This window comes from Leptodactylus fuscus, chromosome 7 (genome assembly GCF_031893055.1).
Source record: "Leptodactylus fuscus isolate aLepFus1 chromosome 7, aLepFus1.hap2, whole genome shotgun sequence".
Lineage (NCBI taxonomy): Eukaryota > Metazoa > Chordata > Amphibia > Anura > Leptodactylidae > Leptodactylus > Leptodactylus fuscus.
Genome location: NC_134271.1, coordinates 143,842,056 through 144,130,413, shown reverse-complemented (window position 1 = coordinate 144,130,413; position 288,358 = coordinate 143,842,056). Strand labels below are relative to the sequence as shown.

General features: G+C 43.4%; 1 protein-coding gene across 5 annotated transcripts; it reads right to left on the bottom strand.

The window, feature by feature from the left end:
* Positions 1-118,394: 118,394 nt before the first annotated feature.
* On the bottom strand, positions 118,395-274,292 carry MEF2D (myocyte enhancer factor 2D). Of its 5 annotated transcripts, none has more exons than XM_075283219.1 (12): positions 274,097-274,292; positions 215,485-215,550; positions 172,242-172,468; positions 156,013-156,216; positions 140,749-140,883; positions 139,164-139,374; positions 139,018-139,074; positions 135,923-136,113; positions 135,247-135,267; positions 134,447-134,579; positions 130,584-130,758; positions 118,395-122,945 (listed from the first exon to the last, which is right to left on the bottom strand). In XM_075283219.1, the coding sequence occupies exons 3-12, from the start codon at positions 172,293-172,295 to the stop codon at positions 122,621-122,623; spliced, it is 1,506 nt and encodes a 501-aa protein (XP_075139320.1). In that variant the 5' UTR covers positions 172,296-172,468; positions 215,485-215,550; positions 274,097-274,292; the 3' UTR covers positions 118,395-122,620. The 5 variants fall into 5 exon arrangements, with proteins under 5 accessions (XP_075139320.1, XP_075139321.1, XP_075139322.1 ...); XM_075283217.1 differs by lacking the exon at positions 140,749-140,883 and adding an exon at positions 141,056-141,193 and having other exon boundaries at positions 118,396-122,945; XM_075283220.1 differs by lacking the exons at positions 135,247-135,267; positions 140,749-140,883 and adding an exon at positions 141,056-141,193.
* Positions 274,293-288,358: the final 14,066 nt, after the last annotated feature.

Genomic DNA, 288,358 nt, shown 5'->3' with positions numbered 1-288,358 from the left:
TGTGGATGTTGATCCTACAGCTAAGCCACTGACGTTAACTTGTGTTTTGCCGAATATCATCTACCTCACGTTGGTAAAAACATCTCTTGACTCCGACAGCACTACACTCTATCAGTGGGAAAATCGGTCGCCCTGTCCTTGGATAGGTCGGAATAAGGGGAGGTGAGTCTAGCCTGAATAATACTTAGATGCGAGTGGCTCCAACAAACCCTCCAGATATAACCATTACTTCAGATACTTTTCCGCAGCTGCCGAGAATGACCACGGAGCCAGGAAAATGACTGGCACCAAGCAGAGGTAAAACGATGACACAACCCAACCTCCTCCTTCACCGCCTCCATATCTGGTGCCAGCTGTAGCCCTCATCGCCTCCACCCCCCTTCACCATCCCAGCCCCCATTGTTGGCAACTTACAGTGGCAACATTTTCCGTTCTCTCCGAAGGATTAAAGCAACAAAATGTCTTTCTTTTTTTTTCCCCTCAGTGACTAAGAACAGCAAACATAGACCTAACAGAGAATAATTGACTTGCAAATGAATCGTTTGTCCCCGCGCCTAATAATTACTGCTAACGATTTATTTTCCCATTTCTTTTGATTTCATCCCGTCCGCCACTTTCTCTCGCTTTCAGGGGGCACATCCACAGGCCCTCACAGCTGACCCCAATAGCCACATTTTTTAAAATCCTATATGGGCGACAGTCTGTAGCCCTAATGACGGAGGGTGATCAGAGGTAACGTGTGCATCATTACGATACACAGCTGTTTGCTCGATTCCCACGATTCGGTGCCAGCTCTCAGTTTATCAGCTGAGAAAAGAATCCAATAGGCGAACTAGAGATGGGTTGAAGGGTTACCAGTCCCTGTCTTTTTCAATTACGTGTACATGAGCGAGCAGAGGGATGCGCTAGGAAGGAAGAGGCAATGACTCAAGTGAACTGTGGAATTCGCTGTCACACTAAAGGGTTGTGAACCGGCTTAGGAAAAGAGGCTCTTTGTTTTAGAGCAAGGTCCAAGCCTCTAAAGTAGAGCATAGAGCAGGGGTTGTCGGAAGTAAAGCCCTCTCTTGTTTTTTCCACCATTCATCGGTGGCCACAGAACATTGTGAATACCCCGACCGGCTTTATCTTTATTACAGCAAATCGTTCCCTTGTTACCGATTTACCTCCTCTACTAATGTTTGCGCCTCTTTTGTATGCAGACTGGCAACTGTGTCCGAGATAGAAAAAAAAAAAAAAAATTAAAAAATTGGATTTTTTTTTTTTTTTGTATGCGGGAACCCCACTGCGACATTCTCACAGCTCAAACATGGCAAAGGCTTCAGTAGGGTGGCGACTGAATGGAGCCAGCAAGCATGGCATGGGCACTTATTAAGCCTCGGAGGGCACTAGGCATCTTGCCACTGATACAATTCAAGTCTGAATAGAATTAGCTAATAGCTGGATGCTGGGAAAAGCGAGCTTTGGTGTAGGGGAAGGATTTGCAAAAATGTGTTAGAAATGAAGACATTGGATTAAGGTGGGAAAGAATAGGAGCAGATGCAGGATCTTGTAGGATAACGGTACTAGATGTACCCATCCTCATATTGGTAATGGTGGACAAAGATTAATATGGTGGTTGATGAGATGGCGTCATTCGTTGGACTCCCAGAGAAGTAGACCTCATAGACATTATGTTCATTGGATCTTTTTTCCTATATGTGTAGGATTCACTGATTATCTTCTTCATGGCTCATAAATTGTATTGGGCAATAAACCGGCGTAATGCAGACTCAACCTAGGGCTATGCCGGAAAGATAGATGGTATACTTAACACTGAACAAAACCCCAAGAGATACACTGCGTATAAGAACTCCATTCTGTTTGTATTGCTGTGACTTCATTTTGTCCTGGACTATATTCTAGTATTTATCCAACAAAAGGTGGCATGAGATAGGTAGCGCCCAAGGTTGGCTTCATCTGCCATTGCTTTTGGAGTAGGGTTGAGCGATCGGGATCGGGAAAGATCGGATGCCGATCGGCGATCGAGCAAATTTCACCATCGGGATCGGCTGGAAAATGATCGGAAATCGGATTTTGAAATCTCAAGATCAGCTCAACCCCACTGTATATATAATATAAAGTTAGAGTTGTGCGATCGAGAAAGATCGGATGGCGATCGAGCAAATTTCACGATTGGAATCGACTGGAAAATGATCGGAAATCGTATTCTGAAATCTCAAGATCGGCTTAACCCTACTGTTTATATAATATACCATTACGGTTGAGCAATTGGGAAAGATCGGATCCCGATTGGCGATTGAGATCGGCTGGAAAAAGATCGGAAATCGGATTTTAAAATCGATTCTGAAATTTCATGATCGGCTCAACCCTATTTTGGAGGAATAAACATGGCAGGACAATCCCCCTCCCGACAGACATGACAGTAGTATGGGATGTAGTGGTATCCCCTTAGCCGCATGGTTGCTGGCGTGCCTTTGATGGTGAATGTAGAATAGGAGACAAAGTTGAACGGTATAGCAACTTACAATTTACTTGAAGTAAGGCAGGCAACAATAAGCAGCAATGTTCCATGAAATTAAAACACATTCTTAGTAACCACAAGGGTGAAACTGAGGTTCAGTTATAATTTCCTCTGGGGTCAGTCAGTGTCTCTTAGGCTTCTCGGCAAAAGTGTGGTCAATGTCTGTCACATAAACACATAAAACATACAGTGCTCAAGTTTTGGGGGGTTGGTTCCAAAAAGAGTGTCTAACTTGACCTGAGGGTCATAGCCTTTAAGGTGTGGATGATTATGGTGGCAGTGCCGAGGGTACTCTGATACTAATCTTCTTGATCCTGATGGTGATTGTGGCGCCCCTGGTGGTAGTATAGGATAGGGAACTCCAGAGACAATATTGAACAATATTTATACAACAAATAACTTACCACTCATCCTTAAAATGTAGGCACATGCTTGGTAACCACTATGCTGGAGCTGATACTTCTTGATGGTAGTCTCTGGGGTCAGAGTTTTCCTATTTGTGTCAGGCTGGGTTCACATCTTCGATTTATTTCCGCTTGGGGACTCCCCCATTCCACAGGACTTTTCTCTTCGCATTTTTTGGGCAGAAACCCGATGGACCCTATTACAGTCTATGGAGTCCACAGATAACTGCTTTTAGGCGGATTGGTTTTCCGGGTACCCATGCAGACCTGAAGAATGGAAATCCAAGTGCAGGTGTGACCCTAGCGGCAGTCTTTGGGTTTACATCCGTGAGAGAGGAGACATGTGGCTCGGCATACAATGCCTCCTGATTAGACTCTGGGTCAGCCGTCCGCCCGCGGCATCGACTTCACAGACCCCATTCTCCGCAGACCAGGGACTTGCCAATAATACAGATTGTAGAGAACATACTGGCAAGGTGAAAACAGGGAAAACGGGGGCCACACGGTGGCTCAGTGGTTAGCACTGCAGGCTTGCAGCACTGGAGTCCTGGGTTCAAAACCCACCAGGAAAAACATCAGCAAGGAGTTTGTATGTTCTCCCCGTGTTTGTGTGGATTTCCTCGCACTCTACAAAGACATACTGATAGATAAAAAATGTACATTGTGATCCCTATATCCTATTAATATTATAAATGTGAAAGTTTGTGAGTTTGGATGTTTGTGGGTTTGTGTGTTTGGATGTTTGGATGTTTTTTCCTCAATCACGCAAAACCCGCTCGACCGATTTGGCTGAAATTTTCCACAAACATAGTCACTACACCCGATTGCGCAATAGGCTACTTTTCGTCACAATAGCGCACATACGTTTGTGCCAGGACTCCCACAAAACCCAAACTCACACCACCATCTCTGCAATCTCACACACTTTGGACCATAGCAAGCCACAAAATTCATATTGCCCTCTACAGCCTCGCCCCTAACCCCACACAATCACATATACATATACTTTACCACTTTGCCCTTCACCTTAACGATACTCCAGGAGGCGCTCTTTAACGCTCCGGAGCAGCCATGTTTGCCAACCCCCACCGCTCTGACAATCCGCGACACCGCCCACCCATGTCAATACCCCTAGGCGGTCTAATAAATGCAAAAAAAAAAGTTTAAAAGAAGTAAAAAAAATTTAAAAAATAAAATAAAAAGGATTAGAAATTCAAATCACCCCCCTTTCCCTAGAACACATATAAAAGTAGTTAAAAACTGTGAAACACATACATGTTAGGTATCCCCACGTCCGAAATCGCCCGCTCTACAAAGCTGTCCAAATATTTTTCCTGTTCGGTAAACGCCGTAGCGGGAAAAATGGTCAAAATTGCCAAACCGCCATTTTTTCACTGTTTTGATTCTGATAAAAATTTTAATAAAAACTGATCAAAGCAATAAAATTTCCCGAAAATGGTAGAACTACAAAGTACACCTGGTCCTGCAAAAAAAGACGCCCTATACATCCCCGTACACGCACGTATAAAAAAGTTACGGCTGTCAGAATATGGCGACTTTTCAAAAAATAATTTTTTAACACAGTTTTGGATTTTTTTTAAGGGGTCAAAATGTAAATAAAACCATATAAATTTGGTATCCCCGGAATCGTAACGAAACACAGAATACAGGGGACATGTCATTTTGGCTGCACAGTGAACGCTGTAAAACCAAAGCCCGTAAGAATGTCGCAGAAATGCATTTTTTCTTCAAATCCACCCCATTCTGAATTTTTTCCCTGCTTTCCAGTACATTATATAGAATAAATCATGGCGGCATCATGAAGAAAAAATTGTCCCGCAAAAATTAAGACCTCATATGGCTCTGGGAGCGGAGAAATAAAAAAGTTATGGGGTTTAGAAGGAGGGGAGTCAAAAACGAAAATCAAAAAATGCCATCGGCGGGAAGGGGTTAACTTCAAATCCCTCTGTCCCAAAGTCACTATGTAAAGTTTCTCACAACACCGTATATATAGCAGCTCTAATACAAAGTAACTGCAACACAAAAGTCTCACGTATTCTCTGAATTACAGCAACAACAAGATACAAAGTTACATTTCATATCCCATCCCTTATACACAGTACGAAAACCTTACCCGCGCCTGTATATAGCCACTGCTACAATCACCGCAGACGAAGTCGCGGGTACCAGCTAGTATATAATAAATGCAATGCCCAGGCTTCAAGGTACAGGTTCCAAAAAGGATGCGCAATCTGGCCTCACACACAATGGCTGGATCAAAGCTGTGAAGTCCTTTCAACTTTCCTCTCATGGTCTGTGTCACACACAGTAAGCAAAAGGTGAGTGTCTTTTTGGCCACCTTGCAGTGTCCAGCGCTCTCTTCTGGTCTGCTTGGTGAAATCATGCACTCGGTTTCACTGGTAAGGCCTGCGATTAGGCTTCATTGATCAAATGTCCATGTGACCACTGCGGCCCAATCACAGGCCTGAGCGGTGACGCCAGGCATATGATGTCACCAAGAGAGAATATAAATGTTTTTGATTTATTTTTTTCACCTCCTCTGGGCCTTCACCTATTATATTCTGAGGTCTGAAGAAACCTCCGAGTATAATAATTTACCACAATGCACATAGCAGCGACCATTTTAGTTTATCCAAGACAAATCCCCAATTGTTTGGTTTCGTTAAAAAAAAAAATTGAATATTCCTGATGAACCTGGCTCAGAATGAATGAGTTTGTCCATCTCTAGTAACCCTCTGGCAGGTGTGGAAAATCTACCAGGCCTGGGAGATACAGAGCATTATGCTGGGACAGGGAGATTTGTTGGACCATGTTATATTATACTAGCAGGAGGACCCGGCTTTGCACGGGTATATTTAATTCTTTGTCTAATCGTGCAGTGTGTGAAACTGTGTGAAGTTGCGTGTATCTAATCCTCCTGCATGTGGTACTGTGTGCAGTCTCTCGTATCTAATCCTCTGGCGTGTGGAACTGTGTGTTGAAGCGCATATCTAATCCTCCGGCGTGCAGTACTGTGTGCTGAGCCATGTATCTAATCATGTGATGCGTGTATCTCAGTTTGGATATCAGTGTTGGATTGTGCACGTGGAGTGGCTGTGTGTATTGCCTTTGGACTATGAATATGAAAAACTTGCAAGTTTGTATTGGCTAATGAGGGGGTCATTGTTTTGGGAAAGCTGTATCTCCGGAACAGTATGTCCGAGCAAGTTCAGTCTTCCTCTTAAACCTTCCCGGACACCTGTAGTATCTGTTTGCCAAATTTGGTGAAGATCGGTCCAGTCGTTTGGTCGTGCATAAAGAACAGACGGACAGAAACTCATTTTATAATATAGAGAGATATGGCAGTTTGTGCTGGTCACATCACAAAAAAGGAACATGACCAGCACACTTTGTGTCCATGTCACACATCAGAAAAGAAGTCACCCTTTAAGAACTTACACTACCTGCCCTTTAAATCTATAATAGTTATGGAGGAAATATGTAATTGACAGGAAAAATAACCGGGGTGATGCAGAGGCGCAACAGCAGCCGCTTCCTACTGACAGGCTGAAAAAAGCACTAAGTGACAGATGTCAGCTAGTTCTTCCAGTACGGTGTGAAGGAAGGTGAGACAGATTTCACCGCATATTAATGTAAGTCAGAGTGACAGCTCCTATAACAGCATTCTTCTAGACGGAGGCACATACCAGCAGAAGACGGGGGAAGAACAAAACGTACCCAAGACTAAGAAAAGCAGTACATGCGAAATCTAACGCTTCAGTCTGTTCTTAAAGGGGAGAGCACTCTCTATATAACCACATTAGAAAAATGGAGATGTCGCCCTCTAATACCATTCAAGTTGGAAATGGCTGAAGCTCACTGGTGACTGTTGGCATATATGTATGATTAGAGATGAGCGAACACTAAAATGTCCAAGGTTCGAAATCCGATTCGAACAGCCGCAGACTGTTCGACTGTTCGAATGGATTTCGCACCCCATTATAGTCTATGGGGGGAAGTGCTCGTTTCAGGGGTAGGCTAAATTCGATAAAATTATACTTACCAAATCCACGAGTGACGGTCGGGCTGGATTCTTCTTGAAGTCTTCTCCCGGCGCAGCGCCCCCGCGGCGTCTTCCGGCTGGAATTCACTCTGCCTAGGCATCGGGGCCTAGGCAGAGCCGACTGCGTATGCGCGGTTGGCTCTGCCCGGCCCGACGCCTGAGCAGAGCCGACTGCGCATGGGAGGGCATGCCAACGCATGCGCAGTCGGCTCTGCCTACTAGGCCGGATGCCTAGGCAGAGTGAATTCCAGCCGGAAGACGCCGCGGGGAAGCTGCACGGAGAAGACTTCTAAAGGTAAGAGAAGAACCAGCGTTGATTGGCAGAATGTATAGCATTCTGCCAATCAACGCTGGTTCTGCATCGAACCTTAAATTTCGAACAGATAGTAGTGTTCGATCGAGTACGAGTATTTCGAATACCGTAGTATTTGATCGAACACCTACTCGATCGAACACTACTCGCTCATCTCTATGTATGATCTGTCACTGATATGCTACCAAAATGTCATGTGAATATATGTGTGTGCCTTCTTCAGGCAGCTGGTGGGTAGGGCTGAGCCAATCTTGAGATTTCAGGATCGATTTTAAAATCCAATTTTACAGCCGATCGCGATCATGAAATCTGCTCGATCGCCAATTGGTATCTGATCTTTTCTGAACCCGCTCACTCAACCCTAGTCAATGCTTCTCTATGGGAAAAGTCACTTCTCGAGTTGAGCCAATCTTGAGATTTCCAAATCCGATTTCCAATCATTTTCCAGCCGATCCCGATCGTAAAATTTGCTCCATCTCCGATCTTTTCCGAACCCGATCGCTCAACCCTACTGTTGGGACATGTACCACAATATTATTTGATGTATGTACACTCTATTTGCGGTATACCTTCAAGACCATAGACGGCATGGTGGGGCAGGAAGTAGTAAAGGGGAAGAGTTGCATAGGAATTGTGCACCACCCTTGGGGCAGATGCCACCTGAAAATCAGCTCCATATTCTTTGTGAAATTTGGCTCCCATTCATTTCGGTGATTTTTTTCAGCTAGTCTTCAGGTGGATTCCATGGAAGGCAGGAAAATACCACTGGGTTGGTGCGGAATATCCAAATTCAGCTGATTCTGATTCTGCTGATTCCGAAACGGATGTTCTAAAGCGGAAAAATTTTGTTTCTGAATTCCTGTAGCCAGATTTTTCAGCTTCTACTGATTCTGCCGGTGAACATATCTCTACAGTGGAGGTGATGGTGAGTAGATCATCTGAAGTCTTAGCCCTTGAAAACCTAGTAGGGTAACAACAGAAACAGCACCTGAAACAGTGAATCTGCACAAGTTAATGATTGGTCATCATGCCAAAGACTGGTATTACTGGCTGATCTGTTTTCAGCAGAATAAAGTCCGCCATTAGACAGCCACAAAACCACCATTTGGCACATGGAAGATTTCTTATGGTTCAATGGCTAAAACAGAGAAATAGGCCATTGGAAACAACATAAATTTGTCATCTTGGGGCGCCTTTACTTACATTATGCTAGGGTGCCCTTGACGGATGGTGTAAATGAAGGCAAAGGAGACAAGATGGAAGTTAAAAAAATAATGCTTGTGACGCAGTTTACTTGGAAGATTTCTTCCACTTAGGGCTAGATCACACAGGGCTAGTGACCGCGTATTTTACTCCTGATTTTGGGCGCATCAGAAATGACCAAAATATGACTGTCGCAGCTTTCAACAGTCGTAGCTTCTCGCTCCGGAGTAGGCGCAAATGAATGGGCCTAGTCTGTAGGGTGCTGTCGCGAGGCGGACGCCGCAGCTGATTCACAATCTTCCTAAAGAAAGGGCAGCTCGCTTCTTTTTTGCGTGAGCAGGAACACCCCGCTAGTGCAAAAAAGAACGCTAGCGGCCTACATAGACCTCTATTGTGAAGGGACAGATTTTGAGGTGGATTCGGCGTTAAAACCCGCCCCCTCTTGCCCCATGTGAACCAGCCGTTACAGAGCAACATGGAGGCACATCAACCTACAGCAGAAGGTTCCACACATATGGCACGTTACTCCTTTTTCAGGCCTCTGCCTCTTTCTACTGTAGTAATCTCGGTTGACCCATGGGTCCTCTATTTTCAACCACTTTTTGGGAAAATGTACGTTTCAGCCATGGACACCAACGTTTTCTCACTGTTCTGCAGTGGAGATGTTCACCATAAAACAGTTACAAGAAGACTTATTTTATGAGCAGAGGGTCTAGTGACATGGGATTGCTTGTTGTAGCCCCAACTACCACTAAATAACTTGAAAAGCTAAAAGTGGTCTTCCATAACACAGGCTGCATTAAGCTATAGGCTATCTAGAACTGGTCCAAAGGTTGAATCTAGAATGGCGTGGTGTGAATCAGGTGTCGTATAGATCTAGTAGGTGGCACTGCCTCATCTCATAGAGTGTTAGCTGCCAACACATTCAGAGCCTTGTCATGTTCTGTTGTTGCGTTTTTGGAGTAGAGACTAAGGGCAGTTCACACCTGCGCCCGGTCTCCGCTTTCGGGTTTCCGTCTTCTGCCGAGAGAAACTGGACAGGGGACGAAAACCTGGCGGTCAGTGAGTGACTAGCCTAAAGCAGGAAAGCACTTGGTAAATATGCTCGGCCCAAGCTGAGACCCCAGGGCAATCCAGGGTACATGGAGACAAATAAGGCCTCTGAGTAACCCCAATTCCAGGAGGGGATAAAGATCTACTGTGTTATTTAGGGGCAAGGCCATGGGCACGTCTGCTTGGCTCCTTAGTATACAGCTAAACAGCCTATGTTGGGCACCAAATTTTTTAGATTATTTTAAAAACCTTCATATACCACCACCAGCTTTTATACAAGAAATCTACATTACTTACTACCCGGCATAGATCTCTGTTCTGGAACACCAAAGCTTCTCAATAAATGAGTTGTGCCTTGAGCTTGCAGAGCCCTTTATTAAGACTGGCATGCAAAATGACAATCTAATTAAATCTTCCCTATTTTATTTTATCTTTTTTTGGGGGGGAGGGGGGGTAAAGCAGGTAATGGCCCTCAATGTATACAACAGAATTGCAGAGCCCTCAGAAATGCCAGCCATATTCCTGTTCGCAAAGAACTATGAGCACGTATCACACCACTGACTTTCAGGACGGGGATCAGGAGCACCAAACCAGACGTGGCTCCAGCTTCCACTGAGCTAACTCCGAATTCAGACTCCCAAAAGGCACAGGGACATCCTTATTTATAGCATTATTCCCACCCCAGTGTGACAGAAACATCACGCAGCAATGTACCTGAAGGAGCATGTAGAACACAGCCTATAGGCACAACATCAACCCGCCTGCGGGGGAATCACTGCACCGCCTCCCTTCCAGAACTCGCTAGAATAGGATGTGGTGCAATAATTTATTTGCAGCACTGGGGGCGTCCCCTGTGCTGTGTGGAAACTATCCGCATTCTTCTTATTCACCACCTCCACCTCTTCTTTACTGTTCGGCCACAGGGAAATGGCCGACTTCGCTCACTGCCTCTTGCATTCGGCCACAGGAAAATGGCAATGGACATGCGCAGTTGGCACTTTTAGAAGAAGACGTGATGGGACAAGGAAGAAGAGGCGGAGGAGGTGAACAAGAAGAAGGCGGCGCTGGATAGTTTTCTCGCCCCTAGTGCTGCAAGAAATTTAATTAGCATATGGATGAAAACGGGATATCTAAGGAACAGCAGCACAGAGAAGACCTCTAAAGGTAAGGGAAGAATAGCCTTTCTTAAGGCTATTCCGACATGGGTTTAGCTTAACAAAGGATTCTAATGATAGAATCCCTTTAAGGAACTTGTGGAATGGGTGGCTCATACCACCTTACATCTCCCTTCCCATCACGGTTTGTCTTCCTCAAGAAGGATTCCAAGTGATAGGAGTCAAAGGAGCCAAAAATACACGTCATCTGTGGTGAACTTCCTCTACCCAGGAGACTAATGATCTCTGTCTCTCTAAACCAGCTTGGATATGACCTACGAACAGAGCGCCGTTCCTATACCTGCTTCAGAAACCAGATGGGCAACTAAAAACATGGCAATCTCAGCAGTCACCATACCAAGACATTACTATCCCCAGTCGTCTCAAAGGTTAGAGGTCGCCTATTTTCCAGTCATCCATAACCTGACTCAGGACCCTTTTTGCCTGGCCCTCACAAATTCAACTCCCACCTGTTAGGCAAGCATTAACATCAGGTGCATGAGTAACAGGTCAACGTAATGTGAGTTATTATGGGGCAAGTGCACTCAAACCTTCCCCAAAGGATCACTCCACTCTTTTTCCTGGTGTTGTAGCAGTTCTACTTCTTTTCATCTCAGGTGGGTCTTACCCTCCTCCTGAGGATCTTCATCATCTATTGTATCTCTGAGAATGGCTTCAGAACATAGCCTCCTATTTAGGTTGACCATCAGCCATGGTCTCCTCCGAACAGGCCATGCCACTTGTGTTTCAGTCCAACTCCGGGGTCTCGGTGGGGCTGGGAATATTTCACCCTATGTTCCTCCAGCTCATACTGAACCATAATGTCCTTTGGACAGGCCAAGTATGCCCACGATGTCTATTCTTCGCAGTCATGATCCCATTTGAAGGCTATTTCCAGAGACTACTTCCATATATACGGAGTGCGCTTGAGTATGTCACCATTATTTGTTATGTCAGAGTCAATCGGGAGATGGCAAGAAATCTCCATCTGATCTCGGAGGTGGACAATGCAGTAGAGTAAAGGCCCCGTACACTAGAATGGGAGCCATGTTCCATATCATATAACCACGTACATGGGGCCTTCTAGTATTTAGGGTGTAGTCAAAGTCCCTATACTCTCTTGGTTATGGAAATGGCTGAACAAAAATCAACCCAGTTGGACTAAACCATGTACCATGTACGTTTTTACCTTGAATTGCTCACTTTTTCAGGTCGGATATGTTCACGGTCATGATGGATGCAAATTTTTGAGATTTTTTTGGTTCCTTTCATTTACTGTCAATCCTAACATACAAGCGTCATTCCTTCGATGTAGTCAAATCCTTCATTCGTTTGTTTGAGTTTTGGCCATTTTGGCTGGGGTTTTTTTGTTAACACTTTTTGTGGTGCCCCTTCTGTTACATGGCAGCAGTATGTTGCCCCCCACCCCCTCCTCCAAAACAAGAAGACACAGCCTCGAGCTGCATCTCAATAGAGACAAGGTCGGGCTCATCTCCGACAAATCCAATTATTGTTTTCTGTCTCTAGTCCCACCGCTGTGAATGTCTTGGTCTCTGTAGATTATATAGGGTGGGGACTTGGGGATGCCAGTCAAAAGTGGCAACCTGACTTGCTGGCATATTCCTCGTGACAGACAAGATATGGGGGGGGGGAAGGGTTTAATGTTATGTATGGATTCTTCACACCAGCCTTTGCCAGCTACTCTCTCACGGCCTCTGAGTGGCATGCAGATCACGCTTACAGTCAGACTGGCAAATCCTTTAATGGTGTCCTCAGTCTGCCGTGCCAGTTTACCCCCTTGTGTGTGACACTTTTGGGCACTGGACTCTACCCTCTCTTTGTTCGCCCAGCTGCCTTGCCACTACTGAGACTGCCGCAAGCAGCAGCTGGGCAGACAATGGAAGTGGCACAGTCCAGCATACACAGTCTGGTGGGAATATGAACACAAAGCTGATTCTGGGAAGCCGAGGTGCCATTTAAATAGGGCAAGGGTGGCTAGTAGCCCGCTGCTAAATACGCGTTGTTTGCAAAATAAGTGATTTGTTGTAAGAATAGGCTGGTCCTCCTGTAGCATATCTCGTGTTTAACAGCCCATGAGACGAGAGAAACAAACAGGCCTGCATATACAGCAGCTGCCACCCTATCTGATCACCTATAAATCTAGCACCGGCTCCATCTTAGGGTTAGGGGTTGGCTCTGCCACACAAGATGGATACCAGTTGTTTTTTTTGTTCTCGAAAGCAAATGCAAATACGATAATCCAGCTCGATGATGAAGATACCTACGATCTGTATCAATGTGTTTCAAGTCCTTGAGGTGTCCATTGTTGGTGACAACCATTAAAACGGGGGTGTCACCCAGATTTCATACAGTTCTGGCAGCAAAGCATGTATGGAGGCCGGATCAGCTATGGTGGGCGGGGGTCACCAAACCCTGGCTGGCCATACGTTTTACCAACAGGGGTCTGTGAAAGGGAAATTGGGTATTACATGGCAGCCAGTTAAAGGGGCTTTCCATTACTCCTTAGGATAGGCCAACCATATGTGATTGGTGACCCCTGCCCATCAGCCCCTTCAGTAAGGAGGCCGAAGCACTCATCCAAACATCCCCACAATCACCTAAAGATAGGCCATCAGTGTATAAGTCCTGGAAACCCCCTTTAAGTGATACTTATAACACATGGACATGCTGGGCTTGCTATACTAGATTGGGAGCCATTGATACTTCGCAGTTGTCTGCCCTGGCTCATAGCAAAGGGTCCTAAGTCTGAGACAGACTGGTTACTAGGGATAAGCTGCCTCGAGTTTGGTTCTTTGTTGTTCGGGTCCTTATGGGGACAAGAAAGAGAGAGAACCTGTCTGCTTAGACCTGTCCCGTAAGTGGGTAGGCTAGAATGGATTTCCTCCTTGCAGGACTTTTCTCTCCACCGATTTTAGATGGAATCTATGGCGGGGTCTCCAATGCACATGCGAACCTGGCCTTAAATGGGGAGCTGAGCCTGGCATCAATCTGGCGGTGGCCCGGTCCATGATATGATATCAGGTGGAATAGGTGAGGATCCTTTCTAATACACCAGACATTACTGGCATAGGACAGCATGGTGCTCTAGTTTGTGTAGTCCATCGTCGGGCTCCCTAAACTGCACTCATCTGCCTTAGTATAATGCCCCCACACAGTACAATGCTACATTTACTGGCCCCCACACAGTACAATGCTACATTTACTGGCCCCCACACAGTACAATGCTACATTTACTGGCCCCCACACAGTACAATGCTACATTTACTGGCCCCCACACAGTACAATGCTACATTTACTGGCCCCCACACAGTACAATGCTACATTTACTGGCCCCCACACAGTACAATGCTACATTCACTGGCTCCCACACAGTACAATGCTACATTCACTGGCCCCCACACAGTACAATGCTACATTCACTGGGCCCCACACAGTACAATGCTACATTCACTGGCCCCCACACAGTACAATGCTACATTTACTGGCCCACCACAGAAGTATAATGCCCCTTTACTGGCCCCCACACAGTACAATGCTACATTTACTGGCCCACCACAGAAGTATAATGTTACATTTACTGGCCCCCACACAGTACAATGCTACATTCACTGGCCCCCACACAGTACAATGCTACATTCACTGGCCCACCACAGAAGTATAATGCCCCTTTACTGGCCCCCACACAGTACAATGCTACATTCACTGGCCCCCACACAGTACAATGCTACATTTACTGGCCCACCACAGAAGTATAATGTTACATTTACTGGCCCCCACACAGTACAATGCTACATTCACTGGCCCCCACACAGTACAATGCTACATTTACTGGCCCACCACAGAAGTATAATGTTACATTTACTGGCCCCCACACAGTACAATGCTACATTCACTGGCCCCCACACAGTACAATGCTACATTCACTGGCCCACCACAGAAGTATAATGCCCCTTTACTGGCCCCCACACAGTACAATGCTACATTCACTGGCCCCCACACAGTACAATGCTACATTTACTGGCCCACCACAGAAGTATAATGTTACATTTACTGGCCCCCACACAGTACAATGCTACATTCACTGGCCCCCACACAGTACAATGCTACATTTACTGGCCCACCACAGAAGTATAATGTTACATTTACTGGCCCCCACACAGTACAATGCTACATTCACTGGCCCACCACAGAAGTATACTGCCCCTTTACTGGCCCCCACACAGTGTAATACCCCTTTGCTGGCTCCCCGAACAATAGAAGGTGCCATTTACTTGCCCCCACATGGTATAATGCACCCATACAGTGACAATAGCCCACTGCCTATTGGATTACTCCAATAATGGCCTCTACTTACTGATCTCCGATTCTACACAGTCCTAATATCCTTTCTCAACATCCAGACATAACGTGTGGTACTACCCGGAGGTGACGTGTACAGCCTGTGCGGGATTGGCGAGTAAAATATTAGCCATTATCGACTGGAATAATGCAATAGGCCAACTGCAAAAAAAAACCAAAAAAACTTGCCACCCGTTTTGGCCATGGAAAAAGTTGGGGCACTTCTGGCAACTATGCTAGTCCTATTACCCTTTCTACATGGCCATATTGATGTTTCTTGGACACCACGTATATCTGTACAAATCTTCGGAAAGAATGTGTATTGGAAGTCTTTATGGCACTTCCATATGGATTGTGTCCTCGGGTCCGGACTGCTAATAAGATCTGCCGTAGCCTTGACTATCGTCGTAACTTGGATGAGACACAGAGTGGAAATTTGATCTGTGCCATTGTAAAAACATGTATGCCACGGAGCCTCTTGTCTCATTGCCAGCTGGCATTCATACAGCACAGCAAGATGGCAGCTGGGTTTCCCATTACACCCGTGCTATGGGTGTCAACCAAGGATGCCTCTTAACATCAGGGTGATACCTTGTTGAACAGATCGGTGCGCACACATCTTTTTGTTGTTGTTGTTACGGTATCTACCTTTTGCATGGAAATCGCTTTGTTAACCCTTTTACCGCCACATTGCAGATGGCTATGGTTGGCATACGTGGGAAGAACAAGCTGGAGATGATGGGAAATGAGCTGGATGCCTCCTAGTGGCAGGCTCTGGAATAGTACTTACACAACATAGAGACGGTTACAAAGGAAAAGTGATATGTGTGTACAGAGCCATAATCTCTCGACCACCTCAACAGTGACAATGAGGTCCTAAGCGTAGCCGCATCGTTGGTGGTCCCAGCTTTCAGCCCCCAACAAGTAGCCTTTATTGTCTCTAATAAAATATCCATTGAAAGGGATATTTTGGCAAGAGACAAAGACGTTTGAAAGGGATTGTTCAAGATAAGAAATAGTCGCCGTGTTCAGAAACAGCGCCACACCTATCCACAGGTTGTGCCTGGTACTGCAGCTGACCTATATAGAAAACGCTAAAAAAAAACAGCATACATTTTGGAATCAAACAATGTTTTCCCCTTGTGAATAGGTACCCTTTTTTCAATATGCAAATGAGCTCTTTGGAGCAACGAGAAAGCTGACATTGCTCCAAAGAGCTCTTTTGCAAAAACGGTGATATCCCAGCAACGGAAGCTCCGATTCACAAGGGGAAAACACTGTTTGAGTCAGGTGACCCTAACCCCGTGATGGCGAACCTTTTAGAGACCGAGAGCCCAAACTGCAACCCAAAACCCACTAATTTACCACAAAGTGCCAACACGGCAATTTAACCTTAATACTGTGCGGATCCACAATTGCAGACCCACAAAATACGATTGTGTGAATGGGGATTTATAGAGCTTTCAATAATACAAATAACTTTGTACTGAATTTGGTATCATTTTGAACAATTAATGTTCACAATTTACATTGCACAGGATCTGTTTTATAGTGACTGTGCAACATTATTATGACCCGTAAGTAATAGTATTAGATCTCCTATAAAACAGATACTGTGTGATATAATTAGTGAAGGGGCCCCAACTCAATCCAATCTGCTGAACAGTGACCCCCATACAGGACAATTTGCTGCACAGTGGCCCCCACACAGTGCAACATGCTCCATAGTGGCCCCCACATAATATAATCTGCTCCGCATTGGTACCCACAAGTATAATTTGCTGTAAAGTGACCTCAACACAGTACAATTTGCTCCACAGTGGCCTCCATACAATATAATCTGTTCCATAATGGACCCAACACAGTACAATCTGCTCCACAGTGGATCCCACACAATATAATCTGTTACACAATGGACCCAACACAGTACAATCTGCTCCACAGTGGCCCCCACACAATATAATCTGTTACACAATGGACCCAACACAGTACAATCTGCTCCACAGTGGCCCCCACACAATATAATCTGCTCCGCATTGGTCCACACACAGTATAATCTGCTGTAAAGTGGCCCCAACACAGTACAATTTCCTCCACACAATATAATCTGTTCCACAGATGGGTGCCCACAGAGAGGGCTTTGAATGCCACCTCTGGCCCCTGTGCCATCGGTTCACCATCATGGCCCTAACCTATCTATCTGGGTTGTTACACCGGGTAAACTCCCTTTAAAGGGCTGAGTCCTAAAAACAAATCTCCATTAAGGCCAAGGCACTTGTGAAAAAGTAGCATTTTGGCCACGGCGGAAATTCAGTGACAAAAAATCCCGCGTATTACATTATCTGAAAAATGAATGGGATTCTGGGTACAAACTCTGTGGACTTTCTGTGAAAAATGCTGCAGAAAAAAACACAATGCGTTTCGCTGCGTGGGGCCTTAACTTAAAACAGTGCCATCGATTCATCATCCACAAACCTATATGCAAGTGATCGGTTCTCAGCCCCTTGTTTTTAGATCCCTTACCGAAATCCTCTGGAGGGGGCCTCCGCTGCTTTCCCTGTTTTCACCCTGCCAGTATGTTCTCTACAATCTGTTTTATTGGCAAGTCCCTGGTCTGCGGAGAACGGGGTCTGTGAAGTCGATGCCGCGGACGGATGGCTGACCCAGAGTCTAATCAGGAGGCATTGTACGCCGAGCCACATGTCTCCTCTCTCACGGATGTAAACCCAATCAGCGCGGCCATGTCTGCAAGGTTAGGCCTCGAATTATCAGCAACCAACGGCAATTACAGCAATTACTGAGGCTGCGGCCCTGCTCCTAATAAGGTGCTCTGAAGACCGGGGTATATCCACACTGCAACACGACCGAGGTATTATATACAGAGGCCCTGAACACACAGCCCCGGCATTTACTAAAAATACTATGTCCGGATCTCAAGGTCATTTTACACTTTATATAAGGAGATGCCTGTAAGGTGGTGACCACAAATCGGCTAGAGGGGGGATAAGCCCCTCTAGAGCCCCCTTCGTCTGCGTCCATTACATCATCGCTGTTGAAGTCCATCCATATGATGGATAAGAGCAATGGACATTCACAATGGTAGTATGAATGTTCCCTAAGAAGGTTGCAGAATGTTGTTGACTGAGTAACTACTTTGTGACTGAACAATCGCTACCTCAGCAGAGTCCTGGTGACAATGATCCTGTGGAAGTCGGTGTATGAGTGTGATTTATTGGGCTATGTCCTTACAAGTACCCTCAAATCCGGCTGGCCTGTCTCAATATTTAGTGAGTTGCCTCAATTTCCTCGCACTTACAACATCTAGCCGTAGAGAGCAAGAACGATAGACTTTTGCCCCCTTTGGGTGGCAGGAACACGGGATGCCATTCGGTATGGCGGAGGAAGGCATGGGAGGAGGTCCTGCTGCACCTTTAAGCTTCACGCTTGGACTGCCGGTGATATTAACTTAAGCGTAAAAGGGGCCAATGAATACTATAGGATCGGGCTCAGTGGAAGAAATAAGGGTCAATAAAGACTGGTTCTTGGAGAATGACCATCCATTGGTGTTCCTACATGGCTAAATTAAAAAATTGAGGAGGTTACTTTGCCGGTGGCACCCAGGTGCAGCACGTAAAGCACAATTTACTTCTACAACATGGAGATTTGCCCTGGACAATCAGAATTTGGCGACAGCAGAAATTGCTAAGGAGAGCGACGGGAGACAACAGAGAAGGTTGGAGAGTCCTCAGTGGTATGGGACAAAAAAGAGGGAGAAGGCTTGTAGGGAAAGTCCACCAGCTCGACCAGCCACTACTTGTACACGGTGGACAAAGAAACTGGTGTACTGCACCGACATCTAGCCGCGCACTCCGCTCCGGATTAGGCCCAATGAATGGGCCTAGTTCGGAGGAGGGCGTGTCTTCAAGCCGAATCGCGAAGAATGAGCACCTCGCTCCCGGAAAAAGCTCCTGAGCGGCTCCCATTGATTTCTATGGGAGCCGTCTTTTTGGTCAGGATTTTGAGGCGAATACGGCCTCAAAGTCCTGACCAAAAAACTCTGTGTGAACTTACCCTAAATGGCAATGAGGACAGCCACCCTTTAAGACAAAGACTAAGACACCTAAAAACAAAGCTGGAGAGAAAAAGGGCTCATTATAGTGTCATGGAGCTTAGTGAGTGACGACTCAAGGGTCTTCACTCAAGTCAATGTCATAGGGCTTGGTCAGTGGTAGCTGAGGAGCAATGCGTCATGGGCGGCCTTAGCAGGCATAGGGGCCAGGCTCCATCTGAGAGAGGTAGGAGTTAAACTTCACCTGTAGTTTGGTGATTAGATAGGTCTGGATGACTAGTGTTAGACAGCCATTCGATTTGCTTAATGTTCCTGTCGAGTGGAGTAGTTTGTTGGAGGTGACAGCTGGTGACTGTAGGGATATATACGGTGCTGGAAGCCACCACTTTCCACAAAATGGCATTGAGTGGACAACTTTGCTGGGTTCTATTCTTTAACCAACTGGCCTATATAACTGTCTGGAGGGTGGGAGAAGTAGTGGCGATAACTGTGTTACCAAATAGGCCGAGTGCCCTCAACCAATCTCCCCAGCACACCTCCTAGGCTGGACAAGGACAAGGGAGGTCTGCGTGCCACTGGACAGTGGTGGTAGTAGTTCCCCCGGGGTGCTTCCAGTTGGAGAGGTGTCATGTCTTACACTGAGCCGGTATAATGGTGATCAGAAGGGCCCTGATGGTAATAGCAGGAACGACTCAGGAGGCAGTGATGCTGTGAAACAATATAAACTTTACTGTGGCAACCAGTACAGCTTCCCGATGGGGTAGTGGCCTCCAGGGGCGTAACTTGAGGTGGTGCAGAGGGTGCACTTGGGCCCAGGATCTTTAGGGCACCCATAAGTACTGGAATAACCTAAAGGGTTCACAGTGGTATCACCTGCCACTGGGTCCATAAGTCAGGAGGTCTATTGGTGCATTATAAATTTACTTCCACTGTCAAAAGGAGAAAAACAATTAACCTTTTCATGACAAAAAGCAAATGGTCAAAATATTCTGCAGGTGGAGCACAAATGGGTAAATAATTGCTATAGGGGGCCCAAGCTGGATTTTTGCACAAGGGTCCTTGAGCCTTTACTTACACCACTGGTAGTCTCCCAACTGTATGTAAGGCCCAGACATGGGGATAAGGGGTACCAAGGCCCGATGGTAGCTAAGTGCCTTGTTCTCCTGGCAGGCAGGACTCTTGGCACTGTATCGGATAGAAGACTTTAGCAAAGCCTTGAACTACAATCTTCTCCCTCAAGGGCTGAATAGGATCCACACGGCTCAGTGTGATACTGCCAATACTCACTGTAACCACTACACAACTATTCTGGAGCCATAAAAGTCTGGAAGAGAGTTTTGTCTCCCAGACCCCACCCAGTGGCGTGTGATTGGCCAAGGCTGTACCAACTGTGGGGGTGAACCAAACAGTGGGGCAAACCAATAGAGAATGTACAAAGGGGAAGCTGCATAATAATAAAATACATATAACACATGACTTGGTATAAATAAAAGCACCAAACACAAAGACAATAAAAGCAGTGACGTTGAGGGATGCAACATATGTACATCTTATTGTGTACTGTAAAATGTGTTATACACTGTTTATCACTGTGTATATGCTGATGATTTATTGCACGGTGTGATGTATCACTGTCATTGTGACTGTGTTTGCTGATCAGTCATTGTGCTAACTTCAGTCTAATACTTTGTAGAAAGAGGGCAGTGCAATGATTCTAATCATACAGGTGGAACTCAACTGTAACTATTACTTTTTGTAGTCAATCCAGACAAGAAAATTCCCTTGCAAAAGGTAAACTCTACAGTGACTTCAGGTCCTCCATCCAGAGCTCCATCCAGGTCCTCCATCCAGAGCTCCATCCAGGTCCTCCATCCAGAGCTCCATCCAGGTCCTCCATCCAGAGCTCCATCCAGGTCCTCCATCCAGAGCTCCATCCAGGTCCTCCATCCAGAGCTCCTTTGAAACCATTATGGCTATCTGTCTGGTGGTGAGGTTACCAAAGGCTAAAGTAGTGAGTCTAGTGTATGCCAAGAAGTGTTATCCAATGGAGAGATCAGGGTATCTAACTGTTGTCATTGATCCTTCATGCAACATACATTACATTACTTACCCTGTACTGATCCTGAGTTACATCCTGTATTATACTTGAGAGCTGCGCTCACTATTCTGCTGGTGCAGTCACTGTGTACATACATTACATTACTTATCCTGTATTATACTCCAGAGCTGCGCTCACTATTCTGCTGGTGCAGTCACTGTGTACATACATTACATTACTTATCCTGTATTATACTCCAGAGCTGCGCTCACTATTCTGCTGGTGCAGTCACTGTGTACATACATTACATTACTTATCCTGTATTATACTCCAGAGCTGTGCTCAGTATTCTGCTGATGCAGTCACTGTGTACATGCATTACATTACTTATCCTGTATTATACTCCAGAGCTGCCCTCACTATTCTGCTGGTACAGTCACTGTGTACATACATTACATTACTTATCCTGTATTATACTCCAGAGCTGCGCTCACTATTCTGCTGGTACAGTCACTGTGTACATACATTACATTACTTATACTGTATTATACCCCAGAGCTGCGCTCACTATTCTGCTGGTGCAGTCACTGTGTATATACATTACATTACTTATCCTGTATTATACCCCAGAGCTGCGCTCACTATTCTGCTGGTACAGTCACTGTGTACATACATTACATTACTTATCCTGTACTGATCCTGAGTTACATCCTGTATTATACTCCAGAGCTGCACTCACTATTCTGCTGGTGCAGTCACTATGTACATACATTACATTACTTATCCTGTACTGATCCTGAGTTACATCCTGTATTATACTCCAGAGCTGCACTCACTATTCTGCTGGTGCAGTCACTGTGTACATACATTACATTACTTATCCTGTATTATACTCCAGAGCTGCGCTTGCTATTCTGCTGGTGCAGTCACTGTGTACATACATTACATTACTTATCAAGTATTATACTCCAGAGCTGCGCTCGCTATTCTGCTGGTGCAGTCACTGTGTACATACATTACATTACTTATCCTGTATTATACTCCAGAGCTGCGCTCACTATTCTGCTGGTGCAGTCACTGTGTACATACATTACATTACTTATCCTGTACTGATCCTGAGTTACATCCTGTATTATACTCCAGAGCTGCACTCACTATTCTGCTGGTGCAGTCACTGTGTACATACATTACATTACTGATCCTGTATTATACTCCAGAGCTGCGCTCACTATTCTGCTGGTACAGTCACTGTGTACATACATTACTTATCCTGTATTATACTCCAGAGCTGCGCTCACTATTCTGCTGGTACAGTCACTGTGTACATACATTACTTATCCTGTATTATACTCCAGAGCTGCGCTCACTATTCTGCTGGTACAGTCACTGTGTACATACATTACATTACTTATCCTGTATTATACTCCAGAGCTGCGCTCACTATTCTGCTGGTACAGTCACTGTGTACATACATTACTTATCCTGTATTATACTCCAGAGCTGCGCTCACTATTCTGCTGGTACAGTCACTGTGTACATACATTACTTATCCTGTATTATACTCCAGAGCTGCGCTCACTATTCTGCTGGTACAGTCACTGTGTACATACATTACATTACTTATCCTGTATTATACTCCAGAGCTGCACTCACTATTCTGCTAGTACAGTCACTGTGTACATACATTACATTACTTATCCTGTATTATACTCCAGAGCTGCGCTCACTATTCTGCTGGTACAGTCACTGTGTACATACATTACATTACTTATCCTGTATTATACTCCAGAGCTGCGCTCACTATTCTGCAGGTACAGTCACTGTGTACATACATTACATTACTTATCCTGTATTATACTCCAGAGCTGCGCTCACTATTCTGCTGGTACAGTCACTGTGTACATACATTACATTACTTATCCTGTATTATACTCCAGAGCTGCGCTCACTATTCTGCAGGTACAGTCACTGTGTACATACATTACATTACTTATCCTGTATTATACTCCAGAGCTGCGCTCACTATTCTGCTGGTACAATCACTGTGTACATACATTACATTACTTATCCTGTGTTATACTCCAGAGCTGCGCTCACTATTCTGTTGGTGCAGTCACTGTGTACATACATTACATTACTTATCCGTATGTACTCCAGAGCAGCGCTCACTATTCTGCTGGTACAGTCACTGTGTACATACATTACATTACTTATCCTGTATTATACTCCAGAGCTGCGCTCACTATTCTGCTGGTACAGTCACTGTGTACATACATTACATTACTTATCCTGTATTATACTCCAGAGCTGCACTCACTATTCTGCTGGTACAGTCACTGTGTACATACATTACATTACTTATCCTGTATTATACTCCAGAGCTGCGCTCACTATTCTGCTGGTACAGTCACTGTGTACATATATTACATTACTTATCCTGTATTATACTCCAGAGCTGCGCTCACTATTCTGCTGGTACAGTCACTGTGTACATACATTACATTACTTATCCTGTATTATACTCCAGAGCTGCACTCACTATTCTGCTGGTACAGTCACTGTGTACATACATTACATTACTTATCCTGTATTATACTCCAGAGCTGCACTCACTATTCTGCTGGTACAGTCACTGTGTACATACATTACATTACTTATCCTGTATAATTCTGAATCTATTCTACATACAGATTATTACACCCGGGCAGTTTGCGTTAGTCCTCACACCCTTCGCAGCACTCTGCCATCTGATAGGCCCAGACATTTGGCTTGTACCTTTTTTATGAACTCACCCCGGGACTCCATAAATAGACCAAATCATGAGACCTGCCACATAGAGCTTGACCAGGGTTAATTGGGCGCAACTCGCCACCGCCACCAGGGAACACTCATGGCCCTATTGTCCCCAACAAAGGAAGCACTTGACCTCTGCCCGACACACTGTTGACCTCGGCCTCCCCTGTCATGCCTCCGACAAGACCCTCAAAGCAATATCTTCTGACCTCCCACGACTGGGTGGGAAAAGCGTCCACCTCTTGTTGTTGTCAGGACTACCGGGCCGCAGGGGAAGCCAGAAGTCTTTAAGAAGTGGAGGAAGGGGGGGCGCTATGAAGGATACAACAATTAGCAAATCATTATCTCCCCTCAAGGATGGAGTAGAAGGAGCTGTTAGCCATGGATTAGCCCCAAGGAGCCTCAGATCACGAGCCACTTCCTGGATTAAGTCACGTTTTAATGGCCTCTAAGATTAGGCCTTTCACTGGATGATGGCCATCGTGACCTCGAAGTGAAAGGGGGGAGGGGGATACTATTAGGGTCTTCTAAAGGCGTTGTCAAGAATTAGATAAGCATGGCTTCTGTCTTCTCAAAAACGGCGCCACTCCTGTCCACAGGTTTTGTGCGGTATTACAGCTCAGCCGCATTCACTTCAATGGAACTGAGTTGTAATTCCACAGACAACCAGGTGTGGCGCTATTTCAGAAAGCAGGCAGCTACGTTGTACGAATTTTGTTCAACCCGTATTGTGATAAACGTGTCACATAATTGCATTACTAGGATGTCCCTATGACAACACTTACTGTCTTTGTGCTCTGGCAATATGTTGCTAGATATACGCTGGGCCAGAAATAGGTAACCCCAACCCTTGCTACCCTAACCAAAGCTAGATTCTGATTGGATACCATGAAGCGTAGCATCCTTATGATAATACTGAACTGTTAGTGTTCAGTGACAGGAAGTGTTGCCATAGGGACACAGCAGATTTCCTCTTACAAGACACATTAACATGGTTTGTCCCCACATTATAATATCCCCTCCAGTACTGCAAAAAGGGTTTGGGATTAGTCAGAATCACATACGTTTTTCAGGTACGCCGTGGTTCTTGCAGCGGGATTTCCGCCGCGGCCAAATCGCGGCATTATCGCAACATAGGGCCCCAGTCTAAAGAAGTTTTCTGCCCAGGACCTGCACAGATCAGGCTGACACCTCCTGATATCCAACTGATGGCCTATGCTAAGGCTAGAAAACTCCTTTAACCCTTTCTCAATATACGCCATAATAGTATGGCGGTGTTGGGTAGTAAATATGGTGGCCGCCATTTTGCCAGTGAACACCGGCAACCAGAGCGAGCTCCAGGGCTGGTCTCCTGTTACCATACCTCCCAACTTTTGAAGAGTAGAAAGAGGGACAAAATGTGCAGCAAATTTAGCGCTGTCCACTTTTTTGTTGACTCCGCCCATTCTCATTCATTTTTCATGTGCCCGCACACAGTATAATCCTCCTAAAGTCACCTGTAAATTATATGTCTCCCCCTCTCCATCTCTGCCCCCAGTTTCATGTCCTCTCCATCTCTGCCCACAGTTTCATGTCCCCCATCTCTGCCCCCAGTTTCATGTCCCCCCATCTCTGCCCACAGTTTCATGCCGTCCCCCCTTCATCTTTCCCCAGTTTCATGTCCCCCATCTCTTCCCCAGTTTCATGCAGTTCCCCTCCTTCATCTGCCCCCAGTTTCATGTCCCCCATCTTTGCCCACAATTTCGTGCCGTCCCCCCATCACCTGCCCCCAGTTTCATGTCCCCCCATCTCTGCCCACAGTTTCATGCCATCCCCCCTTCATCTTCCCCCAGTATCATGTCCCCCATCTCTGCCCCCAGTTTCATGTCCCCCCATCTCTGCCCACAGTTTCATGCCGTCCCCCCTTCATCTTCCCCCAGTTTCATGTCCCCCCATCTCTGCCCACAGTTTCATGCCGTCCCCCCTTCATCTTCCCCCAGTTTCATGTCCCCCCATCTCTGCCCACAGTTTCATGCCGTCCCCCTTCATCTTCCCCCAGTTTCATGTCCCCCCATCTCTTCCCCAGTTTCATGCAGTTCCCCTCCTTCATCTGCCCCCAGTTTCATGTCCCCACATCTCTGCCCACAGTTTCATGCCATTCCCCCCTTCATCTGCCCCCAGTTTCATGTCCCCACATCTCTGCCCACAGTTTCATGCCATTCCCCCCTTCATCTGCCCCCAGTTTCATGCATGCAGGAGCCAGAGCGCAGCGTTAAAGCAGGAGCTGAGCTGTGACAGCTCCTGCTTCAATCGCCTATCTAATTAACTCATTGGCGGACGGCGTTGAGTTGAAACCAGGCCATACTTCCCGCCAACCGGGACCGTGGAACAGGACACTGAATCCGTGAATGTCTCGCGAAATCCGGGCGGTTGGGAGGTATGTGTTACTATGACAGCCGGGATCCTTTTGAAGGCTCCAGGCCTGTCTCTCATTATCTTCATAGAGCAGCCTGCAAGAGAAGTACCGATATTTTGCAATGCATTAGCATTAATGATCAGATTCCCTGAGGTTCAGGACCCCTAGAGGGTCTAATAAATGCAATAAAAAAAATAAAAAATAAATCAAAAATATTAGAAATTCAAATCACCCCCCCCCCCTTTTTCCTAGAACACCTATAAAAGTGCTTCAGTACTGTGAAACACCTACATTAGGTGACCCTGTGTCTGAAAACATCCGGCCTACAAATCTATAAAAATATTTTTCCTGTACGGTGAACGCGATAGATGGAAAAAAAACACACAAGTGCCACGTTTTTTCGCTGTTTTCCTCTGCTAAAATTTTTTTAGAAAAGTAATCAAGCAATAGCAATCCCCCATAATGTTAGAACTAAAAATTACACCTGTCCCCACAAAAAAAAGACACCCTGTGCATCCCCATACAAAGTTATGGGTGTCAAATATGGCAACTTTTAGAATTTTTTTTAAATTTTTTGCAAGGTTTGTATCCTCCAGGGAAAACACTGTTATCTACCTCTCCCTGGCTCCAATGTGGTCCCTGCTGATGTTGGCCATCTTCAACAACGTATGGGACGTTACGTGACCCGCACCTGCGCTGCAACGCATAAGGACGCCGGCCCCGGCCATGTAATGTCAGGGACGTCACTCAAGTAGGCCTGAAGCCTGCCTGGAGCCAGGAGAGGTGAGTAACACTGTTTTTTATGTTCTCTTACCTCCCCCTGAAAAGACCCCCAAGTATAATAATAGTGTTTGCGGGGAAAGAAAAACTGCCTTTGTTTGACTTTCTTACGGGCTTCATTTTTACGGCACTCTGCAGTCAACATGACATGTCACCTGTACGCTATGGGTCGGTATATATAAATAAATATATATATATATATATACTAGCATTTGCCCATGACTTCGTCCGTGTGTTGTTGTTGGCGACGATACGCCAGCATCCGTGTCTCGGCTGTGGTACATTTCTGTATATGCGCACTGCCAGGGTGCCTCCTTTCTCCCTCTCAAATCCCTCTCCCGTGTCCCCTCACTTCCAGGTCACCTCCACCCTCGCCCCAAACCCCTCTTCTGCGCCCACCCCTCCAGCACAACCCGATGCGGCACCCCCAAACGCATCTACCGAGCCCACCTCCACCCGCACGCCCCCCTGAACTCCTCTCCTGTGTTCCCCCTGACGTGCAGACCCGGGCACCCCCCCAGCCCACCAAAACCCCTCTCCCACGCCCCCCTCCTGCAGTGCGCCCCAGTCAGGCACCCACACCTGAACCCTACAATTCCTGCAGGGTACTCACCGACCCAGCACACCCAATAGACATGGCGTGGCCACCCACACAATGCAGCGAACCTATCGAACACCGGCTAAAGGACCTTGGATGACGTCATCTTGGGTCCTCAAGCGTAGCTGGAGCATACGTTCAGCGCAAGCGGTCGTGAATTCCATGCATTTAGCGGCATAGCAGGTAGCCTATGTTTCCTTCCAGGTGACCATCTAGGTATGTATGAAATAGCATGCAAATCCGTTCAGCTGTTTTGGCATGATTGAGGAACAAACATCCAAACAAATATTAGTAGGATAGGATAGGAGAAATATTTGGGAACATACCCCTGGAGCTGTCCCCCTCCCCTTCCCCTGCTGTCTCTGATACAATGCAGGCAAATTGTATTTGCGATAAATAAAAATTCCTAGTAAGTGACTCAAGTGGGCGCCATTCTCTGCGAAATTGTAATAAAGCGTCTCTTTAGTCCCGGGCTTCCTTAATATTTATCGAGCTAATAGCAGAGTATTATTGCCTATTACGGCCCCTGTTTTTGGAAATGTCAACCCAGCCATCTGCAACCTTCACGCCGACCATTATCCGTATTCCCAGCATTTTTTTTTTCCCAGCATACAGATGCCACCCCATAAATACAGCATTGTTAACATAATTCCCAGGCTTTGCATGAATTACAATGCCGCTGAACGATGGGATGCGAAAAAAAAAAAAAAGAAGGTGCTTCCTTAAGCTGTGGCTATTAATTATAAAGAAAAGTTGATAGCGCCATCTAGTGGCCGGCAGCAGCACTGCCATAAGGGATGAACTCCACTGCAGTCACCCATGGGAACCAAGGACTTTTTTATTTCCCTCCCTTTCCGAGTGGCAGCAGGATACATTGCATCAGAGCCTAACCACGCAGATGCCATCATTACACGCATGTAAAAATTACAAAATAAATAAATAAAAAATAACGACACCCCCCCACCCCACCCCCAGCGCCGTTTTTTTTTCTTTAATGGCGTTTCATTGGCTTGTGAATCAGACGGCCTGAAACAAAGGCGTTCTGTGGAGAGAGGCTTACGAGGCCATTGTTTTTCTTCTCATCCGTATGCAAAACAGGAGGCCGCACATTGGTGCGCGCCATGGTAACGAAGGTGTAAGCTCGCCGGCGCAGGGTGCGGAATGGGAAATGTCTCCTACAATCGGCTCATTTAAATAATGCAACTTTTTTCCCAAAGCCAGACAGTAGTGCGCATTGTGAGGGAAGCAAGACGGCTCATTATGGGATTTCAAAGGGAGGATCCCTAATTTGTAGGAAGACGTGTGGTCATCATGTGTGTGAATGAGGAGGAAGGGGGGGGGGGGGGACGGAGACTTGGGAGGAAAGTGAATGTACTTCTGTCCTCATCGTCACCTATAAGAAGGGCAGCTGCATCATGGCGTCCAAACCATCTATCTGTCTATCTATCTATTGTTGTAATTATATTCTTGTACATAGGAGTAGTATTATAGTAGTTATATTCTTGTACATAGGAGGTAGTATTATAGTAGTTATATTCTCGTACCTAGGAGCAGTATTATAGTAGTTATATTCTTGTACATAGGAGCAGTATTATAGTAGTTATATTCTTGTACATAGGAGCAGTATTATAGTAGTTATATTCTTGTACATAGGAGTAGTATTATAGTAGTTATATTCTTGTACATAGGAGTAGTATTATAGTAGTTATATTCTTGTACATAGGAGCAGTATTATAGTAGTTATATTCTTGTACATAGGAGCAGTATTATAGTAGTTATATTCTTGTACATAGGAGTAGTATTATAGTAGTTATATTCTTGTACATAGGAGCAGTATTATAGTAGTTATATTCTTGTACATAGGAGCAGTATTATAGTAGTTATATTCTTGTACATAGGAGTAGTATTATAGTAGTTATATTCTTGTACATAGGAGTAGTATTATAGTAGTTATATTCTTGTACATAGGAGCAGTATAATAGTAGTTATATTCTTGTACATAGGAGCAGTATTATAGTAGTTATATTCTTGTACATAGGAGTAGTATTATAGTAGTTATATTCTTGTACATAGGAGCAGTATTATAGTAGTTATATTCTTGTACATAGGAGCAGTATTATAGTAGTTATATTCTTGTACATAGGAGTAGTATTATAGTAGTTATATTCTTGTACATAGGAGTAGTATTATAGTAGTTATATTCTTGTACATAGGAGCAGTATAATAGTACTTATATTCTTGTACATAGGAGCAGTATTATAGTAGTTATATTCTTGTACATAGGAGCAGTATAATAGTACTTATATTCTTGTACATAGGAGCAGTATTATAGTAGTTATATTCTTGTACATAGGAGCAGTATTATAGTAGGTATATTCTTGTACATAGGAGTAGTATTATAGTAGTTATATTCTTGTACATAGGAGTAGTATTATAGTAGTTATATTCTTGTACATAGGAGCAGTATAATAGTACTTATATTCTTGTACATAGGAGCAGTATTATAGTAGTTATATTCTTGTACATAGGGGCAGTATTATAGTAGTTATATTCTTGTACATAGGAGCAGTATTATAGTAGTTATATTCTTGTACATAGGAGTAGTATTATAGTAGTTATATTCTTGTACATAGGAGCAGTATAATAGTACTTATATTCTTGTACATAGGAGCAGTATAATAGTAGTTATATTCTTGTACATAGGAGCAGTATTATAGTAGTTATATTCTTGTACATAGGAGCAGTATTATAGTAGGTATATTCTTGTACATAGGAGTAGTATTATAGTAGTTATATTCTTGTACATAGGAGTAGTATTATAGTAGTTATATTCTTGTACATAGGAGCAGTATAATAGTACTTATATTCTTGTACATAGGAGCAGTATTATAGTAGTTATATTCTTGTACATAGGGGCAGTATTATAGTAGTTATATTCTTGTACATAGGAGCAGTATTATAGTAGTTATATTCTTGTACATAGGAGTAGTATTATAGTAGTTATATTCTTGTACATAGGAGCAGTATAATAGTACTTATATTCTTGTACATAGGAGCAGTAATATAGTAGTTATATTCTTGTACATAGGAGCAGTATTATAGTAGTTATATTCTTGTACATAGGAGTAGTATTATAGTAGTTATATTCTTGTACATAGGAGTAGTATTATAGTAGTTATATTCTTGTACATAGGAGCAGTATAATAGTACTTATATTCTTGTACATAGGAGCAGTATTATAGTAGTTATATTCTTGTACATAGGAGCAGTATTATAGTAGTTATATTCTTGTACATAGGAGTAGTATTATAGTAGTTATATTCTTGTACATAGGAGCAGTATAATAGTACTTATATTCTTGTACATAGGAGCAGTATTATAGTAGTTATATTCTTGTACATAGGAGCAGTATTATAGTAGTTATATTCTTGTACATAGGGGCAGTATTATAGTAGTTATATTCTTGTACATAGGGGCAGTATTATAGTAGTTATATTCTTGTACATAGGAGCAGTATTATAGTAGTTATATTCTTGTACATAGGAGTAGTATTATAGTAATTATATTCTTGTACATAAGAGGCAGTGTTATAGTAGTTATATTCTTGTACATAGGAGTAGTATTATAGTAGTTATATTCTTGTACATAGGAGTAGTATTATAGTAATTACATTCTTGTACATAGGAGCAGTATTATTATAGTAGTTATATACTTGTACATTAGAGTAATATTATAGTAGTTATATTCTTTTACATAGGAGTAGTATTATAGTAGTTATATTCTTGCATATAGGAGTAGTATTATAGTAGTTATATTCTTGTACATAGGAGGTAGTATTATAGTAGTTATATTCTTGTACATAGGAGCAGTATTATAGTAGTTATATTCTTGTACATAGGAGTAGTATTATAGTAGTTATATTCTTGTACATAGGAGCAGTATTATAGTAGTTATATTCTTGTACATAGGAGTAGTATTATAGTAGTTATATTCTTGTACATAGGAGTAGTATTATAGTAGTTATATTCTTGTACATAGGAGCAGTATAATAGTACTTATATTCTTGTACGTAGGAGCAGTATTATAGTAGTTATATTCTTGTACATAGGGGCAGTATTATAGTAGTTATATTCTTGTACATAGGAGCAGTATAATAGTACTTATATTCTTGTACATAGGAGCAGTATTATAGTAGTTGTATTCTTGTACATAGGAGCAGTATTATAGTAGTTATATTCTTGTACATAGGAGTAGTATTATAGTAGTTATATTCTTGTACATAGGAGTAGTATTATAGTAGTTATATTCTTGTACATAGGAGCAGTATAATAGTACTTATATTCTTGTACATAGGAGCAGTATTATAGTAGTTATATTCTTGTACATAGGAGCAGTATTATAGTAGTTATATTCTTGTACATAGGAGTAGTATTATAGTAGTTATATTTTTGTACATAGGAGCAGTATAATAGTACTTATATTCTTGTACATAGGAGCAGTTTTATAGTAGTTATATTCTTGTACATAGGAGCAGTATTATAGTAGTTATATTCTTGTACATAGGGGCAGTATTATAGTAGTTATATTCTTGTACATACGGGCAGTATTATAGTAGTTATATTCTTGTACATAGGAGCAGTATTATAGTAGTTATATTCTTGTACATAGGAGTAGTATTATAGTAGATATATTCTTGTACATAGGAGCAGTATTATAGTAGTTATATTCTTGTACATAGGAGCAGTATTATAGTAGTTATATTCTTGTACATAGGAGTAGTATTATAGTAGTTATATTTTTGTACATAGGAGCAGTATAATAGTACTTATATTCTTGTACATAGGAGCAGTATTATAGTAGTTATATTCTTGTACATAGGAGCAGTATTATAGTAGTTATATTCTTGTACATAGGAGTAGTATTATAGTAGTTATATTCTTGTACATAGGAGTAGTATTATAGTAGTTATATTCTTGTACATAGGAGCAGTATAATAGTACTTATATTCTTGTACATAGGAGCAGTATTATAGTAGTTATATTCTTGTACATAGGAGCAGTATTATAGTAGTTATATTCTTGTACATAGGGGCAGTATTATAGTAGTTATATTCTTGTACATACGGGCAGTATTATAGTAGTTATATTCTTGTACATAGGAGCAGTATTATAGTAGTTATATTCTTGTACATAGGAGTAGTATTATAGTAGTTATATTCTTGTACATAGGAGCAGTATTATAGTAGTTATATTCTTGTACATAGGGGCAGTATTATAGTAGTTATATTCTTGTACATAGGGGCAGTATTATAGTAGTTATATTCTTGTACATAGGAGTAGTATTATAGTAGTTATATTCTTGTACATAGGAGTAGTATTATAGTAGTTATATTCTTGTACATAGGATTAGTATAGTAGTTATATTCTTGTACATAAGATGCAGTATTATAGTAGTTACATTCTTGTACATAGGAGCAGTATTATTATAGTAGTTATATACTTGTACATTAGAGCAGTATTATAGCAGTTATATTCTTGTACATAGGAGCAGAATTATAGTAGTTATATTCTTGTACATAGGAGTAGTATTATAGTAGTTATATTCTTGTACATAGAATTAGTATAGTAGTTATATTCTTGTACATAGGAGCAGTATAATAGTACTTATATTCTTGTACGTAGGAGCAGTATTATAGTAGTTATATTCTTGTACATAAGATGCAGTATTATAGTAGTTACATTCTTGTACATAGGAGCAGTATTATTATAGTAGTTATATACTTGTACATTAGAGCAGTATTATAGCAGTTATATTCTTGTACATAGGAGCAGTATTATAGTAGTTATATACTTGTACATAGGAGTAGTATTATAGTAATTATATTCTTGTACATAAGAGGCAGTGTTATAGTAGTTATATTCTTGTACATAGGAGTAGTATTATAGTAGTTATATTCTTGTACATAGGAGTAGTATTATAGTAATTACATTCTTGTACATAGGAGCAGTATTATTATAGTAGTTATATACTTGTACATTAGAGTAGTATTATAGTAGTTATATTCTTGTACATAGGAGTAGTATTATAGTAGTTATATTCTTGTACATAGGAGTAGTATTATAGTAGTTATATTCTTGTATATAGGAGCAGTATTATAGTAGTTATATTCTTGTACATAGGAGTAGTATTATAGTAGTTATATTCTTGTACATAGGAGCAGTATTATAGTAGTTATATACTTGTACATAGGAGCAGTTTTATAGTAGTTATATACTTGTACATAGGAGTAGTATTATAGTAATTATATTCTTGTACATAAGAGGCAGTGTTATAGTAGTTATATTCTTGTACATAGGAGTAGTATTATAGTAGTTATATTCTTGTACATAGGAGTAGTATTATAGTAATTACATTCTTGTACATAGGAGCAGTATTATTATAGTAGTTATATACTTGTACATTAGAGTAATATTATAGTAGTTATATTCTTTTACATAGGAGTAGTATTATAGTAGTTATATTCTTGTATATAGGAGCAGTATTATAGTAGTTATATTCTTGTACATAGGAGTAGTATTATAGTAGTTATATTCTTGTACATAGGAGCAGTATTATAGTAGTTATATTCTTGTACATATGAGCAGTATTATAGTAGTTATATTCTTGTACATAGGAGCAGTATTATAGTAGTTATATTCTTGTACATAGGAGTAATATTATAGTAGTTATATTTTTGTACATAAGAGGCAGTATTATAGTAGTTATATTCTTGTACATAGGAGCAGTTTTATAGTAGTTATATACTTGTACATAGGAGTAGTATTATAGTAGTTATATTCTTGTACATAGGAGCAGTATTATAGTAGTTATATTCTTGTACATAGGAGCAGTATTATAGTAGTTATATTCTTGTACATAGGAGTAATATTATAGTAGTTATATTTTTGTATATAAGAGGCAGTATTATAGTAGTTATATTCTTGTACATAGGAGCAGTGTTATAGTAGTTATATACTTGTACATAGGAGCAGTATTATAGTAGTTATATTCTTGTACATAGGAGTAGTATTATAGTAGTTATATTCTTGTACATAGGATTAGTATAGTAGTTATGTTCTTGTACATAAGAGGCAGTACTATTATAGTAGTTATATAATTGTACATAGGAGTAGTATTATAGTAGTTATATTCTTGTACATAAGATGCAGTATTATAGTAGTTACATTCTTGTACATAGGAGCAGTATTATTATAGTAGTTATATACTTGTACATTAGAGCAGTATTATAGCAGTTATATTCTTGTACATAGGAGCAGTATTATAGTAGTTATATACTTGTACATAGGAGTAGTATTATAGTAATTATATTCTTGTACATAAGAGGCAGTGTTATAGTAGTTATATTCTTGTACATAGGAGTAGTATTATAGTAGTTATATTCTTGTACATAGGAGTAGTATTATAGTAATTACATTCTTGTACATAGGAGCAGTATTATTATAGTAGTTATATACTTGTACATTAGAGTAGTATTATAGTAGTTATATTCTTGTACATAGGAGTAGTATTATAGTAGTTATATTCTTGTACATAGGAGTAGTATTATAGTAGTTATATTCTTGTATATAGGAGCAGTATTATAGTAGTTATATTCTTGTACATAGGAGGCATTATTATAGTAGTTAGATTTTTGTACATAGGAGCAGTATTATAGTAGTTATATTCTTGTACATAGGAGTAGTATTATAGTAGTTATATTCTTGTACATAGGAGCAGTATTATAGTAGTTATATACTTGTACATAGGAGCAGTTTTATAGTAGTTATATACTTGTGCATAGGAGTAGTATTATAGTAATTATATTCTTGTACATAAGAGGCAGTGTTATAGTAGTTATATTCTTGTACATAGGAGTAGTATTATAGTAGTTATATTCTTGTACATAGGAGTAGTATTATAGTAATTACATTCTTGTACATAGGAGCAGTATTATTATAGTAGTTATATAATTGTACATTAGAGTAATATTATAGTAGTTATATTCTTTTACATAGGAGTAGTATTATAGTAGTTATATTCTTGTATATAGGAGCAGTATTATAGTAGTTATATTCTTGTACATAGGAGTAGTATTATAGTAGTTATATTCTTGTACATAGGAGCAGTATTATAGTAGTTATATTCTTGTACATAGGAGCAGTATTATAGTAGTTATATTCTTGTACATAGGAGCAGTATTATAGTAGTTATATTCTTGTACATAGGAGTAATATTATAGTAGTTATATTTTTGTACATAAGAGGCAGTATTATAGTAGTTATATTCTTGTACATAGGAGCAGTTTTATAGTAGTTATATACTTGTACATAGGAGTAGTATTATAGTAGTTATATTCTTGTACATAGGAGCAGTATTATAGTAGTTATATTCTTGTACATAGGAGCAGTATTATAGTAGTTATATTCTTGTACATAGGAGTAATATTATAGTAGTTATATTTTTGTACATAAGAGGCAGTATTATAGTAGTTATATTCTTGTACATAGGAGCAGTGTTATAGTAGTTATATACTTGTACATAGGAGTAGTATTATAGTAGTTATATTCTTGTACATAGGAGCAGTATTATAGTAGTTATATTCTTGTACATAGGAGAAGTATTATAGTAGTTATATTCTTGTATATAGGAGCAGTATTATAGTAGTTATATTCTTGTACATAGGAGTAGTATTATAGTAGTTATATTCTTGTACATAGGAGCAGTATTATAGTAGTTATATTCTTGTACATAGGAGCAGTATTATAGTAGTTATATTCTTGTACATAGGAGCAGTATTATAGTAGTTATATTCTTGTACATAGGAGTAATATTATAGTAGTTATATTTTTGTACATAAGAGGCAGTATTATAGTAGTTATATTCTTGTACATAGGAGCAGTTTTATAATAGTTATATACTTGTACATAGGAGTAGTATTATAGTAGTTATATTCTTGTACATAGGAGCAGTATTATAGTAGTTATATTCTTGTACATAGGAGCAGTATTATAGTAGTTATATTCTTGTACATAGGAGTAATATTATAGTAGTTATATTTTTGTACATAAGAGGCAGTATTATAGTAGTTATATTCTTGTACATAGGAGCAGTGTTATAGTAGTTATATACTTGTACATAGGAGTAGTATTATAGTAGTTATATTCTTGTACATAGGAGCAGTATTATAGTAGTTATATTCTTGTACATAGGAGAAGTATTATAGTAGTTATATTCTTGTATATAGGAGCAGTATTATAGTAGTTATATTCTTGTACATAGGAGTAGTATTATAGTAGTTATATTCTTGTACATAGGAGCAGTATTATAGTAGTTATATTCTTGTACATAGGAGCAGTATTATAGTAGTTATATTCTTGTACATAGGAGCAGTATTATAGTAGTTATATTCTTGTACATAGGAGTAATATTATAGTAGTTATATTTTTGTACATAAGAGGCAGTATTATAGTAGTTATATTCTTGTACATAGGAGCAGTTTTATAGTAGTTATATACTTGTACATAGGAGTAGTATTATAGTAGTTATATTCTTGTACATAGGAGCAGTATTATAGTAATTACATTCTTGTACATAGGAGCAGTATTATTATAGTAGTTATATACTTGTACATTAGAGTAATATTATAGTAGTTATATTCTTTTACATAGGAGTAGTATTATAGTAGTTATATTCTTGTATATAGGAGCAGTATTATAGTAGTTATATTCTTGTACATAGGAGTAGTATTATAGTAGTTATATTCTTGTACATAGGAGCAGTATTATAGTAGTTATATTCTTGTACATAGGAGCAGTATTATAGTAGTTATATTCTTGTACATAGGAGCAGTATTATAGTAGTTATATTCTTGTACATAGGAGTAATATTATAGTAGTTATATTTTTGTACATAAGAGGCAGTATTATAGTAGTTATATTCTTGTACATAGGAGCAGTTTTATAGTAGTTATATACTTGTACATAGGAGTAGTATTATAGTAGTTATATTCTTGTACATAGGAGCAGTATTATAGTAGTTATATTCTTGTACATAGGAGCAGTATTATAGTAGTTATATTCTTGTACATAGGAGTAATATTATAGTAGTTATATTTTTGTATATAAGAGGCAGTATTATAGTAGTTATATTCTTGTACATAGGAGCAGTGTTATAGTAGTTATATACTTGTACATAGGAGCAGTATTATAGTAGTTATATTCTTGTACATAGGAGTAGTATTATAGTAGTTATATTCTTGTACATAGGATTAGTATAGTAGTTATGTTCTTGTACATAAGAGGCAGTACTATTATAGTAGTTATATAATTGTACATAGGAGTAGTATTATAGTAGTTATATTCTTGTACATAAGATGCAGTATTATAGTAGTTACATTCTTGTACATAGGAGCAGTATTATTATAGTAGTTATATACTTGTACATTAGAGCAGTATTATAGCAGTTATATTCTTGTACATAGGAGCAGTATTATAGTAGTTATATACTTGTACATAGGAGTAGTATTATAGTAATTATATTCTTGTACATAAGAGGCAGTGTTATAGTAGTTATATTCTTGTACATAGGAGTAGTATTATAGTAGTTATATTCTTGTACATAGGAGTAGTATTATAGTAATTACATTCTTGTACATAGGAGCAGTATTATTATAGTAGTTATATACTTGTACATTAGAGTAGTATTATAGTAGTTATATTCTTGTACATAGGAGTAGTATTATAGTAGTTATATTCTTGTACATAGGAGTAGTATTATAGTAGTTATATTCTTGTATATAGGAGCAGTATTATAGTAGTTATATTCTTGTACATAGGAGGCATTATTATAGTAGTTAGATTTTTGTACATAGGAGCAGTATTATAGTAGTTATATTCTTGTACATAGGAGTAGTATTATAGTAGTTATATTCTTGTACATAGGAGCAGTATTATAGTAGTTATATACTTGTACATAGGAGCAGTTTTATAGTAGTTATATACTTGTGCATAGGAGTAGTATTATAGTAATTATATTCTTGTACATAAGAGGCAGTGTTATAGTAGTTATATTCTTGTACATAGGAGTAGTATTATAGTAGTTATATTCTTGTACATAGGAGTAGTATTATAGTAATTACATTCTTGTACATAGGAGCAGTATTATTATAGTAGTTATATACTTGTACATTAGAGTAATATTATAGTAGTTATATTCTTTTACATAGGAGTAGTATTATAGTAGTTATATTCTTGTATATAGGAGCAGTATTATAGTAGTTATATTCTTGTACATAGGAGTAGTATTATAGTAGTTATATTCTTGTACATAGGAGCAGTATTATAGTAGTTATATTCTTGTACATAGGAGCAGTATTATAGTAGTTATATTCTTGTACATAGGAGCAGTATTATAGTAGTTATATTCTTGTACATAGGAGTAATATTATAGTAGTTATATTTTTGTACATAAGAGGCAGTATTATAGTAGTTATATTCTTGTACATAGGAGCAGTTTTATAGTAGTTATATACTTGTACATAGGAGTAGTATTATAGTAGTTATATTCTTGTACATAGGAGCAGTATTATAGTAGTTATATTCTTGTACATAGGAGCAGTATTATAGTAGTTATATTCTTGTACATAGGAGTAATATTATAGTAGTTATATTTTTGTACATAAGAGGCAGTATTATAGTAGTTATATTCTTGTACATAGGAGCAGTGTTATAGTAGTTATATACTTGTACATAGGAGTAGTATTATAGTAGTTATATTCTTGTACATAGGAGCAGTATTATAGTAGTTATATTCTTGTACATAGGAGAAGTATTATAGTAGTTATATTCTTGTATATAGGAGCAGTATTATAGTAGTTATATTCTTGTACATAGGAGTAGTATTATAGTAGTTATATTCTTGTACATAGGAGCAGTATTATAGTAGTTATATTCTTGTACATAGGAGCAGTATTATAGTAGTTATATTCTTGTACATAGGAGCAGTATTATAGTAGTTATATTCTTGTACATAGGAGTAATATTATAGTAGTTATATTTTTGTACATAAGAGGCAGTATTATAGTAGTTATATTCTTGTACATAGGAGCAGTTTTATAGTAGTTATATACTTGTACATAGGAGTAGTATTATAGTAGTTATATTCTTGTACATAGGAGCAGTATTATAGTAGTTATATTCTTGTACATAGGAGCAGTATTATAGTAGTTATATTCTTGTACATAGGAGTAATATTATAGTAGTTATATTTTTGTACATAAGAGGCAGTATTATAGTAGTTATATTCTTGTACATAGGAGCAGTGTTATAGTAGTTATATACTTGTACATAGGAGTAGTATTATAGTAGTTATATTCTTGTACATAGGAGCAGTATTATAGTAGTTATATTCTTGTACATAGGAGAAGTATTATAGTAGTTATATTCTTGTACATAGGAGCAGTATTATAGTAGTTATATTCTTGTACATAGGAGTAATATTATAGTAGTTATATTTTTGTACATAAGAGACAGTATTATAGTAGTTATATTCTTGTACATAGGAGTAATATTATAGTAGTTATATTTTTGTACATAAGAGACAGTATTATAGTAGTTATATTCTTGTACATAGGAGCAGTATTATAGTAGTTATATTCTTGTACATAGGAGCAGTATTATAGTAGTTATATTCTTGTGCATAGGAGCAGTATTATAGTAGTTATATTCTTGTACATAGGAGTAGTATTATAGTAGTTATATTCTTGTACATAGGAGCAGTATTATAGTAGTTATATTCTTGTACATAGGAGCAGTATTATAGTAGTTATATTCTTGTACATAGGAGTAGTATTATAGTACTTATATTCTTGTACATAGGAGCAGTATTATAGTAGTTATATTCTTGTACATAGGAGTAGTATTATAGTAGTTATATTCTTGTACATAGGAGCAGTATTATAGTAGTTATATTCTTGTACATAGGAGTAGTATTATAGTAGTTATATTCTTGTACATAGGAGTAGTATTATAGTAGTTCTATTCTTGTACATAGGAGTAGTATTACAGTAGTTATATTCTTGTACATAGGAGGTAGTATTATAGTAGTTACATTCTTGTACATAGGAGCAGTATTATAGTAGTTATATACTTGTACATAGGAGTAGTATTATAGTAGTTATATTCTTGTACATAGGAGCAGTATTATAGTAGTTATATTCTCGTACATAGGAGCAGTATTATAGTAGTTATATTCTTGTGCATAGGAGCAGTATTATAGTAGTTATATTCTTGTACATAGGAGCAGTATTATAGCAGTTATATTCTTGTACATAGGAGTAGTATTATAGTAGTTATATTCTTGTACATAGGAGTAGTATTATAATAGTTATATTCTTGTACATAGGAGCAGTATTATAGTAGTTATATTCTTGTACATAGGAGTAGTATTATAGTAGTTCTATTCTTGTACATAGGAGTAGTATTACAGTAGTTATATTCTTGTACATAGGAGGTAGTATTATAGTAGTTACATTCTTGTACATAGGAGGAGTATTATTTTAGCAGTTATATTCTTGTACATTATACAGTATTATAATATTATAGTAGTTATGGTTTATTATTATATATAGATTAACCCTATTGTTTACCATAGGTTGGATACTTTTTCTTTGGCCTTTACCTCTATTTGAATATGTTATTGTCGGAAAGTTGTCATTGTATCTCTTCAGTCTTCCTTATAAAAACCCATTCCTTGCCTTAATTTGCGTAATATATTCACACGAAAAAGAAAACACCTGTGTATAACACATAAAGAAATTTGTTAGCCATATAATGGCGTGTAGGGTCAAACAAGATATTAACTGATGTGTCCTTTTGTGGTAAGCGGGTGCAGTGTTTCCCATGCGGCCATACAGGGGCCTTGTGCGCATTGGCTTTTGTGGTCAGTTAAAAGGTCACTTGCTAACAAGAGAAAATGTTCACTGGACGACTAATTAAGGAAAGAAGGCTGCGTATTATCTGACACCTCACAATACACGTGCGAGTCAGGCGGACTCGTACCATCACAACAACTGGCTTCACCAATAGAGTGGAAGGATTTGTGTGTCATGTATGAGAAGATTTGTTGGTTTTATGATCACGCCGATGACGAAAATTATGGTTTTACAAAAAATTTTCAAGGACTTTCATAAATTTGTCAAAATGTGTTCACTACTTTGTATGATGAGCATGGGGCCATGGTACATCTAAAACATCTTAGTCGCTGAGTTACTGAAAGATTCTAGAACTTTCATGCAATACGATATTGTCAAGACAGATAATGGACGGCAGAGTTTTCGTCCACTGGCATCATTTTGGGGAGAAGAAGCTGTATCTGTAGAGCAGACATGTGGGCATGGAAGCCATTACACCATTTTTAATATTTGGTTAAGGTGAGTTAGCCTCCAGGTAGATCAGAATGAATTAGGTTTGATACTTCTTATAGCGGTGATCTTGACGGTGTAACATGGCCTCTCCAACATCACATGCATTGTACACACATAAACCACTTTACTACATATGTGCCATAGAGTCTTTTGATATCTACTTGGGGTTTTAGAAGCCACTAAATGGGGTTGTCTACCCTTTATAATCACTTCTTCTGAGGGAGGAATCCCAAAAAATAAAAGTGGAGCGCTGGAAATTTGATGCCAAGAGCTGCAGTGATCACCTGAGGACTTGTCACCAAGTGTTCATTTTCCCTACACTGCCTCCGAAGGGGAAATGGAGAATTACAAGCCGATCATTAAAATCGAAGATATTCATGAAAGAGTGAGATTTTCTCTGTTTGGCAAATAAATTTGGGACATAAACTACGGACCCCTTTAGCTTTCACAGAATGCCCGAATTTTTTAGAAAAAATTAACAGCCCATCTCCTGAAAACCAGCAATGCCGTATAATAATGTGTCAGGCGATAGCTGAAGGCAAATAAAACCAGATTTCTCTCTGATTCTCGCCACCATCTTTATCGGCCATACTAGGTTATAAGGACTGTCGTGGCTGCTTGGGACAATTCTGACATGAGATGGAAACCTACTGTAGACATGTGCTTGTCCGCCTGGGCATCTGGTCTTGAGAAACTGCTACAAGAAGTTTAGGATTCCCAGTGGGCCTCCCCCTCCCGTGTTATTTGAGCATTTATGGTCTTATCCTGCAGCCACACCAATTTGTCAGCAGCGGTGGTTTACATAACACATCAATGGGGACAGCAGCTTGTCTACATGTCGGGACAATACAGAGGTCACTACCCTGGTGATGCCTTGTCCACACCATTAGCACAGAGCATTGATGTCCCTGCTGACCCCTGACAAATAGTAGTAATTGTTCCCCTGGGAGGAAGAAAATCAATAAAACTGACCAGTAAATGAGCTGGATCTTTATTTACTATCCCCCAGTACTAATCCGCTCCTTATGATGTCACAAATTGGATTTAATGGCTGCTCTGTGGTTATAGGGCCTCTGCTTAAGACAAGTCATTTATATTGGAAGGATTTCCCATCCATAAGAGGATCATAGGACGTCCTGCTATCTATGAGCTCTAATCTTTGGGGAAAGCGGCAGCGCCACCACTGGAGAGATGAAGCATGACACAAATACTGTTTAAGGTCGGAAACGCCGCAGGAAAAATTGCGGTGTTTTACAGTAATTGTGAAGTGGATGGGATTCTTGCTAATCCCATGCCCAGGTTGCGGTAAAAACCGCAGCACGGACATGCTGCGATTTCCTAAACCAGACCGGGCCCCTGTATACAGTATAATTCCCCTAAATGCCCCCTATACACAGTATAGTTCCCGTAAGTGTCCACTATATACAGTATAATGATCTTAGTGTTTCTATATACAGTTTAAGGCTCCTTAGTGGACCTATACATAATATAATTCCCCCGTGTCCCCTATACAAACACAATATATTCCCCCTATGCACAGTGTAGTGCTTCCTAGTACCACTGTATACATTATAATACTCCTTAGTGCCCCTATACACAGTATAATTCCCCTAAGTGTCCCCTATACACAGTATAATTCCCCTAGGCATTCCCTATACACAGTATAATTCCCCTAAGTGTCCCCTATACACAGTATAATTCCCCTAGGTATTCCCTATACACAGTATACTTCCCCTAGGTATTCCCTATACACAGTATAATTCCCCTAAGTGTCCCCTATACACAGTATAATTCCCCTAAGTGTCCTCTATACACAGTATAATTCCCCTAGGTATTCCCTATACACAGTATAATTCCCCTAAGTGTCCCCTATACACAGTATAATTCCCCTAGGTATTCCCTATACACAGTATAATTCCCCTAGGTATTCCCTATACACAGTATAATTCCCCTAAGTGTCCCCTATACACAGTATAATTCCCCTAGGTATTCCCTATACACAGTATAATTCCCCTAGGTATTCCCTATACACAGTATAATTCCCCTAAGTGTCCCCTATACACAGTATAATTCCCCTAGGTATTCCCTATACACAGTATAATTCCCCTAGGTATTCCCTATACACAGTATAATTCCCCTAAGTGTCCCCTATACACAGTATAATTCCCCTAGGTATTCCCTATACACAGTATAATTCCCCTAGGTATTCCCTATACACAGTATAATTCCCCTAAGTGTCCCCTATACACAGTATAATTCCCCTAGGTATTCCCTATACACAGTATACTTTCCCTAGGTATTCCCTATACACAGTATAATTCCCCTAAGTGTCCCCTATACACAGTATAATTCCCCTAGGTATTCCCTATACACAGTATAATTCCCCTAGGTATTCCCTATACACAGTATAATTCCCCTAAGTGTCCCCTATACACAGTATAATTCCCCTAAGTGTCCCCTATACACAGTATAATTCCCCTAGGTATTCCCTATACACAGTATAATTCCCCTAGGTATTCCCTATACACAGTATAATTCCCCTAAGTGTCCCCTATACACAGTATAATTCCCCTAGGTATTCCCTATACACAGTATTCTTCCCCTAGGTATTCCCTATACACAGTATAATTCCCCTAAGTGTCCCCTATACACAGTATAATTCCCCTAGGTATTCCCTATACACAGTATAATTCCCCTAAGTGTCCCCTATACACAGTATAATTCCCCTAAGTGTCCCCTATACACAGTATAATTCCCCTAGGTATTCCCTATACACAGTATACCTCCCCTAGGTATTCCCTATACACAGTATAATTCCCCTAAGTGTCCCCTATACACAGTATAATTCCCCTAGGTATTCCCTATACACAGTATAATTCCCCTAGGTTTTCCCTATACACAGTATAATTCCCCTAGGTATTCCCTATACACAGTATAATTCCCCTAAGTGTCCCCTATACACAGTATAATTCCCCTAAGTGTCCCCTATACACAGTATAATTCCCCTAGGTATTCCCTATACACAGTATTCTTCCCCTAGGTATTCCCTATACACAGTATAATTCCCCTAAGTGTCCCCTATACACAGTATAATTCCCCTAGGTATTCCCTATACACAGTATACCTCCCCTAGGTATTCCCTATACACAGTATAATTCCCCTAAGTGTCCCCTATACACAGTATAATTCCCCTAGGTATTCCCTATACACAGTATACCTCCCCTAGGTATTCCCTATACACAGTATAATTCCCCTAAGTGTCCCCTATACACAGTATAATTCCCCTAGGTATTCCCTATACACAGTATAATTCCCCTAGGTATTCCCTATACACAGTATAATTCCCCTAGGTATTCCCTATACACAGTATAATTCCCCTAGGTATTCCCTATACACAGTATACCTCCCCTAGGTATTCCCTATACACAGTATAATTCCCCTAAGTGTCCCCTATACACAGTATAATTCCCCTAGGTATTCCCTATACACAGTATACCTCCCCTAGGTATTCCCTATACACAGTATAATTCCCCTAGGTATTCCCTATACACAGTATAATTCCCCTAAGTGTCCCCTATACACAGTATAATTCCCCTAGGTATTCCCTATACACAGTATAATTCCCCTAGGTGTTCCCTATACACAGTATAATTCCCCTAAGTGTCCCCTATACACAGTATAATTTCCCTAGGTATTCCCTATACACAGTATAATTCCCCTAGGTATTCCCTATACACAGTATAATTCCCCTAAGTGTCCCCTATACACAGTATAATTCCCCTAGGTATTCCCCATACACAGTATAATTCCCCTAGGTATTCCCTATACACAGTATAATTCCCCTAAGTGTCCCCTATACACAGTATAATTCCCCTAGGTATTCCCTATACACAGTATTCTTCCCCTAGGTATTCCCTATACACAGTATAATTCCCCTAAGTGTCCCCTATACACAGTATAATTCCCCTAAGTGTCCCCTATACACAGTATAATTCCCCTAGGTATTCCCTATACACAGTATACCTCCCCTAGGTATTCCCTATACACAGTATAATTCCCCTAAGTGTCCCCTATACACAGTATAATTCCCCTAGGTATTCCCTATACACAGTATACCTCCCCTAGGTATTCCCTATACACAGTATACTTTCCCTAGGTATTCCCTATACACAGTATAATTCCCCTAGGTATTCCCTATACACAGTATAATTCCCCTAAGTGTCCCCTATACACAGTATAATTCCCCTAGGTATTCCCTATACACAGTATAATTCCCCTAGGTATTCCATATACACAGTATACCTCCCCTAGGTATTCCCTATACACAGTATACTTTCCCTAGGTATTCCCTATACACAGTATAATTCCCCTAAGTGTCCCCTATACACAGTATAATTCCCCTAGGTATTCCCTATACACAGTATACCTCCCCTAGGTATTCCCTATACACAGTATACTTTCCCTAGGTATTCCCTATACACAGTATAATTCCCCTAAGTGTCCCCTATACACAGTATAATTCCCCTAGGTATTCCCTATACACAGTATACTTTCCCTAGGTATTCCCTATACACAGTATAATTCCCCTAAGTGTCCCCTATACACAGTATAATTCCCCTAAGTGTCCCCTATACACAGTATAATTCCCCTAGGTATTCCCTATACACAGTATAATTCCCCTAGGTATTCCCTATACACAGTATACCTCCCCTAGGTATTCCCTATACACAGTATAATTCCCCTAAGTGTCCCCTATACACAGTATAATTCCCCTAGGTATTCCCTATACACAGTATACCTCCCCTAGGTATTCCCTACACACAGTATAATTCCCCTAGGTATTCCCTATACACAGTATTCTTCCCCTAGGTATTCCCTATACACAGTATAATTCCCCTAAGTGTCCCCTATACACAGTATAATTCCCCTAGGTATTCCCTATACACAGTATAATTCCCCTAGGTATTCCCTATACACAGTATAATTCCCCTAAGTGTCCCCTATACACAGTATAATTCCCCTAGGTATTCCCTATACACAGTATAATTCCCCTAGCTATTCCCTATACACAGTATAATTCCCCTAAGTGTCCCCTATACACAGTATAATTCCCCTAAGTGTCCCCTATACACAGTATAATTCCCCTAAGTGTCCCCTATACACAGTATAATTCCCCTAGGTATTCCCTATACACAGTATAATTCCCCTAAGTGTCCCCTATACACAGTATAATTCCCCTAGGTATTCCCTATACACAGTATAATTCCCCTAGGTATTCCCTATACACAGTATAATTCCCCTAAGTGTCCCCTATACACAGTATACCTCCCCTAGGTATTCCCTATACACAGTATACTTTCCCTAGGTATTCCCTATACACAGTATAATTCCCCTAGGTATTCCCTATACATAGTATAATTCCCCTAAGTGTCCCCTATACACAGTATAATTCCCCTAGGTATTCCCTATACACAGTATAATTCCCCTAAGTGTCCCCTATACACAGTATAATTCCCCTAAGTGTCCCCTATACACAGTATAATTCCCCTAGGTATTCCCTATACACAGTATAATTCCCCTAGGTATTCCCTACACACAGTATACCTCCCCTAGGTATTCCCTATACACAGTATAATTCCCCTAAGTGTCCCCTATACACAGTATAATTCCCCTAGGTATTCCCTATACACAGTATACCTCCCTTAGGTATTCCCTATACACAGTATAATTCCCCTAGGTATTCCCTATACACAGTATTCTTCCCCTAGGTATTCCCTATACACAGTATAATTCCCCTAGGTATTCCCTATACACAGTATACCTCCCCTAGGTATTCCCTATACACAGTATACTTCCCCTAGGTATTCCCTATACACAGTATAATTCCCCTAAGTGTCCCCTATACACAGTATAATTCCCCTAGGTATTCCCTATACACAGTATAATTCCCCTAGGTATTCCCTATACACAGTATAATTCCCCTAAGTGTCCCCTATACACAGTATAATTCCCCTAGGTATTCCCTATACACAGTATAATTCCCCTAGGTATTCCCTATACACAGTATAATTCCCCTAAGTGTCCCCTATACACAGTATAATTCCCCTAAGTGTCCCCTATACACAGTATAATTCCCCTAAGTGTCCCCTATACACAGTATAATTCCCCTAGGTATTCCCTATACACAGTATACCTCCCCTAGGTATTCCCTATACACAGTATACTTTCCCTAGGTATTCCCTATACACAGTATAATTCCCCTAAGTGTCCCCTATACACAGTATAATTCCCCTAGGTATTCCCTATACACAGTATACCTCCCCTAGGTATTCCCTATACACAGTATACTTTCCCTAGGTATTCCCTATACACAGTATAATTCCCCTAAGTGTCCCCTATACACAGTATAATTCCCCTAGGTATTCCCTATACACAGTATAATTCCCCTAAGTGTCCCCTATACACAGTATAATTCCCCTAAGTGTCCCCTATACACAGTATAATTCCCCTAGGTATTCCCTATACACAGTATAATTCCCCTAAGTATCCCCTATACACAGTATTATTCCCCTAAGTGTCCCCTATACACAGTATAATTCCCCTAAGTGTCCCCTATACACAGTATACCTCCCCTAGGTATTCCCTATACACAGTATACTTTCCCTAGGTATTCCCTATACACAGTATAATTCCCCTAGGTATTCCCTATACACAGTATAATTCCCCTAAGTGTCCCCTATACACAGTATAATTCCCCTAAGTGTCCCCTATACACAGTATAATTCCCCTAGGTATTCCCTATACACAGTATAATTCCCCTAGGTATTCCCTATACACAGTATACCTCCCCTAGGTATTCCCTATACACAGTATAATTCCCCTAAGTGTCCCCTATACACAGTAAAATTCCCCTAGGTATTCCCTATACACAGTATACCTCCCCTAGGTATTCCCTATACACAGTATAATTCCCCTAGGTATTCCCTATACACAGTATTCTTCCCCTAGGTATTCCCTATACACAGTATAATTCCCCTAAGTGTCCCCTATACACAGTATAATTCCCCTAGGTATTCCCTATACACAGTATAATTCCCCTAAGTGTCCCCTATACACAGTATAATTCCCCTAGGTATTCCCTATACACAGTATAATTCCCCTAGGTATTCCCTATACACAGTATACCTCCCCTAGGTATTCCCTATACACAGTATACTTTCCCTAGGTATTCCCTATACACAGTATAATTCCCCTAAGTGTCCCCTATACACAGTATAATTCCCCTAGGTATTCCCTATACACAGTATACCTCCCCTAGGTATTCCCTATACACAGTATAATTCCCCTAAGTGTCCCCTATACACAGTATAATTCCCCTAGGTATTCCTTATACACAGTATAATTCCCCTAGGTATTCCCTATACACAGTATACCTCCCCTAGGTATTCCCTATACACAGTATACTTTCCCTAGGTATTCCCTATACACAGTATAATTCCCCTAAGTGTCCCCTATACACAGTATAATTCCCCTAGGTATTCCCTATACACAGTATACCTCCCCTAGGTATTCCCTATACACAGTATAATTCCCCTAAGTGTCCCCTATACACAGTATAATTCCCCTAGGTATTCCCTATACACAGTATAATTCCCCTAGGTATTCCCTATACACAGTATACCTCCCCTAGGTATTCCCTATACACAGTATACTTTCCCTAGGTATTCCCTATACACAGTATAATTCCCCTAAGTGTCCCCTATACACAGTATAATTCCCCTAGGTATTCCCTATACACAGTATACCTCCCCTAGGTATTCCCTATACACAGTATACTTTCCCTAGGTATTCCCTATACACAGTATAATTCCCCTAAGTGTCCCCTATACACAGTATAATTCCCCTAGGTATTCCCTATACACAGTATACCTCCCCTAGGTATTCCCTATACACAGTATACTTTCCCTAGGTATTCCCTATACACAGTATAATTCCCCTAAGTGTCCCCTATACACAGTATAATTCCCCTAGGTATTCCCTATACACAGTATAATTCCCCTAAGTGTCCCCTATACACAGTATAATTCCCCTAAGTGTCCCCTATACACAGTATAATTCCCCTAGGTATTCCCTATACACAGTATAATTCCCCTAAGTGTCCCCTATACACAGTATTATTCCCCTAAGTGTCCCCTATACACAGTATAATTCCCCTAAGTGTCCCCTATACACAGTATACCTCCCCTAGGTATTCCCTATACACAGTATACTTTCCCTAGGTATTCCCTATACACAGTATAATTCCCCTAGGTATTCCCTATACACAGTATAATTCCCCTAAGTGTCCCCTATACACAGTATAATTCCCCTAAGTGTCCCCTATACACAGTATAATTCCCCTAGGTATTCCCTATACACAGTATAATTCCCCTAGGTATTCCCTATACACAGTATACCTCCCCTAGGTATTCCCTATACACAGTATAATTCCCCTAAGTGTCCCCTATACACAGTAAAATTCCCCTAGGTATTCCCTATACACAGTATACCTCCCCTAGGTATTCCCTATACACAGTATAATTCCCCTAGGTATTCCCTATACACAGTATTCTTCCCCTAGGTATTCCCTATACACAGTATAATTCCCCTAAGTGTCCCCTATACACAGTATAATTCCCCTAGGTATTCCCTATACACAGTATAATTCCCCTAGGTATTCCCTATACACAGTATACCTCCCCTAGGTATTCCCTATACACAGTATAATTCCCCTAGGTATTCCCTATACACAGTATAATTCCCCTAAGTGTCCCCTATACACAGTATAATTCCCCTAGGTATTCCTTATACACAGTATAATTCCCCTAGGTATTCCCTATACACAGTATACCTCCCCTAGGTATTCCCTATACACAGTATACTTTCCCTAGGTATTCCCTATACACAGTATAATTCCCCTAAGTGTCCCCTATACACAGTATAATTCCCCTAGGTATTCCCTATACACAGTATACCTCCCCTAGGTATTCCCTATACACAGTATAATTCCCCTAAGTGTCCCCTATACACAGTATAATTCCCCTAGGTATTCCTTATACACAGTATAATTCCCCTAGGTATTCCCTATACACAGTATACCTCCCCTAGGTATTCCCTATACACAGTATACTTTCCCTAGGTATTCCCTATACACAGTATAATTCCCCTAAGTGTCCCCTATACACAGTATAATTCCCCTAGGTATTCCCTATACACAGTATACCTCCCCTAGGTATTCCCTATACACAGTATAATTCCCCTAAGTGTCCCCTATACACAGTATAATTCCCCTAGGTATTCCCTATACACAATATAATTCCCCTAGGTATTCCCTATACACAGTATACCTCCCCTAGGTATTCCCTATACACAGTATACTTTCCCTAGGTATTCCCTATACACAGTATAATTCCCCTAAGTGTCCCCTATACACAGTATAATTCCCCTAGGTATTCCCTATACACAGTATACCTCCCCTAGGTATTCCCTATACACAGTATACTTTCCCTAGGTATTCCCTATACACAGTATAATTCCCCTAAGTGTCCCCTATACACAGTATAATTCCCCTAGGTATTCCCTATACACAGTATACCTCCCCTAGGTATTCCCTATACACAGTATACTTTCCCTAGGTATTCCCTATACACAGTATAATTCCCCTAAGTGTCCCCTATACACAGTATAATTCCCCTAGGTATTCCCTATACACAGTATAATTCCCCTAAGTGTCCCCTATACACAGTATAATTCCCCTAAGTGTCCCCTATACACAGTATAATTCCCCTAGGTATTCCCTATACACAGTATAATTCCCCTAAGTGTCCCCTATACACAGTATTATTCCCCTAAGTGTCCCCTATACACAGTATAATTCCCCTAAGTGTCCCCTATACACAGTATACCTCCCCTAGGTATTCCCTATACACAGTATACTTTCCCTAGGTATTCCCTATACACAGTATAATTCCCCTAGGTATTCCCTATACACAGTATAATTCCCCTAAGTGTCCCCTATACACAGTATAATTCCCCTAAGTGTCCCCTATACACAGTATAATTCCCCTAGGTATTCCCTATACACAGTATAATTCCCCTAGGTATTCCCTATACACAGTATACCTCCCCTAGGTATTCCCTATACACAGTATAATTCCCCTAAGTGTCCCCTATACACAGTAAAATTCCCCTAGGTATTCCCTATACACAGTATACCTCCCCTAGGTATTCCCTATACACAGTATAATTCCCCTAGGTATTCCCTATACACAGTATTCTTCCCCTAGGTATTCCCTATACACAGTATAATTCCCCTAAGTGTCCCCTATACACAGTATAATTCCCCTAGGTATTCCCTATACACAGTATAATTCCCCTAGGTATTCCCTATACACAGTATACCTCCCCTAGGTATTCCCTATACACAGTATAATTCCCCTAGGTATTCCCTATACACAGTATAATTCCCCTAAGTGTCCCCTATACACAGTATAATTCCCCTAGGTATTCCTTATACACAGTATAATTCCCCTAGGTATTCCCTATACACAGTATACCTCCCCTAGGTATTCCCTATACACAGTATACTTTCCCTAGGTATTCCCTATACACAGTATAATTCCCCTAAGTGTCCCCTATACACAGTATAATTCCCCTAGGTATTCCCTATACACAGTATACCTCCCCTAGGTATTCCCTATACACAGTATAATTCCCCTAAGTGTCCCCTATACACAGTATAATTCCCCTAGGTATTCCCTATACACAGTATAATTCCCCTAGGTATTCCCTATACACAGTATACCTCCCCTAGGTATTCCCTATACACAGTATACTTTCCCTAGGTATTCCCTATACACAGTATAATTCCCCTAAGTGTCCCCTATACACAGTATAATTCCCCTAGGTATTCCCTATACACAGTATACTTTCCCTAGGTATTCCCTATACACAGTATAATTCCCCTAAGTGTCCCCTATACACAGTATAATTCCCCTAAGTGTCCCCTATACACAGTATAATTCCCCTAAGTGTCCCCTATACACAGTATAATTCCCCTAGGTATTCCCTATACACAGTATAATTCCCCTAGGTATTCCCTATACACAGTATAATTCCCCTAGGTATTCCCTATACACAGTATACCTCCCCTAGGTATTCCCTATACACAGTATACTTTCCCTAGGTATTCCCTATACACAGTATACTTTCCCTAGGTATTCCCTATACACAGTATAATCCCGCAAAGTGTCGTGCCATGGAGTTATGGCTTACGTGTCACTCTTGGCACCCGTGTTGGAGTTTCCAACCCCTGCCCTAGACCATAGTCCCCTTTAAAAATGAGTGTCTTCTACTGGGTCCCTATTGTGTTAGACTGTGGACCCCATGGAGAATGCTCTGGTACTTTGGTGGACCAGTATTTGGTACCTCAGTATTGTTCTTTTCCAGAATCCAATTTATATCCAGCATGTAGCATGTTGGGAAGAAAAGTGATGTCATACTACAGATGAACCATGAGAGTGATTGCAATGGATGACATCAACCCAAGCCACCCCTTTCTTTCCCCCTGGTGTCATACTGTAGTGTTTTGCTCCTTTCAAGTCCCCCTTATGATTTGGCAGACATGTACCAGGCTCTTGAATGTGATTTTTGTTTGGTGCAACAAAGGTGTTGCCATTGCTCCAAAGAAGTACGCAGCAACGCCCACATTGCTCCAAAGAGCTCATTTGCATATGGACAAAAACTGTGATATCTTGGCAGCAAGTCGCAGGTCGAAAACACTGACTGATTCAGGTAACCCTTACCGACACACATGGAAAAAATTGTTGGTCCCCCTCGTTTAATGAAAGAAGAACCCACAATGGTCACAGAAATCACTGGAATCTGACCAAAGTAATAATGAAAAAAAATTATATGAAAATGAACAAATGAAAGTCAGACATTGCTTTTCGCTTCAACAGAATTTTTTGCCTGGACAGAGAGGACGTTTCCGTAACGTAATATTTTGTTGCACGACCTTTTGAGGCAATCGCTGCGATCAGACGATTCCTGTAACTGTCAATGAGACTTCTGCCCCTCTCAGCAGGAATTTTGGCCTCTTCATGAGCAAACTGCTCCAGTTGTCTTGGGTGTGAAGGGGCCTTCTCCAGACACCATGTTTCAGCTCCTTCCAAAGATGCTCAATAGGATTTAGGTCAGGGCTCATTGAAGGTCACTTCCATAGTCCAAGGTTTACTTCATGGCCATTCTTGGGGGTTTTGGGTCATTATCCTGTTACAAGACCCATGACCTGCGACTGAGACCAAGCTTTCTGACACTGGGCAGCACATTTCCCTCTAGAATCCCTTGATAGTCTTGAGATTTCATTGGACCCTGAACAGATTCAAGATGCAGCAAAGCAGCCCCAGAACATAACAAAGCCTTCTCCATGCGTCACAGTAAGGACAGCGTTCTTTTTAAGATATGCTTCATTTTTCCGTCTGTGAACATAGAGGTGATGTGCTTTGCCAAAAAGTTTGATTTTTGTCTCATCTGTCCATAGGAAGCTTTGTGGCTTGTCAACGCGTAGTTTGGCAAATTGGTTTTGTCAGATTCAACTCATTTCTGCAACTATTGTGGGTCTTTCATTCATTAAATGAGGGGGACCAACACTTATGTCCACGTCTGACAGACTCCTTGTTGTGAAAGTGAATGCTGATGTGGTGACAGACTCCCTAATGTCACGTCGCCTGGTGATGTCGAAAAATTGTTCCAAAAATAATACAGATATTGCGATGGGATTAAACCGTATTTACCAGCGTATTATGGGACGTCATCGGCACCTATTGTCCCACGTTCCAGCTGCCACCTTGGCCCATGCAGATGCGTTTCAATAAAGAGGGAAAGGAATAAATGGAGGCGATAATTGGCCAAAATGTCCTCCTAGCAGCAGCCGGCAGTGCTTTCCCATCCCTAGATAAACCGCATTGTCCGGAGGGTCCTTCACATCACATTCACTGTGTAAATATAAATGACTTCCCAGCTTCTTAGGCCCAGACAAAGCCTGATGTCATTGTGGATTCTAGTCAGAAAGCTCTTCCGAGGGCCTGGCCTTGGATTTCTATTCTAATGGCCCAATTCAAGGGAGGAAGGAGGTGGGAGAAGTGTCATAATAATGGCTACTTCCACTGTCTTCCCCATGGCTTAATTATTGTTACCAGCCACTTATGGTCACTGTAATGGTAATTTAACGGCGGTCAAAAGACCGTCCGACAAAAGCCGAGAGGTCCTTCCTTTATCGGGCCGCCGAGGTCAAAAAAGCAAAAGCGATGAACGGACACTTATCAGATAATAAAACGGGGTCAAAGAACCTGGGAACGTGACGTTTGAGGACATGGAAAGGGAAAAAAATCTAGGAACAAAAAACAGTCGTTACCCAACAGGAAATCCGCAAATTACGGTATATTAATGGGACCGCCAATGGGATTTTTGTGGGATTTTTTTTCCTAACCCATATGGCTGAATTGAATAAATATTAATAATATTTTGTAAAAAATAGATTTATATTTTTAGAGGTCACTGTTTATTTTTATTTTGATGGGGTTTTTTTTTTTTTTTTAGAACTTTTTACTTTATTTTACCTTTTTTCTGTATTTAGGTCGTACCTCACCAAAGGGGAAATCAGATCGGTGCTGGGTCTACGTTTGGGATTCAAGTGATCACGTGTATATGATCACTGGGAAGCAGCAATTTTTTTATTTTTTTTACATATTTTTGTCAAATTGTATGGACCATTATTTTTTTAAGAATTGTATTTTTATTTATTTTTTTAAATTTCATAAAGAATTATTATTTTTTTTTTTTATACGCACACTGCCTAAGTTTGTTTCCCTGGGTGGTACTTATCTGGATATGACTGTATGCAGTGGCGTAACTGCCGGGGAAGCAGCGGAGGAAGCTGTCACAGGGCCTGTGACATTAGGGGGCCCAGTGACAGCCGCTACTGCTGCGTTTTTTTTTTTTAGTTTCTTTTTAACAGGCCGTCACGGGCCCTACTTAGCAGGGGCCAGGATCGGTAAGTGACACCGTGGGCCCCGCAAACATCATTATTATACTCAGGGGTCTTCTCAGACCACCGAGTATAATGATCGGAGGCCCGGGAGAGGTAAGCGAACATAACAAACAGTGTTACTTACCTCTCCACACTCCGCGAAGGCTTCGGGGCCTACTTGTGTGACGTCTCAGACGTGACATGACCGGGGACTGCTTCCTTATGCGTTGTGACACAGGCCCCCGGTCACATGACATCCCTGACGTCATTGAAGATAGCCGACAGCGGGGAGCGCAGGGATAGGTAAGTAACAGTGTTTATGTTTATATCCCTCTGGGTCTCCGATTATTATACTCTGGGGTCTGAAAAGACCCCAGAGTATAATAATTGTTAATGGGTGTCCACAATAGAGCATAATACTGTGTGCAGGGGCCACTATGGGGCATAATACTGTGTGCAGGGGCCACTATGGGACATAATACTGTGTGCAGGGGCCACTATGGGGATAATACTGTGTGCAGGGGCCACTATGTGGGGCATAATATTGGGGAAGGGGCCACTATGGGGTAAAATGCTGTGTGCAGGGGCAGCTATGGGACATAATATTGGGTGAAGGGGCCACTATGGGGCATAATAATGTGTGCAGGGGGCCACTATGGGGTATAATACTGTGTGCAGGGGGCCACTATGGGGGGATAATACTGTGTGCAGAGGCCACTATGGGGGATAATACTGTGTGCAGGGGCCACTATGGGGTATAATACTGTGTACAGGGGCCACTATGGGGCATAATACTGTGTGCAGGGGCCACTATGGGACATAATACTGTGTGCAGGGGCCACTATGGGGCATAATACTGTGTGCAGAGGCCACTATGGGGGATAATACTGTGTGCAGGGGCCACTATGGGGCATAATACTGTGTGCAGGGGCCACTATGGGACATAATACTGTGTGCAGGGGCCACTATGGGGCATAATACTGTGTGCAGGGGCCACTATGGGACATAATACTGTGTGCAGGGGCCACTATGGGGATAATACTGTGTGCAGGGGCCACTATGGGGGTAAAATGCTGTGTGCAGGGGAAACTGTGGGGCATAATATTGGGTGAAGGGGCCACTATGGGGTAAAATGCTGTGTGCAGGGGTAGCTATGGGACATAATATTGGGTGAAGGGGGCCACTATGGGGCATAATACTGTGTGCAAGGGCAGCTATGTGACATAATATTGGGTGAAGAGGCCACTATGGGGCATAATAGTGTGCAGGGGCCACTATGGGGGTATAATACTGTGTGCAGGGGGCCACTATGGGGCATAATACTGGGTGAAGGGGCCACTATGGGGGATAATACTGGGTGCAGGGTCCACTATGGGGCATAATAATGTGTGCAGGAGCCACTATGGGGCATAATATTGGGTGAAGGGGCCACTATGGGGACATAATACTGTGTGTAGGGGGCCACTATGGGGCATAATATTGGGTGAAGGGGCCACTATGGGGTATAATACTGTGTGCAGGGGCCACTATGGGGCATAATACTGTGTACTGGGGCCACTATGGGGTATAATGCTGTGTGCAGGGGCAACTATGGGGCATAATATTGGGTGAAGGGGCCACTATGGGGTAAAATGCTGTGTGCAGGGGCAACTATGGGACATAATATTGGGTGAAGGAGCCACTATGGGGCATAATACTGTGTGCAGGGGCCACTATGGGACATAATACTGTGTGCAGGGGCCACTATGGGGTATAATGTTGTGTTCAGGGGCAACAATGGGATATAATAGTGTGCAGGGGCCACTATCCTACTAATATTATAAGTGTGAAAGTTTGTGTGTTTGGATGTTTGTGAGTTTGGATGTTTGTTCCTCAATCACGCTAAAACGCCCTGGACGGATTTTGCGTTGCAATTTTCCACAAACATAGTTTTCCCTTAGGATTGAGTCACAGGCTACTTTTGGTGCCACTAAACAACATGGCTTCCTAGCAGGAGACTCACAAAAGCAGGGACTCCTAGCCCCCAGCTATAGACTCACACACACTGCCTGGCATTTCCTGCCTCAACCTGCCTGCACACTCCTTACTGTCACCTCAGGAGTAGCCCTCACTCTACTCACTCACATTTTACATATAGCTTTCCACTATATAACACATCACATTGTCTGTATCACGACACACACAATACAACACATCACATTGTCTGACACAATACAACACATCACATTGTCTGACACAATACAACACATCACATTGTCTGTATCACGACATATGCAATACAACACATCACATTGTCTGTATCACGACATACGCAATACAACACATCACATTGTCTGTATCACGACATACACAATACAACACATCACATCACATTTGCTAGCCCACCAAACTTTTTAAAGCACTTTTATAGTTTCACGTCTGTGTCCGCCCAATTCTCGAATCACCGCAGACGAAGTCGCGGGTAAAAGCTAGTGGGGAATAATAATGCGCGCAGGAATGCGGGGGGGGGTTGGTCGGGGGCCCCCATGTCAAAATGGCGGGGCCCCGCCATTCCTAGTTACACCACTGACTGTATGTACCTGTCTACTGATTTATTTGTTGACCTTCCCCTGTCCGGTTTGGCCTTTGTCAGTCGTCACTGCACTTCTCGCATTCTATTCACAGATCAGGATATAGGCATCGCACTGACAGGGGATTAGTACAAGGCGTTATGGGAGCAGATAAATAAAAAACCTGAATAGATGGAGAATAACTGATATTTATCACACGGCGTGAATCTGTGGCTGTATCTCTGAGTCCTCCAGGAATAGCTTTTATGTTTCGCACATAACCTGAATTTACCAGACATGGTTTTGGATAACTTTATTTGTCGGCACAGCATTACTCCTCAGAGACAGGCGTCTCTTTGTGGGGAATAGCTTATTACAGAATCATTCCACATAAGCGGTCACTTTGTATTCGGAGGATCAGCCCCTCCTCCGCTGTGTATTACTGAGCCGGGCTCCTCCATGTAATCTGCCCACATATGGTCGCCGCCATTATCACCCCACACCATTGTTCCTGAGCCGTACAGGTGTCACAAGTGGACAGAACACAATGGAGGCAACGCAACTTCTACACAGATAGATTGTGACGAGAGAAACTTATTTACAGACTAAAGCAATAGGCTCGTCCTGATCGGTCTGCAAAAATATATCAGGATATTCAAAAACATGGCCGCCAGCGCGGATTTATGGAACTGCCATGTTGTTATTGCTCTCAGTCTTCATTTAGAATCTTCTAGAGATTTGTGTCTACAGCTCTAATGCAGAGCGATTTGTCTCCATTGCAACTGACTACAATGAAACTTTATGTAGTCTGATCCTGCAATCATGCTCCTTTCCATCTGTCCCTTCCTTAGGGTATGTTCACATTCAGTGGTGTGACTAGGAATGGCGGGGCCCCGTGGCGAACTTTTGACATGCCCCCCACCGAAACACCAACACCGAAGACCCCGACCGACCCCCTCCTACGCACTCCTGTGCGCTCTATTATGCCCCATAGTGGCCCCTGCACACAGTATTATGTCCCATAGTGTCCCCTGCACACAGTATTATGCCCCATAGTGGCCCCTGCACACAGTATTATCCCCCATAGTGGCCCCTGCACACAGTATTATGCCCCATAGTGGCCCCTGCACACAGTATTATCCCCCATAGTGGCCCCTGCACACAGTATTATTCCCCATAGTGGCCCCTGCACACAGTATTATGCCCCATAGTGGCCCCTGCACACAGTATTATGTCCCATAGTGGCCCCTGCACACAGTATTATCCCCCATAGTGGCCCCTGCACACAGTATTATCTCCCATAGTGGCCCCTGCACACAGTATGATGCCCCATAGTGGCCCCTGCACACAGTATTATGTCCCATAGTGGCCCCTGCACACAGTATTATGTCCCATAGTGGCCCCTGCACACAGTATTATGTCCCATAGTGGCCCCTGCACACAGTATTATGTCCCATAGTAGCCCCCGCACACAGTATTATGTCCCATAGTGGCCCCTGCACACAGTATGATGCCCCATAGTGGCCCCTGCACACAGTATTATGCCCCATAGTGGCCCCTGCACACAGTATTATGTCCCATAGTGGCCCCTGCACACAGTATTATGTCCCATAGTGGCCCCTGTACACAGTATTATGCCCCATAGTGGCCCCTGCACACAGTATTATCCCCCATAGTGGCCCCTGCACACAGTATTATCCCCCATAGTGGCCCCTGCACACAGTATTATGTCCCATAGTGGCCCCTGCACACAGTATTATCCCCCATAGTGGCCCCTGCACACAGTATTATCCCCCATAGTGGCCCCTGCACACAGTATGATGCCCCATAGTGGCCCCTGCACACAGTATTATGCCCCATAGTGGCCCCTGCACACAGTATTATGTCCCATAGTGACCCCTGCACACAGTATTATGCCCCATAGTGGCCCCTGCACACAGTATTATGTCCCATAGTGGCCCCTGCACACAGTATTATGCTCCATAGTGGCCCCTGCACACAGTATTATGTCCCATAGTGTCCCCTGTACACAGTATTATGCCCCATAGTGGCCCCTGCACACAGTATTATCCCCCATAGTGGCCCCTGCACACAGTATTATGTCCCATAGTGGCCCCTGCACACAGTATTATCCCCCATAGTGGCCCCTGCACACAGTATTATCCCCCATAGTGGCCCTTGCACACAGTATTATGTCCCATAGTGGCCCCTGCACACAGTATTATCCCCCATAGTGGCCCCTGCACACAGTATTATCCCCCATAGTGGCCCCTGCACACAGTATTATCCCCCATAGTGGCCCCTGCACACAGTATTATCCCCCATAGTGGCCCCTGCACACAGTATTATCCCCCATAGTGGCCCCTGCACACAGTATTATCCCCCATAGTGGCCCCTGCACACAGTATTATGCCCCATAGTGGCCCCTGCACACAGTATTATACCCCATAGTGGCCCCTGCACACAGTATTATCCCCCATTGTGGCCCCTGCACACAGTATTATGTCCCATAGTGGCCCCTGCACACAGTATTATCCCCCATAGTGGCCCCTGCACACAGTATTATGCCCCATAGTGGCCCCTGCACACAGTATTATCCCCCATAGTGGCCCCTGCACACAGTATTATGTCCCATAGTGGCCCCTGCACTCAGTATTATGTCCCATAGCGGCCCCTGCACACAGTATAATGTCCCATAGTGGCCCCTGCACTCAGTATTATGTCCCACAGTGGCCCCTGAACACAGTATTATGTCCCATAGTGGCCTCTGCACACAGTATTATGCCCCATAGTGGCCCGTGCACACAGTATTGTACCCCAAAGTGGCCCCTGCACCCAGTATTATGCCCCATAGTGGCCCCTACACACAGTATTATGTCCCACAGTGGCCCCTCCACACAGTATTATGCCCCATAGTGGCCCCTGCACACAGTATTATGTCCCATAGTGGCCCCTGTACACAGTATTATGTCTCATAGTGGCCCCTGCACACAGTATTATCCCCCATAGTGGCCCCTGTACACAGTATTATGTCTCATAGTGGCCCCTGCACACAGTATTATGCCCCATAGTGGCCCCTGCACACAGTATTATGCCCCATAGTGGCCCGTGCACACAGTATTATCCCCATAGTGGCCCCTGCACACAGTATTATGTCCCGTAGTGGCCCCTGCACACAGTATTATCCCCCATAGTGGCCCCTGCACACAGTATTATCCCTCATAGTGGCCCCTGCACACAGTATTATCCCCCATAGTGGCCCCTGCACACAGTATTATCCCCCATAGTGGCCCCTGCACACAGTATTATCCTCCATAGTGGCCCCTGCACACAGTATTATCCCCCATAGTGGCCCCTGCACACAGTATTATCCCCCATAGTGGCCCCTGCACACAGTATTATCCCCCATAGTGGCCCCTGCACACAGTATTATCCCCCATAGTGGCCCCTGCACACAGTATTATGCTCCATAGTGGCCCCTGCACACAGTATTATGCCCCATAGTGGCCCCTGCACACAGTATTATACCCCATAGTGGCCCCTGCACACAGTATTATCCCCCATTGTGGCCCCTGCACACAGTATTATGCCCCATAGTGGCCCCTGCACACAGTATTATCCCCCATAGTGGCCCCTGCACACAGTATTATGTCCCATAGTGGCCCCTGCACTCAGTATTATGTCCCATAGCGGCCCCTGCACACAGTATAATGTCCCATAGTGGCCCCTGCACTCAGTATTATGTCCCACAGTGGCCCCTGAACACAGTATTATGTCCCATAGTGGCCCCTGCACACAGTATTATGCCCCATAGTGGCCCGTGCACACAGTATTGTACCCCAAAGTGGCCCCTGCACCCAGTATTATGCCCCATAGTGGCCCCTACACACAGTATTATGTCCCATAGTGGCCCCTGCACACAGTATTATGTCCCATAGTGGCCCCTACACACAGTATTATGTCCCACAGTGGCCCCTCCACACAGTATTATGCCCCATAGTGGCCCCTGCACACAGTATTATGTCCCATAGTGGCCCCTGTACACAGTATTATCCCCAATAGTGGCCCCTGCACACAGTATTATGCCCCATAGTGGCCCCTGCACACAGTATTATGCCCCATAGTGGCCCGTGCACACAGCATTATACCCCATAGTGGCCCCTGCACACAGTATTATCCCCAATAGTGGCCCCTGTCCCACTGTGGACACCCATAAACAATTATTATACTCTGGGCGTCTTTTCAGACCCCAGAGTATAATAATCGGAGACCCAGGGGGAGAAAAACATAAAAAAACTTCTGTTACTCAACTATCTCCCATCTCCTACACTGTCGGCCTCCGTTGTAGTCCATCTTCAATGACGTCAGATGTCACATGACCCTGGACGCAGGCCGGGGTCATGAGACGTCAGACGACTAGGCCTAAACCTGCCTGGATCGTGGAGAGGTAAGTAACAGTGTTTTTTATGTTTCTTATCTCTCCCGGGCCACTGATCATTATACTTGGGGGTCCGAAAAGACCCCCGAGTATAATGATAATTTTAATGTATAATGTATAGTATAATGATAGCAGCGGTAGGGCCCTGTGGCAGCTGCCTCTGCTGCTACGGCGGTAGTTACGCCACTGTTCACATTTGTATTCTATGTATGAGCACTTCCGCACAGCTAGCTGTGACAGGATGCTGGTGCAGTGCACCGCTCCGGATTAGGCCTGAGGAATGGGCCTAATTGGGAGGGAACCTCGCACCATGGACACCACGGCTGAGTCAGCCTTGGAATCTGCTGCAAGATAGGGCAGCTCGCTTCTTTTTTCCGCTACTAGCTTGCTGGATTTTTATTCTTTTTTTTCCTATCAGTATGTCTCTGGTAGAATAGGATGGAAATCCACGCAAACACGGGGAGAACATACAAACTCCTTGCATATGTTGTTTCTGGCAGGATTCAAACCCAGGACTCCAGTGCTGCAAGAATGCAGTGCTAACCACTGAGCCACCGTGTTGCCCCCACGTTTTTGGAGCCGGATTTTGAGGCGGATTCGTGTCAAAATCCGGTCCAAAAAACCCTTCAAATGTATACTAGAATCAGTCAAAAGATGCATGTTTGCAAGAAGTAGGGAACAGCTGGAAGAACTACAGAATCAGACTACACGGAGTTTGTTTGTTGTCTGTTACCATGGAGACACATAACACTGCATAGAAGCTGTTTACCTACAACCATAGGAGTTTGTTTGAGAAAAGGGGCAAAAAGCAACTTCTTTGTGATTTTATATCCATCTCTCCTAGGGCATTGAGGCCAGGGATGTTGTCGCTAACAAACTCCCTTTAGGCTGGGTTCACACAGGGTTTTTTGGTCCGGATTTTGACGCAGAATCCGCGTCAAAATCCGGCTCAAAAAAAAAAAAAACGATCCCATTGAATTCAACGGGTTCCTTTTTCCACGACATGCCCTTTCTTCAGACGGATTTCGCGGCTGATTCAGCCATGGATGTCCGCATCGCGACACTCCCTCCTGACTAGGCACATTCACTTGTTCCTAATCCGGAGCGTATGAAGGTCGGGTTCACACAGGGTTTTTTGGACCAGATTCTGAGGCGGCCTCCGCGTCAAAATCCGGTCTGAAAAACTCCTGTGTGAACCAGGCCTTAAACAGACCAGTGTGGCATGAAGGTAGTTGAACCCATCCCATGGCTGAATTTCTAGCTCATGATTCTCTATGCACTGGCACCAAATCGGCCCCAATTTAGGTAAATGAGGAAACAGTACCAACATTTTTGACCTATAAAGGAAAGCGGCCCCAGATCAGACCTACAAAATGAATTAGGTCCAAGACAAGAATCCCAACTGAATCATGTGTCAGGCCAGACCCCTTACCCCAAACCAGACACCTAAATATCTCAGGCCCGAGACCAGACCCTCTACGTGAATCAGATCCCATATAATATGCAAATCTATTCTCCAGGATGTAATTAGGAGAACAGTGCCTCTGGATGCCGCCCTCTAGAGGGCAGCCCCACTAACATCATGCATGACTCAGTTAACAAGCCTACTAACATGATGCGGAGTTTATTGCCAAATTAGTATTTCTATTCCAAAAGGAACAGATTCCCAGCTATGGACAGCGCTGTTTCGGTCTTTTGGACCTCCTCAGCATAGCGCAGGGAAACTAATTTGGCAAAGTGAGAGACTATAGACCAGGTTCAGGGGATTATCCCCTAGATTTGCATATTTTTTACCCAGAATCCCTAGCAGAGCAGGAATGACTTGTAACTCTCCGTACGCCTATGTAGGCACACACTCTCCCTGATGTGTACGATTATCCCCTGACTCAGATCCCATATTAATACACATGGGACTCTGTTACAGCCTGGGAACCTACCATCACCCATCTACCCCATGAGTTTATGGAAGCTTGGCAAGAGAGCAGCACCCTGTCTACCTGGATGGCTTCAGACTTTTTTGGGCAGTAGAACACAGTGGTAAGAAGAAAGAAGGAGGAGGGCTTGTGATGAAGGATACTTGGGGCATTTTTTGTGGTTAATGGACAATAGCGCTGATGCAAGATACCGAACTATCAGCTGTGAGCAGGAGATCTCACCACCTACCAAAGGAACTGCCACATGTTATCATGATAGCTGCATATGTCCCACACCTCTGCAAATGCAAAAACATTTCTGCCTGTTATATCTACATGCTGTGACCCCCCTCCTCATGTCCTCCAACCACATTCGGCTGTATTATTAACATCACTCCGCACAGAGAACTAAATGATCCTGCAGTGTCTGTATTATCCTGTACTGTGACATCACTGTGTGTATTATCTCTGGACTGTGACATCACTGTGTGTATTATCCTGTACTGTGACATCACTGTGTGTATTATCCTGTACTGTGACATCACTGTGTGTATTATCCTGTACTGTGACATCACTGTGTGTATTATCCTGTACTGTGACATCACTGTGTGTATTATCCTGTACTGTGACATCACTGTGTGTATTATCCCTGTACTGTGACATCACTGTGTGTATTATCTCTGTACTGTGACATCACTGTGTGTATTATCCCTGTACTGTGACATCACTGTGTGTATTATCTCTGTACTGTGACATCACTGTGTATATTATCTCTGTACTGTGACATCACTGTGTGTATTATCTCTGTACTGTGACATCACTGTGTGTATTATCTCTGTACTGTGACATCACTGTGTGTATTATCCTGTACTGTGACATCACTGTGTGTATTATCCCTGTACTGTGACATCACTGTGTGTATTATCTCTGTACTGTGACATCACTGTGTGTATTATCTCTGTACTGTGACATCACTGTGTGTATTATCCCTGTACTGTGACATCACTGTGTGTATTATCTCTGTACTGTGACATCACTGTGTGTATTATCTCTGTACTGTGACATCACTGTGTGTATTATCCCTGTACTGTGACATCACTGTGTGTATTATCTCTGTACTGTGACATCACTGTGTGTATTATCTCTGTACTGTGACATCACTGTGTGTATTATCCCTGTACTGTGACATCACTGTGTGTATTATCCTGTACTGTGACATCACTGTGTGTATTCTCCTGTACTGTGACATCACTGTGTGTATTATCCTGTACTGTGACATCACTGTGTGTATTATCCTGTACTGTGACATCACTGTGTGTATTATCCATGTACTGTGACATCACTGTGTGTATTATCTCTGTACTGTGACATCACTGTGTGTATTATCTCTGTACTGTGACATCACTGTGTGTATTATCCCTGTACTGTGACATCACTGTGTGTATTATCCTGTACTGTGACATCACTGTGTGTATTATCCCTGTACTGTGACATCACTGTGTGTAGTATCCCTGTACTGTGACATCACTGTGTGTATTATCCTGTACTGTGACATCACTGTGTGTATCATCCCTGTACTGTGACATCACTGTGTGTATTATCTCTGTACTGTGACATCACTGTGTGTATTATCCTGTACTGTGACATCACTGTGTGTATTATCTCTGTACTGTGACATCACTGTGTGTATTATCCCTGTACTGTGACATCACTGTGTGTATTATCTCTGTACTGTGACATCACTGTGTGTATTATCTCTGTACTGTGACATCACTGTGTGTATTATCTCTGTACTGTGACATCACTGTGTGTATTATCCTGTACTGTGACATCACTGTGTGTATTATCTCTGTACTGTGACATCACTGTGTGTATTATCCTGTACTGTGACATCACTGTGTGTATTATCTCTGTACTGTGACATCACTGTGTGTATTATCCTGTACTGTGACATCACTGTGTTTTATCCTGTACTGTGACATCACTGTGTGTATTATCTATGTACTGTGACATCACTGTGTGTATTATCTCTGTACTGTGACATCACTGTGTGTATTATCCCTGTACTGTGACATCACTGTGTGTATTATCTCTGTACTGTGACATCACTGTGTATATTATCTCTGTACTGTGACATCACTGTGTGTATTATCTCTGTACTGTGACATCACTGTGTGTATTATCTCTGTACTGTGACATCACTGTGTGTATTATCCTGTACTGTGACATCACTGTGTGTATTATCCCTGTACTGTGACATCACTGTGTGTATTATCTCTGTACTGTGACATCACTGTGTGTATTATCTCTGTACTGTGACATCACTCTGTGTATTATCCTGTACTGTGACATCACTGTGTGTATTATCCTGTACTGTGACATCACTGTGTGTATTATCTATGTACTGTGACATCACTGTGTGTATTATCTCTGTACTGTGACATCACTGTGTGTATTATCTCTGTACTGTGACATCACTGTGTGTATTATCTCTGTACTGTGACATCACTGTGTGTATTATCCTGTACTGTGACATCACTGTGTGTATTATCCCTGTACTGTGACATCACTGTGTGTATTATCTCTGTACTGTGACATCACTGTGTATATTATCTCTGTACTGTGACATCACTATGTGTATTATCTCTGTACTGTGACATCACTGTGTGTATTATCCCTGTACTGTGACATCACTGTGTGTATTATCCTGTACTGTGACATCACTGTGTGTATTCTCCTGTACTGTGACATCACTGTGTGTATTATCCTGTACTGTGACATCACTGTGTGTATTATCCATGTACTGTGACATCACTGTGTGTATTATCCTGTACTGTGACATCACTGTGTGTATTATCCCTGTACTGTGACATCACTGTGTGTATTATCCTGTACTGTGACATCACTGTGTGTATTATCCATGTACTGTGACATCACTGTGTGTATTATCTCTGTACTGTGACATCACTGTGTGTATTATCCTGTACTGTGACATCACTGTGTGTATTATCCCTGTACTGTGACATCACTGTGTGTAGTATCCTGTACTGTGACATCACTGTGTGTATTATCCCTGTACTGTGACATCACTGTGTGTATTATCTCTGTACTGTGACATCACTGTGTGTATTATCCCTGTACTGTGACATCACTGTGTGTATTATCCTGTACTGTGACATCACTGTGTGTATTATCCCTGTACTGTGACATCACTGTGTGTAGTATCCTGTACTGTGACATCACTGTGTGTATTATCCCTGTACTGTGACATCACTGTGTGTATTATCTCTGTACTGTGACATCACTGTGTGTATTATCCCTGTACTGTGACATCACTGTGTGTATTATCCTGTACTGTGACATCACTGTGTGTATTATCCCTGTACTGTGACATCACTGTGTGTAGTATCCCTGTACTGTGACATCACTGTGTGTATTATCCTGTACTGTGACATCACTGTGTGTATCATCCCTGTACTGTGACATCACTGTGTGTATTATCTCTGTACTGTGACATCACTGTGTGTATTATCCTGTACTGTGACATCACTGTGTGTATTATCTCTGTACTGTGACATCACTGTGTGTATTATCCCTGTACTGTGACATCACTGTGTGTATTATCTCTGTACTGTGACATCACTGTGTGTATTATCTCTGTACTGTGACATCACTGTGTGTATTATCTCTGTACTGTGACATCACTGTGTGTATTATCCTGTACTGTGACATCACTGTGTGTATTATCTCTGTACTGTGACATCACTGTGTGTATTATCCTGTACTGTGACATCACTGTGTGTATTATCTCTGTACTGTGACATCACTGTGTGTATTATCCTGTACTATGACATCACTGTGTTTTATCCTGTACTGTGACATCACTGTGTGTGTTATCCCTGTAGTGTGACATCACTGTGTGTATTATCTATGTACTGTGACATCACTGTGTGTATTATATCTGTACTGTGACATCACTGTGTGTATTATCCCTGTACTGTGACATCACTGTGTGTATTATCCTGTACTGTGACATCACTGTGTATTATCCTGTACTGTGACATCACTGTGTGTATTATCTCTGTACTGTGACATCACTGTGTGTATTATCCTGTACTGTGACATCACTGTGTGTATTATCCCTGTACTGTGACATCACTGTGTATTATCCTGTACTGTGACATCACTGTGTGTATTATCCTGTACTGTGACATCACTGTGTATTATCCTGTACTGTGACATCACTGTGTGTATTATCCTGTACTGTGACATCACTGTGTGTATTATCCCTGTACTGTGACATCACTGTGTGTATTATCCCTGTACTGTGACATCACTCTGTGTATTATCCCTGTACTGTGACATCACTGTGTGTATTATCTCTGTACTGTGACATCACTGTGTGTATTATCCCTGTACTGTGACATCACTGTGTGTATTATTTCTGTGCTGTGACATCACTGTGTGTATTATCCCTGTACTGTGACATCACTGTGTGTATTATCTCTGTACTGTGACATCACTGTGTGTAGTATCCCTGTACTGTGACATCACTGTGTGTATTATCTCTGTACTGTGACATCACTGTGTGTATTATCTCTGTACTGTGACATCACTGTGTGTATTATCCTGTACTGTGACATCACTGTGTGTATTATCTCTGTACTGTGACATCACTGTGTGTATTATCTCTGTACTGTGACATCACTGTGTGTATTATCTCTGTACTGTGACATCACTGTGTGTATTATCTCTGTACTGTGACATCACTGTGTGTATTATCCCTGTACTGTGACATCACTGTTTGTATTATCTCTGTACTGTGACATCACTGTGTGTATTATCTCTGTACTGTGACATCACTGTGTGTATTATCCTGTACTGTGACATCACTGTGTGTATTATCTCTGTACTGTGACATCACTGTGTGTATTATCTCTGTACTGTGACATCACTGTGTGTATTATCTCTGTACTGTGACATCACTGTGTGTATTATCCCTGTACTGTGACATCACTGTTTGTATTATCTCTGTACTGTGACATCACTGTGTGTATTATCTCTGTACTGTGACATCACTGTGTGTATTATCCTGTACTGTGACATCACTGTGTGTATTATCTCTGTACTGTGACATCACTGTGTGTATTATCTCTGTACTGTGACATCACTGTGTGTATTATCTCTGTACTGTGACATCACTGTGTGTATTATCTCTGTACTGTGACATCACTGTGTGTATTATCCCTGTACTGTGACATCACTGTGTGTATTATCTCGGTACTGTGACATCACTGTGTGTATTATCCTGTACTGTGACATCACTGTGTGTATTATTTCTGTACTGTGACATCACTGTGTGTATTCTCCTGTACTGTGACATCACTGTGTGTATTATCCTGTACTGTGACATCACTGTGTGTATTATCTCTGTACTGTGACATCACTGTGTGTATTATCCTGTACTGTGACATCACTGTGTGTATTATCCTGTACTGTGACATCACTGTGTGTATTATCTCTGTACTGTGACATCACTGTGTGTATTATCCTGTACTGTGACATCACTGTGTGTATTATCCTGTACTGTAACATCACTGTGTGTATTATCTCTGTACTGTGACATCACTGTGTGTATTATCCTGTACTGTGACATCACTGTGTATATTATCTCTGTACTGTGACATCACTGTGTGTATTATCTCTGTACTGTGACATCACTGTGTGTATTATCCTGTACTGTGACATCACTGTGTGTATTATCTCTGTACTGTGACATCACTGTGTATATTATCTCTGTACTGTGACATCACTGTGTGTATTATCTCTGTACTGTGACATCACTGTGTGTATTATCCTGTACTGTGACATCACTGTGTGTATTATCTCTGTACTGTGACATCACTGTGTGTATTATCCCTGTACTGTGACATCACTGTGTGTATTATCCTGTACTGTGACATCACTGTGTGTATTATCTCTGTACTGTGACATCACTGTGTGTATTATCTCTGTACTGTGACATCACTGTGTGTATTATCCCTGTACTGTGACATCACTGTGTGTATTATCCTGTACTGTGACATCACTGTGTATATTATCTCTGTATTGTGACATCACTGTGTGTATTATCCTGTACTGTGACATCACTGTGTGTATTATCTCTGTACTGTGACATCACTGTGTGTATTATCCTGTACTGTGACATCACTGTGTATATTATCTCTGTACTGTGACATCACTGTGTGTATTATCTCTGTACTGTGACATCACTGTGTGTATTATCTCTGTACTGTGACATCACTGTGTATATTATCTCTGTACTGTGACATCACTGTGTGTATTATCTCTGTACTGTGACATCACTGTGTGTATTATCCCTGTACTGTGACATCACTGTGTGTATTATCCTGTACTGTGACATCACTGTGTGTATTATCCTGTACTGTGACATCACTGTGTGTATTATCTCTGTACTGTGACATCACTGTGTGTATTATCCTGTACTGTGACATCACGGTGTATATTATCTCTGTACTGTGACATCACTGTGTGTATTATCTCTGTACTGTGACATCACTGTGTGTATTATCCTGTACTGTGACATCACTGTGTGTATTATCCTGTACTGTGACATCACTGTGTGTATTATCTCTGTACTGTGACATCACTGTGTGTATTATCTCTGTACTGTGACATCACTGTGTGTATTATTCCTGTACTGTGACATCACTGTGTGTATTATCTCTGTACTGTGACATCACTGTGTGTATTATCCCTGTACTGTGACATCACTGTGTATATTATCTCTGTACTGTGACATCACTGTGTGTATTATCTCTGTACTGTGACATCACTGTGTGTATTATTCCTGTACTGTGACATCACTGTGTGTATTATCTCTGTACTGTGACATCACTGTGTGTATTATCCTGTACTGTGACATCACTGTGTATATTATCTCTGTACTGTGACATCACTGTGTGTATTATCTCTGTACTGTGACATCACTGTGTGTATTATCTCTGTACTGTGACATCACTGTGTATATTATCTCTGTACTGTGACATCACTGTGTGTATTATCTCTGTACTGTGACATCACTGTGTGTATTATCCCTGTACTGTGACATCACTGTGTGTATTATCCTGTACTGTGACATCACTGTGTGTATTATCCTGTACTGTGACATCACTGTGTGTATTATCTCTGTACTGTGACATCACTGTGTGTATTATCCTGTACTGTGACATCACGGTGTATATTATCTCTGTACTGTGACATCACTGTGTGTATTATCTCTGTACTGTGACATCACTGTGTGTATTATCCTGTACTGTGACATCACTGTGTGTATTATCCTGTACTGTGACATCACTGTGTGTATTATCTCTGTACTGTGACATCACTGTGTGTATTATCTCTGTACTGTGACATCACTGTGTGTATTATTCCTGTACTGTGACATCACTGTGTGTATTATCTCTGTACTGTGACATCACTGTGTGTATTATCCCTGTACTGTGACATCACTGTGTGTATTATCCTGTACTGTGACATCACTGTGTGTATTATCCCTGTACTGTGACATCACTGTGTGTAATGTCTATGACACATTACAGATGACTATAGAGCGCTGTGTATGTGACTGTGAGCGTTCACCATGTACATAGTGATGTAGAAGTATTAGTGTCTGTGTGGGGGAGGGGAGTGCGATGGTCGCTCCCCACCTCTGTTACCTACATGATAATTATGACTTGGAATCTGCTGACTGGATGTTCTCTGTGTAATTAAATGAGAAATCCTCTCCATTATCTCCTCCCGTCTGCTCCCTCTCTCCATGCACATGTCTTCATACACAAAAGGCTGGGGGCTGGAGGGAGGAGGAGGGGGGGGGGGTACAAAAATTCTCACGCTGTCACCGGCAATGCTGGCTGCAGCTGATGAGAAACCATGAGAAGGATGAATCGGGGCGCGGGGCCCAATCTGGAGTAATTAACTATCAAGGGGCTTTATGGGCACTCCATATGGGTCAGGTTGCAATTTCAGATAATTCAGCGATAATTCCACTATTACGAGTCACGGGGGCTGAACCTGGAAATTTTTGTATTCGCCGTGAGAACCTTCCATGGTTAGTCGCCCTAAAATGGCAGCGCATACGGTTGTATTATTAGCCAGCGTGTTTGGGGGCGGGAGACTATGAATGAGCGGAAATAATAAAAAAGGCGTTTGCTCTTTTTCCGATTACAGGTCGCACGTCGCAAAATCCGGAAGCTTTCAGGTTAATGAGACTCAATCAAAATATTTTTAATATTTTTTTTTTCTTTAGTTCACAATTGGAATTTTATGTGAATCAGATATAAATATTGTGCATAGTTGTAAAAAAACCCAAAAAATTTGAAAAAAATATATTACATTTTTTTACACAGGGATGATGTATTTTTGTATGCGTACTGTATATGTGACCGAAAAATGTATATATTCGTAAATCCGTGTACCGATTTGCTCAATTTGCTTTTGCTGATCATGGACCTAGAGCGAGGGTGTAACTACCACCATAGCGGATGCCATGGTGCCTGTGACCTTAGGGGGCCCCAATGACCCCAGTGGGTAACGACTGATTTTCACCTACCTATCCCAGGTCCTGTCAATTGCTGCCTTTGCTTGGGCGTCACATATTATGTCCTGAATGTTGCATTGTAACCCTGAGTGTCTGGATGTAATATGTGTCGCCCCCTGGAGGCCTAAGTAGAGATGACCGTGGACAGGAACGGGGATAGGTAAGTGAAAATTCATCTGTTACCAGCTGGAGTAATTCGGTACTCTTGTGGGCGCTTATAGAGGGACGCTATATGGTGTGGGAGCCTGTAAAAGGGGCCCTTACTGTGTGTGGGTCTATAACAGGGGCCCTTACTGTATGGGGGTTTATAACGGGCCCTTACTGTATGGGGGTCTATAACAGGGGCCCTTACTGTGTGGGGTCTATAACAGGGGCCCTTACTGTATGGGGGTCTATAACAGGGGCCCTTACTGTATGGGGGTCTATAACAGGGGCCCTTACTGTGTGGGGGTTTATAACGGGCCCTTACTGTATGGGGGTCTATAACAGGGGCCCTTACTGTGTGGGTGTCTATAACAGGGGCCCTTACTGTGTGGGTGTCTATAACAGGGGCCCTTACAGTATGGGGGTCTATAACAGGGGCCCTTACTGTATGGGGGTCTATAACAGGGGCCCTTACTGTACAGAGGCACTTACTGTATAGGGGTCTATAACAGGGGCACTTACTGTGTGGGGGTCTATAACAGGGGCACTTACTGTGTGGGGGTCTATAACAGGGGCCCTTACTGTACAGAGGCACTTACTGTATGGGGGTTTATAACGGGCCCTTACTGTGTGGGGGTCTATAACAGGGGCCCTTACTGTATGGGGGTCTATAACAGGGACACTTACTGTACAGGGGCAATATACTGCGAGCCATTAAAAGCTTGCCATGGGGCCCCATCTTTCCTAGTTACGCCCCTGACACACAGTGAGGCCATGCTTCGGGCCCGCAGGTACTCCATATACCGTCCTTTGCTGCCTCCATACAGCATCGTATTATGGAAGTATTCTCTCCTCATGAGGGGAAATACATGTGCATATAGCCATATTTATTGCCATTTAAAGGCACAGGAATCTGATATTGTTGACCCTTCCTTAGGATAGGTTATCAAGACCTGATCAGTGACTGTCTAACCCAGGCACCCCCACTGATCAGCACCGCCAAAACCATCAGGGGGGATTTAATAAGACCAATCTTAAGCCATTCCCTCATTGACACGTGCTAGGTTTTTTTACATGGGTTATCGTTAAATGGGCTGAGGAATCCACACCTAGACCCACTTTGATCCCTGCCCCTCTCCACCCACCTTTGTACCGTACGAGTAACCTATGCAGATTTTCTATAAAAAGCGCTGCGGCATTGTTTCTTTTTTGCTGCGGGACAATATGTGGGGCCTTAGCCTTAGGCTGATTTCAGACAGAGTTTTTTGGTCCAGAATTTGACGCGGAGGCCACCTCAGTTTCCAGACCAAAAAACGGGTAGCCGCGACTAGATCCCGGTGCAGTGCACTAGCATATAGTCGTGACACTCCACTCCGGATAAGGCCCAAATGAATAGGCCTAGTCAGGAGGGAATGTCTTCAGACGGACGTCCGTGGCTGAATCAGCCGCCAAATCCGCCTGAAGAAAGGGCATGCCACTTCTTTATAGATCCACACTGAAGGCATCAGAACTATGAAGTAACACATGTGGAATTATATACTTAGCAAAAAAGTGTGTAAGGGTCCATTCACACGGAGTAGCGTGCCGCAAAATCACAGCCGCAAAATAATGCGGCGCATACGATCCAGGCTCCCATTGAAATCAGTGGGAGCTTTTACGGCACGCAAAGTCTCACACGTCGTATACGTGCCACATCACGCAGCACGTTACTCCGTGTGAATGGACCCTAACAACTGAAAATCTGTCTTATATTCTCGGTTCTTCATAGTTGCCACCTTTTGCTTTGATTACTGCTTTGCACTCTTGGCATTCTCTTGATGAGCTTCAAGAGGTAGTCACCTGAAATGGTCTTCCAATAATCTTGAAGGAGTTCCCAGAGATGCTTAGCACTTGTTGTCCCTTTTGCCTTCACCCTGCGGTCCAGCTCACCCCGAACCATCTGGATTGGGTTCAGGTCTGGTGACTGTAGAGGCCAGGTCATCTGGTGTAGCACCGCATCACTCTCCTTCTTGGTCAAATAGCCCTTACACAGCCTGGAGGTGTTTGGGGTCATTGTCCTGTTGAAAAATAAATGATGGTCCAACTAAACGCAAACCGGATGGAATAGCATGCCACTGCAAGATGCTGTGGTAGCCATGCTGGTTCAGTATAAATCCCCAACAGTGTCACCAGCTTGCCCCCCCCCACACACACACCATCACACCTCCTCCTCCAGGCTTCACGGTGGGAACCAGGCATGTAGAGTCCATCCGTTCACCTTTTCTGCGTCGCACAAAGACACGGTGGTTGGAACCAAAGATCTCAAATTTGAACTCTTCAGACCAAAGCACAGATTTCCACTGGTCTAATGTCCATTCCTTGTGTTCTCTTCTACTTGTTGCCTGTCCTTAGCAGTGGTTTTCTAGCAGCTATTTTACCATGAAGGCCGGCTGCTGCACAAAGTCTCCTCTTAGCAGTTGTTGTAGAGATGTGTCTGCTGCTAGAACTCTGTGTGGCATTGACCTGCTCTCTAATCTGAGCTGCTGGTAACCTGCGATTTCTGAGGCTGGTGACTCGGATGAATTTATCCTCCGCAGCAGAGGTGACTCTTGGTCTTCCTTTCCTGGGGCAGTCCTCATCCTCCGCAGCAGAGGTGACTCTTGGTCTTCCTTTCCTGGGGCGGTCCTCATGTGAGTCAGTTTCTTTGTAGCGCTTGATGGTTTTTGCAACTGCACTTGGGGACACTTTCAACATTTTCCCAATTTTTCGGACTGACTGACCTTCATTTCTTAAAGTAATGGTGGCCACTCGTTTTTCATTACTCGGCTGCTTTTTTCTTGCCATAATACAAATTCTAACTGTCTATTCAGTCGGACTATCAGCGGTGTATCCACCTGACTTCTGCACATCACAACTGATGGTCCCAACCCCATTTATAAGGCAAGAAATCCCACTTATTAAACCTGACAGGGCACAACTGTGAAGTGAAAACCATTCCCGGTGACTACCTCTTGAAGCTCATCAAGAGAATGCCAAGAGTGTGCAAAGCAGGAATCAAAGCAAAATGAACCGAGAATATAAGACAGATTTTCAGTTGTTTCACACTTTTTTGTTAAGTATATAATTCCACATGTGTGACTTCATAGTTTTGATGCCTTCAGTGTGAATCTACAATTGTCATAGTCATGAAAATACAGAAAATTCGGTGAATGAGAAGGTGTGTCCAAACTTTTGGTTTGTAGTGTATGTACAGCTGGAGTCTGGCGTATTACAGAATGATGTTATATATACACTAACCATTGTTTTACTGTGTATCTAAGCCTATCCTGTGTGATACTGTCTGTCTTGCCAGTGTATCTAAGCCTATCCTGTGTGATACTGTCTGCTGAGTTGGTGCCATTATCAAATCATTTACTTTACTTTTTTTCTACCATATTATTATGTTCTTGACAAGTCATTCTCGATCCTCCTTTTCCACAATGGCCGCCACCGTCTTCTCCTCCTGGCATGTATTACTTATGGCCGGCGCCAGGTGTCTCGGTCTATTAATTAGTAGGACACGCTGTAGATTTATAAAGACGTCTTCTACTCTACAAACAAACCAAACTTCCCATTGTACTTCCAGGGACTAAATGGAGGGGAAAGATGTAAAGAGATTATATGGTCGGACAATAGTGTTAACCCTTATAATAGGGGGAAGTCCAGTGACCCAGGCCGAGGGAACCTTTAGGGGTCCTGGGACCAACCTGGCCATTCTGGTTTCCTATAATGCAGGGGTTAGCGGGATTATTTTGGTTGGTTACTCCATCTGGTTTTGAAAAGTGTGATCATTATATCAGACCTGGGAAGAGCAGCGCCTCCTATGGAGAAGTAATTTGTTCACTGACTGAACCTTTCAGCCCCCTGCCCTGCCCTCTCATACAATCGGCCTCGGTCAAGGCACACTGCAGACTTACTTGGCGATTCATTTCTTGAAAAGCAGGGGCACGGGCCTTGTTCCCCTTTGACAAAACCCTATAGTCACTCGCACGATTCCTTTTGTTGAGTTTTCAATATGCCAAGAATTCATAGAAACTCTGGTGTGAGTATATTGAGTAAAGGTTTTGTGGCTTTTTTTTTTTTTTTCCAAATTTTTTTCTTTTTAGAATTTTTTTTTACCCTTAGCCTATACCGGACTGGTAAAACATCTAAAATGGTCACTACAAAAATAAGATAATCAAAGCTAACCAAAGGAATTCAATTAAATTTCACATTGATTTGAATTAAATAAAAAAAAAAAAAAATTTATTTCAATGAAATAAAATTAAATTTTATTGAAATAATTTTAAAAACCAATTTGAAATTTTTTTAAAAAAACGTTTTTCCCCTTACATTGTACTGAACTGATAATCTGGCTGAAATGGTCAATACAAAAAAAGTAAAAAAAAAAATCTAATAAGATAATCAAAACTAACCAAAGGAAAGAAATGACTTTTTAATTAAATTACATTTTAAATTGATTTGAATTAAATTTTTTAAAAAAAATTATTTCAATGAAATAAAATAAAATTTTATTGAAATAATTTTAAAAACCAATTTGAAATTTAAAAAAAAAGTTTTTCCCCTTACATCGTACTGAACTGATCAATACAAAAAAGTAAAAAAATAAAAAATCTAATAAGATAATAAAAACTAACCAAAGAAGGAGAATAAAATTTTATTTAAATAGTTTCAAAAAGTTTTTAAAAAAGTATGAAATAATATAAAAATTGTGACAAGAAAAGATTTTGTAAAAAAAACAAAAAAACTTTTCTGTATTTCAATGTCAATGGAAACTTAAAATTTAAAGGCGACGACGGACAGACAAGTAAAAAATTTAAAAAAGGGGCCGAATGACCTAAAAAGCAAAAGTCGAGAAGGTCACCTCACAGATTCTCGGTTACTCCTGTCACAATACTTCCATCGTCCCCGGTCAGTCTCCACGTCTTGGCAAACAGAGAATGACCCCTGGGCCGGTGACCCACCTCAGCCACTGATTTCCTGGACCAAGTAGAAGTAGAGACAAGCAAGAACCCAAGAAGCATTGGAATGGTTGCCGTATGGGGCTGTGAGATAGGATTACTTATCTTATATTTACATCTGTCCTTTTTTAATTTTATTGGACAGTAAACCCCTCTGGTGGCCACATTGCTCATTGGCTGGTAGAAGGACAGCTACAAAAGCGAACCCGGGACATAGCTATAGAGGGTACAGAGGTAACAATTGCTACTAGGCCCTTTGGCCTCAGGTGGGCCCTTTGGCCTCTACAACATACAAAGACACCAGTAGTATATATAGCGCATGGTAAGAGGGGGCCAATTATATATTTTATATTTGGGCCCAGGTTACGCCTCTGAGAGGACCCCATCATATCACTCCCCATGTCTCAGCTTCCAAGTCGTTATGACATAGAGGGGAGTAGAATATCGAGGTCCACCTGGGAATCTTCAGATTATGGGTTGCAAAAACCTTGACCCTTCAAGACTGATATATTTTTAGAATATTTTAATTCAATTTTCCTTAAATTTTTCTCAGTGTTTAGCTTACATATACGCAGTATAAAAATTTTCAAAAATTTCAAAATAAAAAAAATATAATATAATAAAAAACTATAAATGGCTAAGCGTCGACTTGACATGGGACGCGCCATAGCAATGCAGACGTAACCCTGAGGCCTGAGGGGCGAGGAGAGGTGCTCCTTTAAAGCGATTCCCCAACATAACAGGTTTGTAGGAAGGTTGGGACACCGTTTCTATACATTTTTCTTTCACACGGGGGGTGAGAGGCATAAGCTCGGGGGAAAGGGCCTTTTCTTTAGTCTCGGCAGGTCGCTTTTGAAGCCAGCTGTGCCAGTGTTAAACCAAGAAAAGAAATAAAAAAGAATTTAACAAAAGATGGAAGGCCGGCGAAGATGAAGAAAGAGGACAGGATATTAGATCTTTCCTTTAATGATCGCCAACAAATGTAGATATCAATGGTTCACATACTGTCATCCCGGCCCGGGCTGAGGGCAACAAAGACGAGGCAGGCCCCGGTATTCATAGCTTTATCTACAGCGCTAGTGATGACATAATGGAAGCCTGATCGCAACGCAATAGATAAGATTCACTTCTTTTTTTAACCCCTAATGTCTGCGTCGAGACAAATAGAGAGGATGTGAGGACTTTAGACATCTACGGACCAGGACTAGAGGTCACGCCGGGAAGGGCAGAACTTAGAGAAATTAGATAAGTAAACAGGTGTGGGCCAAATAAATTATAACGGAGTCTTAAAGTACTTCACGGCCATTTTGTTAGGGACTAGGAGGAGGGGCATTGCTCAATATGGTTGTTAGCAGAAGGAAATGTGATGTTTCGAGAGGGGTAAAGCTAAGGACCCACGGGCCAGAAACACCGCGCTAAAGTGTTGCGGAAAGAACCAGGGCAGGAACACATCGCGGTTCTTCCCGCAGCGCTTTGAACAGAAAGTTCATGGATTTTTCCTCCGCTGACTCTTCTGTTACCATTATATCTACGGGAAAGCCACCGACCTTTCTATAGATATCATTGACATGCTGCCGGGCTGGTTTTGGAAGTCGCAGCATGTCTGCGTTGCGGTTTGAACCACAAAGTGGGTATACAAATCGCATGAATCCCGTCCACTTTGGAGATACCGCAATTTTTCCTACGGTGTTTCCGTATTGAAATCAATGGGAGCCGGTCAGTTCTTTCTTCCGGGCATCGCGAATCCGCCTGAAAACACTCCCTCCTCCGGACTAGGCCCATTCATTTGGGTCTAATCCAGAGCAGAGTGCGCGACTGGATGCCGGTGTAGTCGTGGCTACCCATACCTTGGACCAGACACCTGACAGCTGGGAGTTTTGTGAAGCCTCCATAGGTACATAGGTATCTTGTCTAGAGATGAGCGAACACTAAAATGTTCGAGGTTCGAAATTCGATTCGAACAGCCGCTCAATGTTCGTGTGTTCGAACGGGTTTCGAACCCCATTATAGTCTATGGGGAACAGATACTCGTTAAGGGGGAAACCCAAATCCGTGTCTGGAGGGTCACCAAGTCCACTATGACACCCCAGGAAATGATGCCAACACCTCTGGAATGACACTGGGACAGCAGGGGAAGCATGTCTGGGGGCATCTAACACACCAAAGACCCTCTATTACCCCAACATCACAGCCTAACAACTACACACTTTACACACTCAATACCACCTCTCTGACAGTAGGAAAACACCTTGAAACATGTGTATTTGGCACTTGCAGTGAGGAGAGCTTGTCACCAGCAGTGAATTTGGCCCTTGTAGTAAGTTGAGGTTGGCACCAACATTTGTTTTGAAAATCAGGGTGGATTGAGCCTCTAACCAGCAGAGTTTGGGCAAATTCATGGTGGAGGGAGCCTCTAAAAACCCCAGTTTGGACCAATTCATGGTGGAGGGAGACTCTAAAAACCCCAGTTTGGACCAATTCATGGTGGAGGGAGACTCTAAAAACCCCAGTTTGGACCAATTCATGGTGGAGGGAGCCTCTAAAAACCCCAGTTTGGACCAATTCATGGTGGAGGGAGCCTCTAACCAGCCCAGTTTGGACCAATTAATGGTGGAGGGAGCCTCTAAACAGCCAAGTTTTGGGAAATTCATGGTGGAGGGAGCCTCTAACCAGCCCAGTTTGGACCAATTCATGGTGGAGGGAGCCTCTAACCAGCCCAGTTTGGACCAATTCATGGTGGAGGGAGCCTCTAAACAGCCCAGTTTGGGCAAATTCATGGTGGAGGGAGCCTCTAAAAAACCCAGTTTGGACCAATTCATGGTGGAGGGAGCCTCTAATTAGCCCAGTTTGGACCAATTAATGGTGGAGGGAGCCTCTAACCAGCCCAGTTTGGACCAATTAATGGTGGAGGGAGCCTCTAACCACCCCAGTTTGGGCAAATTCATGGTGGAGGGAGCCTCTAACCAGCCCAGTTTGGACCAATTAATGGTGGAGGGAGCCTCTAAACAGCCAAGTTTTGGGAAATTCATGGTGGAGGGAGCCTCTAACCAGCCCAGTTTGGACCAATTCATGGTGGAGGGAGCCTCTAAACAGCCCAGTTTGGGCAAATTCATGGTGGAGGGAGCCTCTAAACAGCCCAGTTTGGGCAAATTCATGGTGGAGGGAGCCTCTAACCAGCCCAGTTTGGACCAATTAATGGTGGAGGGAGCCTCTAAACAGCCAAGTTTTGGGAAATTCAAGGTGGAGGGAGCCTCTAACCAGCCCAGTTTGGACCAATTAATGGTGGAGGGAGCCTCTAACCACCCCAGTTTGGACCAATTCATGGTGGAGGGAGCCTCTAACCACCCCAGTTTGGACCAATTCATGGTGGAGGGAGCCTCTAAACAGCCCAGTTTGGGCAAATTCATGGTGGAGGGAGCCTCTAACCAGCCCAGTTTGGACCAATTAATGGTGGAGGGAGCCTCTAAACAGCCCAGTTTGGGCAAATTCATGGTGGAGGGAGCCTCTAACCAGCCCAGTTTGGACCAATTAATGGTGGAGGGAGCCTCTAAACAGCCAAGTTTTGGGAAATTCATGGTGGAGGGAGCCTCTAACCAGCCCAGTTTGGACCAATTAATGGTGGAGGGAGCCTCTAACCACCCCAGTTTGGGCAAATTCATGGTGGAGGGAGCCTCTAACCAGCCCAGTTTGGACCAATTAATGGTGGAGGGAGCCTCTAAACAGCCCAGTTTGGGCAAATTCATGGTGGAGGGAGCCTCTAAACAGCCAAGTTTTGGGAAATTCATGGTGGAGGGAGCCTCTAACCAGCCCAGTTTGGACCAATTCATGGTGGAGGGAGCCTCTAAACAGCCCAGTTTGGGCAAATTCATGGTGGAGGGAGCCTCTAAAAAACCCAGTTTGGACCAATTCATGGTGGAGGGAGCCTCTAATTAGCCCAGTTTGGACCAATTAATTGTGGAGGGAGCCTCTAACCAGCCCAGTTTGGACCAATTAATGGTGGAGGGAGCCTCTAACCACCCCAGTTTGGGCAAATTCATGGTGGAGGGAGCCTCTAACCAGCCCAGTTTGGACCAATTAATGGTGGAGGGAGCCTCTAACCAGCCCAGTTTGGACCAATTAATGGTGGAGGGAGCCTCTAACCACCCCAGTTTGGACCAATTCATGGTGGAGGGAGCCTCTAACCAGCCCAGTTTGGACCAATTCATGGTGGAGGGAGCCTCTAAACAGCCCAGTTTGGGCAAATTCATGGTGGAGGGAGCCTCTAAAAAACCCAGTTTGGACCAATTCATGGTGGAGGGAGCCTCTAATTAGCCCAGTTTGGACCAATTAATTGTGGAGGGAGCCTCTAACCAGCCCAGTTTGGACCAATTAATGGTGGAGGGAGCCTCTAAAAAACCCAGTTTGGACCAATTCATGGTGGAGGGAGCCTCTAAACAGCCCAGTTTGGGCAAATTCATGGTGGAGGGAGCCTCTAACCAGCCCAGTTTGGACCAATTAATGGTGGAGGGAGCCTCTAAACAGCCAAGTTTTGGGAAATTCATGGTGGAGGGAGCCTCTAACCAGCCCAGTTTGGACCAATTAATGGTGGAGGGAGCCTCTAACCAGCCCAGTTTGGACCAATTAATGGTGGAGGGAGCCTCTAACCAGCCCAGTTTGGACCAATTAATGGTGGAGGGAGCCTCTAAACAGCCAAGTTTTGGGAAATTCATGGTGGAGGGAGCCTCTAACCAGCCCAGTTTGGACCAATTCATGGTGGAGGGAGCCTCTAAACAGCCCAGTTTGGGCAAATTCATGGTGGAGGGAGCCTCTAAAAAACCCAGTTTGGACCAATTCATGGTGGAGGGAGCCTCTAATTAGCCCAGTTTGGACCAATTAATTGTGGAGGGAGCCTCTAACCAGCCCAGTTTGGACCAATTAATGGTGGAGGGAGCCTCTAACCACCCCAGTTTGGGCAAATTCATGGTGGAGGGAGCCTCTAACCAGCCCAGTTTGGACCAATTCATGGTGGAGGGAGCCTCTAACCAGCCCAGTTTGGACCAATTCATGGTGGAGGGAGCCTCTAAACAGCCCAGTTTGGGCAAATTCATGGTGGAGGGAGCCTCTAAAAAACCCAGTTTGGACCAATTCATGGTGGAGGGAGCCTCTAATTAGCCCAGTTTGGACCAATTAATTGTGGAGGGAGCCTCTAACCAGCCCAGTTTGGACCAATTAATGGTGGAGGGAGCCTCTAACCACCCCAGTTTGGGCAAATTCATGGTGGAGGGAGCCTCTAACCAGCCCAGTTTGGACCAATTAATGGTGGAGGGAGCCTCTAACCAGCCCAGTTTGGACCAATTAATGGTGGAGGGAGCCTCTAACCACCCCAGTTTGGACCAATTCATGGTGGAGGGAGCCTCTAACCACCCCAGTTTGGACCAATTCATGGTGGAGGGAGCCTCTAAACAGCCCAGTTTGGGCAAATTCATGGTGGAGGGAGCCTCTAACCAGCCCAGTTTGGACCAATTAATGGTGGAGGGAGCCTCTAAACAGCCCAGTTTGGGCAAATTCATGGTGGAGGGAGCCTCTAACCAGCCCAGTTTGGACCAATTAATGGTGGAGGGAGCCTCTAACCACCCCAGTTTGGACCAATTCATGGTGGAGGGAGCCTCTAACCACCCCAGTTTGGACCAATTCATGGTGGAGGGAGCCTCTAAACAGCCCAGTTTGGGCAAATTCATGGTGGAGGGAGCCTCTAACCAGCCCAGTTTGGACCAATTAATGGTGGAGGGAGCCTCTAAACAGCCCAGTTTGGGCAAATTCATGGTGGAGGGAGCCTCTAACCAGCCCAGTTTGGACCAATTAATGGTGGAGGGAGCCTCTAAACAGCCAAGTTTTGGGAAATTCATGGTGGAGGGAGCCTCTAACCAGCCCAGTTTGGGCAAATTCATGGTGGAGGGAGCCTCTAACCAGCCCAGTTTGGACCAATTAATGGTGGAGGGAGCCTCTAAACAGCCCAGTTTGGGCAAATTCATGGTGGAGGGAGCCTCTAAACAGCCAAGTTTTGGGAAATTCATGGTGGAGGGAGCCTCTAACCAGCCCAGTTTGGACCAATTCATGGTGGAGGGAGCCTCTAAACAGCCCAGTTTGGGCAAATTCATGGTGGAGGGAGCCTCTAAAAAACCCAGTTTGGACCAATTCATGGTGGAGGGAGCCTCTAAACAGCCCAGTTTGGGCAAATTCATGGTGGAGGGAGCCTCTAACCAGCAGAGTTGGGGGAAATCAGGGTGGAGGGAGCCTAGTATTAGCAGAATTGTGCAACGCTTATGGTGGATGAGTATGAGGATGCGGAGGAATTGGAGAGGTTGAGTACAGACATGGAGTTTCATGTTGGGGTGCTTTACACAGGTGGGCACAAAAATGACGGCTCTACCCAGTGGTGGTTCATTTTTATCAAAGTGAGCCGGTCGGCACTCTCAGCTGACAGACGGGTGCGCTTGTCAGTGATGATGCCACCGGCTGCACTGAACACCCTCTCAGATAGGACGCTGGCGGCAGGACAGGACAGCACCTCCAAGGCATATAGGGCAAGTTCAAGCCACAGGTCCAACTTCGACACCCAATACGTGTAGGGCGCAGAGGGGTCGGAGAGGACAGGGCTGTGGTCGGAAAGGTATTCCCGCAACATGCGCCTATACTTCTCACGCCTGGTGACACTAGGACCCTCCGTGGCGGCACTTTGGCGAGGGGGTGCCATCAAGGTGTCCCAGACCTTAGACAGTGTGCCCCTCGTTTGTGTGGACCGGTGAGAACTTGGTTGCCTACTGGAGGAACTGCCCTCCCTGCCGCCAACGTCACATGCTGGAAACATCTCCATCATATTCTGCACCAATTGCCTGTGGCAAGCATTGATGCGATTGGCCCTCCCCTCTACCGGAATAAAAGACGAGATGTTGTTTTTATACCGGGGGTCAAGGATAGCAAAGATCCAGTACTGGTTGTCCTCCATGATTTTGACAATACGCTTGTCGGTTGTAAAGCACCCCAACATGAACTCAGCCATGTCTGCCACAGTGTTAGTTGGCATGACTCCTCTGGCCCCACCGGAAAGTTCAATCTCCATTTCCTCCTCATCCTCCATGTCTACCCATCCGCGCTGCAACAATGGGACGATTCGAAGTTGCCCGGAAGCCTCCTGTATCACCATCACATCATCGGACAACTCTTCTTCCTCCTCCTCCTCCTCCTCCTCCTCCATTAAACGCAGTGAAGCGGACAGATGTGTGGACCTACTCTCCAGCTGTGACGGATCGGATGCTATCCCTAACTCCTCTGTGTGATCTGAGTTATCCCTGATGTCAATCAGGGATTCTCTCAGAACACACAAGAGCGGGATTGTAAGGCTCACCATCGCATCCTCAGAGCTCACCCTCCTTGTGGACTCCTCAAAGACCCGTAGGATGTCACAAAGGTCTCTCATCCATGGCCACTCATGGATGTGAAACTGAGGCAGCTGACTTTGTGGCACCCTAGGGTTTTGTAGCTGGTATTCCATCAAAGGTCTCTGCTGCTCAACCACTCTATTCAACATCTGAAACGTTGAGTTCCAGCGTGTGGGGACGTCGCACAAAAGCCGGTGTTGTGGCACATGCAGGCGTTGCTGGAGAGATTTTAAGCTAGCAGCGGCTACTGTCGACTTGCGAAAGTGGACGCACATGCGCCGCACTTTCACCAGTAGCTCTGGAACATTGGGGTAGCTCTTTAGGAAACGTTGCACCACTAGGTTGAAGACGTGGGCCAGGCATGGAACATGTTGGAGTCCGGCAAGCTCCAGAGCTGCTACCAGGTTCCGGCCGTTATCACAAACGACCATGCCTGGGCCCAGGTGCAGCGGCTCAAACCATATTGCCGTCTCATCGAGGAGGGCATCCCTCACCTCGGAGGCAGTGTGCTGTCTGTCCCCCAAGCTGATCAGCTTCAGCACAGCCTGCTGACGTCTACCAACGCCAGTGCTGCAACGTTTCCAACTCGTAGCTGGGGTCAATCTAACAGCGGAGGAGGAGGCGGTGGCGGAGGAGGAGGCGGTGGCGGAGGAGGAGGCGGTAGAGGAGGAGGAGGAGGAGGGGGGTGTTCTTCTCGTGTCCCTGCCAGGAATGTTAGGCGGGGAGACGAGGTACACCGGGCCAGTTTGGGAAGCAGTCCCAGCCTCAACTACATTCACCCAGTGTGCCGTCAGTGAAATGTAGCGTCCCTGTCCGCATGCACTTGTCCACGCGTCGGTGGTCAAGTGGACCTTTGTGCAAAGCGCGGAACTAAGGGCCCGCCTGATGTTGAGTGACACGTGCTGGTGCAAGGCGGGGACGGCACACCGGGAGAAGTAGTGACGGCTAGGGACGGCATAGCGAGGTGCCGCAGTTGCCATCAGGTCCAGGAAGGCGGGAGTTTCAACAAGCCGGAACGCCAACATCTCCTGGGCCAGCAGTTTAGCGATGTTGGCGTTCAAGGCTTGCGCGTGTGGGTGGTTAGCAGTGTATTTCTGCCGCCGCTCCAATGTCTGAGAGATGGTGGGTTGTTGTAAAGAAACGCCTGATGGTGCCTTTGATGGTGCAGGAGAAGGAGATAAGACAGGACCAGGGGAGGATGAGGTAGAAGTCAACAAAGTGGCGGAGGCAGATGAAGTGGTGTCCTGGCTCGTCCTCTGGAGTGCATCGCCAGCACAGTCAGCAGTGGCAGTGGCAGAGGCAGAGGCAGAGGCAGTGGCAGTGGCGTGAACGGCAGTCGGCCTTTGTCCTGCCGTTGCTGCCTGCCACTGATTCCAGTGCTTGGATTCCAAATGACGGCGCATTGAAGTGGTGGACAGGTTGCTCTTCTCAGAGCCCCTAATCAATTTCGAGAGGCAAATTGTGCAGACAACACTATATCTGTCCTCGGCGCATTCCTTGAAAAAACTCCACACCTTCGAGAAACGTGCCCTCGAGGTGGGAGTTTTTCGGGGCTGGGTACGAACTGGAACATCTTGGGAGATTCCGGGTGTGGCCTGGCTTCGCCTAAGCTGCTGACCTCTGCCTCTGCCTCTAGCTACCCTTTTTGGTGCTGCACCTGCCTCAACATCCACACTACTTTCCCCGCTTGACATCCCCCCTGTCCAGGTCGGGTCAGTGTCCTCATCATCCACCACTTCCTCTTCCAACTCCTGTCTCATCTCCTCCTCCCGCACAATGCGCCGGTCAACTGGATGCCCTGACGGCAACTGCGTCACATCATCGTCGATGAGGGTGGGTTGCTGGTCATCCACCACCAAATCGAACGGAGATGGAGGAGACTCTAGTGTTTGAGCATCTGGATACAGATGCTCCTCTGTTAGGTTCGTGGAATCGTGACGTGGAGAGGCAGGTTGAGGGACAATGAAAGGAGCGGAGAACAGCTCTGGGGAGCAGGGACAGTTTGGGTTATTGTTCTGTAAAGCTTCGGAATTTTGGGAGGAAGGAAGACAAGACTGTTGGGTAATAGGAGGAGAGGAGGCAGAGTCTGACTGGCTGCTGGACAATGTGCTGTAAGCGTTCTCTGACAGCCATTGCAAGACCTGTTCCTGGTTCTCGGGCCTACTAAGGTTTGTACCCTGCAGTTTAGTTAATGTGGCAAGCAACCCTGGCACTGTGGAGTGGCGCAATGCTTGCTGCCCCACAGGAGTAGGCACGGGACGCCCTGTGGCTTCACTGCTACCTTGCTCCCCAGAACCATTCCCCCGACCTCGCCCACGGCCTCGTCCACGTCCCTTTCCGGGAGCCTTGCGCATTTTGAATTCCTAGTTAGAAATTGGCACTGTATACCAGTAGTAAAAATTGTGGGTGCACGTAACCCCAATATATTCTTTGAATTCCCAGTCAGACACTGGCACTATATGGCAGTAGCAAGAAATGAGGGTATTTGTATTCCCAATATACTCTTTGAATTCCCAGTCAGACAATGGCACTGTATACCAGTAGTAAAAATTGTGGGTGCACGTAACCCCAATATATTCTTTGAATTCCCAGTCAGAAACTGGCACTATATGGCAGTAGCAAGAAATGAGGGTATTTGTATTCCCAATATACTCTTTGAATTCCCAGTCAGACAATGGCACTGTATACCAGTAGTAAAAATTGTGGGTGCACGTAACCCCAATATATTCTTTGAATTCCCAGTCAGACACTGGCACTATATGGCAGTAGCAAGAAATGAGGGTATTTGTATTCCCAATATACTCTTTGAATTCCCAGTCAGACAATGGCACTGTATACCAGTAGTAAAAATTGTGGGTGCACGTAACCCCAATATATTCTTTGAATTCCCAGTCAGAAACTGGCACTATATGGCAGTAGCAAGAAATGAGGGTATTTGTATTCCCAATATACTCTTTGAATTCCCAGTCAGACAATGGCACTGTATACCAGTAGTAAAAATTGTGGGTGCACGTAACCCCAATATATTCTTTGAATTCCCAGTCAGAAACTGGCACTATATGGCAGTAGCAAGAAATGAGGGTATTTGTATTCCCAATATACTCTTTGAATTCCCAGTCAGACAATGGCACTGTATACCAGTAGTAAAAATTGTGGGTGCACGTAACCCCAATATATTCTTTGAATTCCCAGTCAGACACTGGCACTATATGGCAGTAGCAAGAAATGAGGGTATTTGTATTCCCAATATACTCTTTGAATTCCCAGTCAGACAATGGCACTGTATACCAGTAGTAAAAATTGTGGGTGCACGTAACCCCAATATATTCTTTGAATTACCAGTCAGAAACTGGCACTATATGGCAGTAGCAAGAAATGAGGGTATTTATAACCCCAATATATTCTTTGAATTCCCAGTCAGACAATGGCACTGTATACCAGTAGTAAAAATTGTGGGTGCACGTAACCCCAATATATTCTTTGAATTCCCAGTCAGAAACTGGCACTATATGGCAGTAGCAAGAAATGAGGGTATTTATAACCCCAATATATTCTTTGAATTCCCAGTCAGACAATGGCACTGTATACCAGTAGTAAAAATTGTGGGTGCACGTAACCCCAATATATTCTTTGAATTCCCAGTCAGAAACTGGCACTATATGGCAGTAGCAAGAAATGAGGGTATTTGTATTCCCAATATACTCTTTGAATTCCCAGTCAGACAATGGCACTGTATACCAGTAGTAAAAATTGTGGGTGCACGTAACCCCAATATATTCTTTGAATTCCCAGTCAGACACTGGCACTATATGGCAGTAGCAAGAAATGAGGGTATTTGTATTCCCAATATACTCTTTGAATTCCCAGTCAGACAATGGCACTGTATACCAGTAGTAAAAATTGTGGGTGCACGTAACCCCAATATATTCTTTGAATTCCCAGTCAGAAACTGGCACTATATGGCAGTAGCAAGAAATGAGGGTATTTGTATTCCCAATATACTCTTTGAATTCCCAGTCAGACAATGGCACTGTATACCAGTAGTAAAAATTGTGGGTGCACGTAACCCCAATATATTCTTTGAATTCCCAGTCAGACACTGGCACTATATGGCAGTAGCAAGAAATGAGGGTATTTGTATTCCCAATATACTCTTTGAATTCCCAGTCAGACAATGGCACTGTATACCAGTAGTAAAAATTGTGGGTGCACGTAACCCCAATATATTCTTTGAATTACCAGTCAGAAACTGGCACTATATGGCAGTAGCAAGAAATGAGGGTATTTATAACCCCAATATATTCTTTGAATTCCCAGTCAGACAATGGCACTGTATACCAGTAGTAAAAATTGTGGGTGCACGTAACCCCAATATATTCTTTGAATTACCAGTCAGAAACTGGCACTATATGGCAGTAGCAAGAAATGAGGGTATTTATAACCCCAATATATTCTTTGAATTCCCAGTCAGACAATGGCACTGTATACCAGTAGTAAAAATTGTGGGTGCACGTAACCCCAATATATTCTTTGAATTCCCAGTCAGAAACTGGCACTATATGGCAGTAGCAAGAAATGAGGGTATTTATAACCCCAATATATTCTTTGAATTCCCAGTCAGACAATGGCACTGTATACCAGTAGTAAAAATTGTGGGTGCACGTAACCCCAATATATTCTTTGAATTCCCAGTCAGAAACTGGCACTATATGGCAGTAGCAAGAAATGAGGGTATTTGTATTCCCAATATACTCTTTGAATTCCCAGTCAGACAATGGCACTGTATACCAGTAGTAAAAATTGTGGGTGCACGTAACCCCAATATATTCTTTGAATTACCAGTCAGAAACTGGCACTATATGGCAGTAGCAAGAAATGAGGGTATTTATAACCCCAATATATTCTTTGAATTCCCAGTCAGACAATGGCACTGTATACCAGTAGTAAAAATTGTGGGTGCACGTAACCCCAATATATTCTTTGAATTCCCAGTCAGAAACTGGCACTATATGGCAGTAGCAAGAAATGAGGGTATTTGTATTCCCAATATACTCTTTGAATTCCCAGTCAGACAATGGCACTGTATACCAGTAGTAAAAATTGTGGGTGCACGTAACCCCAATATATTCTTTGAATTCCCAGTCAGACACTGGCACTATATGGCAGTAGCAAGAAATGAGGGTATTTGTATTCCCAATATACTCTTTGAATTCCCAGTCAGACAATGGCACTGTATACCAGTAGTAAAAATTGTGGGTGCACGTAACCCCAATATATTCTTTGAATTCCCAGTCAGAAACTGGCACTATATGGCAGTAGCAAGAAATGAGGGTATTTGTATTCCCAATATACTCTTTGAATTCCCAGTCAGACAATGGCACTGTATACCAGTAGTAAAAATTGTGGGTGCACGTAACCCCAATATATTCTTTGAATTCCCAGTCAGACACTGGCACTATATGGCAGTAGCAAGAAATGAGGGTATTTGTATTCCCAATATACTCTTTGAATTCCCAGTCAGACAATGGCACTGTATACCAGTAGTAAAAATTGTGGGTGCACGTAACCCCAATATATTCTTTGAATTCCCAGTCAGAAACTGGCACTATATGGCAGTAGCAAGAAATGAGGGTATTTGTATTCCCAATATACTCTTTGAATTCCCAGTCAGACAATGGCACTGTATACCAGTAGTAAAAATTGTGGGTGCACGTAACCCCAATATATTCTTTGAATTCCCAGTCAGACACTGGCACTATATGGCAGTAGCAAGAAATGAGGGTATTTGTATTCCCAATATACTCTTTGAATTCCCAGTCAGACAATGGCACTGTATACCAGTAGTAAAAATTGTGGGTGCACGTAACCCCAATATATTCTTTGAATTCCCAGTCAGAAACTGGCACTATATGGCAGTAGCAAGAAATGAGGGTATTTGTATTCCCAATATACTCTTTGAATTCCCAGTCAGACAATGGCACTGTATACCAGTAGTAAAAATTGTGGGTGCACGTAACCCCAATATATTCTTTGAATTCCCAGTCAGACACTGGCACTATATGGCAGTAGCAAGAAATGAGGGTATTTGTATTCCCAATATACTCTTTGAATTCCCAGTCAGACAATGGCACTGTATACCAGTAGTAAAAATTGTGGGTGCACGTAACCCCAATATATTCTTTGAATTACCAGTCAGAAACTGGCACTATATGGCAGTAGCAAGAAATGAGGGTATTTATAACCCCAATATATTCTTTGAATTCCCAGTCAGACAATGGCACTGTATACCAGTAGTAAAAATTGTGGGTGCACGTAACCCCAATATATTCTTTGAATTACCAGTCAGAAACTGGCACTATATGGCAGTAGCAAGAAATGAGGGTATTTATAACCCCAATATATTCTTTGAATTCCCAGTCAGACAATGGCACTGTATACCAGTAGTAAAAATTGTGGGTGCACGTAACCCCAATATATTCTTTGAATTCCCAGTCAGAAACTGGCACTATATGGCAGTAGCAAGAAATGAGGGTATTTATAACCCCAATATATTCTTTGAATTCCCAGTCAGACAATGGCACTGTATACCAGTAGTAAAAATTGTGGGTGCACGTAACCCCAATATATTCTTTGAATTCCCAGTCAGAAACTGGCACTATATGGCAGTAGCAAGAAATGAGGGTATTTGTATTCCCAATATACTCTTTGAATTCCCAGTCAGACAATGGCACTGTATACCAGTAGTAAAAATTGTGGGTGCACGTAACCCCAATATATTCTTTGAATTCCCAGTCAGACACTGGCACTATATGGCAGTAGCAAGAAATGAGGGTATTTGTATTCCCAATATATTCTTTGAATTCCCAGTCAGACAATGGCACTGTATACCAGTAGTAAAAATTGTGGGTGCACGTAACCCCAATATATTCTTTGAATTACCAGTCAGAAACTGGCACTATATGGCAGTAGCAAGAAATGAGGGTATTTATAACCCCAATATATTCTTTGAATTACCAGTCAGAAACTGGCACTATATGGCAGTAGCAAGAAATGAGGGTATTTGTATTCCCAATATATTCTTTGAATTCCCAGTCAGACAATGGCACTGTATACCAGTAGTAAAAATTGTGGGTGTATATAGCCCCAATTCTATTGCTAGGGGACTTGCAGGGTATTTCTGGGGTGAAGGTGGGGGGGCACACCGTTGGAACGGGTATCGGGGTATATATCGGGTATACGGGAATACACTGACAGTGTATTCCATTCAGGATCCTGGGAAAGCTGGGTTGCGGCGATTGAGCCCGTCAGTGCCACGTTACACTGACAAGCTTCTCCCTGGAATTTAGCTCTTACAAGAGCTGTTGGTTGTCTTCTCCTTCCTATCCTAGCCTGTCCCTGCCTACCCAGAATCTAAGCCCTAGCTAGCTGGACGGAAACCTCCGTCCTCGGTGAATTGCAAGCTCAGAATGACGCGAAGCTGGGCGTCGCTGTTCTTTTAAATTAGAGGTCACATGTTTTCGGCAGCCAATGGGTTTTGCCTACTTTTTTCAACGTCACCGGTGTCGTAGTTCCTGTCCCACCTACCCAGCGCTGTTATTGGAGCAAAAAAGGCGCCAGGGAAGGTGGGAGGGGAATCGAGTAATGGCGCACTTTACCACGCGGTGTTCGATTCGATTCGAACATGCCGAACAGCCTAATATCCGATCGAACATGAGTTCGATAGAACACTGTTCGCTCATCTCTAATCTTGTCATAGACCGCAGTCTATGGCACAAGACATCCAATGAGGAAAAATGGGAGCCAAAAATTGTAAGTTTTTTGTAAAAAAAAACCCCAAAATTCTAATCACCCAACTTTCCCTACATAACAAACAAACAAATTATGGATTCCCGCATCCAACGTATAAAAACATTTTGCCAACATGGTGAAGGCTGGTAAAAAAAATTCTACGTGGCTAATCAACCATGTTTTCTCTCCCCAAAAATATGTAATTTTGGCCGCACAGTGAACGCCATAAAAACAGAACCTGTAAGAAAATGGCACAAATACGTTTTTATTTTTCTAAATCTTCTGAATTTTTTTGCAGCTGCACCACTACATCTCGTATATGAAATGGTACCGCTATGAAGTACAATCTGTCCCGCAAAATATAAGCCCTCATACAGGTCAGTGAACTGAAAGATAAAAAATAAAAAAAGCTATGACTTTTGGAAGGGGGTAAACAAAAAATTTAAAAAATGGATGCACTGGGAAAGGGTTAAAGTAATTTACATGATTTCTTGTATACAAATCACTGAGCACGTGTGTCCACCGGCACTCAGCTCATTAGGTGGACATGCACAACACTACACACTCTGAACACCAGGTGGCGCTATATTATGTCATTTATTAATGAAAATAAAAATAACACGGCGTATACGATCCAGGCTCCCATTGAAATCAATGGGAGCGTATACGGCACTCAAAATCTCACACGGCGTACACGTGCCAGGTCACGCGGCACGTTACTCCGTGTGAATGCACCCTAATAAATCCTATAAACGACACTGACTTACACCACAATGTATACGCCATGACTGAGGCTGGCAGGAGCCTGTGTGATAATTGGCATTCAATGCGGGCATATGGTTTCCAGCAATGGCGTTCTCTCCAGTCCTCGCATGTCGTCAACACTTTCGTCTTAGATGTTTGCCAGTGTTTATTAATGTAAAAAATTCAGAAATCGGGGAGTGAGGAACGCATGGCCATATGTCTCACAGTGGGAGTGGGAAAAAAAACACCGCTACATGCTTCCCCACATTGTATCTACTGCAAGGAGTGAGTCCTGTCTGCTGCTATGTGTATATAACATGTGAGATACAGTCTAGAGGAGAGCGCAGTACTACAGCACCCATCATTTCCAGGGACTGAAAGGTCCTATAGTCCTATTGTCTATACAACAGACAGGCGTTAGAGATAGATTGGGAATGTATGAAACACCAGCCCCGAGAGGATGCGCCCTAGACCCGTCACTGCTCATCGGCCATGAGAAGAAGGTGAGACCCAGCTGTTACCAGTAATGAACCTGAGCGCCTGACACCAGGGACAATAACGGCAGGATAGATGGCACTCCGACATCTCTGCTCTCTTTCCTCTCTGTGAAGTGGAAGAACAAAACTGGTGGGGTATAGAAGTAAACAATGTTCCGCGCTCACCCAGGGTCTCTGACATCTCTGCCCTCTTTCCCCTCTGTCTCTGACATCTCTGCTCTCTTTCCTCTCTTCTCCGCATCTCTGACATCTCTGCTCTCTGTACTCTCTGTCTCTGACATCTCTTCTCTCTTTCCTCTCTGTCTCTGACATCTCTGCTCTCTTTCCTTTCTGTCTCTGACATCTCTGCCCTCTTTCCCCTCTGTCTCTGACATCTCTGCTCTCTTTCCTCTCTGTCTCTGACATCTCTTCTCTCTTTCCTCTCTGTCTCTGACATCTCTTCTCTCTTTCCTCTCTGCCTCTGACATATCTGCTCTCTTTCCTCTCTTCTCTGCGTCTCTGACATCTCTGCTCTCTTTCCTCTCTGTCTCTGACATCTCTGCTCTCTTTCCTCTCTGTCTCTGACATCTCTGCTCTCTTTCCTCTCTGCCTCTGACATCTCTGCTCTCTTTCCTCTCTTCTCCGCATCTCTGACATCTCTGCTCTCTTTCCTCTCTGTCTCTGACATCTCTGCTCTCTTTCCTCTCTTCTCCGCATCTCTGACATCTCTGCTCTCTGTACTCTCTGTCTCTGACATCTCTTCTCTCTTTCCTCTCTGTCTCTGACATCTCTTCTCTCTTTCCTCTCTGTCTCTGACATCTCTGCTCTCTGTACTCTCTGTCTCTGACATCTCTGCTCTCTTTCCTCTCTGTCTCTGACATCTCTGCTCTCTTTCCTCTCTTCTCCGCATCTCTGACATCTCTGCTCTCTTTCCTCTCTGTCTCTGACATCTCTGCTCTCTTTCCTCTCTGTCTCTGACATCTCTGCTCTCTTTCCTCTCTGTCTCTGACATCTCTGCTCTCTTTCCTCTCTTCTCCGCATCTCTGACATCTCTGCTCTCTTTCCTCTCTGTCTCTGACATCTCTGCTCTCTTTCCTCTCTGTCTCTGACATCTCTGCTCTCTTTCCTCTCTGTCTCTGACATCTCTGCTCTCTTTCCTCTCTTCTCCGCATCTCTGACATCTCTGCTCTCTGTACTCTCTGTCTCTGACATCTCTTCTCTCTTTCCTCTCTGTCTCTGACATCTTTGCTCTCTGTACTCTCTGTCTCTGACATCTCTGCTCTCTTTCCTCTCTGTCTCTGACATCTCTGCTCTCTTTCCTCTCTGTCTCTGACATCTCTGCTCTCTTTCCTCTCTGTCTCTGACATCTCTGCTCTCTTTCCTCTCTTCTCCGCATCTCTGACATCTCTGCTCTCTTCTCCGCATCTCTGACATCTCTGCTCTCTTTCCTCTCTGTCTCTGACATCTCTGCTCTTTCCTTTCTGTCTCTGACATCTCTGCTCTTTCCTTTCTGTCTCTGACATCTCTGCTCTTTCCTTTCTGTCTCTGACATCTCTGCTCTTTCCTTTCTGTCTCTGACATCTCTGCTCTCTTTCCTCTCTGTCTCTGACATCTCTGCTCTCTTTCCTCTCTGTCTCTGACATCTCTGCTCTTTCCTTTCTGTCTCTGACATCTCTGCTCTCTTTCCTCTCTGTCTCTGACATCTCTGCTCTCTTTCCTCTCTGTCTCTGACATCTCTGCTCTTTCCTTTCTGTCTCTGACATCTCTGCTCTTTCCTTTCTGTCTCTGACATCTCTGCTCTCTGTACTCTCTGTCTCTGACATCTCTGCTCTCTTTCCTCTCTGTCTCTGACATCTCTGCTCTCTTTCCTCTCTGTCTCTGACATCTCTGCTCTCTTTCCTCTCTGTCTCTGACATCTCTGCTCTCTTTCCTCTCTTCTCCGCATCTCTGACATCTCTGCTCTCTTCTCCGCATCTCTGACATCTCTGCTCTCTTTCCTCTCTGTCTCTGACATCTCTGCTCTTTCCTTTCTGTCTCTGACATCTCTGCTCTTTCCTTTCTGTCTCTGACATCTCTGCTCTTTCCTTTCTGTCTCTGACATCTCTGCTCTTTCCTTTCTGTCTCTGACATCTCTGCTCTCTTTCCTCTCTGTCTCTGACATCTCTGCTCTCTTTCCTCTCTGTCTCTGACATCTCTGCTCTTTCCTTTCTGTCTCTGACATCTCTGCTCTCTTTCCTCTCTGTCTCTGACATCTCTGCTCTCTTTCCTCTCTGTCTCTGACATCTCTGCTCTTTCCTTTCTGTCTCTGACATCTCTGCTCTTTCCTTTCTGTCTCTGACATCTCTGCTCTTTCCTTTCTGTCTCTGACATCTCTGCTCTTTCCTTTCTGTCTCTGACATCTCTGATCTTTCCTCTCTGCTCTCTGTCTCTGACATCTCTGCTCTCTCCTTGTCTTCTCTCTCTCTCTGACCTTTAGGCTGTCTCTCTTACCCAGGGGTGGGCAACTTTCAAAGTACAGAAATAGAGACAAAATGTGCGTGCCATAGCAAATTTAGCTCCACCCACTTCTATATTGACTCCGCCCATTCTCATCTATTTTGTGCCTCCATACTGTATAGTGCTCCTACAGTCTGCCACCGGCTTCATGTCCCCCTTTATCTGCCCTCAGTCTCATTTCCCCCTTTATCTCCCCCCTCTTCCTCACACATGCTGTCTCTTCTCTCCTCCTTACCTTCCATCAGTCTCCGTTCCTCCATTCCCAGCAGCTTCCTTTCTCTGTGTAACACTGCACTGTTCTGTAGTATCCACAATAGCTCCGCCCACAAGAGTCTGATCACATGGTCATGGCGTCATCAAAGGTCATTTAGTGCACTAGGATTTAGCATATACCTTTACTTTACCTTTAGTTATATACAAGGTTATATACAAGGGAGATCTGGTCTGGGGCTTGTATTTACAGGGTTTGGTCTGTAGTCTATATACAAGGGAGGCTTGGTCTGGGGCTTGTATTTACAGGGTTTGGTCTGTAGTCTATATACAAGGGAGGCTTGGTCTGGGGCTTGTATTTACAGGGTCTGGTCTGTAGTCTATATACAAGGGAGGCTTGGTCTGGGGCTTGTATTTACAGGGTTTTGTCTGTAGTCTATATACAAGGGTGTTTTGCTATGGATCATGTATTTACTGGGTCTGGTCTGTAGTTTATATAAAAGGGAAATTTGGACTGGGGCCTGTATTTACAGGGAGTTTTGGTCTGGTCTGTTGTCTTTATACAAGGGAGTGTTGGTTTCAGGTTTGGTCTGGTCTGTAGTCTATATATAAGGGAGGCTTGGTCTGGGGTCTGCGTTTACATGGTCTGGTCTGTAGTCTATATACAAGGGAGGCTTGGTCTGGGGTCTGCGTTTACATGGTCTGGTCTGTAGTCTATATACAAGGGAGGCTTGGTCTGGGGTTTGTATTTACAGGGTCTGGTCTGCAGTCTATATACAAGGGAGGCTTGGTCTGGGGTTTGTATTTACAGGGTCTGGTCTGTAGTCTATATACAAGGGAGGCTTGGTCTGGGGTTTATATTTACAGGGTCGGTCTGTAGTCTATATACAAGGGAGGCTTGGTCTGCGGTCTGTATTTACAGGGTCTGGTCTGTAGTCTATATACATGGGAGGTCTGGTCTGGGGTTTATATGTACAGGGTCTGGTCTGTAGTCTATATACAAGGGAGGCTTGGTCTGCGATCTGTATTTACAGGGTCTGGTCTGTAGTCTATATACAAGGGAGGCTTGGTCTGCGGTCTGTATTTACAGGGTCTGGTCTGTAGTCTATATACAAGGGAGGCATGGTCTGGAATTTGTATTTACAGGGTCTGGTCTGTAGTCTATATACAAGGGAGGCTTAGTCTGTAGTCTATATACTAGTGAGGCTTGGTCTGGGGTTTATATTTACAGGGTTTTGTCTGTAGTCTATATACAAGGGTGTTTTGCTATGGATCATGTATTTACTGGGTCTGGTGTGTAGTTTATATAAAAGGGAAATTTGGACTGGGGCCTGTATTTACAGTGAGTTTTGGTCTGGTCTGTTGTCTGTATACAAGGGAACGTTGGTTTCAGGTTTGGTCTGGTCTGTAGTCTATATACAAGGGAGTTTTGGTCTGGGGCTTGTATTTACAGGGTGTGGTCTGTAGTCTATATACAAGGGAGGCTTGGTCTGGGGTCTGCGTTTACATGGTCTGGTCTGTAGTCTATATACAAGGGAGGCTTGGTCTGGGGTTTGTATTTACAGGGTCTGGTCTGCAGTCTATATACAAGGGAGGCTTGGTCTGGGGTTTGTATTTACAGGGTCTGGTCTGCAGTCTATATACAAGGGAGGCTTGGTCTGGGGTTTGTATTTACAGGGTCTGGTCTGTAGTCTATATACAAGGGAGGCTTGGTCTGGGGTTTGTATTTACAGGGTCTGGTTTGTAGTCTATATACATGGGAGGCTTGGTCTGCGATCTGTATTTACAGGGTCTGGTCTGTAGTCTATATACATGGGAGGTCTGGTCTGGGGTTTATATGTACAGGGTCTGGTCTGTAGTCTATATACAAGGGAGGCTTGGTCTGCGATCTGTATTTACAGGGTCTGGTCTGTAGTCTATATACATGGGAGGTCTGGTCTGGGGTTTATATGTACAGGGTCTGGTCTGTAGTCTATATACAAGGGAGGCTTGGTCTGCGATCTGTATTTACAGGGTCTGGTCTGTAGTCTATATACAAGGGAGGCTTGGTCTGCGGTCTGTATTTACAGGGTCTGGTCTGTAGTCTATATACAAGGGAGGCATGGTCTAAAATTTGTATTTACAGGGTCTGGTCTGTAGTCTATATATAAGAGAGGATTGGTTTGGGGTTTGTATTTACAGGGTCTGGTCTGTAATCTATATACAAGGGAGGCTTAGTCTGTAGTCTATATACTAGTGAGGCTTGGTCTGGGGTTTATATTTACAGGGTTTTGTCTGTAGTCTATATACAAGGGTGTTTTGCTATGGATCATGTATTTACTGGGTCTGGTGTGTAGTTTATATAAAAGGGAAATTTGGACTGGGGCCTGTATTTACAGTGAGTTTTGGTCTGGTCTGTTGTCTGTATACAAGGGAACGTTGGTTTCAGGTTTGGTCTGGTCTGTAGTCTATATACAAGGGAGTTTTGGTCTGGGGCTTGTATTTACAGGGTGTGGTCTGTAGTCTATATACAAGGGAGGCTTGGTCTGGGGTCTGCGTTTACATGGTCTGGTCTGTAGTCTATATACAAGGGAGGCTTGGTCTGGGGTTTGTATTTACAGGGTCTGGTCTGCAGTCTATATACAAGGGAGGCTTGGTCTGGGGTTTGTATTTACAGGGTCTGGTCTGCAGTCTATATACAAGGGAGGCTTGGTCTGGGGTTTGTATTTACAGGGTCTGGTCTGTAGTCTATATACAAGGGAGGCTTGGTCTGGGGTTTGTATTTACAGGGTCTGGTTTGTAGTCTATATACATGGGAGGCTTGGTCTGCGATCTGTATTTACAGGGTCTGGTCTGTAGTCTATATACATGGGAGGTCTGGTCTGGGGTTTATATGTACAGGGTCTGGTCTGTAGTCTATATACAAGGGAGGCTTGGTCTGCGATCTGTATTTACAGGGTCTGGTCTGTAGTCTATATACATGGGAGGTCTGGTCTGGGGTTTATATGTACAGGGTCTGGTCTGTAGTCTATATACAAGGGAGGCTTGGTCTGCGATCTGTATTTACAGGGTCTGGTCTGTAGTCTATATACAAGGGAGGCTTGGTCTGCGGTCTGTATTTACAGGGTCTGGTCTGTAGTCTATATACAAGGGAGGCATGGTCTAAAATTTGTATTTACAGGGTCTGGTCTGTAGTCTATATATAAGAGAGGATTGGTTTGGGGTTTGTATTTACAGGGTCTGGTCTGTAATCTATATACAAGGGAGGCTTAGTCTGTAGTCTATATACTAGTGAGGCTTGGTCTGGGGTTTATATTTACAGGGTTTTGTCTGTAGTCTATATACAAGGGTGTTTTGCTATGGATCATGTATTTACTGGGTCTGGTGTGTAGTTTATATAAAAGGGAAATTTGGACTGGGGCCTGTATTTACAGTGAGTTTTGGTCTGGTCTGTTGTCTGTATACAAGGGAACGTTGGTTTCAGGTTTGGTCTGGTCTGTAGTCTATATACAAGGGAGTTTTGGTCTGGGGCTTGTATTTACAGGGTGTGGTCTGTAGTCTATATACAAGGGAGGCTTGGTCTGGGGTCTGCGTTTACATGGTCTGGTCTGTAGTCTATATACAAGGGAGGCTTGGTCTGGGGTTTGTATTTACAGGGTCTGGTCTGCAGTCTATATACAAGGGAGGCTTGGTCGGGGTTTGTATTTACAGGGTCTGGTCTGTAGTCTATATACAAGGGAGGCTTGGTCTGCGGTCTGTATTTACAGGGTCTGGTCTGTAGTCTATATACAAGGGAGGCTTGGTCTAGGGTTTGTATTTACAGGGTCTGGTCTGTAGTCTATATACAAGGGAGGCATGGTCTGGAATTTGTATTTACAGGGTCTGGTCTGTAGTCTATATATAAGAGAGGATTGGTTTGGGGTTTGTATTTACAGGGTCTGGTCTGTAGTCTATATACAAAGGAGGCTTAGTCTGGGGTTTATATTTACAGGGTCTGGTCTGTAGTCTATGTACAAGGGAAGTTTAGTCTGGGGTCTGTATTTACAGGGTCTGGTCTGTAGTCTATATACATGGGAGGCTTGGTCTGGGGCTTGTATTTACAGGGTTTGGTCTGTAGTCTATATACAAGGGTGTTTTGGTCTGGATCATGTATTTACTGGGTCTGGTCTGTAGTCTGTATAAAAGGGAAATTTGGACTGGGGCCTGTATTTACAGGGAGGATATGTCTGGGGTCTGCATTTACAGGGTGTGGTCTGTAGTCTATATACAAGGGAGGCTTGGTCTGGTCTGTTGTCTGTTTACAAAGGAGTATTGGTTTCAGGTTTGGTCTGGTCTGTAGTCTATATACAAGGGAGTTTTGGTCTGGGACTTGTATTTACAGGTTAGGGTCTGTAGTATATATATATATATATATAAGGGAGGCTTGGTCTGGGGTCTGAGTTTACAGGGTCTGGTCTGTAGTCTATATACAAGGGAGGCTTGGTCTGGGGCTTGTATTTACAGGGTATGGTCTGTAGTCAACAGTATATATAAAAGAGAGGCTTGGTCTGGGGTTTGTATTTACAGGGTCTGATCTGTAGTCTATATACAAGGGAGTGTAGGGTCTGGGGCTTGTATTTACAGGGTCTGGTCTGTGGTCTGTATACAAGGGAGTGTTGGTTTGAGGTTTGTATTTACAGAATCTAGTCTATAGTCTATATACAAGGGAAGCTTGTCCTGGGGTCTGTATCTATACGGTGGTCTAGGGTATGATCTGCTATCTATGTACAGGGGTCTGGCTTAGGACCTGCAGTATGACCAGGGGTGTATATTAGGCGTCAGACAGCAGGGCCGCTCCTCTGACACAGACTGATAACTAAACTCCAACTCACCATCACAAGGCTCTAGGAGACGCCAGAGAACATGAGCAGGAAGTGTTGTCATGGGGACAAGAATCTTCTTCTCACAGATGAAATGAAAAACGTAAAGCCTGTAATAAAAATAACTTGTAAAACACAGAATTGGGCTTTAATGTACATCTCGTGGTAAAACTCTCCCCGCCTGGCGTATTACAGGTGATTAGATGTTACGGCTGAAATCACCGACCTTGTTACCGTATAATGTCACTTAATTATGAGCTCGGTGGCCGGAATCAGGACGTATTCTCTGCGTCTCCCCGGGATATTACAGTCACGTACGCTCTGCCACATTAATAACCCAGACTGGACATTACCAAGAATGATATTTAGTGAAATACTGAAAATTCTCAAGTATAACACCACGAGGTCTAATATACCTGCTTATTAGTGATGTCTACAGGGGGCAAATACAGATACTAAACCAATCTATACAAATGGATGCAAGAAAACAACCAAGGAAAGGGAGCCATCTAGTGGCTGCTTTATGTAAACGACAGGCTCCATCTAGTGGCTGGCCAATAACATTACACACCATCTAGTGGCTGCTTTATGCTGACACACTCCATCTAGTGGCTGTAAATGTGAATTGCACACCATCTAGTGGCTGCTTTAGGTAAATGACGCCATCTAATGGCTGTTGATGAAAACAACACCCTCTAGTGGCTGTCAATGTGAATATTATACACACCATGCTCCATCTAGTGGCTACATATATAAATTACACACCATCTCCAGGCCAGCTATGTAAACTACATGCCATCTAGTGGCTGTCTAACTAAACTACACCCATTTAGTGGCTGTTTATATAGACTGCACCCATCTAGTATCTGTTTATGTCAATTATACACCATCTGATGACTGTCTGTGTAGATTACATGCCATCTAGTGGTTCTATATTTAAACTACATGACACCTAGTGGCAGTCTATCTAAACCTCATCCATCTAGTGGTTGTTACCTTAAACTACACTCCATCTGATTACCGTCTGTGTAGACCAGGCATGTCAAACTCAGGGTACCCCGAGGGCCACATGAGTAACAAGAGGTTGTTGCGAGGGCCGCACACAGCAACTAATGTCACACGTATTTTAACAGCAGTCATGAAAACAAGATATGAAGTAGTAATATGTAACAGCAACATACAGTCCTATGAAAAAGTTTGGGCACCCCTATTAATCTTAATCATTTTTAGTTCTAAATATTTTGGTATTTGCAGCAGCCATTTCAGTTTGATATATCTAAAAACTGATGGACACAGTAATATTTCAGGATTGGAATGAGGTTTATTTTACTAACAGAAAATGCGCAATATGCATTAAACCAAAATTTGACCGGTGCAAAAGTATGGGCACCTCAACAGAAAAGTGACATTAATATTTAGTAGATCCTCCTTTTGCAAAGATAACAGCCTCTAGTCGCTTCCTGTAGCTTTTAATCAGTTCCTGGATCCTGGATAAAGGTATTTTGGACAAACAATTCAAGTTCAGTTAAGTTAGATGGTCGCCGAGCATGGACAGCCCGCTTCAAATCATCCCACAGATGTTCAATGATATTCAGGTCTGGGGACTGGGATGGCCATTCCAGAACATTGTAATTGTTCCTCTGCATGAATGTCTGAGGATTTGGAGCGGTGTTTTGGATCATTGTCTTGCTGAAATATCCATCCCCGGCGTAACTTCAACTTCGTCACTGATTCTTGAACATTATTCTCAAGAATCTGCTGATACTGAGTGAAATCCATGCGACCCTCAACTTTAACAAGATTCCCGATGCTGGCATTGGCTACACAGCCCCAAAGCATGATGGAACCTCCACCAAATTTTACAGTGGGTAGCATGTGTTTTTCTTGGAATGCTGTTTCTTTTTGGACGCCATGCATAACGCCTTTTTTTTATAACCAAACAACTCAATCTTTGTTTCCAAAATGAAGCTGCCTTGTCCAAATGTGCTTTTTCATACCTCAGGCAACTCTATTTGTGGCGTACGTGCAGAAACGGCTTCTTTCTCATCACTCTCCCATACAGCTTCTATTTGTGCAAAGTGCGCTGTATAGTTGACCGATGCACAGTGACACCATCTGCAGCAAGATGATGCTGCAGCTCTTTGGAGGTGGTCTGTGGATTGTCCTTGACTCTTCTCACCATTCTTCTTCTCTGCCTTTCTGATATTTATCTTGGCCTGCCACTTCTGGGCTTAACAAGAACTGTCCCTGTGTCTTCCATTTCCTTACTATGTTCCTCACAGTGGAAACTGACAGGTTAAATCTCTGAGACAACGTTTTGTATCCTTCCCCTGAACAACTATGTTGAACAATCTTTGTTTTCAGATCATTTGAGAGCAGGCTGTCCATGTTCGGCGACCATCAAACTTAACTGAACTTGAATTGTTTTGTAGAAAGAAATGGTCCAAAATACCTTCATCCAGGATCCAGGAACTGATTAAAAGCTACAGGAAGCGACTAGAGGCTGTTATCTTTGCAAAAGGAGGATCTACTAAATATTAATGTCACTTTTCTGTTGAGGTGCCCATATTTTTGCACCGGTCAAATTTTGGTTTAATGCATATTGCGCATTTTCTGTTAGTACAATAAACCTCATTCCAATCCTGAAATATTACTGTGTCCATCAGTTATTAGATATATCACACTGAAATGGCTGTTGCAAACACCAAAATATTTAGAACTAAAAATGATTAAGATTAATAGGGGGGCACAAACTTTTTCATAGGACTGTATGTTTAACAAAAATACATCATTTATTTGCTATTATTATAAGTGGTGATCAGTCAGCCTTGTTCTCTGAGAAGATTTTGTTAGTTTCATAAAAGAAAATTATCTGTTTACATATACACCCTTCATCTGCCCCCAGATTCATGTCCCCCCATCTCTGCCCCAGATTCATGTCCCCCCATCTCTTCCCCCAGATTCATGTCCCCCCATCTCTGCCCCCAGATTCATGTCCCCCCATCTCTGCCCCCAGATTCATGTCCCTCCATCTCTGCCCCCAGATTCATGTCCCCCCATCTCTGCCCCCAGATTCATGTCCCTCCATCTCTGCCCCCAGATCCATGTCCTCTCCATCTCTGCCCCAGATTCATTTCCCCTCCATCTCTGCCCCCAGATTCATGTCCCTCCATCTCTGCCCCCAGATTCATGTCCCCCCATCTCTGCCCCCAGATTCATGTCCCTCCATCTCTGCCCCCAGATTAATGTCCCTCCATCTCTGCCCCCAGATCCATGTCCTCTCCATCTCTGCCCCAGATTCATTTCCCCTCCATCTCTGCCCCCAGATTCATGTCCCCCCATCTCTGCCCCCAGATTCATGTCCCTCCATCTCTGCCCCCAGATTCATGTCCCCTCCATTTCTGCCCCCAGATCCATGTCCTCTCCATCTCTGCCCCAGATTCATTTCCCCTCCATCTCTGTCCCCAGATTCATGCCCCCCATCTCTGCCCCCAATGTCATGTCCCTCCATCTCTGCCCCCAGATTCATGTCCCTCCATCTCTGTCCCCAGAATCATGTCCCCTCCATCTCTGCCCCAGATTCATGTCCCCACATCTCTGCCCCCAGATTCATGTCCCCTCCATCTCTGCCCCCAGATTCATGTCCCCTCCATCTCTGTCCCCAGTGTCATGTCCCCATCTCTGCCCCCAATGTCATGTCCCCTCCATCTCTGCCCCCAGTGTCATGCCGTCCCCTCCTTCATCTGCCCTCAGTTTCATGTTCCACCTCTATGTGCACACACATTAAACTTACCTTCTCCGACGACTCCGAGTCCTCGCTCCCCCGCCGTACTCTCTCTCTCGGGCTAATTCACACATGAACTGCCCACGCGGGTTTTGACACCGAGAGAGACGCGGCGAGCCGTGTCTCTCTCTGGTCAAAACCCGCCTGCCGCGACCGCCTGCCGCGTGCGGCTTCCGCCTGAAGATTTAGACGCGATGTGACGTCATCACGCCACATCACGTCTACACAGAGACGAGTAGCCGCGAGAGTTTTGCACCTCTGCGGCCCGCACAAAAGTCTCAAACTTTGTCTCTTAGAGACAAAGTTTGAGACTTTTGTGCGGGCCGCAGATATGCCTGTAAAGGGCCGCATGCGGCCCGCGGGCCACATGTTTGACATGCCTGCTCTAAACGGTCCAATCAGGAGCAAAAAGTTTATTGATATAAGATTATAATAAAAGCACAACACGTTTTGGGGTTCAAATCACCCCTTTATTTTCTATTTGGGAGTTGCGGCAGGATCGGGACTTGTACGTGAGTAACATATGGGCTGGGTGCCGGAGAAAGTGAGGAACCAAAGAGGTGTAAATGGTCTACAGAACCCTGCGTAGAGCTGCTGTCTGCCATGATATGGTCACTGTGTAGCGGTAATATTAGTATACCTGGGTAGGGGGCGCACTGAGATGTAGTCACAATTACATACAGCCTTCCATAGGGATTAGTTAGGTAGGTAGCAGTGTACCATAGAGTCCAAAAAAGTGCAAAAAAACCCAAATCCCGTATATAAGCACAAACACCTCATAGCAATAGTACGAAGGTGGACGGGGGTGATTTGGCCTTGTTTTGCAGTCATTGAGTCAGCTATGATCTCTCCGATATACCAAAATATTCTACAATTAAATGTGAGGCATCATTGTACCCACCATGCCCGTGTGACTGCTGTGGCCAAATCACAGGCCTCAGTGGTCACCCCGCTGGACCCCATGAGGTGGCCCAAAAGAAGTAAAAAAAAAGGATATAAATGTTTTATTATAATTGTTCCCCCCTCCCCCCTAAACCCCTTCCCAGGGCCTCCATCTATTATAGTCTATGGCCTTGATGGCAAACCTATGGCAGAGATAGCACTCAGAGCCCTCTCCGTGGGCACCCATCTGTGGAACAGACTATGCTGTGTATGAGCCACTGTGGAGCAAATTGTATTGTGTATGAGCCACTGTGGAGCAAATTGTACTGTGTATGAGCCACTGTGGAGCAAATTGTACTGTGTATGAGCCACTGTATAGCAAATTGTATTGTGTATGAGCCACTGTGGAGCAAATTGTACTCTGTATGAGCCACTGTGGAGCAAATTGTACTGTGTATGAGCCACTGTAGAGCAAATTGTACTGTGTATGAGCCACTGTGGAGCAAATTGTACTGTGTATGAGCCACTGTAGAGCAAATTGTACTGTGTATGAGCCACTGTAGAGCAAATTGTATTGTGTATGAGCCACTGTGGAGCAAATTGTACTGTGTATGAGCCACTGTAGAGCAAATTGTACTGTGTATGAGCCACTGTAGAGCAAATTGTATTGTGTATGAGCCGCTGTGGAGCAAATTGTACTGTGTATGAGCCACTGTAGAGCAAATTGTACTGTGTATGAGCCACTGTAGAGCAAATTGTATTGTGTATGAGCCACTGTGGAGCAAATTGTACTGTGTATGAGCCACTGTAGAGCAAATTGTACTGTGTATGAGCCACTGTAGAGCAAATTGTATTGTGTATGAGCCACTGTGGAGCAAATTGTACTGTGTATGAGCCACTGTGGAGCAAATTGTACTGTGTATGAGCCACTGTAGAGCAAATTGTACTGTGTGTGAGCCACTGTGGAGCAAATTGTACTGTGTATGAGCCACTGTGGAGAAAATTGTACTGTGTATGAGCCACTGTGGAGCAAATTGTACTGTGTGTGAACCACTGTGGAGCAAATTGTACTGTGTATGAACCACTGTGGAGCAAATTGTACTGTGTATGAGCCACTGTAGAGCAAATTGTATTGTGTATGAGCCACTGTGGAGCAAATTGTACTGTGTATGAGCCACTGTGGAGCAAATTGTACTGTGTATGAGCCACTGTAGAGCAAATTGTACTGTGTGTGAACCACTGTGGAGCAAATTGTACTGTGTATGAGCCACTGTGGAGCAAATTGTACTGTGTATGAGCCACTGTAGAGCAAATTGTACTGTGTATGAGCCACTGTAGAGCAAATTGTATTGTGTATGAGCCACTGTGGAGCAAATTGTACTGTGTGTAAGCCACTGTAGAGCAAATTGTACTGTGTATGAGCCACTGTGGAGCAAATTGTACTGTGTGTGAACCACTGTGGAGCAAATTGTACTGTGTATGAGCCACTGTGGAGCAAATTGTACTGTGTATGAGCCACTGTAGAGCAAATTGTACTGTGTATGAGCCACTGTAGAGCAAATTGTATTGTGTATGAGCCACTGTGGAGCAAATTGTACTGTGTATGAGCCACTGTGGAGCAAATTGTACTGTGTATGAGCCACTGTAGAGCAAATTGTACTGTGTATGAACCACTGTGTAGCAGTTTGTACTGTGTATGAGGCACTGTGGAGCAGTTTGTACTGTGTATGAGGCACTGTGGAGTAGAGATGAGCGAACAGTGTTCTATCGAACACATGTTCGATCGGATATCAGGGTGTTCGCCATGTTCGAATCGAATCGAACACCGCGTGGTAAAGTGCGCCAAAATTCGATTCCCCTCCCACCTTCCCTGGCGCCTTTTTTGCACCAATAACAGCGCAGGGGAGGTGGGACAGGAACTACGACACCGGGGGCATTGAAAAAAATTGGAAAAAGTCATTGGCTGCCGAAATCAGGTGACCTCCATTTTAGACGAATAGTGGATTTCAAATCCGGGTCATATGAGAATGTGAACTTTGTGACTATGAGACAGGGATAGCTGTACAGGCAGGGATAGCTAGGGATAACCTTTATTTAGGGGGGAATGTTATTAAAAATAACTTTTTGGGGCTCTATCGGGTGTGTAATTGTGATTTTTGTGAGATAAACTTTTTCCCATAGGGATGCATTGGACAGCGCTGATTGGCCGAATTCCGTACTCTGGCCAATCAGTGCTGGCCAATGCATTCTATTAGCTTGATGAAGCAGAGTGTGCACAAGGGTTCAAGCGCACCCTCGGCTCTGATGTAGCAGAGCCGAGGCTGCACAAGGGTTCAAGCGCACCCTCGGCTCTGATGTAGGAGAGCCGAGGGTGCACTTGAACCCTTGTGCACCCTCAGCTCTGCTACATCAGAGCCGAGGGTGCGCTTGAACCCTTGTGCACACTCTGCTTCATCAAGCTAATAGAATGCATTGGCCAGCGCTGATTGGCCAATGTATTCTATTAGCCTGATGAAGTAGAGCTGAATGTGTGTGCTAAGCACACACATTCAGCTCTACTTCATCGGGCTAATAGAATGCATTGGCCAGCGCTGATTGGCCAGAGTACGGAACTCGACCAATCAGCGCTGGCTCTGCTGGAGGAGGCGGAGTCTAAGATCGCTCCACACCAGTCTCCATTCAGGTCCGACCTTAGACTCCGCCTCCTCCGGCAGAGCCAGCGCTGATTGGCCGAAGGCTGGCCAATGCATTCCTATGCGAATGCAGAGACTTAGCAGTGCTGAGTCAGTTTTGCTCAACTACACATCTGATGCACACTCGGCACTGCTACATCAGATGTAGCAATCTGATGTAGCAGAGCCGAGGGTGCACTAGAACCCCTGTGCAAACTCAGTTCACGCTAATAGAATGCATTGGCCAGCGCTGATTGGCCAATGCATTCTATTAGCCCGATGAAGTAGAGCTGAATGTGTGTGCTAAGCACACACATTCAGCACTGCTTCATCACGCCAATACAATGCATTAGCCAGTGCTGATTGGCCAGAGTACGGAATTCGGCCAATCAGCGCTGGCTCTGCTGGAGGAGGCGGAGTCTAAGGTCGGACCTGAATGGAGACTGGTGTGGAGCGATCTTAGACTCCGCCTCCTCCAGCAGAGCCAGCGCTGATTGGTCGAGTTCCGTACTCTGGCCAATCAGCACTGGCCAATGCATTTCTATGGGGAAAAGTTAGCTTGCGAAAATCGCAAACTGACAGGGATTTCCATGAAATAAAGTGACTTTATGCCCCCAGACATGCTTCCCCTGCTGTCCCAGTGTCATTCCAGGGTGTTGGTATCATTTCCTGTGGTGTCATAGTGGACTTGGTGACCCTCCAGACACGAATTTGGGTTTCCCCCTTAATGAGTTTATGTTCCCCATAGACTATAATGGGGTTCGAAACCCATTCGAACACTCGAACAGTGTGCGGCTGTTCGAATCGAATTTCGAACCTCGAACATTTTAGTGTTCGCTCATCTCTACTGTGGAGCAGTTTGTACTGTGTATGAGCCACTGTGGAGCAAATTGTACTATTCACTATTTTTATCACACAGAATCTGTTTTATAGAAGACAAGTGATACTATTAAAGACCGTCTGTAAGTATCCACAATTGTGGATCCGCACAGTATTAAATTAAATTACTGTGTTGGCACTTTGTGATAAATTAGTGGGTTTTGGGTTGCGGTTTGGTCACTTGGTCTCTAAAAGGTTCTCCATCACTGGTCTGGGGTGTCTTCAGATAATTTACCGCAATACATGTCAAGGTGGCCATTTCGGTTCATCTGAGACTAGAGATGAGCGATTGGTATTAGATGGAGTAGGTATTCGATCGATTATTACGGTATTTGAAATATTCGTACTTGGTCAAATACCACGCGGTAAACACAGTAAAAATTTGATTCCCCTCCCACCTTCCCTGGCGCTTTTTTCACACCAATAACTGTGCAGGGGAGGAGGGACAGGAACTAGGACAACGGAGGCATTGAAAAAAAAACGTATTGGCTGGCTAAATCAGGTGACCTCCACTGTATAAGAATAGTGGGTGTCAGTTTCGATTCAGGTGTGACTGTGAAATAGAGTGGGACAGACGTTCTGCCAGGGTTAGCTAGCGATTAGCATTATTTAGGCAGGAACATTACACCAACAGCTCTTATAAGAGCTAAACTTATATCTAGCACTACTTGAAGATTGTATATACACCATCTGCATATACACCATCTGTATACCATCTGAATATACAGTCTTTTTGCAACTAATTTTCCCAAAAGCCCTTGTTAGGGCTCCAATTACGTACCACCTTTTCCCCCAATCTACCTTTCCCATCTAAAGTTCTTGTTTTAAGCTCAGTATATATTTGTAACATACAGAGGTATTTGGGCGCTATATACCTTGCCCATCTCCTGTTATATACTAGAAATGCGTAAGGCTAGGGCAAAGGGACGAGGACGGGGGCATGGAAATGCAGCTGGAGGCCTAGGCCACGGTCAAGCTACTGCGGATCGTCTTTCATTCCGGTAGAGGGGAGGGCCAGTCGCATGAGTGATTGCCACAAGCACCTGGTGCAGAATATGATGGAAATGAGTCCATCAACTCTCGCTGGCAGCACACAGGAGATTTCCTCCAAGAGGCTAACAACTGCCATCCTATCCACACCCACCAGGGGCACACTCTCCAAGGTCTGGGACACGTTAATGGCACACACTCGCCGAAGTACCGCCATTGAGGGGCCTAGTGTCACCAGGAGGGAAAAGTATAGGCGCATGTTGCGGGACTACCTGGCCGACCACAGCCCTGTCCTCTCCGATCCCTCTGCGCCTTACACGTATTGGGTATCAAAGTTGGAACTATGGCTGGAACTGGCGCTTTACACCTTGGAGGTCCTTTCCTGCCCTGCCGCCAGCGTGCTATCTGAAAGGGTCTTCAGCGCAGCCGGTGGTATCATCACGGATAAGCGCAGCCGGCTGTCAGCTGACGCTGATCAAAATGAACAGCCAATGGATAGACCCAGGATTTGCATCTCCACCAGTGTAAAGCACCCCGACATGAAGTTCCATGTTTCTGCTCCAGCTCACCAGTTCATCCTCCTCCTCCACCATCACTGTTGAAAAACGACATTTAAAACCGCCCCATTAAGGCTCACCTCAAGGGCCTAATATTATGCTCCGACAAGGCTCTATTCATCCATAGAGCATAATATTAGGCTCTACAAGGCTCACCTCACCTTAAGAGCCTAATACTCTGCTGCTACAAGGCTCAACTGACCTCAAAGGCCTAAAACTCTGCTGGTACAAGGCTCACCTCACCCCAAGGGCCTGAAGCTAAGTTTGGGAGGGCTCACCCCAAGGGCCTGAAAAGTAATTTTTGTATGGCTCAGCTTAAGGGCCTCTAACTTAATTTGGAAGGGCTCACATCAATGGCCACAAAAGTAATTTTTGGAGGTCTCGCCACATCACACACACACACACAATGACAGTTAAGGGTGGGGGCTGTTGGATTTCCCATTGCCTATTCCATCTGTGGCTGTCATGGGGAACGTGACTTAAAGGGGCGCTTGTTAATGTTTCTTTAGCTTACAATGTGTCTTTCCGTCCATACTAATGTAGAGGTAAGAAGGTTTCCAAGTATTTATTCTGAGGTTGTATTTACCTAATTGTAAGACCTTTGAAGGACCCGATGTCTTTTTTATTATGGCCCAGGATTCATTTTCTAATGACTGCAGGTGGAGGAAGTCCCAGAGAAACAGCCGAAAACAGAAATGAAGGAGTCGGACACCAGATCAGAAACGCCATTTTTTTTATCATTTTTTTTTAATAATAAACTTTTTGATATTTTTTTTTTACAACAAATATAGTGAGAGTTTTCCAACAAAACTCAAGTTATTTCCTTGTGTATGTCTCTGATAATAGAATATACAATACTGCATCACCATACAGCACAAAGAAAGTATCTAGGAGGGGGGGAAATAAAAATGGCGCCTCATGGGTCACCACCCGAGAGAGCATGGGGGAGGGGGGCTGATGAACCCAGTTTAGTTAGCGGGGGAGGCGATATAATTCATTGCAAATTTAATCGCATTTTGTTGGTGGCCATTTTATAATATGACAGCTGTACCCCCTACGTACAGCAGAGAAGGCCATTTTGGTTTCTTCTGTGGTCGTTGTCCAACCTTCTAGAAGTCACAAACCTCCCAAGATCTATGGGCGAGGGATTTATCCCCACCTCCCTAGGTAGATCTTCATTCATATGAATGGTTACTCCTGCAACGATGGCCATTATGGGTGTCACCCATATGGAGGCGCATTGTTGACCTATTTATACGGCCATTGGGGGGCAGGCTTATATGTGAGGGAATCACATTCAGCCATGTTTTTTTTTCCGTAAAATTTCTCCATTGTGAAATATAATTTCACTCAAGTTTAGGGACATATATAAATTTATAAAACGAGAAAGCCCATCCATATTTCGTGACGTCTAAATAAAATGAAACGTTTGCCTTGTACAACATCTCTGCTACTACTGGCGGCCATTTTGAACCTACCAACCGTTCGTCTTTGAAAGTACCAAAACTTGTAATAAATTAAAAAAAGGACCGGGCCATGTATTGGCATTTTATATGGTCATCTTGGTTTGGTACCAGTCCATCAACACTATCTCCACGTTGGTTGCTATTACTGACCAATATCTAATATTTACACTACGTGTCGGCTTGATACGGAATATCAGTCCTATCGTCTATTGCTTCATTTAACATATTATAATTACATGTATATAATAGACCTTCTACGAATCTACAAAAATTCCGCAAAATTTCAGGAAAATCTTAAAGAGCTGGGGGAAGGAGGACAAAAAAAAAAAAAAAGGAGGAGGGGTCGGGAGTCGATCAACAACGAAAATAACGATAAGAAGCTGTACAGTTACCATCAGGTTTATATTCAGTTATTATTACAATATACTCTGACAAAAATAGAATTTCATCTCATATCAATACGACAAAAAACATCTCCCTGTACTGTAACCATTTGCTAACATTTCGGTACTAGTTATATACAATTGGTCAGGTCTTGCTCACGAGTGACGCGATGGTAATGTGGTGAACCGTAGGGGGGAAAGTGCTAAAGAGGGCTGATAATTTAGTGTATGGAGAAAATGGCGGTGTATACGATGTGCCCTGGATGGCTCCAGCATGAAGAAGCCCTCTGTTGGGCGCCAATTGCCAATTACAATGGAGATGTTCTTCATGGTAACCTTCTAAGAAGGTAGAACCTGACATACCATCTCAATCTGTAGACCACATCTCCAAGGGTCAACCATGGTAATTTGTCATGGACTAGGAATCCACCAGAAGATATCCATGGTCCATGGTTATGGATATTATCCTTCATCTATATGGAATTCCCTTGGGTTATCCTCCTTAAAGAAACCCACTTACCAAATTTGTCTCTCTAAGGCTTTCATGTTGGAGCACCTTCCATGGACAATAAACAGTGGACTTTTGAGATGGAGGCTGCCATTTTGTACGACTAAGAGAAATACGGCCTCTACTTTCTTTTTTTTATGACATTACTGAGGTATGAGACAGAAAACGGACAAGGCTATTCCACCATTTTGTAGTCTTAACCATTTTCCCAATTCTTTCCGAGGCTCATTGAAAAGAAGTCTTCAAAACAGCCGCCTCCAAAAGTGATCCTGCTCTAGGTGGACATCAATGTGGGGTGAACAGTGATATTCTTTGAAGAATTTACATTAGAAATTCAAGACACAAATGTATAGGTGCAGGGAACGTGCAAGATCATGAGGATGCACACAGTCACCGTGAGGGCAATATAAGGGGACCATCTTCTTTCTGACCCGTAACCAGTATGGTTTTTATAGTTCATCCACAAAGCAGATTTCTTTTCCCCTGACCATTGGTTCTAGAGTTGATCTTCCACAGAGTGTCGACACCCATTATTATTTTGACCACGGGGTGGTGGACATGATGTCTTCAAGATGTCATGAGGTAAACATGAAGAGTGAATCTGAAGTGACTTTTCAAAATGGAGTCCCATATGGACGATGGTTGTGACAGTTGCCCTGCCCTCTTAGAAGCTGGCGATGCTTACTTCTCCACCAACTTCTGGATATATCGTTTTATCTTTTGTTTAGATGCCAGGACACTTTTAGAAGGCACTTAACCCATCTCCTACACCTCACCAAGCTATGAGCATGTGTTATCTAGGCAGAACTTATATTCTACAACCTCAAACGACAGTCGTATTAGATTTGCCTGGTGGAATAACAAAAAGTCTTCAACAACATGAGATACAAAAACCAAGGTTGAACATGTATGTGCATGATGGTCGTGTCCTACAAAAAGCGAGCAAATCATTTAGTGGACTCCTTAGCCAAGAAAGTTGGTCGACCAGTATAACACTGGGGAAGTTTCTAAATTATACTAATATTCCACCACTGTAACTTCATTATCTTCGAAATTTTTTGGAGACATCTCCTCCAAGTGCTCATATCTGCTCTACAAGCTAAATGGCAGGATCCGGGTTTGTATGTGGCCTTGGTAAAAGAATCCTTTTAGATAATCCATGTTTGACCAAACTACATCTACAATGGTTTCCAGTCTTGGGAGAAGACCTCAAAAATGTTCCCCTTTCGGTGGGACACCTACTTCTACCTGACCTTTAGGAAACTTATCGAGACGATTACCTAATGGACGGAGCCATACTGTGATCTAGATGTAATACGTGCTTTGGTCAAGCATCTATGAGCCGGTTGAGATCATGGACATCTTCCAAAGGACCCCTGCCCATGTTTCAGGACCCTGGATGGCTACCATGATGGACAACATATATTTTACCTTTTTGATAATATGTTAAAGGCTTTGACCTTAAATACAATGACTTTGTCTATCCGAGGGAGTAAATACGTCCAGGGGAACCAGAACCTATGAGGGAATGGCAATATTCTTGGGGTGAATCTGTCCTATAAGGTCCAGCCTCTTCTTCATACTGTGTTTTAGAAAAAATTCCCAATTTCAAAATGGCCTCTTACCAAGTTGGAAAAGCCCAACTGGTGGTGGTGATGCAAATTAGGTCACTAGGGGAGGGGTCTCTTGCATCAACACTAAAAGGGCTACCTATCAGTTTGACGAATTGGGATAACCAAAACACCAGGGTGGCAGCTCTTATCAGATTAGGTGCGTCATTGGGCTTCCCGGACATGGTGACGGGTCTCCTATACCTGTATGTATATGGTAACATCATCGATGAGACATTTTGGTACAAGTATGTTCTCCAAAAATTACATATTCTTGCAAATCTACGGCATGTATTGAGAACTTCAGATTTTCCATGACTGAACATAAAGCACCCACCTACTAGGAGTAGGGAGACATTTTGTATGCTAAGATGCAGTTTCTCAACAGCAGCAAAATGGCCGCCTTCAACCAAACCTGAATTTTGTATACAAGAACACTGCTCACATTTCCAGATCTACGTTATTGCCTCCACCTCCGGCAACTTTTTACTACAATCCTAAAACTGTTCTCAACTAAATCATGGTCTTTACTGTCAAGCCAACCAAGACTGAAAAGATTTGGTGAAAATCGACCAACAATGTTAGATGGTTTGTTGCCATTAGTCAGAGTTGCGGCTTGGCATTCACTTTTCAGGGGTGAAACAACTTTTTTTTTATAGGATATATTAGACCCATTCAGGTGGGCGAGACAAATTTCTGGAGGTTTGGCTGACACTATGTTCACATCTGAGCCATTGTGTCCATTGTTCTGGTCCATCAGAGGACCAGAACAACGGTTGGCTAAAATAGCGGTGCCCGAAACAGCACTTTTTCATCTGCCAATTTCGACTCTAGGGCTGATGTGACCATAGCCTGGCTGTCCATGGGTTGGTGGATGTTCATGGTAGACCTTCTTCTAATGTCCATGGCCAGTTATGACATCCAGTAGGTGGCACATCTTATGACTAAGCATTGTATAGGACCATAATAAGTCAACGGGACTCTACTGTACTTGCCATTTTTACACAGTGTAGTTTTTTTTTTTTTCTGCCAGATCCATATGGAAGTCAACAGAATAAAAAATTATGTTACGTTCCATTAGATACCGTAGTAGGGAGGTATTCTCCCCCCCGAGACTCTTGTCATAATAGAGCCCTCTTCTTCCATACCATGGAGTCTTAAAGGGATTCTACCATTAAAAAACTTTTTTTTCTAGGTAACACGTCGGAATAGCCTTTAGAAAGGTTATTCGTCTCCTACCTTTGGAAGTGCTCTCCACCATGCCGTTCATTCGAAATACTGGTTTGTACCGGTATGCTAATTAGTTCTCTCGCAGAGATGGGGGCGGGCCCCAGCGCAGGAAATACGATGGAGGTGTCCCCATTGCTGCTCGAAAACCGACTCCAGCGCCGCCTCTGTCTTCTTCTGCATCCTCCCCTTCCTTCTTCGGCTTGACGTCGGACGCCTGTGCAGTACGCTCTGTTCAGCGAACGTCCTGCGCATGCCCGCGGCCATAGTGCCGACACCGCAAGTTCGCCGTACAGAGCGCACTGCGCAGGTGTCCGACGTCATGCCGAAGAAGGAAGGGGAGGATGCAGAAGAAGACAGAGGCGGCGCTGGAGTCGGTTTTCGAGCAGCAATGGGGACGCCCCCATCCCCCCTGTGCTGGGGGATGCTCCCATCGCTGCGAGAGAACAAATTAGCATACCGGTACAAACCGGTATTTCGAACGAATGGCGCGGCGGAGAGCACTTCCAAAGGTAGGAGACGATTAGCCTTTCTAAAGGCTATTCCGACGTGTTACCTAGAAAAAAAAGTTTTTTAATGGTAGAATCCCTTTAAGGATTTCGAGGACAACCACACTGGCTCTTGGAAGGAGGTGTAAGGTATGATTCTTATATCTGCTAAGGCGGCCATTCCTCGTTCATGCTCGCCAACTAAATATATTCATATACAAAAGAATATTATATCACTGTTTTTGTATCGTATGCCTTTGGATGGCCGTGAGATGAATGACTGAAGAATGAAAGTGCATGACGGAATATACCATTTACTGATAAAAGGGGGGGTACAGCACTCCAACAGCCCCCCCTCCCCCCAAAAAAAACATCTCAGTGGTTGATATCAAAGACCCAATGGTCAGGATACTGAAGGGAAAAGCATAGACGGAGACTTTGGTAAGTAACCACACTTTTAAAAAGCAATATATCATTTTTAAACATATCAGTGCATACTTCTTATATGAAAATATACACAATTATATTTCATTGTCAAAAAAAAAAAAAAAAACTAATGAAAAAAAACCCATTAAAAACAAAAGAAAAGCGAACCAGCCAAACACAATATATTAGCTATTTTTTTTTTTCTGTTTAAATTTTAAACGCTACAATTTTGTTGAGGTTACATCTTTTTGTCTTTTTTTTTTTTTTTAAAGTTTTTTGGTGTTTTTTGTAAATATTACTTCATGCATTTTACACCTTTTTTTTTTTAGCCTTTTGAGAATAAATATGCTCCTTTTTAATTTTTTTTTTTTTTTATTTTCTTCACTCTTCTAAAAACTGCAGCATTTAACTTGTAATTTTTTTTGTTTTTTTGTGTCGTGCAAGTTTCTGCCACACCCCTTAATCAAATGAGGGAGGAAAAAAAAGAAAAAAAACAACAAAAGAAAAAAAAAAAAAAAAAAGAAAACCGAACAATAATAACTACTCTACAGAACGCAAAAATTTACGAATATAAAAAAATATTCACAATGTAACTGTCAACAGCACAAATGAGCACAAGAAATAATATTAAAAATCAGAAACAAATATTTATACAGATAAAAACAGGGTGCGGGGAGTATATATATATATATATATTTTTTAAGATTGTCATTTTTTTTCTTGTCTTGAAAATTAATGTGTTTTCATTTACATGTGTGAAAAAAAAAACAAAAAACTAAAAACGGTTCTCTAAGAACCTAATCAAGTCGCCAAGGGCCCAATGAATTCCTCTAACGTCCATTTTATACCATAACAGCCAGCTGTGCCAAAATTCAGAATTTTTTTTATTGTCATTTTGGATGATTTAGTTGACTGAATTATTTTTGCTGCTATTTTTACATGATTAAAATGATTATTTATGAGACATGTAAAAAATATTCTGAAATATATAAACTGGATTGAATGGTGTACAATAAAAAATATTAAAAAAAAATGGACTCAGATAAGAGTCAAAAATTTGGACTACAAATATTTTAACATGGGTAGGTGTTAATATACCTTTAGGGTAAGTTCTACAAGGGTTGTTAGGTCCGGATTTTGACGCGGTGAGAACCGGCATCCAGTCACGGCATTCAGCACCGGATTAGGCCTAAATGTTTGGGCCTAGTCGGGAGGGAGTGTCATGAGGCGGATGTCCGTGGCTGAATCAGCCGTGGAATCTATCGCAAGAAAGGGCAGGTCGCTCGTGGTTAAAGGAACCCATAGGAGGTGGTTTTTGGGTCAGGATTTTGACGCAGAATCTGCGTCAAAATCCTGACCAAAAAAAGTCTCCCATTGAAATCAATCGGTGTCGGTCATTTCTTTTTTCCGCGAGCGGGAACAATCAGTAAAAAAGAAGCGACATGCCCTTTCTTGAGGCGGATTCCTCAGCTGGTTCAGCCTCGGACATCCGCCTCACGACACTCCCTCCTCCCGACTAGGCCCAATCATTTGGGCCTAATCCCAAGGCCCTAGGCACTAACCTCGGACATCCTCCTGAAGACACTCCCTGCCGACTAGACCCATTCATTTGGGCCTAATCCAAAGCGGAGTGCTGCAACTGGATGCCGGTGCAGTGCATCTGCATCCAGTCGTGCCTACCGTTTTTTTTGGTCCGGAATCTGAGGCGGCCTCCGTGTCAAATTCCAGACCAAAAAAACTCCATCTGAACTCAGTCTAAGGGGAAGTTCACACGTAGTTTTGTGGATCGGAACCTGAGGTGGGTCGCCGCGACTGAAAGCTGGTGCAGTGCATTGGCATCCAGACGCACACTCCGCTCCGGATTAGGCCCAATGAATGGGTCTAGTCCAGAGGAGGGAGTTTCTTCAGGCCGAATCGCGTGGTGACTCGGCCTGAAGAAGGAACATCTCGCTTCTTTGATCTGGGAGCCGGAAGAAACTCCTGAGCAGCTCCCATTGATTTCAATGAGAGCCGTCTTTTTGGTCAGGGTTTAGAGGTGATTACGGTCTCACAATCCTGACCAAAACGTGAACTTACCCTCAGGGTAAAGTCAAGTGAGTTCAGCAAGGTACAAAGAAGTCTGCTTACTTGTTCACCCCTCTTTAATACTTGCCAGACAAACCACACAGAAAAGATTAAATAATATTTTACATGCCTTGAGCGGGGGTAGTGGGGGGCTCTATCCTGAATGCCAGAAAAATATATCATATATATATATATATATATATATATATATATATATATATATCACACTGTATAGAGAGTCAAATATATCGGTGCTTGAGACAACCCGAAGAAGTAAAAAAAACGGTCTAACTGGGAAACAAAAATTGTTAACCTAACAGAAATTGTTAAAAAAAAAATTTAATTGTTAAAAAATTTCCCAAAAACAAATATTGTTAATTTTTTTGGACAATTTTGGAAATTTATTTAACTGACAAAAACAATTCAAAAATATTAACTGATATCGAAATCAGACTCCCTTTTTTGACAAAATAAATGCCATTGGACTGTGCCAAAAAAAAAAATTAGAATATAATAAAATAGCAGCAAAAATTCTATCAGCTTCCCATAGGTGGCAGTGTCTGTCAGATATCCTGTTACTGAGCGGGGTAATAAGCGGGCTGTTATGGGTGTACCTGGACCCCTAGTATATTATCCTTTCATTCCAAGCCTTCCTTTCCCAAGAGAATCCTTCTCTCCGGCAAACGGCTTCGAATATAAAAGATCCGATATGATTTCACTTCCGAATGTGTCATGGGGGAGGGGTTAGACGGGCTGTTTTATATATCTTGCAGTCACACTGCCTTTAACACGTAGAACCCCCATTGGCGCGCGACTGCGGCGACCATCGGGGGGAAATCCCTGTCTGCGAGAAGTGAAATCATACGCCAAAATAAGAAAACCGCATCTAAAAGAATAAATATATATATGTATATATTATATATATTTCTTGTTTTTGTAAATTTTTTTTTTTTTTCTCTTTTAAAAAGGCATTGTCTGCATTTTGATAGAGCTCCATGGCTTGCGGAGGTGGCGGGGGGTGGGGTGGTGGAGAGTTGGTGGGGTGCAGTCACAGTTTTAGATATGTCTAGTAGCTTGATGGCTGGACGGTCCCGTCTACGTTAATCTCCGAGACGGGTGGGAGCCTTCCACGACGGGCGGAGGATGGGAGGGGGGTGGCTGTCCACGGTGAGTTGCCAATGGTTAATTTGGAAAAACCCATTAAAGGTCTGTGAAGCAGCGAGGAATCCAATTTCCAGTTTGTCAATGAGGGCTGCTCGGGCCAGGCGGCCACTTTGGACTAAACCATTTCATGAAAGCCAAAAAAAAAAAAAAGAAAAAAGGAACAAAATTCAGAGTCTGCAGCTTCCCTTTCAAGCGACCCGGTAATAGATAGTGAAAGCTACCCCGCTAGCGAGCAGCCCGATGACAGATTTCTTGAGATAAGCGGAGCAGGGTGAGGCGTGAGGATGGAGGGCGGTGGCGAGATGGACTGTAGCAGCTGTGGTCAACAAGACGACAAGGTAAGCGGTGGGCTTCGGAGGGCGCCGGCGTCGTACTCAGCATAGGTGTGTAGTGCAGCCATGGAGTCCCACGTCCTCTGCAGACATTGCCTGATGCACTGGACTAGGAAGAATACCTACCAAATACTAAAGCTATATCTCAGGCAGTTAATGATAGGTTCCCACCCTACAGCATGAAACCTCACCGGTGACCCGCTCCTGTCTGCCCCGCCCCCTCCCAATCGGCACCTCATCCTCAGGGCTCGCATTTTGTGTGCTGCAAGCGCAAGAACGAGGTGGGAGGGATTGGCGGAACAGTTATGTGACCCATGCGTCGAGCCGCATGCGTTTTACAGACGGGCTCTCGCCCTCTGTATCGCCCGTGGGTCGCAGTAGCCCGAGTGACGAGGTGTAGTCGCCCCTTCCGTCCTCTCGGTCGTTGCCTTCGAAAGAGCTTGCGTTGCTGCTGAGGCTGTCGACGGGAGAACGGCCGGTGGCGTCGTGTCGGGCCTGGTGGGTGAAGGACGTCAAGGGGGTCCCCGTGTTCCGTTCGCGGTTGGGTGATGGGGGTTCTTTCTTGATGCTTATGTTGGGGTTGGTGTTGACTGTCAGCGTGGCGGTATGTGGAAGCTGTCCACTGGATCTGTACGAGGAGGGGTGAGGAAAGAAAAGAAAGAGGAACAAAAATGAATAACGTCTTATCCTGAAGAAGGTCAGATGTCTACATGGTGTCATATCATGTTCTAAGGGTAAGTACACATGGGGTTTTTTGGTCCGGAACCTGAGGCAGACCAAAAAAAAAACGTGTGAACTTATCCTAAGTGTTACCTATATCTTCTCCCCAACCCAAAAATGAGTCCAATAATCTGGGACCAACCACGTGACTGTCCACCGTTTACGACCAGATCCAAAATTGTGTATCCGAGTAGGTACGAGCCAGAGTCCTACAGCTGCTACCATTCATGGTGGTCGTCAAACCACTTACGGAAGCAAATAATACACAGAAAATGGGATTTCTGTGGGAAGAAGTGACTCAGTGTACAAGTAGTGGAGATCGGGATTACAATGAGGAAGGAATTAACCCTTTCTCTGAATTTATAAAACTGGCAGAACGAGAAGAGTAGTCATGTGGGGCCTTCCCGAACCGCCCAGGAGAGCCAGGCCATGGGAGCTCTGAAAGGACAGGAGGTGACACTTAATAAAGGCCACATAAAGGCGCCTCCTGGACCGTGCCCCTTTTTGGAAATTCTGGGCTAAAGATAACCTGCACAAACACCATGTTTTCTGATAAAACTTGAGAGCGAGGAGACGCCATGTTCTGGATGTATTAGCGCTGGGGGACGTGCAGCCAACCGAGATATTAACACTGCGGGGATCAGTAGACAGCAGAAGACGGCCTGCCATATAGTACTGAGGGAGTGTACTCCGCCACAGCCATCTATCTATCTATCTATCTATCTATCTATCTCCTATCTATCTATCTATCTATCTATCTATCTATCTATCTATCTATCTATCTATCTATCCATCATCTATCTATCTATCTATCCATCATCTATCTATCATCTATCTATCTCCTATCTATCTATCTATCTATCTATCTCCTATCTATCTATCTATCTATCTATCTATCTATCTATCTCCTATCTATCTATCTATCTATCTATCTATCTATCTATCTATCTCCTATCTATCTATCTATCTATCTATCTATCTATCATCTATCTATCTATCTATCTATCTATCTATCTATCTATCTCCTATCTATCTATCTATCTATCTATCTATCTATCTATCTCCTATCTATCTATCTATCTATCTCCTATCTAATCTATCTATCATCTATCTATCTATCTATCTATCTATCTATCTATCTATCTATCATCTATCATCTATCTATCTCCTATCTATCTATCTATCTATCTCCTATCTATCTATCTATCTATCTATCTATTATCTATCTATCTATCTATCTATCTATCTATCTATCTCCTATCTATCTATCTATCTATCTATCATCTATCTATCTATCTATCTATCTATCTATCTCCTATCTATCTATCTATCTATCTATCTATCTATCTATCTATCTCCTATCTAATCTATCATCTATCTATCTATCTATCTATCATCTATCTATCTATCTATCTATCTATCCATCATCTATCTATCATCTATCTATCTCCTATCTATCTATCTATCTATCTATCTATCTATCTATCTCCTATCTATCTATCTATCTCCTATCTAATCTATCTATCATCTATCTATCTATCATCTATCTATCTATCTATCTATCTATCTATCTATCTATCTATCCATCATCTATCTACCATCTATCTATCTCCTATCTATCTATCTATCTATCTATCTATCTCCTATCTATCTATCTATCTATCTATCTATCTATCTATCTATCTATCTCCTATCTAATCTATCTATCATCTATCTATCTATCTATCTATCTATCTATCCATCATCTATCATCTATCTATCTCCTATCTATCTATCTATCTATCTATCTATCTATCTATCTATCTATCTTCTATCTATCTATCTATCTATCTATCATCTATCTATCTATCTATCTATCTCCTATCTATCTATCTATCTATCTATCTATCTATCTATCTCCTATCTATCTATCTATCTCCTATCTAATCTATCTATCTATCATCTATCTATCTATCTATCTATCTATCATCTATCTATCTATCTATCTATCTATCTATCTATCCATCATCTATCTATCATCTATCTATCTCCTATCTATCTATCTATCTATCTATCTATCTATCTATCATCTATCTATCTATCTATCTATCTATCTATCTATCTCCTATCTATCTATCTATCTATCTATCTATCTATCTATCTCCTATCTAATCTATCTATCTATCTATCTATCTATCTATCTCCTATCTATCTATCTATCTATCTCCTATCTATCTATCTATCTATCTATCTATCTATCTATCTCCTATCTAATCTATCTATCTTCTATCTATCTCCTATCTATCTATCTATCTATCTATCTATCTCCTATCTATCTATCTATCTATCTATCTATCTTCTATCTATCTCCTATCTATCTATCTATCTATCTATCTATCTCCTATCTATCTATCTATCTATCTATCTATCTCCTATCTATCTATCTATCTATCTATCTATCTATCTATCTATCTATCATCTATCTATCTATCTATCTATCTATCCATCATCTATCTATCATCTATCTATCTCCTATCTATCTATCTATCTATCTATCTATCTATCTATCAATCTATCTATCTCCTATCTATCTATCTATCTATCTATCTATCTCCTATCTAATCTATCTATCATCTATCTATCTATCTTCTATCTATCTCCTATCTATCTATCTATCTATCATCTATCTATCTATCTATCTATCTATCTATCTATCTATCTATCTCCTATCTATCTATCTATCTATCTATCTCCTATCTATCTATCTATCTATCTATCTATCTATCTCCTATCTATCTATCTATCTATCTATCTATCTATCTATCTATCATCTATCTATCTATCTATCTATCTATCTATCTATCTATCCATCATCTATCTATCATCTATCTATCTCCTATCTATCTATCTATCTATCTATCTATCTATCTATCTATCAATCTATCTATCTCCTATCTATCTATCTATCTATCTATCTATCTATCTATCTATCTATCTCCTATCTAATCTATCTATCATCTATCTATCTATCTTCTATCTATCTCCTATCTATCTATCTATCTATCTATCTCCTATCTATCTATCTATCTATCTATCTATCTATCTATCTATCTCCTATCTATCTATCTATCTATCTATCTATCTATCTATCTATCTCCTATCTAATCTATCTATCATCTATCTATCATCTATCTATCTATCTTCTATCTATCTCCTATCTATCTATCTATCTATCTATCTATCTATCTATCTATCTCCTATCTAATCTATCTATCTTCTATCTATCTCCTATCTATCTATCTATCTATCTATCTATCTTCTATCTATCTCCTATCTATCTATCTATCTATCTATCTATCTCCTATCTATCTATCTATCTATCTATCTATCTATCTATCTATCATCTATCTATCTATCTATCTATCTATCTATCTATCTATCCATCATCTATCTATCATCTATCTATCTCCTATCTATCTATCTATCTATCTATCTATCTATCTATCTATCTATCTATCTCCTATCTATCTATCTATCTATCTCCTATCTATCTATCTATCTATCTATCTATCTATCTATCTCCTATCTATCTATCTATCTATCTATCTATCTATCTATCATCTATCTATCTATCTATCTATCTATCTATCTATCTATCTCCTATCTATCTATCTATCTATCTATCTCCTATCTATCTATCTATCTATCTATCTATCTCCTATCTAATCTATCTATCTTCTATCTATCTCCTATCTATCTATCTATCTATCTATCTATCTATCTATCTATCCATCATCTATCTATCATCTATCTATCTCCTATCTATCTATCTATCTATCTATCTATCTATCTATCTATCTATCTTCTATCTATCTCCTATCTATCTATCTATCTATCTATCTATCTATCTCCTATCTATCTATCTATCTATCTATCTATCTATCTATCATCTATCTATCTATCTATCTATCTATCTATCTATCTATCTATCCATCATCTATCTATCATCTATCTATCTCCTATCTATCTATCTATCTATCTATCTATCTATCTATCTATCTATCTATCTCCTATCTATCTATCTATCTATCTCCTATCTATCTATCTATCTATCTATCTATCTATCTATCTCCTATCTAATCTATCTATCTTCTATCTATCTCCTATCTATCTATCTATCTATCTATCTATCTATCTCCTATATATCTATCTATCTATCTATCTATCTATCTATCTATCTTCTATCTATCTCCTATCTATCTATCTATCTATCTATCTATCTATCTATCTCCTATCTATCTATCTATCTATCTATCTATCATCTATCTATCTATCTATCTATCTATCTATCTATCCATCATCTATCTATCATCTATCTATCTCCTATCTATCTATCTATCTATCTATCTCCTATCTATCTATCTATCTATCTATCTATCTATCTATCTCCTATCTATCTATCTATCTATCTATCTATCTATCTATCTCCTATCTATCTATCTATCTATTTATCTATCTATCTATCTATCATCTATCTATCTCCTTTCTATCTATCTATCTATCTATCTATCTATCTATCTCCTATCTAATCTATCTATCATCTATCTATCTATCTATCTATCTATCTATCTATCATCTATCTATCTATCTATCCATCATCTATCTATCATCTATCTATCTCCTATCTATCTATCTATCTATCTATCTATCTATCTCCTATCTATCTATCTATCTATCTATCTATCTCCTATCTATCTATCTCCTATCTATCTATCTATCTATCTATCTATCTATCTCTTATCTAATCTATCTATCATCTATCTATCTATCTATCTTCTATCTATCTATCTATCTATCTATCTATCTATCTATCTATCTATCATCTATCTATCTATCTATCTATCTATCTCCTATCTATCTATCTATCTATCTATCTATCTCCTATCTATCTATCTATCTATCTATCTATCTCCTATCTAATCTATCTATCATCTATCTATCTATCTATCTATCTATCATCTATCTATCTATCTATCTATCTATCTATCTATCCATCATCTATCTATCATCTATCTATCTCCTATCTATCTATCTATCTATCTATCTATCTATCTATCTCCTATCTATCTATCTCCTATCTATCTATCTATCCATCTATCTATCTATCTATCTCTTATCTAATCTATCTATCATCTATCTATCTATCTTCTATCTATCTCCTATCTATCTATCTATCTATCTATCTATCTATCTCCTATCTATCTATCTATCTATCTATCTATCTATCTCCTATCTATCTATCTATCTATCTATCTCCTATCTATCTATCTATCTATCTATCTATCTATCTCCTATCTAATCTATCTATCTTCTATCTATCTATCATCTATCTATCTATCTATCTATCTTCTATCTATCATCTATCTATCTATCTATCTATCTCCTATCTATCTATCTATCTATCTATCATCTATCTATCTATCTATCTATCTATCTATCTATCTATCCATCATCTATCTATCATCTATCTATCTCCTATCTATCTATCCATCATCTATCTATCATCTATCTATCTCCTATCTATCTATCTATCTATCTATCTATCTCCTATCTATCTATCTATCTATCTATCTATCTATCTATCTATCTATCTCCTATCTAATCTATCTATCATCTATCTATCTATCTTCTATCTATCTCCTATCTATCTATCTATCTATCTCCTATCTATCTATCTATCTATCTATCTATCTATCTATCTCCTATCTAATCTATCTATCTTCTATCTATCTCCTATCTATCTATCTATCTATCTATCTATCTATCTATCATCTATCTATCTATCTATCTATCTTCTATCTATCATCTATCTATCTATCTATCTATCTATCTATCTATCTTCTATCTATCTCCTATCTATCTATCTATCTATCTATCTATCTCCTATCTATCTATCTATCTATCTATCTATCTATCTATCTATCTATCCATCATCTATCTATCTATCATCTATCTATCTCCTATCTATCTATCTATCTATCTATCTCCTATCTATCTATCTATCTATCTATCTATCTCCTATCTATCTATCTATCTATCTATCTCCTATCTAATCTATCTATCATCTATCTATCTATCTTCTATCTATCTCCTATCTATCTATCTATCTATCTATCTATCTATCTATCTATCTCATATCTATCTATCTATCTATCTATCTATCTATCTATCTATCTATCTATCTCCTATCTATCTATCTCCTATCTATCTATCTATCTATCTATCTATCTCCTATCTATCTATCTATCTATCTATCTATCTATCTCCTATCTAATCTATCTATCTTCTATCTATCTCCTATCTATCTATCTATCTATCTATCTATCTATCTATCTATCTATCTCCTATCTATCTATCTATCTTCTATCTATCTCCTATCTATCTATCTATCTATCTATCTATCTATCTCCTATCTATCTATCTCCTATCTATCTATCTATCTATCTATCTATCTATCTATCTATCTATCTATCTTCTATCTATCTCTTATCTATCTATCTATCTATCTATCTATCTATCTATCTATCTTCTATCTATCTCCTATCTATCTATCTATCTATCTATCTATCTATCTCCTATCTATCTTCTATCTATCTATCTATCTATCTATCTATCTATCTATCTATCTATCTCCTATCTATCTTCTATCTATCTCTTATCTATCTATCTATCTATCTATCTATCTATCTATCTATCTATCTCGCGTGTGAAGAAGAGATCTTGCACAGATCAGGTCTATCCGGTTCCACATACAGGTGTGTGAGGGACCACAGGGCTGTCACTGACAGGAACCAGCAAAAATACCCAGCTCTGATTGTCCAAAACAGAGGAGGTATGTGGGGGCATTGGCCAGGGGAAGTGCCACGTGCAACACGGGCACCCACTTAGGCAGTACAGCTCACGCCATGGCCCATTTGTAGACACTTCTTCATCACAGACTCTTCAGTCACTTGGGACTGGCTATCTCCTATCTATCTTCTATCTATCTATCTATCTATCTATCTATCTATCTATCTCCTATCTATCTTCTATCTATCTCTTATCTATCTATCTATCTATCTATCTATCTATCTATCTATCTATCTATCTTCTATCTATCTCCTATCTATCTATCTATCTATCTATCTATCTATCTATCTCCTATCTATCTATCTCCTATCTATCTATCTATCTATCTATCTATCTATCTATCTATCTATCTTCTATCTATCTCTTATCTATCTATCTATCTATCTATCTATCTATCTATCTTCTATCTATCTCCTATCTATCTATCTATCTATCTATCTATCTATCTATCTATCTCCTATCTATCTTCTATCTATCTATCTATCTATCTATCTATCTATCTATCTCCTATCTATCTATCTATCTTCTATCTATCTCTTATCTATCTATCTATCTATCTATCTATCTATCTATCTATCTATCCCATATCCATCTCTTCTATACACTATAAATGGTGCCATGACCAGGCTACAGGGGGCAGTAGCGATCAGATACGTACACAAGATTACTTAGTGACACCGGAACCATCTGCTGCGCCTGATGATGTTGATGTTGCTGTTGCTGCTGCTGTTGTTGCTGTTGCTGCTGCCAGGCGGACACATTGCCTAGTGACAAGGCTCCGGGAGAGCTGAACGTCGAGAGCGAAGATAAGTCTGCGCTGGTCAGCTGGTAGTCTGCAAGGAAAGAAAGACGGACTGGTCATTAGGTGGCGCTGTGGGGAGTACTACCCTAAAAGGGCTCTCTGGATTTATGCGTATGAGTGTTACAGTAATGGTCCAATGGTTACTATTTATTTTCCTCATTTTTCACTCTTTAGCTACTTTTTAGCTCCGCCCCATTGGGGCAGGGCAGTGCTTACAGGGAGTCTGGGACACACCCACTGCTTTATCATTGGTTCGGACACCCGTCCTGTCCCTCCCACTCCAGATCAGCCTATCAGAGGCAGGAATTGAGCAGGTTTCTAGGGCAAGTTCTGCTGTTTTCAATAGGGGGCGCCACTTGCGTGGAACACAGTAAAAACTGCTGGTTCCGGTTTCCTAATTCTTGAGAATTCTCGCTGTCTCACGTAACCAACGAACCACGGCGAGCGGAGGGAAACGTCCAAAATAAAAGCGAGCAGCCTCTTAAATGACACGGCTGGAGATATAAACACGTGTAGGCTTTGTCATCCGTGACAGCAAGACACATGTGCTACAGCAAGGTCACACAGGTCACCCTGCTCCCACTGCCTAAATACAGGATCTCACCAGCAGAGGGCACTATAGGCAACCCTATGAGATTTCACATTCTTCCAGCTCTGGTAAATCGTATTGCTTTTTATCGAGCTGATCGTCCTTGCCAGCTGCTTCCAGGAAAGCTGGGTGCTAGTATTAGAGGGATAACATGACTTTCTGCAGACTGCACCCTCCCTGCCTCTCCTAGGTGTACACACCGTCACTCGCGTGTGAAGAAGAGATCTTGCACAGATCAGGTCTATCCGGTTCCACATACAGGTGTGTGAGGGACCACAGGGCTGTCACTGACAGGAACCAGCAAAAATACCCAGCTCTGATTGTCCAAAACAGAGGAGGTATGTGGGGGCATTGGCCAGGGGAAGTGCCACGTGCAACACGGGCACCCACTTAGGCAGTACAGCTCACGCCATGGCCCATTTGTAGACACTTCTTCATCACAGACTCTTCAGTCACTTGGGACTGGCTAACTTGGCAAATACTAGAGGCCTTTCTCCTTCTAAACCTGCACGTTAGGTTGCAATGCAGTCACTTAGCGTCATGTGCATAGAATTAAAAAACACGGCTGCTTTCTCTTACAACATTGCCGCACCTGCCCACAGGTTTTGTGTGGTTTTGCATCCCAGCCTTATACACTTCAGTGGAGCTGAATTGCAATACCAGTCATGGACAGGGGTGGCGCTCTCCAGAAGAAAGCAGCCATGTTACTATAATCTATAATCCTTGTGAAAGGAAACCCCGGTCTAAAAACCATTTCATAGATTAATAGAAAAGACCTCAGAGTATAATAATTGTTCATGGCTGGTCCACTATGGGGGATAATACTGTGTGCAGGGGCCACTATGGGGCATAATACTGTGTGCAGGGGCCACTATGGGGTATAATACTGTGTACAGGGGCCACTATGGTGCATAATACTGTGTGCAGGGGCCACTATGGGACATAATACTGTGTGCACGAGCCACTATGGGGTATAATACTGTGTGCAGGGGCCACTATGGGACATAATACTGTGTGCAGGGGCCACTATGGGGTATAATACTGTGTACAGGGGCCACTATGGTGCATAATACTGTGTGCAGGGGCCACTATGGGACATAATACTGTGTGCAGGGACCACTATGGGGCATAATACTGTGTGCAGGGACCACTATGGGACATAATACTGTGTGCAGGGGCCACTATGGGGCATAATACTGTGTGCAGGGGCCACTATGGGGAATAATACTGTGTGCAGGGGCCACTATGGGGGATAATACTGTGTGCAGGGGCTACTATGGGGCATAATACTGTGTGCACGAGCCACTATGGGGTATAATACTGTGTGCAGGGGCCACTATGGGGGATAATACTGTGTGCAGGGGCCACTATGGGGGATAATACTGTGTGCAGGGGCCACTATGGGACATAATACTGTGTGGAGGGGCCACTATGGGGTATAATACTGTGTATAGGGGCCACTATGGGGTATAATACTGAGTGCAGGGGCCACTATGGGGCATAATACTGTGTGGAGGGGCCACTATGGGGTATAATACTGTGTATAGGGGCCACTATGGGGTATAATACTGTGTATAGGGGTCACTATGGGGTATAATACTGAGTGCAGGGGCCACTATGGGGCATAATACTGTGTGGAGGGGCCACTATGGGGTATAATACTATGTATAGGGGCCACTATGGGGTATAATACTGTGTGCAGGGGCCACTGCGGCATAATACTGTGTGCAGGGGCTACTATGGGGCATAATACTGTGTGCAGGGGCCACTATGGGGGATAATACTGTGTGCAGGGGTCACTATGGGGCATAATACTGTGTGCAGGGGCCACTATGGGGTATAATACTGTGTGCAGGGGCCACTGCGGCATAATACTGTGTGCAGGGGCTACTATGGGGCATAATACTGTGTGCAGGGGCCACTATGGGGGATAATACTGTGTGCAGGGGCCACTATGGGGTATAATACTGTGTGCAGGGGCCACTGCGGCATAATACTGTGTGCAGGGGCCACTATGGGGCATAATACTGTGTGCACGAGCCACTATGGGGTATAATACTGTGTGCAGGGGCCACTATGGTGGATAATACTGTGTGCAGGGGCCACTATGGGGCATAATACTGTGTGGAGGGGCCACTATGGGGTATAATACTGTGTATAGGGGCCACTATGCGGCATAATACTGTGTGCAGGGGCCACTATGGGGCATAATACTGTGTGCAGGGGCCACTATGGGACATAATACTGTGTGCAGGGGCCACTATGGGACATAATACTGTGTGCAGGGACCACTAAGGGACATAATACTGAGTGCAGGGGCCACTATGGGACATAATACTGTGTGCAGGGGCCACTATGGGGTATAATACTGTGTGCAGGGGCCACTATGGGATATAATACTGTGTGCAGGGGCCACTATGGGACATAATACTGTGTGCAGGGACCACTATGGGATATAATACTGAGTGCAGGGGCCACTATAGGGGAAAATAGTGTGTGCACGGGCCACTTTGGGGCATAATAGTGGGTGTGCAGGGGGTACAATGGGACGTTATACTGTTTAGAGGGGCCGCTATGGAACATTATACTACTTGGAGACATTATAGTGAGTGTAAATGGAGTGTTATACTGTGTGGGGGCCAGGAAAGGAGACGCTATGACGTTTGGGGGCCCCCCCCAAGTCAAAAGTTTGCTGGGCAACCCAGTCTTTACTATTTACGCCACTGGGCACTTGCTAATACACCGATCACTGTGTCCCTCTGCAGGGACCTCCTAGCTGTAATCAGTGAGAAAACCTAGTTGTAAGTGTTCATTTCTCCTGTGGTGACACTCCGGAGCAGGAGAGGACAGGTCCCCAGCAGCAGTAGAGGACAGGTCCTCCAGAGCAGGAGAGGACAGGTCCTCCAGAGAAGGAGAGGACAGGTCCTCCAGAGAAGGAGAGGACAAGTCCTCCAGAGAAGGAGAGGACAGGTCCTCCAGAGCAGGAGAGGACCAGTCGGTAACTTCTCTCCGTTCTGGCCAAGACATGAGGACAGAGTACCCCTCTTAACTTAGGGGCAAAGGCACCCATATCTTCATTGTACATCCCTCTGCAATACGTCGGCGATGTTGATAGAAGCCAAAGACAAACCTGTGTTGTACGCTGTGGACATGGCAGAGAAAGGCAGTCCATGATGTGACAGTAAACTGGGTGTCGCCACCGAAACGACCGGTGTGGTTAAGGAGTGAGCCGCTTGGGAGACTCCTCCTAGCCTCTGTGTGTTCTGCGGAGAGGAGACAAAAGAAAATGGTTGACTCGGGGTAAGGACTCCCATCATCCACCACACCATGCAGGGGGGAGCTGTTCAACCCATAACACTGCATACAACTATTTAGGACTCCTTCCCCCCCCCCCCCCCCCCACGTACGTCTTGAAGTATATGGAGGCTGCTGACAGCCTTCTTATTACGCACAGATTCCCCGGCTGAGCTCCTTGACCTCCGCACACCCTCAGCAGTTCCTTTGTGAAGGCGGCCGGGGCTGTGAAGTTTCCTTCCCTCTCATCCCCCAGAACATCAGACAATGAGACTTTCATGCCTCTGGATCCTCACAAGCCGTGGTCTATGGGGTCAGGTCACACATCCTTGGTGTGAATATAAAGGCATCGGGGGAGGGGTTATATCCTCCAGACATTCCCCCCCACCTCCAAAATACACGCGACGACCAGTAATGGAAAAACTACACGTAATGCCCATGATCTAGCGACTAGCATGGGAATCATATGGAGGCATGAGGCATGAGAAACCTCGTCTTAATCTGCATTGAATAACTAGCCACTATGGGGCGCTGTTCCGCTGCCACATCAACGACCCCCAATGATGCTACAAAGGTAAAAGCAGACAAAGAATTCACAAAAGCAGCCATGAGAGCAAAGCAAGCAAGGACACTCACCATTTCCAACTGATCCTCCGCCTGGGTGCAAAAAGCAGAGTATTGATAAAGAGAGAGAGAGAGAGAGAGAGAGAGAGAGAAATGTGGCTTGTTAGACAGAGGAACTGAACACGGACTCAGAAGAAGCTGCCCAGAATGATCACCGTACAAGCAACATTCAAACACATATCATGTACGAATTTAAAGGGGAACTCCAGTAAAAAGAGACAAAACCTTGTACCACTAGTGAATGGATGGTGTCACAGTAGTTATACACACCTCCGGCCTGTCTAGGAGTCAGAACAATAAATTCCTGCAAATTTGAAACATCTACGCAACCGTCCTTTAAATTAAAGGGGAACTCCATATCACTAAAAATATAAATTTTTCTGCGTTTTTTCATTTCTCCTACTTTCCCAAGTAATAATTTGGTGTACAGAGTATATAAGAAATATATATAAGCCATTACATAGGACATAGTTTCCCCCCCTCGATTACTGTTGGTAGTCCACCACCATAGGACTAAGTATTCCGTAAAGCAAAAGTGTCTTTGCTGCCCATAGCAAGCAATCACAGTGCAGATTTCATTTTCCGTGAACTGAAAGCTGCACAGCGATTGGTAACGTCGGGTGACCATTTTGCCGTACCATTAAGCCCCTCCCCCTAGATATTCTGTTTAATGACTCCTTAAACTCACCAAGTGATGCATTAACCCCTTGCCGCCTTGTGAGGTGATGACGCGTAAGTCCGGTTTACGGCTGTTGGCTCCGAGCTGATTGTTCTGGGATGGAGGTGGAGGGGATTTAGCTGGGATGACTTTACCCAGGGTGTTCCCGTTTGATACCGGTATGAGGCCCGGAGAGGCCCGCGCGCTTATGTAGCCGTTGCCTGCAAAAAAAAGGAATTGATTGATATGGTTCACATGTGACGGCAGCCATTTTGGAGGAGATTTAGGAACATGTCTGGATTACCTATCGCAATGCAGTTTTCATTTCTTGTATTAAATGAAAGCAGCGCTGTGATTGGCTCCTCTGGATAGAAACAACTGCTAAAATCTGCCCTGATATAAGGTATAGTGGTGTCATTCATCTCTAGGGACCAGCCAAAATGGCTGCCTCCGCACAGTGCAGACATAAAATGTCCTATGGCTGTGAGCCAGGTGCTTATTTCAATTAACTTTATTGACAGAACGTCAACATATTTTAACCCCGTGCCAATCTGGTAGGGGTTTAATGGTCCCTAATTGGCAGCCTAGCAGGGTGAGGTGCATGCGGAGAGGCCTCAGGGTCCTCCAGCGCAGGCCATACTCCAGTTTCCTGCAGCAGGAAGGAAGAATGACAGGAATGCCGGGTGACGTCAATGGTGACATTCATAGAACCAGCCCGGCCAGAATCTGCAACAGCTGATGGGGACGGAGGCCGGGGTTCCCGCAGTCTATGTGCATCATGATCATGAGTTGTCCTGTACTTGAGGGGAAGCACAAAATTTACAGATTGGACAAAAACTTGACAATTGCAGGGAGAATCTGGATCGGATTAAGAATGATCACGACTGGTGACGCCCCTTCCTGGTGCTTGTAATGTTTCAGACCCACTGATGGAGGGGTCCCAAGATTATGTGAGGGCCCTGGGGACACACCAGTGTGAGTGAAATTTTATATGAAGGAACGTAATTCTATTCCTAATGTTATACAAATACATCCATTTTCAAGATCTCTGCTTGCTGTTAATAAATGGAAACATTCATGGCTTAGAGGGAGTCTGTCGCAGGACTTAACATATCAATCCTGCAGCTCAGATCGATAGGTTAGGGTCACCTGAATGAAATGGTGTTTTCGCTTTGTGAATCGGAGCCTCTGTTGCCGAGATATCGCCATCTTTGTAATATGCAAATGAGCTCTTTGGAGTAATGGCAGCGCCCTTGAGTAGCGACAAAAACGGCGATATCTCAGCAACAGAGGCTCCAATTCACAAGGGGAAAACAGTGTTTGATTCAGGAGACCCTACCCTATCATTCTGTAATGCTGGATTGATATGCAGTTTGTACTGACAGACTCCCTTTAAGGGCCTCCAAATTGTATCCTGTGGATTTCAATAGTAAATCTGTATGGTACATAGGCTGAAACCTATCTGGAGCACTATCTGGACTGGAAACAATTGTAACAAACCCTCAGCTGTGAGGCGCTTGACTTCTGTATAGGGTTACAGCCTATATAGAATTGCTCTGCCAAGTAGATGGCAGGAAGCTAGCACAGGCAGTGTAAATCCACATGACATGTGTGCGGGGGTCACCTGCACACTGGTGTCCAGTACAATTAGAGGGAGAGAAGACTTGAGCGCCTTAGACAGCACCGTGAAAGTGGCGTGGCATCTGTGCCAGGCAGAGCAGGGGGGGAGGGGAGCCTGGGTCTGTATCAAATCTAATAACCTTAATGAAATCATATTAATCAAAGCGGCAGCGTAATTATGTGTAATGTCCGTCTGGTGAAACGGGGGAATCTGCACTAACCCTTTACGGTCTGGGCAAAAAAAAAAAAAAAAGGATGGCAGTCGTTGCCATTCCTATACATACTGATGCACGGTACAGTATATGATGGCGATACAGAGATTTTTTGTCATCTAGGGGTGTAACAGTCACCATATTGTTTTGTGCGCCGTGTTTCGGAACGGTAATGGTGCACAAGACGCTGGCACTGTATGTGTATACTGGAATATACTGTACATAGCAGGGGGTAGTGCCAAGGTATTCATACCCATAATGCCACTCCAATCCTGCACTAGTAGTCGACAGATTTCCAGAGTGCAGCGTGTTAATTACGGGGTTCTGACTCACTAATTACCCCGGCTGTGCTAATACACACCCATCAGCCAGATAATGAGTTACTGCCCCCAGGGGGCCGAGGTAGTGAAGACCCAGTGTATACCAGTGCAGATGGGGGTGTGGGTAGGAGCTTCCATCCTAAATTACTTCTCATGGGATTGCGAAGCCCTCTAGATAATACCTAATATACCTGGTGAACCTGAACATGCAGTCCTCACATTATACTAATCTGATAAAATACTCTGTGCTGCTGTAGCCCTTTCAAATATTTTAAAATACTTTAGTGTACTTAAGAAGACTTAGCAGACCTTTTACTGAGCATTAAGACTGTGAAAACCGTTCTTCAATATCTTAATCCTAGCCAGAGATATGACCCTCTGGACTTACAGGCCCGATGCCTGAGGCTGCACTACTGAGAGAATCAACTGATTTTTTTTTTTTTTTTTTTTTACTTTCTTGTCAGTGTTGTTGTGCGGGCCATGTGTGGATACAAAGTCCCAAAGTCTCCTAGACAACACTGCACTTAAAAATCGGGAGGTGGTAGAATCTTTCAGTAGTGCAGCCTCAAGCCTTGGGCCTGTAATTTCAATTAAGGGTATCTCCACGCAGGAAAAAGATATCAAAAAACTGTTTTCACATTCTAAATGTTCACCAAAGGGTCTCTTTGACTGTAGTCTGGTAGGTCTTCTTTAACAGGATGCCTGACATCTCAGGAAGCATATGTACCCTTGTAAGTACTGGCCGTTATTTAGTTTTATGAGTCAGGGAAGAAATAAAAAAAGACAGTCCTGTGTGTTCGCAGTTCATCAAGACCACCCAAGAACGATCCCAGAACAACACAGACACTGCCCTGTCACTGGGATATCCTGTGGTGAACCGGGCAGAACACATAGCACACAACAAATTCTGTTGTCAACTCAGCAAAACCACCCACATTGCAGAACGGCGAGGGGTCGGCGGTGCCACACTTACCTACGGGGCTTGGACAGGTTCCATTAGAATTGTTAAGGTCTCCCCCGAGCATTGCTCCTACGGATACAAAGAGAGCGTGGTCAGTAACGTGAAGGCCATAGCCGGCAAACTGGCGCTACGCCTGGTGCCCCGTGGCATACACTCACCTGCACTGGCTGGCCTCTGAGGTAGCACTGGAGACACCGTGTTCCTCTGTAGAGTCGGCGGCTGCGGTGACAGGAGTCTGGGGTCTGTAAGCGAGGCCGTCATCAGAGACTGTGTGACCAGTGACCCCCCTGGGTTGCTGAACTGCAGTGCATTCTGATTGGTCACGGGTACAGTAACTGGCATAGCAAAATTCGGTGCAGGAACTGCAGACTGAAGACATAAAGCCTGGTTAGAGGAGAAACCCAAGAGCAACGGCAACCACAAAGCGGTGCCCCAACCCAGAGCATCCAAGGACAGGTTGCCGCGGATTACAACACCTTCGCCCTGTGCACCACTTTGGTGCCATCACCCCCCCTATGGTCAGTTTTACTTCAGTGGGTACACCATGAGAGATGTTATCCACGCCCACACTCAGCCTCATCATCACAACATCCCACTACAACCGAACAGAACTCATGCGTTACGGGGAAACATCAGAAGACGGATTGCAGGCCGCAGTTTTGATCCAAGATGGCGGCAGTATCCGCGCTACCGTTAAGAGGTTAAACATTGGAAAGGGAGTAAAAGCTGGTTAGGAAGGTTCAGCTGCCAGAAAAAAAAAAAAAAGCCACACACAATATTAGGACAAATCGGTTAGGGGTTAATAACAGGGGCTGGAGGGTTGGATCAGGGGGAGGCCATTTTGTTGAAGACCCTTCTTCCTCATAAGCCTGGCTCACTAATCTCTGGTACATAACAGAAGCGACCATTTTGAAGCCAGATAGGGATGGTTGTTATGACGTAACAGGCCCAATACTGGCGGAGCTGACAAAATGGCCGACTCTGTGGTGTTTAGGTAATGGAGGCTTAAACTACTGTATAACTGTTCCTAATGTGAGGTAACCAAGGCCAAATAAGCAGAGCCATGCAAGCGCACACCCCATTATCCCACAACCCTTCGTTTCGGAGTTGGGTACTACCGACCGCTCCAAAGATGGAGGGTTAGGTTCATTTATGTGAAGCAGTACTGCAGGTTCCTGGGCCTACTTCATCACAAAAGCTTCTCCACTGGCGTCCATATTAGTTGTCACTTATGAGCTTTGTAGTAGGGAATTTTTTTATGTTTTCGGCCATGTCGTAACGTGACCAGTTGTAATAAAATATTGTGGAGACGCCCAGGGTACAGTCCTTCGAGGGTACAATATGGCTAGAAACATGGTGACACCATACTGTATATATTAGGCTACAGGGCTCGGGGATGGTCAACAAGATGGCGTCACACGTTGTCACCTATGGCCAGTATCAGCCAGAGCGACCACGCAACTATAGCTGTCATGGCCATCAATGGTCAATATGGCAATCGGAAAATTAAAGCAGAACTCCACTTAAAATCTACAAGGTTAACCTCAGTATCCCACTCCGCACACATTACGGTCATTGGAGTCCACGAAGCTGAGATACGAGGAGGAATATTTGGTTATCGGAAACATTCAGCTTGTGGGAGGAGTCATGGAGAACTAATAGTGACGGCCATGTTGTTGAGCGCAGGATCGGAGAACGTGCAGTGCTGCTTTGGCCTGTGGCTCCCTCCCCCGCGGTACTCACTGCGAGTCTATAACTCTGCATCATTTTATCAAACTCCTCGTCAATCTTTTTATATTTCTCCTCCGTCTGCGGAGTCAGCGCGAACACCTCATCCGCGTCCGGGCTCTCGTACTCCCTGTGCTTCTTGTTCAGCGCCTGTTTTTTTCCGGATTGGGGGTTGGGTTGGGTGTTTTTTTTTATTTTTATTTTTTTTCCAGGGATGGTGGGAATGAGGAGCAAACAAAAAACAAAAAAGAAGGGGAAAAAAAAAAAAGAGAGAGAGAGAAGAAGAGAGATGAAGAGCGGTTGACAGCGGCCGGGTACTTACGCCATAGCGTTTGAACAGAATATCCAAGTCCTCGCTGGCTTTGCGATATTTGTCTTCCATGAGAGGGCTCTGGTCAATGGAGTCATCCCCGTCCGGTTCGGGGCTGTCGCACCCGTTAAAACCTTTCTTTCTTAATGTCTGAAATCACAACCAGGAAAAACTCAGCTCTGAACCTCTTTCGCTCAGTGGGATGGAAGGAGCGGCCATAGAATGTCTCAAAAGGGCGGCCATTTTGTTGGCTACATTAATCCAGGGCATGGTGGCGGCAATCGCTTATGACCAATATCCGATCAATAGGGGAAATCTATAAAACGGGTTGCTGCCTCAAATCACCGACTAGTTCTCGCATTTACAGTCTGAGGGCCAGTCTGGTATCTACAAAATGGTGGCATCCCACATGTGGAGCATGGCCTCGAATATCCACCTACTTCACACGTTACACAATTCTGTACAGGCGGAGGCCTATCTAGGGCCTGTTATCTGAATTATGGTGTTTTTGAATTATACCGTCATCATACAGTCCTAATAATCCCGCTATACAGTGCCCAAATTATATTCATATGACTACATAGTACCGTAGTACCATACTGTGCTATAATAACAATAATACTATATATCTCCTGATCTGACCATCGTCAAGCGTAGTTTGGTACTACTATAAAACAACCCCAAAAATACCGCCATACAGTGCCCAAATAGTTGATATGACACCTATCTAGTAGTAACATACTATGCTATAGCTTCTCAATGATATTACAGTGGGTGTCCTGATGGTGATCATTGTCACATGTCATAAAACGACCCTAATAATACCGCCATACAGTACCAACATAATACACATGATACATAATACTACCATATATGTTAAATTCTGCAATGGGGGATTAATTTTACTTTGTTTTTTTTATTTTTTTAAAGAAAAATGTGACCTAAAAAGACCCCACTACATACAGACAGGTACGGTATATATATACACATAATAACACCACTGAGTTAAATAAACCGCTGCTGGCCCCTATACCGTCAATAGAGGGTTGTCATAGGGATGAATAGGTCTCCACAGGGGGATATTTTGGGTCTGGGCCCCTCTGGACGGTTCCGCTCTACTGCACCTCCTGTACATAAGGAATGAATTAGAAGCTCATCTCGTCCGACAGCAGTGACAGACCCAAAAAAAAAAAAGTGCCGCCCGTCTCGGTGCTGCCTCAGCACAGCCTCCTGCCCGGGACAAGATACATAATTGTAATGAATTCTTGCCTCGTTTGCTGAATGGAAAAAAAAAAAAAAAAAATTGGCTCTGCAGCTGTCGGCTTCTTTTATTCTGTAAATTTGGCTATTTTTACACATAGAGGCGTCTTAAAATAAACACGGGACAGTCGGTAGCCATGAGGAACGTGTCTGGAGCCCGACGCTGACACGGGGCTCCGCCAATAATGGACGAATTCTTCTGCTTTATTAATTAACATATATATATATATTGGGTTTTTTTATAAATTTTAAAAGAAAGAACAGCGCCATCTGCTGAGCAAGTGGTCGAGAAAAAAATTATTCAGGCACAGCGATATACACGTGCCTTCAGTCCTGAATTTATTGGGACGGTCCCGATTTTTAGTAAGTTACCCTGTCCCCCCCGTTACTGGTGGATGCCCCAGGGTGGGTCAGGGGAGGCTTAAACCTATGGGTATATGAGCCCTATTGAGCACTAATGGCAGCCATATTGGTTACCACCCAGCTTTCTCAGAAACACAAAGACCTTCGGACAACATGGTGGCTCAGTGGTTAGTACTACAGCCTTGCAGCGCTGGAGTCCTGGGTTCGAATCCCGCCAGAAAAAAAAAACCTTCATGTGGCCACAGACGTCGGGGGCTTTAATAGCCTTACCTCCTCTGTTACTCACCAGTTTCTATGACTTCCTGTAGTAGCTGACAAACTGGAAGTCACCCAGCTTTCCTAGGATCACAAACGTTGGGATAGGTATAGGGTGCCACTATCTGACTATTTCTCCTTTATTTAAGGGGTACTGTTCTTTAGATGTAACAGTTCTTATAAATCTGTGTTGTACTGTCCCTCTGTTACTCCTCCTGGAAATGTCCAACTACATTAAAAATTGGGGAGCCATTCCGGTTTCCGTAAAAATGGGGGTGCCATTCCCCTTTCCGTAGTGCGGTTGGAACGGACAGTGTGATAGTGTGCAAGGATCCTCCCCAAGCGGCTAACACCTATTTCCAGGAGGAATAACAGAGGAAACGCACAGCTCCAGAATTGGGTGAATATAATTCCTCCCTTAACCCGACACGTCAGTAGAGGTGACGGGTTCCCTTTAAGTGTCGCTGGATGCCACGTATGGGCGACGTCAGGGTATCTGACTGAGCAGCATCAGGTCGATATTATCCGTGTCCTTAGAGGAACAAACTGCGGCACCGCTCTCCCCGCCTGGCATGTAGGGGGCTCTACAGGATAAAATTTATAGGGCGCTCCGGCGATGCCAACCTTAAATGGCAGTCACGGAATCTCTTAAAATCTTCTAATGGTTTCCTGCTGCTTGTGACCCAGCATTTAAGTAGAGTGCAAATGGCGATTAAATGCATTTAGGATTTTATGAGCGGGTGCTCGGCTCGCCTCATGTGCACTTAGGATACCAAGATCCTGCTTTCTGCGTCTGGGCATCTGGGCAGGATGTACTCAGGCTCAGAGTGAAAAGTTTCTGACAAACACATCAAAACTATTTCGCTTCCCTTCATGTCCATCCCCCCCCTCGTAGTGTGACCAGTACCATGGCCCCTTTACACACCATAAGGGTCTACAACCCAGCTTTACCAGATTCCGGAAAGGCAAATCTTCAGGTCCAGGTTGGGCTTTCTAAGTCTTTACGGGAGTCACCCAGCTTTCCCATGAAAGGAGATTTTTTTTTAACAACCTAAAAGAATAGTAAGGTAAGGGGATCCTGACAATGGTGTGTATATATATATATATATATATATATATATATATATGTATATATATATACCCTCCAAACAATCAGAACAGCTGAGATTCACAACAGACTGCAAAGTGAACATATTTTCTCATTTCAGCCGCATAAGCGCACACCAAGCACGTCGGCCATATGGACCCAGGACATCTGCTGAAGGCATAAGAACAGCACTAAGGAAGTCTCTCAGGTGACAAGCTGCCTCCATGTGCTTAGCCGGCAGCCCCGCGTGCACTTGCAAACTTCTACATTACTCAGACTTGAGTCTTCTAAGCAGGTGCAAGCAAATGCTAAACCACAGAGCACAGAGGAAACCCTCAGAGATAAATGATGTTAAAGTACATGTCCACCTCTGACCACTAGTTACCGTATAGATCGAGATAGAATCTAAGAGTAAAGTCAAGGCACCGTGTACAAATATCATATTACTTATCCTGTACATACATTACATTACTTATCCTGTATTATACTCCAGAACTGCGCTCACTATTCTGCTGGTACAGTCACTGTGTACATACATTACATTACTTATCCTGTATTATACTCCAGAGCTGTGCTCACTATTCTGCTGGTGCAGTCACTGTGTACATACATTACTTATCCTGTATTATACTCCAGAGCTGCGCTCACTATTGTGCTGGTGCAGTCACTGTGTACATACATTACATTACTTATCCTGTATTATACTCCAGAGCTGCGCTCACTATTCTGCTGGTGTAGTCACTGTGTACATACATTACATTACTGATCCTGTATTATACTCCAGAGCTGCGCTCACTATTCTGCTGGTGTAGTCACTGTGTACATACATTACATTACTTATCCTGTATTATACTCCAGAGCTGCGCTCACTATTCTGCTGGTGCAGTCACTGTGTACATACATTACATTACTTATCCTGTATTATACTCCAGAGCTGCGCTCACTATTCTGCTGGTGCAGTCACTGTGTACATACATTACATTACTTATCCTGTATTATACCCCAGAGCTGCGCTCACTATTCTGCTGGTACAGTCACTGTGTACATACATTACATTACTTATCCTGTATTATACTCCAGAGCTGCGCTCACTATTCTGCTGGAACAGTCACTGTGTACATACATTACATTACTTATCCTGTATTATACCCCAGAGCTGCGCTCACTATTCTGCTGGAACAGTCACTGTGTACATACATTACATTACTTATCCTGTATTATACTCCAGAGCTGCGCTCACTATTCTGCTGGTACAGTCACTGTGTACATACGTTACATTACTTATCCTGTATTATACTCCAGAGCTGCGCTCACTATTCTGCTGGTACAGTCACTGTGTACATACGTTACATTACTTATCCTGTATTATACTCCAGAGCTGCGCTCACTATTCTGCTGGTGCAGTCACTGTGTACATACGTTACATTACTTATCCTGTATTATACCCCAGAGCTGCGCTCACTATTCTGCTGGTGCAGTCACTGTGTACATACGTTACATTACTTATCCTGTATTATACTCCAGAGCTGCGCTCACTATTCTGCTGGTGCAGTCACTGTGTACATACGTTACATTACTTATCCTGTATTATACTCCAGAGCTGCGCTCACTATTCTGCTGGTGCAGTCACTGTGTACATACGTTACATTACTTATCCTGTATTATACTCCAGAGCTGCGCTCACTATTCTGCTGGTACAGTCACTGTGTACATACGTTACATTACTTATCCTGTATTATACTCCAGAGCTGCGCTCACTATTCTGCTGGTGCAGTCACTGTGTACATACGTTACATTACTTATCCTGTGTTATACTCCAGAGCTGCGCTCACTATTCTGCTGGTGCAGTCACTGTGTACATACATTACATTACTTATCCTGTGTTATACTCCAGAGCTGCGCTCACTATTCTGCTGGTGCAGTCACTGTGTACATACATTACATTACTTATCCTGTGTTATACTCCAGAGCTGCACTCACTATTCTGCTGGTGCAGTCACTGTGTACATACATTACATTACTTATCCTGTATTGTACCCCAGAGCTGCACTCACTATTCTGCTGGTACAGTCACTGTGTACATACATTACATTACTTATCCTGTATTGTACCCCAGAGCTGCACTCACTATTCTGCTGGTGCAGTCACTGTGTACATACATTACATTACTTATCCTGTATTATACTCCAGAGCTGCACTCACTATTCTGCTGGTACAGTCACTGTGTACATACATTACATTACTTATCCTGTATTATACCCCAGAGCTGCACTCACTATTCTGCTGGTGCAGTCACTGTGTACATACATTACATTACTTATCCTGTATTATACTCCAGAGCTGCGCTCTCTATTCTGCTGGTACAGTCACTGTGTACATACATTACATTACTTATCCTGTATTATACCCCAGAGCTGCGCTCACTATTCTGCTGGTGCAGTCACTGTGTACATACGTTACATTACTTATCCTGTATTATACTCCAGAGCTGCGCTCACTATTCTGCTGGTACAGTCACTGTGTACATACATTACATTACTTATCCTGTATTATACTCCAGAGCTGCGCTCACTATTCTGCTGGTGCAGTCACTGTGTACATACGTTACATTACTTATCCTGTATTATACTCCAGAGCTGCGCTCACTATTCTGCCGGTGCAGTCACTGTGTACATACATTACATTACTTATCCTGTGTTATACTCCAGAGCTGCGCTCACTATTCTGCCGGTGCAGTCACTGTGTACATACATTACATTACTTATCCTGTATTATACTCCAGAGCTGCACTCACTATTCTGCTGGTGCAGTCACTGTGTACATACATTACATTACTTATCCTGTATTATACTCCAGAGCTGCGCTCACTATTCTGCTGGTGCAGTCACTGTGTACATACATTACATTACTTATCCTGTATTATACCCCAGAGCTGTACTCACTATTCTGCTGGTACAGTCACTGTGTACATACATTACATTACTTATCCTGTATTATACTCCAGAGCTGCGCTCACTATTCTGCTGGTACAGTCACTGTGTACATACATTACTTATCCTGTACTCACATGAACCAGTAGCCAGCTTTAACATGCCTGACAACCACACCTCTTCTTTCTAAATCACTCTTTCAAACACTGTATACATTAATCTGAAGATTTTCCTGGAATACAATCCTACCAACTATTATGCTTTGATCTGGCATTTTTGTTGTAATTACAAATACATCCTCTGGGGGTGCTGTTATTATATAGTAGAGTCCTAATTTGGTGTCCATCTTCACAGGACAATCTAAATAGCCGTTCTAACAATTCAAAACATACAAAAAGAGAATAAAACATGAATAAAAAATAATAAAAACACACGGCACGCGGAGTACTGTAGGACTACAGGCCCCAGCAGTCACACCTAGGTGTTGGAGTACATAGCATTTGGATTCGATCTGCTTCCCTGAGCAAATCCCATTATTATTTTTTTTCCTAACTTAAAGTGATCATTTCATTTTTGTCAGCTTGATCCAAAAATATCTCCCCCGTCCGATGGCCGCAGCGCGAGGATGATTTGTTATCTTTGGCGTACAGGCCATCTGACAGAACAATGCTGATGAGGGGGGAAATCTTCGGCCGCTATGATAAATGGGTTCCTATAAAAATTTTGTGTGTCATTTGGAGTTAAAAAAAAAAAAAATAGACCGGGGTGGAGTGAGGTGGAGGAGGGGGCGCCGGTTAACCACAAATTTTATTAATGGTATTTAGTTACATTATAAGCGGCCTGAAAAAACCACAGAAGAGCACGGCCTGTTCAGCGCGGCTCCGAGGAAGGAAGGCACAACGTGTTTACTCAGGTTTATAAAGCAACGGGAGGTTGGGGTGCTGCTGCCAAAAGAGGGGGTGCGGGAAAGGGTTAACAGACCGAAAAATGTGGTGGAGAACTTCATGCCATGTGTCACGTAGATGGATATCTGAAGACTCTTTATACTGTCTGCCATCCTTTATAGGCCTGGCTCAGAACTCAGGGATAATGGTCACGGGTGGTGGTGGGGGGGGGGGGGGGGGGGGAAGGGGTTGGGGGGGGGGGGGTTTGGTTGGAAGGGGGGGTGCTCTGTTTAGGGTTCAAGTTAGAGGTCCTCTCAAACTTGGGGTAATACCAAGAAAATTGTTAAAGGTAACCTAATAATCCCGAATTAGTAGGGAGCGGATAAGTACAATGGCCTGTTAAGCTCCGCCCCCCTGCAGTCTGCTCCCGAGGAAGGAGGGGCTAATTTCTTCAGGTCCCCATGACCCGTTTGTCTAACAGAGCCCCACATATTTCTCCCAATCTACAAAAGGTGAAATTTTCCAAAAATTCCTTTAAAAATCCCAATAATTATAAGGCCATGTGTGTAGGATGTCTGGCAATGCTGTGGAGATGCTATACCAGACACATCCACTGGACAAGAGTGGCGCTGTTTCAAAAAGGAGGCCACCATGTTTGGTTTTTTTATTTCACCCAACCCTATTGGCAACTTACAGAGGGCTTAAAATTAACCGCAAGACATCACATATAATATGGATGGATCACATTCAACATCTTAAGAGCACCACCCATTTAAAGGAGTTGTCCAGGTTAGAAAAACATGACTGCGTTCTTCCAGAAAGAGTGCCACACCTGTCTATTACTTGTGGCTAGTGTCGTCACCCTTGAAGTGAACGAGGTTGACCTGCAATGTCACACATGGCCTGTAGACAAGTGTGGCGCTGTTTTGAAAAAGAGCAGAGGCGCTTTTTCGTAACCCTGAAAACCCCTTGAAGGTGGCCAAATCTTCCAAAAAGTTGTCAGCTCTATTAAAGTGAACAAGGCCATCCTGCAATACCACAAACAGCCTGTAAACATGTGTGGTGCTGTTTTTGTAAGAGAGCAGATTTGTTTGTATGACTGTGGACAACCCCTTTAATACAACGCAGGTGGCCATTGTGACCGATCGTCTAAGGGATACAAAATGTAAAAAAAAAAAAAAAGAAGAAGAGCGTCTCCTCCACGTCCTATAGAAATGTCACCAGATCCTACAGATGCGTCTATGGCCGAGAGTCGTCTCTCCGTGCTGTGATTTCAGCAGGCCGGCTGCATGCGGCGTGATAACGCGCCTTCTCATAAAAAAGAAATGAAGATAAGATGATTCCGCCTCTGTCGCTGGCAGGGGAAAAAAGCTGGAATTAACCCCGCCGCTGCCAAAGGGAGCTCAGAGATCCTCCTGGCAATCTCAGGGTTAGAGCCAAAGAGGAGGTGGGGGGGGAGGGGGGGGATAGCTGAGCAGATAAAGTGACATGAGAAAGGTCAGACAATGACATTCAAAACTCTCTTCGTCACCGAGGAGGATTCAGCGAGCAGAAATGAGACCGAGAATCTGCAGAAAATCATTAGTGGCCTCCACTGCACAAAAACGAGGGGATAGGGTCTTTTATTCGAAGCCTAAAATTCTCGTACAAGGACATTTCAGGCTCCGTAAGGTCAACGAGGTGACAAAACGTTACTATGACTTCCAAGATCGGAGCTCCCCTAGTTGAGCCTTGTATGAATCATCCAAAAATTCTCATACCCGGTGGTTCCCTTTCCATATTGTCCTCCTCACCTGAAAATTCCTGAAGGGCCTAGAATTTGTAGGCCCAGTTCCATGTCGTCCTCCTCACCAGTAAGACAATGACTAAACATAAGTATCTACACAAGACGCAAATGTCATCCTACCAATTGGTATTTTACGGTGTTGGGTTTTCTGGTAAACCAACAAAAACTCCAGCAGTTTCGAGAAGTGACATGAGTCGTAAAAGGAGGACCTAGACTCTGTAGGTCTATGTCCAAACGCATGTCCAAGTTGTCCAACGAACCAGAAGGACTTGATAGACATTAGTATCTACACAAAATACATCAAAGTCATCCAACGATGGAGGGTTTTCCAACAAAACCAAAAAAATTCTACGAGTTTCAGAAAGTTTCAGGAGTCCTGAAAATTCCTGAAGGGTCTAGAATTTGTAGGCCCAGCTCCGTGTTATCCTCCTCACCAGTAGGACAATCACTAAGCATTAGTATCTACACAAGACGCAAAAGTCATCCTACCAATTGGTATTTTACGGTGTTGGGTTTTCTGGTAAACCAACAAAAACTCCAGCAGTTTCACGAAGTGACATGAGTCGTAAAAGGAGGACCTAGACTCTGTAGGTACGTAAACGCATGTCCAAGTTGTCCCACTAACCAGAAGGACAATCGATAGACATTAGTATCTACACAAAAGACACCAAAGTCATCCAACGATGGAGGGTTTTCTGACAAAACCAAAAAAATTCTACGAGTTTCAAAAAGTTTCAGGAGTCCTGAAAATTCCTGAAGGGCCTAGAATTTGTAGGTCCAGCTCCATATTGTCCTTCTCACCAGTAGGACAATCACTAAACATAAGTATCTACACAAGACACAAATGTCATCCTACCAATTGGTATTTTACGGTGTTGGGTCTTCTGATAAACCAACAAAACCTCCAGCAGTTTCAAGAAGTGACACGAGTCGTAAAAGGAGGACCTAGACTCTGTAGGTCTAGGTCCAAACACAAGTCCAAGTTGTCCCACTAACCAGAAGAACTCGATAGACATTAGTATCTACGCAAAAGACATCAAAATCATCCAACGATGGAGGGTTTCCGACAAAACCCAAAAAATTCTACGAGTTTCAAAAAGTTTCAGGAGTCCTGAAAGTTCCTGAAGGGCCTAGAATTTGTAGGCCCAGCTCCATGTTGTCCTCCTAACGAACAGAACAACGACAGAATATAAGTATCTACACAAAAGACATCAATGTTGTCCAACAAATTGATATTCTACGGTGTTGGTTTTTCTGACAAAATCAACAAAAATTTCTGGAGTTTCAAAAAGTGAGAGTAGTCCTAATGTTGAGGGGAGTCTCCATGTTGTCCCACTGACCAACAGAACAATGACTGTATGTTAGGATCTACACAGAAGATTATTAATTAATTATTAATTAATAATTATTATTAATGTCGTCCAACCAATTGGTATTCTACAGTGCCCAAAAAGTATGGTGTTTCAGAAAACGGAGGAGTCCTGAGAATTTCTGTAAGTGCTTACGTAAATTTTAAATTTTATAACAAGTTTTCTGTTCATTCTTAAATTAACCTAGGCCTTTATTGGCAGCTTCTTGACACTACCTGAAGATTTTATACCACGACCACTGAAGAGATAGAAGGGCTCAACAGGAGGCTCTTCTATGGTACACTTTATGCCAAGTGCAGCGTCTAAGAGACTACAACAACCCCCAACGACCAAACCGCCTGCTGCCTTTCGCCCTCCCCCTCACCAGCACGCCCGCACACCTCTCTTTCACACTTGCTCATCCATACACCTGCACGTCTTCATCTGCAGTCTGACAATGTAACTGGGAGCTCTTCAGAAATTCAGATGGAGCTGGGAATGTGCTGAGGAAGAGCGGGATGGTGCTAATTAAACAGTGGCACCCTCGTCTCACCAGCTGAGAATCTCACCTAAAAACCCCCCTCGTATGCTGTATTAACCCTTTAAGAACAGGTGTGTCGAGACCTGAAGACCTGAAGCACCTCCCTAACGGTGGAGAAGAAAGTCAACCACCTAAGAAGAGGTGGCCATAGCCAAAAATTAGAACAATGGATGATGGATCCTATTTTTGTCCACGTTAGACTTCCTAGAGGATACTTTCCACCGTCACCACCTGGCATGGTCTTATCTTCTATATAAAAGGAGACGCCAAGTCTACCCTTGGTTCTCCAGTTTCACCGTACAGACTTGGCCCCGAAAGACTTTGTCTACCCGCACGATGCCATTTGTAGGCTACCGGTTCCGATGGCGCCCCACACTAATGACTTCACCCTGGCAGTCTTGGCAAGTAAGAGTCGGAACGATGACACAGACATATATGAAATCTCTGAGGGGTGTTGATATTTCCCTATAAACAGGCGCAGCTAGTAAACAATATTCCGCCCACAGTTCAGACTAATAGAGCTAAAATGTTATGTTTGATCATTTCGGGGCCTTCTGAGAGTTTCGGCATTAGTATTATTTAAATATGAGTTGGAGTCCGCCCTCCTCAAGTAATAAGCGCCTGCTCCCTTTAATCTTGCAGCGGGGAAGCGAAGGCTGCCATATGTATATAATGAGACATTGAAAATGCGGTGAGTAAGAAGAATTGTAGGAGGCAATTACTGGCGAGGGAGCGGAGCAAAGGGAAGCTTTATATGATGGTGTCGGCTGTGGAAAGTGATGGTGGGGGGGGTGACAATGATTGTGCATACACACGACCCCACTGATTCACTGCCAGATGCCAGGACTGCAAGGGTGAACATGGAGCCACCCACTAAACAACCACCTTCTAGAAGTTTAAAGCACAGACTTAACCCTGTGACTGCTGCACCCAATATCAACCTGAATCTGTCTATAAAATCCTATATCTTCTAGCTGTGATGGAGCAAACGTTCCAGCAAACTTTACGTTCCAAATGTTTTCATGCACAGAAAGAACTAAATGAATTCACTCACTGACCTAATAAACTTCAAAAGTAACTCCCCCCAATAAACTACTATAATACTGCCCCTATGTACAAGAATATAACTACTATAATACTGCTGCTATGTACAATAATATACCTACTATAATACTGCTCCTATGTACAAGAATATAACTACTATAATACTGCCCCCTATGTACAAGAATATAACTACTATAATACTGCTCCTATGTACAAGAATATAACTACTATAATACTGCTCCTATATACAAGAATATAACTACTATAATACTGCTCCTATGTACAAGAATATAACTACTATAATACTACCTTCTATGTATAAGCATATAACTACTATAATACTGCTCCTATGTACAAGAATATAACTACTATAATACTGCTCCTATGTACAAGAATATAACTACTATAATACTGCTCCTATATACAAGAATATAACTACTATAATACTGCTCCTATGTACAAGAATATAACTACTATAATACTGCCCCCTATGTACAAGAATATAACTACTATAATACTACCTTCTATGTATAAGCATATAACTACTATAATACTGCTCCTATGTACACGAATATAACTACTATAATACTACTCCTATGTACAAGAATATAACTACTATAATACTGCTCCTATGTACAAGAATAGAACTACTATAATACTACCTTCTATGTATAAGCATATAACTACTATAATACTGCTCCTATGTACACGAATATAACTACTATAATACTGCTCCTATGTACAAGAATATAACTACTATAATACTACCTCCTATGTACAAGAATATAACTACTATAATACCGCTTCTATGTACAAGAATAGAACTACTATAATACTACTCCTATATGCAACAATAAAACTACTATAATACTGCCCCTATGTAAAATAATAGAACTCCTATAATACTGCCCCCTATAGACCTTAGTGGAATTTTCCCCTGCGACCTTGCTCTTTTACCACAGGCCTTATACAGTATTATTTTCCTCCCTTCTTCCCTAGAATACCAGTATGATATAATCCAATGAGTCAGACATTCTGAGGTCTTTATGCAAAACTCTGGCCGCTCTCTGCTCTTGAGATGTAAATATATTTCTGGGACACAGTACGGTAGTTACAAAGGCAGAGCCGCTGGTGTCGGTATTTTTGCATCAGACACTCAGGACATCTCGCTGATCACACCGGTTTCATTGTAAACCTACAGTCTCAGTTACATGAGAACCAAATCATAATGTTCTCCAGACAATATGGATAAAGTTTATTGAGGGGTATGGACAACAAGTCTTTGCTGCCCATATCAACCAATCACAGCACAGCTTTCATTTTCTTCTCTACCGCGCTGTTTGCTATGGGAAACAAAGAGATTATTTTTTACACTAATACGTGGTTAAAAAAGAAAAACCTTCTGACATGTTTTTTTGCCATGGAGCCCATGTGAGGACGCTGAGATGGAGCTTCGGGTTCCTTTCACGGTCAGGTCGGCACCCTCATTATGTAATGGTGCTAATCGGTTTGTGGCAGTCCGCCATGTTTTCAGCAACCTAGGGCAGGAGGCTTTTTCAAAATTTGACACCCTTCGCCGAGCCCTATTAAAATCAATGGGAGGCAGACGGTTTCGGAATCGGTGCGAAAAAAAGTCACTGTGAACGTCCCCTTGAAGAGTTTCATGAACCCATCCCTATACGTTCACGGTGTATGGGCGCTGAAGCCAACGACAAACGCCATTGAGCGCAGAACGTCGAGTGTGAACACGTCCTGTGCAATATCAATAAACTTTATTCATAAATTAGACGAAAAGGGTCTGTGCTCTAAAGAACCCCTTTAAAGGGCACCTGAGGATTACATGGGGTTGTCCACGAGGGTGCAAGGGTCGCATTTCACGAGTACTGTATATATATATATATATATATATATATATATATGTGTGTGTGTGTGTGTGTATATATATATACACACACATATATATATATATATATATATATATATATATATATATATATACACACACAACACACACACACACATATATATATATATATGTGATGACCGTGGTTATGTTCTGAGTCCATGACATCACGTCCTCCATTTTAACTGCCCCCCTCCCCCACAGTACTATACATTCATCATGACAGTCTCCGTCACTTCATCCACCAACACTGAAGACTTGTGTCACACAAGAAAACAGCTGAGCTTCTTGAGATGTGATCCCTCTAGAGGAATCGATCCCTAGCCCCCTGTCGGGTATCACGGAGTCAGCACGGGATGTACAGTCCTCCACGCTTCCTGACTGTCCCACTAAACTCAACTTTTTATTCCTGCGCCGTCCCTATGGAGCTGTCATTTCATATACGTGCCTTTGTTTTTGTGTGTGAGAACAAGATGGCCGCCTTAGTCTACCAGTGGCCTAATAACGTATCGGGGATTTCCCCCCCGCATAACACATATTATGTGGTAATTTCCCGTCTTCCTATACAAGGCTCGGAGCCGTCACTGCGGTATCGCTCTGTTATCAGACAGATAAGGCCGGGACCTTCCTTATCATTACAATAGCAGCTTTAGCTCTGCCGAAAGCCCTAAGGGGGCCGGAGGTGTCGCCCTATCAGCTCTAATAGGCTGCAGTGATAAGATACAAAATGACCACCCTCCTCTAATGGCCTAGCTTGGCCTGGTCTGGATTAAGCTTTGTTTGTGGCCCCCTCTGAATTTACCTCTGGGAAATTTTTGTTGTGACTGGGTGACGCCATAGGACAAAGGGCGCAACAGGCCATAAAGCGATATTCTGGAAATGATTAACCACTTCCTTCCTTGAGGACTTTCCCTTGAAATGACGTCGCTAAGGTAAAAGGGCCGTTCCGTGTTAACGCTCAATCTGTACGGGAGTCAAAGAAGGTAAAAGTAAACTGAGGGAACCTTATACCATTATATGGCCGCTCTTAGCCTGGTAGGATTACATCGGGGAGGGCACTTTATAAACTAGATTGATGAATGAGTCTTGCCCATTCTGAGACAATCACTGCTTTGCAGTAAAGCAGAAGACCAGGTGTTGCTTCACAATGATGCCTTATGACTAAGAGGGTGGCCAAGGGACCCACTGGTTGGCTTCTTTATTCTGAGGGGTCCCAGAGACTGTGCCCAAAAATAAATCCGCAGCCATATGCCATCACTTCCCAGTATGGGACATAAAGCAATGGGTAATATCCAGCTGCCCAGTAAATGGACATAAGATCAACTTTAGTGTTTCGGGACCCTTAATGCCACAACTCCCATCAATGCCCGATACCGAATATTTCAGGGTATATATATATATATATATATATATATATCTGTAGAGCACCATAAAACATAGACAAATGGACAGAGCGGGGCTAATAATCAATGGACAGAGATTCACTAGCCAGTCAGAAATAGAATGATAAATTGAAGGAAGTCTCGAACACGGGACCATTGTTACGAAGGACGGATGGGGTGCTCACCTCTATAATGTCTGCGTTAGTCCGACTCTCGTGGGGTTCGTTGTACTCTGTGTATTTCAGCAGCACTTTGTCCATGTCAGTGCTGGCATACTGGAACAGTTTGTTTGAGTGGTTGAAGATGATGAGGGCGATCTCACAGTCGCACAGGACGCTGAGCTCATAGGCCTTCTTCATCAGGCCAAATTTACGCTTTGTGAACGTCACCTGTGGAGGAACATAAGGTGTTACAAGCGTCAAATGTCAAGCCATGTATACTGGGGGGTTTTCGTTTGTTGTTTTTTATTAGGTTTTTTTTTTTTAATATTAAAAGGGATACTATCATTAGAATCCCTTTTTTTCTCCCTAACACGTAGGAATAGCCTTAAGAAAGGCTATTCTTCTCCTACCTTTAGATGTCTTTTCCGCGCGGCCATTCGGTAGATATTACGCGTCGTCTTCCGGCCTGGTTTTCAATATTCTACGCCTGTGCAATCGGTTCTGCCAGTGGGCAGAGTCTACTGCACCTGTGCGCAGCCATTTTTTTGTGGCCGTTTACGTGAGCTCTTATAGAAAGCGGCCATAAGAAAATGGCCGCGTACAGGTGCAGTCGGCTCTGCCCGAGGCCTGGTGGCAGAGCAGATTGCGCATGCGTAGAAGATTGAAAGCCAAGAAAGAAGACGGCACGTAGAGGCCAGTTCCTGAAGAAGATGGAGGCGGGGCTGGAGAGTTCTCTCGCAGCATTGGGGACGCCCCCAGTACTGTTTGAGCATTGAGTGCTGTGAGAGAACTCATTTGCATAAAAACGGAAAACGGAATATCTAGTGAACGGCGGCGCGGAGAAGACATCTTTCTTAAGGCTATTCCTACGTGTTAGAAAAAAAGGGATTCTAATGATAGGTTCCCTTTAATGTCAACTATGTATGAGAATATAACTACTATAATACTGCTCCTATGTACAAGAATATAACTACTATAATACTACTCCTATGTACAAGAATATAACTACTATAATACTGCTCCTATGTACAAGAATATAACTACTATAATACTACTCCTATGTACAAGAATATAACTACTATAATACTACTCCTATGTACAAGAATATAACTACTACAATACTACCTCCTATGTACAAGAATATAACTACTATAATACTACCTTCTATGTACAAGAATATAACTACTATAATACTACTCCTATGTACAAGAATATAACTACTATAATACTACTCCTATGTACAAGAATATAACTACTATAATACTACCTCCTATGTACAAGAATATAACTACTATAATACTGCTCCTATGTACAAGAATATAACTACTATAATACTACTCCTATGTACAAGAATATAACTACTATAATACTACCTCCTATGTACAAGAATATAACTACTATAATACTACTCCTATGTACAAGAATATAACTACTATAATACTGCTCCTATGTACAAGAATATAACTACTATAATACTACTCCTATGTACAAGAATATAACTACTATAATACTACCTCCTATGTACAAGAATATAACTACTATAATACTACTCCTATGTACAAGAATATAACTACTATAATACTACCTCCTATGTACAAGAATATAACTACTATAATACTGCTCCTATGTACAAGAATATAACTACTATAATACTGCTTCTATGTACAAGAATATAACTACTATAATACTGCTCCTATGTACAAGAATATAACTACTATAATACTACCTCCTATGTACAAGAATATAACTACTATAATACTACTCCTATGTACACGAATATAACTACTATAATACTGCTCCTATGTATAAGAATATAACTACTATAATACTGCTCCTATGTACAAGAATATAACTACTATAATACTGCTCCTATGTACAAGAATATAACTACTATAATACTGCTCCTATGTACAAGAATATAACTACTATAATACTACTCCTATGTACACGAATATAACTACTATAATACTGCTCCTATGTATAAGAATATAACTACTATAATACTGCTCCTATGTACAAGAATATAACTACTATAATACTGCTCCTATGTACAAGAATATAACTACTATAATACTGCTCCTATGTACACGAATATAACTACTATAATACTGCTCCTATGTACAAGAATATAACTACTATAATACTGCTATGTACAAGAATATAACTACTATAATACTACTCCTATGTACAAGAATATAACTACTATAATACTACTCCTATGTACAAGAATATAACTACTATAATACTACCTCCTATGTACAAGAATATAACTACTATAATACTGCCCCTATGTACAAGAATATAACTACTATAATACTACTCCTATGTACAAGAATATAACTACTATAATACTACCTCCTATATACAAGAATATAACTACTCTAATACTACTCCTATGTACAAGAATATAACTACTATAATACTGCTCCTATGTACAAGAATATAACTACTATAATACTACTCCTATGTACAAGAATATAACTACTATAATACTGCTCCTATGTACAAGAATATAACTACTATAATACTGCTCCTATGTACAAGAATATAACTACTATAATACTGCTCCTATGTACAAGAATATAACTACTATAATACTACTCCTATGTACAAGAATATAACTACTATAATACTGCTCTTATGTAGAAGAATATAACTACTATAATACTGCTCCTATGTACAAGAATATAACTACTATAATACTACTCCTATGTACAAGAATATAACTACTATAATACTGCCCCAAGGTCAAAAAAAATACCTAATTCAATTATAATGGCTCCTGTGGGCTCTGGCCATCACTTTGCTGTATATCTGAAATCAGCGTGCAGTCTTCTAGTCACAGGACATGAAGAAGTAAAGGTAGTAATGAACAAGGATTTAGCTTGCAGGGTGCGTTGCTCGGCTGGTAGATTAATTATGTCTGATTGGAGAGGCAGGATAATTGAATCCCTATATAGAGAGCTCTCTGCTTTGCGGCCTGATGCGATGTACGATAAGCCATTTAACATTCATCTTCTTACCTGAAATCCCCATCTCGCCGGTCCTGCCTTTGATAACCTGCTCGCTCAAGCCCACTGTGCGCATGGTGCCGGATTAATTAGACTAAAGCATTTCTACTCCACTTTCTGCCTCTAATAATAAAGATCCCAGATCATGGACTGAATTTAATGTGACGTTACAGAAATATACCCGGCTATTCTCCACATAAATAGGTAGAAGGGATTACTGATAGAGCCCTTGGACACGACACATTATAAATACCATAGAGCACTAGAGATCTGTAACGTGCCTGAAATTTACAAAACCGCTGAAATTTTGAAGTACCAGAAATCTCTAGTAGCAACATATCCTCTGTAAAATCCATCTTTTCCTCAAGAACTGCTACAGAGAACAGATACGACATCTTCAACACATTGGAGGATGGAAGAGAAAGCTTGGTAGGTTCGGATGACATTCATCCAATGTTCATCTAATAAATGTGCTGTACTCCACTGCACTACCAGAAATCTCTGGCGGCAACATATCTCCTGTGAAATCCAACATGCCTGATACTTCTTTTACCCCAACATCTGCCATAGAGGAGAGATAGGACATCCTCAACACATTTGATGGAAGGCAAAACTTGGCAGTGTCTTCCTAATAACACACATGTTTTCAGTGGAGAGAGGGGAATATGAAATAGAAGGAATCTCTAGCGGCAATATATCTCCTGTGAAATCCAACATGCCTGATACTTCTTTTACCCCAACATCTGCCATAGAGGAGAGAACACTGAGACTTAAGTGTGGTTAATCCTAATCTCTCCTCTTCAGTGTCTTCCTAACAACACACGTTTCCAGTGGAGAGAGGGGAATATGAAATAGAAGGAATCTCTAGCGGCAATATATCTCCTGTTTAAATCATGAAATATGTCTGATCCTTTTTTTTTCATCTGCAATTGGGGAAAGTTGTAACATACATTGGATAGAAGGCAAGACTTGGCTGATACTCATCTAATGTTCCTCTTAAGAAATCTGGTGTGGAGACTAGTTTACCACCGCTTAAGGAACGCGGAACAAGGACAAGTAGTGTCAGGTGGGATAACTCCGGTGGAAACCTTACTTTTTGGTTTTGGGTGTTGTGTCACAGATAAGACTTTCGTAAGGCATCCTAGTCAATGGCATGGGATAAGGAGATGGGAAGACATGTGCATCCTCCTTCGGCCAGAAGACAAGACAACACAAGCTGACCTATTTTGGCTTGCCAGGTACCGAAGAAAGTGAGCAGCAAAGCGCACGGCCCGCTCGCAGTGAAGTCTGTGCGATGCAGGGTTTGACATGAACAGCCTTCCCATGGTCACGTGTGAGCTCACGAGGAACATGCCCTATAATTCATCCTTCACCCGAGTCTTATGTGATGTGACAGTTGCCACGGTAACATTCCGAACAGCGAACATCTTGAGCACACAAGCACCGCACAATCTGCTTACAAACAAAAAGACAGCCATATGCAGCGCACGATGGAGGAGATCTCTGAACCTCCACCGTTCTGCGGAGACAAACACTTTAAGATGGTTTATGGGAAAACAAGGGATTTAAAGGGCAACTCCATCCGTTATATGTTTGTACGCGCAGCTGCAGGAAAGGGGGTACCCTACTTTGAAATGACTCAGGGAGTGTAAGTACAAGGGACCCCATTAAGAGAGACAGGAAGGGTCCTGGTTGCAAGGAATTGGGTAGGCGGGGCTTCTTTTTCTAGCATTTGAAAGATTCCCTAACAAGTAATTGCAAGTCTGAACAGTTTTGCCCATGATGCTTTGCTGTATGCAAAATAGCTCTCCTAAAGAAGGACAAAAGTAGCTTTATAGAGACACCTATTGGTATTTGGGCAGTCAAGAGGGCGTTTTCTTCTTCTGGAGGACAGCTAATTGGCATATTTTCCCAGGAAGCATTGCCTGTGTTGTCCCACACCAGACGGATCTCCATAAGGAGAATAGGAGCCCGGCAAAAATTCTGCTTTTTGGCAAAACTTTGATAGGGAAGGAAGTGACAATATTAGTTTAGAAAATCTGGCACATCACTTAGCCCGGTTGGACCGTTGGTGGCCCGTTTATGGCCAGTTGCCTTCTACTGACATGAATTTCACATTTCGGCTGTACAAGGGACAGAGCGGTTAACTTGCCGCATCCAGGCCTCACACGTCCCAGACACACAGCTTTCCCATGTCAGACAGTATCGGAATCCATCACTTGTCAGATACACGGTATCTAAGGACCTTCCTAGCGTCTGGAGATAATCTCAAGGCAGGAGCCTGTCTGACTGTGCTCAGGACGGGCCTCAGGAGAAAAGTCGCCTGATCCAGACCCCCGTCTGGCGTGCCCTCCAACTAATACAGCTGCACTACGTCTACCTCTTACTATGGAGAGTGAGGGCCTACAGTCCTAGAGGATATTTTGAGGATAAATGCCCTCAGTGGTCAGGGCAATATTTTGGATCTATACAGGTCAGGGTCTGCCATTGTCCCCCCAACACTAGATGTGACCTCAGCGGTATGTGCCCCCTCCCCCAAACACGTGACTTGTTCTGCATTCCCAGGCTGTCTCTTTGCTGCCAGCTGCCCCGGAGCTGTCACCCTCTCATCACTCCGCTCTCCGGAACGCAGGAAATCAGATGCTTCTGGGGTTCCTCACAGGGGTCTTACAATCACGCCATGTTTATAACCCCCAACCCCCAAAACCAGATCTGCTGTATGACCACAGGTCCGCCAATAGGAAGAGCTGTACAGGATGTGGTTGTCGTACTACGCTGTACACAGTATGACGGGGGTATATACCATAAGGGGCTCAGAAGAAGGCATCACACATGGTAGGATTAGATACGGAGCTAAGAAAACAGTATCACACGTGAAAAATGGCACAGAGGACATTATGACAAATGACAGGCCTAGATACAAAGCTCAGAAGATACAGTCATACATAATAGGATTAGATACACGCAATGAGCTGACAGGACTACAATACAGTATTATACACATCGGCTCAGCAGGCAGTATCACATAGTACAGGCTTGGATACAGCGGATAGATTTAGACACACCAGCTCAGAATACAGTATCACATACACTTGGCTTAGACGCACCAACATACCAGACAGTATCACACACGAAAAGCTTAGATACAACAGAAGCAGAAGGATATTATCACAGAAGCCAGGCCGAGATACAAAGATCAGAAGACAGTACTATACAACGGGATTAGATACAACAAATACTAAATACTCGACATACCCTATCAGACATAAATGAGGTGAGAGAGGACAAGCTGTGAAGGTGACAGAATAATCGGAGATGGCCGGAGAACACGTAGACTAGAGGACACATGTGGTGACAATATCTGAGGGGACAAGGCTCAGTGTTAGACTATGATGTCACTATATAAGACTGGACCTATACATTAGGTTACTTTCAGTGGTAGTGGCCGACCATTGAGTGTTTAGGAGGCCTCCAAAGATGCCGAGCATCATGTATGAGGCCTCCAGAGATGTCCATCATAGGTCGAGAATCATGTATGAGGCCTCCAGAGATGTCCGTCATAGGCCGAGCATCATGTAGGAGGCCTCCTGAGATGTCCATCATAGGCCGAGCATCATGTATGAGGCCTCCAGAGATGTTCGTCATAGGCCGAGCATCATGTATGAGGCTTCAAGAGATGTCCGTCATAGGCTGAGCAACATGTATGAGGCCTCCTGAGATGTCCATCATAGGCAGAGCATCATGTAGGAGGCCTCCAGAGATGTCTGTCATAGGCTAAGCATCATATATGAGGGCTCCAGAGATGTCCGTCATAGGCCGAGCATCACGTATGAGGCCTCCAGAGATGTGCGTCATAGCCCGAGCATCATGTATGAGGCCTCCAGAGATGTCCGTCATAGGCCGAGCATCATATATGAGGCCTCCAGAGATGTCCGTCATAGACCGAGCATCCATGTGTAAAGGCTGTACAGGCCTGTGTGTCTCCCCAGCTCTAGGCCCCAAGCATTTCACCCTCCCTCCAGCCATCAGACATGGCATTCTTCAGGATGGCGACTGTGACAGCGCCCCCCACTGTGCCCCCAGACAGAGGGCCGCTCACATTACAGGGCAGGCCGATAAGAGCACCTCAGTAATTCACCTTATCTGATAACAATATCCAGGCCTGAGCTAATTCATGTCTCCGCCATACCCTCTCCTCCAGGGAGGGGGGGGCCTGTGTCACGCTGAGCCGCTTATTAGGACGGATTAGTGAATTATATTAACACTTCATGGTAATGGGCGAGGGGGGAGGAGGCGGAAGGCAGTAAAATTTACCTCAGGAAGACAACCGCACAGGTATACGGCGCCATAAGCCTAGTACTACGACATTACTATTCAATTCTTACTACATACCGGCAATATTTTTTTATTTTTTTTTTAACATTCATTTTTTTTATTATTTCTATTATTTTACTACTCTCATTTACTTTACTCTTTTTTTTTTTTTCACCATAATTTTTTTTTAAGCCATCGTTGTAGTAACATAACCTTCCTGGACAGGGGTAACGTCTGCGAGGCTACATGGGAACTTTTTTCACAAGTCACTATTCTCACAATCAAGAACCCCTTCCTCTGACCTAAAGGGTGACAAAAATTTTCATCTGGTTCTCGCCGAAAGATACAGACCGCCACGCTATAATGGGAATTTCCATCGGGAGGCAAAGATATTCCCATGGAGGACGGCTTGTACCGAGTGAAATATTGAGTGACAGGCTGGAACAATAAGGTTATGGATATTTTTTGGAGCAGTCTCCTAATGGGAGGTAGTGCCAGTTTCCAAAACTTTTTGAAGCAAATTTTGCAAAAACACTTCAAAAAACAAGATGATGGCAGTGACAGAGGTTTCGCACGACGGACACCAGTTATGGGGTCTGGTACGACGTCCGTCATTTTACGCACCCTAAAAACCGCACTGCGTACGGCGCTACTTCTTCCCGCGTCTTCACATCAGATGTGAACAGAGCCTAAACCGACACGATGAATGAAAGGAGACTCCAAGATGCAGACCTTGGGGAGTGGCAGGAAGTCATATTTCCTGGTGAAGCAGCTACATTCTCCCACGCTTCCTGGCATCTCAATGTGCGACAAGGACCGTCGCAGTCACGTGACCCCAACTTTCCGAAATCTCTGCTGGAGCTGTGTCTGGATCCCAAAGACAAAACCCGAGAGGTTAAAACGCGTTTTATCGGACAAAAGCTGGCCAATTTGTCAAACCGGTCGACGTTATCGAGAACGGAGATAAAGAAGGCAACATAGCCGAGGCGTGAGGTAGAACGTGCCTCATGCCTCAGTAATGCTGCTGGATCTAAATTCGGAGATACGAGCTCATGTCTCTAAGCGCGGCCTTGTCTGTGGTAGCAGAGAGGGGTGCGCTTTAAGAGAGTTAACCCCTTCCTTGTCTGGGCGCTGGAATGGAATGTCTGGCTGTGTCATTAATGAGCCGGGCATGCGAGCATTCGCACTGACATCACGCCACGGAGAAACAACAGCTGCTCGCTGCCTCATTTTGCCATCAGTGCTGTGATCACGGAGCTGGAAAATACAGTTGCCAATGGTGGCCGAAGTCTGAGGGCAGCACCGAGCCGGGGAGAAAAGCATCATGGGATAGAGAGGTCGCCCTGGGCTGTATTTATCGAGGCCGACAATGAATAAAGATGGTATACCAAGCCTTGCATTGGACTCTACTGCTATATATTACAGCTGGAGCCCTGTCATAAGGCTACCATCTACTACTGTAATAGGCCACCAGGGTAGATTGCGGCCTACGCACAGTGCCCTATCCCTGCCAGGCTCAAATACGCACTTAGGATCATTATAAGGCACTGTAGAAGCCAAAAGTCCAGCCTAGGGAGGAGTCAGGAGTCAGGACTATAGGAACCTGTAACACGTGGCTGAATATAATGTATATGTTGGCTGGAGACCAACGATGATTGGATTTCCAGATTGTAGAAAGGCCGGAAGTCCCTGTGATCAGCCATTCCTGCTGTGACTATGGTTCTGTATGACTCTGCTCTACTCCTGCTGCATATATGTAGTATAGAGCAGAGTCAGTCATGAGACCTTCAGCAGAGGAGGCAGACAAATGAGACCTTTTCTGCTTTAAGGCTAAGGCCCCACGTTGCAGAAACGCAACTTGTTTTGTTGTGGTTTTTTGAGCCAAAGCCAAGAACGGCTAGAAAAGGAATGGAAAACATATTCTGCAATGTGGGGCCTCATACTGGACAACCCCCTATAAAATTGTAGGGGGCCTAAAAAGAAAGCTTAAAGGGATCCTGTCATTCAAACTAATTTTTTTTGTCCCTAACACGTCGGACTAGCCTTAAGAAAGGCTATTCTTCTCCTACCTTTCAATGTCTTCTCCGCACCGCCGTTTGCTTGAAATCCTGTTCTTTGTCAGTATGCAAATAAGTTCTCTTGCAGCACTGGGGGCGTCCCCAATGCTGCGAGAGAAAACTCTCCAGCACCGCATCCATCTTCTTCAGCAATGGCCTCTTCACCACGTCTTCTTCCGATGCGTGGTGGATCAAAATTCAATGCATACGCAAGTTGGCTCTGCCATGCAGGCGGCCATAGAACTACAGGAGCATACTGCGCATGTTCATGTAAGCGGCCACAAAAAAATAGCTGCCCACATGTGAAGTTGGCTCTGCCTGAGGCGTGCTGGCAGAGCCGACTTGTGCATGCGTTGAATTTTGTCCCACCGCACACCAGAAGAAGACGCATGAAGTGGACGTCGCTGATGAAGATGGAGGCGGCGCTGGAGAGAGTTCTCTCGCAGCATTGGGGACACCCCCAGTGCTGCAAGAGAACTCATTTGCATACAGACTAAAACCGGGATTTCAAGCGAACAGCAGCGCGGAAAAGACATTGAAAGGTAGGAGAAGAATAGCCTTTCTTAAGGCTAGTCCAACGTGTTAGGGACAAAAAGATGAGTTTGAATGACAGGATCCCTTTAAAGCCCCCTATTAGTCATGAAAAGGCAGTAATGAGAGGCAAATGGCAAATAAAGCACGTATGGTCATAATGGTCATGACACTTGCCCTTTTAAATCTATGGCTTGTGTTCCAGCCCAGAATTCTTTGGTAAAAATATGCAAATGATCTCTTCTCCAAAGTGGACACCTACTCTTTAGTGCGACGTATGGGTAGGTACCCTGCAAGTCAATGTCCAGCCGATTAAAGAGGCCTGCAACATAACCAGGAAGATCAGCTAAGCCAGCCAATTCCTTCCGGAGGAGAGCTAATTATTATGCAATTTCCCAAGGAGCATTGCTAGCTGGATCTCCTTAAGGAATACTAGTACACCCCAGCAACTTGGAGAAAAGGGGAACTAAAGGATCTATGGAAGTACTGTATACCGATTCAGGAGGGAACAAGAAGTACATGAACTGATTGGTGGTGTCTTTTGGGTTTTTTGGGGGGGTTGTCCAGGATTTATAGGAAACCGAGGGGTGGCCGGAGTGGGTGTTAAAAAAATAATACAAACAAGTCATAGTCGCCTATCTTCAGCACTCCTTTGCACAGTCAAGTCAACATGACGGTCGAGACCAACCAGTAAGGGGCCACTTACATCACTGGCCCCACTTACGTCACCGGTTCCTTACCACCGATTGGTCATGTGAATATGGCAAGGTGGGGAAAGGAGACATGAACTGTAGAACAAAGACGACCATCTACAAACTTCCCCTTTAAGAGTATATTTTTGATTTCCAAAACTTAGCTAAGAGGCTGCAGTGATCTATGCAAAAATTTGGGGTAACGTCCGTGTCCACCGCAGCCAATGGAGTAGCCGAGAGGAGAGCCGCTATCCGATTGGCCGCTGAGGTTTCCAGCTTCTTAGCCGGCTGTTATTTCCCATGTACTGTAGACCACAGCTTGTCATGAGACTAGTCAGCTATAACAGGGGGGCAGGCATCGTGTCTCACAGCCACGGGCACAATGAGAACGAGTTCAGCGTTAATAGCTAAGCAGCGGTGACAAGGACAACTGCCGGGGGCTTTTATCTTTCCAAAACAATTGTATACATTGTGCACTATGTGGGCGGCTGCGTCGTAACATGGTTCCACTCTCAAAGACTTTCAATTGCAATTTTGAAAAAAAATTCAATAGCGACTTTAACTACCCCCCTCCTCCCATGTGCTGACCCCTCATATCTGACAGACCGTTCTTGTTTACATTGGTTTCTTTGGTTTCCTCCGTTGTGGTTACTTCCTGTTATGGCCCGGGTGATTGTGATCAGACAGGAAGTCACTAGTGACAAGGTGACAAACACTCACTACGGGCCAGAGACAGTATTTGTACAGTCTATATCTGGACATATGTATGGGATGGTACCTATAGGGGGGGCACTTCCATCAAACCTGGGCAATGCGCCGCACTGGATTCCATAATGCAATGGTATGACATGTTTGGCCGGTCTATGAACAAACTAAGGGCAGAGTCAACAAAGTTTCATCAGACTGATGTGTGGAGCCTGATACGGCTCCTAAGCCCAGCGGCCAAATAAAATCTCAGTAGGCCAAGGCAGTGTCCCACCAGATCAAACAATATTAGGGGCCTATCTTCCAACAACCATTAAGAAATGAACCACAGCAGCACCCTTTAAATGTGGGGGTCTTCTGAAGAACCATCATTGTATTAGAACCTGGACCTACTGGAGGATTCACTGGTACTCTGGTGGGTCAGTCCGACACAGCCAACGAGATTGGTTTTCTGGTCACAACTGGACTCTATGGGGTGCACAGACGTCTGGTGAGATCCAAAGACCTCCCCGACTACATGAGAGGACGGAAGTGACACTTCATGGTTGGCCAAGTTTCAACAAATTGATAGATGAGGTCACACATGATCCCTAAGCCCAACGACCAAAAACAGTCTCTAGAGGCTATGAGGGTTTTTCTAGTTACATGGGGTGCACAGACCTCCATCACACCTGAGAACAGAGACCCAAACACCTCCCTACTACATAAAATTACAGCGGTGACATGTAATGGTCAAACATGGCAAAGTAAAGAAAACTCTGGTTCACAATGTTTTGTCAAAATGGTGGATGAGGTCTGACGTGGATCCTCAGCCCAATGGCCAAAAAATTCTGTCAAGAGAACTGCAGCAGATGAAGAAGTTTTCTACCTACAGTCCAGTTTATAGACATTAAGATCAAGCACCATCTTAGGTCAACCCTTAGGTTTTAGGGCTATTGTAAGTCAACGTTACAATATTTGGACATAAACTCACAATCCACATCCATCTATTGTCAATGGTGGTCTTGGTCCGACTTCTCACACACTTAACCTCTGCCATATTAATTTTATAGTTTTCCTCCCCCACCAAGAAAATATGGACCCTTCAATAGACAATTGTTAAATCTACATGTAACTAAAAGGATGTCCAAGATTGCCAAACATGTAGTCAGAACCGCCCCCTATCTACCATGTGATGGGAATGAAGGGGGCGGTCCAGACTACATAGTCATACAGCTGAAGGGGGCGGTCCAGGCTACATAGTCATACAACTGAAGGGGGCGGTCCAGACTACATAGTCATACAACCAAAGGGGGCGGTCCAGACTACATAGTCATAAAACCGAAGGGGGCGGTCCAGACTACATAGTCATACAACCAAAGGGGGTGGTCCAGACTACATAGTCATACAACCAAAGGGGGCGGTCCAGACTACATAGTCATAAAACCGAAGGGGGCGGTCCAGACTACATAGTCATACAACCGAAGAGGGTGGTCCAGACTACATAGTCATACAACCGAAGAGGGCGGTCCAGACTACACAGTCATACAACCGAAGGGGCGGTCCAGACTACACAGTCATACAACCGAAGGGGCGGTCCAGACTACATAGTCATACAACCGAAGGGGACGATCCGGACAACATAGTCATACAACCGAAGGGGGCGGTCCAGACTACATAGTCATACAACCGAAGGGGGCGGTCCAGACTACACAGTCATACAACCGAAGGGGGCGGTCCAGACTACATAGTCATACAACCGGAGGGGGCGGTCCAGACTACATAGTCATACAACCGAAGGGGACGATCCAGAATACATAGTCATACAACCGAAGGGGGCGGTCCAGACTACACAGTCATACAACCGAAGGGGCGGTCCAGACTACATAGTCATACAACCGAAGGGGACGATCCGGACAACATAGTCATACAACCGAAGGGGGCGGTCCAGACTACACAGTCATACAACCGAAGGGGGCGGTCCAGACTACATAGTCATACAACCGGAGGGGGCGGTCCAGACTACATAGTCATACAACCGAAGGGGACGATCCAGAATACATAGTCATACAACCGAAGGGGGCGGTGCAGACTACATAGTCGTACAACCGAAGGGGGCGGTACAGACTACATAGTCATACAATTGAAGGGGGCGGTCCATACTACATAGTCATACAACCGAAGGGGGAGGTCCAGTCTACATAATCATACAACTGAAGGGGAGGTCCGGACTACATAGTCATACAGATCTGAACCAACCAACAGATTTCTTATCTCGAATGTGAGAAAGTGATGGAGCTAATGGAGGCAATAACTTTTAAAGTGAACTTCCCCTTTAATTTGTTTTTCACTGACTCTGCGCTATTCTGTTGGCTAGATCGTAACGCTATTGCTCAACATACCTGAACGTCAGCCAGTGTATTCTGTGACATCAAACAAACAAATAGCGGCTACAGAACATATGGCGGGATAATTACGTCTTGTAAACAGAATATCGGACGTTTATTCTTCTGAGCTGCATAATGCGGGACATCTTGAACCCATTGTAGTCCTGGGGCAAACAATATCTACTCGCATGGTTTGGCTTTTTAACCCTGGCTTTCTGAAATCCGCCCCATGGGCACATCACATGGCAAAAGTTTAAAGGAACGTTTAACGCTTTCAATATTCGACAACCTCGCTTTACATGATATCTTACAACTTCAAACTATACTCAGTGGGCTGTATTACGGTAAATATATTGAAGTCCAAAAAGACAGTATTATAGTAGTTATATTCTAGTACATAGGAGCAGTATTATAGTAGTTATATTCTTGTACATAGGAGCATTATTATAGTAGTTATATTCTTGTACATAGGGGCAGTATTATAGTAGTTACATTTTTGGACATAGGAGGTAGTATTATAGTAGTTATATTCTTGTACATAGGAGGTAGTATTATAGTAGTTATATTCTAGTACATAGGAGCAGTATTATAGTAGTTATATTCTTGTACATAGGAGCAGTATTATAGTAGGTATATTCTTGTACATAGGAGCAGTATTATAGTAGTTATATTCTTGTACATAGGAGCATTATTATAGTAGTTATATTCTTGTACATAGGGGCAGTATTATAGTAGTTACATTTTTGGACATAGGAGGTAGTATTATAGTAGTTATATTCTTGTACATAGGAGGTAGTATTATAGTAGTTATATTCTTGTACATAGGAGGCAGTATTATAGTAGTTATATTCTTGTACATAAGAGGCAGTTTTATAGTAGTTATATTCTTGTACATAGGAGGCAGTATTATAGTAGTTATATTCTTGTACATAAGAGGCAGTTTTATAGTAGTTATATTCTTGTACATAGGAGTAGTATTATAGTAGTTATATTCTTGTACATAGGAGCATTATTATAGTAGTTATATTCTTGTACATAGGAGCAGTATTATAGTAGTTATATTCTTGTACATAGGAGCAGTTTTATAGTAGTTATATTCTTGTACATAGGAGTAGTATTATAGAAGTTATATTCTTGTACATAGGGGTAGTATTATAGTAGTTATATTCTTGTATATAGGAGACAGTATTATAGTAGTTATATTCTTGTACATAGGAGGTAGTATTAAAGTAGTTATATTCTTGTACATAGGAGTAGTATTATAGTAGTTATATTCTTGTACATAGGAGGCAGTATTATAGTAGTTATATTCTTGTACATAGGAGGTAGTATTATAGTAGTTATATTCTTGTACATAGGAGCAGTATTATAGTAGTTATATTCTTGTACATAGGAGGTAGTATTATAGTAGTTATATTCTTGTACATAGGAGCAGTATTATAGTAGTTATATTCTTGTACATAGGAGTAGTATTATAGTAGTTATATTCTTGTACATAAGAGGCAGTTTTATAGTAGTTATATTCTTGTACATAGTAGGTAGTATTATAGTAGTTATATTCTTGTACATAGGAGGTAGTATTATAGTAGTTATATTCTTGTACATAGGAGCAGTATTATAGTAGTTATATTCTTGTACATAGGAGTAGTATTATAGTAGTTATATTCTTGTACATAGGAGCAGTATTATAGTAGTTATATTCTTGTACATAGGAGGTAGTATTATAGTAGTTATATTCTTGTACATAGGAGGTAGTATTATAGTAGTTATATTCTTGTACATAGGAGTAGTATTATAGTAGTTATATTCTTGTACATAGGAGCAGTATTATAGTAGTTATATTCTTGTACATAGGGGCAGTATTATAGTAGTTATATTCTTGTACATAGGAGCAGTATTATAGTAGTTATATTCTTGTACATAGGAGTAGTATTATAGTAGTTATATTCTTGTACATAGGAGCAGTATTATAGTAGTTATATTCTTGTACATAGGAGTAGTATTATAGTAGTTATATTCTTGTACATAGGAGCAGTATTATAGTAGTTATATTCTTGTACATAGGGGCACTATTATAGTAGTTATACTCTTGAACTTTATATTACAGGGATAGCAGAGTATAGAAGTAAATTAATTATTCCAAAACACTGGTTGGATTGGGGGCAAATTAAGATTAAGATACAATTTGATGTATATTATCAATACCACATACATAGGCAGCCATGTTTCAGGGCATTTCTGAGGCCTGAGTGGCGGCCATCTTAAACAACTATATGTTTATTGAAAAAAGTAATCTATCTGACAACTGAGATAACAAAACAGTAAACCATCATGGTGACTACAGTGCAGACTGAAAGCTCCTGCGCCTAGAAACCGATTTCTATCATTTTACTAACATGTAAGAATTCAATGCACCTGCAAAGAAAGAAATACGCTAACCAAAGATATTACAGTCACCGTCATACTGTGCTGAAAATCTGCAGCATTATAGACAAAACTCTCCAACCCATAACCAGCTCTAGCCACGGTGGAACCACAAGTACCACCATTCCTGAGTAAATGCTTATTGCTACCGACCTGTCTGTTCCGCTCATCTGTGATCCGCTGGATCTGAATCTTTTTCCTGCCCATGGTTCCTGTAAATCCTCACTGTCCGAGCGAAGACCTTGCAGAGAATGGGTTCCCGTCTTTGATCCCCCCCTCTCTTTACAATTGCAAACAGTCCCCCCTGCTCGTCTCCCTTCAGTTCATGTTACTTGTCCGCCGGGTCCAGATGTTCGCAGGGGTTTTCGCCGCCTTCAGTTCTACAGATGAGGGGAGAGAGAAGAGAGAGAGCATGTGAAAGGCATGTTTCCCATCAGACAGAGTTCAGCCTTGTTAAATCACATCCCCTTGGGGATAATATCCTCAAATCCTCGCGCACTGTTCGGCTGCAGAAACTCTCCCCAAAGCCTTCTAACACTTTAGAATCAATCGTGTATTATCCGTCTTATTATCTCCCCCATACAATATGCTGATGGGGGCAGAAAGTGCAGGGCTATGGGTCTACTGCCGATTCGGCTGGGTTCACAGTATATCGAGCGCCCCCCTGCTCCCTTAACAATCCATCCTTTCGTCTCCGATAGGTCTACGACTAAATCTATATCAAGTATATGTACATGACAGATAATAGCGAGCACAAATGTATAGCACAACCAAACCTATAAAAAGGAACATAACGTAAAAAAATCAGACAAGAACAGAATTATTCCCTTTTGTTGAATTGCAAAAATTGCGCAATTTTTTTTAATTTTTTTTTTTTTTTTATATTGACTTAAAGGGATTCTACCATTAAAACTTTTTTTTTTGAGGATAAGACGTCGGAATAGCCTTTAGAAAGGCTATTCGTCTCTTACCTTTAGACGTTGCCTCCGCCGCGCCGTTCCTCAGAAGTACCGGTTTTTACAGGTATGCAAATGAGTGGGGAGAGGGGCAGCGCTCAAACAGCGATGAGGGCGTCCCCACCGCTGCCCAAGAAGTGTCTCCAAGCGCCGCCTCCTTCTTCGTCCGCCACGTCATGTTCAGAGTCTTCTTCCGGCGCAGGCTCGTAACCAAGCAGAGCAGACTGCGCAGGTGCACAGGCCACGGGAAAATGGCCGCTAACAATACTGTGCAAGCGGCTATTTTCCCGTGACCTGTGCGCCTGCATAGTCTGCTCTGCTAGAAGTTTCGAGCCTGCGCCAGAAGAAGACATTGAAGATGACGCGGTGGACGAAGAAGGAGGCGGTGCTTGGAGACACTTCTCTGGCAGCGGTGGGGACGCCCTCATCGCTGTTTGAGTGCTGGGGCACGCCCCCATCGCTGCGGGAGAACTAATTTGCATACCGATAAAAAACGGTATTTCTAAGGAACAGCACAGCAGAGACCACGTCTAAAGGTAAGAGACGAATAGCCTTTCTAAAGGCTATTCCAACGTCTTATCCACAAAAAAAAATGTTTTAATGGTAGAATCCCTTTAAAAGATGGCTGCCGTCACCCCTACAGAGGGTCTTCCTAAACCCTACAACAGAATATTTCGGACCATGTTTAGATAGTAAAAAAAAAAATACACATGGGAAAATTCCAAAGAATATTTTTAGCGTGAAGAAAGTGACGGAAAACTAAGGTCTGTACCGCAGTATGTGCACTGTTTCTGACATAGGTCGTGACCTAATCTGAGCGTGGACACGCACTGCGCATGTTACTCCATTTTTGGAAGTGAATTTACGGATAGAAAGCATGCGACACTTGAAAAGAGAAGCTCTGGTCACTAATGTCCATTGAAAATAATAGGAGCTCTTTGAGGGGGAGGGTGGATGAGTTCTCAAGGATTGTGATGCAGAAAACATGAAAATCCTTGCCAAAAACGCTAACAGAGCGTACCCGAAGGGACCATTCACAGGCAGGAAGCTGGAGCTAATTTTGAGGTGGGTTCCTTCTCAAAATCAACTCCAAATTTCATCAGGAATGTGTTCCCTATTATTTCCAACTGGAGACATTGGCATATGCTGAAAAACAAAGCGTCCTGCTCGATATCCCCCTTGGATTCTGCAGTGAAAGGATCATCGTGATTTGCCCCATAGTGTCTAAGGCTTCAGAGGTGGTGACGCCCTCAAATTCCCCTGTGTGAGCTGCACGGCCCCTTTAACAATGGAATAATTTATGTTATGTTTTTCTCTTTTATGTTTTTTTTCCTTATTTTTTGTACTCAGTTAATTTTTCTACAAATTTTTTTTTTATATATATATATATATATATATATATATATATATATATATATATATGGTCACTCAATTGAGATGCATACCAGTTAATCTGAAAGCGCGTACATGGACTATCTCCCCCTAGTGCAGGGGTGGGCAATTAATTTTCCCATGGGGCCACATGAGAAATTGTAAGGGTTCTAGAGGGCCATGCGCGCCATGGCAAATTTAGCTCCACCCACTTCTACACTGACTCCACCCATTCTCAATCATCTTTCCATGTGCCCCCACAAAGTTTAATCTTCCTACAGTCACCCTAACATTATACACCCCCACATTATAACGTTTCCCTCCAAATGTCCCACAGTATTAAGTCCCTCTCCTGGTGCCCCAGTATAAACTAGCAGAAACTAGAGGGGACATTAAACTGGGGCAGCTGGAGGGGGACATTAAACAGTGGGGATAGTTGGAGGGGGACATTAAACTGGGGTTAACTAGAGGCAGATATGTCTCCCTCCAGCTACCCCCCATGGTTTAATATCCTCCTCCAGCTGCCCCAGTTTAATGTCCCCCTTCATCTGCCCCCTAGTTTAATGTCCACCCTCCATGTGCATTCAGTTTAAGCGCCCCCCTTCATCTGTCCCTAGTTCCCCCCTCTTGCTCACACATGCTGTCTCTTCTCTCTTTATCATCCAGCAGCCTCTATTGCCGGCAGCTTGCATCAAACACACTGTCCCGTGTGGCTCCGCCCACTAATGAGTCATAGCCTATCCTGGTGATAGGCTGTGATGACGTCATCACAGGTCCTTGAACAAACTTCCAAAAGCTATACGGACCGGACAGAAGCAGTCAGAGGGCTGGATGTGGCCCGCAGGCCGTACATTGCTCAGGTCTGCCCTAGTGGCTAGACATTTGCAAAAAAATTTTTATATAATAACAGCTGAAAACTGATTCCCAACAAATTCTATATATGTAAATGGTCAATAAGAAAATCTACTGTGTCCTAAAATATATTTAAAATAATTTTGGACCTTCACTAGTCACCACCGGTTTTGGTGGCATGGCCTGGAAAAAGAAATCTCCAGCTCAACCCAAGACAAATGTTCTGCAGCTGAAACTCTTCAGTATAAGGAAGCTTCTTGGACTCGACCATACAAAACAGGAAGCTGTCTTTGTTGTCCTGATCGAAACGCGTGAGTCACTGCATTAAGAAAGAGCAGCGCAGGACCCTGAGTGTGTTATGTGAGTGCGTGGCGAAGAGGGCAGCCAAGGAACGCCAAAGGCCCGCCGTCTCCATGAATTGTTCTCCGCTGTGCACTCCATTGTTTTTGAGAAGAGGAATTTTACACTTGCCGTCCCAAAAATAGCCGAGGCACAGTATAAAAATAGCTTTTCCACTGTAAGATTCTCAGGCCAGGAAAAGCCTGAGAGAGCGAGAGAGGAAAAAAAAAAAGTTGGAACAGGTCAGATTCCCGAAATGTGTTTTGGAAAAGCAGCTGGGAGTGGAGAGCAATGTAACATGGAGGGAGTGCAATCGCTGCTGTGTATAGACGCAAAGTACAACCTCATGGAGGAGGAACATCCGTCAGTAGCCCGCCATATGAAGTACATCAACTGCTACATTGTTATCTATAAGGGGATGGGCGTTACCATACTGTGTATACTTGCAGGTGGTAGTATTATAGTAGTTATATTCTTGTACATAGGAGCAGTATTATAGTAGTTATATTCTTGTACATAGGAGTAGTATTATAGTAGTTATATTCTTGTACATAGGAGTAGTATTATAGTAGTTATATTCTTGTATATAGGAGCAGTATTATAGTAGTTATATTCTTGTACATAGGAGTAGTATTATAGTAGTTATATTCTTGTACATAGGAGTAGTATTATAGTAGTTATATTCTTGTACATAGGAGTAGTATTATAGTAGTTATATTCTTGTACATAGGAGTAGTATTATAGTAGTTATATTCTTGTATATAGGAGCAGTATTATAGTAGTTATATTCTTGTACATAGGAGTAGTATTATAGTAGTTATATTCTTGTACATAGTAGTAGTATTATAGTAGTTATATACTTGTATATAGGGGGCAGTATTATAGTAGTTATATTTTTGTACATAGGAGGTAGTATTATAGTAGTTATATTCTTGTACATAGGGGCAGTATTATAGTAGTTATATTCTTGTATATAGGGGGCAGTATTATAGTAGCTATATTCTTGTACATAGGAGGTAGTATTATAGTAGTTATATTCTTGTACATAGGGGCAGTATTATAGTAGTTATATTCTTGTACATAGGAGTAGTATTACAGTAGTTATATTCTTGTACATAGGATGTAGTATTATATTAGTTATATTCTTGTACATAGGATCAGTATTATAGTGGTTATATTCTTGTACATAGGAGTAGTATTATAATAGTTATATTCTTGTACATAGGAGGTAGTATTATAGTAGTTATATTCTTGTACATAGGAGTAGTATTATAGTAGTTATATTCTTGTACATAGGAGTAGTATTATAGTAGTTATATTCTTGTACATAGGAGTAGTATTATAATAGTTATATTCTTGTACATAGGAGCAGTATTATAGTAGTTATATTCTTGTACATAGGAGCAGTATTATAGTAGTTATATTCTTGTACATCGGAGCAGTATTATAGTAGTTATAGTCTTGTACTTAGGGGCAGTATTATAGTAGTTATATTCTTGTACATAGGGGGCAGTATTATAGTAGTTATATTCTTGTACATAGGAGCAGTATTATAGTAGTTATATTCTTGTACATAGGAGCAGTATTATAGTAGTTATATTCTTGTACATAGGAGGTAGTATTATAGTAGTTATATTCTTGTATATAGGAGCAGTATTATAGTAGTTATATTCTTGTACATAGGAGTAGTATTATAGTAGTTATATTCTTGTACATAGGAGGCAGTATTATAGTAGTTATATTCTTGTACATAGGGAGCAGTATTATAGTAGTTATATTCTTATACATGGGGCAGTATTATAGTAGTTATATTCTTGTATAAGGGAGGTAGTATTATAGTAGTTATATTCTTATAGATGGGGCAGTAGTATAGTAGTTATATTCTTGTACTTATGCATTGTATTGTTATAGGGTTGTGTGTACCACATCGCTGGCCTGCAGAAATATCCTCTATCCCATGATATCTGACCACAAGCTCTCTGAACTTTTCTCTGCCAAATCATTCTGACAGTATATTTCATGATAGACATTTAATAAGGAATTTAGCAAAACAATTTGTGCCAGTTTTCTGATGTTAATAAGTCACATATAGATTTTGGCATACATACTGCCACATCTGTGCCTCTTAATAAATGTACCACATCGTATCCCAGCACACTTTGGATTAACATTGGCATCTGAATCACCGGTCTTCCTAAATCTCCCCCTTTGTGATATTATTATATATATTCCAATTTTCCCCAAGAGAGACCATGAAGAAAGTGGAAATGTTACTGCCGGCACTGTCAGGCCCTCCTGGGCTGTTCTACCCTGCAGAGGTGAGAGAGGAAAGCTGGGTTGTTTTAATATGCATGATCTCCTGACGATAGAGGAGTGTAAGTCGCGCATTAGCGCGTGGCCCTCCGTGCAATTGCTGCAATTCACAAGAACACCCGTTCACGACTGCACCGCGTCTAATTATGTCGGTGTTGCTCCATCTGCTAATTAAAAATCTGCAGATCTATCTTTAGCAAGGAGGAAAAAAAACAACACTACCTGTGTGAGAGAAAAAGAAGGCTGACATTACCGAGATAGCGCTACAGTCTGAGTACCTGGTCAAGATAAAAGGGGTTGTCCAGAATCAAATTAAAAAATGGCTGCTGAGATTTAACAACAGCGCCACACCTGTCCACAGGTTGTACCTGGTATTGCAGTGCAGTCCAATTTAATGATGTTGAATCGCGTTACCACACACAACTTTTATACACAAGTGGCGCCATTTTTAAAAAGAAAAGTCATGTTTTGCTAACTCTGGAAAACCCTTTAAGGCCGGGCCCGCACGTTGCAAATACGCGACTTGTTGGCTGCAATGGAAGCGCAGTGGCAAAAGATGACGTGTATTACAGTACGTGCAATGTGGATGGATTCTGGCTAATCCCGTTCCCATATTGCCGAAAAAAAGATCAGCAATGGAAATGCGTCGATGTAAAAAACAAGTCGCATTTTGTAAACTGCAGTATGTGAATTATACCTGACGGTTTCTGTACAGGTATAACAGAGGCAGAAAGAGGATTTTCTGTGAAAAGTGCTGTGGAAAAAAACGCTATGAGTTTCCACCGCCATCTTTTCCGCAACGCTATGTGACTAAAAGGGCTTAAAGGGATCACATCACCCAAACAAAGCATATCAACCCAGTCCCACAGATAGATAGGATGGTGTCACCTAAATCAAACAGTGTTTTCCCCTTGTGAATCGGAGCCTCCGTTGCCGAGATATCGCCATTTTTGTCTATATGCAAATTAGCTCTTTGCAGTAACAAAGGCGCCGCCATTACTCCAAAGCGCTCATTTACCTATTGACAAAAATGGCGATATCTCGGCAACGGAAACTTCAATTCGTATGGGGAAAACACTGTTTGATTCAGGTTACCCTAACCTATCTATATGCGGGACTGGGCTGATAGTCTGGGTACTGCTGACAGATTCCCTTTAAGCCCTCTGTTCTATTCTGCTGACATGTGTAATCAGTGACAATCAATATGGCCACTGTCACATAAGTGGCTGCCCCAGATTTTCTAGGCTAAATCTGCCATGGGATGAAATGTTAAAGTATGGGTCCGATTCAGTAATCTGGGAAAGCCGGGTGATGTCTTATGTATGCTTTTCCCCTGTACCGCACTTAGTGTATATCCTGCCACATCCTCGTACTTCTCCTGAACCTTACACCTCTGGGTTCTTAGCACTTCCCTTTCTAAAATCTACTTCCTTTCTGTAATTAGCTACATCCCTTAAAGCTGGGTAACAAAATCCCCATGACACAGAGCTGAAAATAGGCAAGTGATGAGGAAGCCGCATGAGGGTCTCCAGGCCTCAGGACGCTTCTCCACCTGCACTGGAGAGAGACGTGCCAAAATCCATTATGATGACATCACCGAGGTACGAGGCTTTCTATACCTCATTCAGTTTACTGCGCCACTGAAACCTGCTAGGTGTAGAGAACAGCGCGGGGTCCCCCACCTCTTAGGACCCCACCCATTATTATAGCAGATGACAAGTAGAGGTAATTTCCTTGGTCTCTTTTGAACTCTTCAGCCACCACAATAAAAAAAAAGAATTTACGAATGGGTCCTCGAATAAATGGGGATTCCAATTTGTAGTAAATTATCAAATTATCAAAAATTTCAAAAATTCTAAAAGTAAAACGTCAAAACACCCCATATAACTGCTTGGATTTCCCTTTGATAAAACAAGCCCCGCACAACATTTACCCTGAGTCGGCCTGAACATTTTGCTAAAAACATCTCGAGAACACAAATGTTTAACGTACAAAAATTACCATTTTTAAACAGATTTTTATGTCTAAGTCATCACGTCGAAGGTCAAAATGCAGATTTTTTTTATTTGTATATTGTGACAAATATTTAAATAAAACAACCTGCTCCAAATATTCTGGCAGAAATTTTATTTTGAGAGGATAGTAAGGAGAAAAAAAAATAAAATTTCTGACGCAAACAGGTGGATATTTTAAAGGAAAGGCCTCGTTTTTTTGTTTACTTTATCTTATTTTTTTATTTATTGATTTACTTTGTTTTTTTCTTTTTTTTTTTTCTTTCACCGTGTTGGCTTACGGGAATTTGCCCGGCTCGTATTTAATAAAAAAAATAATAACAATATTCAACGTATTTAAAGAGGCGAAAATATTTGAAAAAAGAAAACTGAAAAATATTTTTTTTTCTCCAACCAAACATAAAAAAAAATGGAAGAAAACCAGAGATGAAGTCAACGCTTCAGAACCTAAAAGTTTACTCGCTTGGTCGGCTGAGGCCAAGGTATAAATATTTGACCCTTGTAAGGTATTTTATTTTGGAGGGAGATATAGCGGCTTCGTTTTGTGGTGACGATTTGAAGAGTATGAAGGATATTCCGAGAAGATATGAGGTAAAAAAAATAAAAATAAAATAAAATAAAAAAACAGAATTAATAAAGTAAATAAAAAGTCAACAAAAATAAAAAAATAAAAATTCTAAAAAAAAAAAAAAAAAAAAAAAAAAAAAAAAGTAATGAAATACAGATGAAAGCAAATATTCTAGGGTCTCCCAAGTTTACACGGGTGACCTCTGAGGTTGGGGGTGCCGTCCAATACGGGAGGAGAGCCATGTCTCCCATAATAACTCCCCTTTCTTGGTATTTTATTGGCGTCCTGAAACCAAATGTTTATTTTCCAGATATATTAATATTGTCGTGAGGAGGAGAGGGAATTCTGGAGGCCCACAGCCTGACTATGGGCAGTTTATTGCCTTCGGCAGCCAACAAGGGGGGGGGTGTAAGGTTTGACTTAGTGGCTGGGTCGGAGTTGTACGCCGTCTTTATTAAACTAAACCAGAATGTCGACCGAGCGGAGACCACAAGGCCCATCTTATGAAGGCCAAAAAAAGAGTTTCATTCACATCCGCCCCCAGCTGGTAAATGTTATGTGAGAGACTTTGTCTAAACACATACACACAATATCTATTCACCGGGTGAACACAGGCGCCCCTTACATCCATAAAAAGGGTCCCCCCCTCCCCATTGGGCCATTTTGTACCTAAGTGATGGAGTCTATAAACCTTCCTCCCATCATTTTCCAGTAATTGTCACGCTATACAATAGATCATGAGTGTCCAGTGATTTGGGAGCCATTGACATGCTACAACTATAACACCAGGCCAAAATTTTTTGAAGAAGGTATGCCATATGACTTGCCCCATGGGGCAGTATGGAACTTTTGTTTGACCAAGGAGCAATTGTTATGGATCCCAGTGTACAACTACGATAAGTAAGGGTAAGCAATGTGGGCCGGAACACCCAAAGGGGAAGGAGCAATTGTTATGGATCCCAGTGTACAACTACGATAAGTCGGGGTAAACAATGTGGGCCGATACACCCAAAGGGGGAGGAGCAATTGTTATGGATCCCAGTGTACAACTACGATAAGTCGGGGTAAACAATGTGGGCCGATACACCCAAAGGGGGAGGAGCCATTGTTATGGATCCCAGTGTACAATTATGATAAGTCAGGGTAAGCAATGTGGGCCGGGACACCCAAAGGGGGAGGAGCAATTGTTATGGATCCCAGTGTACAACTACGATAAGTCGGGGTAAACAATGTGGGCCGATACACCCAAAGGGGGAGGAGCAATTGTTATGGATCCCAGTGTACAACTACGATAAGTCGGGGTAAACAATGTGGGCCGATACACCCAAAGGGGGAGGAGCAATTGTTATGGATCCCAGTGTACAACTACGATAAGTCGGGGTAAACAATGTGGGCCGATACACCCAAAGGGGGAGGAGCCATTGTTATGGATCCCAGTGTACAATTATGATAAGTCGGGGTAAGCAATGTGGGCCGATACACCCAAAGGGGGAGGAGCAATTGTTATGGATCCCAGTGTACAACTACGATAAGTCGGGGTAAACAATGTGGGCCGATACACCCAAAGGGGGAGGAGCAATTGTTATGGATCCCAGTGTACAATTATGATAAGTCGGGGTAAGCAATGTGGGCCGGGACACCCAAAGGGGGAGAAGCAATTGTTATGGATCCCAGTATACAACTACAATAAGTCGGGGTAAACAATGTGGGCCGGGACACCCAAAGGGGAGAAAAAAAACCAAATTGCTCCAAAAGCAACCAAAGGAAATTACAGCACCCTTGGGCCTCTGCTACGGGTATGAACATGGATTAGTCTATGGAAAGCAGATTAGGGGTGTTCTTTGGAGCAGATATTAAAGTGGAAGATGGCTTCAAAACCCCCAAAATGAACATACCCCAAGGCCTCACCCTAAAAAGCAGACGCTATCCTCAAGCTTCCATCTTGAGCTGCTTTCGAGAATTGAGAAAAAGAAGTCTAATAGTTGTTTCTTCCCTAGATTTTGTCGCTGATCTGTATCTGGTACTGCAACTCAGCCTTGTTAATGTGAATGTAGATGAGCTGTAGTACCAGGTGCTGCCTGCGGGAAACAGTGGCAGTGTTTCTCGGGAAAAAAAGTGGACAACTGTGTTATGCCAAAATTTTCAGTGGTACATAAAACAGAGACAGTAAGAACATGTGAGTAAAGACGGATCACCATGTGATCAATTATTCTGCTGTGATACCTCATAGTATCAACCTGCTAATGGCCGTCACAGATAATCTGGTGTGGACTTGTAGTATCTTATCTGTGGAAGCAATACAATCATCAATCACAGCGCTCCATGTGTCACTGGGATACATCTCCCACCATGCACCACTGATAAGAGAGACAACAACCATACATCACCCACCATGGATCTCATATCTGCAAGTCATGGAGCAATGTAGGGGGCCGCACAGTGATGGGATCTTCAAGGAAGTCCATTACACTGACCGATGTATGGAGAGAAATCGTAAAGACAAATATCATATCAATAGCTATGGTAAGACTAGTCTATTAGTTTGAGTTACATCCTGTATTATACTCCAGAGCTGCACTCACTATTCTGCTGGTGCAGTCACTGTGTACATACATTACATTACTTATCCTGTACTGATCCTGAGTTACATCCTGTTTTATACTCCAGAGCTGCGCTCACTATTCTGCTGGTACAGTCACTGTGTACATACATTACATTACTTATCCTGTATTATACTCCAGAGCTGTGCTCACTATTCTGCTGGTGCAGTCACTGTGTACATACATTACATTACTTATCCTGTATTATACCCCAGAGCTGTGCTCACTATTCTGCTGGTGCAGTCACTGTGTACATACATTACATTACTTATCCTGTACTGATCCTGAGTTACATCCTGTATTATACTCCAGAGCTGCGCTCACTATTCTGCTGGTACAGTCACTGTGTACATACATTACATTACTTATCCTGTATTATACTCCAGAGCTGCGCTCACTATTCTGCTGGTGCAGTCACTGTGTACATACATTACATTACTTATCCTGTATTATACTCCAGAGCTGCGCTCACTATTCTGCTGGTACAGTCACTGTGTACATACATTACATTACTTATCCTGTATTATACCCCAGAGCTGCGCTCACTATTCTGCTGGTGCAGTCACTGTGTATATACACATTACATTACTTACCCTGTACTGATCCTGAGTTACATCCTGTATTATACTCCAGAGCTGCGCTCACTATTCTGCTGGTGCAGTCACTGTGTACATACATTACATTACTTATCCTGTATTATACTCCAGACCTGCACTCACTATTCTGCTGGTACAGTCACTGTGTACATACATTACATTACTTATCCTGTATTATACTCCAGAGCTGCGCTCACTATTCTGCTGGTACAGTCACTGTGTACATACATTACATTACTTATCCTGTATTATACCCCAGAGCTGCGCTCACTATTCTGCTGGTGCAGTCACTGTGTATATACACATTACATTACTTACCCTGTACTGATCCTGAGTTACATCCTGTATTATACTCCAGAGCTGCGCTCACTATTCTGCTGGTGCAGTCACTGTGTACATACATTACATTACTTATCCTGTATTATACTCCAGACCTGCACTCACTATTCTGCTGGTACAGTCACTGTGTACATACATTACATTACTTATCCTGTATTATACTCCAGAGCTGCGCTCACTATTCTGCTGGTGCAGTCACTGTGTACATACATTACATTACTTATCCTGTATTATACAGGATAAGTAATGTAATGTATGTACACAGTGACTGTTCCAGCAGAATAGTGAGCGCAGCTCTGGAGTATAATACAGGATAAGTAATGTAATGTATGTACACAGTGACTGTACCAGCAGAATAGTGAGCACAGCTCTGGAGTATAATACAGGATAAGTAATGTAATGTATGTACACAGTGACTGTACCAGCAGAATAGTGAGCGCAGCTCTGGAGTATAATACAGGATAAGTAATGTAATGTATGTACACAGTGACTGTACCAGCAGAATAGTGAGCACAGCTCTGGAGTATAATACAGGATAAGTAATGTAATGTATGTACACAGTGACTGTACCAGCAGAATAGTGAGCGCAGCTCTGGAGTATAATACAGGATGTAACTCAGGATCAGTACAGGTCATACAGTGATAACTTTTTTGCACACACGTTGATTAAACTGAACACTGACATCCTATAAGTACAAGTCTTGGTATCAGTCTGACATCTGTATGTAAAGGTTTCTCAGAACTGGAGATGTAGGAGATAAGGTGGTGAGTGATCTGGACTTCCTGTCTCACTGTAGAACTCTACTATGACCCTGACCAAGTGGCTGAACAATGGGAGATATTCCCCTACACAGCAAACTAGAAGAAGAAACTTTAATGAAGAAGGTAAAATATCCAGTCAGGCCGATCAACATGAATCAGCCCCAATGTTATTGGAAGCGAATCCCAGGCCATAAATCCACTGCGTCAATAAAAAGCTGCAGCATTCCGACTTCTAAGCCAAACTCACTAAAATAATTATAGGAATCTGTTCCCCCTAATCCTGTAAATCTCCGCACACCCACAGTGGAAGGATCCAGAAATAGAGCGTACCAATGGTCAAGGAGCAGGACTGAAAAATTAAAAGGGAACGGTCTGTGACCCCTTTAAACGGCCTCCCCTCTGCCCATGGGGTCCAGGAAGTCGCTTGTTACCCTTTAAGAAAAGCCATCAGCCATACAGTGGTGCCAGTAGAGGTCATGTGACTCATTTCCACGAGAATCAGGAAGGAGTCTAACGGTGGGTGGGGCTACTCTCTCTGATTGGTCAGAATTAATAGACTGGAAAACGGTATTAACCTGCAAGACCCGTGTGATCTCTGACAGGGCAGAACGTCGGGCATCGCGTGGCTCCGCCACTTGAGCCGCCCTGAGCCGAGACACAAGAGGAAAGACACCAGCCAGGAAGAAGTCCGACTTCTAAGCTCTGATTTTCCTACAAGGTGGAAAATTCCTCCCCTCCATTAGGATGAGGATGTGACATCAGATGTATTAAGTGACATAACGGAGACAGACTGACACCTCCGCTATTAGGGTGCCCACCCAAACTAATCCCTCCAGATATGAAATCATCTTCTAAATGTCAATATTCGTGACAAGTGAAATTTCTTGTGGATAAACGTTCCCTTTAAAAGTGACGGAAACACAATTTATACCGAAGGGTTGGGGGAGGGGGATCAGAGATGGAGCACAAAGCACAAAAAGCCACCAGTTCTTCCTGACATGAGATTCTCATCTACAATCGGAGCCCCACTGATTCCCTATTCACTCGGCTGATTTCCGTACACCACTCAGAGAGGTCTTGTCTTTCAGATCAGGCCAATTACACGGCCGCCCGTCTGTCAATTGCTATTGTGAAGCCTTACATGTGCAAATGGCATGATAAGTGCTGTCACCGTGCTCCAATACGGGCCTTGTACAGGACACGTGTGGTGGCCATGAGCTTGACTTGTTCCGGAGTGTGCCGATGGGAGGTCAGGGGTCACCGCAGACAAGGATGCTTAATTAAAGGAATAGTAATTAAATCTTGTAGAAGATATTGGACTTGTAGGGTTTAAGCCACTGGGTAAAGCAGAGGGTCCCTCAGCACTGCGGGGAGCTTTACCCGAAAGTAGGATGTACAGTAAGTCATGGATGTTAGATCAGCGTGATATAATAATAATACACTGAATCTTAGTGGGACAAAATAATTTCTTCTGCTATTTATGATTTAAAAAAAAAAAAATCAAGTTAAAAAAAAAAAAAAAAAAAAAGTTATTGGCTCAGTGGGTAAGACCGCAATGGACTACCATGGTATGAGAATATAACATTTCCTGACTATATTAATTGCACCTTGTTTTATCCATCAAAGGCATAAGAGAAGAGATGGCAGACCTGCAATAAGAACCCCCCCTCCCCCATCCAAAATGGCCTAGAATTGTAGAGAAATAATCTGCTGGCTCAGTGGGTAAAAGCACAGTGATTAAGAATAGATTATAAACCTAAAATTTCACAATGGTGTTAAATGTCCCTCTTATTATACATAAAAGACATAACAGAAGATGTGGAGACCCCCCAAAATGGCCAAGTGCTGTAAAATAAATAAGGCGTTGGCTCAAAGTGTAAGGACATGATGGACTACCAAGGATTACAAATGTAAAACATCCTAATGATATTAATTTCACCTGACGTAAGAGAAGAAGCATTTGGAGTCTTGCAGACAGACCCCCCAAAATGACCTGGAACTATACAGAAATAGGGTGCTGGCTTAGTGGGTAAGTGTGCAATATAGTACATGGTATTATAAATATTAAAATTTCCAACAATATTAATTGCCCCTAGCATTATCCATCAAAGGGAAGAGACGGGACCGTTCTATAAGATCAACCCATAGTGGCCTAGAACTGAAGAGAAATATGCTGGCTCAGTGGGTAAGAGCACAGAAGTCTACAATGGATGTCAAATGCAAAATTTTCCAGCAATCCTAATCGCATCTTGTTTTATCAACTGAGGGAGGCACTGAATCCAAAATTTCAATGAACTTTTGTGTGTTGGACACTGGTTTATGAAAAAAAATAAGCACAAAAATTAAAACAAAAAAAAAAAAATTAAATTGCACAAGTTTGTACCACATGACCCGTCACACGTACAACCCAAGCCTAACACTAGAGCAAAAGGACGGAAGTCGGTGACTGGGCTCTGGAGGGGGTTAATATTGCACCTCTCATCACACTATGGAGAGATATCGAAGGAGACAAACTACTTCCTCCTGTGTTCTCACCTCCCCCTGAAACAGGCTGGGGGGCGCCTCATTAACATGCACTAATCTGCATAAAACGGTCTGAAGCCTCTGGGAAGCTCCCATGATGCTCAGCAGCTGCAGACTGACTGATGAAGGGGGGGGGGGGGGGGGGATCAGCTATATATTCCAGTCTCATACCGTCAGGCCTATACTACACCATTACTGTAGTGTTTTATGCAGATGTAGCAGAGCTGAAAGAGTGCCGTATTGTGATTTTTCCAGTGGAATGAACCAAATAGCACACTCAGCTCTGCTACATCATGAATCTATCATACAAAAAAAAAAATAATAGAACATTTGACGAGACCAGGAAGCCATAAACCTCAGGCCTTCTTTTTGGAATAGTTTTGTCGCCTCCATGTCCCTGCCCCTGTGATGCTCACTTCGGGGTGAGTGGCCCCTGCACCCACCTCCTAGCCAACTGCCAATAGACTTCCCACTTCAAAGGTCAGTTTATTACAGATTACGCTTCGCTTCTAAAAGAGACCATGAAAACACCGCGGGCCACTTCAAACGGCAGCAAATGAAAGCCCTGTCGTTGCGAGCGCAGGATGGGAGCAGCCGAGCCATGAACTGGATTCCAGTTATTAAACTTGTTCCGTTTTATCCCTCACCAGTACATCATGTTCCCACTGAAGAGGCAGCCTACCAAAAAGTTCCACCGGCAAATGAGACGTGAATTATTTATACCCCTTAATGTGGAGCTACTAAGCAACGCGGCCGCTCTCCAAGCTGCTGGACAACTGCACGGCGCAGGCCCTGCTGGGGGTAGTAGTTCAGGGAGAAGGAAAAAAATCAAGAAAAACTTTACAATGTGCTAAGAATAACCAAAAACAACATTCATAGTAATAAAAAATATACAAAAACAGACCATAATCCAGGTAGTGATAGTGATAGACCCCAACTGAATGGAAACTGCTAAATACAAATATTTAACCACATTTTTAATATGACCATCGCACAGGTAGTAATACCTTTTATTGGACAGACATAAAATATACAGGAAGTTTCTTTTTTTACTCCTCAATTGAGACTAGTATAATAATAATAGTAATAGTAATAATAATAATAATAATAATAATAATAATAATAATAATAATTATTATTATTATTATTATTATTATTATTATTATATTAATATTTATTTTTTTTATATGAAACTAAATTTAAAAAAAAAATTGACCATAACGTGGGTAGTGATAAAATTATTATTATATTACTATTATATATTATATTATTATTATATATTATATTATTATTATTATTATTATTATTATTTAAAAAAATATTAAACTAAATTTTTAAAAAATTTGACCATAATGTGGGTAGTGATAAAATTATTATTATATTACTGTTACTGTATATATTATTATATATTATTATTATTATTTTATAATTATTATTATATTATATTAAAAAAAAATTTTTTTTTAATATGAAACAAAAAATTTTAAAAATTTGACCATAATGTGCGTAGTGATAAAATTATTATTATTATATTACTATTAATGTATATATTATTATATTATTATTATATAATATTATTATTATTATTATTATTATTATTTTAAAAAAATATTAAACTAAATTTTAAAATGTTTTGACCATAACGTGGGTAGTGATAAAAAAAAATTCAAAAATATCTTGAGTGTAATAGTAATAATAAAAAAACCCATCAAAAACCATAAGTAGAATACAATAATAAAACTTAAAACAGTCCGTAACTTTTAGAGAATTTTTGTCAATTTCTGCAGTATCTTAGATTAAAAAAAAAAAAACAATAAAAAATTCTCAAACTATGCAAAAATATATATATAAATTAGGGAAAAAATATATACGGTTTGTAGAAAGTTGATATTTTTTGCTATATAACACATGGCGAGGTAGATCCAATGTTGTAGACAAACTCCGACTCTCATTGGGCAGACTAGGTGTTGTGGTCCTGATGAGAAAGCGAGTGGGACTGCAAGTGGTGCGTCCCCATTGCAATGCCTGATGGGATGTGATAGTGGGGAGGACGGAGGGTTTGCAGGTTGTGATTCCCAGATGATGTAGGGTAGGCCTCACTCCTCACCCCATAAATCCTCAGCAGAGTCAGAGGGGGGAAGAGATGGGATGCGCCTACAATTAACTAACCCTAAAGTAATTCATAAAAATTTCAAAAAAAAAAAAAAAAAGAAAAAGGAAAAAAATTTGAAAACTCCTTACTTAGTAAATCCTTGTGGCTTACCTTGGCAGCATGTATGCCATGTGAGAGCCAGGCGGCCTGCATGGTGGGGCGAAGTCTCTTCTTAATGACAGCCCCCCCAGGCAGGAAGCATGCTACGTTCCAGGTTCTTGTCAACCCAATCAAGTGCCGGCAGCCTAAGGATATCAAGTCTTCCGCTCACTTCTTTTGTTTTGTGTATGCAGAGACATGATAGCCCCCTCCCCCCCACCACTATAGGAAGCCGCCAGCTCTTACACTTAGCTATATTCCCGAGTCGAAGCATCTTTAATTGAATGTGCCCCCCCCCCCCCCAACACTGAGGGAATCTCAGGCATATACCATATAACATACTATATACCCCCCCCCATACTTGTAAGACAGATACACAGTACAACTACCTGCATACACCATATCACGAACACTGGACTAACAATATTTTGTTTAATGGATAAAGGCACAGTACTACTTCTCAGGAATAAATGCATGGCCGCCAAGTGTTCCAGATCGGTAGCCAGCCTAGAAAGAGTTAACCTAGTCATTTTCAAAGGTGACCGCTATGTCCCCCTAATCGCGCCTCATGGTCTCCTGCACAGTACAACTTCTGAGTACTCATTAGGATAACCCTAAGACATCCTCATGGGATACATCACTGCTCCTGCACAGTACAACTTCCTAGCACCCTCTACGATAACCCGAACACATCCTCATGGGGTACATCACTGCTCCTGCACAGTACAACTTCCTAGCACCTACTACAATAACTCTAAGACATCCTCATGGGGTACACCACTGCTCCTGCACAGTACAACTTCCTAGCACCTACTACGACCCTAACACATCCTCATGGGGCACATCACTGCTCCTGCACAGTACAACTTCCGAGTACCCACTACGATAACCCTAATATATCCTCATGGGGTACATCACTGCTCCTGCACAGTACAACTTCGTAGCACCTACTACAATAACCCTAACACATCCTCATGGGGTACACCACTATTCCTGCACAGTACAACTTCCTAGCACCCTCTACGATAACCCAAACACATCCTCATGGGGTATACCACTGTTCCTGCACAGTACAACTTCCTAGCACCCTCTACGATAACCCGAACACATCCTCATGGGGTACACCACATTCCTGCACAGTACAACTTCCTAGCACCAACTACGATAACTCTAACATATCCTCATGGGGTACATCACTGCTCCTACACAGTACGACTTCCTAGCAGATACTACGATCCTAACACATCCTCATGGGGTACACCACTGCTCCTGCACAGTACAACTTCAGAGTACTCATTAGGATAACCCTAACATATCCTCATGGGATACATCACTGCTCCTGCACAGTACAACTTCCTAGCACCCACTACGATCATCCTAACACATCCTCATGGGATACACCACTGCTCCTGCACAGTACAACTTCTTAGCAGTTTCTTCTTAGGCGGGGGTTGCTACAAAAAATAAAGCCCCCTCATGGCGTGACTGTATACCACTACATATAACATCATCCGTGTGCTTAGCACGCCATGCGACAAGTAGCCATTTTGTTATCAAGAGCGGCGACCACTAGGGGCAGAATTCATTCATGAAATATATAGCTACTGACAAGGGGAGGAGCTGCCTGTAACAGCCAATCAGGTCTCTGCCAAAAAAATCCCATAACAACTGAAGCGCGATGTGTTGTCTACGGCGACCTATTTAAAGGATTTTTCCTACATGTGTCCATATCTATACGATACTAAACTGTCCACGAGAAAAACGGTCTCTGTTGCGCATGGCGACCAATGACAGCGCAGGTTCTTTTCATATCCTGCTTTTCAAACATGGAAGCTGCTCTGTGATTGGTTGCTGGGGCAAAAGGGACGAGAGTTTCACAAAGCTTATATATATATATATATATATATATATATATATATATATATATATATATATATATATATACTAGCTTTTACCCGCGACTTCGTCTGCGGTGATTTGAGAATTGGGTGGACACAGACGTGTGAAACTGTAAAAGTGCTTTAAAAAGTGTGGTGGGCTAGCAAATGTGATGTGTTGTATTGTGTATGTAGTGATACAGACAATGTGATGTGTTGTATTGTGTATGTAGTGATACAGACAATGTGATGTGTTGTATTGTGTATGTCGTGATACAGACAATGTGATGTGTTATATTGTGTATGTAGTAATACAGACAATGTGATGTGTTGTATTGTGTATGTCGTGATACAGACAATGTGATGTGTTATATTGTGTATGTAGTAATACAGACAATGTGATGTGTTGTATTGTGTATGTAGTGATACAGACAATGTGATGTGTTATATAGTGGAAAGCTATATGTTAATGTGAGTGAGTAGAGTGAGGGCTACTCCTGAGGAGACAGTAAGGAGTGTGCAGGCAGGTTGAGGCAGGAAATGCCAGGCAGTGTGTGTGAGTCTATAGCTGGGGCTAGGAGTCCTGCTTTTGTGAGTCTCCTGCTAGGTAGCCATGTTGTTTAGTGGCACCAAAAGTAGCCTGTGACTCAATCCTGAGGGAAAACTATGTTTGTGGAAAATTGCACGCAAATCCGTCCAGGCGTTTTAGCGTGATTGAGGAACAAACATCCAAACTCACAAACATCCAAACACACAAACTTTCACATTTATAATATTAGTAGGATTTATATATATACACCTTGATGTCTATAGGGCGGCGCTGTATACCCTACATCATAATAAAACATAATAATATAATAAGATGGCGGCTGTCGCGCATTTCCTGTCGCCCCCCATTCTCCTGTTATCGTGCTTCACTTAGAGCCAGACACAAAGTGATACCGACATGCTCAGCACATGGATACCGCGAACCCGTCTCCATGGCGACTATCACCACGCAACGGCTCCAAGGTCTTGGACTCCTTGATGCTCCAAGAGGTGGCAAAGGCAGAGGCATGACAGCGGGAAGGAGCTGCAAACCTCCGGGGAGTCCACCGCAGCGTGGAGGTATCACAGCCCGGACGGATTAACCCTCTACCAGACCCCAGGCTGCTAAGACGGATTGGAAGAGTCAATAATGATAGAGTTACTTCCCCAAAAAATTTTTAAATCCGACCCAAAATTTTTTTTTTTATTTATTTAAATTTGTCACCCCTTATAAACAGCAGATAAGGGGTCCCAATAAATGTTAGATATTAATAATGATGCCTTCATTTTGGACTCCCTAAGACACCAGGACCCAGGGGTGACTGCAACTTTTACACCCCTGATAATACGACCCCCGGTGGTGGCACACATGGCATGCTTGAATTAGCTTTATACAGTGGCGTAACTAGGAATGGCAGGGCCCCGTGTCGAACTTTTGACATGCCCCCCCGATGATCTCGACCGACCCCCTCCTACGTATTCCTGCGCGCTCTATTATGCCCCATATTGGCCCCTGCACACAGTATTATCCCCCATAGTGGCCCCTGCACACAGTATTATGCCACATAGTGGCCCCTGCACACAGTATTATGCCCCATATTGGCCCCTGCACACAGTATTATCCCCCATAGTGGCCCCTGCACACAGTATTATGCCACATAGTGGCCCCTGCACACAGTATTATGTCCCATAGTGGTCCCTGCACACAGTATTATCCCCCATAGTGGTCCCTGCACACAGTATTATACCCCATAGTGGCCCCTGCACACAGTATTATCCCCCATAGTGGCTCCTGCACACAGTATTATCCCCCATAGTGGCCCCTGCACACAGTATTATACCCCATAGTGGCCCCTGCACACAGTATTATCCCCTATAGTGGCTCCTGCACACAGTATTATCCCCCATAGTGTCCCCTGCACACAGTATTATCCCTCATAGTGGCTCCTGCACACAGTATTATCCCCCATAGTGGCCCCTGCACACAGTATTATGCCCCATAGTGGCCCCTGCACACAGTATTATCCCCCATAGTGGCCCCTGCACACAGTATTATGTCCCATAGTGGCCCCTGCACACAGTATTATGCCCCATAGTGGCCCCTGCACACAGTATTATCCCCCATAGTGGCCCCTGCACACGGTATTATACCCCATAGTGGCCCCTGCACACGGTATTATCTCCCATAGTGTCCCCTGCACACAGTATTATACCCCATAGTGGCCCCTGCACACGGTATTATCCCCCATAGTGTCCCCTGCACACAGTATTATCCACCATAGTGGCCCCTGCACACAGTATTATCCCCCATAGTGGCCCCTGCACACAGTATTATCCCCCATAGTGGCCCCTGCACACAGTATTATACCCCAGCGTCCGCTGGGTGTCCATCAGGTTTCCTTGGTGCAAGAATTTTCTCTCCACTAATTTCTTTGCCAATGTCAACTTAGGTTTTTTGAGCTATCATGGCCTACTTAGGAGCGGAAGCCAAGAGGTTTATTAGGACCCGAGTCACAGGACCATATGTGCAAGTATACTTATACAGAAGCAATATGGCGGCATCAAGTAACACTTCTAAGTACTTGCGGTATTACCCATGTGGTAACCATAACTGGCACAGAGGGGTAAGTGGGTAAAATGAAGTAAGTGGGTAAAACGGGGAAACCAAGAGAGGGGCAGGTTTCATTGTACCCCATGAAATACCCCAAATAGCCCCATACTTCAGTGTAGCCATCGGGATGGTCTTAGTACCCTATACAAATGGCCGCCATCATCTGGGGCATCCAGGTTGCTTTATGCAGTGATACTGAAAAAAAAATATGGGGTTGCCAGGTCTACCTCAGTCATGTAATGAATAGCCGTATAATAAGGCACTGACATCCTCACCAAATGGCTCGGCTATTGCGCGCTCTTTGTGGTGAAAAGGCGATTCGTCGGATGAGGAACCAGCTACGAATACAAGACAGGAGGCTCTGCCCCAGCTGAATGGTGAAGCGCATGTTATACAGGGGTCTGAATTTTTTTATTAATTTATTTGTTGCCCCAATTATGGCCACCGCAGGGACATCTGCAACCGTTGCCACTGCGACCGATGCAAACAGTGGCGACGGTGACGGAGCGCCTCACCTGTTCCCCTCGTGTCTCGTGAAAGAGACCTTATTCGCTTCATGAGTAATGATATGCGGGGGCCAGGAATGCAGGATGACGGGCCAAGAGATTCCACTGTGGACATCGGCGGGGTCCATGCCACCCTGATGACAGGTCCTGGATCATCACCGCTGCACCGCAAGTGTACACGGGACTCAGGCTTTACCAAAAACCCTAACATGTTCCATTACAGATTAAAAAGAGGATCTATAGACTATTCCAGTTATGTCTATTCATGGAAAAGCTGGGTGGCAACTATCGCCCAGATTTCCGAGTGTCCAGAATGGTAAAAGGCGATACTCCCTGCTCCGACCCTACATATCAGTAAATAACCAAGTTTGTCATCCGATCCCCATGTAATGGCAGCCATATTGGTAATCATCCAGCTTTCCCGGAAACAGATAGAACAAGAAAGCAATAAAACTTTCTCAACCTGTCAGAAAGCGAAGCGATGGCCGGAAATCCGTTATTACTTCCGCCGCTTTAAAAAACTTCGCCTCCATAAGGAGCCGCAGTCCCACGTAACCGCAGTACAAGGAAGGATGAGAGCTTAATCATACGTCGCCCCCGATGTTTGCTTCATCACGAGCGGTTTACGATTTCTTACGCTTAAGTGCAACTCAACGGAATGACGACCGGGTGCTTTCTTTCATAAAACTTGGAAGAAAATCTATTGTTCCTTCAAGACATTTTAAAAAAAAATCTTCCGTAACGCCTACCACATAAGAAGAGGCCGAAAAATAACTACGACAACACAACGTGACACAAAAATGACCGAAATGGCGGCCGCGTTGACCGTTTTTCGGTTGTATCGTGTAAGCGTCGTTCACTTGGTTATCCAATAAATCTTGTTGAAAACAAAAGTTAGACATATACGGGCCCAAGTGACCTGTCAGTGAACTGTCAGTTTTAACCCATGAGGCCTACGATATACGGTACATTATGTAATATATACCTCACAAATAAAATCATCCTATCCAATGTAGACAGTCCTATAATGGTGGCCATGTTTGGGGTGGAGCCAATATCAAGCCAAGCTCATCAAAATGACGGCCTGAGTTACGAGAAAGAAGTCGATGTGAAGGATTACCAGACACCACCAAGGTGTTAATGTCCGTTATGATACAGTCTGGTTTTGGGGGGATTTTTTTGGTACTTTTTATAACAAATGGTAGAACAGATGATCCTAAGAAAATGGCGCCTGGATTGTGCAGTGCCAACCTTTCTTGTCCCCCTAATCTGAGCCTTCATCCCAAGGCCAATCCTGACTCCATTTTAAAGACGTGAAGTGACCCCAGAGTGGATCGGATGTTGCTCAATAAAGTTAACAATCGCGTTGTCACCTCACTAAATGGCGGCCGTATCAATTGTTAAAGGGAAGCACGGCGGAGGGAGAACCGGTTCCTGCTCCCGTCGCCTCCTACCACCAGGTGTTTCAATCGCGGCCTCCATCGCTCATCTCAATTAGCTTCCTAGGAGGAGAAGGTACAATCTAAGTAAAATCCTACGGAGACTACAAAGAAAAATTGAGGTCTGATTCTGGCAACCTCCCAGAGGGGAGAAATTATGTTCGTGACCTAGATTTCTGCAGATAGCTGATATAAAGCGAAGATCTAGACGCGTCGCTCCGCTACTCGAGCCCAGGCAGAAAAACGTATCAGGGCAGAGATGTAAAACCTCTGGGGTTAATATCAATGAGAGCCCAGGGTTCCCGGGCAATGGAACTCATTTACCTCTCAAAATGAGCGCCGATTCTGCCGGTGATACTCGCACAGCGAGTCAGGCCGGCCGCACATCTGAGGTGTAAATATTTAATAATGGCCTACCGCTAGGAGGCTGGAAACAAGATAGCTTCCGAGAGGCAACAGGCCAAGTAAAATGCCATGACAAAAACTCGTATACAGTGCCATACCAAATGTGTGCAGAAAAACCGTGTCTGGATTACGATCTGCCAGAGTTTATAAAATTTATTTCTATTTTATTTGTTTCGACTTTATACAGAAATTCTTCTTTATTTTTGTTATTTATTGTAAATTATATATATTGTTTGTTTTTTTTTTAATCATATACATACATATATACGTGTGCGTGCGCATTTTATATAGGTTTTTATTTTCTGTATCTTCATTTTCCATTATACGCTTTAATAACTTGTCGGCAGCACCCTGCCCCGAGGGGGCAGAACTGGTCAGGGTTGTGTCATTATTTTACTATGTATTTCCCGGTCACGTACGCCTTCCTATACGGAAACCAATCCAGATTAATTACCAATGGCGCCCATGTACTAATAGAATGGATGGTGCCGTAAGCTAGAGGTGGTGAGGGGAAAAATACAACGACAAAATATTTGTATCTCGTAGAAAAATCCTGAATATTCGGCTGTGGCAGTGAACGGGTTAACAGGCACCACCTGCATATCCAACCAGGCCAAACACCAGGGACCAAATGGAGTCTTTTCGTTCTGTACCCAGAAGACGGCCACGAGGGCCCATTTGTTCTCTGTCGGCCGCCATATTGTTCTCCGTTAGCCGCTATTTGTCTTTGCCCATTATATGATACTGCAGGACTCTCAAAGTAATCTGGATGACAACCCTTTACGGGTTCGCCATATTGGTTGTCACTAAAAATATAAAAATAATTTTAAAAAATGCCAACTTGTAGAGGGCGGCCCAAGGACGTAGGTTAGGGAGGGCTGAGTTTCAGGCGGCACGGCCTTTACCATGCTCCGGTGCCAAATTATATTTTTTTTAAATAAAATCCTATTTGTTTTTAAGCTAAGTCAGGGCACAGGAGTAAGTAAAATGTGGCATCAGCTCCTGCACGGCGGGGTGCCCGTGCTGACAAGGGGAGAAGAGCGGCACACGGAGCAGGGCTGGCAGCCATGTGATATGTTTTCAGTCGCACAGACAAGGAGAGGCTCTGACTGACTTGCTGCCTCAGCATCTCCCGCTCGCTGATCCACAGAAAAAAACATTGGCTGCGAGGAGAAACCGGGGCCTTGTTTGTTTTTTGCCGCGCCAGGCGTCGGGCACACTGTGTTAGGCTAGGAGGTGTGACTGGCATGTGGGGAACGCCTGATGCGAGGGAAGGGGGCTTAACAGAAAAAACACAGACCGATTACCAGCCAATACCCACACGAAAAGTCAGCAAGAACCTGACTAATAGTGACCCATGTGGCGGAGCCGGCCGTGGTTGTTTCTATATAGAAAGTTTGGGTACTGGTTCTCCTTGTGGAGATCCAGCTGTGCAGCAATGACCTCTGGGATCAAAAGTATGCAAATTAGCTCTACTCCAGAAGGAAGAAAAACGTCTCTCTGGTGCCACCTATAGGTAGATACCCTGTATGTCAATGTCTGAGCCTTGAAAAATGACTAATTATTAGCCAAAGCAAGACTCTTGTTTTACACTATATTTTGGCCACCAGGGGGCTCCACATGTATATATACTACTTAATATGACTTGTGGATGTAGAAGGTGCAGTGAACTCTGGCTCCCATGCCGAGAATATGGAAGACAACCTATGAGAATAGCCGGTAGATCTGCAAGGTCAAGCAGTGGGCTGAGCCCGGTGTTTCTCCTGGGACCCCCCCAGTCACCTATATGACCTCTGTAATATCTACTGACTATGTATTCCTCCATGACCACCCCTGATACCCAGAGAGATGCCATTTGACCTTGTGAAGGTCACCTCGTCCTCTACATTGGATTAAGGGAGAGAAGAAGAGGACAATGAACAGATGCATGATAAAGCAATTTCACCAGATGCCGGGGGGCACTTGGGGCCCACGTGAGAAGCCCTCCCATCGCCAGGGGGGTAAACTTCACCCACTGCACACATCCCATTCACACAGTGCCTCTTTTCACAGCTCGTGCCAGCACAGGGCTGGGCAGCCGTTGAGATACGAGTGGACAGCTGCCTCTCAGCTGCCGCCTGTCACCGCTCCTACATCTATTAGAAAAACACAAAACCTGTCTATTTAACACCCTCCCGAGGTTAACCCTTATAAATGCCACATCCACGCAGCTCTACGTCTTCACAATACCTCAAGAAACTGGGCACTAAGGCCCCCGCGTCACTATAATGGTGGCGTCTATGGCACCGAAATCGTCATACCTGGAGTTTTAGGTGCCAAATGGCGTTACCCTTTAAGAGTTATACGTTTTCTCTCTAACTGTAGTCATACCTTACTTTCTTGGTGCTAAATAGAGTTACCCTTTAAGAGGCCTTACCAGAATGCCATCTTGGACACATCGCTCACGCTATGGGGATTAGACGCAGACAACAATACACTCTTCTATGACGGCAGACATTATTTTCGGTGTAGACAGCGCACACAGGGTAGTCTCGTAAGTGACATCAGATACGGGATAGTCTTTCACAGTAATACGGCAGCTGGGCCTATGAGCAACTTCACAAGTATGTTGCAAGTAAACACAATTGACCTCATATGCAAAGCAAATGCAACAATAACGTTCACTGTGTTCAAAAATCACTGAAAATTTTTGTTAATCCGGCATCTACCAGCGACCACCGGATAATCCAGACAATTATTCTATTACGATTGCGGTATTCGCCCTTTAAAGGGGTTCTCCATAACCGTACAAATAAAACAGGCCGAGCTTTCAATTTGTACCATATCGGGCATCGCCCCCCAAAACGGTCTCCAAGAAAGATACGTGTACATGAGATACAAGTGCAGAACTGAAAACAAAAGCCGAACTCTGATTGGCTGAGAAGCAGTTCTGGACAACTTCCTGCGTGCTCGTCAATAAACTTTATTTATAAGTCTATCCACTTTATATCCCGACACTCAGGGATGCTTGACGGTCCAGAACCTGAGGCAATACTACGGATATGATGGTGTTGGGATGTACGGTAGAAGGGTGCTGTTGGATATATAGACTAGTGCTGTGTGAGGATATAGCAAAAGGTCAAGAGTTAAGGATTTCTGTTTTACACCAGAAGTAGAAAAAAAAAAAGGAACTAAGTTGCATGCTGTATACATGCACTAAGGCCTCGCACAGCACCGCTTCCTCTGCTACAGGGTGGGGGAAGGGCTGGAGCGTATGCTGACAACACACCGGGGGTGACAGTATACGGCAGCAGAATAAGCCTTCAATAGCACATATACTACGAGACGGTAATGGGCACAGCCATTGCCTAGATCTACCAATACTTCACCATTCCTAGCAATACTCACCACCAGCTCCTAAGAGCAGAAGAGCTTGGGGCCCAGTATGAACTCAATAAATAAGATGTAAATAACGATAGTGGATGATGTGACCGTTATGGTCTTATATGAACTTGGTGTGTGGGGTCTGGTTTGTGAATAGATGCACAATCAATAAGTCAGTTCGGTCTCCACTGGATATATCTAATAATATGGACGTACCCAGTGGTCAGCCAATGAAAGTTTGGAAGTGGCCTACACCAGTAGTGCCTCTGAACATTCAAAGGAAAACCAGTGGGTACATCCATAACACCAATGGGTGTATGGCATCATACAGAGGTTCCTAGGGTCCCTTGAGAAACTGATTCTGGGGACCCATCCACCAGCAACCCCTAGAAAATAGGACTGAGGTTCCCTGGGCCCATCCTCTAAAAAAAAACCCTAAATAATAGACCATAGTACCCTTCAAATTTGAGTGTCTTTTAATGGACTATTATTGTATTAGACCCTGGGCCCACTATGACATCCTCTGGTATTCTGGGCCTGTCTAACACTGCAGAAGCCCAACAGACATCTATATAGAGCATATCCAACTGAGACCCAAAATACTTCAACCAGTGTAGATCCAAATAATACAAGTACATATTCTACATCCAGTGGAGACCTAATAGAAGTATCTGCCTAAAAAGTAATGATGGAGACCCAACTAATGAAACTACATAAGACATATCGAATAGAGACCCAACAGAAGCATCTACATAGGAAGTAACAAGGAAAACCCAACTAGTATAAGTACAAAGGATAGAGGAGACCCAACAGAAGTAGATACATAGGATGGAACGGAGGAGACCCAACTAATGTAAGAACATAGGACACATCTAGAGAAGACCCAACGGAAGTAGATACAAAGGAGGGAACGATGGAGACCCAACTAATGTAAGAACATAGGACATATCCAGAGAAGATCCAACAGAAGTAGATACATAGGAGGGAACGATGGAGACCCAACTAATGGAAGAACATAGGACATATCCAGAGAAGATCCAATAGAAGTAGATACATAGGAAGGAACAATGTAGACCCAACTAATGGAAGAACATAGGACATATCCAGAGAAGATCCAACAGAAGTAGATACATAGGAGGGAACGATGGAGACCCAACTAATGTAAGTACATAGGACATATCCAGAGAAGATCCAACAGAAGTAGATACATAGGAGGGAACGATGGAGACCCAACTAATGGAAGAACATAGGACATATCCAGAGAAGATCCAACAGAAGTAGATACATAGGAGGGAACGATGGAGACCCAACTAATGTAAGTACATAGGACATATCCAGAGAAGATCCAACAGAAGTAGATACATAGGAGGGAACGATGGAGACCCAACTAATGTAAGAACATAGGACATATCCAGAGAAGATCCAACAGAAGTAGATACATAGGGAGAAATGATGGAGACCCAACTGAAGTAACAGCATTGGGTGCATTCAATAATGTATCTACAGCAGAAGTAATACTGGAGACCCAACTAATCTATGTCCGTATGGCATATCCAGTGGAGACCCATCAGAAGAACGTGCATAGGAAGTAACCAACACAAACCCAACTGACTGCTGGAGGGTACAAGGGACTTATCAAATGGGAACCCAACAGAAGTCTCCAGAAAAGATCCAAAAGACATATCCACAGAAGATGTAACAAATGGAGACACAACAAACATAACTACATTGAAAACTAAGACATATACTCAATTGGGCTTACCCTGTGGCCGATAGTGAAAATTATGGACTGACATAGACAGCCGAGTACCCGGACTATCTAAACCATAGAGGCTGAATGGCAGCCAGCACGCATGTGCGACCATCACTCCATTCAGATGAGGTACACAGGACCTCCATGTCCATTCAATCTGGAGAGATGACAAGTTGTGATACTGATGTGAGAAAAAATGTTTACGTCGAAGCCAAAAAATAGTACACTGGCAGAGAATCTTAGGTAGTGTAACTCCCAAAGGGGTCCCAGAAACAAAATGGTGATGCCACATGAGATTCTGTCCAAAAGATACATACAGTCTGGGAAGGCTGAGAATAGTCAAAAATATCTGTATAAGTATAAAAAGAAAAAACCAAAAACATAATACATCCAAACTTTCTCAACGACTATGGTCAGACAAAAATACAAAGTTGTCATAAAAAAAAAAAAATGATAAACTAAAAATAAATACATTTTATTACCCAATGAGACACTTGCTTTCATTATCCTTTTCGCCTATCGGATGACCTATGACCACACATGTCATTCATTTGTAACATGTGTGAGCCCCGTATGACCTCATACCTCCATGTGCTGCTCATTAAATGGAAGACGATAAGTAGAAGTTTGGATTTTAGGAAATCTGGGCCATAGATAGATAGCCTTCCCCTCGGAAAAAAAACCAAAACGCGATCAAACAATCGCGGGACGATCTGTCCATTGCGCGCCTCATTTGATAAAGATGCACGGACAAAATGGAAATCCTTTTTTGGACGCACATAACACTACTTGCTTTGTAAATAAAAATTTTGAAGGCCAAAAAGTGTCAAAAATGTATGTAAAATATACCAAGACGATGGAAACTAACCCTGCCGGCCTATCCATACATTTACATACAAGTTCCTCTTCTGTCGGAATGGAAATTTTTTTTTCTGTCTTTGACACTTCCACAAAACCTCTTGGCTGAGTCTCGGCACATCAGCTTCAATTATCCAGCGTACGGTAACACCTCACCTCCTACATCCAGGTTTCACTTCCCCGGATGTCACACAGGTTGAGCAACCAAACCACACGTGGGCATGTGTATATATTAGATAGCATAATCCATGCTCTGCAACCTGCAAGCTACGATAGCAATGTGCAGAGGAGCAGTCACCTTATAACTGGGGTCTAGGGATCAGAATTGGGCAGCGGGCTCCTATAGGGTATTCGACTTTGCCAGTTAACGCATACTCAAAAAATTACATCAAACTACACGAATGTTATCATCCTAAAGCTCAAGATAAGGTATGGACCCTCTGTAGGTTAGGAACATTGTTGGACTGGCCAAACAAAGTACCAGAAGATCCTCTGGTGGACCAAGACTCAAATTTGCTTCATAGGGGTCGTTGGAGGGTGGGCTCCCAAAACAATTTTATCTGGTGGACCCAAGGAACATGGTTAAAAACCTAGGCCAAAGGAGATAGGCCTCAATGTGCATGCACTAAAACAGGGGCATCATCAGACGGTCTACAATAGATCCATAAGGGTGCCGAAAGCCATAGTGACTATGAGAAGGCCACCACTCTTTGCAGTGGAGTCTCATTCCTCCCCGCAAGGGTTAGTTTCTTGAACCATGTTTGGCCTGCTACAGTAAAATACATCCACAACATATACAGATAATGACAACCATATGTAACTCTATGTCAGTACTCGGAGGAGATGTTGGCGGTGGTGGTAGTGATGGTGGGGGGAGAAGGTTACAGTTTCCAGGATTCGGGAAGTTAGGCGCAGGATATGAGCTCTGTTACAACAAGGAAACATGGTTCTTGAGGATTATAAACAAGACATTGTGTTTCCTGGCCTCATCCTGGCCTGTCTCCCCTCGTCAACCCCCTCCACCACCACCACCACCACCCAGAGGCGCCGGGGGACTCGCTCTAAGCCAAAGCCGGGTGACCCCCGGAGGGTACGAAACGAGAGGCCTTGCCGGCGAGATTAGGCTCCTGAACTGTATACCATAAGCCATGCCTTATAAGGAGCGCGTGTACAATCTTTTCAGCTAGTGCTAATGACGAGACCCTTAAGCCTGCAGATTGTGCTGGCTGTAGAGGGGGGGAAAAAAACAGGACGTACTTACAAGCAGGGAGCCACGATGACTGTCTTTCCCGGCCCTCTTCCTTCGGGAAGTGGCCCCGGAGACTGAAGCAAGAAGGGGGAGTGCGAAGATTGAGAAGAAGAAGAAGAAGAAGAAGAAGTGGCCTCTCGGTCTCCGTCTCTTGAAGCCACCGGGACTGATGAAGAAGAAGAAGTGTCCCCAGTTTGTCACTAAAACAGTGTGGAAGGTGCCCCCCCACCACACACACTCACACGGCTTGTCCTGAGTGACAGAGAGGACCTCTGCCGTCAGCGGGTAAAGGGCAGTGACAGATGTAAGGAGGGGAGGGGGGCTGCCCGTATGTGTGTTGAGTGTGAGAGGAGGGTATAGTTTGAGGGGGAGGGAAGGGGATGCCTCCTGCCTTAAAAACAGCTGTTGAAAAGAAAGCCGCTGAGTTGATTTCCTTTCCAGTGGGTCCCTCCCCCCTCCCCAGTAGCAGAAGTCTTTAACTAACAATTAGAACTTCTGCAAGCAGCAAAAAAAAAACAAAAAAAACATTTTCTGCATTTTTGAAAAAACGTCAAATTTGGAAATTAGGAGGGGTGACTTGGTCCAGGTACAGATGAAAGCATCTCGTACGCCAATAATTCCATAATCCTTCCCTTGTAATAAACACATACATTGTGTCAATTTAGCCTGAAGGCAATTACCCCATCGGGATGTTTTTGGACAGTGGAAATCTGGCACCTTTGGTCTTGGTGGCAATGACACAGTAATGAGCTGCAGGATGTGGAGGACGTCCTGTCAATGATGTTGGACAACATTAAAAAAAAATAATAATAATAATAATAATAAAATTTTTAATTAAAAAAATTCTATAATTCTCAAAAATACTGGAGAACAACCAGCATGGCCACTATTTCAGCTCCCCCTTAGGATTGACACTTGTCTTTCCTAGACCCCAGAATGACAAGGAACTAGGGTTGAGCCGATCTTGAGATTTCAGGATCGATCCGATTTCCGATCACTTTCCAGCCGATCCAGATATTTGCTCGATCGCCGATCGGGATCCGATCTTTCTCGATCCCGATCGCTCAAGGCTAGTCAATGCTTCTCTATGGGAAAAGTCATTTTTAGGGTTGAGCCAATCTTGAAATTTCAAAATCTGATTACCGATCATTTTCCAGCCGCTCCCGATCGTGAAAATTGCTCAATCAGGATACGATCTTTTCCAATCCCTCAACCCTACAAGAAACCCGACACATTCTTGCTTAAAGGATCTGCCCTTCAGTACTCCAAGAAAGAGTTAAACTGCTCCTGTTTAGTATAATGGTTTATCACCCAGCTTTTCCAAAAATAGGCAATTATTTGATGGGGGGGGTTACGGGAAAATATTTGTCAACCAAAATTCTAAGAACCCAGTGTATGGAAAAAGGTATCAGGCGGGACTTGGTTTTTGAGATGTTTTTTACGAGCCCTGCCTGGTGGCTGATGCTCTCCTTCAGCTGTCTCCATTGTCACTGGCAGTCATGTGGAGGGGGGTTGTATGTGGAGAGTCGTCTGTAATGATCGGCTTTGAAGGTGCGCTGGTGATGGATTATCTTACTACAGCTTCGTGCCACTAAATGTTACAGAATACCCTTTCTACCGAGCAGACAGGCGTGTAACCGCATGATAGATTGGCGAGAAGGGCAATGTGGTGGGGGCACGATCATTTTTTTTATTTATTTTTTTTACTGTCAGATATTGCAAAACATATTACACCTATATGGACATTAGAAGTCAATGAGGACAAATCATCAGGGGCCCCCCTTAACTTTAACCAAATGAACGTTACCGAAACTACATGAGGTCTTTAACATCTTACTGTAAGACGGGTTAAAAATTGACATTGGGTGGTTGGGTACTAGATGGGCACTAGATGAACGGTGGAAGAGCATACTCTACAGGACCAAGACTATTTTGTCCCAAGATGGTGGACATACATGGCTATCTAGGTAAAGACCGACCTTCAAGATCTATCAAGGAGCACGAGGTAGAGTAGGTTGTCCAGGGGAAGTGTGGTGGCTCAATGTTAAGTACTGTCGAATCCAGCCAAGGGTATCATTTCGAATTCTCTTGCAGCTTACGGTGGTGGACAAATATGGCTGTCCAGGTGACCACTTTGAGAGGGTCCTAAGATGTAGTCTCCCTTAATGACACCTAAGAGTAAGACTATAGTCACATAAGCATTGGAGGGTTTATTAGAAGCCATCATCAAAGATATATATAAGAGTGCATGCCACATTTTGTCTGGTGCAATGATGGACACCACTGACTATAATGGGAAGGCACACATGTCTGTGTTGGTGAAAGAACAATAGAAGTAACGAAGACTAAAAATAACATGAAAAACACCTATCTTATGACCAATGGCCTATAGAGTTAGGATTCAAGGAAAAAGGATTCCTCGAGGGATTAGGAAAGACTCTCATAATTCCTTCTTGGAATTTCATTTTGAAGACCTCTGGACCAAACAGTTGGCTCCAAGGATGGATGATGGCTGCTCATATATTTAGATCAGTTTCGGTGAAGGAGTTGGAGAACATCTATAAATATGAATGGTTTTGGCAGAGGAAGTCTACAATGGGCCTTATACCATGCTCTATGATGCCCACAGACATAAGAAGGACGTCTCAAATCTCAAATCTTGGCTAATCATCCATTCAGGCAACATTTCCAAGAGACATCTTGATTTGAGATGTCCGATGGAACTGGTCTATGGTAGGTACCTGAACACTCTACATCTACTCCATCTAAACTGGTCAGCCTATTCATATACTAGCATACATGAATATTTCACCTAATAGTTGACCAATGGGACCTTGGAGGTCTTCAGAACAAAGCCTACAAATGTAATCTTCAGGCTGTGGATGAGGTCTCCTCTACACCATTCCCACCACAGGAAATTCTCAAATGGGAATTCAGGTGGAATGAAGGCGATTACATTATCTAATCCTTTCCATTATTTATCACTATGGTGGGGGGAAATGGGCCCATTTAGATTGTGCCCCACACACAGAGGTGTCTGGAGGTCATCTTATGTAAACAGCCACTTGCTGTCCTGATGGATTGTACATTGGCCAGTACTGCAGATAGGACCTGATAAGGCCTCAGACACAGTCAAGGGACTGTCTCTAGGTGTTAAAGACAGTGATTAGACACAGAGTAGAGACTGTGTGTAAGGATGGCGTAGTTAACCCCTTCCCCACCACACCGAAACAGTAACATGGAAATGACCCTCTTAAATATACAATCCCACGTGATGTGACCTGATATAGAACAAGTGTGAACGCCCCAAACTGAGATGGACTTACAATAGTCAGTTGCAAAAAAACCCAAAAAAGTCAAAAGTTCGGACGGTTCAATGCCACGCGTTTTACGTTCTTGCCTAAACCAAGTCCTAAGCCGGAGCTTCGTAGGAAATGTTCTGCAGAAGGTCAAGAGCAGAGACTTATTTTTTTAATGGCCCATCCCAAGATTTACGTATCATTCATGGGCAATCCAAAAAATGCAATAATTTGGGGAACAGGTTTTTATGGACTGGGAATTCATCAAGGAAAATTATAGCCTACAAAATGGGATATCATTGGTTACGCCCCGGCCATGTGGCAAGGCTACGATTTAATATATTTTGGCCAGCACAGGCCTAATATCAAAAATAAGAGGAAAAGCCACCATGATGCTACTGGTACCACAACATGGAACCCCATAGAAAGAATTCAAGGGGCAATTATTAACAAGTGGTTTTAGTGCAGTTTTGTGACCACTTGTCAGTTGTGTTCCTTGCACAAGACAGTCCTCCTTTATTACCGTCCTACCATGTGTGATGGTTACTGCAGATAGTCCAAAGTGACTGCAGTCTTGTCTTGTGTGATCCTTACCTTTGACAGTCCTCCCCTGACTACGGTCTCACCATGCGTGATCCTTGATTTAGATAGTTCTCAGTGACCACAGTCCTGTCATGTGTAATCCATGCTTTAGACAGTCCTCACCATAGTCCCACCATGAGTGATCCTTAACTTAGACAGTCCTCACTGACTACAGTCTTGTCATGTGTAATCCATGCTTTAGACAGTCCTCACCACAGTTCCACCATGTGTGATCCTTGCCTTAGACAGTCCTCACTGACTACAGTCTTGTCATGTATAATCCATGGCTTAGACGGTCCTCACCACAGTCCCACCATGAGTGATCCTTGCCTTAGACAGTCCTCACTGACTACAGTCTTGTCATGTATACTCCATGCCTTAGGCTGTCCTCACCACAGTCCCACCATGTGTGATCCTTGATTTAGACAGTCCTAAATGAATGCAGTCCTGTCATATGTAATCCATGGCTTAGACTGTCCTCACCACAGTCCCACCATGTGTGATCCTTGCCTTAAACAGTCCTCACTGACTACAGTCTTGTCATGTATAATCCATGGCTTAGACGGTCCTCACCACAGTCCCACCATGTGTGATCCTTGCCTTAGACAGTCCTCACTGACTACAGTCTTGTCATGTATAATCCATGGCTTAGACGGTCCTCACCACAGTCCCACCATGTGTGATCCTTGCCTTAGACAGTCCTCACTGACTACAGTCTTGTCATGTGTAATCCATGCCTTAGACTGTCCTCACCACAGTCCCACCATGTGTGATCCTTGCCTTAGACAGTCCTCACTGACTAGTCTTGTCATGTATAATCCATGGCTTAGACAGTCCTCACCACAGTCCCACCATGTGTGATCCTTGCCTTAGACAGTCCTCACTGACTAGTCTTGTCATGTATAATCCATGGCTTAGACGGTCCTCACCACAGTCCCACCATGAGTGATCCTTGCCTTAGACAGTCCTCACTGACTACAGTCTTGTCATGTATACTCCATGCCTTAGGCTGTCCTCACCACAGTCCCACCATGTGTGATCCTTGATTTAGACAGTCCTAAATGAATGCAGTCCTGTCATATGTAATCCATGGCTTAGACTGTCCTCACCACAGTCCCACCATGTGTGATCCTTGCCTTAAACAGTCCTCACTGACTAGTCTTGTCATGTATAATCCATGGCTTAGACAGTCCTCACCACAGTCCCACCATGAGTGATCCTTGCCTTAGACAGTCCTCACTGACTACAGTCTTGTCATGTATAATCCATGGCTTAGACGGTCCTCACCACAGTCCCACCATGTGTGATCCTTGCCTTAGACAGTCCTCACTGACTACAGTCTTGTCATGTATAATCCATGGCTTAGACGGTCCTCACCACAGTCCCACCATGTGTGATCCTTGCCTTAGACAGTCCTCACTGACTACAGTCTTGTCATGTGTAATCCATGCCTTAGACTGTCCTCACCACAGTCCCACCATGTGTGATCCTTGCCTTAGACAGTCCTCACTGACTAGTCTTGTCATGTATAATCCATGGCTTAGACAGTCCTCACCACAGTCCCACCATGTGTGATCCTTGCCTTAGACAGTCCTCACTGACTAGTCTTGTCATGTATAATCCATGGCTTAGACAGTCCTCACCACAGTCCCACCATGAGTGATCCTTGCCTTAGACAGTCCTCACTGACTACAGTCTTGTCATGTGTAATCCATGCCTGAGACAGTCCTCACCACAGTCCCACCATGTGTGATCCTTGCCTTAGACAGTCCTCACTGACTAGTCTTGTCATGTATAATCCATGGCTTAGACAGTTCTCACCACAGTCCCACCATGTGTGATCCTTGCCTTAGACAGTCCTCACTGACTACAGTCTTGTCATGTATAATCCATGCCTCGTTTACAACAGAAGACAGCAATGGATGCTCGTTTTTGCATCAAGCTGAAAAAAGAAGCACCCTGCTCAACCTTCCTGCCAATTCAGTCGAAGAGTCCATGGTCAGAGACTACCACTAAATAGTCCCATTGCAATTGGGGCCAATTGGCCAAGGCTCCGCTTTGGATTTTCACCACAGGAAGTACATGGTTGGAATTTGGAGAGGAATCTGAAGCAGAAGACCCCTCAATGATATCTTCACCTTCGGTGGTGTGAACGGCCCCACTGGGTATTTTCACGTGGAGCAATTTGGAGACTCTGCCTCAAAACTCATCCCCAAATTTAACCTGCAATCTGCCTGCTGTTCATGTCAATGAGAGGTTTTGCAGGTTTTTTCAAGGGGACATCTGCCTCAAATTCATCTTCATTTTCCAAACTTCTGGATCCCAGTGCTTGGGTGCCTCGTGCCATGCCAAAACCAAGAGGGTACTTATTTTTTTAAAGGTCCTTCTTCAGTATCTGCCTCCCACTGAAGACAACGGGAGCTGGAATCGTGGTGAAATTTCCGCCTCAAAATCATCACCATGAACATACCCTTAGACAGTCCTCGGCATCTTCAGCCCATGTGTTGAAGCCTCAGTCGTAGCGAGATTTTAGTGAATGTGTCGCCCCAATCTCCCACGTGAAACCACATCAGGCCATATTCAAATTAGTGTCAGTAAATTACGGCGTCTATGGTTTCCCTGATCTTTTTTGATCACCACCGCCCGTCTATACGGTCTGTAGAGGTTACGGTCCCTGCCTGTGACGTGGAGGATAACACTGCGGTCTTGGGACTTTCTTTACTTGACTACAAATTACAACTTTGGGGGTAAAAAATAACAAAACAAAAAATTTTTTTTCAAAAAATGATCCTCTTTAAGGACAGTCAAGGTTATCAGCTACAGTCCATGTCCACCCCATGTGAGGGAATGTTCTCAGTAGGTTCTCAGCATAACGTAGGGGTAAGAGGGTTGGACTCTTCCTAAACTGCAATGGCCGACACCAGAGAACTATAGATTTGTTCTCCATGGCTGTCTGAGACGTGAGCCTCACAGCACGGTACAACTGTTTCTGGACACACTGCAGCTCCTCACCGCAATGTCATTTTCTTCTCTCATTTTCCTTGAACGGAAACCACGAGAGTATTTCATTTCCAGCCCTCGGAGCTGACTGAGCCTCTATTGTTCGTGGCTGAGCAGGAGTGTATGTATTGTGTGCGTGTGTCGGGCGGCAAGCTCTGCGCTGTAGGGACCTGGGATCCAATTCAAGAACATAGATCAGCTTACTCTAGTCAGAACGGGTCCTATGCCCTAATCTACAGTCCCAGAGGAGAAGACAGACCAAACTGTGCAAGACAGAAGGTTCTGACAGAGTCTGATGGATAGAAGGGAAAGCTTCACAACTATCAGTGACTGCACCAGCAGAATAGTGAGCGCTGCTCTGGAGTACATACGGATAAGTAATGTAATGTATGTACACAGTGACTGCACCAGCAGAATAGTGAGCGCAGCTCTGGAGTATAATACAGGATAAGTAATGTAATGTATGTACACAGTGACTGTACCAGCAGAATAGTGAGCGCTGCTCTGGAGTACATACGGATAAGTAATGTAATGTATGTACACAGTGACTGCACCAGCAGAATAGTGAGTGCAGCTCTGGAGTATAATACAGGATAAGTAATGTAATGTATGTACATAGTGACTGTACCAGCAGAATAGTGAGCGCTGCTCTGGAGTACATACGGATAAGTAATGTAATGTATGTACACAGTGACTGCACCAGCAGAATAGTGAGTGCAGCTCTGGAGTATAATACAGGATAAGTAATGTAATGTATGTACATAGTGACTGTACCAGCAGAATAGTGAGCGCTGCTCTGGAGTACATACGGATAAGTAATGTAATGTATGTACACAGTGACTGCACCAGCAGAATAGTGAGCGCTGCTCTGGAGTACATACGGATAAGTAATGTAATGTATGTACACAGTGACTGCACCAGCAGAATAGTGAGTGCAGCTCTGGAGTATAATACAGGATAAGTAATGTAATGTATGTACACAGTGACTGCACCAGCAGAATAGTGAGCGCAGCTCTGGAGTATAATACAGGATAAGTAATGTAATGTATGTACACAGTGACTGTACCAGCAGAATAGTGAGCGCAGCTCTGGAGTATAATACAGGATAAGTAATGTAATGTATGTACACAGTGACTGTACCAGCAGAATAGTGAGCGCAGCTCTGGAGTATAATACAGGATAAGTAATGTAATGTATATACACAGTGACTGTACCAGCAGAATAGTGAGTGCAGCTCTGGAGTATAATACAGGATAAGTAATGTAATGTATGTACACAGTGACTGCACCAGCAGAATAGTGAGCGCAGCTCTGGAGTATAATACAGGATAAGTAATGTAATGTATGTACACAGTGACTGCACCAGCAGAATAGTGAGCACAGCTCTGGAGTATAATACAGGATAAGTAATGTAATGTATGTACACAGTGACTGCACCAGCAGAATAGTGAGTGCAGCTCTGGGGTATAATACAGGATAAGTAATGTATGTACACAGTGACTGTACCAGCAGAATAGTGAGCGCAGCTCTGGAGTATAATACAGGATAAGTAATGTAATGTATGTACACAGCGACTGAACCAGCAGAATAGTGAGCGCAGCTCTGGGGTATAATACAGGATAAGTAATGTATGTACACAGTGACTGCACCAGAAGAATAGTGAGCGCAGCTCTGGAGTATAATACAGGATAAGTAATGTAATGTATGTACACAGTGACTGTACCAGCAGAATAGTGAGTGAAGCTCTGGAGTATAATACAGGATAAGTAATGTAATGTATGTACACAGTGACTGTACCAGCAGAATAGTGAGCGCAGCTCTGGAGTATAATACAGGATAAGTAATGTAATGTTTGTACACAGTGACTGCACCAGCAGAATAGTGAGCGCAGCTCTGGAGTATAATACAGGATAAGTAATGTAATGTATGTACACAGTGACTGTACCAGCAGAATAGTGAGCGCAGCTCTGGAGTATAATATAGGATCAGTACAGAATAAGTAATGTAAATTAAGTAGACAGTGATGACACAAGCAGACCTAATGTACTGTGAATACAGTGGAGCTTATGTATCTACCTATGCCACCATTGTGCACCATTTCTATCAACACTTTGCAGCCCCCAAGCATTATTGATGCACAAGCCCCTAAGTTTCAACGTAGCACTGCAGCATGCAGGTGCAGCACATAAATCGTCTGTGTTGTTCAGACCTAGATAGACGTCCTGATATGACCCCTTTACTCCAAGCCAAAATGGTCAGTGGACTCAGTGAAACCCCAAATGCATTGCTTTCCCTATATCCAGATAGAGGTGCAGGGCTGCCGGAGACCTCCAGGGCTTCTGTAGGGTCCGTACATCACTGATTGCAGGCTGCAGCCACAAAGAGAGCAATGTGCATTAAGGGTCGGAGAACGGATTCATTTGCTGGATAAAGGAAGGAGGAGGAGGGGGATCTCAGCTGTTGTGGGGCTGGCACTGTTATGGACGCGGGGAGGCACATGTGGAATAGAACGTAATGTTCTGGTTGAGGAATAATCCACCAGAGCTTCGGATTGATGTAATTGGGCCAGACGGTTAAGAGGGGAGGAAGGGGAGTGAAAAGAAAAAAAAATGTGAAAATCTCCTATAATAACGCTGCCATTAGAGGAGCCAAAATCTGAGTACGGTGCCAAATCAGTGCGAGCACTACAAGCCCCAGCAGATGCTTTACTACACCCTGTAATGTATAGCCGGACATAGAACAATGGGGTCTTAAAGGAAGGTAGAATTGGCAGAACCTAGTGGAGGGCCAGAAGACCCCCCTGCCACATCTCTGATTCAGATGGGACCTCGTTACAGATTTTTGGACTGGTGCCGAGGAGCTTCACGTTACGCCTATGCCCCCCTCACACCCCACTATATCGGACAGGTGGGTGTTGGTCACCTCCATCCCATTTTACAAGCCGAGTCAAAGTACTTTATGGCATTTCGGCCACAACATCGGTAGTTCGTTTTCATAACAATTCGGACAATTGCTCGACTAGCAACTTTACAACATAGCAGAGCCGAGGCCGCCCTCCGGCACAACCTGTCATCTGTGGTTCGTCATAACACCGCAGGTCTTCCAACAAGAAAGTGAAAGGGCATTTCCAGCTCTGCTACATCTATACGATATTAATAGAAGTGCTCTGTTTAGCGCAACGATCCAAAAATAAAGCAAGGCTGCCGGGGGGGAAATTGGAAGTTCCCTGTGGTTGACTTGAGTATTTGTCTGCTGTTTAATATGCATTAGAAATTCCAAGCGGTTTCTCGACGTACAAGAGAATTGCTAGGTAAGCGCTCTCGGATCGCCAAGGTCACATGACTAAGCAAACTCACAAGTACAACAGCACGACAACGATCAAACGTCAATCACTGCAAAAGTATTAGCGCCCTTTACATTGGAGTCCACCTGATGGTTAGTATCGCTGAGCAAGATGGCGGCCATAGAAAGGTACAAATAATTGGCATCCAAAAAAAAACAAGTACATCTTGCACCTAATTTTTTAGGTTCTAAATGGAGTCTGTAGGGTCCAAAACAACCCCCCCCCCATCCCCGAACCAATAATAGAGGGAGGGGCCTTTGATAGAAGCAGAAAGATATCTTTGTGGCTACAAACCGATAAAGCGATATAAAGATAATCATCTTCTTATGGTTATGCAAATCAACTGAAAAGTGCACATGGGGCGGGGCCAAATTTGCCTACGGGCTGTCGTGTTTTCTCTGGAGTCACTATGCAGCTCCACCATTTAGCTGTGAATGACCCTTAGGGTCACACGAAGGAAAATGGTGAGGAATTTGGTGTGCCAATTAGGCTTGAAGTGCACTGGGGGCGGGGCCTTATTTGCCAGACTTTCATACTCAGGGTCTATTCAGGAAAATGGTGAGGAATTTGGTGTGCCAATTAGGTTGGAAGTGCACTGGGGGCGGGGCCTTATTTGCCAGACTTTCATACTCAGGGTCCATTCAGGAAAATGGTGAGGAATTTGGTGTGGAATTTTCCACACCGAAAATAAAGCCTCCCATTGACTTCAATGCGTTCCCCTAACTTTTTTTCCACTAGTGGAAAAAAAAAAAGCTTGCACCACCCATTGAAGTCAATGAGAGGCTTTTTTTTTCAGCGTGGAAGATTCCACACCAAATTCCTCACCATTTTCCTACGTGTGAATGAACCTTGAGTATGAAAGTCTGGCAAATAAGGCCCCGCCCCCAGTGCACTTATAGTCATAAAAGGATTATCTTGGCGCCATCTTATTGGTTTATGATCACAAGGGTATGATTCACCATTAACTTTTAATATTAATTTGGTTACTGAAAACCAAAGGCAACTTTGGCGCCTAGATTGGTCTCACTGGCGCCAAATTGGATGTCAATTATTTGTATCTTTCTACGGCCACCATCTTGCTCAGCAATACTAACCATCAGGTGGGTGGCAAACATGTACAAGAGTGGTTCTTATAGAATCGGTCGGACTAGGAGGTCCTTCTATGAGACGACTATGGTGGGACCTTCATGATGATGATCTTCCATGTGGAAGTGAAGGAGGCCATCATGACCACTCGTCTATTTCAATACGGAAAATCTGGGACTCTTTTGGTAAGTCGTCTGTGGTGGTCACGTTGTCCTTCTACAATACACGGTCAAGGAGCAACCCAACAAGTGGTTGGAACATGTGCCCAAGTCCGAAAGAGGGTTACAACCACCATTGACTGAACAGGACAGATGTCACCCCCACCATTTCGGGACCTCTGGGAATCTGTGTAAACTTGTAGTGTAGTGTCTACAGCTACAGTTGTGTCACCTGTTTACTCGTAGGAGTAAACACAACAAGTCCTAATGGTTCCCTTTACAATACCACCCGCTTCACTTGGACAACTCACAAAGACTCAACAAAAGTCATTATTAACGTGTGAAGGTTCGATCGTTACCTGGAGCTTCTCTCGGAGATCTCTGCTCATCATTCAAGGGAAACGAAAAATGTCCACGAGGAATATCTGGAAGAAAAGAAACACATAGAGTCAGCTGTGTTACAAATTGCTGTGGGGTTTACAAAGCGAGAGGCGAGTATGTGGAGATATGGTTTAATTGGCATAAAAAAAAGAGACCGCCTAGGAGCACAATGCCGAATATTCCTGAACTGGGGACTCCATGAAATGCGCTAGATAGGGACACCGTTACACGTTGTTAGACATGGCCCGTCAACCATTAAAAGGTCTCACACCAATGTCACCATGACAGAGGAGGCACAAAAGTACTGTGGAGAAATGTTATAGCTGGACCTGGGGTCTTCAGTTTTCAGGGGTAGGAAAGTACCAGAGCGTAAATTACAAATAACGTGTGGAAAATATCGATTTCAGAAACGACACAGTCCTCTCCGATAAAGAATCCTTAGTACTCTACAATATTAACCCTTACAGCCAACAAAGGGAAGTAATACAACCAGGGGAAGGAGCAACGATCACGAATGTTCAACTAAAGCTGGTCAATATCTTGGCCAATACGACCCAAAAAGGTAACCACTATGTCTACAGCCACAGCATTTCGACAGATGTAGAGTCATTAGGGCAATGCTAGAGGAAATAGAAAAGGGTCTCCTCATGTACGGAGCCAAAAAAAGAAATTTCTAGAGATGACGATTCCAAAGAACAATGACCCCACTGGTGGACTGGACAAGACCATGGGGAATCCTTAACATTATGGTTACACAAAAAGGCCAATTGCAGCCAAGTGGGATGAGAATGTTCTGACACCCTCAGCTATATGTAGAACGTGGCCATGGTCATAACTTGGAGATTCCCCAATCATGAACTATCACGTATATCCAAAACACCCTCAGCTATATGTAGAACGTGACCATGGTCATAACTTGGAGATACCAAAATCATGAACCCTCATATATCCCCAAAACACCCTCAGCTATATGTAGAATGTGACCATGGTCATAACTTGGAAATTCCCCAATCATGAACCCTCACGCATCCCCAAAACACCCTCAGCTATATGTAGAATGTGACCATGGTCATAACTTGGAGATACCAAAATCATGAACCCTCACGTATCCCCAAAACACCCTCAGCTAATATGTAGAACATGACCATGGTCATAACTTGGAGATTCCCCAATCATGAACCCTCCCGCATCCCCAAAACACCCTCAGCTATATGTAGAACATGACCATGGTCATAACTTGGAGATACCACAAACATGAACCCTCATGTATCCCCAAAACACCCTCAGCTATATGTAGAACATGACCATGGTCATAACTTGGAGATACCACAATCATGAACCGTCACGTATCCCTAAAACACCCTCAGCTATATGTAGAACGTGGCCATGGTCATAACTTGGAGATTCCCCAATCATGAACCCTCACGTATCCCCAAAACACCCTCAACTATATGTAGAACATGACCATGGTCATCACTTGGAGATACCACAATCATGAACCCTCACGTATCCCCAAACATTGAGCTGGTCATATATGTGAAACTAATATCAGTTAAGCTTTTGGATTTCGGCAAGCCATCTGAAGAGTATGAGGGCATATTTCGGAGAAGAAAAGGGATCTTTTGTTATTGGGGAGATAAGCCACCACCAGAAGAGTCTGACAAGTGACTTTCTCCCCTCTCCCCATGCAGAACACATGTACGCTCAGAGAAGAATGAGGGGGGTAAGGGAGATTTGGAGAGATGGCTGTTGTTTGCCAGACAGCTGTCTAATGTATAGGACCAGCCTTACAATAAAGTTCAGACTACATGAACTGGAGATATCCCAACTTTTAAATGGACTCTTTCGGTAACATCTAAGACCCTACTGGTGGCCTAATATAGCATTGTAATGAGTAATATCAACAGAAGACCTCTATACTACCAACGCAATCCACCCGTTGAATTTACTATAGGACCATCCCGACACAACCATTGATCACGGTCTTGCAATGGTTGGAACTAGAGAGACCTCAAAAATTTATTCCAATTTTCTTTTAGTACATCCACCACTGTCAACGAGCATCGAGATAGTGATATTGGTCGAATTGGGGACATCCAGGCTAATGACTAATGGCCATTATCAGCCATACAGATAACATCCCGGTTAGTCTCTCACCCGTCAGTATACAGGAGATGGCCTGGGACAATATCTCGCAGACATATGGCTGCGGAGAGTGTTTATAGTCTTTGGTAGGCATTGGTAGGCACTGGCGTCTACACAGCGCTGTTACTCATCCTGACAAAAGTCAAAGCAGATGGCTCTATGACTCAAACAGTGTTGTCGAATCTTTGTATGGAGATGGAGCCTACCGGGGTCTCCGATGATTACTCATTATGTAATGTGAAGGAAACACAGAGTGAACCACACCAAACACAGTGTCATGGCGCTTTTATACTGATTTATGATTTTATATTCCAATAGACTGGCATACAGAGGGCAAGCATGACCCCATGGCCTGACACGTAGCTGGCTAAATTGGATAAGAACAACCCCCCACCGGCAGAATAGCGGCACAAAGTCTTGTATCTATCGACTAGCAGTGTATAGAAGGATGAGTGTTACATGCAGGTCATCAGAGGGCAACTTCTCTCTGCATTGAGGAGTAATAATTATGATAGGATTATCATGAGGCAGCGACTCGTCTTTGGTCTAAGCAAGAAGAGATAACAGCCAACCTCCCGAAAATAGCGGAAGCGTCGTGGTGTGCATCTCTGACAGCTTATACCTACCACTGGTTAATGGATAATAAGACCGCAAAAAAGCGCTAAAAGACCTGCAGTCTAACCTTTCTAGCGTACATAAATATTCTAAAGACTGCTCAACTCCACATTATTGTATACAGGGTGCACAGTAATAGTTACAATAGAGGGCAGTATTATAGTAGTTATATTCTTGTACATAGGAGGTAGTATTATAGTAGTTATATTCTTGTACATAGGAGTAGTATTATAGCAGTTATATTCTTGTACATAGGGGTAGTATTATAGTAGTTATATTCTTGTACATAGTAGCAGTATTATAGTAGCTATATTCTTGTACATAGGAGCAGTATTATAGTAGTTATATTCTTGTACATAGGAGTAGTATTATAGCAGTTATATTCTTGTACATAGGAGCAGTATTATAGTAGTTATATTCTTGTACATAGGAGCAGTATTATAGTAGTTATATTCTTGTACATAGGAGTAGTATTATAGCAGTTATATTCTTGTACATAGGAGTAGTATTATAGTAGTTATATTCTTGTACATAGGAGCAGTATTATAGTAGTTATATTCTTGTACATAGGAGTAGTATTATAGTAGTTATATTCTTGTACATAGGAGCAGTATTATAGTAGTTATATTCTTGTACATAGGAGCAGTATTATAGTAGTTATATTCTTGTACATAGGAGGCAGTATTATAGTAGTTATATTCTTGTACATAGGAGCAGTATTATAGTAGTTATATTCTTGTACATAGGAGCAGTATTATAGTAGTTATATTCTTGTACATAGGGGCAGTATTATAGTAGTTATATTCTTGTACATAGGAGCAGTATTATAGTAGTTATATTCTTGTACATAGGAGTAGTATTATAGTAGTTATATTCTTGTACATAGGAGCAGTATTATAGTAGTTATATTCTTGTACATAGGAGGTAGTATTATAGTAGTTATATTCTTGTACATAGGAGCAGTATTATAGCAGTTATATTCTTGTACATAGAAGCAGTATTATAGTAGTTATATTCTTGTACATAGGAGGTAGTATTATAGTAGTTATATTCTTGTACATAGGAGCAGTATTATAGTAGTTATATTCTTGTACATAGGAGCAGAATTATAGTAGTTATATTCTTGTATATAGGAGTAGTATTATAGTAGTTATATTCTTGTACATAGGAGCAGTATTATAGTAGTTATATTCTTGTACATAGGAGGTAGTATTATAGTAGTTATATTCTTGTACATAGGAATAGTATTATAGTAGTTATATTCTTGTATATAGGAGCAGTATTATAGTAGTTATATTTTTGGACATAGGAGGTAGTATTATAGTAGTTATATTCTTGTACATAGGAGGTAGTATTATAGTAGTTATATTCTTGTACATAGGTAGCAGTATTATATCAGTTATATTCTTGTACATAGGTAGCAGTATTATATCAGTTATATTCTTGTACATAGGTAGCAGTATTACACAGAAAGGATTACAAATAGCATATGAGAGCTCTTCTCTCAAGATACAAAAAAAAAACTAAATCTGTGCTCCAGCCTGATGCATGATGGGAGAGACATTTCAAACAGGAAAACAATGCATCAAACACAATTTTTGCATGTCTTTAGAATACTGTATTGTATTATTGATGCCGATATGAAATATGAGTGCCTCTTTAACAGTCAGTAGCCCTAGTGGCAATCTACAGAGGCTGAAGAATACAGGAAGATAAAGCTGAGGCTTCAATGTGAACTCGGTGCAGTCCATTCTCTTCTATTCCCCAGCGCTCTGCCAGCTTTCATCTGCTCATTCCCTCCTCCTAAATTCTCTTTCGTGGCAGCACCCATGGGTTTCAAAATCCTGTTTGCCCAATCAAGTAAAAAGTAAAATCCGATAGAGCCTGTTAAGTGAATTAAATTATTAAACAATGGATGAGCCTGGGCCTCTCGTGCCTGACAGAGCAATGTTCTTGTTTCCAAGTGAAAGGTTTTCTCTTTTCAGTTGTGTAATATTGTTCGGAGCTGAGGCGATAATCGATGGGGAATGCACAGCCCACGGCGCGGCCCGCTCATCCACAATGAGACTTCAAGACCTTAAGCTGTTTAACAAGTCAAGGGGCATTCCTTGTATTGGTGCAGAATGGCGTTCACTCAACAAACAGGGAGAAGAAGAGCTTAAAAACTTACAAGGCCCGGCTCTTCACCAACCTTGACGACGTCGTATTGTCTTGTCCTACCAAATGTCTTGGCAAATATTTCACATCCCGAGATTTACGTAACAGAGTAATGGGATTTTTATCAAGAGTCAGCTCTCATTTGTCATGTTCAGGATCAGCAACCATCTCGGAGTAGCAGATATGGTGGCTTGACATACACCAGGACCACTGATGAGCTTGTCCATCTCATGGCTTCATCTTCTGACAAATTGCCCAAAGATTTCATCATCTCTTCTAAACTAACTACTTCTCACAGTTCCTATCTTGACACATTCCTCCGCAGGTTCTCACGCCGGAATGGCACTAATAAAGGTTCCTAGGTTATTAATCCTTTATTTTGTGTCATCCTATAAGATATTTTTTGAGTTGAAGGTCTACAATAATGAAGCTCTGGGATCTTCTGTCTGAGACACTATTGAACGTATAGTTACTCCGAGACATCAGTATGGTTCCACCAGTTTGGATTTCTTTGGTCACCCTCAGCTGGTCTCAGGAATGGCTAGATGCGTATAAACAGACAAAACAGTCTCTGGACCGCTAAGGTAAATGAAATTGTTTAAGACACGTGGGCTAATGTCCAAAGACAATACAGTCTTGCGTGTTCTTGGGTATGTCAGGTGAATAGACAGTTGGCCAAACACATTACCGTCAGCAAAAGTTTATGGACTATCTATGGTCCACCACCTAGACCAGTGATTCTCAAAGTGGTCCAGGTGGACCTCCAGGGGTCTCAGCCGCGAAGCAACTTTCCATCGTTAGATCCAATCTTCACATTTTTTGACGAGTTTTGGGACTATGGTAGAAATAAAATTTACAGTAAAATTTCGAAAGTGGTCTACGAGAAAAAAAAGTTTGGGAACCTCTGACCTAGATGATGTAACCTCGTGAGAATTTGTTGAACCCATGGCATGATGCAAGGCCATCTTCTGTGGTGGACCGAGGACAGTCATTTGGACAGAAACAAAGTCTTATGTGTGGGTGAGGTGGTATCATCAGGTCTAGTAAGACATGGTACAAAGTTAAGACACGGATGCCTGCAAAAATTTTACTACACATGAGGAAGCATGTATGCAAATACGCGAGAAATGCTGATACATGACACAATTACCAGAAGAACCATAAACACAGAGTAAAATCAGTGAAAAGCGGAGGCAGCGGTTTACCGCGTAAATCTGACACTGCCAAGACTATATCGTTACTATATAATACAGTATAAGGTTAGGTTCACACCTGCGCAGAACTCTCCGTCATTTGGGTCCGCCAAGGCACCCGAAGGACATAGAGCCAGACAGCTAAAACAGTGGTTACCTGCAGACACCCGCCAAGTGTCCATTGGCTTTCCACCATGCAGGACAATTTTCCAATGGTTATGTTGGTGGGTTATATGTATTATGTTATATTAGAAGATTGAATGGATATAATCGGCTATATTATATTGTCTATATATTTGTTTTTAGACCGAGAGGGTTTTGTCATCCTGTACAGACAAGTCAGCCAAGGACGGGGACTTGGTTAGGTCAGGTTCTGGTCTGTCTGTGATGCCGGTGACGTCGCTTATCACTCCAACTCGGCTCCTGACAGACTTCTTGGCTCCCTGGGCTTGAGGCGCGGGCTGTGACACACAGGTGGAAGGTGATATCGCACTGCTCAGCGGATCATGTTAAACAAACCTCAGATCACGGATATAAAAATTGTCTCCTCAGCTAGATTTGATTTCCGCACCTTTAATGGCTCCTGAGTTGTTCCTGTGAGCGCGTCTCAATAATGGTGAGGAGAACGCGGCTTGCTTTACACGTAATGGCACCTGGTAAATGTCCTTTATCGAAGGTTATTAATAATCTGAGGTTCCTGCTTAAAGGAGACTATCACCCTCGAGGATGCCGTGTATATCAAAGATGATCTATTGTACCCACAAAATGGCCCCCAAAAAGCAATGAGCAGGTAGCCAAAAGTAGTAGTCACTGTCTCTACATGTCCTACGAAACAGGGACCAAAACTACATGGAACTATGTGTGATCCTCACGGGTATCTCTGATTGGCTGAGTAAGCTCATATACAGCTTCCTGTTTCTAGAAGTATGTCATGTGACCCCTTAGGAACATATAAGAAAACTTACACATTGTATCCCTTTCATTGATCTTTTAGTTGCACCACATATGTCCAAATGAAAAGGGACCTGCCCTGGTGACAAGAGGTTATGGTAACAAGATGGTCATAGCAGTGTCAGTAGTAGGTGGCCTTCCTCTTCAGGTTGGGGGGTCTCAAAGATCAAGGAATGGACAATTTGGTAGACACTGCCATGTGACTATGTTAAGATCATAGACGTGACTGGTCAATGTTATGGGTGGCCACTATTGTGCAGATGTTGGCAATATTTTTGGTCTACGCTATGGGCTCCGTAGTAGTGCCATAGTGTGGAAACAGATGGAATAATAAGATGGGATCATGTCATTGTCATGGCTCGCTGTGAGTTGTGGTTACAGGAGTGAAGGGCTATAAGTCATCTTAGGAGACAAACATAGTGAGGAGCCATTGCCTGGATTGACACTACTGGGTGTCAGGGTAGGAGATAAGATAAAGAGACCATGTAGGGGGTAGTCAAAGTGGTGATAAGCAATGTGAGAGCAGTCACATCCACAAACCTCTAGGACATGATCATGAATGTACAATATGGAGCACCTTCACCACCATATTGCAGTGCAGTCTCCATTCATGATTGACAGCTGATAAGCCGGTGAAGACCACCCAGCCTGACCTTCCCTGAGTTCTCGTCATCTCCAGTCCTGAATGGCAGGAGGACAAGTCTGGGAAATACACGACAACAAGTTCTGATGTTCAGGAGTCTAGAAAAGCCAGGTAATAACTCTTTAACTCTTATTCCTAGGCTGAAGTTACAGGCCCAAAGACTGAGGCTGCACTACTTTTATGATCTCGATCACATCCAGGGTCGCTGTGGAGACCTTGTGTGGATCCAAATCCTAATATCCACATCCTAAGTCGCCAGAATCATGGCTATAGGTAGAGACATTGAAGATATGCCATGACAACAGTGCACCTGTATCTATCAGTAGTGCAGCCTCAAGGTTAGGGCCTCTAATGTCATGAGGTCGAATCTCAGTGTCGACATAAGATATTGAAAAAGGGTCGATTTTAATTTCACATCCGGTAAGTTTCCTTTAAGAAGCAGCAGGAAAAGAAAAAAAAAAAAACCTGGGAACGAGAAACGGAAAAATACAAGCTACCAGGTGAAAAGATGAGGGAGGAAAGAAAAATAATGAAAGAACGAGGGGGATGGGAAAGCTGTATGAGACGCAAGGAAACACAGAGGAAAGGAGCGAGAATCAACGAGATGCCGAGTGACAAGTGGAAGAGAGAGATGTAAGAAGCCAAGGAAGAAGGAGCCAAAAAACAAGGAAAGAGCGGGCGCTATCTGACTGGCCAATGGGCTCCAACGGGATCATCTGCCTATAAGTAACACTTCCATTACCACAGTCAATATGACAAATTTATGTAGCTCCAACATATACCATGAATCTGTAAGGCCTTTGTACCAAACTTTGAAGATGGGCAAAAACCAGAGGTATACGTGGCACGTGGAGCGGTACATTTTTCAGCTGTCATTTATTCGCAGGCCAAGGTCCTTTCTCCGCAATGATAAGAACATACTGGAAAAAAAATGCTATTCATGTAGCCGGCCTACTGGCACCAGTACCACACCGGATCAAACAAGGACTGCCACAATCCAAGGCGAATGGTTCTGGCCGAAGCACTGACTGCATTGGTCACAACCTGGTTCAAACCGTGGTCCAACACAGCACTCTATAAACAGTGCCAACCACAGTGTACCCAACGGTTCCAACCATTGTAGACAAAGAAGAACCAGAAACAACACAATAGCAACAACTATTGTCCATCCAAAACAGAGCCAGGCACAGTCCTCCCACAATAGTGGCTACTAACGTCCATCCAAAACAGAGCCAGGCACATTCCTCCAACAATAGCGCCAACTAACATCCACTAAAATCAGAGCCAAGAACAGTCCTCCCACAATAGCGCCAACTAAAGTCCACCAAAAACAGAGCCAAGAACAGTCCTTCCACAATAGCGCCAACTAAAGTCCACCAAAAACAGAGCCAAGAACAGTCCTTCCACAATAGCAGCTACTAAAGTCCACATAAAACAGAGCCAGGCACTGTCCTTCCACAATAGAAGCTACTAACGTCCACCCAAAACAGAGCCAGGCACAGTCCTCCCACAATAGAAGCTACTAACGTCCACCCAAAACAGAGCCAGGCACAGTCCTCCCACAATAGAAGCTACTGACGTCCACCCAAAACAGAGCCAGGCACAGTCCTCCCACAATAGAAGCTACTAACGTCCACCCAAAACAGAGCCAGGCACAGTCCTCCCACAATAGAAGCTACTGACGTCCACCCAAAACAGAGCCAGGCACAGTCCTCCCACAATAGCGCCTACCAAAGTCCACTCAAAACAGAGCCAGGCACAGTCCCCCCACAATGGCGCAAACTAAAGTCCACAAAAACCAGCCAGACACAGCCCAGCATAGTACAGCCAACTGATGCACCAGCCAAAATCCAATCCTAAAACAACCAAGGCAACCATAGCAAAACCTTCCATAAATTTAGTGTGAATTCTGATTGGAATGATGCCCCTAAAGGTAAAGAATATATAGCAGGACTACAGGCAGTGATGGGGCCATTGAGGAGCACTAGAGGACTATAGAGGTATACACGAATATCCGACAAGATGCTGCTTAACTAGAGGCAGCGGTGGGGAAACTATTGAGAAAGCCTTTCCTGGTAAAGGCCAGGCCTGTGTAAGCAGAATGTATGCAGCACCCCAGAAGGAGCGCAGGCCATCAGGGGTCTGGGTCCTGACACTGTGACCGTTAATAGAGCCGCCACTTTCGATTTAACTGTCCAACTTCCTTTCTGTAGAGGGGGAAGTGAAACTGGCAGATGTTAGATGAGCGAGGATGCGGGGGACAGAACAGTCTGAACATGCAGAATTATGGGGGAGAAAACAAAAACAGCAAAGAAAAAACAGCAGGATCTGCAGATAAAAAGGCTGTGACGGTGGTGGAGGCCTACAGGCACCAGGAGAAAATCAGCATCTCCCAAGAGGTCCAACACTAAGGAAATACATGAGGAACGTGTAGCAGAAGTCTGACCTTAAAATTCAGCAATCACACCCTCATAGCGGTGGCAGGAGTGTACCCATGACTAGTCGGAGGAGTGCCAAAGACTTGACTAGTCAGAGTGCCCCCATAATGACAGCCAGAGTGCCTCTCCCAGTTTCTATAGAAATATATAATACAGTACCCAATGGCAGCCATGTTTTTTTGTCTTTGTCTCAGCGGTGAAGTGTTTGCTGCGCATAATAAGGGCTTCAATAGTGACGGGTTAAATGCCCGGGCACACCGCTAATTAAGAAAGTAAGCACTCGACCCGTATTTAACGGAAATAATTACTAGATTGTGTTCCCAGCTAATTTCTCTTGTACATAGCAACCCTAAGCTGAGATACCTGCGGAGACAGCGAGGGGAGACGAGTAATGATTAACCCACGGAGGCTGGAGAGGACAAGCACCGGGTGTTCGTCAGCTTGTAAACTGCTTAAAACCGAATTAACTGCCCACTTCAGTGCCGCCGAACTGACCTACTTACACCTAATCGAGGCCTAGATGATAGGAGTCCGCGTTCGGACGTGGCAGCCTTATTGCGGCAAACAACTGGGACCATTGGGAGACTCCGTCACAGAGTCCGTCGGGAATCACTGGTCGAAAAAGTCCTGCAAGTCTGAAAAAAGGATGCTTGATGGACTCCATGATTCTAAATGAGGTCCATTAAGATCTGCTTGTGTCAGTCATTTAATGGTGTTGTACAGGACTTCAAAAACATGGCGGCTTTCTTCTTCTCAGGAAGTGACATCATGATCGTTGGTCTCATGGCAATACCACATCTCCTTCCAATTAAAAGGAATGGGCAAGGGCAGCAGCAACGGATTTAATGTCACTTTCTGAGTAGAAAAAAGTAGCCATGTTTTCGAAGTCTTGCACAACCCCTTTAACGGGTACTACTGTGTATGTCTTTCCGTTCTTCTGGTCGTGGACGGACTAGAGTCAGAACAACAGCAGAAGAGTGAACCTGGCATAACTTCCTATGTGCCATTTATAACACTGTCATCTTCTTAATGGGCAACTAGGCCTTTGGGCCTTCTTGGACACCAGATCTCAGGTGCGGCTGTTACTTCTGCACCCCTATGACTAGACATCTTCTTCAACTCACTGGTCCTCCAGCCATATTAACACTATGGCTCCCCACAGAAAAGATCAACAAGCATTGGACAACTAGGGTGGCCACCACAAATCTGTCAATGTTTGGGTGGCACAAGGCCACATCATAGTTGTGGGACATGTTCCCCAGGCCTTGTACTGCTGGTAGTAACCCTTGGCACAGAATTGATTCTTGATGTGACATTTTCTATGTTGTCTACTTAATATGTTGAACCTCAGTGTGATCTTCTCCCCTCGGGTTTTGTAGGAGTGTTTTGTGGGCTCAGCCATTTTTACAATTGGCCTCCTAATTTTTTTTTATCGATGCCGCTTGACTGGGAAGCCTACCAAAAACAAAGCTGCCTGTGTGTCACGGCAACATAGATTATACAGTACTCCAAATAGCTGCGGCTTGCCACATCAAAGAGTGGTAGCTGATAGCATGCGGTGCCCTGTCACTACGCACAGTTAGAAAAACAAAAGGATGCCCATGTGACACGGTAGAAGGAGTTTTTTACTCTTTGCGGCTCATTAACTCTTCTTAAGTTGACAATTTTCTGAGGTAAGGTTTACAAGCCCGTGAATATTAGTCATCATACGTATCGTGCGCCATGTAGGTACCCCATGGTGTTTTACACCACCTCTCATCCGTCCCTGGTTCAGCTTGTCAGGGGCTGCGGTGGTCTCAATTATTTGCGCCATCCACTACTTGCCAAAAACAGCACAGACTGGTGAGGATCCGTGAGTTAGGGCCCCATCAAACCTAGTGAACAAGTTACATTAAAGGGGTTTTCTTGGATCAAGATATGGATGGCCTACCTTAGTATAAACCATCGAAAGAGGATCGGTGGGAGCACCACTGTCAAAGACATTGGCGCTTAGTTGTTTCAAGGAGTTATCCAGGATATGGATGGCCTACCGTAGTATAAACCATCAAAATTGGATCGGTGGGAGCACCACTGTCAAAGACATTGTCACTCAGTTGTTTCAAGGAGTTACTCAGGATATGAATGGCCTACCGTAGTATAAACCATTGAAATCGGATCGGTAGGATCACTACTGTCAACGACATTGTCGCTCAGTTGTTTCAAGGAGTTATCCAGGATATGGATGGCCTACCGTAGTATAAACCATCGAAATTGGATCGGTGGGAGCACTACTGTCAAAGACATTGTCGTTCAGTTGTTCCAAGGAGTTGAGGTGCTCATGTGGACGCTGTGACCTCTTGTTTACATCGGTCAGTCGAATAACTACCACCAGTTTGGGGTTTTAGAGCTGAATGGGACAAAGCTGTCAATTAAACCCTTCGATGAAGGTGCTTAGTCAGAGACAGGATGGCGAAATGTGGGAATATCAGATCCCATCTCAACACCCCTTCGAAAATGGGATAATGTAAAAGTTCTACTGCCCTTTTAAGGACCTTAATAGGTAAACATTGACTATATGGCCCCCTATTAGGAGCCCTCAACAAGGACCTGCAAAAAGGACCTAAGAGGATAATGACTGCCCTGGGAACAGAGACCGATAATGTGTAGACCTTATATAAATAACAGGTTATAATAAGCCATTGCCAGGCAATTTGATAATTTAATAGGGTTGTCTAGATGGACAATCCCTACTCAGCTTTCCCATGCAGGAACCTCTAACAAGTAGTTATAATCTGTGCAGAAACTTATACATAGCTACAAAATTTCCCTACAGCGCCATCACAGGAAAAATTTTGCATTGCACGGTACCCACTCATGTCAGTGAGCAGTTTGATTAATGCAGGACAGGACAGGTCCTCCAGATCGAGTGACACTCTTTGTAATCTCTACACAGGAACATGGATTTTCTAATCCATACCCCTTTAATTTCTACATGCACAGCCATATTGTTTTACGATACATGGTGACAAACTTTCAACACAACCTCAAGGGGTGGATCACGGACACTTTGGGGGTCGGATACAGAATGTTCCCACACTGGCGACAGCGTTTTCATTTTGTCATGATATCTGCGAGGCAGATTGTCTCCGGGCTGTTCCCGCCTTCATCAATAGATGAAAATTTAAAGGGAGAAGAAGAAAAAAAAAAATAGAAAGAAAAACAATTTATTGCCATTCATTATTCATGCGGTTAAGCAGCCGGCGGGTTAAAGTAAAGGCTTTGTAAACCGTTTTTATGTTCTATGGCAGAAGTCCTAACCACTTTTAATAATACTGCGCATTTGGGAACAAGAGCAAGGCATGCTGGGAAAGCCCATCTTCCATGCCAACGACACTGCGAGCCTAACACATACTAATATTGCTTATAGCAAAATCCATTATATGGTTTGGGGAAACCTCTTACTTACTATGAAATCTCCTTGAGGAAGCTACAACTGGGGGAAGACCCATAAAAGCGAATTGAAGACCCACCAAAGTTGGCAAAAAGAAAACCTACTTAAGTTGGAACCCAGAAGAAGATCCATCAAAGCAGGTAGATGAGAAACCCCTGTTGAAAACTGTGGAAAGACCCACCTAAGTTATATCCTAGGGGAAAACCCAGCAAAACAGGTACTAAAACCAGTGGAACCTAGGAGAATATACCCCAAAGCTCAAAGAAGAGCAACATAAGCTGGAACCCAGGAGAAAGACCCACTAAAAGTGGTAGAAGACCCAGCTCAGTTTGAGCCTGGAGAACGTTCACCAAAGGTGGTAGAAGACTCAGTTCAGTTTGATCCTGGGGAACGTTCACCAAAGGTGGTAGAAGACCTTGCTCAGTCTGAGCCTGGGGAACGTTCACCAAAGGTGGTAGAAGACCCAGCTCAGTTTGAGCCTGGGGAACGTTCATCAAAGGTGGTAGAAGACCCAGCTCAGTCTGAGCCTGGGGAACGTTCACCAAAGGTGGTAGAAGACCCAGCTCAGTTTGAGCCTGGGGAACGTTCATCAAAGGTGGTAGAAGACCCAGCTCAATTTGAGCCTGGGGAACGTTCACCAAAGGTGGTAGAAGACCCAGCTCAGTTTGAGCCTGGGGAACGTTCACCAAAGGTGGTAGAAGACCCTACTAAATTTGAGCCTGGAATGAAGATGCCCCAATGTTGCTAGTAGACCCACCAAGCTTGAAACCTTCAGAAAGAACCACCAAAGTTGGTAGAACATCCATCTATGTCGTAATCTACCAAAGTTGGTAGAACTCCACCAGGTCTGAACCTAGTAGAAGATGCACTGAAGCTAGAAGTATGGTCTGAAATTACCATGAAAAAAAACTATTAGGGGTCATAAACAGCCCTTAATACCAAACTAGAAGTCCCAGCATCTATTATACGGTCTATGGAGAATGAAGGTCTAAGATTAGGGTGTTGACATACCCTGTTTTGTAAAGCAGGACTCCCTTCATTTCCTACCCACTTTAATTGACATAAAGGGGTAGCTGAGGAGGGGAGTAGTGGACAAGCAGTGAGGACCTGCAACAAAAAGAGGTCTTTCCTTGTCCTTTTTGTGACGGGCCACGTCACCTGCCTAGATTCTGCTCACGCTCATATTGCTCAATACTCTTACTGGCCAAGTAGATTTGTTGTTGTTATATCTTATAGGATGATAAAAAAACGGGAAGTGAAGATGGAAAAAAAAAAAAAGACGATACGAGTGGAAATGTGATAGGCGGGCCAAATGCAGAACAACATTTTTGACAGTCTGTTCGGGGAAGAGATCAGAGAATGGAAGAGCTTTCCAGTCCGATAAAAAAGGAAGAATCAATAGCGGGCACGTTTCTGAGGAAGAAGGCTTTAAAATCATTGCGCAAGGCCAGACGTGTCTTCAAAGGATACGTCCTAATTTTGCAATTTACTCTTAGATGTCTTAATCTCAAAAACTTGAAAGGTCTTGTACAAAAATTCTGACTTGTAGGAATCAATAGATGGAAGGTAAGAGACAACATCTTTAGGTGGTCATAGATCCACCTCAAATTTTTCTGGTTCTGCCACTTGCTGCCATTTGTCCTTCAGATGGATCCAAAGTGCTAAAAAGTTACTTGGCTTGGCCCGATGAGCATTGGTTTCTGATGTAGAAATTGAAATAAGATTACGGTATAACCTTATTTTCCACAGGATCCAATTTTTCCAATGGATCGGTCATGTTGAAATTCATAGGATTATATAATAGTTGGCTGGTTCTACCAAATTTGACGTGTATGGTCAACTTTCACCTGGTGCACTTTGGACTGTTCTTCTAAACTTACACATGGGGCGAAGAGACAGCGTCTTACCGAACATGCAAATTTATAGTCTGAAGACACAGGTTTTTTTATAAGATGGCCACAGGACACAGATATTTATTGGAAGATCCAGACAATTTTGGTAAAATTTTCAGATCATTTCCATAGTGGATAACAATATATCTAATTTCTAGCGTCATTCTCTGTCATGCAAATGGGTTGAAATACATCGCCATCACAGACCTGAGCTTTAAGACATAGCCAAGGAATATTCAGAACTGGAGGACCAACATCTATCGACCATTCAATCGGTATAAAAAAAGGTGTTACGATAAGTCTTTCATGTGCCTGCCTTCTTACATTGGCAGGTTTTGCTGTACAACTCACTTGTTATTTACTTAACACCCACACAATGTGAAATGACGCAAAATACCCGGTAATGTAAAGTCGTCCCGCAGCAATAGATGGAATTTACCTTACAAAACAAACAACGGCATTTTTTTGGTTCCAAAAGTGGTCATATACCTTAGCTAGTCCTCCCGACTCCCATACACAAGCATTCTGAGCTCCACTTGAGCATGCATATGTCATACTGAGTATGTGGCCCACCAAGTAAGACATTGCCCTCCGAGAGAGAATTGGCAAACCTTCGCGCACATTAGAATCGGTCAACCAACAATGGCAGGTTTGGCCAGCGATCTTCTAAAGTATATGGACACTTTACGGATAGAGACCAATTTCATAAGAAGTTTACAAAGACATGGAGCTTTCATGAGGTGGTTCCATGGTTTGGCTGAAGACCATCTTCTAGATATGCCCAATATACTCCGAGTTACAGAGGGTAACTTGATGGTGGGTGGAGACAACTTCTTGGTCCTCTAATGAACTTCCTCTGCCGAAGACACGAGGAAGTGTTTTCTTGGAAGAAAAAGAGAGAGGTTTACTGCTGGTAAATACAAGATGTGATGATGTCGGTCAGCACATCCTAATGTTCGAGAAAGAGCAAGGTATTATCCGTGACATATGCAGAGGGACACATACTCTTCTGTCTGTATGGATGGGCACAAAGAGCAGTGGGATTACGTGGCGTTTCCATGCCATCCAAGGAGAGCACTTTATGAGCGCGGGATCCAATGGGGCTGCTGAACTTTACATGCTGCAAGGCCGGTCGCACCCTTAGATGTAGACATGAGAAGTATGTATGTGGCATGTCTGCCTAGTGACAAGTGCAACGCAATCTCTGGTCATACCAACCACAAGTTCAGAACACTGCTTCTGAAATACTCTGTACTGCTGGTAACCCAGCTAGTCTCCCACTTAAACCTCTATACGCTCTGATGATGTGTATCAATGACCAGCTAAAAACACGAATAAACAGGTCACAATTATCCACATTGTAAGCCAACTTTGATCCAGAAAACTCCATTCCTTACCCTGTGCTGCTGTGCCCGGTCCTTACCCTGTGCTGCTGTGCCCGGTCCTTACCCTGTGCTGCTGTGCCCGGTCCTTACCCTGTGCTGCTGTGCCCGGTCCTTACCCTGTGCCGCTGTGCCCGGTCCTTACCCTGTGCCGCTGTGCCCAGTCCTTACCCTGTGCTACTGTGCCCAGTCCTTACTCTGTGCTGCTGTGCCCGGTCCTTACCCTGTGCTGCTGTGCCCGGTCCTTACCCTGTGCTGTTGTGCCCGATCCTTACCCTGTGCTGCTGTGCCCAGTCCTTTACCCTGTGCTACTGTGCCCGGTCCTTACCCTGTGCTACTGTGCCCGGTCCTTACCCTGTGCTGCTGTGCCCAGTCCTTACCCTGTGCTGCTGTGCCCAGTCCTTACCCTGTGCTGCTGTGCCCAGTCCTTACCCTGTGCTGCTGTGCCCAGTCCTTACCCTGTGCTGCTGTGCCCGGTCCTTACCCTGTGCTGCTGTGCCCGGTCCTTACCCTGTGCTGCTGTGCCCGGTCCTTACCCTGTGCTGCTGTACCCAGTCCTTACCCTGTGCTGCTGTACCCAGTCCTTACCCTGTGCTGCTGTACCCAGTCCTTACCCTGTGCTTCTGTGCCCAGTCCTTACCCTGTGCTGCTGTACCCAGTCCTTACCCTGTGCTGCTGTACCCAGTCCCTACCCTGTGCTGCTGTGCCCGGTCCTTACCCTGTGCTGCTGTACCCAGTCCTTACCCTGTGCTGCTGTACCCAGTCCTTACCCTGTGCTGCTGTACCCAGTCCTTACCCTGTGCTGCTATGCCTGGTCCAGCACTGAATCTAAAAGTAAGCAGTCATTGATGAATTAAAAAAACAAAACAAAACATGGCTGCTTTCCTTCAAAAACAGCGCCCCACCTGACCATAGGTTGTGTGTGGTATTGCATCTCAGCCCCATTCACGTCAATAGATCTGCGATACAAGACGCAACCCATAGAATGAAGCGGTGCAGTACCTGATAAAAAGACACCATGTTTGGATAATCCTCTACATCGCGTTTCCTCGCTCCAGACTGGCCCACGTCTGGAATGGACTACCTACTACATTGAGCGGCCTCCTCAAATAACTTTTCTCACGGTAGGAAGTGATTTCCAAAATAATCCTAGAAGTGACGAGGCCTCTAACATGTACATGATGAAAAAATGAAGAACTCAGGAAACAACCAGACAAAAAACAAAAAAGAGCAATATCTCCCCGAGACGTCACCACCAACGCGTCTCGGTCCGGTTCAATGACTGCTCAGCTGGTTTTTCCTCTCATCTCAAAGCCACATAGAGATTTTATCATCTCACCTCGCCCCACGTAGGTTTAAAGGACGGGACTTGTGGTCACGATATCTGACAGGTCTACAGATAACATCTTGTTTCCCCAAAATGCATTCAATTGCAGCATTAAAAAAAAAAAAAAAAAAAAAAATTATTGAAATCGCCATTAACAGGTAAGATTAGAATCTGCAACGTTCTTGAAATAAACACATTCGGTAGGTGAAAAGAGGAACATGGTCTTATGTTCCTGCAGGTGGAAGGAAACCAGAGAAGACCACACGAGAACATGCAGTCCCCAGGAAGGTGTTGCCCGTGGTCAAATCCAGGAACCTAGTTCTGTAATCTAGAATCTCTGATGGGACCACACTCACTTTCTAAGCCCAAGATGTCACGTTTGTATTCAATCTACTCAAACTATTTAGACTTTCTTGATGATGGTGTCCCTCAGATTCTCCAGCACATTGTCCATAGTTGAAGGCCAAAGGTCCTAGCCCAAATCCCAAGTCATACGTGTCGAAGAGTTGTCCACCTATGAGTGTAATGGCAAATGATAGCTAGCATAAATCTGCACAAGCGTGGCCTCTCCAGAGGTGGTCTATGGTGGACTAAAGCCTGCTAAGATATTCAGATCCTCTGATAGTTTCACAGAAGAAAATTTGGGTAAAATGTGAGTTTCATGGTCTCATGGTTAGAGTGGTGCATCAGTGAGGGGCTGAAGTCTGTTTAGATAGTCACAGCCTCCATCTCAGAAGAAAAATGGTTTACGGTTAGATGAAGAAATTAATATATTCTCGTCCTCCAACACCAGCTCAACAGTTTCCCAGAAGAAAATTGAGGTGAAGTAAGAGTTGGGTCTTAGGTTTGAAGTGGTGGTTCACACGGAGTCTATGGTGGTCTGAAGCCTACTCAGATATTACATAGTCACATAGTTGAGGAGGTTGGATAAAGACATTAGTCCATCAAGTCCAACCTATAACCCTACAATCCCTACAGTGTTCACAGCTTCTATTCCAACCTCAATAAAACTCCAGAAAAAAACAAGATGGTCTGAAGCCTATTTAGTTACCTGTGGTCTCCCTTTCCACCTTGATAGGTCCCTACAAAGAAGTGGGAAGGAATAGTGTCTTGGGTCTTGGTTGGTGTGCTTGGAACAACAGATGTACCATACACTTCATGTATGGTACCAACTTTGACTTGGCCAATCTGTTGGTGGTATTGTCCACATTTCCTACTGTCAAAAACCAAAACAAAATGGATGAAATTTTGGATTTTTTATGGTTGGAAATTCTTTAGGTTCTGAGGCCTATTGGGGCCCCATAATTCTGGTTGCATTTCAGGACGTTCCTTCATGACTTTCTGGTCTTGTATATTAACCGGAATCTCATATAATACGTTCCAAACATCCAACCTAATTAAACTGAAGGAACATTGAGGCACTGGGACAAAAAGAACAAAACAGATTATTAATAATGCAACGCTATGTGTAAAATATCAAAGCATCCGACGGCGGTGCAAAGTAGGAACAAGGCATTTCATAATCACGAGAGGAAGGCAGGCCCAGGGAACAGGAGGTTTTTGAAAAACATACAAATACTGTTCGGAACGGCACATCTCCTACTCCAATCACACCTAAATCTGCATCCTTTGGAATTCATGGAATTTCAGCTCTGGATGTGACTAGAGAATAAAACGATCGGTACAGGAGAAACGTAGCAATGTGACTGGAGATTTACCGGATATCATATGCGGAATTATAAACAGTATAATGCTGGACGCCAATAACCTAATGACCCAGAGTCCAGGGGCGCTACACGAAAAAAAGCATCACATTCGTAACACATGGTGGAGGAATTCCAAAACAAATTTCTCCACCTGGCCAATTTTAACCCTTCCCAACATAGACAAAAAAGGCAAAAAATTTAGAAAAATCCTGCAAAATTCTCCACCACCTTTACAAATAGGCCCTTGTCCTGCCGTCATGTGCTAGAAGTCTTAGCGACTGGCATCTCGCTGACAATGCTTTCAGGTATTCAGAATTTCATAAGAGCTGGACGGCTCCTTAAAGGAACATTGCATAAGAAGTTGGCTTCTCTCCGTCTTGCATAATTCTTCGACATTAGAATGTGTTCATAGCTTGACGTCTCCATGGTCTTCCAGGAATTCCATCAGAGTCCATAGAGTGAGGCTGAGTAGGACCTACAGGTCCTTCTGATTGTAGTAGGTCCAAAAAGCAGGACCTCACCGTCACATGACCCTTGGACTATAAAGGAGTTGTCTGCACTTGACCACCTCTCAAAGGCTGACGTGGAGGGAGTCATTCTATCGGGTACACAGATACCCAATGCCAGTCAGGGGTTGGAAAACCAGATGGTCACGAATGCCACACATGTACAGGTCCTTCTGATTGTAGCAGGACCACACCGTCACATGAACCTTGGACTATAAAGGAGTTGTTTACACTTGACCACCTCTCAAAGGCTGACGTAGATGGAGCAATTCTTTCGGGTACACGGATACCCAATGCCAGTCAGAAGTTGGCTTCTCTCCATCTTGCATAATTCTTCTACATTAGAATGTGTTCAAAGCTTGACGTCTCCATGGTCTTCCAGGAAACCCATCAGAGTCCATAGAGTGAGGCTGAGTAGGACCTACAGTTCCTTCTGATTGTAGTAGGTCCAAAAAGCAGGACCTCACCGTCACATGACCCTTGGACTATAAAGGAGTTGTCTACACTTGACCACCTCTCAAAGGCTGATGTGGAGGGAGTCATTGTATCGGGTACACAGATACCCAATGCCAGTCAGGGGTTGGAAAACCAGATGGTCACGAATGCCACACATGTACTGGTCCTTCAGATTGTAGCTGGACCTCACCATCACATGATCCTTGGACTATAAAGGAGTTGTCTACACTTGACCACCTCTCAAAGGCTGACGTGGAGGGAGTCATTCTATCGGGTACACAGAAACCCAATGCCAGTCAGGGGTTGGAAAACCAGATGGTCACGAATGCCACACATGTACAGGTCCTTCCGATTGTAGCAGGACCTCAACATCACATGATCCTTGGACTATAAAGGAGTTGTCTACACTTGACCACCTCTCAAAGGCTGACGTGGAGGGAGTCATTCTATTGGGTACACAGATACCCAATGCCAGTCAGGGGTTGGAAAACCAGATGGTCACGAATGCCACACATGTACTGGTCCCTCAGATTGTAGCTGGACCTCACCATCACATGATCCTTGGACTATAAAGGAGTTGTCTGCACTTGACCACCTCTCAAAGGCTGACGTAGATGGAGCAATTCTTTTGGGTACACGGATACCCAATGCCAATCAGAAGTTGGCTTCTCTCCATCTTGCATAATTCTTCAACATTAGAAGTTCATAGCTTGACGTCTCCATGGTCTTCCAGGAAACCCATCAGAGTCCATAGAGTGAGGCTGAGTAGGACCTACAGTTCCTTCTGATTGTAGTAGGTCCAAAAAGCAGGACCTCACCGTCACATTATCCTTAGACTATAAAGGCGTTGTCTACACTTGACCACCTCTCAAAGGCTGACGTGGAGGGAGTCATTCTATCGGGTACACAGATACCCAATGCCAGTCAGGGGCTGAAAAACCAGTTGGTCACGAATGCCACACATGTACAGGTCCTTCTGATTGTAGCAGGACCTCACCGTCACATGACCCTTGGACTATAAAGGTGTTGTCTGCACTTGACCACCTCTCAAAGGCTGATGTAGATGGAGCAATTCTTTCGGGTACACAGATACCCAATGCCAGTCAGGGGCTGGAAAACCAGTTGGTCACGAATACCCCACACGGTGAGGGATAACAATCAGATTTTCGGGAGACAACGTCTTCGCTCCCCCTGGCCGGCCCTTCAGCAACGTCACCGCTCGTACGGCTTGGCATTTTATTACAAATGTCCTTTTCGTTCCCCTGTATCAGTTTCATCTGTTTGATGTTTATTCACGAAGCGACCGATTGTCTCCAGCCCACTTAGTGCGCACACCGGTCTGACATGGCTAAGGTCTTGAGAAAACAGCGTTTAATCTCCGAAGGATCTGAGATTAGTCATAGACTGTATAAGGCTATGAATCACCGGCACCGGAGACGCCGTGTTGTCAGGGGTGACCGTGTACTCCATCCTAATGAGGGACCTTCGAAAAATGACAACGCGAACTTAGACATCGCCGCCGATCCCGACGTCTTTGTTTTAACATTTTTAGGGTTAAAAATACACTGGAAATGACGGTCGGTGTCCGACGCTGCGGTAAACACAAGGGCGGCGGAGTGTTCCAGGCCTGCCCGTGTATATGCCAAGGTAATAACAGTATACATTACACCCCGCTGCCATCCGCAGACACCCCACACACCTGTCCACACTGATCTGAGAACTGGCAAGAGGACGACAGAAAGGAGACGTGCTGCCGAGAGACGCTTCCCTCCCCTCGCTGATAGGCCGCTGGGAAATCTGAGATAGTCCCCCCCTATGACGGGAAAGAAATATGGTATGGTCTGCGGCCAATGGAGCTTTATATATATCTGCGCTCCCAGAACTGGGATTACTGGCTCTATGGTGCAGGAGACCCTTACTCACACTCTGCTCCTGAAATACTCTGCACTGCTGGGGGACGCTGCTCTATCACATGTAACTTCTCCGTAGTGTTCACTCCATTCCTCACACCAGAAAAAGCCCATTACCATCATACAAGCGGTCGGGTTACTGCTTCCTACAAGATCAACAAACTCTTTTTCTGAAATACTCTGTGCTGCTGGAGGACGCAGCTCCATCACATGTGCGTAACTCTGTATAGGTCTGTAATTTTTCATCCGAGCTCATTCCCATCCTTATACCATATCACTGCCTACTGCCATCATATTTGTGGACAGGTCACTGCCTCCCTCAAGATCAACATACTCCTCCTGAAATACTCTGTGCTGCTTGAGAACACAAATCTATCACACGTGTGTAGCCCTTACTTCTCTTTTGTGTTACATTTTATAACACTGCTTCCCCGCATCATATGAGCAAACAAGTCACTGCCTCCATAAAAATCAACACAGTCCGTTCCTGAAATACTATGTGTTGCTGTGGTACTGCTTCTGAAATACTCTGTGCTGCTTAAAGTTTCTCCTTTGTCAGCATACCATATCTTTGAATTAGATCGTCAGGCGCTTCTGTTTGTGTTCCTCCCTATTCAAGTTCATTAAAAATATATATATTGCTAACTGGAAACCGTCAACAAGAAGGTTTAGGCCTAGTTCAAACGGGGTTGCGTGTGAACACATCCCGTCGCGGCTTTCCGCTTCAGATTAGGCCCAAATGAATGAGCCAAGTCCGGAGGGAGGTGTCGCGAGGCGCAAAAAAAGAACGCTAGCGGTCTATTGTGAGGGGGCGGATTTTGAGGTGGATCCAGGGTCAAAATCCGCCCCCTCTTGCCCCGTGTGAACTGGCCCTTATAGAGCTATGTTTCATTATTACACCTCATAATGTCATATACACCAACGTAAAGTAATATATAACTTGATAAGTATTTCCAGATCAGTCAGCACCAGCTTGTTGACGGTTTCCATATACAATCCAGTGATTTTTCTAGAGAAAACATACAGAATAAGTAAAGAAGGATCGAAACAGGTTAGGACAATATATTAACATGATGGGTATGTTGTATTTGCTAAAAACTGGGCCACAATGTGCATAAATTTTGTGCCTCCCATCATTTATCTGCACCAGACACCCCCCCATATCACGGTATTATAAACTCTCTCAGCATTATACAAGTCTAAGTTGCTGAGCTGCATTCTCGCCTGAGTTTGGCGGCACATGACACGGTGTGCGGTGTGGGGCGGCTGCTCCCCCGGGGGCACATTCATCTGTCTCCTCGCTGAGGCGGCTTCTGCATTTTTCTATATGTGTGGAAACACAGCTTCAGTGACATTAGAAACATATGTTCACAGCTTCACCACTCCCGTGCCCTGCGACACAGATAGCTGCACACGGTACTACTACCAAACACGTGTGTGGGAAACGGTGAAGGACACAGGTGCACATGACGTGGACCATCCGCCATCCTTACGTAGTACATACAGGACATGGGACAGAATGGCGACTCCTCAAGTCAATGCCCGTAGTCGGGGAGGAGGAAATGTGTGAATTATTTAGACGCAGTACTCTGGGGCTCCGTCATCTGCACAAACTGGAGGCCGCCATTTTATTGGCCGATCCATTATTCATGAGGCGCTGCGTACAAAATACGGCGGGTCGTAGTGTGTAGTGTGGATCTAGAATACCCAAAGGGCCCGGAGGGACATAAAAGCAACTACTGCCTAAAACGGTGGAGAAGGTGCCTTGTAAGAAGGAATAGGACCAAGTTTCTGAGAAAGCTGAGTGACGAGGATATCACCTTACAAGATTGCTGGCCCTTTAAGAAATACTCACCAAGCAAAAAAAAATTTTTGAGGAAGGAACCAACATGTAGGCATGGGGCACGGGAAATCTATGTAAGGCCGGGTTCACACGATGTATTTTGGCACGTAATGTGGCACGTAGACTAAATCACGGCCGCAAAATAGCGCCGCGTATACGGTCCCGGCGCCCATTGAAATCAATGGGGGCGTATACGGCCCGCAAAAGCTCCCGCGGCGTCTACGTGCCACATTACGTGCCAAAATACATTGTGTGAACCCGGCCTAAGGTTGGCTTGCCCAAGGCCCTAACCGATAGCCTGATATTCCGGACACTGTCCCACAAACTAGATCATACATGGGAAAAAAGTTGATATTAATTTGCATAAAACTGGGTGTTTTTGAGGTTTTTGGGTGACATTACCATCATAACAGGACGGGGCTTAAAATGACCCGAGGTTTCGGATACCTGTGGCTCCCCAGTCAAAACAACACCACAACTCCCAGCATGCCCTCACAACCACATTTTGGAAGCTGTAGTTTTGGGCTAGTTGATGAATCACAGATTGGAGTCACCGCTGACTTTGACCATTTCGGCCAGGCATGGCACCATTTGTCCAGTGGGTACAAAATGGCCGCCGTCACCTCATTCTCCAGAACGTATGAAATGACTTATGGCTTTTTCATTGTTTACCGGATTTTCGAGGTCAAGCTCGGGACGCGGAAACAAAATTTCAAGCTGGTCCCAGAGGAACGCGAACAATCCAAGATTCACAGATATCGCTAGTTGAGAACAAATTGGCCATGTCTGGATCCAGGAGTGGAAAGGGGAGGGGGGCACGGATTTAACCCTCTCAGCGACAGGATCACGTTAAGAGTCAATAGTAGGCGTACAAAGAGGGGATACGAAAACCTTATACATATGTCACGAGGTCTGTGAAGGCCCCATACCTGACAGGGTTAAAATGGGTATAGCAAAAAATGAGGGCTGACGGGACGAGGGATAGGAATAGGTTTCTCGCTCACCCTAATAGTCTGTACCCATCTCTCCTCACTGGGAGGACAAGGCACAGTGATACGCTAAAGGGTTTCAGCAGAATGGATAACGTGAGAAAAAATGCCATCGAGATGCCCCATGGCCCCGGGAATAACCTTCCCAGAGACGTGACAGCATGGTGAAGCCTGTGAACGCACAGAGCAGAGGACTGGATTCCCACGATCCAGCGCTAAGGAGCTGCTGTTATCAGGAAAACAGGGCCGAGTCAGACCACCGGTCCTAAAAAGGAAGAAGACGGCCCGGCATGCTGAAATCTTGTTTACCTATCGAGAGGGGAACGACACCGGCCTCACGACCCCTCCCCAACCTTGAAGGCTTTGACCGCACCTGTCCTTGGTGGTGCGGGGTTAAACGTCACAAAACTAAACTTTCCAAAATTTCTAATCTGTCTTCGGCTCAAGTTTTGGTCAGTACGGGATCGTTCATCATAACCCATTTATTTCTGTGGCCTCCATGTATTCGACTGGGAACTTCAAGGGTCCGCGTGTGGACGGTAAAACTCACAGGAGGTCCTATTTCTGCTCAGTGTGGGGTCCGGGCTAAATCATGGGTCACTCCCTCCTCCCGACTAGGCCCATTCATTGAGGCTAATCCGGAATGGAGCGTGCAACTGGATGCCGATGCAGTGCACCGGCATTCAGTCGCGGCTACCTGTCTTTTGGACCGGAACCTGAGGCAGCCTACGCCTCAAGTTCCGGTCCAAAAAACCCCATCTGAACTTACCCTAAGGCCCTACCTACGGGGACGCTCATGCCATACATCTTAAACGTGTCCACCTGACAGAGGCCATAAGCGTGTCCTAGTGTCAACATACCACATACCAACATATGTTTTTTTATTTCTTATCATATAGGAGGAATATGATGCTGTACACCGACGAAAGGATTGGTTTTGAAGTGTACAAAAAAAATTTAAAATTTTTTGCATTTTTTTGTTTAAAAAAACAAAAAAAAAACTAATGCCATATTGTGCTAGAAAACTGAAAAGGAGAAGAAAAAAAAAATTGAGAAAATTGTGTCATCAAGAATACGGTTCTTTTTAGTAAGGTCACACTATGGACAGATCAGATGGAAGAAGAGCACAGCATGTAGCGCTGGTTTAGCGGACTTGATGATGAAACCTGGACGGCTCAGTCATCGTTATTTACCATGGTGTGAACAGTACCGAAATGATATTCTCTGCACATAGAGTTTGATGGTATGGCGGAATTATGATGTCCTATTGTGACACATAATGGTATAATTTCTAGGGGCAACACAGTGGCTCAGTGGTTAGCACTGCAGTCTTGCAGCGCTGGAGTCCTGAGTTCGAATCTCCCCAGGAACAACATCTGCAAGGAGTTTATATGTTCTCCCCGTGTTTGCGTGGATTTCCTCCCATTCTACAAAGACATACTGATAGGGAAAAAAAAAATGGGGCTCACAATCTACATTAAAAAAACAAAAACATGATGGAATAATTTCTATCTATCCGGATTATGAAATACCAGACCGCACTATATACTGTATATAATAACATACAGGATCCAAAGCTTCCGACGTTTATGCAATATTTTATCTATTTTGCAATGTACAGAAATCCCTATACTTATGTTTTTTTGTAAAAAAAAAATTCACTATTAGTATACAGTACAAATTATTACTCCCATAGATGCAAAGCTTGTGAGTGCCGGCCCACGCCATACGTACAGACTGGTGTTCAATGAAACCACAACACACAGACCTGCGAGAAAACCAACATCCGCTCGTCCTCCCCCGGGCTGCGTCTTCTCTACCTACTCTATACTCCACATTCACAGCGCCCAAATATACCTAAAACCAGGAGGACTATTCTCAGATGTGGCCCGGCCGCCCACAGTAACCAATGTCTATGGGGCTGACGGCAACCGAAGCACAAGGTCCCCCCTATCTCATAGCGCACGTGTCAAGTCCATAAAACCTCTCAGCTGTTGCTTAGTTATGCAGATGTCTCGGAAGGCCAGGTGAAAAACTAAATGGCTGTCACTACAGAGCCCACAGGGGTGGATAAGACAGGTGACTGACAACTCATGCGGTCGTTGCATGAGTAGCCATGAGTTGTTACCCAGAACAAAAAAGGACGTGCCATTTTGGGGATGTTCTTACCCAGTTATGGTCTCTAGAGAGGGGAGGGATTGATTCTCCTCATCACTTGCTCACACATCTGCAAACTGCTTGCTCAATGCAAAGGACTGAACATTCTGCATATCTCAGGTTACAATGTAAGAAAAGTCCTCTATGAACTTCTATCTACTTGTATGGTTACAGATGGAATATTATTCACAGACAGCAAGCAGATTTACTGAATAAGCTCACAGATTGTTTTTTTTCCTGTGTTTTAGCTGCTTACCCGCTGGTATTTTCTGAATTTACAGAACAGTGTTCCTGGATTTCCTATATTATGGTCAATTGGGCTTTTCTCAACTGTTTGCTACTGTACAGTTACTCCTGGCAGTATGGCAGAACAGAATCAGTAATGGATGGGAAAGTGGCAGATTGCTCCTCATTGTACACCCACAGCCTCAGAGACAAATGTAAAATGTGTTACAGCCATAAAGTGATTATTAGCAGCAGGTCCTGCACATGTTACAACTTTTTATGAAAACTCAGGTACTCCTTAATGCATATTTGACAACTGAGAAGCTCCCGAAATAAAGAGTGACCTTCCAGAGTTCTGGTACAGTTGGCAAACCTGCTGGCCCAGTGGAATGCTTTCGCATCCATTGGTCTCTGTCATTTTACATGTGATGGACATTTATTGTGCTAGGAACATCATGAAGACGCATACCCTGCCAAATGTCATTATACATGACATGGGACAAGTCACAAAAAAGTGGAAGGACTCACATCGATCGATCTGACGACCGCCGACCCGGCGGGAAGGGCCCCTCGCTCAGCTGGACCTAGGCGGTCCGTGCCGGCTACGGAGTGGGGTCTTCCCTTCCCTTCAGCCCCAGAGTAGCATAACGATCTGCGAGTGCCAGTGGCATCCTTAAGGCGGTTCTCACAGGCAGGCACCAGCGGCACGCACGGACCCAGGAAGGACGAGCGAGAGTGTGCCTTTGAACCGTCACGAGAGGCGTCAGAAACGAATCGCTCGGGGTTCTTCTCCAAATCTGACTCAGGGCTCCGGCTCTTCGGGAGGCCCGACACCCAAGCGCACAGGTTGACCTCCGCATCACCATAAGACCGACCACGCCTACTCGGCACCCGCCGAACGACGACCCCCCCCCCCCCATCCTGGCCGATGGGCTTCGATGACGGGAAACCGAGAGGCAGCATCCGAGCGCGACAAGCCCCCCTGAACAGCTTCCTTCCTACCCTTCCAACGTACCCGACCAGGTGACACGTGCGGGGAAATTTTAAAAAAGTGTAATGACTGATATGTCTCGTGTCCACACACATAACAGAGGGGCTTTAAAAATGGGGCTTGACCATGGTAAAAATTTCCTCAAAAAGTTGGCAAGTATTAAAAAAAATTAGAGGGACCCATAAAGAACGTAATTTTCAGCATGCTGTGTGGGTCGTTTTTCCTTCGGTCCTGAAGGAAATGGCACTTCCAGTAGAAGACGGCCTACCCAGATAAGGCCTCATGTACACGGCAAGGCCTGTTCTGTATTATGAAGGTGCATGGGGCCTCCACGTGTCCCGGAACTCGCCACAGTACGACATCTGATTGTGCAATTTTTTAACACACAGATTTAGTATATACCATGGCGCTTTACATTTTGGAAGCGGATTCAGAACACGTCGGACGAGAAATCCTCCCGAATTTAATAACAGCCTGGAAGAATGGTTTCACTTCATTGCAACATCCGAGATATTCTCAGGACTTAATAAAAAAAACACACAACTAAGACGCTGTGAAATGAGGTTAGTGTGCCTCATGCCTTGATAAGGGAGAGGCTACATGTGATAAGACACGCATGGTGGAATTTTATAGCCCTATGAAATGAAAGGGGCAATCCCGAGGAGTATAAAAAAAAAAACCAAAAAAAAAAAACCTCTTAAAGGGATACTCCTAAATAATAAAAAAAAAAAATAATAATAAAACACCAGATAGTTGGACATGGGATTATGTTGTCCCTTTAAGTCATCGAGGAAAAAAAAAAACCCTACCCGCACACACACAGGTGCTTCACAGTAGAGGGAGCCGTCATAGCCGGGCCCAGATAATGATCCCATTCTGTGTAAGTGCTAAAGAACAAACATGTTTTGTTGCTGAGAAGGCGGCGAAGGGAGTGCGAGCGGCATACGTGTGACAGGAAAACAGATGTCTCTCCACATACACTGCTCCGCTTGTTAAACACCCCAACCTTGCAAGGCCCGGGCCAGAGGAGATATTGCAGCTGCCGTAGGACTACAAGTCTCAGAATGGAGATACTCTGCAGCTGGCACGTCTGTCGGAGGATTCAAGTTGGTCGATGAAACTATTGTGTGACTTAAAAGGCCGCTCGTGGCATCCCGTGATAAGGATGAAATAAAAATATATATATATTATCTACACTGGGCCTGGTAGTTCCACCATGGCTGGTCAGGTGGTTGGCGTCATAGTCTTCCATATGGCATTTACATATTCCATAGCGACATATATTGACGGTTTACATGGATGCCAAAAGGGTAACTTTTTGAAACCACCTACATTCCCAGTTTCCTGATGCTCCATCAACCCTAGTCACAATGCCCGCCACCATAGTTTATATTCCCACTGGTGTTCACTGGCATCTCCCAAGCCTAAATGCCCACTTCGGCCATCGGCCTTCCCAAGGGCAGCCCTAGTGGACCTCAAACCTTGGGTTCCTTTCCGGCCCAAAAGGTCACATGGTGTATTTTGGTCAGGATTTTGAGGCCGTATTCACTGTATCCTGACCAAAAAGATGGCTCCCATTGAAATCAATGGGAGCTGGTCAGGTGCTCCTTCTTCAGGTCGTTTTGCCTCATGATTCGGCCTGAAGACACTCCCTCCTCCCGACTAGGCCCATTCATTGGGTCTAATCCGGAGCGGAGTGCACGACTGGATGCCGATGCAGTACACCCGTCTTTTGGACCGGAACCTGAGGCGGCCTCCGCTTCCGGTTCCAGTCCAAAAAACCCTTTCTGAACTTCCCCAAAAGTGGGTTTCCACCAGTTCCCCCATTGGCTTGCACACTCCTAATAAAAATGGCCCTAGACTGTTCCGGGGGGGCAGAGGTCTGGCACACCATATTCCGAATGCAGGGGGTGCCCTATCAATACTTTTTTTTTTCTGCAAACACCCTTTGACATGGCGTGAGCTCCTGCGTGCTAAACCCCAAGTGGGCGTCACTGCTTATTTTCCTAGAGGGACACGGTCAGTGAATGTCTATGAAGGTTCGGAGAATACTAAAAAAAAATTTTTTTTTCATTTTTCAAAAACCGGACCGCCCAAAGGGGACATTGACGGTCACGGCGGTGTTTACTGTCACAAAGGGGAAGAAAATGCTTTGTCAGACCGTGAAGTAACGCAACTGGTTTGGCGAGGACGGGCCCCTGGTAATTATGCAGAAAACTTGCAACAGCTGCAGCGCTTTGTGTTTTCCACCTTCCATTTCAGGGTGGCTCCGAGGTACCAGGGGGTTAACCCTTACACTACCGGCAGGGTGCTGCAACGCCTCGTGACAAGAGCGCACGCCCTTTGACAATCATTAAACAGGTTACTGGCTGTGTACACTGTAGGTGAGCGGCTCCTGGGCACAGACTAGGCCCGCCTTGCTAACCTTTATATCTATCCCTATACATAGTAGCAATGCGGGCCGGTCCTTCCTTATGGGATTTTACCCCTTGAACAATTAAAAAATATATATATCAGTATATAAATTTAGGACGGGCCCTTTAAATTATAGTATATAAAGGAAGGTAAGTTAGCGGGGGCATTTGCACCCACTAAATGGGGGCACCATGTACAAATCTTACTACTTACCTCTCATTGGTCGAGAGAATTCACAAAGCGGTGGCACATTTCACCTATCGTGTTGGTGGGTACTATAAAGGGGGAGTTTGTGGGTCGAAATGCCCACTAGGCCCTCATACTAAAAAAGTTTTAAAACCTGTGGGAATGGGGGGCAACACGGTGGCTCCGTGTTTAGCACTGCAGCCTTGCAGTGCTGGAGTCCTAGGTTCGAATCCTGCAAGGAGTTTGTATGTTCTCCCCGTGTTTGTGTGGATTTCCTCCCATACTTCAAAGACATACTAATAGGGGAAAATGTACATTGTGATCCCTATATGGGGCTCACAATCTACACAAAAAAAAAATAGAGGTTGCAGGGGCCACAGTGGACCCTGCAACCTCTACAAAAAAAAAAAAAAACTGTGAGAAGGATTAAGAGTTTTTTACTCATTCTGATTTTCTCGTTGAATACAATGCTAAAACTTCAGTGAAGACTGACACGTAGTCAAGTAATCGGAGGCATTAAATAGAAGAGGGGGAGTAAGGTAATTATATATAACAATGTATATTCATTTGGATTATAAGCACACCTGCCAAAATTTGGGTTAATTTTAAGTCCCATTTGCAAACTGGAAAAGTTGGGTTTGTTCAGAGGATTCAACCCAGCTTGCTACAGAAATGAGAAAATAGAACGGAAGGGCCCTTGTGCCTATAAACTCATGGTAGGACCCTCAGACTACGTAATGGATCACACTAGAGCATGACATCATCTCTCTAGCCCACGGGGATACTGATACGAAATGTCGGCCATTCATAATTATGGTCATATATTGCGAGCTATATTAAAGGAGCTGTATAGGACTTCGAAAACATGGTTGTGACATCATGTCTATTGGTTACATAGCCATGCGGCAGACCCATTCATTTTCATGGGAGGATAACGTGTCACTGCCATGTGACCAACAGATACGATGTCACTTCCTGAGAAGAAAACAGCCATGTTTCCGAAGTCCTATACAACTACTTTAAAGGGATCCTATCATTAGAATCCCTTTCTTTTCTAACTAACACGTAGGAATAGCCTTAAGAAAGGCTATTCTTCTCCTACCTTTAGATGTCTTCTCCACGCTGCCATTCGGTAGATATTCCGTTTTCTGTCTTTATACAAATGAGTTCTCTCGCAGCACTGGTGGCGGTCCCAAGCACTCAAACAGCACTGGGGGCGTCCCCAATGCTGAGAGAGAACTCTCCAGCACCACCTCCATCTTCTTCAGGAACCGTCCTCTACGCATCATCTTCCGGCCTGGCTTTCAATCTTCTACGCATGCACAATTGGCTCTGCCAGCGGGCCTCGGGCAAAGCGGACTGAACCTGCGTGCGGCCATTTTTTTTGTGGCCACTTACTACAAGAGCTCGCGTAAGCGGCCATAAAAAAATGGCCGCGAGCAGGTGCAGTCGGCTCTGCCCGCTGGCACAGCCGACTGCGCATGCGTAGAAGATTGAAAGCCAGAACGGAAGACGACGCGTAGAGGACGGTTTCTGAAGAAGATGGGTCGGCGCTGGAGAGTTCTCTTGCAGCATTGGGAACACCCCCAGTGCTGTTTGAGCGCTGGAGCCCGCCCCCAGTGCAGCGAGAGAACTCTTTTGCATAAAGACGGAAAATGGAATATCTACCAAACGGCGTCGCGGAGAAGACATCTACAGGTAGGAGAAGTCACTGGCTCAAAAGTGGAACCACCCTTTAATTTTTTTTTTTTTTTTTAATAAAGCCAACGTTTAGGTACAGGTAAAGCCAGAGAGACTCGTAAAATTAGAAGTCAATAAAGATTATCCTGTCGTCTGTGTCTGCTCGAGATTTTTATTGCACTGGATAGAGACTGTACAGAAGCTCAAAAGCCTCATAAAACACTCGGTAATAACATTCATGTCAATTCACTAGAAGTCATCAATACCTGCAGAAGATTCATTATGGATTTTTTTTTACGAAAGGTCAGAAGAGAGAGAGAGGTAGAGAAGTGCCGGATACAGATCTCCTTGAGAATCGAGCACTTAAGATAGGGCGCGGAGGCATTTAACTGACCGTCCCTGGCAGACTAGAGACATTATGCTACTGCCATTAAAGATCCAAAGCTCTTCTGCTCTGATTGAATTATTGAAAAGCGTAGAATTATTTATAAAGAACATATGAGCAGTGTGTACATGTTCCAGAGTTTAGAGGGCGCGATGGTGGGAAAGGGTTGGAGGACTCTACATAAAGTGATATCACTGGGGTTAAAGGTTCTACCAAGCTCAAGGTTTGAAGGCCATAGCTGCTACAACTTTCGTTAACCTCAGACCAAGAAAAAAGTCTACATCCCATAAAGCTGATGACGACGGTGTCCGTATATAACTTGATCCAGAGAAATTTGGATTTCTGTAGTTTCCTCAAGTTAATTAAGACCACTCTCGGTCAAGGTTTCTAAGATTTGTCCAGCCATGACCAAAATACCCAAATCTTCTCCACTGAAACGTATATTCCAGCACACTCTATGTAGAGTAGAGTAGAGTAGAGACATCGTCACATAAGTATTTGTGGTTGCCAATCAGGATCGACAACGTAGATCCACCAATAAATATGTCATATAAATGGGTGGAGGGCGAGAAGACCCAAAATCTTCTCCACAGGAACATATATTCCAGCAAACTCTTCGTAGAGTAGAGAGATCATCGGAGATCCAACCTATTTATTCTTCACATAAGCATTTGTGGTTTCCAATCATGATCGACAACGTAGCTCCACCAATAAATATCTCATATAAGTGGGAAGAGGGCGAGAACACCCAAAATCTTCTCCACAGGAACATATATTTCAGCAAACTCTTCGTAGAGTAGAGAGATCATCGGAGATCCAACCTGTTCATTCTTCACATAAGCATTTGTGGTTGCCAATCATGATCGACAATGTAGGTCCACCAATAAATATCTCATATTAATGGGTGGAGGTCCAGAAGACCCAAAATCTTCTCTACAGGAACATATATTCCAGCAAACTCTACGTAGAGTAGAGAGATCATCAGAGATCCAACCTATTTAGTCTTCACCCAAGCATTTGTGGATGCCAATCATGATCGACAACGTAGATCCACCAATAAATATCTCATATAAATGGATGGAGGGCGAGAAGAGCCAAAATCTTCTCCACAGAAAGATATATTCCAGCAAACTCTACGTAGAGTAGAGAGATCATCGGAGATCAAACCAATTTATTCTTCACCCAACCATTTGTGATGGCGTAGAGGTTGGATGCCAGTCATGATGAGACAACAAATTTCTCATATCAATGGGTGGAGAGCGAGAAGCCGGTAAGGTCATTACAAGGCTGACCTTAGCGATGATGGATTTATAGTGTCATGAGTGCCACCAGGAACCCAAGAGGGGAAACCAAATCAAAGCCAAACTTGTGACTGCTCATGTTGGGAAATCCCATCAGTAGAAGTCATGTTCTTGGACCACAAAGTTTGGGTTGACTTCATAGAGCGTCTACACCCAATTCTTCAAAGTTTTAGGTTCCTCTCCGATCTTCTGACAAAAGCATATTGTATGATCTTCAGGGCTGTTATTGGTCAGTTCATGTGATATCTGCACAGTGTGGTTGTCATGTCCCTTCCCCCACCAAACAGTCTAATGATGCCACCAATCTGTTCCAAACGAGAGACGGAGATAGGGCCAATTTGATTTCCCAATGAATATCTGGTCGGGAGCCATTAATTTTATTACTTTCTTTTCCTGTGGAGTGAATAAGGTGTACAGACAGAACTAGTTTAGTAACTGGTGTGGATGACTCATCGCCTCCTCCTGGCGTGTAACGAGAGTACCGACTGGTAAAATTGGGCTCTGGCTGCAGATGAATGCTGCAGACCTTTATTTTCCCCTAATATTTTGGTCTTGAGCTGCAGTTCTGAGCAGTAAATGAATCACAGTTTGTCGGAAAAAAAAAAAATTCGAGACGCGCATTGCTGGCTTTTATCACTCGTATCTCAGGCTCTGTGAAGCGGCCGGCTTGTTTTGATAGTATGACATCACAAAGCTTTCAGGAAACACCACAATATACCAGCATGGTCAATTAAGGGACAGCTATACATCGTAGCTACCCAGCAAATCCATCTCATAGTGTACAAGCAGCCCCTGCTAATAACACCGAGCTGGAAAGCAGAAGAGAAGAAGTACTCTAGTTATAACCCTAACAGGGCCTTAGCATCACGACTTAAAGGGCAACTCCAGACAAATACAATATATCTACTACCCATTTATTTCTATATACTAATCTATAAGGGGAGGTAGTATAGTAATCATGTAAATGGGGACTGATTATAGCACTTATATACTGCCCCTATGAACAAGAATATATTTATCTATTATACTAGTGCCCCCGTGTACAAGAATATAACTGCTATAATACTGCCACCATGTATAAGAATATAACTACTAGAATACTGCTCCTATGTACAAGAATATAACTACTATAATACTACTCCTATGTACAGGAATATAACTACTATAATACTGCTCCTATGTACAAGAATATAACTACAATAATACTGCTCCTATGTACAAGAATATAACTACTATAATACTGCCCCTAAGTACAAGAATATAACTACTATAATACTGCTCCTATGTACAAGAATATAACTACTATAATACTACCTCCTATGTACAAGAATATAACTACTATAATACTGCCCCTATGTACAAGAATATAACTACTATAATACTGCTCCTATGTACAAGAATATAACTACTATAATACTGCTCCTATGTACAAGAATATAACTACTATAATACTGCTCCTATATACAAGAATATAACTACTATAATACTGCTCCTATGTACAAGAATATAACTACTATAATACTGCTCCTATGTACAAGAATATAACTACTATAATACTGCTCCTATATACAAGAATATAACTTCTACAATACTGCTCCTATGTACAAGAATATAACTATTATAATACTACCTCCTATGTACAAGAATATAACTACTATAATACTACTCCTATGTACAAGAATATAACTACTATAATACTGCTCCTATGTACAAGAATATAACTACTATAATACTGCTCCTATGTACAAGAATATAACTACTATAATACTACCTACTATGTACAAGAATATAACTACTATAATACTGCTCCTATGTACAAGAATATAACTACTATAATACTGCTCCTATGTACAAGAATATAACTACTATAATACTGCTCCTATGTACAAGAATATAACTACTATAATACTGCTCCTATGTACAAGAATATAACTACTATAATACTACTCCTATGTACAAGAATATAACTACTATAATACTACTCCTATGTACAAGAATATAACTACTATAATACTGTTCCTATGTACAAGAATATAACTACTATAATACTACTCCTATGTACAAGAATATAACTACTATAATACTGCTCCTATGTACAAGAATATAACTACTATAATACCGCCCCCTATGTACAAGAATATAACTACTATAATACCGCCCCCTATGTACAAGAATATAACTACTATAATACTGCCCTCTATAGATGAGAATAAATCTGCTGCATGTAGTATTGGAGGGATACTATAACCATACTGTAGTGGTGGCAGCTGCAGACCCCCACCAGAATGACGCTACCAGCTGAGGTGAGCAAGGCCGGGTCTGTCATCAAGTGCAGGACAAACAATAGCCATTTGCTGCCCCCCCTCTGCTGTGGGCTGGTGGTCCGGCACCTGTTCGGTGCAGACAGGTGCTCTACAGCAGCAGGAAGTACAATCATGTGTCAGCCCGATGTAGGGGAGTGGAGCAGGCTGCACCCTAACGTACACTACACCCGATGATCAGGGTGGATAAAACCGATGCGGTGAGACAGCATCGCCCTGTCATTAGACTTGTGCACAGAACATAACCTGCTGGGCGGCCTCCAGTCATTACCCTTTATCTGATTCTGCGCCAATTTGCGAGATCCTGCCACACATTCACACGTAAAAAGGAAGGGAACTTATATGGCTGCATCTACAGCATCATCACCCAACTTTCCTATAATCCTGACGAACACCTATGTCATAATGTAGGAACAGACAATGCATTGCAACATAAATAAGTAGATTTTACCAATCATGGATCTGGGACACCATGTCAGAGCTGTATGGCGGCCATATTGGCAGTGATCCAACTTTCTCAAAATGGCTGCACACCCAAAACACACCCAGTTCTAATTCTGCCCTCCTGCCCCACTGACAAGACTAGAGCGGAGGTGGGTCATAGGGTTAAGGTAATGGAGGAACTGACTTGTCCACTGCTTCCTCCCCCTATAACGGAGATGGAATCGGATGTATTGCACCCTTATTCTAGCAGAGAGCGCCTTTAAGGACATATCTTCCCATAACGAAACATTACAAGATACGAGGAATCCAAGTTTTTGTAGCAGAAGATCCTCGCGTTTGAGGTGGGGGGGTGGGGGGCAAAATAACTGCACGCTCCACAGAACGCACAATTGCCGGTTCCCTGTTCTAAATATACCGTAGCCATAACAATATGGGATGGGAGGGCAAGGATCTAAGGGGTTAAACTAAAAATAACCTAAATATAACCGTATCCCCGTACGCCAACTGTTCGCTGCCGGGAAAGCAAGAGAGAGCGGTGACAGATCGTGTAGGTGGGACTCAGCGCTGCCTCCGACTCGATTTGTTTTAGCCCCTTACACAGACGCGCGCTTGGCGTGGACGCTCTTAATGAGGAGCTTGTTAACTCATTATAAATGGGCCGCGTAGAAGCCCGCTGCCTTCTACGTGGACCCCGGGCAGAGGTGTGCGCTTGTTAGCCAGACAATGATGAAACGCGTGGGGACAGGCAAGGTCAATGGTCGCTGAAACGATACGACCTGTCAGGAATAAATTGCTCTGCCTGTAACGCGGACCTTTAATGTAATTTGCTTTCCCGGGTAAAGGGAGGAGTATGGAGTGTTGCCAGTGGCAGACTAGCCCACCAGAGGACCAGAGAATCCATTAAGGGCCCAGGTTGTAGAACAATAAAGGCCTAGCAGAAGACACCCAAATTTAAAGGGTACTATGGTCTATTTTCCAGGGGTTGTTGGAAGGTGGGGCCCCGAAATCGGTCTGGAACTGACGACAGGCATACAAAAACACCCTGTAGGGTCAACAGCATCCCTTTAAGAAGGTGAGACCATTTGTGTTCTTCAAGGATCTTTATGCGATCCCTCACTCTTGGGACATAACGTACATCAGAGTTGGGACCTATAGGCTCTAAATATATACGATATATTCCTGGATTTACACCACATAGTATGTGCACCCCCTACTAATGGAAGTTGTACCATTTCAGCCATGAGTAATGCCCTCAGGTCCATAATCAGTTGTTGGATTTGCAGGAGATGACAGATAGCACAAAGAACTAGACCTTTGCAACACGTTTCGAGACAAATAAGGCAACAAACCTTATTTGACACATGTCCCGATATAGACCATTCTTCAAGAACCCTGTGCCATCTTTCATCTTCTTCCAGAAATCTGCACCTGATGGTACTTTCTTCTGCACTCTTAATGGGTTAGAACCCACCACCAAACTATGAAGACCAGATCTCGCTCACCCCAGATCCACAAATGTCCTCGCCTATGAGTTCTACCTACACAGATCTTCTTCAATGTGAACGGGCGGATTCTAAAAACGAGTGGTGCACAGCCATGGACTGTTCCTCAGGTTCTTCAGGGTTTCTACGGTCCTGTAGCCATACACAATCCTAAGCTCACCCCATCAATAGTTGGCGTGGCGTACGTGGAAACACGTTTTGGAGCCAATAATTATATATGTATGTGCAAAAGAAAAATTACCTGAACTCAAATAGGAACACGACACCTAGAGAAAGGTGCAAATGTTTTTGAAGGAACCCGAATAACCCTTCAAATATGTATCTTGGAGGCTACAAGGGCGTCAACAAGGCGCTTCAAACTTAGGAGTAATCGCCAACATTCAGTAGAAAGTCTAATTTTTTTTAGTAGGAACTTGAGACAGAAAATTGGCAAAGACCCAACCACCCTTCCCCTAGGTAGAAACTCCTCTCGCAGACATCTATAGGGTTTCCCCATTCACCAGAAACCGATGACTAATTTTAGGTGATGGGTCACAGTATGTTACGAGTTTTCACAACGCATCGATAGAGGGCAACACAATATGGGTAAATCGAGTTATCATGGTATGGGTACCATCATGGCATGACATACTAAACCACTGTAGACAGTTCCACAATTCCTTATATTTCCATACCTCAATGGGTTCCCCTTCCACTTTCCTAGCACTCATATACTCTTAGACAAATTTTACCTGGTTGCCATTGCAGACAGACAACCAGACTACCAGTGATCAGCTTCCCCAGTGATGAACTGGGCGTCAAGCTTGGGAAGGGATGTCTAAACCTTCTAAATATCACACCAATTGTTGTAACCTAACAACTAGCACCATCACAGGTGGGTGACCCTTCTGGATCCCCACGTTACTGCGGATGGTCACAGTTTGGCGCCGTGTATTTATACACGTGTACCCCCGTATTACACATGTATGGGCGGGGAGTCGGTAACTGAGAATTTTCCTCCCTTCCACCAAGTCTAAAAGCGTCCGGAAGACTATCAGGAACGGCCATGTTTACTTGCGTGGGGGACGTAATACGGCTGCGGTGTGAAATTAAGATCATCTACGACACATTTATATCTAGTGGCGTCTTACCAGAAAACTTTGCCTTCTCATCGCGTCAAGAACACATGCAGATTCCCACCCAACCACTGAATTAATTTGACGCCCCCATGCCGATGAATCACTATCCTGCTCAAAATAACAGAAAAAAAGCTTATTTATAGATAACAAGCTCCGTGACATGATGGTGGCGGCCATCTCCGGCTTAGGGGGAGACCACAATGGGGTCACCCAGCTTTCCCAGACACCGAAACGGTCTACGTTACTAGTTATACAGGGACTGCTTCGCTTTTTTTTTTTTTTTTTGCAACCAATGAGCTCAAGCCTTTTATATCCTAACCTGTGCCCATATAATGTCAGCTGTATTCTGATTGGCTGCATACAAAAATAGGGTGCTATACCTATGGCAAGTGACCTGTTTCAGCCGCCGCAGAACCTCTTGTCCAGCCACACAGACACAAAGCTCCTTGTCCGTTCCCGATCCAGACATTTTCTGCCGTCACAAAATCCTTAAGGTCAAAGAAGACGAGTGTCTGCCATGAATAATTTAGGAACATGGCGGGATGGGGAAGGGGGGGGGGGAGGTAGACTCAGCCGCTCTCTACAGATGTTCATTACCAAAAATGAGAAATTAGCAGCGGTGGCCCCTGTGCTGTAATAAGGTTGGCGTGCTCGCTCATGCCAGGTAGACAGACCTGGCACCCAGCAGGGAGACGGCCCGCTGATGTCACGCCATAGAGGGGACAAGATGTTACCAGGCGGCTGACGGAATCTTGTCAGCAGCTGCTCTCGACACGGGGAGCTGGCAGGTAAGGACGCCAAAAATCAGCACGCCGAGGGCACCGAGCCTGTTAACACTTAAAGAGCAATGCCAACCCTACAGTTAAATTCATACTGCCTGATCGGTGCCAGTGCCAGCGCTGCGACGCCCCCCAGGGAAACGGTGTCAAAATTGACAACCAAAAACAAGTGCCATGTTACGGTGCAAAGTGAAGTCTCGGAAAGCTGGGTGGAATACTGGTGATCCCGCTTTCCGACCTTCCTGACCTTGCCAACTGTTGCTTTCCCCATAACTAGCCAGATTTGGCGCCCACAGCAGATGTCACCCAGCTTTCCCAAATTTAGCAGTATTGCCAAAACTACGAAGAACTAGGCGTATGTGGCATGTGTAAAAAGCTGGATGATGACGAATTTGGGTGCCATAAAAGCTCCGACGAGGGTGTCAAACACAGGCCCCGTTACCCTATAGCTGTCCGGCTTTACACTCAGGAATCAGGAAAAGCTGGGTGATTCCGCAGCCTCCGCAAGAGTTGTCACCCAGCTTTCCCAGACTACAAATTTACACATCTGTCTAGTATAAGTAAACAGATTTGTGAGTCAGGATTCTGGAAAAGCTGGGCAACTAAGACTATCCTAAAAAATAAATAAATAAATAAACCCTGTATTTTTGAGATTTTTGGCATCCTGACGGGGTTCGTGACTCAGTCCTGGAAAATGTTGATGAGTCCCTCTGTAAATCTCCGCGAGCCTCCGGCCCGGGGCGGCCATAGTGAAGAGGGGCAGATAATCTGCTCACTGTTAGCTGATAGCTGCCAGGCCGTGTCATGGAAATATGTGATGGGGCCAGGCGGGCGTCACATGAAGGCCACCGCAAGAGCGTTACGAGTAGCAAACCACCACTTAGGGATTCTTGCTAGCGACCGTCCATGTGCATGCTTAAAGGGGAAGTCTCCTAAATGGACGTCCAGATTTCTGCTTCTGGGAAAGATGGGTGACCACTAATAAAGTCCCACAACTGTCAATGGTCCCACAGACCATTTCCGTCATACTAGCAACACCAGAATCAGGGATGGCGTGATTGTATAGCTAGGCAAATGCCATTCAGGAGTCTGGGAAATCTGGGTGGTAACCATTATCACAGCCAAAACCATGACCACTAGCCAAAGAAAAAGGAAACTGAGGCAACTAGTCAGAATTCGACTGGCAAAAATGTATATTGTATGCAGGATTTTTTTGTCTATCCAAAAAAGTAACACGGGCAGCCATTTTTTTGTGGCCTAGTAAAGAGGACAAAAAAAAAAAAAAAGAGATTTTCGAGGTGTCTTTGTCTCAGTAGCGTCTCTATTCTATTATCTGGTGGACAAATGTTCAACAATGTGTGTAATATGGCCGCCAGCACCACTGTCGGAGCAAAGAAAGGGACTCGGGTGGTTTGGGAAAGTAAGCAGCCGTTCCGAGGAGCACAGGTGCGGAGGTCATGAGGGCTCCCACACGTCGAGCCTCGTATCTGGTGATTTCTCGATACTAAAGTCACGTTACTACTTCAAGGGTTAGTATAAGTCATCGCACGTCTCCACCCAGTGTTTCCCAACCTCTTCACGACCCACTGGGAATATTCCCGAGCGCGGCCTGTCCTCAACTTTTCTATTTCTGCACACTACAGAGTAAACTAGTACGCTGAGGGAAAACTACCCACAAAACCCAAATTTTTGTCACAGTTGGATGCAACTTTTTGTGACAAATTAATATTCAGGATGGCGGCCACCAAAAACAGACCCTGGCCCCCTTTACAAAAATGCTCGGGCTTCAAAACTGAAAACTGTGTTAGGCCCCATACCATAGGATTTACAGTGTACACAAAATTTGGAGCAGATCCTATTTGCGGCACATGGTTTGGTGGTATAACATAGGATCAGTGGCCAACACCAAAAAATTGTCAACAGCATGTTTGGACTTCATTAGGCGCTCAGAAGAACGTACGATGAGCAAAAAGTTGTGGGCTCTATGGTCAATGGGCCTAATGGTGTCCAACTTCCATCTGTGGGTTTATGAAACGAATCCCCATAGTCCAAGCCGAAACAGGAAAGCAAAATTCATGTCCGGGATCTCAAACGTAAATGAAAATGATAAGACAGTAGAATTCGCATTGTCGCTGGCCCAAACCCCATCCTGCACCTCCGCTAGTGGGTACGGACTTCAGTCTTCCATTATCTGCTCCGTATTTGTACGGCCCACCGTGTATTTCCTCCCCCACCTTTTTGAGAATTTTTGATTTTCTGTGGGACAAATGTGTAGTCCACAAAAATATTATTATTGAGCGACCCGTAATATTAATAGGCGACACTTGCGCCCGTCTTTTTCCTTTGATGTCTATACGAAATGCCGAGCAAGCAGCGTAGCCAAAGTCAAGTTGCGCCCCCTAGGAGCCAGGAGTAGGGTCACAAGCCCAATACAACATGGTGACCCGAAATACTTTGCCTGCTACGTTCTGTCAGTGTGTGTATTCAGCCAATGAATCACCACAAAGATGGCTGACGGTGACTAAGACGTCGAAATAATTAATACAAAGTCATCTTACAAAAGAAGCAGGGTGTGTTTGAGATCGTGCGGGGCTACACCCCGTCAGGCGAGCGGTAAACAAACAGATTACACCAGCCATCCTTTCACGCCTGCACTTTTCCCTTTACTTGTGATTATCAATCCTTTCATCCAGAATCCGATAGTCCGGAAACGCGTTGATGACCGTCTGCCTCCAGATCAGTTCCTATATCACTACTATGGCCATCTGATCATCCAGAAAATCCAATGTACCCGGCGGATGACAGGGGATCGAGGCCTGATTTATAGACTAGCGGCCATCTGACCCTCGCTCCATAAAGAAGTGGCGGCCATATTGTCTCCTCGGCTGACAAATATTGATCACCCATCTCTTGTTAGGCGAATGTTAAAAGCCACCAGACTGTATCCCAGGTATTGACAGGACCTGACGACTAAACCATTTGTCCCATTAATTAAGACGCCAAGGTCAGAAAGAGAGCCCGTGACGGCCGCCCGCGCTGACTTGTTGACATCGATGAAGAAAAATGGCCGACGCACGAATTTCATAAACAAGCAGATGGACTTGCGCGGGTCAATAAACAAGTATTTCTGCATACAGATAGTAAACAGATTAGGCCCGTCCATATATTACCCACAAATCCGCTTCCTACATTGACGTTCCTAGGGAAAGTTCTAGATTTTGGCCATGTGAGTGATAGATATGTATTGTCCTAGGTGACCAAAACCTAGGACCTTTCATAGGAAAGTCAAACAGGAAGTGGAATTTGTGGGGCCGGGTGCAGTGAGGTTCCTATCAATCAAGCAGTGACCTTGAAACGGGGAGTATTGATGAAAATTTTCACAATGATAAAAACACGTAATTTAACTATTTTTCATTAAAATAATCGCAGTGAATCCTGATTTTCCTCAGCTTTACCGATCCCCTGAATGATAAGTTTGCTTCGATAATCCCATAAATCCCTCGTTCCTAAAAAGCGACAGGTCGGCCATTCAGAAACAACGGCGAGCTATGTGACAACGAATATTATGAGCAAAACACATCTTTCCCAGACTCCTGAAAGATAAATATGCCTAGGTCAGCAGTAAAAACAGATAGATTTGTCATTCTGGGGTCAGGGAAAGCTTTAGTAGAGTCTGTTGTCACCCAGCTTTCCCAGACACAGACTGGCAGAAGAGGACTTATAAAGGGTTTCTACTTTTACTTTAGACGATAACATCCTACAGTGAGACACAATTAATTCTTATTAGTAGCGGGTGCCGTGACCCAGATAGAGGAGATCCGAACGGAAAGCGAAGAACTCGGGGGGAGGTGATTATTTCAGGGACAATTAATATAATGAAGCCTATGGTAGTGTATGGTGCCCGCGCCCGCTCCTGTGCCTGCCGGATTAGCTATGCCTGTAGCTAGCCTGAAGGCCGGGGCTTAATAAAAGGCTGCAGTCACCGCTTCCCTCCTCAGTGGGACAGAGTTTCCACTTCTACCATCCAAAAATAGATCTCCCAATTCTGCTGCTCATGTCAGGGAGGTGTGAAGACATCGCTAGGCCCTCGTCACTTTCATTTTTGGATTATTTTGACTGGTTGTCGGCTCTATCAGTACGTCTACACTAAGACTGAGCTAGTACCTGGTAATGATACTGAGTTACATCCTGTATTATACTCCAGAGCTGCACTCACTATTCTGCTGGTAAAGTCACTGTGTACATACATTACATTACTTATCCTGTATTATACCCCAGAGCTGCGCTCACTATTCTGCTGGTGCAGTCACTGTGTACATACATTACATTACTGATCCTGTATTATACTCCAGAGCTGCAATCACTATTCTGCTGGTGCAGTCACTGTGTACATACATTACATTACTTATCCTGTATTATACTCCAGAGCTGCACTCACTGTTCTGCTGGTACAGTCACTGTGTACATACATTACATTACTTATCCTGTATTATACTCCAGAGCTGCGCTCACTATTCAGCTGGTACAGTCACTGTGTACATACATTACATTACTTATCCTGTATTATACTCCAGAGCTGCGCTCACTATTCTGCTGGTACAGTCACTGTGTACATACATTACATTACTTATCCTGTATTATACTCCAGAGCTGCGCTCACTATTCTGCTGGTGCAGTCACTGTGTACATACATTACATTACTTATCCTGTATTATACTCCAGAGCTGCGCTCACTATTCTGCTGGTGCAGTCACTGTGTACATACATTACATTACTTATCCTGTATTATACTCCAGAGCTGCGCTCACTATTCTGCTGGTGCAGTCACTGTGTACATACATTACATTACTTATCCTGTATTATACCCCAGAGCTGCACTCACTATTCTGCTGGTGCAGTCACTGTGTACATACATTACTTATCCTGTATTATACTCCAGAGCTGCGCTCACTATTCTGCTGGTGCAGTCACTGTGTACATACATTACATTACTTATCCTGTATTATACTCCAGAGCTGCGCTCACTATTCTGCTGGTGCAGTCACTGTGTACATACATTACATTACTTATCCTGTATTATACTCCAGAGCTGCGCTCACTATTCTGCTGGTGCAGTCACTGTGTACATACATTACATTACTTATCCTGTACTGATCCTGAGTTACATCCTGTATTATACTCCAGAGCTGCGCTCACTATTCTGCTGGTACAGTCACTGTGTACATACTTTACATTACTTATCCTGTATTATACTCCACAGCTGCGCTCACTATTTTGCTGGTGCAGTCACTGTGTACATACATTACATTACTTATCCTGTATTATACTCCAGAGCTGCGCTCACTATTCTGCTGGTACAGTCACTGTGTACATACATTACATTACTTATCCTGTATTATACTCCAGAGCTGCACTCACTATTCTGCTGGTACAGTCACTGTGTACATACTTTACATTACTTATCCTGTATTATACTCCAGAGCTGCGCTCACTATTCTGCTGGTGCAGTCACTGTGTACATACATTACATTACTTATCCTGTATTATACTCCAGAGCTGCACTCACTATTCTGCTGGTACAGTCACTGTGTACATACATTACATTACTTATCCTGTATTATACTCCAGAGCTGCGCTCACTATTCTGCTGGTACAGTCACTGTGTACATACATTACATTACTTATCCTGTATTATACTCCAGAGCTGCGCTCACTATTCTGCTGGTACAGTCACTGTGTACATACATTACATTACTTATCCTGTATTATACTCCAGAGCTGCGCTCACTATTCTGCTGGTACAGTCACTGTGTACATACATTACATTACTTATCCTGTATTATACTCCAGAGCTGCGCTCACTATTCTGCTGGTACAGTCACTGTGTACATACATTACATTACTTATCCTGTATTATACTCCAGAGCTGCGCTCACTATTCTGCTGGTACAGTCACTGTGTACATACATTACATTACTTATCCTGTACTATACTCCAGAGCTGCGCTCACTATTCTGCTGGTACAGTCACTGTGTACATACATTACATTACTTATCCTGTATTATACTCCAGAGCTGCACTCACTATTCTGCTGGTGCAGTCACTGTGTACGTACATTACATTACTTATCCTGTATTATACTCCAGAGCTGCGCTCACTATTCTGCTGGTGCAGTCACTGTGTACATACATTACATTACTTATCCTGTATTATACTCCAGAGCTGCGCTCACTATTCTGCTGGTACAGTCACTGTGTACATACATTACATTACTTATCCTGTATTATACTCCAGAGCTGCGCTCACTATTCTGCTGGTACAGTCACTGTGTACATACATTACATTACTTATCCTGTATTATACTCCAGAGCTGCGCTCACTATTCTGCTGGTACAGTCACTGTGTACATACATTACATTACTTATCCTGTACTATACTCCAGAGCTGCACTCACTATTCTGCTTACATTACATTACTGATACATACTACCAGGATATTCAGGATTGCTTCCCATGTACATTATTGGGCCTCCGCCGGCTCTATGGACACTCTTGAACCAAAAACATAAAACCAATACTACCATGTTTTGTCAACACTGCAACGAAGAAGTAAAAATTGTAATGAATTGTTAGAGTACAACATAATCCCACAATAAAGGTTTGTCCATCCTCAAAGACCCCCCTCACATTTTTTTTTAATCTTGACCCACTTTCTGACGTGATGGCAGCCATCTCCCACTGTAGTACATACACCGGCTGCGGAGACATTTGCCACCCATTAGAAATATCTCTAAGCAACAATATCCAGAGAATACGACCTTCGGGAAATTGTATCTTGGTAACCAAGAAAGGGTCCCAAGGGAGATTTCCCACCACCCCTGGTGTTCTGCTACTGCAGGGGGAAGGGATATGTCTTCAAGAAGATCCACCGGAGGAGATCACCAAAAATGTGTCAAGAATAAGAATCCAACGCTGAGGGGTATCTTCATCCCCCCAGTACCTTACTATAAATCTAGTGTTGTCTGCTGACATGATGACTTGCTTAAACTGTTACAAAACAGCGCCCCAAGTGGAGCGGGGGAAACATGACAACCATGTTAATGTAAAAATATCCATGCGAAAAATCTAGATCGACTTCACGCCTCATATCTGAAGGAACGAGGCACCAGGAATCGAATTCAGCTATACCGACTGTGTAAAATGAGATGAACCCCATATCTCATGTCTGAAGGAGCGATCGAGGTATCAGGGATCGAATCCCAATATAGTGATGAAGTAAAATTTATAAATGTATGTAGATGGATCCTAAGCCTCACATTTCCAAAGGGATGATTAAGGTATCAGGGATCGAATCCCAGTATATGACAAAGCGAAAATCTAGATCAAGCCCAGGCCTCCTACATCTGGAGCAATGATGGAAGGATCAGGGATCGAAACCCAGGACAGTGATGACATGAAAATGACAACACTAAAGCGGAAATAAAAATCTAGATCACCTCATATGTGTGACAGAATGATGGATGGATCAGAGATCGAATCCCGTATATCAACAACATAAAAACCACAAGGTTACATCAGAGCTAAAAATCGAAAGGAAGGTTGGAGGTGTCAGGGATCGAGTCCCGGTATACCACGACGTAAAAAGCAGAACGCTACATCCTACTAATATTATAAATGTGAAAGTTTGTGTGTTTGGATGTTTGTTCCTCAATCACACCCGAACGGCTGAATGGATTTCTTTGAAATTTCACACGCACCTACACATTGGACAGGAAGGGGTAATAGGCTACTTTAAATGTGTCTCATTCACCCCAAATCGCCACCGCGACCCTCAAAAGTTGTCTCCTGCTCCGCTGTTGGCCCCGTCATGACGTCAGCGCAGGTAGTTACACACAACTCCTATTGGTGCATGGGCGGGATAGGGAGCCAGCACAGCGGCCCCATAGGTTTGCGCCGAAATGTGGGCGTGACCAGCGTGCGAGCACACTTTGCTGAACATGGTGGCTGCCCGCATGTTTCCAAACGCCGCTGACATGCCAGCCGGCCACACACTGCCTCATGCCGATGTAGCATGCAGCAACGCAACCAGGTCTAGCGCGGCCAGCCGCACGTACCCACGTACTGTGCAGCTGGGAAAGACCACACAGACCTCCCCAGCATCTACATGGTGAGTGCTGCGGGTACAGTGATCGGCGGGTTGGTTAGGGAAGGGGGGGGGGTACAAGAGCTAGGGGGCAGGGGTGGGGTTGGTGGTTTGGGGGAGGTGCTGTGGTGGGGGTTAGGGAGGGGGCCTGGGGGGGGGAATTTTGGACCAGAAAGCTTAGGGTGAGTAGGGGGGAGGCGGATTGCACATGTGGAGGGGGGGGGAAGGGTGACGGGGGTCACGGGTGGGTGGTGGTGGGGGGAAAGGGGAGATGTTGGAGGTGACTGTAATCTCTAAAGGGGGGGAGGGGGCCGGGGGCACAGGTGGGGGGAAAGGGGGGGCCGGAGGCGCAGCAGTGGGGCCGTGGGGTCCCGACCCACGATGGTGTGGGAGGGGCCCGCGGCGGCCACAAGGAAAGGGGCGTGGGGGGCATGGGCCGCGCTGCAGGTGGTTTGGGTGAGGGGGCCGCAGACGAAGTCGCGGGTATAGCTAGTCAGAACTAAAAATCAAGATCACCCCTTGCCTCATACAGCTGAAGGAATGATGGATGGATCAGGGATCGAATCCCCTTATATCGACAACAATGTTACAATGTTACATCAGAGCTAAAAATCTAGACCTCATCCATCTAAAGGAAGGTCTGAAGGGTCAAGGATCACGTCCTGGTACATAAAAATTACAAAAAAAGTAGATCGACCCCGTGCCTCATACAGGATCGAATCCCGCCACAATAGAAATAAACATTATAATGTTATATCATGACATACATGTTAGGGCACCCGGGCTAGCCAAGGATAAGCTTCCAAATCTGAGCCCAATAAATCCAAAAACATACCCCCCCCTCCAAACACTACTATGACTCTCAGCACTACAGGCGCGCACCATATCGTGAAATCTCAGGATATTACCCTTATAATTATCTCACAATTGTGCCCAGGAATCCCCATCCTATAAGATGTAATTATATGAGTCAACACATCATTTTTTTTTTTTTCTCCCAAGTCTTCGTCAACGTGTTCTGATTAGAAAATAAAATTAAACACCTAATTGGCACTCGGCTTCACCCACAGCAGTCACATTCACCATGTTACCAGTAATGACGGGGTATCGCAGACATAATTGCAAATTTGTCGTTTTTTTCCTCTGTCTATTAATTACGTGCGCAGTGAATCCTTTTCATCAACAATGCCAGGTTGTGTTTTCCCAGGGGCGATCTCTCTGCACCCATGGGTGTTTGGCTCGGCTGCGAACCTCAGGCTGGGGGAGCTAGGGAGCTCGGCGTTAACCCTTACAGTCAGGAGGAGGTCGGAAGAATAGAGGCGTAGACTGGGGTGCGTTCGCGAATGTCTCAGGCGGCATGGTGGTGTCTCGGATAGAAGGCAGAATGGGTGTCATGGCGGCTTCAATGGTTATGGGTTTCGAATCATCATGGGCAAGGACCAGACTTTATTCGGGAAGGTGTCAGGTACAAAACAAAGTGGGTGCCACGGTGGTTATGGTTAACACTAGAGAGACCAGGCTGTATTTGGAAAGTCTGGAGTGAAAGGGCCATGAGTTTCGAGGTTGGCATAAAACATGGTGTGTGTGGAACGTTTACACAGGGGGCATCGGTTTCGGACCGTCTTCAGTAAAAGGTGAAGTGGGTGGTTAACCCAGGAGTCATGGGCTCAACTCAAACCAGAACCAAGGAGAATCTGATGACTCTCTTCAAACATGGGTTTAGTGACATCATCAGACCGGTGTGGTGATGTCATACATGCTCACCAGATCCATTTGAGGATTTAAACATGGAATCAGGTCCACCCAACGATAAGTTCCCTGAACAGATCTGTCAGTGGGAAGCTAATATTAGGGGCTTCTTTTGAGGCGATGGGATAGAATGATTTTCAGGTAATGCCCAATACACCATGGCCCCTTTCTATCAGACAACGTGTATAAGGATTACTTCCTTCTGACAAGGGTGATGTCATCAGTTCGGTGAGGTGATGTCACAACGGTCAGGTAACAATGTGGTTCCCAATACCCTACTGCTACCTTCTACCAAATTCAGGCGAAAGGGCCAATGAGAGGCAAGTGACCTCCGTCTGATATGGGATAATCGCATTTATAGTGTTTCACTTGCAGTGACATCATCAGACTGGTTGGGTGATGTCACAGATCCTCCCCCACTTATTACCTCCTATTAGTGGGGGTATGATGTCAGGTAATGCCCAATACACTATACAATACAAGGTTTATAAGGCCTAGGAGGTCTGACAAGAGTGACGTCATCAGGTGGGTGAGGTGATGTCACAATGGTCAGGTAATAACGTGGTTCCTAATGCCCTACTGCCACCTTTTACCAAATTGAGGTGAAAGGGCCTATAAGATATGGGCCAATCCCATATATAGCCTTTCATTAGCAGTGACATCATAAGACTTGTCGGGTGATGTCACACACCCTCACCATTGATCAGGTCTGTCATCATCAACTGATAGCAGGGGGTCAATCGTAGAGACCGTCAGCCAGGGGGGCAACCACCGTACTCCGCAGCTAGTCAAAGGAGGGGGAGTCCATTTACGAAACGCACCTCGATCACTTCTAAATGCCCAAATAGGGTAGAAGGCAAGAGCCTGACTATCTGCTGCCTATGGATACGCAAAGAGTTCATCAAATTGGGTCCATAATTGGTGCGGCTATGGTAACAAAGCCACTGCAGAATGTTTATGAGAACGGGAAATTAGATTGTACGCCCCTGGGGACGGGACAAATGTGAGCCTATTACCAGTCAGGCAGAATATCTTACACCCAAGTAACAAGGTCTGCTCCCGTGCCAGCGAGTCAACATGGGGTTAACAGGAACGACCAGCGACCTAAAGCGTCCATCCAACCGGTGCCCTATGATATGTGTATATATCGAACCTCTGCGCGGAGTATTGACCCTTCTCCCGTTTCCCAAGGTCCTTTAATTTGGTGTGGGAGGATGGGAAGGGGGGGGGGGGGGGGTGACTCCGTCGAAATCCTTCCCAACAAGCCCTGTCCTTGGTTGTTTATGACTTCGCTCCATTAGGATGCTCCGAGCCGCGGAGGATGCTGGGACATGGAGGAATGCTGGGAACTGGAGAAGAGGAAGTTTCCCAGTGCTGACACTTGATTGATTTAAAGGCAATTTCTACTTAGGAATGACTGAGAAACCGAAAATCACTTAGCTGTAAATAAAAGAAAAAAATACGCGCCCCCGTGGACGGAGAAGGCAGCACTTATACGATGAAACCATTACCGCACCGCCGGCTCACGATGAAGCAGGGACGTTGCTTTTAAAGGGATAGGCAATGTTTTTGTGCAGCAAACACCTCTCCTTTAACTGTTTAAAGGAGCCCTCCGAATGTCAGGTGACATCTTTAAATTTACCGGGGCAAGTTTGGTGGCAAATTAAAGGAGAAAGGGGCGGGCCGGGCTCATAGAGTTCATTAATATGATCTCCCAATAGGTCATGGATTTCCCCTTTAAGAGGCACCTTAACCTAAAGACGATAACACCTTGAAAAAAAAACATATTTTGCTGAATTCGAGGGTAGAATTGCACCCTTTAAGTGGAAATGTCAGCATGGCTAAGAGGGTCACATGACACGAGCCAATCAGCACTGATAACAGGGTCACATGACGCAAGCCAATCAGCACCGCTAACAGGGTCACATGACACGAGCCAATCAGCACCGCTAAGAGGGTCACATGACACAAGCCAATCAGCACCGCTAAGAGGGTCACATGACGCAAGCCAATCAGCACCACTAAGAGGGTCACATGACGCAAGCCAATCAGCACCACTAAGAGGGTCACATGACGCAAGCCAATCAGTACCGCTAAGAGGGTCACATGACGCAAGCCAATCAGCACCACTAAGAGGGTCACATGACGCAAGCCAATCAGCACCACTAAGAGGGTCACATGACGCAAGCCAATCAGCACCGCTAAGAGGGTCACATGACACAAGCCAATCAGCACCGCTAAGAGGGTCACATGACGCAAGCCAATCAGCACCGCTAAGAGGGTCACATGACACAAGCCAATCAGCACCACTAAGAGGGTCACATGACGCAAGCCAATCAGTACCGATAAGAGGGTCACATGACGCAAGCCAATCAGCACCGCTAAGAGGGTCACATGACACAGGCCAATCAGCACCGCTAAGAGGGTCACATGACATGAGCCAATCAGTACCACTAACAGGATCACATGACACAGGCCAATCAGCACCGCTAAGAGGGTCACATGACACAAGCCAATCAGTACCGCTAAGAGGGTCACATGACGCAAGCCAATCAGCACCGCTAAGAGGGTCACATGACACAAGCCAATCAGCACCGCTAAGAGGGTCACATGACGCAGGCCAATCAGCACCGCTAAGAGGGTCACATGACGCAGGCCAATCAGTACCGATAAGAGGGTCACATGACGCAAGCCAATCAGCACTGCTGAGAGGGTCACATGACGCAAGCCAATCAGCACCGCTAAGGGTCACATGACGCAAGCCAATCAGCACCGCTAAGAGGGTCACATGACACAGGCCAATCAGCACCGCTAAGAGGGTCACATGACGCAGGCCAATCAGCACCGCTAAGAGGGTCACATGACACAAGCCAATCAGCACTGCTGAGAGGGTCACATGACACAAGCCAATCAGCACCGCTAAGAGGGTCACATGACGCAAGCCAATCAGCACTGCTGAGAGGGTCACATGACACAAGCCAATCAGCACCGCTAAGGGTCACATGACGCGAGCCAATCAGAACCACTAAGAGGGTCACATGACACACTTCCCTACAGTCATGGCTTCCTAGCACGAGGAAGTGTCCACTAGTTAAGAAGGCTGACTTTCTCTGACGGTTACTTTTAGGGGACAATTAGTTGGTAGCCCACCTGCCCAGATATGAGAGCACATGATACAGAGCCTCTAATCTCCAGAGCTTGTCTCCCGGTCAGAGTGCCCCTTTAAGGGTCTCTTCTCCAGAGTGTTCCGCTCTAGTGACTACACTCTTTCTGCACATTACACAGGAGTCTCTTGCAGGCCTCACAACCCTCCATGGAGCAAGTTCAAGCTGACATGTGGAGGTTACACCTCTGGAGAAGGGCGTGCAGAGAGGATTTATGGCCCTCCATGAGAAGGAACCTCCATCAATCACCCCGGGAGCCCTATATGTGACAAAGAGGCCTGACACCTTTCCCACATGAAGCAGATAGCAAGCCGAAAGCAGAAGTGCATGGCCGGCACCTGCAAAGAGACATGTCCAAGGGCCACAAAGCTAGACCTTTATCACACTAACATGGACCAGACCCAACATGTCACTCTCTGGTCATAGCCCCAATGTGATAGCACGTGCGGAAGTATAATATCAGTACTGGGGCACTATAGACGGATAGTAGGGGGTGGATAGATAGATAGATAGATAGATAGATAGATAGATAGATAGATAGATAGATAGATAGGAGATAGATAGATAGATAGATAGATAGATAGATAGATAGGAGATAGATAGATAGATAGATAGATAGATAGATAGGAGAGAGATAGATAGATAGATAGATAGATAGATAGATAGATAGGAGATAGATAGATAGATAGATAGATAGGAGATAGATAGATAGATAGATAGATAGATAGATAGATAGGAGAGAGATAGATAGATAGATAGATAGATAGATAGATAGATAGGAGATAGATAGATAGATAGATAGATAGATAGATAGATAGGAGATAGATAGATAGATAGATAGATAGATAGATAGATAGGAGATAGATAGATAGGAGATAGATAGATAGATAGATAGATAGATAGGAGATAGATAGATAGATAGATAGATAGATAGATAGATAGATAGATAGGAGATAGATAGATAGATAGATAGATAGATAGATAGATAGATAGGAGATAGATAGATAGATAGATAGATAGGAGAGAGATAGATAGATAGATAGATAGATAGATAGATAGATAGATAGATAGATAGGAGATAGATAGATAGATAGATAGATAGATAGGAGATAGATAGATAGATAGATAGATAGATAGATAGATAGATAGGAGATAGATAGATAGATAGATAGATAGATAGATAGATAGGAGATAGATATGAGGATAGATAGAGAGATAGATAGGAGATAGATAGATAGATAGATAGATAGATAGATAGGAGATAGATATGAGGATAGATAAAGAGATAGATAGATAGATAGATAGATAGATAGATAGGAGATAGAGAGATAGATAGATAGATAAGAGATAGATAGATAGATAGATAGATAGATAGATAGATGATAGATAGATAGATAGATAGATATGAGATAGATAGATAGAGAGATAGATAGATAGATAGATAGATAGATAGATAGGAGATAGATATGAGGATAGATAGAGAGATAGATAGGAGATAGATAGATAGATAGATAGATAGATGATAGATAGATAGATAGATAGATAGATAGATAGGAGATAGATATGAGGATAGATAAAGAGATAGATAGATAGATAGATAGATAGATAGGAGATGGATAGATAGATAGATAGATAGATAGATAGATAGATAGATAGGAGATAGATAGGAGGATAGATAGAGAGATAGATAGATAGATAGATAGATAGATAGGAGATGGATAGATAGATAGATAGATAGATAGATAGATAGATAGGAGATAGATAGGAGGATAGATAGAGAGATAGATAGATAGATAAGAGATAGATAGATAGATAGATAGATAGATAGATGATAGATAGATAGATAGATAGATATGAGATAGATAGATAGAGAGATAGATAGATAGATAGATAGATAGATAGATAGGAGATAGATATGAGGATAGATAGAGAGATAGATAGGAGATAGATAGATAGATAGATAGATAGATGATAGATAGATAGATAGATAGATAGATAGATAGATAGGAGATAGATATGAGGATAGATAAAGAGATAGATAGATAGATAGATAGATAGATAGATAGGAGATGGATAGATAGATAGATAGATAGATAGATAGATAGATAGATAGGAGATAGATAGGAGGATAGATAGAGAGATAGATAGATAGATAGATAGATAGATAGGAGATGGATAGATAGATAGATAGATAGATAGATAGATAGATAGGAGATAGATAGGAGGATAGATAGAGAGATAGATAGATAGATAGATAGATAGATAGATAGATAGATAGATAGATAAGAGATAGATAGATAGATAAGAGATAGATAGATAGGAAATAGATAGATAGATAGATAGATAGATAGATAGATAGATAGATAGATATGAGATAGATAGATAGATAGATAGATAGATAGATAGATATGAGATAGATAGATAGGAGATAGATAGATAGATAGATAGATAGATAGATATGAGATAGATAGATAGATAGATAGATATGAGATAGATAGATAGGAGATAGATAGATAGATAGATAGATAGATAGATAGATAGATAGATAGATCGATCTGTTACTGAATGACTCCTTCTATACATCAAATATAATATACCGTAAGTGACGATTCTATTGGTTTACCTGCAGTCCTATGAAAAACTACTCGCCATATCACAGCATGTAACATGAAATAATAAACAGAACACAGATAGATAGATAGATAGATAGATAGATAGATAGGAGATAGATATGAGGATAGATAAAGAGATAGATAGATAGATAGATAGATAGATAGGAGATAGATATGAGGATAGATAAAGAGATAGATAGATAGATAGATAGATAGATAGATAGGAGATGGATAGATAGATAGATAGATAGATAGATAGATAGATAGATAGATAGGAGATAGATAGGAGGATAGATAGAGAGATAGATAGATAGATAGATAGATAGATAGATAGATAGATAAGAGATAGATAGATAGATAGATAGATAGATAGATAGATAGATAGGAGATAGATAGATAGATAGATAGGAAATAGATAGATAGATAGATAGATAGATAGGAGATAGATAGATAGATAGATAGATAGATATGAGATAGATAGATAGATAGATAGATATGAGATAGATAGATAGGAGATAGATAGATAGATAGATAGATAGATAGATAGATAGATATGAGATAGATAGATAGATAGATAGATATGAGATAGATAGATAGGAGATAGATAGATAGATAGATAGATAGATAGATAGATAGATAGATAGATAGATCTGTTACTGAATGACTCCTTCTATACATCAAATATAATATACCGTAAGTGACGATTCTATTGGTTTACCTGCAGTCCTATGAAAAACTACTCGCCATATCACAGCATGTAACATGAAATAATAAACAGAACACAGATAGATAGATAGATAGATAGATAGATAGATAGATAGATAGATAGATAGATAGATAGATAGGAGAGATAGGAGATAGATAGATAGATAGATAGATAGATAGATAGATAGATAGATAGGAGAGATAGGAGATAGATAGATAGATCAGTTGTCAGGTATTCCTGAGAGTGAAGAGTCTATGACGAAGTCCGTTCAGCACCATGATACCCTCATGCTGTGGATCCCATTACTCTCGCACATTCAGCACTATATAGCAGTACATACATACAGTAAATTGAAATGTGAATAAAACTTTAAAGTGCAGTTTAGCATGACACAAGAATCAAAGGTAAACTGGAATATACATATCAGGATGGCGTAGACGGGTGACCATCCACAACACGAATCTAGGAGGGGGCTCCAGGGACCGGGTCACTTATCAGCGATATAAAGTGCCAAGTAATACCTAATAGTGACAGGGGCCTGACCCCGCAGGGTAAAGTCCTCCAATGTAACCGGCGCCAGAGTCAATACCGTACAATAACAGCCCGGCTGCCACTCCGACTCCCCCCCAATAATGGCCCCTCTACAGATCTATAGCGACCCTGCCAAAAATAAAAGTAAGTGCATCCCTCCGATCCAATCCTACAGGGCCTCTATTGTGCAATCCTACCCCACAGCCGGCGATCATCTCCCCTCCTCGCCAAAAAAATAATCGTAACATCCAGATGTCAACGTAAACACGGCGCCCTCCGATCCTCTCCGTTAACCCCTGGCATGCTGGTAGGCATTTAAAGGGACACAACGTTTACCCACGGGGGTGGGGGGGGGATTATAAAGAAGTAAGTGCCCCCCTGCTGCATCCACAACTTCATCAGCCCATAGGCATGGCAGCGGTCCATCTGACCTATATTTACTTGGCACATGGGCTAGGAGGGGGGCACTGATTTGTTTTTGGCCAGGGCCCCCCCTCCCCAGCGGTGTAGCTGTCACTTTTAACCCCTCCCTGGCCACAGAGGCCTGCTATGGAGGCAGCAAGGGGGGTAGATAAGAGGTAAATACAAGGTGCACTCACCAGAGGAGCTTCCTTCCTGCTCTCCCCAGGCTCCTGGAGGCTTCTCCCCTCCCTTCTTCTCCTCCTGGAGGGGAGTCTCAGGATCTTCTGCCACCCCCCCAAAATGAAGCAGAGCTCAGCTGTCAGCCCCCCCCTTGTCCAGAGCCGCCGTTTCCTCCCTGCTCTACCCCACCACCCTCTGCTACAATCTAACAATTTTCACCCAGCAAAAAAAAAAAAAAAAAAAAAAAAGCACATGAGAAAAAAAAAAAAAAAAAAAACCTCCAGTGTGTGCAGCGGCCGAGCACTGACAGAGCGCGCCTGACGGACAGCGGCGTGAGCCAATCACAGCGCGGGGACGGCTGACAGCACGCCAATCAGCAGCGAGGGCGGGACCCCAGAGAGGCTGTCAGGGTAGGCTGCTGAACCGGGGCTTGGTTGAGGCGTGTTACTGAGAATCCCTCCGCCTGTAGGAGAGGCCTTAACCCCTTACTCACTGGGCTGTCACTGCTAGGGCATGGTAGGGGGCGTATTAGTCACAAACTGGATGTAGGCAATTGTCAGGGGTAAAGAAAGTTGGGTGACTAACCGTATGGACGCCAATATGGAGTCTTTAGGTCTGGGAAAGCTGGGTGGCAGTCACCGTGTCACCTAGCCCCTTCTTTATCTGCTATGTTCACACCTGGGTCGGAGTCTACGGCTGCATTCGCACTAGCGTTGGAGTCGTTGGCATCCTTCATACTTTTCTATATAAATCATTATAGTCTATGGGGTCTGCAGGCTTTTCAAACAGACAGGGTCTCCATCTTTCAGTTCCACGTGGACCGCAATAACGGAGACCCGAATGCTAGCGTAAAAAAAGTCGCCGGGGTCCCTCGAAATGCGTTTTTGTCCATGGTCAGGACCAATTTTTCTATTTTCCTGGTTCCCCGATTGCAAAAGACGCGACGGCCGGGTATAGTAAGAGAAGTAAACAGCGCCCCATGTTGTGTCGTGGCCATGCCTGGTTAGTGCAGCTCTAGATTCACACTGGCTCCACATCAGGGGACTGGAATAGCAGAGATGCAGAACGCAAAAATAGCGGTAACAAAGGGAGCCCATTGGAGCTAATGGACTACAATAGGGTGGCTAAAAAAGTCCTCCGTGCAGGGCCTTCTCCACTGCGATCACTGCAACGGAGTCTCCAGTACAGATGTGAACGTAGCCTTAGATTATCACTTATAGGACCGGAGATGTTATAACCCGGTCCTCGATCCTTCCTTATTCTCCTGGACATGTGACCACTACAGCCAATAATATGCCAAAGGAGGAGAAGCTAGCTACTTCCTGTCCCATCTGCTGGTTGCACCGCATCAAGGTTGTGGTCTGTCTTCTAATGGCCACCAGATCAGGTTTCTCATCTGCGCCTAGCCCACCAGTACCCCACACCGACCGGGAGCCATACTGATCTGCCCGACAACCCGAGTCATCAGGGGCGTAGCGTAAATCTCCTGGACCCCAATGCAAAATCTGTAATGGGGCCTCTAAATACCATCTGCCTTCTAGAATAGGGATGTATTTTATTAGGCGAGTACCCTCTATAGCTATGCCCCCGCTAGTAATCTATTAAGTCACATGTCCGGTACCCCAAATGTCAGTATCATTATCCTGTACCCCAAATGGCAATGTGTCGTTATCCTGTACCCCAAGTGTCAGTGTCATTATCCTGTACCCCAAGTGTCAGTGTCATTATCCTGTACCCCAAGTGTCAGCGTGTCATTATCCTGTACCCCAAGTGTCAGTGTCATTATCTTGTACCTCAAGTGTCATTATCCTGTACCCCAAGTGTCAGTGTCTTTGTCCTGTACCCCAAGTGTCAGTGTCATTGTCCTGTACCCCAAGTGTCAGTGTCATTGTCCTGTACCCCAAGTGTCAGGGTGGCATTGTCCTGTACCCCAAGTGTCAGGGTGGCATTGTCCTGTACCCCAAGTGTCAGGGTGGCATTGTCCTGTACCCCAAGTGTCAGGGTGGCATTGTCCTGTACCCCAAGTGTCAGTGTCTTTGTCCTGTACCCCAAGTGTCATTGTCTTGTACCCCAAGTGTCAGGGTGGCATTGTCCTGTACCCCAAGTGTCAGGGTGGCATTGTCCTGTACCCCAAGTGTCAGGGTGGCATTGTCCTGTACCCCAAGTGTCAGGGTGGCATTGTCCTGTACCCCAAGTGTCAGGGTGGCATTGTCCTGTACCCCAAGTGTCAGGGTGGCATTATCCTGTACCCCAAGTGTCAGTGTCTTTGTCCTGTACCCCAAGTGTCAGTGTCATTGTCCTGTACCCCAAGTGTCAGTGTCTTTGTCCTTTACCCCAAGTGTCAGGGTGGCATTGTCCTGTACCCCAAGTGTCATTGTCCTGTACCCCAAGTGTCAGTGTCTTTGTCCTGTACCCCAAGTGTCATTATCCTGTACCCCAAGTGTCATTGTCCTGTACCCCAAGTGTCAGTGTCTTTGTCCTGTACCCCAAGTGTCATTATCCTGTACCCCAAGTATCATTATCCTGTACCCCAAGTGTCAGCGTATCATTATCCTGTACCCCAAGTATCAGCCTGTCATTATCCTGTACCCCAAGTGTCAGTGTCATTATCCTGTACCCCAAGTATCAGCCTGTCATTATCCTGTACCCCAAGTGTCAGCCTGTCATTATCCTGTACCCCAAGTGTCATTGTCTTGTACCCCAAGTGTCAGCGTGTCATTGTCCTGTACCCCAAATAAAGGTTCACAAGATCTATTACATTAGAATACTGGGCCAATCCTGGGCTCTTTCCTGTACATACACCTAATAATATGACACTAATAATACTCTCACTGTATGTAGCGATATAAGACAGACAGGCCTCACTCCCTGGGAGCATCAGTGACACCTACTGGTGAGTCATGGCACTGTCACCTGATTATATGGGATAATGTCCTGTCATCTGTAAGTTATAAGAATAGTATAACTCATGGGGTCTTATTCCCTATGGTATACACCTCAGCTGCTGCAGTACCTCTTTTTGGAAATTCTACACCCTCTGAAGTTTTATTTTCGTGCTTATTTCCAGGACGTAACTCAGCTCCATCTTGTAGCTGGATAACATTAGCCAAAACAAGCACACTTTATAGTATTAGCCAGAGCAAGCACACTCTATACTATTAGCCAGAGCAAGCACACTCTATATTATTAGCCAAAGCAAGTACACTCTATATTATTAGCCAGAGCAAGCACACTTTATAGTATTAGCCAGAGCAAGCACACGCTATACTATTAGCCAGAGCAAGCAATCTTTACAATCAGCCAAAGCAAGCACACTCTATAGCCAGAGCAAGCAAATCCCTACTATTAACTAATGCAAGAACATTTTGCTAATAACCAATGCAAGTGCACGCTCTACTATTCACTAAAGTGAACACACTCTATTATTAGTCAGTGCAAGCATACTCTAGCACCAGCCTGTGGCAAGTGAGCATATTTATTGCTATTACCAGAGTAAGCGCACTCTATACTGTTAACTAGAGCAAGCACACTTTACTAGTAGCACAAGCCAGCACAAGCATGCTCTCTACTATAAACCAGAGCAGGGACACTCTACTATTGGCCAATGTAGGCATGCTTCTTATTATTAGCAAGCGCACACTCTACTATAAGCTAGAGCAAATACACTCTATTATTAGCAAATGCAAGCATGCTCTTTACTACTGACTAGAACAAGCTTACTCTATAAGCCAGCGTTAAGCACAAGCATGTTTTCTTCCATTAGCCAGAGCAAAGCGCGCTCTGTACTGTTAACTAGATCTCGCACACTCTGCTAATATGCAGCACAAGCATACTCTCCACTATTGGCCATAGTGAGCGCACTCTTTACGACAAGCCAGAGCAGGCATAATCTATTAGCCAATGCAAGTGTGCTCTTTACTATTAGCATATGCACACTATATTATTTACTAGCGCTAGCACACTCTGCTATTAGCCAGTGCAAGCATGCTCTCTATTATTGACTAGAGCAAGCATACTCTACTATTACCTAGTGTGAGCATTCTGCCTACTATTAGCCAAAATAAGTATGCTCTTTACTATTAGTTAGCGCGCGCTCTACTATTGACTAGGGCAAACACACTCTATTATTAGCCAGCATGAGTAGAGTAATAATAGTCTAGTATTAGCTAGTGTAAGCGTGCTCTATACTATTAGCCAATACAAGTGTGCTCCTTACTGTTAGCAAGCGCACGCTCTACTATTAACTAGAGCAAACACACTCTATTAGTAGCCAGGGCAAGCGTGCTGTCTACTATTGACTAGAGCAAGCATACTCTAACATTAGCTAGCACAAGCAAGCATTCTGTCTACCAAGTCAAGCGCACTCCTTATTATACTGTAAGCCAGAGCAAGCACGCCCTACTAAGCACGCACTCTACTATTTACTTTATTATTCGTCCGCTATTGACTAAAGCAAGTCTACTTTACTGTTAGCCAACGTGAGCATGCTCTCTGTTAGCCAGAGCGAGCATGTTAACTAGAGTGCACTTTACTTATATCCAATGCAAGCACGCTCTCTACTACTGACTTCCATGCTCTACTATTACCCAAAGCAGGAGCACTCTTTACTATAAGCCAGAGCAAGCATACTCTATTAGCCAGAGCAAGCGTGACCATACTATGAACCAGAGCAAGCACAACCTCTCCTATTAGTCACAATAAGGAGGTATTATTCTAAATCTTCAACAACCACAAAATTATAAAATATATTACGACAACCCCTCCAAATACTACGAACCTGACAGTGTGAACAGCAGTGACAGTCGCTGGCAGGCATACAGGGGTTTAGTGCATATGATATTAAATTAATAGACCTGCTCGCTAATATGCAATATAGGAGCTAACTGGTAAGATTACTGTAAGTCAGAGATCACCCACGCTCAGTCTTTCCAGGAATGCAGTCCATAAGACGGCCTATTATCACACGCCATAGACACCTCAAACCCTATTAATGTCTGCAAGGATCGCCCTCCCTCCTCATCCTCGTCTCGGGGATGCCATCACTAGGCAGGCCGACCACTTAAGAATGCGTCTGCTGGAGAAATGCAATCACCGTATCGACAGGTTATTTCCCTGTGTGCCCTCTGGAGACAGGACAATGGAGGACGGATATAATACTCCAAATATCAGGTAGGTCTCTTTACTTCCTCTTCAACAGAACGTTTTATATCCAACCTCTAAATCTACATAAAATGGGGAATTATTCGCTTTTGTGCTTATTTTGAGCTTTTATGGTTTTATCGTTTCCTCCAGTCACCTCCAGAGCTGCCTTCACAAACTTGTCTTTTATCCTTGGAAACCAAACAGCAGTTTTGCTCCACCCCCTCATTAGATATAGTTCCCACAATGCACTGCACTCTGCTATCAAGAAGATGCAGCGTTCTAGGATTTGCTTTAGATGGGATTGGAGAAGAAACTATTATGTAACTTGGGGCCAGGACAAGAACAATTAACTTACCTGACTGTAAGTGATCCATGACTAGGAGCCAAGGGAAGTACATCGCCACAACTCAAAAGGGCCCTAGGAATATCTAGGTCAGTGATGGCGAGCCTTTTAGAGACCAAATGTCCAAACTGCGACCCAAAACCTGCTAAATTATCACAAAGTGTCAACACGGCAATTTAACCTTAGTACTGTGCAGATCCACAACTTTAGTCAATACAATCTACTAGACAGTGGTCACCACACAGTACAATCTGCTCCACAGTGGCTCCCACACAGTACAATCTGCTCCACAGTGGTCCCCACACAGTACAATCTGCTTCACAGTGGCCCTCACACAGTACAATCTGCATCAAAGTGCCCCCCACACAGTACAATCTGTTCCACAGTGGTGCCCACACAGTACAATCTGTTCCACAGTGGTGCCCACACAGTACAATCTGCTTCACAGTGGCCCCTACACCGTAAAATCTGCTCCACAGTGGTCACCACACAGTACAATCTGCTCCACAGTGGTCCCCACACAGTGCAATCTGCTCCACAGTGGCCCCCACACAGTACAATCTGCTCCACAGTGGTCACCACACAGTACAATCTGCTCCACATTGGTCCCCACACAGTACAATCTGCTCCACAGTGGTCCCCACACAGTACAATCTGCTCCACAGTGGTCCCCACACAGTACAATCTGCTCCACAGTGGCCACCACACAGTACAATCTGCTCCACAGTGGCCACCACACAGTACAATCTGCTCCACAGTGGTCCCCACACAGTACAATCTGCTCCACAGTGGTCACCACACAGTACAATCTGCTTCACAGTGGTCACCACACAGTACAATCTGCTTCACAGTGGCCCACACACAGTACAATCTGCTCCACAGAGGTCACCAGACAGTATAATCTGCTCCACAGAGGTCACCCGTGCCATAGGTTCGCCATCATTGATCTAGGTACTCCTATAGCTATACCATTGTCATGGGACATTATAATAAACATATTTGTCATCACTTCTGGAGTTTTGGGGACACTCTGGGGAAAAGGGAAGACCTCCCAGAAGAGTTGGCAAAACTCCCAGGCGGGGCAGAAGTCTTATGATAAACCATGTTGAACATTTCCATATGTGGTGTCAAGTTGTGGCACCATCAGCAAGCCCCGATATCCAAACACACATCCACTGGGCAGAGACATGTCCAATTAAAGGGGCGATGATCTGAAACATTCCATTTCCTGGACATGGTAGTTTGAGGGCCCTAGTGCCCTATGGGACCTTCACCACTTGAAGGTCTGAGGCTTGACATATCTGGCAGCTGCCTATCTATGGTCAACCTTATCCTCTTCTGCCTCAAACCAGATGATTTTATCTTAATTTTTAAAAAGGTTGTCCATCTTGGACACCTTTGTGCTGCTATGAACAACCATGACCAACTTTTGTCTTCAGCGGAAGCAGCCACCAAGTGCTTGTTAAAGGGAGTCTGCCTCCAGAACCCAACATATCAACCCAATCCAAGGTAGGAACACTTGAATTGAGCAGTGTTTTCTCCTTGTGAATCGGTGACTCTGTTGCTCAGATATCCCTATTTTTGTCAGTTTGGAGGAATGAAGGGATTGCCATTGCTCCAAAAACTTAAGTGGTAATGCCTTCATTGCTCCAAAGAGCTTATTTGCATATTGACAAGAATGTCAGTATCTCAGTAATGGTTTCACGATGGGAAAATACCCTTTAATTCAGAGAAACCTATGTGCTTGGAAGTTTTGATATGTTGAGTTCTGGTGACAGACTACCCTCAAACAATCTGAAAAAACTATGGCCTTCTAGAGCTAGAACTACTTTAGTAAACCGAGGTGAGTTCCCAGTGGATGATTCCACTTTGGTACATCCCACTAGGAATCATTTGGATTTGGATTCTCTAGTAGAGACAACCCCTTTTACCATCTTAGTGTCGTCTTCACATTGGCCCACCAGAAGATCCTGATGAGGTTCTAATGAGATGTTTCCTGTAGAGACAACCCCTTTTACCATCTTAGTGTCGTCTTCACATTGGCCCACCAGAAGATCCTGATGAGGTTCTGATGAGATGTCTCCTGTAGAGACAACCCCTTTTACCATCTTAGTGTCATCTTCACATTGGCCCACCAGAAGATCCTGATGAGGTTCTGATGAGATGTCTCCTGTAGAGACAACCCCTTTTACTATCTTAGTGTCGTCTTCACATTGGCCCACCAGAAGATTCTGATGAGTTGCCTCCTGTACAGACAACCCCTTTTACCATCTTAGTGTCGTCTTCACATTGGCCCACCAGAAGATCCTGATGAGGTTTTGATGATATGTCTCCTGTACAGACAACCCCTTTTACCATCTTAGTGTCGTCTTCACATTGGCCCACCAGAAGATCCTAATGAGGTTCTGATGAGATTTAAGTACCCCACCAAAACTGGGTCCTTGAGGTCCATCAGAGGACAACCCAAGTTAACATGTTAAGGGTTTAAGGATGGTCCTTTAAACTAGTTCCCTCAGGTGTGTCTATGCCAACCCAGTTTGCCATTGTGTCATCTATAGAGGTGAACTGATCCAGTATGACTTCAAGTTGGGTAGCATCTCCTCTAGATGTTCTCAGTAGACTCTGTCCAGATACTACTGATACGTGTAATGTATGAACCTACGGAGGAGTATCCCATTCCACTTTGCTCATTGGCCACAATGGACACAGTTCTCCAGTCCCGAGGACAAGAGCCCTCAATCACATGCCAGTTAGTGTCGTTCACTGTCGGCACTCGATAAAGAGGAACTATCCCAGGGCGAGGCTTTGTTTTCGTTGCTGTATGCAGGATCTAAAGGTCATTGACATTCTTTTTCTTTACGGTACAATACCTTAACAATATGGCAGCCTGCTTGGCTTGTTTCACTAGTTTTTTAAAAAATTCCGCATCTGCAATGTACGGAAAGTTGAACAAAAGTGTTAGTGGGTGGTAGATCACCTGTGTCTTAGATAGCGTATGAGACGGTAGATGTGGATAGACTGTTACAGATATGATCCCATGGAAAACTAGTGTGGTCATCGATGTCTTACCATGACTGGTGGTCAATTAGATACTTGCCCGTCTTTGGACCACCATGTTGTGAACACCATACGCCACCATTGTCTCTCCTATAGAAGGAACTTTGTTGAGACTGTCCAGTGTGTAGGCTAAGCTTCTTCTGGATTGTTGACCTCTACAAATTTTATAAGGATTGTCCAACCACTGGTGTCACCGATTTCAAAGATGGTAGCCAATCCCTCACTTTGAGGGGGTAGGTTACGCCTCACTTTTCAGCATTTCCTGTTGATGGGAAAATTAGATGCGTCAACACTTACGTTGTTTACCTACTGGAGTGCCCCTTTAATATTTTTAAAATGGCGGCAGTTCCAACAAAACCATCGATACCAAAAAATAAGGATGGATGAAAGGGATTCATGTTTTGGAAAATATGATCATAGAATTGGTTGGGGCAAGGTAGTGGGAATGATATGAAGGCTTACTGGGGACTATCCATACAGCAGATAGAAGGGGGATAGGGCTGACTGGGAAGTTATGGTGAATTATTATTTTTTGGTACCTGCCAAAGGATGTAGGAGACTGACTGGGAATTTACGGAGGACTACCTCAACAGCTACCAGAGGATGTTGGAGGCTCAGTGGGGGGCTTCCTGGGGACTACATCAACAGCTTCCAGAGGATGTAGAAGACTGACTGTGGGAGGGGGGGCTTCTTGGGGACTACATCAATAGCTGCCAGAGGATGTAGAAGACTGACTGTAAGAGGGGGGGGGGGGGGTCTTACTGGGGACTACATCAACAGCTGCCAGAGGATGTTGGAGGCTCACTGGGGGGGGCTTCCTGGGGACTACATCAATAGCTGCCAGAGGATATAGAAGACTGACTGTAGGAGGGGGGGTCTTACTGGGGACTACATCAACAGCTGCCAGAGGATGTAGAAGACTAACTGTAGGGGGGGGGGGTCTTACTGGGGTGTAAATCGACAGCTGCTAGAGAATGTAGAAAACTGACTGGAGGGGGTCTTACTGGGGAGTACATCAACAGCTGCCAGAGGATGTTGGAGGATCATTGGGGGGGAAGGGGGGCTTCCTGGGGACTACATCAACAGCTGCCAGAGGATGTTGGAGGCTCATTGGGGGAGGGGCTTCCTGGGGACTACATCAACAGCTGCCAGAGGATGTATACGACTGACTGTGGGAGGGGGGGTCTTACTGGGGACTACATCAACAGCTGCCAGAGGATGTAGAAGACTGACTGTAGGGGGGGGGGGGTCTTACTGGGGACTACATCAACAGCTGCCAGAGGATGTAGAAGACTAACTGTAGGGGGGGGGGTCTTACTGGGGACTACATCAACAGCTGCCAGAGGATGTTGGAGGCTCATTGGGGGGGGGGGCTTCCTGGGGACTACATCAACAGCTGCCAGAGGATGTAGAAGACTGACTGTGGGAGGGGGGGTCTTACTGGGGACTACATCAACAGCTGCCAGAGGATGTAGAAGACTGACTGTAGGGGGGGGGTCTTACTGGGGACTACATCAACAGCTGCCAGAGGATGTAGAAGACTGACTGTAGGGGGGGGTCTTACTGGGGTGTAAATCGACAGCTGCTAGAGAATGTAGAAAACTGACTGGAGTGGGTCTTACTGGGGAGTACATCAACAGCTGCCAGAAGATGTTGTAGGCTCATTGGGGGGGCTTCCTGGGGACTACATCAACAGCTGTCAGAGGATGTTGGAGGCTCACTGGGGGGGGGCTTCCTGGGGTCTGCATCAACAGCTGCCAGAGGATGTAGAAGACTGACTGTGGGGGGGGGGGTCTTACTGGGGAGCACATCAACAGCTGCTATATAATGTAGAAGACTGACTGGGGAGGTCTTACTGGGGAGTACATCAACAGCTGCCAGAGGACGTAGGGTGCTGACTTGGAACTAATTGGGAACTTCATCAACAGATGCCAGAGTATGTAAGAGACTGACTGGGGGGCCTCCTGTTGAGTAAATTAACATCTGCCAGAGGATGCAGTAGGCTGATTGGGAACTTATTAAGGACTACATCAACAGCTGTCAGAGGATGAAGGATACTGACTGGGACTATATTAACAGCTCCCAGAGGATATAGGGTAGTGACTGGAAATTTACTGAGGACTACATCAAGACCTGCCAAGAGGATATAGGGTGCTGACTGGGGACTTACTTGGAACTACATCAGCATCTATCTGTCAGAAGAAATAAGAGGATGATTTGGAACTTACTGGGGACTACATCGACTACTGACAGAAGATGAAGGAGGCTGACTGGAAACTTACTGGGGACCACAATGACAGCTGCCAAAGGATGTAGGTCTAGGGGACTTACTAGGGACTGTATTCCCAACTTCTATAGTAGGTAGAACAATAATAAAAGAACTTAATGTTGTTTCTATGTAAAGCTGCCAGGGGAGGAAGGAGACTAATGGGTGATGTGACCATAAAAATGACTCATATACCTACAATAGCATTTAGAACAGTATTGGTGAGGGGGACACCACTAACGAAATAAAGGAATATTTTTGGGTCTAAACTATTTTTAAATAGAGGTGACATGGTATTTGGGGCATTTATAAGAACTTGATTTGTGGGATGACCCTTTAAAGAACAACCCTTATGGCAGCCATATTGATCATCACCAAGCTTTCCCAGGAAGCATAGGGAGCTCTTCAGAACAATCCATCCTGTCACTAATAGTTGTAAAGACTACAATATGGCGGCGGGCAGGATTTATACACCAGAGGCAATGGAACTGAATGAAACACCAATCTATGTCGCCATATAATATATCACCGAGAAAAGGCGGCGCACATTTATTCACAGTATGAAAGCAGAGGACAACTCAAGGTCGTATATTTCTGGCTATTATTTTCCTGTATGCGGTAACGGACGGTATTTTTTACATTTCGGATATTAATATGCTTCCAGTTTGAGGCTTTCTGGTACTTACATGTAAAATGATGGGCGAATCTGTGCCGTGGATTTATATTTTACTGTGAGCGGAGATCTAATAATGACATTAATGGGGACACAGACTGACCACGGAGAGGATTCCTGGTAATGAGGTGGATGTAAGAGAGACAAGTTATCCTCCATCCCACAGGACATCCAAGTGCACCTGACCACAGATCAATGGTAAACCAGTCACAGACACACAGTAACCCCGGCTAAATGCGCTCAATCACTGCCCTCTAGGCCTCTGTAATATCCTATTAATGAACTGCAATTGTGTTACCAGCCTCTCTCCCTGCATGTGTGCGCAGGGGACTCAGGAGCGGCACACAGCGTCTTAAAGGAGAAGACAGATACAGCATACTAGTCTACAGTCCATACAGTGACATGAAGATCTGCACGGTACTACTTATTATTATTATTATTATTATTATTATTTATATAGCACCATTAATTCCATGGTGCTTTACATTTGGGGATACATACAATACACAGAATATACAGGTAGATATAATACTAACAATGACTGACTGGCACAGTGGGGTAGAGGGCCCTGCCCGCGAGGGCTTACAATCTATGAGGGAAGGGGGTAGAGACAGAAGGAGAGGGGGAGACTGTACAGATGGCAGTGCGGTGATAGTGTTATTGGAGGATGTAGGCCTTCCTGAATAGGGGAGTCTTCAGGGTCTTCTTGAAGCCTGTGATTGTGGGGATCAGTCTTATATGTCGTAGTAAGGAGTTCCAGAGTATGGGGGATGCACGGGAGAAGTCTTAGACGGTTGTGTGAGGAGTGGATGAGAGCGGAGTAGGAGGTCATTGGCGGATCTGAGGTTACGTGTGGGCAGGTAGCGGGAGATTAGGCCAGAGATATACGGAGGGGACAGGTTGTGGATGGCTTTGTATGTTAATGTTAGTAGCTTGAACTCAAGGAAATATTCTTCCTAATCATGGCCACATCTTCCAGACTTAGAAAATTGTAGTAGTACATAGGAGTAGTATTATAGTAGTTATATTCTTGTACATAGGAGTAGTATTATAGTAGTTATATTCTTGTACATAGGAGCAGTATTATAGTAGTTATATTCTTGTACATAGGAGTAGTATTATAGTAGTTATATTCTTGTACATAGGAGCAGTATTATAGTAGTTATATTCTTGTACATAGGGAATAGTATTATAGTAGTTATATTCTTGTACATAGGAGTAGTATTATAGTAGTTATATTCTTGTACATAGGAGCAGTATTATAGTAGTTATATTCTTGTACATAGGAGCAGTATTATAGTAGTTATATTCTTGTACATAGGAGCAGTATTATAGTAGTTATATTCTTGTACATAGGAGGTAGTATTATAGTAGTTATATTATTGTACATAGGAGGTAGTATTATAGTAGTTATATTCTTGTACATAGAAGTTAGTATTATAGTAGTTATATTCTTGTACATAGGAGCAGTATTATAGTAGTTATATTCTTGTATATATGAGCAGTATTATAGTAGTTATATTCTTGTACATAGGAGGTAATATTATAGTAGTTTTATTCTTGTACATAGGAGTAGTATTATAGTAGTTATATTCTTGTACATAGGAGTAGTATTATAGTAGTTATATTCTTGTACATAGGAGTAGTATTATAGTAGTTATATTCTTGTACATAGGAGCAGTATTATAGTAGTTATATTCTTGTACATAGGGGCAGTATTATAGTAGTTATATTCTTGTATATAGGAGTAGTATTATAGCAGTTATATTCTTGTACATAGGAGTAGTATTATAGTAGTTATATTCTTGTACATAGGAGTAGTATTATAGTAGTTATATTCTTGTACATAGGAGCAGTATTATAGTAGTTATATTCTTGTACATAGGGAATAGTATTATAGTAGTTATATTCTTGTACATAGGAGTAGTATTATAGTAGTTATATTCTTGTACATAGGAGCAGTATTATAGTAGTTATATTCTTGTACATAGGAGCAGTATTATAGTAGTTATATTCTTGTACATAGGGAATAGTATTATAGTAGTTTTATTCTTGTACATAGGAGTAGTATTATAGTAGTTATATTCTTGTACATAGGAGCAGTATTATAGTAGTTATATTCTTGTACATAGGAGCAGTATTATAGTAGTTATATTCTTGTACATAGGAGGTAGTATTATAGTAGTTATATTCTTGTACATAGAAGTAGTATTATAGTAGTTATATTCTTGTACATAGGAGCAGTATTATAGTAGTTATATTCTTGTACATAGGAGCAGTATTATAGTAGTTATATTCTTGTACATAGGAGCAGTATTATAGTAATTATATTCTTGTACATAGGAGCAGTATTATAGTAGTTATATTCTTGTACATAGGAGTAGTATTATAGTAGTTATATTCTTGTACATAGGAGCAGTATTATAGTAGTTATATTCTTGTATATAGGAGCAGTATTATAGTAGTTATATTCTTGTACATAGGAGGTAGTATTATAGTAGTTATATTCTTGTACATAGGAGTAGTATTATAGTAGTTATATTCTTGTACATAGGAGTAGTATTATAGTAGTTATATTCTTGTACATAGGGGCAGTATTATAGTAGTTATATTCTTGTATATAGGAGTAGTATTATAGTAGTTATATTCTTGTACATAGGAGTAGTATTATAGTAGTTATATTCTTGTACATAGGAGTAGTATTATAGTAGTTATATTCTTGTACATAGGAGTAGTATTATAGTAGTTATATTCTTGTACATAGGAGTAGTATTATAGTAGTTATATTCTTGTACATA

Excerpts from the sequence above, each read along its gene's own strand:
- MEF2D (XM_075283217.1), bottom strand. The coding sequence starts at position 172,295 with ATGGGCAGGAAAAAGATTCAGATCCAGCGGATCACAGATGAGCGGAAC. Across the intron at positions 134,580-135,246 it reads CGGAGGATCAGTTGGAAATG|AACACACAGAGGCTAGGAGG; the intron begins GTGAGTGTCCTT and ends TCCTCTCCGCAG. Across the intron at positions 130,759-134,446 it reads GTCCACAGCGTACAACACAG|ACTACCAGCTGACCAGCGCA; the intron begins GTTTGTCTTTGG and ends CTTTCCTTGCAG.